Below are 288,358 nucleotides of genomic sequence, written 5' to 3' on the forward strand. Positions count from 1 at the left end.
TCTTGAGGGGGTCTGGTCCTGCTGATGTCCCCATCTTTGTTGGAGTGCTGTCCATCTTTCTGGCCTGCTGTCACCATATGCCTCCAGGAAATAGGGGTTACGGGCCCTGTGTGGAAGCCCATACTATAACTGGCTTTGATTTTTTTTGGAGGCAGGGTCTCATTCCACAGTCTGGGGCCAAGCTGGAGCTCTCTATGTACCGCTGACTCACTCTCAGTTCACACACAATCCTCCTTTCTCAGCCTCCCAAGGGCTGGGATTATAGGTCTGAGCTATCATGTCGCTTGAGTTTATCTATACCCTTACAGCTCTGCCCAGGAAGAAACCGCAGGCCCTCTGTGCCAGGCCCTGGTCACTACCATGCCTTCATTCTCCTTCTTTAGCAAGCCCTCAAGATTTTCCTCTCTCCGGAAGAGCCCAGCTCCCCTAGGACTCCTTGTTCGGGAAATTCTCTCCACTTCTGTCTCGCTGAGATCTTCCCAGAGTCCCTAGGAACTGGGCCAGACTTAGGGTACAACATCAGTGAGGCCGTTCCTTTTTGGCCTTCTTCCTGGGGCTTAGCACTTCCCTGTGTTATGAGCTGGAATGGAGGGGAGAGAGGTGACAATCCTTTAACATTCCCAGGGCCTGCCAAGGCCTTGTGACTCCTTCTCCTCCTAACTTGAAAAAGACCCCACATTCCCACTTTCTCAACCCTGCACAGAGGCCCCTCTTGCTCCTTGGTACTTTCCATTATAGGTTAGCTATGAGACCCTGGGCTTCCCCTCCAGAGAGCATCCTTCTCCCCTCAAGGTTGTGGAGGGGGTTGTTTGGCGAAGTCACCCAGGAACCCCTTTGGCTCTCCATTCTTAGAGCGCTCCCTGCCGGAAGGTCTTCACGACTTTCGGATTTCACTGAAAGCCCACTTCTTGTTTTCCTCCAATTCCATGATAGTACTGACGTCTCTTCCATTACAATGCACAACGGACTGGATAGAAGGTTCTAGAAGTGTTTGCCTGCCAAAGAAGACTGTGGTTAAAAACAATAATAACAAACCATTTAAACCACTGAGCTTGGTGGAAGGATTGCAAGTTGGAGGGTTGGGGCTATATGATGAGTTCAAGGCCAGGCTAAGTGTAGCACGGATTCTAATAGGTATCAATAATAAAAACCCAGAATCAGATATTAGGGAGTGAAAGCTGAGAGATAAGAGAAACAGTGCAGCCAGCTACTAGAGAGACTTTTTACCTCTACCGAATCCTCAGACTAAAAGGGTGATCCTGTGCTCAGACTGCATGCTCAGACTGCAGTGAGCTCCTATCCCCTCCTGCCTTATATTCCTCTCTCCACCCAGACATATCCCTTCCATCTCCCTAGTGCTGGGACAAGACATGGAACTCCTAAGTACTGGGATTAAAGGTGTGAGCCACCACCACCTGGCCTCTAGTGGCTTAGCTCTGCACTCTGATCTTCAGGCAAGATTTATTTGTTAAAACACAAATAAAGTCGGGCGGTGGTGGCACACACCTTTAATCCCAGCACTCGGGAGGCAGAGGTAGATCTCTGTGAGTTCGAGGCCAACCTGGTCTACAAGAGCTAGTTCCAGGACAGGATCCAAAGCTACAGAGAAACCCCGTCTCAAAAAAAACCAAACAAAAACAAAACAAAACAAAAAAAACAAAACACACACACACAAACAAAATATCACCACACTAGAAAAATAAAAGTGGGTGAGGTGGGGGAGCAGAAATGCAATCTCAGGCATACACACACACACACACACACACACCTGCTGGGGACCAGGATGTAGCTCTCAGCTACTTCTCCGCACCATGCCTGCCAGTATGTCACCATGTTCTCCATCATGATAATGGACTAAGCCTCTGAAACAGCTAGTCCTCAGTTAGATACTTTCTGTTTTACTAGTTAGTTTGGTCATAGCATCTTCATAGCAACAGAATAGTGACTAAGACGTGACCTCTTTTTCATTCAAAACAAAATTTGTTTTTTAAAATTCAATGGTTAAATAAATATTTATATATACACATGTACATATATATGAATTAATTTTCTAATATATATGCCTATATTTACATAGCTTAGAGTAACTACTCTATTTAATTAAAGAATGAAAATAAGAAATGAAGACCACAGGGATTTTTTTTTAGTAAGACATTAATTAAAATGCATACCTCTTTATATTGTAGCAACACTGAGACAGCTTTCTCATTTTTATTATAAGCAATAACAAAATAGCCAATACCTCTTATCACAGACTTCTTATAATCAATTGATTCTTAAGGATTATTTTTGTGACTTTTTGAAGACTCAGTATTCATGTATGGTTGCAGTTGATGAATGGAAATAGCAAGACATGAATTCTTGTTAATATTTTTGTTTATCAAAGGCAACATAGTGAAGAATCTCCCTTCTGAATTTCTTTGCTGACCTGGACGATAGTTTTGAAACACTGGGGAAAAAAATTTCTTCGGTGTTCCAATTCATTCCCAATTCAATAGCTACAATATAATGTAAGTGTGCCCTGCCCTCTTAGCAGGTGAGCACTAGGGAGATTTCCTGAGGCCAGACAACCCACAGAGCAAGGCCCCAGTCAATGATAATAAATCGCTGACTGTTTCTAATGTGCAAACTGTCCACACCCTGACGTGATGTTCATGGACAGATGGACATGACACAATGTTTATGGACAGCACCCACACAGACCTTCAAGAATAGTTATGTATTTAGGGAAGTTTGTCCATGCCTCCGAGTCTCAGTTCTGTGAAGATTACATATGATCAATGGGATATTGTTTTGCAATATTCCTAGTGGCACGTGTTTTTGATTCTGTTAAGATATACCCTGGGGCAGTTATTTCTTCAGAGATGGGTTTACAACGTAAGAAAAGGGAAGTTTTGAGTTTCAAACTCTAAAATTCTGGTGGGAGGGGCAAGAAAAACCCAGGAGCCAGAGCAAAGCAATCTCTTCGGAGGCCCACTGATGTCTACGAAGGTTCCCCACTTCCAGGCAGAGCTGTCCCCTGTCTAGCCAGAACTCTTGGAAGTGTGTCCAAAGTGCTGAGAATGAACGGTTCCAGCTGAGTCCAGGTGACTCTATAGCTGCCCTATGATGGTCTGCTGTCATGGGGTGGCCAAGGAGAGGATGCTCAGAGTGGGTAAGCAGGCAAGTCTGACCATTATCAAAGATCAAGTGTTGATGCGTCTCTGGTGTGAATAGGAGAAGAGATAAGGACAGGGGTCTCGGGCTCCCAGCCCAGTGCCTTGGTCCTCCACTCCCACTAAACCTCACCAGAAAAAAGAAGGAATTCTGAGCCGGATAGCACATCCATTTGACACATTCATGTCTATCCTTGCAGAATGACACCTTGGAGATGGGGGTCTTTGGGCAAACAAAAGCCCACTTTCTGCAGTGGTTTGTGGACAGACTCCTATCCCTCACAAGGAGAGCCCTGGGAGCTTCCCCAAGTGACTTTGAGCAACCCATCTTCCTGTGCCCCTGAAAATATCACAGACTGGTGGCCTTGTTGAAAAGAGCCCTGTGGCCACTGGGTGGCTTCTTCAGACCTTTCTTTGTGCTGTCTCCATGCAGCTGAGCTTGTTCCTGCACTCCTTAATGCTGCTGACTCCAGTTACTGTCATTTGTAACTTAAATAACTGCTGTGTAATGTAATGAAATGCAAGGGTGTAAAAACAGAGAGGGCTGTGGTTTCTATGGTGATTAAACTGCGTGTTTTCTTAAGGGCACACTGCTGAAGGGAAAGAAAACTGTCACAATGAGGGTGTGTATCAGGCAGTTGCAAAAGTTTGGAGAGATGGTAGGTGTCTAGAGTGTTCAGTGCTTGGAGCACTTCAAAGTCTTCCTAGGTTCTTCCTCCACCAGAGTGAAGCTGATGTTGCAGAGCACGAAGTCCCATAAAGGTGGTTTGTGCAAGGAAGAAGGGAGCAGGGTTTCCCACTCTGCGTGGGAAGAAAATCTTACTTGAACATAAAATGTTGGCAAGTGGAGATCCATTCAGGCCAGAAGTTAAAAGATACATATCTAGGGCTGAAGAGATGACTCAGGGGTTCAGAGCACTGGCAGCAGAGGGGGTGGGCTCAGTTGCAACCCCTGCATTTTGACTTACAACTGCCTTTAACTCCAGTTCCAGGGGCATCTGATTCTCTTTTCTAGTCTCTGTGAGCACCAGGCACAGAAGTGGTGCACATACATGCAGGCAAACCACTCATACTCATAAAAAAAAAATCTTAAAAGCACTAAAATGATCTTACTTTAAATATAGACACAAGTGTGCGTGTGTTTAATATACATAAACAAAGTTTTTGTGTTGGTGAGTATTGATATCTGGGCCTGACAAAAGCTAGGTAAGCACTTTATCATTGAGCTACTCACCTAGTTTGTTTTTAAAGAATACACGACGCCCATCTCCAGCTCCACCAAGGAGAAACATCCTATTTGTTAAGGCCTGTCGCCCAGAGGTACTTGGCAGGTCTCGCTTGATGGCAACTTACTTTTCATTAAGGAAATCTGGGATTTGGGAGTGCCTTAGGTGCGCCTGAGCGGTAACAACAGGGAGCCCTGTAATGTGTCCCAGGTAGCCAGCAGGCAGTATTCCTACAACCCGTAAGGATTACCCTGGGCCACCAGGGGTCAGAGCTGGGCCGTCTCGCCACGTTGCGATCTTCCCGGCAGGGGGCGATGTCCGGCCACAGTGGCCGCGCGGGCCGCGTTCTGATTGGCTGGAGGCGGTGGCCCTAGTCCACGGCCGCACGACCCGGCCACTAAGTGGCGAAGCTCGCCAGTCGGAGCGCCAGTCTGAGGGCCTCCGAGGCAGCATCAAGGCGGGCGCGGCGCGGCGCGGCGCGGCGGGGCGGGAGGGGACAAGATCAGGGCAGGAGGCAAGCTAATCGCAAAGAGTCCCGCACATCCAGCAAAATGCTGTCCTGGCGGCTGCAGACGGGCTCCGAAAAGGCTGAGCTTCAGGAACTCAATGCTCGGCTTTATGAGTACGTGTGCCGGGTGCGGGAGCTGGAGCGCGAGAACCTGCTGCTGGAGGAGGAGCTGCGCCGCCGGCTGAGCCAAGAGAACCTCTGGATCGAGGACCAGACGCGCTTCGCCGAGGAGGCGCGCAACCTGCGGCAGCAGCTGGACGAACTGAACTGGTCCACAGCGCTGGCCGAGGGCGAGCGCGACGCGTTGCAGAGAGAGCTGCGGGAGCTGCAGCGAGAGAGTGCGGAAGCCAGCGCTGCCCGCAGCCGTCTGGACGCCGAGCTAAGCGCGGAGCGGCGGGAGCTGGAGGAGGCCCTGGGAGCACGCGCCGCCCTCGAAGCGCTGCTGGGCCGGCTGGAGGCTGAACGCCGCGACCTGGACGCGGTCCACGAGCGCCAAGTGCGGGAACTCCGTGCCCGCGCCGCCAGCCTCACCATGCACTTCCGAGCCCGCGCCACCGGCCCCGCGGTGCCCCCGCCGCGCCTGCAGAACGTGCACGACAGCTACGCGCTCCTGGTGGCCGAGTCGTGGCGGGAGAATGTGCAGCTGTACGAGGACGAGGTGCGCGAGCTGGAGCAGGCACTGCGCCGCGGCCAGGAGAGCCGGCTCCAGGCGGAGGACGAGGCCCGGCTGTGCGCGCAGGAGGCGGATGCGCTGCGGAACCAGGCGCTGGAGTTGGAGCAGCTGCGCGCTCGGCTGGAGGATGAGCTGCTGCGGATGCAAGAGGAGTACGGGATTCAGGCCGAGGAGCGGCAGGTCCGTGACCAGGGACCGCGCCCCTTCCCTATAGCCTTGTCCAGACACCCCCTGCGTACCGAGTGGGCGAGCGGCGGGGTTCCCTGCACCCGCAGCCGGTCCAACCCCACCCAGGGAAGCGTACACTGCCAGCGGCTTTGCTATTCATGAAGTCACAAGATTCTGGCATGTAGCTAGCCTAAGAATAAGGGCTTGGTGCAATGATCCTTCAATCAGAGGGCTGATAGCTTAGTGTCAATCATCTTTTTAGAGTGTCACATTTAGATACAGACGTGTCTAGGCACGTCCTGACCAACTGATCCTGCTAGGATTGACCTCTCTTTTCTTTCTTGTTTCCTGGGCTTGCTAGATCTAGATCCAAAACTCAGCCCAGATTTTGAACTCGGATTAGTAGTGTGCTGGGAACTTCAGGGTACTGCCAAGTCCTTACCTGGAGGCCGCCCACGCTTCTAGGACTCCAAGTGCCTCTTTAATTTTGCCAGAATTATTTTCCAGCTGGAGGCAGCTGCTCGCAGCTCTCTGGGCGACTGTCATATTTTTTTCTGGGTTTTGTTTGTTCCCTTCAGAGGACTAAGTCACTGTCATTCTGAAAAAGGGTCAGAGCTGTTTTGCTCACAGTATGAGCTGAGGGCAGAGCCCTGGGTTGTGTAAAAATCTAGGAGAAAGTAGGCCCCCGTTGTGAGATGTTATTACAACTACAGACTAATATAAACGGTTCCTATTTCAGAGCAGCTGAGCGCTAACCCTCAGCCGTGGCGTGGGTATACCTGTGGCTGATTTATTGTCGGCACACTAGGTTCAGCTCTAGTGTTTGGCTTCCACCCCGCCCAGCCCCAGCCAGAATTGGAAGTACTCCCTAATCGTACTATTGGTAGTTCTCAGGAAAGTGGTTTGAAATAACATGAGCACAACTTCAGGAAGATTTTAAGAGCTGTGTTTGCAGCTGGGAACTGAAGGTCGGAGATGCTGTGTGGTTCTTTAAAATCCCACGTGACCGTGAGATGGGTGGAATGGATGACTGGGGTGATGTGACAGCAAACCTCTTGATTTCCTCGGGGTCCCCAGGGCTGAGCTAGAATTTTGGTAGCCAGAGAGTCAGAGACTGAACAGGAGATCATGGAAAGCTGCAAGGAATCAACACCGGGGGAAAATCCCTTCTTTGGGGTTGTAGACTTCAGGCACCTCCCTCTCCTATCCTACTTGGAATATTTTGGGGCCTTGAAGCTCTGATTTCAGGATTCTTTTTACCAGCAGATTCTTTCTCCCTAATACAATTCTCAGTGGAGCCTCAAATCTGAGAAGACAGAAGGGGAGTTCCCCAAATGGAGGAAAGATCGGGACTTGAAAATGCAGATAGAATCACTGTCCAACCCTTCTGCCAGGACTCCAACCCCTAGTGAAGTCACACTGAGGTCACTCCTGACTTCCAATAGGATCCCACCCTCAGCTCCCTACCCTGGAATCTGTTTCTGATTTGGCAACCCCCTTCCTGGAAATGAGAGCCAGGGCAGTGTCAACGAGGACCCCGATTATTTTTTTCTTCGGTCTCAATTAGTTTAGGTTTTGTTTTTGCTAAATGTTACCAGCTACAATCTTAACTATATTATGACCCCTTTCTGAGCCAACTGCATTTCAGATCCCGTTCGGAAAGACTAATCACCAGTCATAAACAGTGTTCAGAATTATATTCAAGAGAAAATACTGTTTCAGCCCCAAGCCTCTACTCCCCTCCCCCTCAAATTCCTTAGAAGCTCACGCCGGAGAGAAGGAAAATATAAAGACTGACCTAGCTGACTTCCTGAAAAAAAAATGTTGGATAACTAAATAGTTAGCCTTGGGGAGTACCAGATCTAGTCTGTGTATTCACTCTTAGTCCAACACCAATCTCAGGAGGTGGAGGCTAAGATTAGCCCTGTTTTACAGATGGTAAAATTAATGGTGGGCCACTAGTCAGCAAGTGGCCAAAACAGGATTCCATGCAGACTGACTGAGGTGAGCAGCTCACCACTGGGCCACATTTGCTTTCTCCTGTTTTATACAAGTGAAACCTTTACCTCTGCATCAGTTAAATGATAATTGCCCTTTCTAAGAGCCAGCCCAGAGGTGGCCTGCTGTCTTAGAACCTCAGGATACCAGCCCAGAGGTGTCCTGCTATCTTAGAACCTCAGGATGCCAGCCCAGAGGTGACCTGCTGTCTTAGAACCTCAGGATACCAGCCCAGAGGTGTCCTGCTATCTTAAAACCTCAGGATACCAGCCCAGAGGTGGCCTGCTGTCTTAGAACCTTAGGATGCCAACTCAGAGGGTGCTTGCTGTCTTAGAACCTCAGGATGCCAGCCCAGAGGTGGTCTGCTTTCTTAGAACCCCAGGATGCCAGCCCAGAGGGAACCTGCTGTTTTAGAGCTGAAGGATGCTTTTAGACCCTGCTCCCTGGTGTATGATTTTAGTATTATTTCTTTCATTTGCTTTTTTTCTGATGGCAGGAGATGTTGAAAGACCTGTTAGTAGCCTCAGAAAGGCCTTAATGACATCATTTACTCCAGCCTTACCCTAGACACACTCATGATTTCCCTGTAATGGGAGCTTTTAGCTGCTAGCTCCAATTGTGTGTAAATGATTCCAAAATAAGAACAACACATTTCTTTTCATAAGAATTCAGGCAGGATTAGTCGTGTAGTTGTAGCCTTCCTATTATGGGGTGAATTCTGACTCTCAGTCTATCTCAGATTATAAATTCTCCTCAAGATTTAGCTCATTAACCCTTGTGTGGTCCAGTTTCCTCATCCGTGAAAACGCAGAGCAGCCCACAGGTTGCTGTTGGTTGAATGAATTTAATTACTTTATTCAATTAATAGTTGTCAAGCACTCAGGGTGCCAGGCTTATTCTTTGTGACAATGGGAAAAAGCAGTGGAAAAAAAAAATAACAAAATGGAAGGGGATGTGCTCTGATGGCAACTGTCTGGAGGTGGCACCAGTGCACGCCACTCACGGAGAAGTCAGAAAGCTAGCGTGACTGGGATGGCGGATAAATCAGAGAGCCGCTGTTCAGGTGCCTCTTTCTAAATCTGAGTTCCACCGCAAGCCCGCTGAGAGTCCTGAGCAGAGTGGATGTCTTAGTGGATCATCCTCTGCCGTGTTGAGCATAGTCTGTGCTGGATCATGGTGGGGACAGGGAGACCTCATTACGACACACTTGCAACAACTGCAGGAGTCTTGGACGGGGAGCTCCCTACTTTCAAGTTCAAGCTATCAAGGTTTGTTGGCAGGTTGAATAGAGTAAGAGAGGGGAAAATCAATGTTGACCTCAGGACTGTGGAAGAGCAACCCGAAGAAGGGCACTCCTTGCTGAAGGAGATCTGTGCAGAAGGCGGGCAAAGGTCAGAGTTCTGAGTTCAGTTATACACAGCCGATTTGAGATGCTCCGCTAATGCCCTCCTGGCACTGTGAGATAAGCCTGGAGGTTAGGGTGCTGCTTGGAACGGCTATAAACACACAATGACACCCTATTCACACTGCTACTGCTGCTTCTCCTCTTCTCCCTCCTCCTTTTGAGACCAGATCTCTCTATGTAGTCCTGGCTGTCCTAGAACCCACTAGGTAGACCAGCCTGGCCTTGAACTCACAAAGATCCTCCTGCTTTTGCCTTCCGAGTGCTGGGATTAAAGGCATGTGCCACCACACCTGGCTTAATTTATGCTTCTTATTAATTAGTTTTGGGTGTGAATGAACTATCCTGGTATTTAAGCCCCCTTAAGCTCCAACATTTAAGATCCTAGGCAACTAGGACTTCAGCAAGCTCTGGCCACTCGGCTGATACGTCCAGCCAGGGCAGGCGCAAGCGTGATGAAGAGACAAAAGCAGCACACTGTCGCTGAGGTAGAGCTGCAGCTTGGCGCTGTGGGTGATGTTACTGGAAAGTCCTCTGCGTAGCAGCTAAAAGACTGTGATCTCCCCTGAGTTTTTGCAGCCTTGGATAAAACTGCTTCCGCGCAGCCTGGAAGTACCACCCTGTGTGGGAGGCTCCAGCACTCCTGACCTGGCCCATGGCATGAAAAGTTTTGGCACAGCAGAGCCGGAGTCTGGAACTGCCTCCCACTGGCAGGATTGGTTGTGATTTCATTTTTGCCTCCTAAAGTCAGCGGCTTTTCCTTTCGCCGTGTGGGAAGAGTTGACTCACATGGAAATTTGCTTGGAACTGAATTTATTTCAGCTTCAGAGCAGCTTTCTTTTCCTGTTTATATTTTGTGGGGTGGGGTACAGAGGATTACACTTTATTCCGGGGGAGGGGAGAGAATATTCCTGGGCAGGGCTGTGGCATGGCTCCATAATTTTGATCTGTGAGTGGAGGACTGAGTATGTATACACACACACACACACACACACACACACACATATGATCTAGCAGCACTTAAATTTTATTGCAAAGGATAATTAATAAATCCTCAAATTCTAACGCTTGGGTCAAACTTCTTGTATTAGAAAAGATATTAAGCCAGGCATAGCGGCACATATCTGTAATGCCAACACTCGGGAGGTAGACATCTGTGAGTTACAGGCTGCCCTAGGCTGTAGTGAGACTATCGCTTAAAAACAGTGCAACATAAGCATACACATACACACATAGAAACACACACACGTGCATGCTCACACTCACTGTGGGGGGTGCATTTTAGATCTCAACCTTGTATCTAAATTTGTATTCCCTCGTAGGTTTCTAACATGGAGACTTAGCTATAGAGCGAATGCATATTATGGCCAAGTCGGACGTCTCTGTCTCTTAAGACTGGCAGATGGCCTGCTTTGATGAACTGCGCTATCTGCTTATAATGGTAGCTTTGGAATCTGTAATTTTATATATACTGATTTATAATGTCCTGAGTTGTGAATGGTTCTTTTCAAAAAATTTTTTAGATTGTTTTTAGATTGTTTTATTTTTTGGGTTTGTGTACCACATGCACGCCTGGTGCTCTCAGAGGTCAGAAAGCAACACTGGATCCCCTGGAACTAGAATTACAGATGTCGTGGACCACCGAGTACGTACTGGGAATGGAACCCAGGTCCTCTGAAAGGACCACGTGCTCTTAGCCACTGAGCCATCTCTCTAGCTCCACATTAGTGTATTGATAATGTATCCCTTTGCTTTCAAAGCTAAGTGAATCTTGCTTTAAAAACCTTCTCAGCTGAGGATGGAAGATGGCTCAGAGGTTAAGTGTGTGTGCTGGCTGCTCTTGCAGAACACACACTGAGCCTGAGTTCATTTCCTAGCACCTATGTCAGTGACGAGCACCCCCCCTTTCTCTCTCTCACACACACACACTTTAAAGCAAAATAAATCCTTAAGAAAATTAATAATTTTTGGCACCATTTGTATACAGAAAACTTAGCAATCATTGGCTTGTAAACAGAAGTGCTATAAAAAGCAGATCTATCTACATGATAATCATCTTTTGAAAATGATTAATCCATTAATAGACATGGTGAACAACTTTAATCCCAGCACTTGGGAGGCAGAGGCAGGAGAATCTCTGTGAATTTGAGGTCAGCATTGTCTACGTAGCAAGCTCTAGGATAACCCGGGCGACATAGAAAGACCCTGTTCCAAATAATATAATACAGATGAGGACTGCAGGGTGAGAACTCGTCAGACTCCTTCCTTGTTTCTGCAGAGGACATACCCACTGCTGACCTTTTGGTGGGGATCTCTAGCAGTACCGAAAACAAATCCCCTTTCCCAACACTCAAATAGTTTTGAATTCTACAAAGGTTGTGCTCATGTATGTGCCCGGGTTAGGTTAATTACATTTACATGTAATACTACTTCCCATTACAGAACTACAAGAATACTTGCCTCAGTGTTTCAATACTTGCTTGGTTTAATTATTTCTCAGAGTGACCGGTCAGCAGAGAAGAAGGAAACACAGAAATGTAAAGTGTACATTAATTAGCAGATGGTATTGGCTTGAAATGGACTTTTTGAAGAGGGTAATAAGGTCTTGATTGTTTAATCTTAAATTCTGTTTACCTGGTGTGTACTATGTGCCTGGTCCTTGATGGTTTCGGGCCAGGGGTCTGATGGCAGGGACAGCAGTGTCTCCCAGCTTGGGAAAAGACAGATCCAGTGGAGGAAATCAACCAGGTGGAGGGGCTTATCAACTCCATTCCAAAAGGAAGAATTATGTATGCGTGAGTCTGTTCCTTTGTGCCTGGGATGTAGTTCTCAAGTTGTTTTAAAATATCATTTCTAGGTAAAATAAGGATATTTCTATCCACTTATCCGCTGTTATTGGGACAGTCATGGCTTTGGGAGACATTTTAGCTCACATGAGAGTGACTTCCGTTTCAAGTGTTATAAAAAGATTTCTAGTCGGGGCTAATATTTAAGTAGATTGGGTTATTTAGGTTACCTACATGGCCTGATGGCTGCAGCAGAAGCGGTTTGTTGTTTTTATTTTTAATAAACTAAGCCTTCATTTTGTCTTGAAGTTCAAACTCAAAAGCACTTATTCTATCAAAATCCTCCATACGCAATAAAGAAAGAACCTTCCACCTACAAGAGATTCATTCTAAGAAACTGTCCGCATACAAGATACATATGCTTTCATGTCCCGCACTGTCGGTATGGTTTCCTTAGTTTGCTCTATGACGCTCTGGGATGTGGATCTAAAAGCTCTTTGTTCTCTTCAGAGAGTGATTGACAGCCTGGAGGACGAGAAAGAAGCCCTTACCTTGGCCATGGCCGACCGGCTGCGGGAGTACCAGGAGCTTGTGCAGGTGAAGACTGGCCTCAGCTTGGAGGTGGCCACCTACAGGTAAGACTATGCTGAGTCTGTCTCCATGAAGCAGTGACAGGAAGTCCCTGTGGCCTTTGAGGAATCCCTGTGGCTGTGTGACGAGGAGAGAACAGCCCTTTGGCATAGCCAAGTGAGGATCACAGAATCAAAGCGAAGGGAGGAGAAGGGAGAAGATAGGCTCGCTCCAGGCCCACTGTGTTTCTGTATCCTGGACATAGTTTAATAACGTGGCCCATGTCTACTTTGATCTTGAGAGTTAGGTGGTCAACTTACAGAAGAACAAGCTGAGCTCAAAGAAGTTAGAGGTAAAAGGTAAAGGGTCAAAGTTTGGGTGCCAGGGGTCTGCACTGCTGTTTCAAAATCTCAGGGGACTAACCTTCTGGGTGTCTTGGGTTTGGTCTTGAAAAACAGCATCTGTGCTCTGAGAGTAGCCTGCCACTCCAGAATAGCTTTTCTTTACCAAGACATCAACTTTAATACAATCAACCCATAAAGGTCACGATGTATTTAGAGGGTGTGTGTGCTGGGTAGGGCATAGAAGGCAGGTAGTCCTTCGCCCATTGGCTCTCTTTCCTGGTTGGACCCCTCCCTCTCTCGGGTGGACACTAATGATTGGTTGAGGTGGTGCCCTCCCTTCTGGCAGCTTTCCTATACAATAAGGACTGGCGTAGAGGGAGCCAGACATCAGCAACCTAAGGCAGAAGGGCTGTAGAGACCAGGGTTGTCTTTATTAAGGATGGTCCATCATGGATCTGCTGTGCTGGGCAGGCATAGTGCTCAGCATCCTCTGCTCCCCATTCCTCTCTTAAGTGGTTGTCATACATCGCTCTCACAGGTGTGACAGAGATGTTTGCGGCTCGGGGCTGTTGGGGAGAACCAGCCAGCTCTGGTTGTAGACCTGTGTCTTTCCCACCAAACCATGTAAAAGGGGTCATTATATCCACTTCATCCCCAGAACTGTGATCACAGATCTGTAACATGTATGACGGGGTTTTAGACCCTACCCTGGTCAGCGAAGAGTGCACAGTTGTCGGTGAAATATTGCAACGGTGGATGTCACCCCTAGCAGAGGACCGAGTTAAGCCTGGTGTGGCTAAGCAGGGGACTCTGACTAGGGACAGAGCAAGTAAGAGCCAGCCCCCAGCTCGTTACTCCCTGTAGTGCCTCTGCCACGTCTGATTTGTGCTATCAGAATATCAAAGCAAGTTGGGTTGCTTTATGCCCATTGAAAAACAATACCTTCTGTCTGATGTACGCTTTTATTTCACCCTAGAGCCTTGGGCTGCCCATGATGTCTTTCCTGAATGGAAGATTAGTTTTTTCTTGGTCCTAATTTCCATTAATGGAGAAGTAGGCTATTGGGAATCTTGGGCCCTCAAAGGTTGCTAAGAGGCAAAGTCTTCCTTTGAAGACTTCTTTCCTTTGAGGTTCTTGGAGGAGCCTTAGCTGAATTGAGGTTGGTCCTGGGGCTATACCTTGCTTCCCACAATGCAAAGGGTACCAGAGAGAGAGGCAGGGCACGTACCTGTCATTTCTCCCCTAGGTCCTCCCTGCACATTCTTAGAAATCTCAAGGAATTAACAATTGCAAAGTTAAGCTGATTGGGTATTCGCACATGCTTCACAAGTGTTCTGCTAAGGGATACTGTAAACAGGCGGGCGAGAAAGAGCGTTAAAGAGGACCGGTTTCCTAGTGTGAATGATAGACATCCTTCTCAGACCAGTGTGAGTCAAAGAAGGAATGTGTTACTCATAGGACAGAAAGCGACCGAGTCAGGATGAGGCCTGTCCTGTGGGCTCCTTCCACCCTTTGACAGCTCTAGGCTTACGAACTCCCAGCCTCAGCCTCCTGAGCCAGATCTCTGGTTTTGTTTCCTTCCCTAACCAGGGGAAAGAAGTGCTCTAGAGTTGGGTCTCTGGTGAGGTGTGTGGACTGAGGCTGGCCCTTGTGGGAGGGAGCCCAAACTAGGCACTGTTCTATGTGGCACACGCCAGGCAGCCCCCAAATCTGACTCCTGTGTCCATCTTAACTATCACCTGCTGTCAGGAGTGGAGGCGGCTCTTCCCTACGGAGATGGTCAGACTTTCCCATTTCCTTTTCATATTAGTTCACACAAGGAAACCGGTTTTATGTGTTGCTTCTCTGGGGTTTTGAGCCCCTTTCATCCTCACTTGCCATGCCTCTGGACCTTGGTCGCCAGAAAGCAAGCACGCACCGCAGACGGCTCGTACAAGTGTCCAGAGCCTGTCTTTTGGCTACAGTGCTCACAGCGTTCCCGGTTTCATGTTTCTAAGCACATTGATTATGAGCCGTTTCTGCTTCGGTCAGCGGTCTGACCATCTGCAGGGATACAGTTGATTGCTCCTGTCTGTGGCTGTCATGCTTCTAACCTCATTACGAGTGAACATGGCCATCTCGTAGGCACTTAAAAGCCGCTAGCCCTTTCAGGGAGCGAGCGGTGGGTTCAATGGACCCCTTCCTGCTGTCCAAGGTTGCCCAGGGGAAATCACCCTGCCCAGGCTGGCTTTGGTGGTTAGTGTGGCCGTAGCTCCCACCTCCTGCACTTGGGTTTAGTCTAGTAGATACCCACAGATACTGAAGACACACCGACTGTTAATACAGCTCATGTCTTTATGTAAGACAAAAGCCTGGATTTTTTTTTTCTTTATCAGCAAGGAGTGTATTGAAGCGAGTTCTTTCTCAGTCAGCTGTGTGTGAGCACAGGTGTGGTAGTTCCTGAGCCTTATAGTGCCCTTGCCAACTGGTGACCTAGGCCCTTTTGTTGTGCCCTGTGATCTTTACAAACTGACCTGCCAGTTTTGAAACCCGACTTTTCTGCTTTCTGGAAGCAATGGGTGGAATATTCGACCCCGCAGGGCAGAAGGGTGGCAGGGGCTGACACAGAGGCAAGAACTGCCCCCAGCTGGGCCTCATGCGCTTTACCCCAGGCTTTCCCTGTGTTGGTCAGGGCTCCCAGTGGCTCACTGACTGTCAATGTCCCTGGGTTCCTCTGACTGAAGAGATCACAGGAAAGGGAAGGGACCGCACCTCTTTAAAGCCTTGGGCACATCTCGCTACAGTTTATCTGCTGCCCAAGGCTAGCTCTCCAGGGCCATGAATGCTTTCCAACACAGACAATTGCTCTTCCTGGAACCTTCACGGTGAAGGAGAAATGCAAGTAACCATAAAATTAGGCTGCATGTTTATAACTCCCCAATGCTGGCTCATTTATAAATACTACATATATATATAGTAAATGTAAGATAGGATGGAAAATCATGCAAACTTAGAAGAGTCCAAGGCTGGAGGTTCTCATCAACTCTCCTTGACCCTCGCTCCTTGGCCAGGCCTGCATGGCAGCTCACTGTGAGAATGAGCTGGAAGGCAGCCAGCATGGCCTTGGCCTCCTGCAGTGAAGGTGACTGTTGGCAGTGGCTGTAGGACCCTGCTTGGGCTGTGGGTAGCAGAGAAGGGACAAGGCAGGCAGGCAAACAGGGGTTGTGCTCACTTCTGCCTCAGGGCTGACCATAGCAGTGTGGCCTGGGAGTGATTTTGCCTCCTTGCTTCTTCGTCACCACCAGATTTTCCCAGCAGCCAAGCGGTGAGAGGGAGGATTGTTTAGATGCAGAGCAGATAATCTCCCCCCTGGAAAGGTGGCGCCCCCTGGGCCCTCACCCCAGAGATTCTGTTGAACCTGAAAACTTCAAGGAGAGAGACCAATGTCATGATCATCCAACTGAAGCAAGCTTTATTAAATACTGGCCAGGAAGATGGGCACTGGCCAGGTCCATACCCGGGAGTCCCAGAAAATGGTGTTGAATTAGGTTAGTCGGGTGCTCGAAAAGGCAGAACCCACAAGGCTGTGGTACTTTCTGCCGTCATCCAATTGAGGCGAACATAGATTCTGATGTACCTCCTGCCTACCTACATACTTCTTGCCTAAGTACTTCCTGCCTGTATCTGACCAAACACATCATGTGCACTTGGGGCAACAAAGCTTCTTTACTAAAGTGAAAACACGTGACTTGTTATTGTACATGAACCACAACACCCCCCAGCGTTCCAGGGCAAGCGGTGCTTACAGGTCAACTTCAGGCCCTACAATTCCGATTGGGTTGGTGCACAGTGGGACCAGTTGTGGAGGCCTTAGCCTCCCTCCCTCTGGGTGATTGGCAGGTACCACCAGCATGGAAAGTCTCTGGCCCAGGACCTCTGGGGTGTGCACCCAGCAGCTGCTACAGTATGGAGCATCACCGGCTCATCGGAAATGTGGAATCTCAAGCCCAGCCCCAAGCTACTAGATCCAAGTGGCCCTCTAACGAGAGCCAAGGCAATTGTGTATGTGGGGGGGGAGGGGTATGTGCATGTGCGTGTGTGCGTGCGCACTGCTGCTTGGAAGCAGTCGATATCACTGTCAGGCTTAAGCCTGTCTCAACAGCAGCCTGGAGGAGAGACCACAGTGGAATGCTGTATGCCGGAGGGAAAATGGGGTGCTTTTGCAGCAGATGTGGCCATTTCCGTGGGGCCAGAGTGGATCCGTGTGAGGTCACAGAGTCCCGGGAATCCACCTGGCAGAGACACAGCGTGGATAGAATATGAGGTGAAAAATGGCCTAGCTCACACTGTTGATAAGTCGGAGCACGAGATTTGAACTTCAGGACTTTCCCTCTGTGGAGCTGGGTACTGGGATGCTGTGGACAGTGCATGGTTTGCAAAGGTTCCAGCAGGAGGAACCAAGGGCCTGTGGAGAGGATTTCTGGAGGTGCAGTCCTTGGTTCTACAAAAGGGAAGTCGGGAAACCACTGTGCAGGCTGGGAAGGATGTTCTCGGCAGAATGAATGACAGGCATGAGGTCAGATGGGGTGGCATTTGTGACAATGACAGTCATTTGAGGGCGTGACCTGGAGGGCTGCATGCAAGTCATGCATGAGCCAGAGCCTCACCCAGGGGGGCCGTGTCATGTGAGGGAGGCTTTTGCCCTCAGGCTGCTCCAGAGACACTTGGCATGCAGGGTGCCATGCTCAGGATGGCCCCCATGTTAAGGAATACAAACTGTAGTGAAGTTGGCATGAACCCAAGTAACCGTTTTCACAGTAAGAAAGAAGATGTCCTAGAATACACTCCAGTGCCAGGTTTGTGGTGTGTGTGTGTGTGTGTGTGTGTGTGTATACAAAGGAGTTAGAGGAAAATGAAACTGAAACTGGCCAGGGTCTGGAAGCCTAGGAACATTTGGACAGACATTTTCCGGGATGGGATATAGAAGAAGTCTGAGGTGAGGGGCACAGTGAGTCAAATGATAAAATGAAATATTTGGAGAAAATGCTGGAAATGGTTTGCTGCCAGGTGACGAATGCTGGTAAATGTGCTTTAGAGAAGGGAGAGAGAGGCTTTCAAAGGGTGTGGACATTGAGCTGAGCCCTGCAGGTATGTATGCGGGGCTAAGAAATGGACCCGCAGAAAGGGACCAGGCAGGCACTCCGAGTGGGCGAGCATGTTTTCAGAAATGTGTGGAGGACACCAGACAGAGGACTGATCACCAAAATATACAAAGAACTCAAGAAATTGCTCATCAAAAGAACAAATAATCCAATAAAAAAAGTGGAGTACAGACCTAAACAGAGAACTCTCAGCAGAGGAAATGGCTGAAAGACACTTAAGGAAATGCTCAACATCCTTGTAATCAGAGAAATTCAAATCAAAACAACTCTGAAATTCCATCTTACACTTGTAAGAATGGCCAAGATCAAAAACACTGATGACAACTTATGCTGGAGAGGATGTGGGGTACAAACGGGCACGGCCCCTTTGGATGTCAGTGTGGTGATTTCTCAGAAAATTAGGGAACAACCTTCCTCAAGACCCAGCAATACCACTTTTGTGCATATATCCAAAGGATGCTCAATCGTGCCACAAGGACATGTGCTCAACTGTATTCATAGCAGCATTGCTTGCCATAGCCAGAACCTGGAGACAATCTAAATGCCTCTCGACTGAAGAATGGCCTAAGAGAGACACACATGGATCTAATCTACATGGCAAGTAGAAAAAAGACAAGATCTCTGAAGTAAATTGGGAGCATGGGGACCATGGGAGAGGGTTAAAGGAGAGAGAAGAAGCAGGGAGAGGAGCAGAGAAAAATGTAGAGCTCAATGAAATCAATAAAAAAGTGTGTGGAGGGAGGAAAAGTGGAGGAGAGTGAGCAGAGATCTGGAAGGAAGCGGGATGCTTTCTCTCCCTGGTGGTAGTCGTCTCAAAATGTGACTCTCAGTTACCTGTCTGTCTGTCTGTCTGCTGCCATGCTTCCCACCGTCATGGTCATGAGCTCATCCTCTGAAACAGGAGCAAGCCTGGAATAACACTTCTTTCCATAAGTTGCCTTGGCCATGGTTTCTGCATAACAGTAGAAAAGTAATTAAGACACAGAGTGAAGGACTCGTGGAGGTTCTATATCCCACCTGGGTTGTGGTGTGGAGATGGAACAAGCCCCAGAAGGAGCATGTGTTAAAGAAGATTTGGTTAATAACTGCTGACAGGCTTTCCAAAGTGATTGGATCCTGAGGGCTCTGGCTCCATCCGTGGATTACCTAATTGGATTCACAGTGGACAGCCGTATTGGGATGAAGTGGTACACACCAGGAGGTGGGACCTGGAAAGAGGTCCCTGTTGTCCCTGGTCGCCTCTCTACTCTTTCTCTTGCCTCACCTCACCCTGTAATTTCAGCCTCAAGGCAGACACACAGATATAGGACAAATAGGAATCTGTGAAACGGAGCCACAAAGAAACCTTTCCAGCTGCAAACTATTTCTCTCGGAGTGAACACAATCCACGGAAACAGGAAGGCAGCAGAGGAAGTCCTGAGGTCTCATCTCCTGAGCTACGGTTGTATAATACAGAGATGGAATGCCCATGTCTTAAAGTTAGGGCTAGTGAGGGTGTCCCAGTGAGTAAAGATGCTTGCCACCAAGTCTGCGTTTGATTCCCTGGAACCCATATGGTAAAAGGAGAGAACCAACTCCTCCAGGTCATGAGATCACACACATAACGTGGCACATGTGTGAGCGCACACACATCCAGTAAATAGATATGGTAAGCCATTTAGAAAAGTTAAGTTAGAGACCGTCACATCTGGGCTGGGGAGATGGCTCAGTGGGTAAGAGCACTTGCTGTACAAACAATGTGAGTTCTTTTTTTTTTTTTTAAGTAGTTTATTTATTTTGTTTTATGTGCATTGGTAAAACTGAGCTGTAATTCCACTGCTACGGGGGGCAGAGACAGGAGGGTCATTAGTTAGAACTTGCTGGCTACCAGTTTGGAGGATCCGTGAGAGTCTCCAACTAGAGAGAATAGTGCAGAGTCTGGCTTCTGTGCAGGCACATACCTGTACACAAGTGCGTCCTGCCTCCCCAACCCCACACCGAGCAAACAAAACCCCAGGCAGATAAATAATGGTGGCACAAAACTCCATGCTTCCACTTTTTGATCACAGTGGACGAGATATCCGTGTTTTAACAGAGGCTGGGAGAGTGTGATCTCTAGCCTACTAGTGAGCGCTTTCAGGTGACACCGAGTGTGGACAGCCTCGTGGTCATGGCATTTCTGGCTGTTCCATTATTATTCAGGCTACCTGTATCTTTTTACATGTGTTTAAAGACTGTATTTCTTAGCATTTTCACAGGCTTCAATGAAGTAGATTTTATTTTTAAAGTTATATCCTAGTTTGGGGGTATAGGTATTTAGAAATCGGTGTTTCACACTGAGACCTGGTTGCTAGTAAAAAATATTTGGAATGGGCAAAATTTTGTAGTTTGACAATAAAGAATTGAACTGGGTGGTGGTGGCGCTTGCTTTAAATCCCAGCACTTAGAAGGCAGAGGCAGGCGGATCTCTGTGAGTTCGAGGCCAGCCAGGTCTACAGAGCGAGTTTCATGATAGCCAGGGCTATACATAGACACTCTGTCTCAAAAAAAATGAAATAGCCGGGCAGTGGTGGCGCACACCTTTAATCCCAGCACTTGGGAGGCAGAGGCAGGCGGATCTCTGTGAGTTCGAGGCCAGCCTGGTCTAGAAGAGCTAGTTCCAGGATAGGAACCAAAAAGCTACAGAGAAACCCTGTCTCGAAAATCAAAAAAAAAAAATGAAATAAAGGATAAATAATTGAGAGAAGGTAGGTGTGGTAGTGCACGCTGTACCCTAGTGCTTGAGAGACTGAAGCAGGAGGATCTCAAGTTCAAAGCCACCCTGAGCTACCCTGTGAGACTATCTGAAACACAAACAGTGAGTGAGAGTTCAAAGCCACCCTGAGCTACCCTGTGAGACTATCTGAAACACAAACAGTGAGTGAGAGGATTGGCCGGGATTGGGCGCTGGCCAGATGAAGAAAGAGAACACTCCTCTCCTTGGCTGACTTCAGTAGCTGAGAACCCCTTTCCTCTGAGGCCGTAGAAGGAGATGATGATGCTGTTCATCAGGCACTTACTCAGGGACAGCCTTTGTTCTGTGAACTTTCTGCTGCTTACTTAATTGTCATCGTAAACCTAAGCGTCCATCCCATTTCGGAACTGGGGAAAGTAAGTCGCCACTGGTCAGAGCGCCCTGCTGAGGCTTAGGGAACTCAGAAGTCATGTCCAGGATTTGAGTCAAGGTCCAGTGGTTCTGTTCTGTTTGGTCAGCATCCTTTGCTTGTCTGCTAATTGTGCCATGGTTTGTTTGTTTTCTGTCTCCGGTCTCGGTCTGAAGCTGGCTTTTGGAAATACAACTTACCGCGGAAAGAATGACCACAGATGGCGAGCACTGTCCCTTCCTCGTCCCTTCACCCCCTCTCCCCATCCCCAGACACAGCATTTGTGTCCTTCCCTTTTCTCCTCTCCCTTCTCTCCCATCCTCTAGTACTGACTGGCTCTCGTCAGTGTCTAGGGTGACCCCTGTTGCCCCTACTGTGAGAGCTCAGCTATGCAGGGAACAGGCAGAAGGGGGCGACTCTGAGGGTCTGCGATCCTGCTCTCTTCTCACCCCATTCCACACCTGTGGAAAGCACCACGTGGACCACCCACAGACCCTCACAGGTGTCACTCCTGGAAATGCCCCCGTCCGTCCCTCTCCCTCGTCTTATCCTCGGTTATGGGAGACGAGCATCTCAACGGCCTTGCGCCCACAGTGCTGAAGACTAGTTGAAATTCCGTTCAACGCACCCATCGCCATGGGCTGCCCCATACCAGGCTGGTTGGGAGGCTGGGTGGCCCATTAGGGCCTGGAATGGGGCCAGAGGCCACATTACAGCTCCCCTTCCACATCATGGGCTGTGCCGGGCTCCTAATGAGGCCAGGGTCTGGTCTCCTGCTTCTTTGCCTGTTTTCCTATTGGAGAGGCAGTCAGCCCATGGAGCTGTAATAGCCAGTGACTCAGAGAGTTGGCATTCTCGCAGTCTCAGTGGCCTGGAGGCAGCTTTCCTAGCCTGCTCTTAAAATAACCGGGTTTGGTGGGAGCCTCAGAGAGCACTCTACACATTTTTTAAAGTCTGTCCCTCCTGCTGCTCTTTGAAGGGGTCACAGGAAATCTCCCTAGCACCGTAGTCGCTGACTTTGCCATATTAGTCCCGGGAGCTGTGTTGACAAGTCAGGATTCAGTGCTGTCACTGGAGGTGCAAGTGCTCCAGTGGCAAGAACTGCGAACCCAGGGGCCGGCCGTTCATCTCAAGCTCTGTACTGGGTACAGGTGACATGTGCCCCTGCCTTCTAGGATTCAGCCACGGACTGGGGCGCAGATTGGAGACTCACAAAGGAGAGCACAAATGGGGGAAATTGGGATGAAATTACCGAGAGGTTGAATTTGCTTTCATAAATGTGATATAGAGGGTCTATATAGATAGCATCATTTATGCAAATTTGCTGTTAGGAATGTGGTATAGGTCTATATAGATAGAGAGCATCATTTATTGAGTTTGCTTTTATGAATGTGGCATAGAATAGAGATCGAGGGCATCATTTATGGGTTCTGGAATTTTCAGGCACTGCCATCATCCCTGTCTCATAGGATCCTAGCAAGTGGAAGGTGAGGGGCTGGGTTCGGGTTCTGTCTTTGAGTGTTCCATGGGCCTTTCAAGACACTGTCTTCACTCCGGCCTGTTTTCCTCGGAGAGGGAGCTGGGCAAGGCCCAGAGCTCTGGGACATCAGAACCACATGTGTAAGTGGATACGGGAGGCGCAACTGTTCCGTTCTGGTTTGGCCCTGTCGTCCGTAGAGCTGGATAAAGCTTTGCCTTTGCCCTGGAGGAGAGACAGAACCATTATCTGCTGAGGGGTGGGGAAAGGCATAGTTTTTCCCGGATCATTGGTCCCCCGTCCCCATCAGCAATATCTTCTCCTGACACGAACTCCCAAAGGCTCCTTCTGTCCTGAGTCCGGCAGCCTGGGTCTATGTCTGGCCTTGACGTGTGTGAATCTTGTATGGTCTAAGCATGGCCTTGTCTGGAGGCCGTGCTCTGACCCTCAGCTGTGGAACGGTTAAAATAACCCCAGGGTATAGGCATCTGACTTTGCCCCTGAACATTTCTCTTATTATTCAGCCCTCAGAGGGTTTTTTTTTTTTTGATGATGGAAGCTGTTTGTGTTCCTGGAAGCTGAACTGCTTGGTCATGAGGGTGGGGATTAATGGATTGGTGTCCTGTTTCCTGGCCTTCGTCCTGAGTAGAAGGGCTTCAGCCCTGGCCTTGCTGTTCTTGGCATGTGCACTTCCGTGACTGCTCCTGTGGTCGGCCCACAGCGTGAACCTCAGGCAGACCCTCTGTGTTTCGTTTCCTTGTAGCTACCACTGTGGGGATTGCCGCGTTTCACTCAGTAGAGGTGAACCTTGGTGTAGTTTCCTCAATCTGCCAAGGCCAGCTGGGATCTGGTCCCCCTGCTGTGTTTCCCTGTGGGCCCCAGGTTCCAGTATCAGTGTTTCCACGTGGGCTGTGCTTCTTCTCATCAGCCTTTGCGTGTGTGCTGTATCCCTGGCAGCTGTGGTTAGGGCCTTCACATGTTGCTCTAGCAACCATACAACTATTGCGTCTGCAGCTTTTAGCAGTCCTGTAGGTCTTTGGAAGTGACCAGCTGATTGGCACCCCACCGATAACCCTTCCTCCCAGCATGTGGCTCTGTTGGGCCCATGCCCTCCTCAGTGCCTCTCTGCGATGGCAGATGCAAAATGACAACTTAGTGAAGACTGTGATCTTAGGAATTTGGAGCTCAACTTAGCTGAGTACTTCTCACTGCGTCTCCTTAAAGGGGGTGAAGGGGAAGTGGGGCGCCCATGGGGGTGCTTTTCTACATGCTGACCTTCATCTCTGAGGTGTCCACACAGCTCTGCAGATGCAGCTCTGGGGCAGAGGACTTGCCTAGACTATATGTGGCCTCGCATAGCATATGTATGATCTAGCATATACACGACCCTAGGTTAGATCCTCAGTATTATAAACAAGGAAGAAATGCCAACTCCATCCAATCTCCTGTTTACAAACAGTGTCTGTTACTGCTCCGTGCTCTGCTCCTCGTCCACTGCCCATCCATCTCCCACTTCCATGACTCCTGTAGGGGGGAGGTTGGGGGAGGGGTCAGTTGTTCTGGGGCCCTGTAACTGGGGTGAAATACTGGCCTAGGCCTCTCTCTGCGGGCCAAAGAAGCTAGGCCCTGCCCTGCCCTTCTGCATCAGTCTCCCCAGCATTACTTGGTGTATGCCCCACTTTTCCAAGGACAGGAAAGGTTTCCTTTTACCTTTCTTTTTTTTTGGGGGGGGGAGATGGGGGGATTTCCTCGAAGGACTGAATTCTCCGGTACTTCCGAAGCCCGGCCCGTGCGTTTTCTTCCTTTAGCGGTTGTCACTTGAACAGCTGTTGTGCACCAGATGCTATGCCGGGGTCAGAGGAGTGACGGTGAGCAGAGAGCCGTGGCCATCCCGGAGCACTTTACCCAAGCCACATCTCCAGGCACAGGTCCTAAACGCGTGGTCCTGTGGTGGTATGATCACTGACAAAATATTGCCCAACATATTTGACGAAAATCATTTTTCTCTCTTTCACTCTATACTAAACTGTTTTAAAAATAACTTTCTCACAGGGCCTTATTGGAAGGGGAAAGCAATCCGGAGATACTGATCTGGAGGAAGGACATTGAAAACATGCCGCCGCAAGGTAAATACTAGAGGCTGTGTTTGTTAGCGCTGCAGCTTCCCGTCAGAGCTGTCCACTCCCGCAGAGGGAGGAGGGTTTATTACCTAGACAGAGAGGATTGAGGAAAACAAACTGTTTCCCATTTAACGAATAGTTCATCATACCTTTAAGTACCAACTAGGTTTTAGTTGAACGGGATATACTTTAAATTACAATGTGGATCAGAATGGCCTTGGAAGCAGTCACTGGAATTTTCTGCCTGTGTAGATAATATTCGGAGGTACTTCCTCTCTGAGGAGCATCACCCAAAGCAGGGTGGTGTGGATGTGCATGTGTTCATTATACCCACAGAAGGGGCCTATTTTCTTTTTCCAGACCAAACAGTTATGGCTGAAACTAACATCCAAAATTATTATTTTGAATAGCATGTAGCCAGCACACTGGAAAGTGTAACCTTACTGGGTTACAATGACACTACTCTGCCAACTTAGGTTGGAGTAGCAAGTCTGGAAGGTGTCCTGTTGTAGTCTGGGCCCAAAGCTTCGGACTAGGCCTTTCATTCCTACAGCAGTAGATCTGGCATAAGAGAGCTTAATATGCTCCTTTGGAAGACCTTCAAAATCTGTAAGATAACTTTTAAATGAAATATTAAGCCTGCTGAACATTTAAAGGGATTCTGGCTAAGCAGTGTCAGGTTAAAAGACATATGGATGCTCAGCGTAAGTCTTCCTTGGTGTCTGGGGGACACTGTCTCCAGGACATCTCTCATCACCAAGTTCGCAGATGCACAAGTTCCTTGTCTAAGATGTTGCAGGATTTGTACATCCTCCTGCAGACTTCAAATCCCCTCTGTGTTACTTAGCGTATGTGGTACCATGTGTGTGCCATGTAAATTGCTGTCACGCTGTATTGCTTAGGGGAGATGACAGGAAAACAGTCTGCATGTGTTCCGTATAGACATTTCATCTGAAATCATTGCGATCTTTAGTTAACCCGGGTGTGGGGAGAGAGCCCACAGGTTGGGCACCTTTGGAACCCAGCACCTACGAGGCCCATCATGTGCCTTCCTCAGTGGCGTTCATGTTTTCATTGCCCCTGTTAGCCACATCTCTGATTTGCCAGGTCCCGGGGTTCAGCCTCTGAATTGTGGTTCTAATCACCTATGACTAGAAGGGATTTTTGTCTTTAAGTAACAGTCAACAAGTCTTGTGCCCTCATTTTGAGGGTAAGTCTGAAAGAAAACAGAGAGACCCATACAAGTAGCCATTGCCTGGCCTACCTGACATCCAGAAGAGCTGTCACCTGCCAGGTTTCAAGGTTTACTAAAATTTTAAACTGTGGCTATGTGTCTGGAAGTCTAACATACAACATGAATTTAGAAGAGAGAAATAAAGGGCCAAGGACCAAATTCCTGGGAGGACTAGCATTCTAAGCGTGGGATTTGGTGATATTTCACTAGGCATGCATGGCTTTAGAGTCAGGAAGAGGACAGGTAGGTATCTCTGCTAACTTGATCTATTTGTCCATTGTTCTTCAAGCTGCTTGAACAATATGCATACCTCACCTTTATGAACTAAGTTGTCTTAATGCTTAGGTATTATGCTAAAGAAAGATGCTGTGGAATAAAGGTGTCTAGTTGTGGGTCAGTCTTTATAAGTAGTTGTGTTTCCTGCATAGTATAGCTGCTCATTAACTATTTATGGAATCAACCTGCAGATGATTGCCTAGTAAACGGATCGATACTTATTAGTGCACTTAATGGCCTTTTAAAATGTGCCCCGAAATAATGTTGGCTGCTGCCTATGACATGAGGGACCTAACACTAGCCTGTGAGCTTCCATATCTCCTCACTAGCCTGTGAGCTTCCATATCTCCTACTGACCATGGGGGTTTGTCTTCTGGGGTTTCTAGATTAGGATCAGTGAATTAACCTGAAAAAGAAATCTTTGTAAACCTTGATCCAGCCTGGGCTCTTTCCCGGTATCTTGGGGGCCTGTCCCAGTGAGGCCTCTAGGCTCCATTGCTGCGAGGGAGGGATAAAGAGGTGCCCAGCCAGATGGGGTGTGGTGGACACTAAGGAACGCTCTCGGAGTGGTTGGCGCCTTGGTCATGTTGACACTCCGAAGAGCCGGTTACCCTGTTGGAGTTTGTGTGCCTGAAGATTCCCACTGTTTGGGAATGACCCTGAGTATAACCGGAAGTGCTAAGGCTGACTCCAGGGGGATGCCGTTAGTTCAGGGGGCGCTCTGACAACTGCTTTGATTTTTAAACTATACCTCGTCAAGTATAACCATACAAGGCAGCTTAGAAAATCTAAAGTCTTCCATCCCTGCGGCCCAGCACCTGAGTGGAGGGATGCGCTGTTCAGCATCCAGTAACTATATTCTTCGTAATTACAGAGCTCTTCTCTGCTGAAGCCGGTAACCTTTCCTCAACACAGTCAGAATTGATGACTCTGAAGACCATAATACTGTGAAAATTTAACCAGAAAACCCAAGGCTTCTGACCTCTCTGGCACACTCGCACACTTTACACTCAGACCTTTGATGGTTCTCTTAAGCTGAGGGAGTATTCTAAGACCGGCGGCTGGGGAAGAAGGTTAGGCGGAGGTATTTGTGGGGCAGTATCTTATTGTGACGGGAGTTCTAGAACAACCCAAGGATAATGTCGGGAATCAAAGTGTTGTCTTGAAAAGGTCCTTTCTGTAATAATTGTATATTTTATACTGACATACGAGATGACCTACAGCAATGATTTTAGGGTGAAAAGAATGATGCCTATCATCTAAATGAACTGTCTGTTCAATTTTCAGAGTCCGGAAATGCATCCTATCGCTACACCAGCTCAGTCATTCAGAGGAAAAATGAGAAAAATCTATTTCCCAGGCAAAAAACACCATGGGCAGCTGTAAGTCATAGCTCAGCTCTGTATTCTACAAGGCCAGGGCACCTTGAATCACAGACAACCACGGCTGTTGAGAGTCCTGCTAGAAGGGGCTTCCCGACCTCTGGGTATTCTTCCTCCACTACAACCGTGCAGCAAAAATCCCTCGAGAAAACTGTCAGCGGTCAAGCCAGTCTCAGGCCTGCTGTTCCAACTCCCGGCCTTCTGAGAAACACGGATGCTCAAGTGAAAACGTTCTCTGATAGATCCAGAGTTGGAGGCACCAGGGACACCCCCATACGGGTGACCACAGAGTCCATTGTCACCAGAGAGTCACACAAAGATCACCGGGGCAACTTGGCGGCAGGTGCCATGAACAACGCTCAGTCAAATGACAGAACTGTCGTTTTGGGAAAGAAATTAGAAGTGAAAACCGCTAGGGAACAAGAAAGGGACAGATCGGGAGTCGTCAAATTAAAGCCAGAAGAGAAAATGTTTGATTCTAAGGAGAAGGGCTCAGAGGAAAGAAACTTGAGATGGGAAGAGCTGACCAAGTTAGACAGAGATGCAAGAGCGAGAGAAAGCCAGCAGGGGGACGAGCCCAAAGAGAAGAAATCACCGAAGGAGAGAAGTGTGAAGGAAAGGGAGGTACCCATCAGTCTAGAAGTATCCCGGGGCAGCAGATCAGAAGTGTCCACGAAAAACTTGTTGTCGTCCGGAAGGAAGGATGCTGGTGACAGCGGGGGAAGAGAGGCAGAAACGAAAGAGACCAAGTTCCGGTTGGATACCCAGGACGCTGCCAGTTCCCTGCAAAGTGAATCTAGGACGGAGACCATAGCCGAAAACATTGTCACCACCATCCTTAAGCAGTTCACTCAGGCTCCAGACGCTGAAGGGAATGACAGCTCTTTGCCAGACACGAAGGTCACTTACGTGGACAGGAAAGAACTCCCCGGCAGTGGGAAAACCAAGACAGAAATCGTGCTGGAGTCCAAGCTGACGGAAGACGTTGATGTTTCTGATGAAGCTGGCCTGGAGTACCTTTTAAGCAAGGAGGTCAAGGAAGTGGGACAGAAGGGCAAGTCAGCTGAGAAGATGATAGGAGAGATGATCAACATTGGTCTGAAAGGAAGGGAGGGGAGAGCCAAAGTCGTCAATGTGGAGATTGTGGAAGAACCCGTGAGCTACACGGGTGGTGGGACAGCAGAGTTCCCTACCGCCTTCCATGTGGAAGAAGTCGACGATGTGTCTCCCAGCCCCAAGGGCTTTGTTGAGGAAGAGGATGGTCATGAAGAGACCCATGAGGCATTCTCGGTGCATCAGCGTCAAAGGACCAAGCAGCCCCAGGGGAGCATCCCTCATGTGGAAGAAGTGACGGAGGCAGGTGACTCAGAGGGAGAGCAGAGTTACTTTGTGTCTACCCCAGATGAGTACCCTGGGGGACATGATAGAGAAGATGATGGCTCAGTGTATGGGCAAATCCACATAGAAGAAGAGTCCACCATCCGGTACTCATGGCAAGATGAAATTGTGCAGGGGCCTTGGAGAAGGAAAGCAAGAGATGACACGGAGAAAGAGAAGCACGTGAAGGTCCTGGAGGTTCCAGCACCTTCCCTGGGTGGTGCCGTTGGTTCTGCCCACTTGAAGGAAGAAGCTAGTGGCGAATTGCACGCAGAACCCACAGTCATTGAGAAAGAAATCAAAATACCACATGAATTCCATACCTCCATCAAGGGTGTCTTCTCCAGTGAGCCCCGGCACCAGATGGCGGAGGTGATCGGGCAGCTGGAGGAAACCTTGCCTGAGCGCATGAAGGAGGAGCTGTCTGCTCTGACCAGACCGGATCAAGGAGAGCCAGGGAATGTCTCCGTGGACGTGAAGAAAGTCCAGAGCGCTGCTGGTGGTTCTGTGACCTTGATGGCTGAAGTCAACCTCTCGCAGACTGTGGATGCAGATAAGTTAGACCTGGAGGAACTGAGCAGAGATGAAGCTGGGGAGATAGAGAGGGCTGTGGAGTCGGTGGTAAGAGAGAGTTTGACCAAGCGCTCCAGCCCAATGCCTAGAAGCCCAGACAGGGAAGATGGAGAGGAGGAAGTGTCTTCTGGGGGCACTCTCTTCAAGCGCTGGGCCACCAGGCAACTGTATAGCCCATCTGGTGAGAAAGATGATGCTGGCTGGTCCTCCCACAGCTCAGATCAACACGTTACCCAGGGCCCAGTGTCGGCCACCGTGGAAGTCACCAGCCCGACAGGTTTTGCACAGTCTCATGTGCTAGAGAATATAAGCCAGTCTGTAAGGCATGTTAAACTAGGCCCCACAGAAATGTGGGGGGCTGAGCAGGCGTCCTACGGAGGACCCGCCGCACAGGTGGTGGAGGTAAGTCGGGACTTCCGTGAGGCAGCCAGCTCTGAGGGAACCGGCCGCTCTGTGAAGCACATTACACTGGGTCCCCATCAAAGTCACGTGTCCACCGAAATCACCTTCCAAGGCTCTCTGCCTACCTGGCGGGAGGCAGGAGGTACAGGAGAGCCTGGCCCAGCAGAACCGTCTGAGGAAGCAGACATATCCAGGAACCACAGAATGTCTGACTCTGAGCAGTTTCATGTAGAAAAGGAAATTCATTTTCTGGGTCCTGTTTCTGGGACAGCCCAGGTTGGTGGTAGCTTTGCGACTGAAGAGTTGGTGGGCACCCAGACTTTCGTTAGGCATCTCCAGTTAGGCCCTAAAGAAGGGCTCAGAGAGGAAATACAGTTCGTAGCTCCCATCCCAGACAAAGTGGAGTGGAGGGTCGAAGAGGATTCTGGGAACACCCAAGTGTCTCTAGGGAGGAGTACCTCTATCCATCACATTGACATTGGGCCTCAGAGGCACCAAACCTCCAAGCTGATAGCCCCACAGACACTGGAATTTAGGGACTCAGAAGGCGTGGTCCTTGTGGAGGGCTCAGCAGGTATGACCCAGGTCACTCACAGTGTCACCTTGGGTAGAGAAATCCTCGGGAACAAAGAGAATACATTCCAAACAGTCATTCCTGAGTTTCCTCCGGGCAGTGCAGGGGACACAGGAGCAGAGGGGACAGCAGGCACCAGCAGATCCTTTAAGCACATTCAGATAGGCCCTGCAGAGAAGGGACCCTCTGAACACATCGTCATCCGTGGACCCCTGTCTAAAACATTTGTACTCGATGGCTCGGCGGCCTCCCCTGAACTAGGTGGGGTATTTGGTGACAGGAGCACACTAAGTCCCATTGCACCGGGGCCCAAAGAAACTTCATTTACCTTTCAGATGGACGTGAGTAACACAAGAGCCGTCCGCAGCTGGACCCGAGACGCAGGGTCAGAAGTGGAAGCTCGCAGTGTGTCTGAGCATGGTGGCTGGAGAATCGCTCACAGTAGCAACGAGCAGGCAGCCACCATGAGCTCTGAGACCTCCGCTGGGGATGGACACCAGACCCGGGGAGAGAAAGGCACGGAGCAGGCTGGATTTGACAAGACTGTGCAGCCACAGAGAATGGTAGACCAAAGGTCGGTGGCTTCCGACGAGAAGAAAGTGGCCCTTGTCTATCTAGACAACGAGGAGGAGGAGGATGATGGGTGGTTTTGATAAGCAGAACTATCTTGTCTTAAAGGGCACTTTGGAAACATATCGCTATTCAAAGCCTTTAACATACCAATATACAAAGCCTCTACTAATTGTACGGAGGAGGGGGAGGCTGGTTATCAATACCTTTATTTAGAGAACCCTAGGCCGAGTCGGTTTGTTTTAGAATTCATTTGTGAAGGTTTGAGATCGACTCTGGCCTTTTAAGGCTTTGAGATTTTACAATTGAGTTGGGACTTTGGCAGATACTTTTCATCTTTTTAGTCTTAAAAAGTTCCTTTCTCTAAAGCTTTCTCTCCACATGTGGGGAGAGTTTGTGCGAGTTTTGCACCAGGTCACAGGCGTGACTTATTACTACTGTGTGCTACTGTTTATCTGAAGCAAGACACCTTAACATTAACCAGATTAAAACAATATGCTTAAGGGTAGGTTTTGTTTGCATGTGCTAATATCAAACAGTAAACTAACACTGGGAAGGAGAAATACATAAATTTTTCTCTTTCCTAAGTCTTTTCAAAAAGAAATTGTAGAAGGATTGGAGAGATGGCTCAGTAGTTAAGAGCCTGCACTGCTCTTGCGGAGGACCTGAGTTCAGTTCCCAGCACCCACATCAGATGGCTCAGATCCACCTCTAACTCCTGCTCCAGGGGATCCGATGTCCTTTTTGACCTCTGTAGGCACCTGCACTCATGTGCAAATATCTACATACACACACATATACACACACACAAATAAAAACAGAAATCTTAGCCAGGCAGGGCAGTGGTGGTGCACGCCTTTAATCCCAGTACTCAGGAGGCAGAGGCAGGCAGATCTCCATGAGTTCAAGTCCAGCCTGGTCTACAGAGTCAGTTCCAGGACAGCCAAGGCTACATAGAGAAACCCTGTCTTAAAAAGCAAAACAAAATAAGATTATAGAAAGTAATAAGCAAGACTATACATTTAAAAAAAATCCCCTAGATGATTAAAGAAACAGTTACTTATCAGAGATTTAAAATTAATTTCAAATTGAATAACTTGCTTTCTATGCACAGAACTTTAGAAAAAGGAAGGCTGAGAGTTCTTTCTGGAAAGTACAGCTGTGGTCTCTTGTTAGTGGTTCAGGTCATGTGACTGTCCTGATCAGACATATTTGTCAGCATGGCCACAGGCATGGCCAGCTGAGGATGAGGATTGCCAACGGCATAGTCTCCAGTCGGTCTTTTCAGTACTAGGCTGTGAGATAGCAGGACACCTTTCGTGCTGACCCAAGCCCTGGGGAAGCCCCTCCCACATGGGGGTTGTGACCCTCTCACAGGGGTCGCCTAAGACCATTGGAAACCACAGACTCTTGCATTGTGATGCATAACAGTAGCAAAATGGCAGTTCTGAAGTGGCAGTGAAGATAATTTTATGGTTGGGGGTCACCACAACATGAGGAACTGTATTGAAGGGTTGCGGCATTAAGAGGGGTGAGGACCACTGGGCTAGGCCCTGTGTTCTGAGCTGCTTTGTACTGTAACCCTTATGACCAGAACACTGGCTCTCATTTGGAAGAGGCAGCTGTGTAGGCAGTGAAGGAAGTACAGATGTTTAGCCTGCAGCTGGACTGGCAGGGACACAGAAGCACAAAGCAGCTGTTCCTCCCGAGTAAGTCATTCTGAACTCACCTCTCGTGGGCTGGAGGTCTTTCTGAGCTCCTGCAATGAAGGATTTAAAAAAGCAGCAGCAATATACAAACCTCAGAAAAGCTTTTTGCACTTTGAACAGAAAGTACGAGGGTGGGGTGGGGGGATTTAACTGTTTAGGGGAAGGAACCAAGAGCTCCCCATGCAACCCTGCAATCCGTCATCCAGGACTGGTTCTGTCTGATGACAAAGGCCACATGGACCAAAAATCATGGGCCTGAAATTGTGTACCACTGAGTAGGATGATATGCTCATTTAATTGTTCTTTTATATGTGGATATTGTTTTTAAGACCCCCAATGCTGAAGATCCAGCATCACATAAAAGTAGCCTCTACGGTGCAGCGTTCTGTGAGTTTAGAATAGCAGCTCTGATACGGCTGAGCCATGCTTTTTTGTTTGTTTGGTTGGGTTTTTTTTGTTTTTGTTTTTCGAGACAGGGTTTCTCTGTGGTTTTGGAGCCTGTCCTGGAACTAGCTCTTGTAGACCAGGCTGGTCTCGAACTCACAGAGATCCGCCTGCCTCTGCCTCCCGAGTGCTGGGATTAAAGGCGTGCGCCACCACTGCCCGGCTGAGCCATGCTTTTGAACCCAGCCCACAGACCTGCCTGTAGGGCACTGAGCAAGACGGATCCGAGGTGATGCCATCTTCGGGAGGGGAGGAGTGTGGTACAGGAAGGCCTCCCTCCCTGTGTGCCTGTCTCACAGGGCGCATCTCCAGCTCTGGTTCCAGCAGCTGGGCGGAGGAGAGTGAGGTTTTTTCATTGCTTAGTAGAAGAGAAATGCAGCATGGCTTAAGATGATCTGCTTCTCAAACACCTTGCATCAGGGTCCAGGAAGCGAGAGGATTTGAATGGAAGGTTTAAGCCTTTGTTACCCATAAAGATGAACTCATGGTTGTCAGCCTGATCCAGAAGTCATTGCCTTGGCCTGTCATTTCGAATACCGCCAGAGATGGGCTGATGGATTTTTGCCGTAATCAGCAAGTCTGAGTGAGTTATTAGGATGTGATCGAGGTGACAGCCTCGGTGTAATGACATGAGACAGAGTGACAATGTGAAGTTTATGATGAGTCTAAGTGGGCTTAGGTGGGCGCCATCGTCTTAGTTCATGAACTTGCACATGGATGCTAGTATGAGCAGAGTATCAATATCATGGCCACTTCTACTTAATTTGAAAAAAATAAAGGTCTTAATGTTAAATATTCATTTTCATTGCTAAAGTTGGAATGCACAGCAGGGCAGGTTCTGTTTGGAGTATTTACCAGAATGGAGGAATCCTCAGCTGTCATTGGTTACTGGGTATCCGGGCCACTAAGGGCAGGGCTCTTACCCTGATATTATTGTAGCAGCTGTGTAGGCAGTGAAGGGAGACACTGCAGCTGACGTCTAAAAAGCTCCCTGCAGGTTTCTGAACCCAGTCAGTCTGGAGTCACATCAACACTGTGGTAGGGCAGGGAGGGTGGGGCCACACCTAGTCTCCCCCAGTTTGTATTGTTGAGACTACAAGACGCTGAATGTTTCTCGGTTTTCCACCGGTTGTTTTGATAGTTTATTTAAAGTGTTTATTTAGAATTACCTAAGAAGCTTATTTTTGCTAACCTCCTGTTCCCTGCAAAGGGAACTGTCACAAGAATGTGTAGAAATAAAGATCTGAGGGGGAAAAATATCAGCATCGTTCCTAAAGAGAATGTCTTCTGGCTGGTTTTGTGTGGTTCTTTCAGACTCAAGTGAAAGCCAACCTGCGTTTCTGTCCATGTTTCCATGGTAGCCCTGAGTTATTAGAGAGGTCACAGATGGAAACTTCAGTTCTCAAATTCCCCTGAGAGTAGAACCCTGTATTGTAGGCATGAATTAGAGAACATGCACTAACTAGCTTGTCTCCAAGTGGGAACTTGACAGTTGGCCCTAAAATGTCATCACAGCCTGGAAGACTGTTGCCAGCAGGAGGAAACAGCTATCCATTCTGCCCAGGATGGAGGAGGGTGCCAAGGTACAGTTATTCAGCGCTAAAACCAGCGTTGTCTTGGGCAGGAGCTGGACAGCTGGTTAACTCAAAACACAGTTTGTAAGGTTACCCATGGCCATTTCTCAGTATCTTGCCAAAATATAAAATAAAATAGATCTAGTAGCTTAAAACAAAGAAGCGGGTGACTGTTTGTTGTCGGTCTATAATCTAGTCTTTTATCAACACAAATAAAAACACGAATGGTTGTATTTCTTTTCTCTCGTGGGAGCTAACAGCACTGATGGGGACATGAGAGCATTCACTGTGTTAGTTACTTTTCTGCTGCTGGGATAAAAACAGTGACTCAAAGCGACCTGGGGAGGAAAAGGCTCATTTGATTTCCCTGCACAGATCATAGCCCATCACTGAGGGAAACCAAGGCAGTCACTCAAGCAGCCCAGAAACCTGAAGGCAGGAGCTGAAGCAGAGGCTGTGGGAGAAGGTTGCTTCCTGGCTTGCTGTCCGTGGCCAGCTCAGCCTGCTTTCTTAGATAACGTTGGACAACCTGCCCAGGGGTGGCAACACCCATATCAGTTATTAATCAAGGAAATCCCCCACAGACACACCTGCAGATCAGGTCATGGAGACATTTTCTCAACTGGGATTCCCTCTTCCAGATGAATCCCCCACCCCCTTTGTGCCAAACTCACAAAAACAAAAGAAAACAAATAACAAAGTAACCAGCACCCTCACTGTTTCCACTGCTCCTGGGGGCAGGAACTCACGTTTAAAAGGGAGGTTGTTCTCTGTGATTCTAAAATATATCCCCAGAAATTCAAAAAGCATGAAGTAACAGATCAGACACCATGTGTCTCTGGGTGTGCTACTGCGTGACTTCAGCAACACGTTTATTCCCGAGTTCTCGAGTTCTGAGACTACAAGCCAGGAATGCTAACGAATTTGCTTCTGCTAGGTAAGTGCTTGCTTCCTGACTTAAAGACGGCCGCCTTAGAGCTGTCTTCACGGAGTAGGGAGAGAGAGATCGCTTCTCTTGGTCCACTTTATAAGGACATTGCTCCTACCTACCAGCGCCCCTACCCCTGCTGCCGCAGTCTATCTCCAGATGTCATTACTGGGGGGTTAAGGCTTCAGACATAAAATTTCAGGGACAAGGAAGCCCATGGCAGCCTCTGTTTTTAAAATGCTTTTCCCACTAGCTGTGTTGAAGCACATGTCTTCAGCTAGCTAGGACACTCTACGGTGGCCACAAAGGATTTTGTACCTTGCTGCCATCCCACAGGCCCGAGGCTGGGGAGAAGAGGTATTAGCAAGGATGGTGTGCCTGCTGAGCTGCCACACTCCTGAGGAAGACAAGGGCCCTTGCTTTCACCCTGTCATGGCTGTTTCCCCTTCGGTTCTTGAAGTGTCACTTGTCACTTGAACAAACAGACATGACACAAAAGTGCTGCGCTCCAATCCTATTGCCCTCTTAGAAATGGCCTGCAGCCTCATTGGCTTGAGCCATGGTGTAAGAGAAAGGGGAGAAGGGACAACCCTGCCTGGACCAGCACCCCGCACCCTGTGGGTGTTCTAGCTACCTTGTCCCCAGCACCGATCGCTCTACACCCAAGATAAGGAGGCTCAGATTTACTGCCTAACTTTGTCACCCTCGCTGAGCTGTGATGTCCCCTGGGGAGAACGAAGGGCACTGTGAACAGGGCACTGGAGACCATGCAAACTCTAATAGCGGCTGCCTGTCCTGCCGAGGTTAACGACCACAGGAGACAAGGAAGTAGAGAATCAGTGTTCTTCTCCCGAGCCACTCCACCAGGGCCTCAGCACCAATGCGCAGCACCCCTGAACCCTAGTCTGGCGTCTCATCTGTCACCACCGCTAATCTGACATTTACTAATTGTGCTACTGTGTTTGATTGTCTAGCGAGGCACTGGGGTACAAGCTCTAGAGAATGGGACCATGTGTGCCATGTTCACTACTTTAGCCTCAGGTTTTCACCCAGGTCTAATAATATACTAGGTGCTCAGGAAAATATAACCGAGTTCACTAACAGAGAGGTGCCCCAACACGCCCTTTCAGGCTTTAGGTGACCCTGGGAGTGGTCTTCATTTTATTTGCTCGCCATTCCTTAGATCAAAATGAGGGTCTTCTATTAGTTACTTTTTCTGTTGCTGTGACCAAATACTCGGCAAGAAACAAGAAGGGCTTTACTCTGAGGGGTGCACCTGTCGTGGTAGTGCAGGCAGGGCAGTAGCAATACAAGGTGGTTGGCCGCACTGCATTCGCAGGCAGGAAGCAGAGTAGACAGGGTGGGGGTGGGGCTAAGAAACCTCAAGACCCACCTCCACTGACCCACTTCCTCTCGGTAGGCATCCCCTCAAGGCCCGCCCACCCAAACCTGGGACAAACACATGACTTTTTTGTAGGGGACATTTCCCATTCAAGCCACGACATTTTGTCCCCACCTACATAGGCCCATGGCCATCTCACAATGCAAAATGCTTGCAGCCCAACAAGGAATTCACACTTCCAACATTAATAGCACAGAATAAGCTTTACCATTCCAAAAGGGAAGAAACGGACCATAAGAAGGGAAGATCAGACCAAAGCACGATCAAAACCCAGCAAGGCAAATACCAAAGTCTTCAGTTCTTTGCACCTGAGGCTCATGATGGAACCATCCGGGCTCTTCAGAGCTTGGGCATGCATGTCCCTACAGTTCTGCAGTCTGAAGCACTCATAGCCCACAGGACAGTATGGATCTACTGCAGATTCCTTCAGTGGACATCACGTGTGGTTCTGGCATCTCCAACATCCCGAGGTCTCCGTTACAACTTAGGCCTCATTGTCACAGCTTCACACGGTGGCCTCAGCGCCTTGCAGAACCTTGACACAAACTTCCACTCACATTCTGCATCTTTATAACCAGCATCATGTGGATAAAGCCGTCATGTTCTGCTGCCGCCTTGAGATGTAGTATGGCCCCTTGGACCACAGTTGTCCAGGCCTCTGTTCCCAGATATTAATTTCCAAGAAGGGACCTCTGATTTCCCCATGGAGGCTTACTCACCTCCTTTCAAATACATTTTCATTTTCCAGAATTGGAGCCCTTATTGGGGTTCTGCTCTCAGGACAATTTGCCTTTGTCCCAGTGCAAAGCACCAGACTTCTCCTTAAAGGGGCAGCTAATCCCTCTAACAACCAAGCTGCTTTTGTACCTACCTTATCTCTAGCTTGAATTCATTCTTTCCCCTCTAATTGCCACATTTTTCATGTCTTCTGCTCCACGTGTTGCTCTCTCTGGATAAGGACAGTGAGCAGCGACTACACCACACCGGAATGCTCTCCTTCCTAAGGGTTTCCTCCGCCAGACACACTAGTTTATTACCTGTAAATTTAGGCTCATGTGAGCTCTTGGAACACGGGCCGAATGCAGACAGTCTTTGTTATAATGTGGAACAGAAGGCCTTTAGTCCAGGTCCTTCCAGAGCCCTTATTGTCCTCTCTCGCCAGGATCCTAGCATCCTGGTCTTCTGGAATCCCACCAGGGTGGCCCATTGAGATCTGCGTTCACCATGCCATGGGCTCTCTTGCCCTTATTTCTAAACTTTCCATATTCTTCCTGCAAACAAATTCCAAACACCCAAAACCACAGTCAGGCCTCCCACAGCAGTGGAGCTGCTTCAAATGCCCATCTTCCACGTCATTTTCCTCAACAGGAAGCAAAAGGGTTTATCTTGGCTTTTAGATGGAAGGGATATATTGTGTGCACATGTGTGTGTTCACGTGCATGAATGCTTGTCGCGAGCGCGCGTGTGTGTGCATGTGTATGTACCTCTGTGTGTGTGTATATATATACACACATAATACATAATAATATATTACATACATAATACATACATGAATACATACACGCCATGGTGGGGAAAGTAGGTGGCAGAAGCACCGGGCAGAGACACAGAGTCTGCAGTTAGGAAGCAGAGAGTACATAGAAAGTAGGACTCAGGCTAAGAAACCTCAAGGCCAATCTCCAATGACCCACTTCATCCAACTAGACCCTTGCCTCAAGAGCAGTGGGGGCCAAGCGTTCAAACACAAGTCTATGAGGGGCAATTCACTTTCAAACCATAACCGGCTTCGAGGAGCCCAGGCAAGCGCTCCGGCATAAAGCCACATCGCCAACTCCAGTCTTCATTTTAAACACACAAACTGACCATAGCACAAGTTTCTCTTTATTGGCATTTTCTTCTCGGTCCCTATTACTTTCCTGTAAGGAAGGCTTTGTGCAGTCTTGCTACCCCAGCGGCGGCTCTGGACTGCGCAGGGGCTCTACCTGCAATCAGGGGCAGTCTCTTTCCTGCAAGAAAGCTCCAACTTCAGAAGAGTCTTTCCGACACGGTAAAGATGATGGGGGACATTCTCTTTGGTGAGAGAAATTATCAAAGTGACAAAAAATAACCAAAGCAAAAGGTCATCCAGAAGGGCGTCCACACTTGAGATATGGAAGTCAAGGGTACTGCTGTTGCAAACAGCCTTAAAAACCTGCAGCGACTGCTAAATTTCACCTTCTAGTTGGACAGAGAGTTGTTCAGCATACTAAAAGCAATGCCAAGTCTTTCTCGGAGCTTTCTTTGGGGCACATGGGGGGCTCAGTCTGCCACACTGTGCTTGGCCTTGCCTGGCACGGTGCACTGAGGGACGCTGGTGCAGAATGCTGCCTTGGCTTTCGGAGATTGCCTCGGCTTCATGGCAACCTCAGAGATCCTGTAGACAGAAAGAAGACAGGTGAGTCTGGCCCCTTAGAGCACCACAGTTCCCACCAGCCTCAGCTGCTGTGAAGAAGCCTCACGGGGGGGATCCAGGTGAGGAAGAATCACGGCAGGAGCAGCAACACCGGTGCATTTCTCCTCTTTTAAATGCCTTGCGGCCATCTTCCCCAAGCTCAGGCAGTCAGGTCTGAGGTAGGTCAGTAGGAGGGCGGGAGTGGAGAAGACTGTCAAGTTCTGGTGGGAGGCTTGTTGGCTCACGCACGCCATCCTAAAGGGGAATGGTACCCTTTCTGGCTGCTCTGTTCCTCCAGTGAAGCCACTTCTGTCTTTTCCTGACGGGGACCTGACCCTCAGCCCAGAGGCCTCCAGGGAATACGTGCAATGGAGGCTCTCCCAGGTAGTGCCAAGCTTCTCTCTTTGCTGAGAAGAGGCACAGGGCCAATCTTCAAGCCACAGTCCAGATGTCACCCCTGTCCCCTGCCCACCCCATCAGGAGCTGAGGTCAGCCCAAGGAAGAACTCTGGAGGCAAGGCACGCAAACCTGCAGGGGCCGGTCTATGTGAGGAAGCCAGAGAGTGTTTCAACATTCTTAAAGAATGAATTCCTTTCTAATATTAGGGCAAGGAATATGTTTTATAGCTGGCTTCTCAGAGGACCTAGTCTTACATTTAACTATATAAGCTGTGGGAAGCCAATGAAATGCCCGCAGAACCTTCTAGTGTCAGCCTTCGGGTTCTGAGTAGTGAAGAGATGTGATACTCAGAGCAAATGCAAGGGAAGCTGACTCACTTGGACAGCGTGTCTATGGTCTGCTGCGTGGCCAGGGTCCTCTTGTCCTGCGATCCATACAAGAACGTCTCAATCTGAACACACTGCGGAACACCAAGGAGTCTTCGTGAGGTTATGGAAATGTCACAGGGAAATAAAGTCTCCTTTGAACTAGAGAAAGAATGCTTCATTCTTAGACCAGTGCTGTGATGGAGTCAGTGCCCTCTGGGGACTCTAGGGACAGCCTGACCTTTAAATCGATCGTTCTTAGGGATCCAGGACACAGACGTACAATGCGAGCGCTACTTGCATTTAAAGGTAGCGTTTTTAAAGAGCAAGGCAAGCACGTTGGCTGACTTTTGCTTCGTTTCCTTCTTTTGCTCAAGTTTTGGCATTTTACTGTTTATGCCCAGTCAGGACAAAGTTGAGCAAGGGGAAAAGAATACAGAAATTCTAAAAATGATCCAAGTCAGTCTGAAGAATAAGGTGGAGGAGTTTGCTTTGACGACATTCTGTAAAACTACAGTGATGAAGGCAGTCCATCTTTCATCCAGGGTGTCAAGTAGATGAACGGCAAAGGCAGGGACCTCAGTACTCTGTAGCTAATGGACTGTCCTTGTGTGGCCAGTGATGGAGAAGAGGGTTACACAATAGATGGCATCAAGACCACAGTTTTACAGATGAAAGAAAATGGAATTTAGCTCCCACAAAACACAAAAACCAAGCCCGATACATTTAAGGAGTTACATGTGCAGTGCCGAGCTTGGAGGTTCCTTAGAAAAACCCTGAGGAACAGCCTTCCAGGCTGAGGTAGGAAGCTATTTCCTGAGACATGCTACCCACAACAAACTACTGAAGGAATGTGACCGGCTGTGTGAACACGACCAACAGCTTTGCAGCCAAGTTCAACCATAAGCAAAGAACAAGGGGTGAGAGGGTGGGGAGAGTATCTGCAGTACATCTTCCTAAGGGCTGGCTAGCATTCAGAACACAAGCAGAACGCCTAAGAGGTAACGAGGAACCATGGCAACAACCTCCTGGCAGAAGAGGGATCAAAAGGTAGAGTTAGTTATTCCAGTTGGAAGGAAACTGGCCAATAAGCGTGCTCCAACTCACTAATAACTGGAAATGCAAACAAAAACTGAAGAGTGCACTTTGTAATAAATGGGAAAATTATGCTCCAATGCTGTCAAGATGATGCCAAAGAGGAAATAACAAGAACTATTATAAAGTTTTGTACATTGATAATGGGTATTTAAGTTGGTGTAAGCCCCTGTACACACTTTAGCAATATTTAATAAAGTTTAAGTAAAAGTTAAATAAAGAGCGATATGCCTGTTTGTTTTCTAATGAGAGACAGAAAAGAAGATCTGGATGGGAGAGGAGGTGGGGAGGAACTGGGAGGAGTGGAAGAAGGGAAAACTATAATCAGAATGTATTATGTGAGAAAAAAATCTATTTTCAATAAAAAGAAAAAATAAAACTCAGTAATATTTCTATATACACAGTAAAAATAAGTATATGCTAAAGTAGAACAAAAAATATAATTTTAAAAAGTACAACAACAACAAAAAAAGACAAAGAAGTGCATGACCAGAGGGAGTTTTATGTGAAGCTTGAAACACGAAAAATCAACCATAAGCATGGGAACAATGTCAGCTTCAAGTTACATGGGGACTGGGAAGTCAAGGGAACTTCATCTGTGTGGCTTGCCCTTTGCTCCTTGCTCTGAACCAAGAGTTCAAAGGTCGTTTCACATCACAAACGCTTTCCTGCACATCTGAACTATTTCTCAATACATCTTAAAGACTGAAGTTGTCTCCCTGGCTAAACTGCTTGAATCAGAAAGAAACGAGTATGGACTCGGAAGACGCCCATCCACTCATATCTGGGGACCATTTTTAGATCTTTAAGAAAGTGAAGATGCTCACAGCCCAGGTGCTTTGTCTTTAGAAGCTGCGGAAGCTGTCAGGGATGCCCAGGGAAGGGGTTTCGATGTGGGGATTAAAAATGTGATTCTGGTCTTGTGGAGGATAGAAATAATAGACATGAATATGATAGAATTTTATTTTTTAAATAACAAAAACGATTCCCTGTTTCTTGACTGAATTAACTACATGAAGAAGTAGTAGGCTCTTTCTCCTATTTCATTTAGTTCCTCTCAAATTCTGCTAATGCAAGAATCTCAGCCTTCCATGCAACAACAGGTCCTGGCCTTTTTAAACCTACTCAGGTACCTCAGCCTGGCCTTGGCAATAGGTTTCTCATTCTAGGGACTTTTCCAGGGTCACTTTAATCCACAGATATATCACATGACCTTGGGACCTCTGGAACCTTGAGGAAGAGTCATTGTTTTGAGTGGAGTTGTAGGACATGCTTTTTACAGTTGTGAGAACTCGGTGATAATTCTTCCAGTCCTCAGCGTGAGAGGCAGCACATAGACCCTTGCTTACTGCACACAGCAGGGCAGAGAGGGGAGTCACTGAGAGATAGAGAATGGGTCCAAGGGGCAACCATGCGTCCCCTCCCCAGTTCTCCCTTCCAGAACCCGCTTTCTCTCTCCTTCATGAGCAGGAAGACCTGCACTGGGTTTAAGAGAGTAGGTCTGATTTTAAGGGCACCAGACACCCCATTTATATATGTATGAGTGCTCCAATGCAGCTCTTTTGACACCGGCTGAAGCCAGCACCACTTGGTGCTAAATTCATTCACTGTAGCACTAGGATTTTTCTGTCAATGTAATAAGTCTTTGCGACAGCCTGATGAGATCTCAGCTCACTCTGCCGAATAGATGGCTTCTAAAAGCTCTACAACATGGGCGGGATTTCCATCCTACCTCTTTGGTGATTGAAGGGTCTTCTCCCTGGCCCCTAATTCCCTAGGGAAGAGACAATTGGGTCAATAGTCACAAATTCCCAGGAAGAATGAGAAGGTAAGTGGTAAGATTCAGGCAAATTCCCCCAGGCTCTACTACGGGAGGGGTCCCTTCCTTCTAGACCATGCTATCTGGCAGCGTTAGAAGAGGGAAGAGCAGAGTTAGGAGGGGGATTAGTTTGGGACTCTGCTCAACAAACAAGTCCTAGAGCCCCCTCCCCAAGATGCTTCTCTTGTTGGCAGAAATAGATGCCCCAACCCATGGCTAATGTCCCCACAAAAGACATTTGCTTACAATTCCAGCCCAGGAGATGGAAATGTCAAATAGGAGCCAGGGGTCACCACCTTAGCCCCTACCTAGTCTTATCGATGATTCCGGCACCCAAAGAGGCAGGGCGGACACCTGGGAAATAAAAGCTTGTCCATCTACTTCAACCGATATTTTTTCTATTTTTAACATCCCAGATTAGCCTTAAAATCCCTCAGTAGGGAGGATGACCTTGAAGTTCTGATCATCCATCTTGGGCTGGTGATATAGCTCAATTGGCAGAGGACTTGCCTACCATGTATCAAGCCCTGGGTTCAATCCCCAGCACCGTATGAACTGAGAGAAGAAGTACATGTCTCTAATCTCAAGACTACAGGGGAATTAGAAATCAAGGTCATCCTTGACCACATACGAAGGTTAAGGCCAGTGTGGGCTACATGAGGCCATCGAAAAAAATAAATAAAACACAACTATAATATATTAGGTAAATAAAAACAAAACACAATAACCCAATACATTGAAAAAGAAATAAAAGCACTAATATAAGAGTAAAAACTTTATTTTTCTTTAAAATGAACCCAATACTTTATTTTACATATAACAGTATGATTTGTATTAAATAACACCATAATAGAATGATTTGAAATAGTTTTAAGTGGAATAAAATGGAAAAATTTCCAGGTTTTCTTTATACTGTTTTCTATTGTCCAAGTTTCTCTCAATTGTAACCTTTTTCAAAACTAAAACAACTTTAAATTATATGTCCTAATAGCATAGTGATAGTTCATATTTACTAATGTCAGCTAGTGAAAGCCATCCTTTAAAAACAAAAAACTTATGGAAACAGCTTTATAAAAGTAAACTTAGCATCCTCCAGAGAGGACATCTGAAGACGGGAATGATGAAGCCCCACCAGGTCTCCCTCCATCTCTTCACGCTGACATCAACAGGGGCAGGTTTACCAGCCCAGTCCTACACCGAGGCACCGACGGCACAAACCAAAAGCTCCTAACAAAGGTAAGACCTCACAAGAGATCTATATCTCCCCTTCTCTCTTCCTCCCCCGCCATGTTGCCTTTACCCCAGGCTGACTTCGAACTGGCTGTGTAGCAAAGGATGACCTTGAACTTCTGATCCTCACACCTCCTGAATGCTGAGATGCAGGGTGGGTGCCCATGCCCAGTTTACAGGGTGCTGGGGATGCTAGGTAAGCACTCTACCAGCTGAGCCCCAGGCACACTGATATTCTGAGAAAGGCTGTTAGAAGTTTAAAAACAGTGACTCCATAAAAATACAGCGGTGAGAGCTGAGGGTGAAGCCCATTGGGGTTACACTCAGTGGGCTGTGCACCAAAAGACCGTTTTAAGAGAACGGAAAAACCTATTACAACTTCTGCTAGAAGCTGTTTAATAGTTGTGTATTTATCTCAGGAATACAAATTGAATTCTTTTTTTTTTTTTTTTTTTAAGATTTATTTATTACGTATACAACATTCTTTCCATGTATGCCTGCAGGCCAGAAGAGGGCACCAGACCTCATTACAGATGGCTGTGAGCCACCATGTGGTTGCTGGGAATTGAACTCAGGACCTCTGGAAGAGCAGTCAGTGCTCTTAACCCCTGAGCCATCTCTCCAGCCCACAAAGTGAATTCTTTAATGTTCTGCTTCACTTAGCTGAATTTGCTTAAACATTTGTGTGTGTGTGTGTGTGTGTGTGTGAAATCAGTGTGGTGTTTTGATTCTTTTGTTAAAAACAGAGACTATGATAGAGTCAAAGTCAATGAATGTTAATTGAAGCACTGGAGACATCTGGCTGAGCTACAGAAAGAGCCTTCAAGCCTTGGTATTAGAACATTCTCCACCAGAATAAAGGTACCCTGTGCGCTGTTGTAACATAAACCAATGTACCCATCTTTAAACCAGCCACAAATGGCATTTCTCAAGTTTTTAAAGTAAAGGACACAATGGAATTTTAGTGGAATATTGTGTTGCTATTATTCTCTAGTTTTATATGCCTGGATTGTGAGAGTCACAACCAGACCTGTTTCTAGTCTTCCTTAAATACCAGTCAGGAAGCTTCTCTTCCCTGATTCCAAGATTTGCAGAGGACACCTGCCTTTCTCTTACTGCAGCACTCCCCAAAGGGGCAAAGCCTGTCTTGCTCACACGGAACCTGTCACCGTCTCTGGCATGTAAGCAAACAAATGGATGATTAGCAACTGAACAAGCAGATGAGTTGAATACAGTTATGTGGCATTCATGTGCATGCATGCATGTGTGTGTGCACATGAGGGTATGTGTGGGTGTTCAAGTGCACATGTGTGGGAAGCCCAGGGGCTGACATCACATGTCTTCCTCCACTACTCTGTGTCTTATTTTTTGAGACAGGGTCTATCCTGGCTAGCCAGGAGGCTCTAAGGATATTCCTGTCTGCCTCCCCAGGGCTGGGATTACAGGTGCACACCACCAAACCTATATTTAGGTGGGTGCTGGGGATTGAACTCAAGCCCTTACAGAGCAAGCTCTCTACCGAGTGAACCATCTCTCCGGCCCTTTATGTGGCACTTTGAGATGTCTCTGGCTTCAGTGAAATGCCAGGGGCTGAACCCTCCACTTAGAAAGCTTCACTGTGAGCATCGCTGGGAACTTTCAGACCTGTTTTCCAGGTGAGGTTGGTAGAGGATGCCTGCTCTTCCTGTTTGGTGCTTTCTCCCAGGAGTGACTTCACATCGCAAGGGGTGGTAAGGGTCATCTTGAGCCTGGACGTCAGGTTTTCTAAGTGGCCCAGGAAGCTGAGATGGAGCCACCAGCCTGTTGCCTTCCTAGCTGTGTCTGGCCTCTGTGCTTTTGAGCTGACACCCTTCCCAGTGAAGACAGAAGGTAGCTTATGGGCAGCTATGACGTGGGGGTTAGCCAATCTACATACCGGCTTAAAAAAAAAACAACTTCCATATGCAGACTCACATATATTTGGGATATATTTGGGAGGAACCTCTGAAAAGAGGCAGCTCTCAAAACAGGGGCATTCTTCTGCCAGGGGTACTGCTGCAGAGGTGGACTGGGGGTAACTCTGGTGTCTCCCATCATTCCTTGCCCTCCGGCTGAGGGTCCTGGAATTACATCATCATTTCTGTGGGGGAATTCAGATAATCAAAGTGCTGACGGAACATGGCCTCTTCATTAACAGAGGCCATACAACCAGGTATCCATCTAAGGAGTCATTCAAATGACAAGTTACACGACCCCATTATGACAGAAAATTGAGAAAGACAAGTTTGTCACTCCTGGCAAGAGGCCAGGCCAAGCTTGTCACGCTATTGGCAGTATTTTCCTCGTGTGAAACGAGAGACAAAGCCAGAGAAAGTGGAAAGTTTTAAACCACTCCAATGCTAAGGCTCCGTGACCATCGTTCCCCCTCTATTGTGTGTGCTGTACATGTTCGTGTGTGAAAGAGGGGGTGCACACGTGCGGAGGCCAAAGGTCAATGTTGGGTCTCTTCCTCAATTTCTGGCCACTTACTTTCTGAGATGGGTGTGAACTGGAGCTCACAGACTGCCTAGAATTGCTGGGCAGAGAGTCCTGAGGAGCTTTAGGGTTTCCGCTGCTGTGATAAACACTGACTCAATGAGATTTGGGGAGGAAAGGGTTTATTTCACTTCACAGCGTGCATTGTCCAGGGAAGTCTGGGCAGGAAGCTGGAAGCAGGAGCCGAGGCAGAGACCATGGAGGGGTGCTGCTTACTGGCTTGCTCACCATTGACTGGCTCAGCCTGCTTTCTTACAGCACCTAGAGCCACCAGCTTTAGTGGTGGCACCACCCATAGAGAGTTGGGCCCTCTCCCATCAATGATCAATCAACAAACACACCGCAGGATTGTTCATGGGCCAATCTAGTTGGGGCATCTTCTCAATTGATGCTCCGTCTTCCCAAATGACTCTACGCCGTGTCAAGCTGACAGGAAACTAGCCAGCACGCTCCGGAAGTGGGACCACAGGTCTAAGTCAGCTGTAATTTTACATGGGTGCTGGGATCTGACATAGGTCCTCATGCTAGGCAGGAAGCACTCTAGTGGCCAAGTCAGCTTCCCAGCCTGGGCCCAATCACTGTACTCTACACACATTATCTGATGCGAGATTATTACTTCTGTGGAGGATAAATGACTCAGAAACTCAGGAACCGTGCCTCTGTTTCCATGTCAACACCCAAGTCTAATATATAAAGAGAAAAGAAGATTCTAGAAACCTTAATGTGCACAGATGTGAAGCGTCCTAAATGCTTAAAGATATAGTGACATATGCACATTTAGTAATGGCTGCCAGGCAGGGAGAAAGACTGACTTGGGGGGTTGACAGCATCAGCTGGAAGAGCTCAGCAGCCAGCACCATGGGGATGGGGTCGGGGAGGGCCCTGGCTTTCCTGAGTCAGTCAGAAACCAGCTCTGTCCCGCGTGAGCCCACAAATTCCTCCACACCCGATCCTTCCTGCAGTCACTATCAGCAGTACAATGACCCTGTGCCGGCCTAGTGGTAGCGCAGGTGTGAGTCATGTTCTTAGGAGCTTCCAGAGACACAGGGAGACAGAACAGTAACAGGGGCAGGACAGATTGCCCAGCAGACAGGAGCACTTGCTAGTCTCTCAGAGAAGTAGACTCAGGTTCAGTTCCCAGCACCGACATGGCAGCTCACAACCATCTGTAATTGCAGTTCCAGGGGATACCACACTGGCCTCTGTGAGCACCAGTCATGCACATGGGGAACATACATACATGCAGACAAAATACATATATACATGTCATAATAATTTTCAATAAGAACTGAAAGAAGGCTGGACAGTGGTAATCCCAGCACTTGGGAGGCAGAGTCAGGTGGATCCCTGTGAGTTCAAAGCCAGCCTGGACTACAAAGTGAGTTCTCTGTGTAGCTAGGGCTACACAGAGAAACCCTGTCTCAAGATCTCCTGAGTAAATTGGGAGCATGGGGACCTTGAGGGAGGGCTGAAGAGGGGAGGGGAGAGGCAGGGAGGGGAGCAGAGAAAAATGTAGAGCTCAATAAAAATCAACAACAACAACAAAAAAAAAAAAAAAAACCCATGTCTCAAAAAAAAAAAAAACAGCAAAACAAAGAGAACTAAAAAAAAAAAGAAAAAAGTAGGAGGAGGAAGAGAAAGGGGAGGCAGAGAAGGAAAAGGAGGAGGAATGGCAGTCAACAGGGGGCCAAGAGAAAGAGTAGAAGGGTATGGTGGGGTCGAGGACACATGGACAGTGAAGGATTCGTGTGGAGGTGACAGTGGATTCGAGAATCGCTGAGACAGCCCGGCGCAGGCCACGAGGAAGCTGTAAGGGTGAGGTCTCAGCGAGAAGGATGCCAGGTGTCTATGGAAACACACCCTACACTCCCTGGTCTGTCTGTCTCTCCCACACACCTGCCCCTCCCATCCCACAAAGGCAAACAGGCCCACAGCTTGAGGAAGACACCCTGATGAGGTAGGGAGCCTCCAGTAAGAAACACCTCCAGTAAGAAGGTGAGAAGAGGGAACCTGGCTGCAGAGAAATGGGAGTGAGGGAGGGTGGGAGGGTACGAGTCATTCCTGAGTGTTTTCCGGTGCTAGCCACGGGTATGGATGCCATCCGTGTCATCTCCACTCCTCACCTCCAGGTTGTCAAGTGCTGTGGGTTCTATGTCTTTAGTGACATTCCTTGACTCCCCCATGGCTTTGCTCCATCCCCTGGCCACTGTCTTGGAGCACGCTACCATCATCTTTCTCCAGGACAACTGCAACAGAGACATTTAGAAAACAAGGGCATCCGCAGGACTCGCTGCCCAGGAAGACCCAGCTGTACACCCCTACACACAACAGGGCTTCAGTTCTAATGTGGAGAGCCAGGCCCTGGACACCACGGAGTCTGTGCACTGCCTTCCCTCTTGCCGACACGGAGCTCAGCGATCGTGGGGGCTCCTTCTTAACCACGTGCTGTTGGCATCTGCCATCCCTAGCTATTACCCTTTCAGCCCGTTTGAGATCACACTCAATTTGCACAGTTGGGGATTTGGCCTTTTCCTCTGTGTCTGTCCATCACCTATAAAGCTTGATGCCAATGGAGGAACTAAGGCATTGTATGCCCGCTAAACTGCAGTAGGAGTTCTAACATATGGGGAAGGAACGCAGGCTGGTCAGTGGGCAGTCTGGATCCACTATGTTCTGTTTTCTAAGAGACAACAAACATGAAGGCTGGGCTGCCAGGGGTTTGAGTTTCCTGCAGACCTGAATTCTCATTTCCTCGAGTCTCCCACAGGCAAGGGAGACTCCACGTTTTGCCCACGGCAAGTTAAGAAAGAATGATCTTGACTTCTCGGAATAACGGTTCTCATTTTCCTACCAGGCATCTTCAAAGATTCTTTAAAGGTTCTTCCAGCATCCCTTCTCCACTGGGGAGTGGAGCTTAAGGAAAATCAACACAATTATGACTTTCATCTCTCTTTTAGAAAAAGTGTGTTTGTGTGTGTGGTGTATAGGTGTGGTGTACACACTCACATATATGACTACAGGTATATATGTGCCATGTAGTTGTGCATAGGCTAGAGATAACCTGAGGAGCTGGTCCTCATCTTCCATGTTTTTGAGGGAAAATCTCCCTCCCACTGCTGCACAGTCTAGGCTAGCCGGCCCAGGAGCTTCCAGGGGCCTTCTTAGCCATGAGTCCCGATTCTTCCTAGGAGAATTGGAACTATGCACTACCATGCTCAGACTTACATTAGTCCTGGAGATTCGAGCTCCTATCTTCCTGCCTTGGTGGCTCAGACCTTCCTCTCGTAAGGAAAGTGGATGGCTACATCCCAACGATGACTCGGGGAGACAATGAAGAAAGCCAGGAGCAGAGGGAAACAGGATTACACGTGAAAATGAGGTTTCTCATGTGGCGGCCCCTTAGGGACTCTAAATCTGGCTCTGCGTTTCCTGGCACATCCAAGGGCAACAACAAACAACAACAACATTTCAAATAGGAAAAGTAAATTTTAGGGGCCGCAAACACGGGCAGATCTGTGCAGTGGGGGTCCTCGAGCTGCCCCCAAAACACTACATCTAGGAGGGTCTGAGCGTCTGGCTGGCTGCAGGAAGCCCAGGGACGACATGGCTTGTTCTCCATGTTGATGCAGGACCACGGGAGACCCAGTTGGTATTGATTCTCCTGTCTCTATTCTATAAAACGCACCATGCTCCAGCTTGCTCTTAGAGACTGATTATAGTGGGTCTGGGGACTGTTATTGTCATACAGGAATGCTGAAAGCCGAGAGCTATGAACCCCGCCAACAATAGAAGTCCTTGATAGGAAGGCCGGATTGAAGCCGGCTCCAAGTGAACTTCACACTGTGCTTGGGCCTGGGGTATTCCCAAGATATTACTGTCCTAGGAAAGGGTCGTCTCTTTCTGCAGCCTCCTGCCTGAGGGAGAATGTGAGCAATGGTGCCATCCTAGATCAAAATAGGTCTCTATGTTGCTGAAGGGAGTAAGTAAGCTCGCGCTGTGGAAATTTCCATCTGGAGCCCACAGAGTTCTCCAATATTCCCCTGCAGGCAGCAGCCTTTAAAAGACAGGTCAATAATTCAGTTTCCTTTCTGGTAATTCAATTCCTTGTCTGCCGTGCTTCTGGGGCCTTCTTGTTTAGCACGGCCTTGGGCTCACACCTGGCCCATTTAGCACAGGAGGGGGACATCTGGAAAAGTCACACTTGGTGGAGCCTGGCTTCTGAGACGAAAACTCAGAGGGGAGGCGGCCGTGACAAAAACAAGACAGACACTCAGCTCATCGCTTCTAGGAGGCCGCTGGCTTCTAGGAGGCCGCTGGCTTCTAGGAGGCCGCTGGCTTCCCAAAGCCCAGCGCTAAACACGGCCTTTGAGAGCTCCAGGCAGCAGATGACAAAGGCGTGTTTAAAGTCCCTGCCCGTGGCCTGGCATCAACAGGGCAGACAGTCCTGTTCGCAGACGAGAGCAAGTGGGGAATGAGAACCGCCCCTACCATAGCAGGCACAGTGGTCACACACCCTGTCGCTGATGCTGACGGTCGGCCAGAGGGCTTTAGCCCATCAGAGCCGCTGCTGTCAGGACCGGTGGTTAATGAGTCCAAACAAAGTCACCTTCCACTGTGGGTTTTGGGGTGAGGTGACCTGGAATGTTTTTGAAGCTGACCTCATTTGCAGCCCTCTGGAGTGCTGCAGTGTCTGCCAGAGCAGATCTGCAGTCTCCTGAGAAAACTGACAGACAGATTTCTAGATCCTGGTCCCACTCCAGAGATGATGGGACGGTGACAATGATGCCAGAGTGCTGAGCTCCGCACCTGCCAATCACTGGGACAAAGAACGAGCTGAGCTTTGTTGAAGAGCAGCGTGTTCAGACACAACCGACTTACATCCGGGCACCCAGGCCCTCCCCTGCAGACACTGTAGTCTGCAATGCTTAGGAAAATAAGAAATGATATCTCCCCCGTAACTGCCACATCAAACTGTCCCAAACCTGTGGTGGGAAGGACTACTAAAAACTAAATATGAGATTATTTTAAACTTTATACAAATAAATAAAAATATAAAAGTTAAAATTAATTACTTAGAAAATATTATTTATCAAAATGATTCAAATACCAAGAGAAAGCTTTAATTGCCCACTTTTGGAAGAACAAATAGAGAAAAATTTACAGGAATTTTTCCACAGCAAAAGCACCAGCCTAAAGGGCCTCCAGGATATAAAAATTTTCAAACACCATGCATTTTCGTATATAAAAAATAGAAGTGGATTTCATAATTATTTCTCTGAAGCAAATACAACATTGATTCTTAAATATAATATACAAATACCAGTGTAAAGACTCTAAAATAAATATTAGCCAGCAAATTCAACATCTGCTATGGCTGGAGAAGCATGCACTGGGAATTACGTAATTCCCAGCGCAATATGACTGGCAGTGAGTGTCAGGAAGGGTCTACCGTCACGAGTGTGTCGGTGCTGCTATTTTGAAAAGACCGAGTTCACTCTCCCTCGTTTTTCTTTTCCCTTCCTCTCTTGCCTTCCCAATTTTTTTGTCTTTGAATGAACAAAACAGAAAGGCCACCATCAGATGTAAGCTGCTTGACTTTCAACTCCCTAGTCTCTCTTCATAAACTTCTCAGCCCCTGACATTCTATTATAGTACAAGATATACAAGATAGACTCAGATAACACCATTTTAGAAAGATAATCGAAATAACCAAGGGGAAGATTTATCCCAGGAATGCAAGGGTGGTTTGACGTCACAGTAACATATACCAGATGAACTGAATCTGAAGGAACTCACGTGATCATCCCTGCTAATGCTGAAAAAATAACTGATAAAAAGTGACATCTATATCTAATTGTAAAAGACTCATAAAATTATAAATCTTAGCATGATAAAAGCACACAGACCTTAGTTCAAAGCCCACCTCTCTGATACGAAGACTCTCTGGAGAGGCAAGGGAACCCACTATCTCCTCTATTGCCCATTACTGCGCTGCACATGGGAGCCAAAGCAACCAAGTCAGTGAGAAGCATTGGATTAGAAAACATAAAGTAAAACCATGTCTATTTGCAAACAGTATAATAGTATATCTAAAAAATTTGAGAGAATCAGTGTTCAATTTAAACCAATCAATAGAAAACTAAGCTAGCTAGAAAGGTTATAAAATTAAAGCACAAATCCCAATAATCCTTAGATATACAAAGTATATAATAATGAATAAATCTCCACTTACATTATCAATAACAAAATGCACAGAAATACGCTTAAAAATACGCATTACTTGGAGACGGTGCACTTTTCAATGTGCATGAGAGACACAACGCAGAGCAAACAGGATAGCAGCCCTTGTTCCTGGGCAAGACTCAATATCATAAGGATGTCATTTTCCCAAAATGTATTTGTAAATACTTTAATAAAGCAAATTCTTTATGTGAGATCTATCTATCTATCTATCTATCTATCTATCTATCTATCTATCTATCTATCTATCCATCCATCCATCCATCCATCCATCCATCTATCTAACTATCTAACTATATATCTATCTATCTAGGTATATATAGTAGAAAAGCAATCAAGTTTCCAGAAACCCTGATGTTTTATGGGAAAAGCCATGAGCTGTCCTGTACTTCCTCACATTAAATCATTCCACGGAATCTCCATAACTTAAAATAAAAGGGGATTAGCAGACTAGGAAAGAAATTCAGAAACAAGCTCAGTGCATATTTAGTGTACGGTGGAGGTGTTATCCTAAGTCTGTGTCTGGGGCAGTGCTGGACTCCTTGACGAAATGGTGACGGACAAGCCAATAATCAGGGCATTTCTGCTATGGGTATTGGGAGAAAAAAAAAGATACATACCAGCTACATAAAACAAACAAGCAAACAAACAAACACACCGAAACTCTAGGTTCAAAGGAAGAGCAGAAGAAAACAAGCACAAAAAATTCCTTCATAAACTGGGCATGCAGAAACACCGCAATAACGAGAAAGGCTTAGTAAGTTAAACTATAAAATATTCTAAAATATTTGTATCGTTAAGTATGACTGATAATTCATTTTTTGAATGCATGTATCTTAGAGGAACTCTTTGACCCCACCCCCATCATTAGTTTAAATCTACCACAAAAGTGATGCTCTTTTACCTAAACAAGCCATTATACATTTTTACTTAAAAGTGGTACGGTAGAGGGAAAGGCCTGGACATGGAAAATAAGGGAGCACTCCCTTTGGGTCAGTGCTCGCTTCTACTTTACCTTCTTTAGCTTCATGTGTGCTCCGCTGTGGTTTCCCTGTGCCAGGTCTGCCCTGCCCAGGAACCGGTATGTTTCTGCCACCTCGGGGCTGAAGTCACCAAATGCTCCGACTTTGGCTTCCAGGGACTCTCTCAGGATCATAGTCGCTCTCTGAGAAAAGGACAAATGCTGTGTGGTTTAAAAGTGCAAAGGACTGCTTCGTGGTTAAGGGCAATTGCTACTGTTGCTGAGGACCCAGGTTGGGCTCTCAGCACCCATGTGATAGCTCACAACCTCTGTAACTCCATTTCCAGCGGATCCACCATTGCCATGCTCTGGCCTCTGCAGGCATCAGGCATACACAGATATACGCAAAACATACACAGATATACATGAAGCAAAACACACAGAGACATGCAAAGACAGAGATAAATAAATCTTAAAAAAAAAAGTTCAAGGACTAAGTAAGATCTGCGCCTCTCAGGAAAAAGCATGAATTGATTGATACACATTTAACGTCTTAAAGACATGTTCTTAAGAGCTTGCGCATTGTCTTCTGGTTAAACGAGAGGCAGGGACAACTTACCTGGGCAGAGGAGGTACAAACCGTGAAGACAGAAAGCACTGTGGACACCGTGTGCTATGGCTAGAACCCATCCCGGCTAGTAGCACAAGCAGAGCTAGGCCGCATGGGACCCTTCTGTGTTGGGGGCTCAGTTCATGTATGTATGATCTGCCTTGTCCTTCAGATGTACACAACCTTATCTTCTGACCCAGGACAGCAGCTGAGAACTTCCCCGTTCTTATAGGCTCATCAGTGGTGGAGCTGGGATCTGCTTCCCTGGCCCTTTGTAGGTCGGGCTCTTCTGCCTCCATGCACACTACCCCTCTCGCAGAAGAGAAAACCAGGCTGTACTGCAGATCCTACTTCCGGACTTCCTGTTCTCTCGGAGGATGCTCAGGGAGCCAAGTGAACATTCCACGGAGCATGCATGCTATCTTGCTTTGCTTGCTTTGTTTATTTACTTATGCCAACATGGAATAGAAAAATCTGAGTTGGTCAGAAAACGATATTTCCTGATCATTAATTTTTGCAGATACCAAGATGTACGGGGGTAAAGTCTGAGCTTCAACACATCCTGAAATTCTTTCCAGCTCTTCCACATGAAAACATAGCTATGGCTGCACAACATGAATGTCGAATTCAACAGCCAAATAAAGTCAGGACCACAGAAAGGGGTTCCCATACCATGGCCCTCTGTGTGTGTGTATAGGGGAGGTGTGGGACGGGGAGCCAGGCATGTCCTGATCCCGTGCCACAGACATGCAGATGTATGAATGAAGAACATTGTTCCTTTTTGGCAGTAACATTAGTTAGGGACTGGGGCTGGCATACTGAGGGTGGTGATGAGTAGCAATGACTTCCTTAGGCAAAGCAACTGTGTAACTTGCCAAGTATGGCTCATGAAAGAACTCAAAGGTCCAGGATCTCCACGAAGACCTGCCTGTGCCCATCCCCTCCCAACACTGGTTAGTAATGACTTAGATGGAAACAAGAGTTGGGCATTTGACTGTTGGGCTTTGACTGTTGGGCTTTGGGAAGCCTTTAACACTGCTGACCAGTCAGTATAGCCTAACTGGTGGGCTGTAGGCCAACGAAAGACACTGCCTTAAAGGAGGTGGGAGGCCTTCCTGAGGATGCCATCTGAGCTTGTCCTCTGCCCTCCACATGTGTTCAATATGTGCACACACATGCACCTGCACACACATGAACATGCAGACACACATGCATTAAAATAAGAAAGCTATTATTACAAGAAATTAGGTTAGGGAGAGGAACAAAGTGAGTCTGGAAATGTCAGCAGAATCTAGACATTAGAAGGGCCATTTGCCACAAGGCATTAAGTGTCAGTGGAGAACCAATGATCAGGGGTGCTTTCAAAATCTGAACGGATCAGACAAATGGGAACAAAGACCCTGGGAAAGGGAAGGTGCTAGGGAGGTCCTGACAAGAGATGGTGCCTGGTAGGAGGGCAGATGTCAAACCCTGTGTGTATGAAGGACATTTGGAGGAGAATGAGGAACCTGTGAAGTCCACAGAGGACCACAAGGGTCTAGGGTAGGAATCCAAGGCCCTGGCAGGGCCCCCTGTCTTTGGTTGGGTGGACTCAGAAGAACAGGGAAACACTAGTGGGTCTGCCTGGCAAACTGAAGGCGTGCAGAATAAAAGCCCGTGTTCCTTAACTGAGAGAAGAGAGATGAAGGACGAGGAAAGAGCTAAGGGGAGGAGTCCCCAGACAACAAAGAAAAAGCACACTTTATCTTCACTTTCAAGATTTGCTATGCTAGACTGAAAACTCACACACACACACACACACATTCGTGCACACACACACACACATTCGTGCACACACACACACATTCGTGCACACACACACATTCGTGCACACACACACACATTCGTGCACACACACACATTCGTGCACACACACACACATTCGTGCACACACACGTGCACACACACACATTCGTGCACACACACATTCGTGCACACACACATTCGTGCACACACACATTCGTGCACACACACACATTCGTGCACACACATTCGTGCACACACACACATTCGTGCACACACACATGTGCACACACACACATTCGTGCACACACACGTGCACACACACACATTCGTGCACACACATTCGTGCACACACACACGTGCACACACACATTCGTGCACACACACACGCACGCACACACATTCGTGCACACACACACGTGCACACACACACACATTCGTGCACACACACACACACACACACCAAACCTCTACTATTCTTTCTGGAGCTGCTACGATTTACAGGGAACAGGTAAATTTTTTTTAATATAATATAAGCTCGGACAAGTATAAACTCTGGTTTTGTCCCACTTTTCTAAGCCACATAGAGCACGCCTTTACAGACCAGCAGTAGAGAGTGAGCTGAAACCTCTGTGCTGTGTAGTTTTCCCTTAGATATGAAAATTCCATTCAATACTCAAAACCAGACACTGACGGCCACACGCCATCCCAGCTGGAAGAACCACTTGTAGTGAGTAGGGGTTTGCCTGCTGAGTTTTCAAGGTCTCAATCCCTTGTGATCTATATAGTTGGGTGCAGCATTTACTTTCTCACAGTTTGGTTTCTAAGAGAAAGTATGTGGATACTCCTTGATTTATTTAGCTGGCTCTCCCCAGAGGCTAGGACATCCCTGTAGATATTAGGTGTGTAATAGATGCTTTAAGACCGAAGGCATAGTCTTTGCACCCGTGTGAATAGCTTGACAACTGTGATGTAAATCCACTTACTTCTTTTTGTCCAGTGATTTGCAGAAAATTGCAAAATTCGTCTTGAATCAAAAGGAACTTGGCTCTTCCTGCTCCTTCGGAATCCTTCACATGACCCATGCTTTCCTGGAAATACTGCTCGGCCATATCTGAAAAGAGCACAGAGTGCCACTTTTGAAAATAGCTCAAAGATCCGAAGCAGAGATGGAGAAAATATTCTGTGAGTGAGGGTGAAAAGTTTAAAAATAAGCAATTGGACAAGAGAAGCCAGTTCAAGAGACTCTCCTGGGCTTGTTAATCTGATTGTCTTAGCAGAAACTATTTTCACCTCAGAAGGACGCGGCAATTTACTTTCTTATTTTTCAGACATCTTAGTGTTCTTGGGGATACAGAAAGTGTTGGGGGTGGAGACTTTCCCAGACCTAAACACACTAGAGCATTTTCATGTTGATAGATCGTTATCTCTGCCTAGAAATAAGTCACTCCTCACAACTCATACAGTTTTATGGACTCTGACTACAATCTTGTTATATATTTCTATAACATACACACACACACATAACACACAACAACAACAAACATAGAAAATCTGACTGATATATTACTGAAGAAAAATCCCAACCATTCTAAACTCTTCAACACATGGACTAATAAAACAGGAATAGTTTGACGTAAATGGCAACCATATGAGTGAGAGAGGGAGCCCAGCAAATGCAAAGGGAACTGAACCGCAGAGCTGCATGCAGCCCTGTCATTATAACAGGTACCTGAGATAAACCAGCATAACTTGAGGGACAGTTAACTATGCTCACGTTCTCGGAGGTTTCAGCCTGTGACCCAGCGGCTCTGCTGCTTCTGGTGATGATGTGATAGGTAACGGTAAGTGTGTCCCGATAGCTAGAAGTGAGGAGAATTGGGGTTCCCAGCCTCACTGCCTAGAGATTCTGCCACTGGTCAATAGCGCCATAGACTGGGGACCAAGCCTTTAACACCCTGGGGCCTTGGGAGGACATGTGGATAAAGTAGCCAAACCCTGGCAAACAGGGAGCCTACTGAAGTTAAACAGTAAAAGGAAAGGTGTCAGCCCAGGGACCCCAAAGCCAAATTCTCCGCATGAAGGAGATTTGCTTGCCCCGGAGGGACAGAGGGCAGGGAAAAGAGATAAACACAGGAGATGGGGACAAAGGGACAAGGGGGAAGGGGTAGGAGTGTTTCCCAGAGGGACAAAGGGCTGCCTATAGATAGAAAGGGACAGAGGTGGCACACAGGCGAATGACGACTTATAAAGGGTATGGGAGGGAAGCCTTGTGTTAGGATGAGGTATTTCATTTGAATTAGGCATATTAATTAGGTGAGCCAAGGGGGCTTCTGATTGCTGGACCTCAAATACTTTGATAGTTGGACCTTGGTAGTCAGCCTCAGGAGAAGGAAGTGGCCAAGTAAGGGAGCAGAACCTGGGGCTAGCTACAGGAATGTAATCTCATGGATTTTAGCAAGGCAGAGGGTATGGGGGAGAAGGCAAGGCTTGCCAGAGCCAATGGCCCCCAACGTGTGGACAACTATATCCACAGAAAGCCTGAGAAAGCTTGGGAAAGAATAGTGTACAGCATGGCTTCTTGGTAGCAGTAATTTCTTGGGTCTGCTCTGCTTGCTAGAGGCAAGCAAGTGCTCTCATCTAAGAGAGGCTTCCTGACTCAGCTTTAGCTGCAAAACCCTGCAGCTCATTAAGAGGTCCTGCCACGAAACACTTAAATGGTATTGATAAAAGCTGACTGCATGCTTGTTTGTTTTCAGCCGTAGCAGAAAAAAAGTTGTGCTGTTTTAAAATGCTGGCTTTCTGGGCCGTCCTGCCAGGGCAAACTCTGACTCTTTGAGGGAGGAGGTCAGCTACAGAGAGAGCATTTGAGTGTTGTAGCTGGGTTGCTGGCAAGGACCTTGAAACGCCACAGACTTGTGGCAATAACATGACTACAGCCGGTACCTCCGCCATGAGGCTGGAAAGCTAAGGAATTGGCTGGATCTAGCCAGCAAAGCCATGGCTTTAATCCTACCCATATTGCTCAGTAATTTGAAGGCTCAGATAAAAAAAGAGAGATATGCAGTAAAGAGAGACTCAAAAACAAAACAAAAGAAAACTTCTAAGTGATTTACAGTGTGTTAAAAATATATACAGGCTAAAAGTTAAAGTTCTTAAAAGTAAAATAAGGAAGAAAGAGAGTAGTTGGGTGTGGTAGTACACACCTTTAATCCCCAACACTTGGAAGGCAGAGGGAGATTGACCTCTGAGACTTCAAGGTGTGGTAGCCGCGCCTTTATTCCCAATGCCTGGGAGGCAGAGACAGATGGATCACTGAGAGTTCAAGGACAGTCTGGTCTACAGAGTTATTCCAGGACAAAGATATACAGAAAACCTGTCTCAAAAAGTAAAAATAAACAAAATAGATTTAAAATAAAGCTGCACAAAGATGGAAAATAAACAGAGAATTTTGATACTTTATGCTCTCTTTGAATTGTTTTAATGGTGAGGAAGGAGCAACATCTGCTAAAAGATATTTGTTTATAAATGCTGCTGAACTAATCCAAGACAGATATTTTGAAAATACCTTGACTTCAGAATTTGGACCTAAGGATATGATACTTTGGAAAAGAGTTTCTTCTTTTGTTTTCACAGAGGATGAGACACTGTGGATTGCTTTTATCCCAATATGATATGATAGACCACACCTTCCTGAAAGGTTGCTGTGAACACCTTCAAAAAATTACTTCACTCAATTGACGACTGAGATGAACCTAGCACACAGGTTATACCCTGAAATATCTGATTAACAGTGCCCCCATTCAGCAGGAAGCAGTTTGGAGAGAAATAACTACGTCCATATTCCCAAATATTGTTTATAAATGTTCTTTTACATTTAAAGGGGGATATGATATAGATATGAATAATTTGCATCGGTATGGATTTGACTTTATTGATATAAATTTAAGGTCAATTTTGTTATATGTATATATATTTCTGATATTGATTAGGGTATTGTGATTGTGTAGTTCATTTAAAAATGTAATGTATTAATGTATATAGGTTGTTAATAGATAATCATAATAGTCAAGTTTGTAGTCATGTTAGTTAAGATTTTCTAGATGTGCATAGATATATTTTAGATAGGCATTCTTCATATCTTTCAAAGATTATAGAATATGGCATTTTAAATGTTTTAATAACTTAGGACTTTTCATGACAATGAGACACGTCTGCTCCTGGCAGCACCAATCTACTTCAAGAAGAAGATGGGCATCGAAGAGGCACCTTATGGAGTTTGATAGCCATTTGGGCAAGAAACTGCTCTTGCCTGGACTATTGTATAAACTGGACACAGAGAACCCGCAGAGAGAGAGGACTATTGAACTTGCCTAAAGGTGAGATGATCTTTCGGGGTTCCTGATTCATGAAGGAGTCTGCGAGACATTCTGCAGGATACAGCAGATAGTGACTGAACTGCCTTCGAAATTTCCTGCTTCATGGAAATGTCTCTGGATACTATGGACCTGTAGGCCAAAGATGGATGCCCCAATGGTACAGAGGAACTTTGGGTGACTGTCCAGGCAGCAAGATGTCTCTGTGATTTCTAGAGTTTTGTAAGTTGCTTACTTCTCATTTACTTAGGTAATATTATATCCTTCTGGAGTCTTTGATGGAGTTGAAGAATAATTAGTTATAGTTATAATTTTCCTTAGTTATGATAAAGATAAAATAGATGTAAATATTGTAATTCTTGCTTGATAACTGTTTTGTTATATGTAATTTTGCTATGTTAAAGTTAAAGCCTTCCTTTTTTTGTTTAAACAGAAAAAGGGGAAATGATGGAGGAAGGTCATTGGTTAAATAATAAACTGCTTGGCCCTCATAGGTTAGAACATAGGTGGGTGGAGAAAACAGAACAGAATGCTGGGAGGAAGAGGAAGTGAGCTCAGATGCAGGGCAGCTCCTCTCAGAGCCAGACGCGATGAAGCAAGCCACCAGGTCAGACATGCTGAATCTTTCCCGGTAAGACTGGTGCTACACAGATTATTAGAGATGGGTTGATCGGGATATGAGAATTAGCCAGTAAGGGCTAGAGCTAATGGGCCAAGCAGTGTTTAAAAGAATATAGTTTGTGTGTTGTTTTTTCGGGGCATAAGCTAGCCAGGCGGCCAGGAGCTGGGGTGGCAGGAACACAGCCCGCAGCTCCCCACAACAATGCTTGCCTTGGTCAAGCCGCCGGGTTTCTTCAAACAGTCCCCGGCTTAGTAGAAAATAGTATATTCACTCAGTGTTTGGGTTCTTCAAGTCTGAGCTGGACCAGGGATGAGACCTGAAGTCTGTTTGAATGGTCAGAAACTGAGTGAAGCTCCCTGCCCAGAGCCAACCTGCTGCTTCTAAGATGTCTCCACTGCTGCTCATTCCTGAGGCCTCATCCTCTGAGCTATCTCAGCTACAATATTTATATGTAACAGAAGAACACACATGTGGAAAATATAACCTGCAAAGTTGATATTGCTTGGATATATGCTTTACATTAGTTTGGAATTAAACAAATCTTAAAGAGCAAACAAGAGAAAGAAAACAAATACAGCCAGAGCGATGTTCTACATGTTGAGTCCCCCTCAGATTCATGTTAAAATTCTAACCTCTAAGGTGATAGTATTTCCAGGGAGTCTTTTAAAGGTGATGTCATGAGGATGGGAACCCTCATGAATGGGACTTGTGCCACTGTGAGTCAGATGGACAGTTGCCTTGACCCTATGTGGAGAGCCAGTGAACACAGCTGTCTGAGAACCAGGGGCAGCTCCACCTTGACCTTGAGCTTCCCAATCTCCAGGAGTTTGGAAAACAATTATTAAGCCACCTAAACTATGGTGGTTTGTTGCGGCAGCTGGATTGGATGAACTCAGCCAAAGACCTCTACAATGGAAATTAGTCTAACTGCACAGGTCTGAGTGGAGGCTTTGAGCCTGTCCACTCTCAGAGGGAAAAGGATATTCGAGACACAGGTTCAATACAGTGATGAACACACTCACTAAAATGAAAAGCTTCTGTATATTAAGCAGTTGCATGCCCGTTTTCATAGTTGTAGCTCTGGGCTTCTCCATGCCAGCTGAAAAACACATGCATCAGAAGTAGCAGGCAGCCAAGATGGACACTGAGCATACAGAGACACAATGGTAGTGGACAGACTGACCTGAAGACACAGAAGCCTCGGATCGTGTGCTGATAAGTGGTCCTGTGTAGCGCGAGCTCTGAGAAAACGGCTGAAATTTGCAGTGGGAGTCTTGGGTGCTGAGAAACTATCCAAGCACATTCCTCCCTCCCATGAGATCTTCAAAAAGGGCAGAGGTAAACACCTGGGGAAAGTGTCTTCCAGATAGAAACAACGGCAGAAAACTTGGGTCTGGGAACAAGCCGTGGTCATCTGCAAGGTTCCTGCCACTTTCTCCTGGGCATGTCCCATCCCAGGCTCTTTAGGGGGATCAACAGTAACTGATCTGGACATCCCTAACTTTCTCCCAGACCAGGAGGTACATTCCTATGGTAGTATCCAAGTTTTATGGGAGAACGTTCTCCCAGTTGGAAGACATCATCTCATTGCTGACGCCTCAAACAAAGTATCGACTCTGACCCTCACTTTGATAATCTGACAACAGTGTTGGAGGCGGTGCAGGATTTATTTTATAGATAAAAGCTGAACACGAACATTCCAAGTCTAATGACACTGGGGTTTCCTGGAGTGGACGGTACTTGATAGTTTGATTTTCTAGCTAATTGGGAGTCGGTAAAAGAGTGTAGGCCAGTCCTTTGAGAGTAAAACAGAACTGGTTGGATGGGCAGGTCTGGTGGTATATGACAGTAACCCTAGCACTTCCTGTCCTTGGTCTGTTCCTGGGAAGGTCTCTTAGTCGAGGGAGAAAAATAAGGCTAGGGAACAGAAGGTCCTGATGGCAGGTGTCACAGGCAAGCTGACCCTGTGTGTAATGACATGCCAGGACCCTCGTTTCACAGGATGTTCCAGAGCACAGAAACAAAGGGGGTCTCAGGTATTGACACTGGCATTATCCCTGTCTGTAAACCTAAAATCACTTTATCTGTATCTGGGATAAAGGGAAACTCCTTTATTGCAAGAACCTGACTTACTCTCTCACAAACCATGGTTGCGTGGCTGGTCTTTGAGGAGAGAGAGCAAAGCATGCTAGTCCACAGCAGAGGAGTGTGTCCTGACAGAGACTCTTTTCCAGGGCCAGAAGGGAGAGCACAGGCTCCCCAGACTCATCCGGAACAAGCGATAAGAGAGTTTCCAAAGAGACAGGAAGCCATGGCCTCTGGACAGGAAGTCATCTCCCAGTGTGTCCCTGTGTTCTGTGGCTGGGTATGACTTCACAGAGAACCAGCAAGCAGCTCAGTGTTCTTGCACATGGCCATCCGTAACTTTAAAAAGCACTTCTAGAATCCTCCGCAACCTGATGCCAGGAGCGTGGACAAAGATGAAGTCATACCCTGAAACATGGGAGCGTGACTCAGCGGGTAAATCTGAGTCCTGACAGCAAAGGTGAGCCAGGACCATAAATCTCCTGCCATTCCCACCACAGCCGAGGGTTTGGGTTGTCTGTGAGCTCCAGCAGGGTGAGGAGTGATGCTCTGGACAGAGACTTTGACTGGCCCTACAGAGGGCTCCATCTGGGGACTTGAAGCCAGGTAGACTTGAGTGGAGAGGTTCGTACACAGACAAAGGAGACAAAACTTTGTTCCAGGAGCCAGAAATCAGAGGGCTGCAGAGAGGTCCATTGATGTTGGGAAGTTTAAAAAACTCTGTGTGTGTGTGTGTGTGTGTGTGCGCGCGCGCGCATGCGCGTGCGTGCGTGTGTATGCATTTATTTTATGTGGGTATATTGCTGCCGGGCATCTGTGACTGAGGACAACTTGTAAGAGATGGTTCTGCCTTTCTACCATTTGTGTCCCTGTGGTCAAACTCAGACAATGCTGGTAACCAAACTCAGGCTTGGTGGTAAGCACTCATCCCCTCTGACACGTCTCTCTGGCCCTGGTCAGGAACTTCTAATCAAAATAAATTCCAGTTCACCTGGGTTTCATTTGCCTGAGGCTGTTCTGAGGCAGGAGGAGGGGTGAGGAGGGCTCCCTGGACAATGTGACAATTATCTTTTGTAACAGTCTCAGAAAATAGTCTTTACACTAACTGCAAAGGCTTTAAGGACTCCAAGAAATTTAAAAAGAGGACATCTCTAATCCTAGCCTGACCTTCACCCAGCAGACTGACCCATTGAGATCATGGTGGGCGCTTCTACCCCGAGCTACCCATCTAAGGGGGCCATGGCCGGGTGGGGGGAAGGCCTGAGGACTGTCCCCTAACTTTTCTCACACATCTGATCCCACACAGTGGGAGGCTGGGCTGTTAAACTTGCTGTACAATCTGAGGAAGTTCATCTGGTTTGGCTGAGGGCAGATATGTATCAGAAAACACGGCAGCTACATGGGCACCATGCCAGAAGAAGCTTGCAGGCCATAAAGGTGCCAAGTGTCTTCACGGAGCTCGACAAGGGGCTCAGACACCATGGGATCTGCTTGTGTTGGGGCTCCTTGCTACTCAGAGCTGTCCAGACTCCCCATTTCCACCCCTCTACCAATAGAGTGCCATGCAGAACTACACAGAGGTTAGGCATTTTGCAACCTTAGATCTCCAGCCCCTGAGTTTAGGGAAGGGTATGTGTTCTCCACAGAGATGCCTTAATAAAAAACCCTTTTCAAAAGCATCTGTGTATAAATAGCACATTTTTTTGGAGACGTTCTGAACACAAATTAGATGCTGGTGACTAAAAGGGTGACCCAGGCCTTGTGAAAGTGACCATCACAGGCTGTGCACTTTGGCCAGCCCAGAAATGGCACAAAGGGGCCACAGGCCTCACTCCAGACACACAGGAAAGAAGGCAGCGGGCCAGGTAGGGTTCCTGACGTTTCTGCTCCAGACTGGGTTCTTCTCTAGGAAAAAGGTCCAGGCATCTAGGCTTGGGGTGAGTGACAGGCCACCCTTTTCTTCCACTGGCCCCAAGAGCTGCTGATAGAGCAGCCCCTACCTGTGCTCTCGGGCTGGGTTACTTGTGCCACTAGCACTAGGGACGTGGACAGTCACAGTGTGAACACCTCTCTGGGTGGAGGGTACGGGAAGGAGGCAGTGTGTAGTCTCCATTCTAAAGCCTTGGCTGCCTTTAATTTGCTGAATGACCTTGCACTCCAGGTCTCTAGATTGAGGGTGACTTCCAGAAGTTTCTGAAAGGGGAATCCTTCAGTGTTGGCAAAACAAACAAAGAAACAAAAAAGCCAGTAAGAAGCCCCCTTTCCTTCTCGTGGCTGCATCCATTTCTCCCTCGCTTCCCAAGGGGCTCAGAGCAGGTGTGGGAAGACGTCTGCTTGTGCTGCTCGCAGGCAGGCAAGCGCAGGCTGGTCGGGCATTCTTATAAGCAATGAGCCCTGAGTAGAGCAGTGCGGGTGGGGAAGGGTCTCTCAGAGCACACGGGGCTCTAGGAAAAGGAGATCAAGAGCGGCAACATCAGGATGAAGGGACATAGAGAGAAAGTCACCAGAGGTGGTGTCTCTCGATTCCTGCCAGCAGGACTATACCACACCACAGCTCCACCATGGTGGCCTCAGGGGAAGGACCGGAAGAAGCAGCTGAGGAGGGCCGCAGGAAGGTGAAGGCTTAGGACAGTGGCTGCTCCCCGGTGCCGTGTTACCTGCCAGGAGCCCCCAGGCTCCAACAGCTACAAATGCCTGGGGCCACCTGACTTACGGTCTCTCAGGACACTCGGGGTTCAAGGTAACAGGTGACCACCGTGCAGAGGAAGGGCAGGGTGTGCCCACGGCAAGCAGAGCAGGGAGGACACAAGAGAGAAGGGGCTGAGGAAAAGAGGAGAGGCATGGAAGGTCAAGGAGGCCAGAAATTACTTTAAAAAAGAAAAAGCTTCAGAAACACCTTTTTAAAAAAGATTTCTACCTATGCAAAATGTAGGGAGAGGCTAGGACCAATGGGGGGCGGGAAATATATGTATTTGTATAGAAGAAATTGTACACAGGGAATCCAGTTATTCAGAAATCCCTGTCCCTAGGCTCCAACAGGGCAGACACCATTCCTTTGGCTGTCTTGGGACTCAGAAGAACTCCTTAGCCTGCTGGCACCCAGGACCACATGGGGCCATTTCCAAACAAGGCTGCCTGCACTGAGCAGGCCCTGAAGCACGAAGGTTTACACTGAAATGTACTTGGCTGGGGACCATTTCATCTTAATATCCTTAAGGAGAAGCGTTATAAACACAAGGCCAAGGCCCTGGACACTTAGCAGGGTTGGGAGAGCTGTTAATACCAAGTTTGTCTATGGCTGCTCTGGGAAGCCGGCCAGGCCCAGGTTTGTGACATTCCACCAGCCTGAATTGGGAATCTTCACGCAAGCACAAGCCTCCCAGACTTCTAGGGCAGTTTTGTCTGCGCGAGGAATGCAGGATGGCGCGGGGCAAAGGCACCAGCTCCGGCATGTGGCCTGAAACCCTTATGCCTGGGCCAGCGGCATCGCTTACTGGCAGACAGTGCCTTCAATGGACATCAGTGGAGAGCAAGAGGGAAAATCCTCAGATGGGAAACTGGGCTTTTTAAAGATTCTGTTGTTACATTTTGTTTTTTCTCCCCAAACAAAAGCAAATCCAAAAGTTTATGTTAGTATGTTAGGTACAAAACAGGTTTAAAAGAACAAAGGCCAGATTGCCCTGTGATACTCTGAAAGACATGCAGGTTCACTTTTGGGGGATCTGTCTAGGACTTGGGGGCCAGAAGTGACCACAGTCCAGGTCAGAAAGTCCTGGGTGGGTGAGAGCAGGGGCAGGAATGGGGTGGAGACTGGGATGGGCTCTCCATGACTTCCCCTTAGTCCTCCTCCCTTTCTCCTGCAGGGGGCAGCAGAGGCCTGGACAGTCCTCAGCCCTGGGTGGGAGTCTCACATCCTTGCCTTGGTGGATTCCTCTGTGTGAGGGGACATCAGAGAGATAACAGGAAAGTGGGAGACTGTGCTTACTTGGTCTCCAGCTGTATTCCCTGCCTGTCGTGTCTGTCCTGTTCCTTCTTTCAGAGGGAAGTTGAATCCCTGGGCCCCCGTCAGGCTGTTCTTGCTCGGCCCACGCCAGACAGCACTCTTGCAGACACAAGCTATGACAAAGCCTGGGTGTCCATGCTAGGCCACTTGGTTTCCAGTCTTGTCTTCATCTGCCACCGAGGGAGCAAAGGCTCTCACAACAGCAGGCTTCAACAGTTGGAATAATTGCGGGGGGCGGGGTGCTTCCTCCACACAGGTACTCATTTCTGATTTACTTGGGCCACAGGGACGAGAGTTTGTTTGCTTTACACAGCTGTTTTGAGGTCCACATTGCTACCGGACAACGGGCATGGCATGTCCTTTTACCCCATTGGGCTTCTCTGCCAGCATCCTCATTTAGCATGCCCTTAGCTTAGCTTTAGTAGCCAAATTGCCCATCAAATCACCACTACTATTATCAGGGTGATAGCAGTCCTCTGATTGGCAAGTGCTGAATCTGAAAGGGACCAATCAAGGAGCAGCCCTCAGGTTCATCTGGACTTGGTGCAGAAAGAGAGACAGAGGCAGACAGGAAGAGCTTCTCCCGACCGAGAGAACGTTCTGGTAGGAAGAACTGGCTGTGGGAGCATCTTTGAAATGCTGGAGGTGATGGCGAGCTTCTAGCGTAGTGGAAGGTATGGATAGCAGTCGGAGAAAGCGCAGTGGCTGCACACAGGTCTCACGCTGCTGCAGCTGCCCTCGCTGAGGCACCTGGAGTCACTTCTCCCTGTCCTGTCTCCAGCCCCGCCCACTCTCCAGCCATTCCACTCCTTATACATCTCGCAGAGCTCTTTGGATGCCCATCAGGAAGTGTTCTCTCTGGTCAGCCACAGAGGCTGAGGGTAGACCTTGTGCAGGCTTCTGGGTCCTGGCCCTTCCCAGAGGCTCTCTGCACCCTTGTCTTCAGGCTGCCCTCACTCATCCAAGGTTCCACGTTTGCTCCAAACTCCACAGACTCTTGCACGGAGGTAGGGAAAGAAAGGAGGAAGGTATAGGGCCAGTCCTTACGTATAACAAATGATAAAAAGCATCTGGGGACGACGCTCTGGGCGCAGACCTTGATACTCAATGGCTTAGAAAAATCACGTTTTCTATTGACTAAGAATCTTCATCCAAAACTGGAGCTAAGTAAAGCAAGGCCATTGTGTCCGATGCCGGGATGAGTCATTTAGTACACACATCGACTACACCATGGAGGTGCTCCTATCACCCCTACTTTGTAAGGGAGGCAAACTCTACACACACACACACACACACACAGATTCAATTTGGATTATCACTGATTCTATGAAGGGCAAAGCAGATGAGTCTAACAGCGCTTTGGAACAATACCCTCTCTGTGCATAATTTCTGTTGGCCATCATTCAATTCCTATAGTCAACAAGGGAGTCCACTGTGTATTGGGTGGGGCTCAGAACCAGAATAGCCTCCAGGCAAAAAGACCGTTTTTAGCCTTTGCCTCTTCCATCTCTTAGTTAGGGTCATCTCTCAGAAGAGACCATTGTCTTCCTCTACCCGTTTTAAATGCTCAGAACCTTCCAGTTGTCTTAACTCAGGAACAACCAAGACGTGTCCTCACCTTAAGGTTTTGGTGGCTGAATTTCCCGTCGAATTGCCACTATTGTTACCAAGATGATAGGTCTTTCAGGTGTCCTCTGATTGGTAGGTGCCCGAATCTGAAAGGGGTCTAACAGAGAGCAGCTCCTGGGCCCACCTGGAATTTGTCTGTTTGGTGTAGAGCAATGGAGAGAGAGAGAGAGAGAGAGAGAGAGAGAGAGAGAGAGACAGACAGACAGACAGACAGACAGACAGAAGCAGATACCGCAGGAAACAGCTCTGACAGTAGTGACAACTGAAAGCAGGTGCTGCTGCTCTCAAAGCTGCTGTTGACACCTTTAACGTGAAGCCCGTAGAAGCAGGGCATGACCTCCAGTTTTACAGAAACACTCCCACAGCAAGTTCTTCCCACCTTATGACAAACGTCCGCCAGAAGCTACAGGTCTGGACCCATGGTGGTTCACCTTGTACTTGTGAGGTGGAGGCAGGAGGACTGCCTTGACTGAGTTTGAAGTCAACCTAGGCTACAGAGTAAAACTTTGTTTCAAAAAAATACATATCAGCTGGATGGTGGTGGCACCTTTAATCCCAGCATTTAGGCAGATCTCTGTGAGCTCAAGGCCAACCTGGTCTACAGAGTGAGTTCCAGGACAGGCTCTAAAGCTATACAGGGAAACCCAGTCTAGAAAAAACAAAAACAAAACCATATCAAAAAAGTGTTAAGTTCTTTGGAACCATAAATGTAAAAGTGGTTAAGGTAGAAAACCTTATATATTTTGAAAAAGAGATTAAAAATCAAACAGAATAAAGGAAGCCTTGGACTCCAAATTTCTGTTCTTTATGTTGTGCACAGATGAGGAAAATTATGAGCCATGGCAACTTCCTTTCAGAACCGCAGGGCTACTTGGGATCAAAGCTGTCCCCACACTCACTTTAACCTTAAACATATTTCTTTTAATATTTAAACATTTGAGGTTGTTACCATCAACCAGCAATTGGAGGTTTCACCTGAACATCCAAATTTCTTCCTTCTCTGGACAATAAAAGCTGCCTGCCATGTGCAGCCATGTTGCTAGAGCCAAACAGCTAGGCAGAGGCTCCTTTAGCTTGCCGTGGTCCTCACTGTTCTGTGTAGTCTCTCATTCTATGGTCAACAGCCGTCTGCCTCTTGCTTAAGTTTCCCTTAACTACCTGATACGTTCACACTGTCTAGATTGCTGTAGATATTGGGGTTCATATAGATATCTGGGTTGTGTGATATTTATATTTTCAATGTTTCATTAAGAGTGACAGAAGTTTCTTTCTCTCTCTCCCATTAATGGAGTGTAAGACAACAAAAAGCTGGCTAAGTCTGGGGCTCTTCGATGGTTTTGAAGGTGCATTGGACTACCTCCGGTAGGTAGAATGCTCAAAGCGGGGGGACTAGCAATTCACTTGGCTCTTCCTTCCATCTCTGCTCGGGCTCTTCCAGGTCTGCTGGGTGAGCCAGGTGGGCGGAAAGAAGAGGGTAACCTATGGAACCCTGCACCAGCTCCTGCACAGGCCGAGGCCCTGCGTGTCTACCATCTTTTTGGACCAGGTTGCTCCTTGGGGCTTCCCCTTCACCTCCTAAGTCGGGCCTGTTACCCTGACTCCTGCTTCCTGAACTGACTCCACACTCTTCCAACACTGATTTCTGTCATCCTGGAATCAATGTTAGTCGTGATGATTTCTATCTGATATCTTGAAATATACCTGTATTCTGTGTGGGCCACACACCATTTCTGAATAGCTTGGTCCCACCAAAATCACTAGAATGTGTTTCCTGTCGCACACAGGAGGCCAGGATGGTGGAGCGGAGAATCCCCAAATCCCATGTTCTAACTCTCCTGCCAAGATAAGAAACTGCATGTTGAGCGGCAGCTTCCTTTTGAAATCCTGACACTGTGTACATTTACCCAGGCTGAAAGTCCTGCCTAGTGAGCTCGGAGTTCAGAGCTGTCGCCCTATACTCAACAGCCCCGATAGCTCAACAGTAGTCGCCTTGGAAAAGCAGAGATGTCCCTATCAGCTGCCTGTGCATGAATTCCCATTGTTCATAGTGGTGTTTTGGATGAAGGGTGACCTTCTGAAAGGTTAAAGGACAGATAGAGGAAAGCCCAGGGAAGCTGCACAGCAGCTGAGCCACAGGGCAGAGGGTTCACGCCACAGACTCACCCACCAGTGACACACGCCCAAACCGCTTGTGTAGGAGGGAGGGGGTCTGTTCTCACCATAGTGCTCGTGCCTCCCAGAAGCAACAGCAGCCCGGGCAACAAAGTGTGCAGAGTCTGCAGCCTCCTCTGGGGAGAAATTTTTACTCAGGACGATGAGATGTGCCTGTCACCACAGAGAGAAGAAACAAGGTGTTTACTTGCTTGGCAGCAGCAATAGGAAACCATCCTAGCAGTGATAAGCAGGAAGCCAAGGAACTTTCCAGCACGCTGGAAGGGATGATTGATGAAGAAGTGCAATTGACTTTTGGGAATTTGAAACGCACTGGGTGGAGGCCAGAACCCTGGATGCAGAATTCACTTGGCTGGAAAACGCAGCTGGAGGCAATCTCCGAAATAAATCCTTTAAAAGCTTATGGTCATTTGACTCAGCAAAAACGACCAAGGTGCGGGGGTGGGGGAGGGGAGGGGAGGTCTCAAGAAGTGAAAATTTCTAATGAGATGCACAGGAAGCAGGCAAGCCCAGCTCCTGGCCTATTGCTCAGCCACAGTATTGATCCTCCTGCAGAGGAGCAGCTTGCTCTCAGAACCCCAAGCCCCCCTGACTGCACCCTCTGCAAGAGGCCCACAGGGAGCTGCTCAGTTCCTTCGTAATAAAGTTAATTTTAAAACCGCTCAATAGAAAAAATGGTATTGTATAAACACAATAATAAAAATCTTTTCAAATAAAATATCAAATATAACCCTTCAAAGAAAACGTTACTGATCATCTCCCTGTCGACATTTCAAATCGAAAAAAAAAAAAAAATTGGGCCAGAGAGATTGCTCAGTGGTTAAGAGCACATACTGTTCTTGCAGAGGACCAGAGTTGGATTCCCAGCACAGACATCAGGCAGCTCACAGGTGATCTCACACATAGACACACACACACTTATGTAGGAAGGAGAGCAGAGATCTGTTCTCACCCGTGTGTTTTGCACAGAGATGCACACACACAAATAAATAACAATTAAAATTTAAAAAGACAGTGAGTAATATGTTTACATCCCTCCAATAATCACTTGAAGAATACCTACTGGGCAAGCTGCAGACAGTCATGGAAAGCTGGGCTAAATGATCTGATATGATGTGCTCATTCAGGACGGTGGGCAGCTTGGGGCTATTGCCAAAGAGTGCATGTCCGCTACTTTTCTTACTCTTATGGGAAAATAACGGACACAAACAGCTTCCCCTAGCTCACGGACAGTGGATACGTCACGTTGGGAGGGATGGTGAAAGGAGCACCAGCGTATTGGTCGCCCTGTGCTTCCGTTATGAAGAAAGAAGGGTGCTGGTACTCCTCAGGCTTTCTCCTTTCCCCTTTTTCTCGGCCTGGGACCCTGCTGCGTGGGCAGGCAGAATGTAACAACAAGCACTAAGATTTAAGCTGTACTTTAGTTCTCATTTGCAATGTAACACTTACTTTGAGGATACTTTCTATGATCTTCAATTTACGTATGAAAACTGAGAGTGCTGACTGGGTCTGGAATATTCCCCAGAGGTGTGTGTGTTAAAGGTTTGGTTCCCAGCTGGGTGCTCTGAGGTATGCTGGAACTGTTAAAGAAATGGGGCCTGGCCCATTAGAAGTGTGTTCTGAGAGGGGATTATGGGACTCTAGGGTCTTCCTTGGTTTTTCTGGCCACCATGAAGTGAGCATCATGAACTCCAACCTTCAAAACGGTGACCCAAATAAACTTGTCTTCTTGTTTGGGTGGGCAGTCTTCAGTGTGGGTTACAATACCGGCACACTGACAGGGTAAATGGTCCAGATATCTCACAGTAAAAAGTGGAAGTAAGCTCTGGTTTTGATATGCAGGTTTCAAATTCTGCTTTTGTACCATGTCCTGAATGTTGCTATTCATTCATTAGCCACGGCATGAGACAAGGCCAACTGATGCCAGCACGTGGGCGGGAGCAATGGCTTAAGAGAGGAAGTCATCCCAGTAGGCTCTTCTGGTCTGCACCAAGCAGCACTCCCATCTCTGAATGGTCTCCAAGCTTACAGTCAAGGAGAGGTAGTACTGCAACGCTATGCTGCCTCATTTGTTAAAATCTGAGCAGCCAGAGCTTGGGCTTGCTTGCCCCAGCCACCCCTGCTGGCATTGTTGGAAGACCCAGAGTTCTTAAGCAGAAAGACTTGGATATGAAACAACCTTGCTCACTACTAGAATTCTTGTGAAAGAATTGAACAAAGGAACTGAGGAAGCCCCAGAGTAGTCACTAGTTTCAAACTGGCACCAAAAAACTGTTCTTAAACTCTGATTTGCAATACTGAAATAATAGCTATTTCAAAACACAGTTTCATGGACTGCCATTCAGACCACAGGGCTGAAGGGTGGAATCAAGTTATCAAGGGTTTGGTGTTTGCAGAAAGAAAAGAAAGAGTAAAACTGCACCCCAAAGAAAAACACCATGTGGGCAGACTGTGCGTCCCCCTGGCTATTCACCCCCATGACCCACTGCTAGAGAGGCCTCTGCAGGATGCTCAGAAAGACTTTCCAGGGCTCTTCACAGAGATTCGACACACCAACATATGCTGTTTCTGACTAAACAAAACTCAAATTCCCAAGGTTTTCTGTTTCCTTTCTATTGCTGTCATAATGCAGGGAAAGGTAACAAATTTGCCCATCACAATTATTTTCAAATGAATAATTACATGTTCTGAAAGGATCACAAGTTGCTTCTTGCCTGGAGGCTGAAAGTGACACCTTCCAGTAGCAAAAGAACAACAACACTAAACACCCACTTACAATAGCAAGAAAACGGGTCCCAAAGTTCTCAATCTCCTGATGCTGTGACCCTTTAATACAGTTCCTCACATTGTGGTGACCCCCAACCATAAAATTATCTTCTTTACTACTTCATAACTGTAATTTTGCTACTGTTGTGAATCACAATGTAAATATATGATACTCAGGATATCTCTGTGACGGGGTCCTTCGACCTCACAGGGTGGTGAGCCACAGGATGAAAACCATTGGTTTAGGGGCTCTGAATTCATCACACAATTGTCCTGACCGCAACGCTTTCCTGCATGAGAGGCTGATACTGTACAAGCAAACACTGATCATATATTTCATAAATTCAGTTTCTGATCGAATTTATTACTTAGTGTTCAGGAAGCTTTTTAAAATCACTTGCTGGAGGGAGGGAGGAGTGGTGCGGAACACCCAGGGTGTTTAAAATGTGTCAAATTAGCATCTCATTTATTCAGTAAAAATTCCATTCATTTTGGCTTCGTTTAATTTATTCCTATTTGGCTCAGTGTTATTTTAATTTTGAAATGCTTTCTACTTGCCAGATATTGTGCTAACACTAGTTCACACACAAAAATATCAAGCTGGTTTCAGTTCTAAAGGAGATCACAGATGAGCCACAAAAATGTGGGGTGCCTAGCTTCTGTAGGCATACAGACGATTCTTACTATGTTTTTGCACTTAGCTAACTTCCTCTCTGTGTCCCAACTTTGATAATTTTTAGTGGATATTGAAGGCATCTGTGTACAGGTTAACCAATAGAATGATCTCGTGCTCGGGTGTCCAGTCCCAAGGCCAAGGTCTTTACTATTTACACCAGAAGAACAAAGAAGGGACATTCTCTGTGAGTGGAAAGATGAGTGGTAAGCAAAGACCAGCGACTCTCAGCACTCTGGAACCTGTCCACCCTGCTCTCCTTCCGTGCCCCAGTGACACACAGGATGGATCCAGGGAGTCCTCCCTACTCTCCTTCCATGGTCCAGACTCGGTGACTGTCAGTCAGAGAATTGTGAACCTGTACTGCCTCCTCTCTGGGATGCAGAGAGGGATTAAACAGCACAGAGAACATAGAATGGACTAGAGGGAACACATTAAAGCAACAAATGTCCCAATTCACATTGTGCCTCTCCGGCATTTGACAGACACACTTTCTTCTGTGCTATCTTTGTTCGACTGCCCAGGTTCTGTTTGCGCCCTTGAAGGCAGCATTAGTTGCTCACTGCAGGTTCAGGAGCTGCGGCTCTACCGCATCGAGATAGCTTCTAGTGCTCTGCTCAGCTGCCCCGCATGTCCTCCGCATGTCCACCGTCTATCACAAAACCCTCACATTCATATAAACTTAATCTGAGACGGTGAAAATGGGGATCCTTCTATGCATCCATTAGTAGGGAAGCAGATGTAGTTTGGTTTATTTGCACAATAATTTATCACTTCGGATATATATTAACCTGGCTACAGTTCCGAAACACAAAAAAGGCAACTTGCAAAGGAATAAAGACATCAAAACCCCAGTGATCTTCAGCCCTCAGTACCATCCATGGGAGTGGCACTTCTCCTGCTGAAGGAGGTGGAGCAGCCTGGACGCCTGCTCCCCTGCACTCCCAACCCCCACACTTCCTCTTCCACCTGGCTGCTGCAGAAGGGCCTCCATGGGACATGAAGGATAGGTGACAAGGCCTGAGAGGGACAGGAACACGAAAAACAACTGACAAGGCTGGCGTTTTTGCACAGCTGCAACTTTAGAACAATGCTAAGAAGCGAATCCACAGCCCTGCTGCTGTGAGTGAGAGCACCGGAGGGCGAGGAAGCAGCGACCATGACGATGGCAAGAGTCCTGCTCGCCACTACTGGTTTCCACAGAGTTCAGGCAGTGGACCCCACTGGTACTCTATGGGGGCCACCATAGCAACTCCTTCATCTCATTATTTATTAACCTCCCCAGGGTGGGGTTCCCCCTCATGTCTCCTGTCTGTCTGTCTGTCCGTCCGTCCGTCCGTCCGTCCGTCCATCCGTCCATCCATCTACTATCTACCTTCATCTATCATCTATGTATCTATCTATGTATCTATTTATGTATCTATCTATGTATCTATCTACCTACCTACCTACCTACCTACCTACCTACCTACCTACCTATGTTCCTCGGTATCCTATAGTGATATCCTTACCAGCTGTCATCCTAAAATTGAGGAAGAATGCTAAATATCCTCAAATTGGACTGGGTTAAGAAAACAACGACAAAAACCAAATAACCTTTAGTCTCTCACACTAACCAAGAACATTTATTGAAAAAAAAAAACTTATTCTGGAGAGTAGCCATGGCCATCTTCCTCAGCCCCTGTCAAATAACAGAGTGGGTGTTCGTTCTAGTATCTCAGGTGCATTTCTGGAGGAAACCATGGAGTCCTCTGCTCAGATCCGTCTCCCAATTAAGGCAACCAGAGCCAGGGCTGGCAGACTCTTATCTAAGTGGGCCTGATGCCTTGCATCTGTAAAATGTGCAGTATTTCCTGAGGAGGAAACTCATTGGCCAGTAAAAAAAAAAAGATAACAGTATTTCTACTTATGCAGAAATACTCAGATACAGGGTACCTGGGTGACTGGGGACAGATTTTTATCTCCTCCATTTTGTCAGAGGGAAGCCTTCTGCTACAGCTAAGTGCAGAGGGAGTATACACGTAGCCCAGGGTACCTTTGTGGACTTAGAATATGTTTACCTAGACAATAAAAACACACAAGGGGTTGGTAACAAAGTCTCAACTTAGCAATAAACAGCCAGGGTCTCTTTGTAAAGCAAAGGCAAAAACCAGGGAGAGACTGGGGAAGGAAGGGGACCAATTATGAGCAGGTACTTATTCTGCCAAGTATGGTGCTAATCAGATTATATACTATTTTGTTTAACCCCAAAGGATTAGTGACAGATGCTGTCTCCACTTACAAGCAAGGAAGTGAAGCGTCAGGGTCACATGGTGGATCAGCCCAGGGCACAGAGTCAGCCTAAGGCCGACGACACTCAACTGCATGCTGTCTTGGCCCAAATCGTTATCAAACCAACCAAGCTCACAGAAAGAAGACGTTCTTATCAGTGTAATGGACAACTATTTAAGGGTCAGTAAAAGGGGCTGCTAAGTGTTAGACTCTGCCAAGAAATAAAGTAAAGTGGCCAGGTTGTGGTGAGGTACCAGCATGTGGATAGCCAGGCTGCTTCTGAGAACTGTGGAAGCAGGGAAGAAATGGGGGAGTGAGGGATGGAACAGACATCTCCGTGTCTTCCACCTTCCGCCTTTGTTGACAAGCTCAGGCCCATTCATCACCGTGTCCCTGCGTCCCCGAGGCATGAGCTTTTCTGTGCTTATTTATAACTGGCCAGCTTTCGGCCTCAGCCCCACCACAGATGGCCATTCCATCTTCGGCTTTTGAGGTGACATCGTTATGCAAGATAGGTCAGATTACAGTACAAGGTGGCCTCCAGCCTCTGTCCAGTAGGGAAGCCTTTCCTGAGGGGCTGGGGCTGCCGGAGAGGCCTGGCCAAGCAAAAGATGGTCCTGGGAATCCCCTGGGGGGAGGGGAAGGGGAATTAGATGAACGGAAAGTCACTAGGGGTTGACATCTAAAAAACGGAGGCCCTGGACTAGGCCCGTTTCTTTTAATAGTCACAGAGAGTCCTTCGTGGCTTTCCTCCAGAAGTCAATTTTATCTCTCCAAAGGGCTTTGGGAGAAGTCCTGCTGTTTATAAGGATTAGCACAAAAATAGACATGTCAAGGGTTTATATTTTCCTCTGCTTGCAAGTACAAACTTTCTTAAAACTTAACTAGATTTTAAACATATATAGTCTTTTAAAAACCTTAAAATCTTAAGTGGTGGAAAAGAAGATACAAACTACAGCAAAACAAAACAACAAAATCTGTTTAGATGTTTCACCCTTCCTCCCACTCCTACAGTCAGTCACTACGAACAGCTTCCTGCACGCACACGCACTCAGCAGACACACCAAATGCACAAAGGCTCCATCACAGCGTGGGCTTGCCCCTCTTGTTCGGCCTGTAGACAAGCAGGTAAACAGCTATCTTTAATGACGACTGAGGTTGCGGATGATTTTTAAGTGGCCTTTCCCCATTTGATCTCTTTTCTGTAAACTGCTCTTGCCTTTTGTCCATGCATCTAGGAGTTACCGCTTTCATCTACATTGTGTAAGACTCCCTACCTTTTCCCTTTGACTTTCTTTACATTATAGAAACTGTCACTCAGTAGCACTCTTCTGTTTTTCCACGCTGTCAAATCTCCCCGTTTTCCCATCTCCTTTTCACTCTGTCACCTAATCTATACCATTGGCAAACATGCAAACGGACGATGTTCAAGCAGTGTCAACCCTGGGCACCACTGGCAGAACCTGTCACCATTCCGACAGGAAGGAAGATTCTCTGAAGAGACTTCTGAGCCCCTCCCTTTGGCTAGCAGACAATTGAAACAATAGAATTGCCCAAGACTCTCATGCTGCAGGAAGGAAAAGGGGAAGAGCTTTGGTGCCAGCCAGAGGGGATCTTGTCTCTTGGAAAGAGATTTACAAGTTGTCGGGCATCGTTGCCGGAGACTGGAGCCAAGGCAGTGCCGATGGGCAGGGCACGGCTTGGCCAGGTCGCTTCGTGATGCAGACTCCTCACCTCCCAATTGAACCCGACCCCCATTTCAGGCAGGGGTGTCACTGGACCCCTGTTCCTTTTCTGTGTAGCCACATTGATCACATCTCCTTTTCTGCTTTTCACTGTTGTCTTTGACTGAACTGCTGAGCAGATGAGTAGCTGACCTCAGCCTGCCGGGGGCTGTCAGGGGGCAGACTCTGACAGGAGTTACTTAAGAGCAACGTCTTCTTCCCCTTTATGGCACCTACATTTATGTCACACTTAGAATTTTTTGTAAAGGATAAAACCTTTGCTAGCTTTTCAGAGAATCGAAAAAAAATTAAAAGTGCCTTATTCAGATTATTTCGAATAAATGAATTATACTCATGGTCAATCCACAGCAGATGCCCAGCTGATGAGAAGTACTGCCGCCCACAGACGGTCTGGAGGCAGGTGGAAGCCTCCAGCTGTCAGCGCCCTTGGGTGAACACAGGTGAGGACCGAAGCTGCATCTTCCGGCCCTACGGACAAATGTTCTGATTTCATGGTGCTTTGCAAACCAAAGTCTCTACTTTCGTGAATGAGCAGCTCTGAAAATTGAACAGGAGAAATATGCCTCTCAAGTGTCAGAGATTCAAAACATTGGTTCCAGCCAGCGCGGCCACAGTCTTCATCCCCTGCAAACAAACCAAAAGCAGCTGCACCCACAGCAACCAAGTGTTGAGATTTTTTTCCCCTTAGATAAGAAAATAAGGTGTGATTGCCAAAATCTGTCAATGAGGAGTTTCACAAAATGAAGCGTTTGCTTGGTTTTCCATAGCCCTGCCGCAGGCGGCAGGCAGGTGAGCTGCATTCTTTTTAAGTTCCTGGAACTTTCCTCGTGGAGTGGCTCAGCAGGATTTCCTTCACTCTCTCCATCTTAATGGGCTACTTCTTAGAATACTGTGGAACTTTCCTGCATTCTACTGAAAGTAAAACGTTTCTCTCTGTGTGTGTTTCTCTCACTCCAAAGGAATGAGGAAAGAAAACCAACTGGGAAGAGAACAGAACCTCTTTGTGTGTATTTAATAAATGCCTGTTACGCGTGGTTTCCTTGGAGACCTGTGACCACGCCGTTCCTTTCCATACCTCAGGTAAATCTCCTCAAGAAAAGGGGAACCGTGATAAGTGTTTAATAATTACTATTAATAAGGAGAAGTAGCTCACCCTGGCAGCAGGCCTGAGAGCTCACACAGCACTTGGTGTTCTGAAACCCGGAGCAGTTCTATGACGCCGCCGAGGGTGCCTTTGTGGATTTGCTGTTAAGGGGCCGGGTGACTCGTCTATAATCACAGAGCTTGGGAACTGAAGCGGGTCTGGACTGCAAGCCTGATTTTCTGACTTCAAATTCAATGTTATTTTTGATCTGCCAAGTCTCTCTTTATTTAAAATACTCTTTAACCTTTATTAACCTTAAAAGTAAATAGAAGTAATAGCTAGCTATCAAACTCGCCAAGTATTCTAAAAGCAAGTGAATTACTCCAGAACCCAGGTGGAGAGAAACTCTTCTTGAAAGACCCTACAGACCCCCTCCTCAGAACCCGCAGCTAGCAGGCTCCCCGGGAGAACATCCTGTTTGCTTGAAAGATTCTCAGGATCAGCAGCTAGCCTGCTCTCGTGAGAGGAAAACAGGATATCTATAAGATAGGACATCTACAAAGCAAGATGACTGCAAAGTAGGATATCTATAAGATAAGAGCAGGATGTCTGCTGCCAGACATCCATGCTGGGAGAGGAAAACCATTCATGCCCCCCGCCTCATTCCGATAACCAAGCTTCTGCTTCTGTAAATTGCTTTTTGCTGCCCTCTTTCCTATAAAAAGTCCTCCTCCCAGTCTGCAGGTGCGCAAGTCCTCCGAAAGACTTTGCCGCCCGCAGGTACCTGTGTCTACCTAATAAACCTCTTGCAGTTTGCATCCGACTCGTGCTCTCGGCCTGGTCTGTGGGTCTGGGGTCTCCACCTGAGGGAAGGTCCCTACCGGGGGTCTTTCATTCTAACCCAGATTCAAAATCCAAATGCAACAGAAGATAGAAATTTGAACATACAGAGACAAATGAATTAGAAAAACGTCACCAATAAGCTCGGCAAGGTTGTGATACACAAGACGGATGGGCATTAAAAAAAGCATGCATTTCTCCATCAGTGACTACTGGGGGCCAGTAAGCGGGAAAAGGAGAACTGTGGTTGGAATGTAAAATGAAACTTAAAAAAATAAAAAAATAAAAGAATTTCAAATACTATTAAAAAACATAGGTGACAAGATGTGTTGGTGAGGACACAGAGGAGGGGCAACCCTCATATTGGAGCACTTCATTGGTAGGCATCGAAAACACTGAGGTCGCTTTGGAAAACAGCCTACTGGCTCTCTGACTCAGTGGTTATTCCCAGTCTTACACTCAAGAGAAACCAAAGTGTATGTCTGTACGAAACTTGAATATAAATGCTTATACAGCATTAATTATAATAGCCCCAAAGCACAAACAACCCAAAAGTCTATCAAATGGTAAGCTGATAAAAATCTAGTATATCTACACAGTAAAACACATGAAAATGATGAAAGTGAAGATGCTAGATACGAACAAACCATGGTTATGGTAAGTCAGACACAATAGACCGTATATTGTCAGACTGTTTCTATGAAATGTCCAGAACAGGCAAAGCCACACAGAGAGCAAACAGATAGTTTCTAGGAGAAAGAAATGGATGATTACTGCTAGTGGCTGCAGTGTTTCTCAAAAACTCTACGAAACTAGATAGTGACTGTAAAAATTTGTAAATGTAAACACCACTAAATTGTATACTTTAAGAGAATAGCTTTAATGTTGTACAAATATATGATCTCAATAAAAATATGAGCAAAATTTAAAAACAAATGACAACTTGGGTGAAAATACTTACAACGTATATTATGGATACCAGGATCAATATTGTAACATGTAAAGAGCCTTTAATAGATATGAAAGGCTAGATCAAAAATCCTGTTTATAAATTGGCAAGTGATATAAGTCACACAAAATGACAATTCACAGAAAGAATTAGAGTGCCTTTAACATATGAAAAGATATTCCACTCCAGTTTTAAAAATAGAAATGCAAATTTAAGCTATATTGAAATGTCATTTCTCACCCATCAGCTTGGAACTAACTTGAAAGCCTGACAATACACGTTGTTGAAGTAGGCAATGGGGAAACTGGTGTTCTTATACAAGGTGTGGAAATACAGATGGCACGTGCCTCTGAAAGGTGACTCAGAAGAATAGCACAACTAAAAATGAGAGAACAATAGCAATCCATTTCGCAATAATACATAAAACCACCAAAACATACTGGACTCGACCTAGGGGCCTCTCTCTATAGTGGTTTGAATGAGAAGGGCCCCAGAGGCCTGTATGTTTGACGCTCAATTTGGGAAAGGATTAGGAGGTGTGGCCTTGTTGGAGGAAGTGTGTCACTGGGGGTGGGCTTTAAGGTTTCAAAAGCCAATGCCATTCCCAGTTCTCTCTCTCTGTCACATGCTTGATATATATATATATATATTTGTTACTTACTTAGTGGGGAGAAAGTGAGGGCTACTCCTAGCAGCAGGTGGCAACTGATAAAGGCAGTAGGAATGATAAAACAGAAAAGCAGTGTTCTGTGACTATCATTGTTAAGATTGTATTAGGAAAGACTTATCAGTAGATGCCAGACCTAGAGAGATATTTGACAGAGAGCAGACTATAGAAAGCTAACTAGGTGAAAGAGAGAAAACAGTTACTGCACAGTAGAGAGACTATGTAACAACACAACAGGGTGATGACGTCATCAATCCAGACAGATGCGCACTGTCTGAGTCTGTCCTTGGCCCCTCCAAGGCATCCCTATGACCACGTGCATATATACATGTGTGTGTGTGTGTTTATAGGGATTTCCATATAGACAGACAGGGAACAGATATAGGAAGTACTATAAATGGTGACTACGGGTCTCACAAACAAGAGGCTCCAGCAAATTCATTTCCCACTCATGCAGCGCCAAGGTCTCCTGAGAGTGAAAAACCCTGACATTCTGCAGTCACATTCGTATGGGATTCCCTGTCCCGGATCAGACTCTTAGACACCTGCATTTCTGTAAGTCAGTGGTTCCTGTGCTGTGGCCTGCCCAACTCCAGTGCCTCACAGATCATTAGGTTTCCCTTCTCAAGTAAAAAACCCACACTGTCATGTCTACCACATTGTAAAACAATGTAACCAACTGCTCAGCTTTAACTAAAATATCTCGGTTGTATTTAAGCACACAAGCCTTCTCTAGGAAGACCCAGGGACGCCGGGGGTGCGCTAGCACACTATGGAACATGGCTCAGGGATGCTTCTCTAGACTGAACTCAAATCTTTGCATGCACACTGCCAACACCAGGCCTTGTAGAAGCCACACTCCTCCCAGTGAATTTTGCCACAAGTTGTGGCCCTTGCTGAATTACTCTGAACATGGTATCACTTGATAGATTTCTTTTGAGTTTTAGAAATCAGTAAACAAAGGAAAAAAAGTCAATGCTTTGCATGAAAAAGTTTAAGGAATAATATTTGAAAAGCAACTTATGAACTCTATGACATGAATACGCTAAAGAAAAACTTCACACGATCTTATCAGTACATGTGACAAAGCAGTCAACAGAATCCAATGCCCACTCATGATTGGAAAGAAAACAAAACTCTCAGTAAGCTGGGAAGGGAGGAAACAGTAACAGCTGGTGTGGGACTCAATGTGAAAAGCCTGCAGCTCTCCTTCTGAGGTCAGAAACAAGACAAGGATGTCCCCCATCACCGCTTTTCTGACCGTGAATTCTGGACAGTGTAATCAGACACGAAAATGAAATAAAAGGTATACAGATTGGGAATGAAGGAATGAGCTATCTTTATTTGCAGATGATATACCAAAATTCTGAAAGAATTTTGTTTGTTTTAAAAGCCCTGGGCCTGAGAGGCACTTATAGCAAGGTAAGAGCTGGTTGTCCCTACATCCCCTGAGAGATAAAGAGGGGTTTGCATCAATGCAAACTGAAGTATTTAACACAACTTGATTTATAATTTGATTCCAAAATGAAATCTGACAGAACAAGTGAAATATCATGTGACAAAACTATAAAACCACACGTGTGCTGAAAGGAAGTTTTTGAAAGAACCACACAGCGAGACTGTGCTTACACAGCGGGATGCATTGCTGATCCTGATCGATCAACATGCAAACGAGTTATTTCGTGGCTGCTGACAGTGATTCTAAAGATATTTAGAGAAGATTGAAAACAGCCAACACAGCACTAATGAAGACTGAAAGTGGAGCCTAGCGCTCCCTGATGTGGAAACAGGGACACAAAGAGGTCAGCGGAACAGAGGGCAGAGGTCAGCGGAACAGAGGGCAGAGGTCAGAGCAAAACCCCAGAACCACTGGTCTTTGATGGAAGCCCCAAGGCCACACAATGGAGAGCCAGACAGCCTTTCCGACATATAGGGTGGAGTTACTGAAGAGCCAAGCGAAACAAAATTAATCTAGACACAGACCTCACAATCTTCATAACAATTAACCTGAAATGGATCATAGACCTAGGAGAAAAACACAGAACGATAGGAAAATCTCAATGACTTTGGGTTTATAATAACTTTATAAAACACCAAACATGGAATGCTTGATAAGTTGGAAATCATTGAAATTGTAATTTTCTGGCCCAGTGAGATAGCTCAGTGGGCGAAGATTCCTGTCCCCAAGGCTGAGAGCCAGAGTTCATCTCCAGAGCCCACATCAGAAAAGGAGAGGCCAGACTCCAGCTAGCTGTCCTCTGACCTTTACCCATGCACCATGGCATGTATGTATCCACACACATAAACATATAAAGTGCAAAAATTCAACTAAAAACAAATTCTGTCCTGATACAAACAATGCCAGGAGAATAAAATGGCAAATTTGGGAGAATATTTGCCAAAGATACTACTGATAAAGACTTACTCAAAATACAGAAGGAACTCTGAAAACTCAACAATGAGAAAACCTGATTTTAAAAACAGCAAAGACCTTAACAAACACATCTCTAAGGAAGATGCTGGATGGCAAAACCAGAAAGATCCTCCACTTCAGCAGTGCCTGCTAGCGTGGTCACACCCAGGACAATGACAACTCCGACTGCTGTAGAAGATGCAGAGGAACAGGGACTCTCGCCACGGCTGGAGGGAACGTTACACCACGCGGGCTCTCTCTGAAGGCAATGTGACATCGCCTACAAAATGGTTCTTGCCATATGATCCCGAATTTACTCAAGAGTGTGGGAAACAACCTGCAGGATTTTACAGCAACATCATACAGAATTGAGAAATGATTGCTTAACTAAGATGTCTATAAGTAGGTGAATGGGTGAGTCAAATAGTCATTGCTAATAAGAAAGGTGCCCTCTTTTGTTTTTCCAAGACAGGGTCTTTCTTTATAACAGCCCTGGCTGTCCTGGAATTCAATCTGTAGACCAGGCTGGCTTTGTATGCAGAGATCTGCCTGCCTCTGCCTCCCGAGTGCTGGGATTAAAGGCATGTGCTACTACTGCCCAGTAGGAAGGGTTTTCTTAAGATATATACACACACAGAGGAAACATGAATGTGTGTTCAAAGTGAAAGAAGCCAGTCTGAACACATCCTATACAATTCCAAGTACATTCTAGAAGAGGCAAACTACAGCAATCGGAGGTCACCGGAGGCTCAGGCAGGGAAAGAGGAATCAGACGGGCAGGGAGGACTGTTAGGGCAGCTAGGCTGCTCTGTGTGGTTCTACGCTGTCAGGGCCCATGGCCCCAACATAAAAGCCATTTTTCCCTAACTGGACCGGTACGGAGGCGCGGGGAATGAGACACAGTTCACACAGCAATATCGGAAGAACATCTCAGGCTACATCCATTCTTGAAGATCTACCCGCGTTTATTATTCAAACACCTTTTATCCCCCAGGTAAACCAAGGTGGAAACTCATTGATATTCTCTTTCCGGGGACACAGGACTACAGAAACCTGCAACTTAAGTCACCAGCTTGGAATCAACACCTCTCCCCAGGTGATCTACATATCAACAAAAGAGAAGGAGCCATACATCCTGAGTCTTTGTTAGGTGGCTAGCTATTCTGGCAGGATTGTAGCTGCTAGTGCCCAAAGCATGTAAACCAGTTCCTTAAAAACTCTCTCCTTCTCTCCCTCACTCTCTCCCCCTCCCCTCCATACATTCTACTTGCAGTAATTGTACATATTCTATTTTTTTTTTTTTTTTTGGAGAACCCCGAATGACGCACACGCCAAGGAGTCTCCCAATGACAAGTGGAATAACAGCTTCCAATGCACCTTTGTCTACAGGCAAAGATTTTAGACTATAAATAAGAGGTCGGGTCATGGGGCCGGAGAGATGACTTAGCAGTTAGGAGAATATATTGCTCTTGCAGAGGACCTAAGCTTTGTTCCCAAGACCCATGTCAGGTGGCTCACAATTGCCTATAATTCGAGATCCCAGGGATACATACCTCTGGCTTCCAAAGGCATACACACACACATACACACACACGTGCACACACACTGAGAGACGCACATACACATTATTAAAAAAAATAAGAATTATATCTTCTTTCCCCCTTCCAAATGTACTAGTCAGTTTAGTAGCATAAACTCTAAAGGAACTAATAAAGATAAAGAGGCTTCATGTGGGAACAGTACTTGATTCTACATGTCATGTGAGAAATAGTCCCAGGCTGTCCGTGGAATATGCAGCTAGCAGCAGGGACCAGTACCCTGCACTCACCTGCTTCGCTCTCTAATAAGAAAACATCTGTTAAACATCTCTGCTGACCAAGTGTTTTAATTATCTTCAGCAAATAACAGGGCCAGGCCTTTTCAGAGCTGCTATGGTTCTTGTGTCTAGCACAGAGTTGGTGGCTGGCTAGTGGATAGTACCTTACCCGTGAGAAATGATTGACAGCGGCATCGTGGAATCCCAGGGCTTGCTCCACACCTGCCAGTTCCCTTAGCACTGGTACACACTCGAGACTGTTTTCGTCTTTGATGGTCTCAGTATATTCCAAAGCCTTTTGATAGTAGGGCAAAGCTTCTTTTGATCTTTTCTGACCTTGATACAACCTAAAAAAATAAATCAAACAAAACAAAACCAAAACACAGAGGGTTATTTTGAAATGAGTTACCACTCTAACTCTACTTGGCCTGATCGGATTTGCCTCTCGGACCCTGGAGCCCAGGTTTGTTTGCTTAAAAGCAAAGCTTTTCCTCCAGAAAGAAGCGGAGCAAGATGGTCAGGAGGGTTGATTCTGGACTGACCGGAAAGGCTTCAGTACTGGCTTCCCATTTACCAGAGTCATGACTTTTAACCACCTGTAAGCATCTTCCTCACCTATAAACCAAGAGTAACAACAGCATTATGAATATTAAATTAGCTCATGGTCATGAAAAAAGCTAGTAGCGTCTCGACACCTAGTAAGAGCTCTGTAGGTGTTTTAAAGAAATACAGTGTTTCAGTGATGACGATCATACAGGATGCTGAGCTTCTGATAACTGATCTGTTTAGAAATTGTTGGACAATTTGGACAACTTATGGTGCTGGACAAAGTGGCGCATGCCTTTAATCCCAGCACTGGAGAAGCAGAGGCAGGAGGATCTCTGTAAATTCAAGGCCAGCCTGGTGAGCTCCAGGCACCTAGAGCTTTTGTGGAGACCTTGTCTCAAAAACACAGAAAAAAAAAAACTGCTTATTGTGGGTGGAGAGATGGTAAGAGCACTTGTGCAAGCATGCGGTCTTGAGTTTGGACCTCAGCATCCAAGTGAAAAGTCAAAGACAGTGTGCACACTCTTAACCCAAGAGCTCTGAGGTAGAAACAGAAGGTTACTGGAGATCCTGTGTCAGGGGAATACGACAGAGAGTGAAAAGGTAGAGGGAGGGGCGAGGGAAAGGTGGAGGGAGATACTTTTTCTAGTATTGGTGCTGATATATTAACTTTGTCCAGAAGATGCTTCAGCTCCCATGGCATGGGTGAACAGACATAAGGAGCCTCGCACCTTCGGTGAGGGAAGTGCTTCTTCTGTGAGACACGTGGTGGAACAGAAAAGGCAGGTGAATTAGTCACGGTAAAGACAAACTCCTAGTGCTGGGGTGCGGCTCAATGGTAGCCCCTGTCTAGCATCCCCAAGGCCCTGGGTTTGATCCCCAGCCACTCACACAAATAAGGATTAAACAATAACCCAAACTCCTGGGCCCTGGACTAGCACAAGGAAGGCGGAAGGGATGAACTGCGTTCCAGGGTGCGTACAACACCTGCGAGCCACAAATAAGAGTGCCAGAGGATGAAGACGCGAATAAGCCAGGCGTGACGGCGCACGCCTTTAATTCCAACACGTGGGAGGCAGAGGCAGGTATATCTCGATGAGTTAGAGGCCAGCCTGGTCTATATAGCAATTTTCAGACCAGTTAAGGCAACACAGTAAGACTCTTGTCTCAAAAAAAAAAAATGTGAATAGATAATTCACAGGACAGAAATACCAAATGTTTAGGAAACCTGAAGAGATGCTCTATCTCAGTATCAGGGAAAGTAATCACAGTATTTGCATCTGATAAGTAGCTGGACAACATTAAATGTTGGCAAAGCTGGGGAGTAACATGAATTCATGCACCCTGCTAACGAGGACATAAATAAACAGGAGGAAAGTGTGGGAAACTCGGTAAGGCTGAGGGCGGGGATGCTCCCCACAAAGGCAGCTGTCCTCCCTGACACTTCAGACATAACCCTGCATATGTGTCTGGAGAGACATAGTAAAGATCATGTAAATAGTGCTCATAGTAGGCCTACCTCAGGCAAAGCTCAAAGGAAAATCACCCAAAATGAAGAGATTAGAATAACCAATGTGGATACATCTCAAAACGTATGGGGATTGTTATGGGGGTGGGGGGAGCAAGCTACAGATTGAAACATAAACACAAAGTCTGAAACAGAAAAGGAAACACACATACTCAGCTATACACATACACGATTTTTTAAAAAAAAGCCACTCGGCTTAATAAGGTAAATGCCTACAGGGATTGTGGCGAACACCTGGCAGGTTTCCATTTGTAAGACTTTCTATTGTGTGTGTCCCCATGCACAGGACTGTCTGGATAACACTATCTACAGTTTGTGTGCCTCAAATACTTGATTAAAGACAAACTAGAACAACAGTCTGTTGACCAGTGTGTCACAGAAGGAAGCCTTTTCTGTCGCCCAGTGAAGTCGGTGGTGTCTGCTATTACAGGGCTTCACCACCAGACACAGGCAGAAATGGGGCTCCCAGGCTAACGCACCCGCAGAGCGCTCTGAAACTCAAAGGCAAAGGGGAAAGCACACTCATGCGAGATTCGCCAAGTGGTTACTAAAAAGGAGTATTATATCAAGAACCAGCTCAGCGATGGTCTTCCTCTATCTGCAACTCACTTACGCATCAGTCGGTGTTGGGTAACCTTGTCTCCGGTTCCTTCTGTGTGACCCGTGGGGCAGCAATGCCTTTTCCTATCCCTTTCTATCTGTTGTGGGGAACGTTTGGGGATTTACCATCTACTGTGTTTGTGGTGTGCTCGGTAGCTAGAGGAAACACCAGACAGACGGAAAGACAGAGAATTCTGAACAACAGAATGCGACAGTGTGCTTGGCAGGTTCACAACTTACACCACGGCATATTTTATTGAATGAAAATACATCCCCAGTAACCACACAGAGCATGTGACATCTAGTGCAGGGATGCACACTCGTTCTGTGCACGCTCAACAAAGCAGGCTCCTTTCGGGTGCCCGAAGCCGCAGAGTCTGCTCTTAGAAGTCTGGGGTTTGGTGAGAATGCTGCGCTTCAGTGAATGGGAAGGACCGTATGGAAACAATATGATGAGTGCCCAGTCTTCAGAGAGCACAAGTGGGGTTTCCAAGAATCCACGCTTGAAAAGATTTGCATCTGCGCCCCTCTCCACACATGGCTGAGGGTTGCTGTTGGCCACATGGCCAGAATGCCAGTCAGCACTAGTGAATCACTCTGAACTGTGCACAGCAGCCTGGGCACTGATCTGAAAGAGCAGGCTGTAGTCAGGGAGTGGTGTGCACTCCTTTAACTCCAGCACTCAGGAGGCAGAGGCAGGCAGATTTCTGTGAGCTCCAGGCCAGCTTGGTCTACACAATGAGTTCCAGGGCATCCAGAACTACATAGTGAGACCCTGTCTCAAAAAAAAAAAAAAAAAAAAAGAATAGAAAAAGAAATAAACAGAAAAAGGAAGGAAGGACGAAAGGTGCAAACAGGTTCTGTCTGGCTACTTCCCCACGGTGTGACTTGGGAGATACCATTTTTGGTCTTAGCTCCTATGCAAATGGGAATATAAGAGTATCCACCTTGTAGTAAGGACTGAGGATGAAATATAATGTATTCAAGAACTTTCCACAGAAGGTATCAGTAACTAGCAGTTAATGTGCCTTTTATTCTCCTCTCCTCTTCCTTCCCCTCCCCTCTCCTCTTCTCTCCCCTACCATCCCCTCTTCTCCTCTCCATATTGTCCGTTCCTCTCTTTTTAAGGGACCACCATGTGTGTAGTCTAGCGCCCAGTTAATCCTCACAGCCACTTTCTGAGATCCTGTTCTTTGTGTGGTGGCCAGGGAGAGTGAGACACACAGGAGGCAGGGGGGTTTGCCCCTGTCTTCCCAGTGGGGTGGTTTGAACGAACCCCAACTTGAACCCAGGGCGCTGACTCACAGCCACGCTCACATCCTGTTCCCCTGCTTAGAAACACCTGGCAGGTGGCCCTCTTGACGCTTGAGGAAAAAAATCGTGTTTGCTCATTTCTGGGTTAGTTCAGCACAGCAGGGTGACTCGGGTGTTCATAGGCCAAGCTGGGGAAGACGCCAAACATGATGTCACATGGCCACAGAGAAAGCTGGGCGTGGCAATGGATCATCACGTCAGTGGGTCACCATCAGCAACGGTACCTTGTTATTTGAAAGAGGGCCGTGCATTGGCGCCCACTCATCTGTATGTATAAAGGTAAGTATCCACCTCCGGGAGCTCTGTGTGAGTTCCCAGAACAGAATGCAGTGCTGGGTACTGGGGGAAAGTAGTCCCATTTTTGCTGGTGACTTTCAGAAACACTTTGACACTCTGCAAGTTAGTAAGTCATTACTGAATTCAGTGGTGCTGTAGCAGAGGAGAGAAGGGATGGGGCATGGAGGGAAGGCGCCCCAGACCTCCTGCAGGGGTGGAAGTCTGTGTGGGAGTCACTTTGCGGCCCTAACTATCCGTGCCAGGCCTGCCTGGTAGGCACCATAAAAGGAGAAGCACACTAAAAGATGTCCTTTTAAGAGGGGCAGAAATCCAAAGGCTGCCCGAGACCTTCCCCTGGCCTTCCATTCCCAAGACTCATGAGAGAAAATGCCGCGCAGTTCAAGTGTAACTACAAACACATCCAAAGGCAAAGCCTTGTTTCTTTCTAAAGCAAGTCTGTTTGAACAAAATATTCCCCTTTCCGTGAGAACACAAAGCCAAGAGAGCAAACGAAAATCGCGCGTTTTAAACACACAAGTTCTGTGGGAAATGTCAGAGCGAAGAACCAGGAAAGAAATACGTGGCAGGATGGAAAACAACTCTATTATAACCAAAGGCATCTCCAAGAGTTTAACTGGGCCTTTAAATATGCTTGAGTGTTGTTCGACACAGACGTGGATAAAGCTCGCCACCTGCTGTCCACGTTTGGTATTGCGATTTGGCAAGCACTCTTAAGGTGGCGCTAGATTCTGGCAGAGGATACCTCAGTGTTTTGTAGCAACAGTGCTCAACACTAAGAACTGACGCACTAGTCAGGTCTCAACAGATGCAGCCAATATCAGATCTGGGGCCTCACATTTGTATACCTCCTGCACAATGGGATAAAAAACCATCTCATTCTGAGCAGGCAGAGACGCTGTGTGGGTTAGCTCTCTGGTCACCAACAAATGAGCTTTTTCCCTTCAGTTCTATGAATGGAACCAGTTTGCATATTTGGGGTCTGGTTTCTGTCACTCAATACTGTGTTTGTGAGAGTCATTCATGACGTTATGTAACAAACGGCTTGACAATGCCTTTGTATACGAACAGATCCCAGCGCTTCAGCTTCCTTTTGAGGACATTTGAGCTGTTCTCAGTTCTTGGCTACTGAATAACGAGGCTGGGAACAGACTTGGATGTGTGTTTTGGTGAATAAACATGCAAAGATTTCTACCGAGTATATATAGTGGGTGATACCGTTGGGTCAAAGAGTGTGAAGACGTTCAGATTTGGGAGATAATGGCACACAGTTTTCTAAGAGGCCTATCTAAAACAGCCAAGCAGTTACGAGGGAGGGGGCATTTCTGAGTGCACGTCCTTGCCAACACTTGGCACTATTAATCTTTCCAAAGATTTTGGCCTTTTCGTGGGACCATGGCATTATCTTACAACTTTAGCTCTCATTCCCTGATGACTGGTGAGACGGAACAGGCTCTGGGCGCCTGGTACTTCTCCATCTGTCTGCTCTTGACCCTGGGGAGTGACGTTTTGAATTTCTGCCTTGACTCCCACACAAACAGAACTATAACAAATTGTGAGCCGAATAAGCCCCGCCCTGCTATCCCTGCCCTGCTATCCCCGCCCCACACACTCCTTGCTGCCTTTGGTCAGGGCTCTTCGCCACAGCTACACAAACACTGGAGCAGAGATGACAAGTATCCAAAGGATGGGAGACGAAGGGGAAGGGGTGCTGCGGGTTCTCCTCCCCTTCGGCAAAACCTAGGGATATGTGTAACAATGGCAAACCACAGGATGTACACAGAATGTTGATCCCACTTGAGGGCTTTAAATACACTCATCTAAACACTAATACATCAGTTTAAGAACTATTTAAGATGTGCTGGGAGCAGTGGTTCACACCTTTAAACCCAGTACTTGGAAGGCAAAGGCAAGGGAAATCTCTGAGTTCGAGGCCAGCCAGGTCTACCGAGCTAATTCTAGGGCCCCCAGGTCTACACAGAAAAATCCTGTCTCAAAATGTGTGTGTGTGTGTGTGTGTGTGTTAAGGCGTATATTTGAATATCAGAAATTAATATAGCTCATATTATACAGACTCATTAAGTCATCGAACACACACATACACACAATAAAGAATGCAGCTTCTTCCGTGCCATTGGGAACATTCTAAGAGCTGAGGGGGCAGTGGCTGACAAAAGAAAACACATCCATCTCAGAGGTGCTTCTAAGCAGACAAGCTTCTACCCATAATGCCACAGCTAGAAAATCAGTTAACAGTGGGATAACTCAGAAAATCAATCCATCTGCAGACTAAAACCCCTAGTTTGGATAATCTTTAGATTTTCCAAAGTGAAGTTTCTAAACTGAGATATGAAATACTAAGAAGGTAAAGAGTGGTAACACCGTCTTGAAAACGTGAGGTAGAGGCTGGAGAGGTGCTTGGTAGCTTAACAGCAGGTACTGCTCCTGCAGAGGACCCCAGTTTGGTTCCCAGCACTCACATCAGGTGGATCACAATCACCTTAACTACAGTGCCAGGGATCTGACTCCCCCTTCTGGCCTCCTCAGTCACTGCACTCATGTGACCCACACATATATATACATATAGTTTTTTATAATCTTAAAACATATGAGGTAGAGGGAAATTTTGGAAACTCTTTGATATTTGCATGGGAAATATTTTCTAAGCAAAATTCAAAGGCATAAAGCAAAAAGGGAAAAAAATGATTCGCTATGACTCTGGTAAAATGAATAATTTCTATATTATGAAGAACACCATAGACAAAATAAAGGGCAATAGATATAAGAAAATACATGCGACATAATTACATGTATAACATAAGAAAAATCTCAATTATTAGTATGAAAACACAGAATTTCAAAAGAAAAGTAAGATAGACCTTAACAGGCTATTTGTGGATGGAGAATCTCAAATTCTCAGAGGTATACAGCGGTATTCAAACTCATTGATTCAATAAGAAAAGTAAATGGAATTTTAAAAATAATTGGGTAGCATGGTACATACTTCAGGGCATCAAGGTAGAAAGAGTTACAGTGCCAAATATTGTTGGGGGTTATCACAGATGGGACCCCATCCACCCTGCAAGAGGCCTCATAGCTGGGCATGGCAATGGGTCAGTGCCTAGTGAGCTCGTACTGCTGATATCCTGTAACCTAGGAATCCCATCCCAGGGGCAGAACCTCAGAAAAACATCTTCAATGTCAGCAAAGCTTCCTGGGATGAACGGTGATGATGCTGGGGTGGGAGAGAGGACAGGGGAAGGAGAGGGAAGAAGGGGCAACAGGGATGGGCAGAGCTGGCAGGAAGAAAGTCAGGGGAACGAGGAGAGGATCTCTGCGACCACAGGGGGTGGTGGCAGGAGTATATTCCACATCAAGTGACAAGCGACACTGGTGTTTGTCTTGGTTGGGGCTGTTCTGATATGACAGTGTTGCTCTTCTTTACTGGACAATGGCCTTGGGAGAAGCCTAAGAACCCTCAGTCAACAGACGTACGAGTTCTAAACCAGAACTTACTGTGCGAACGACAGCTTGATCCGTGCTTGGATTTCTACCCACTCCTCCTTTATCATGTTCCCACACTGCAGCATCTCCTTGGAAAGTCTTTCGGCTTTTAACAAGTTCTCCGCGGCTTCTTTAAATCTGAAATATGTTCAGGAAAAGTCCCGCTGGTTCCTAGATTCTGGAACCCCCATCTCCTGCACTTTCTTTGCTCATACAATACTGTTATCCCCTTGGGGGCTGGAGAGACGGCTCAGAGGTTAAGAGCATTGCCTGCTCTTCCAAAGGTCCTGAGTTCAATTCCCAGCAACCACATGATGGCTCACAACCATCTGTAATGGAGTCTGGTGCCCTCTGCTGGCCTGCAGGCATACACACAGACAGTATATTGCATACATAATAACTAACTAACTAAATAAATAAATACTTAAAAAAAAAACAATACTGTTATCCCCGAATAGCAACTTTTTGTTTGAGAATTAACTATAAGAATTTCAGAAACGGGGCTTTCTGTTGGTGAGGATTAGAAGCAAAAGGATACTTTTGCAGGGCGAGCATGGCTCTCCCCATGGTGTAGAAAAGCTCTATGGAACACTTGAAAACATCTGTCTTGTCGTGATAGGGACTCTCCATGGAGCTGGCCAGGATTTCTTTAGCTTTTTCCACATGCTGCTTTGCTTGTAGGGACATCCCTATGGACAGAGGGAAAAAAAAGAAATGTCAGTTTCTCTTCAATCTCAGTGATTCAGGAACATGATTCCCCACAGCCTGGGAATCTGGCAAGTGTTGTCCAGCCGCACACAGACTCAGATCTCGGAAGCAGGAACTAGTACCTTGACTATAACAACCCCAGATTTGTTTCATATCAAGTAATCACGACGGAAAGCATTTCCCGAAATGGCCTTTTTAGAAATAAGCACAACAAGCTGGAACTGAGCAGCTTTGAGATATCACCAGTATCAGATGTAAAATATAAATAATTATCAAAACACAAATGGAATGCAAGGACTGTGGCATTCTGGGTAGGAAGCGAGCTATTCAGGAATTGTGATCCTGGCTGAGTGACAGCAATCTAAATGACATACTAAGAAGTCTGAGTCTTCTGCTCATGCATTTGCAGTCATAATATTAAAGTGCTCTTTGAGCACAGCACAAATACGGGGGCTATAAATACTTATCCATACAACCCCAGAGGTCACGGACTACCATGCTGCGAGCCCTTGCTCTCGGGAAGCCACAGACGAACGTGAGACAGATGGTGAGTGTTATTACTGATTTCCCCGTGTGTTCTAGAGTTCTTCCAGGGGCTGCTTAACCTGTGGGAGGGGTGAGACTGTGGGAGAGCAGCTCGGGAGTCTTCTGGGTACCCTCCCCACACTCTCCCACCTTCTGCCTCCACACTGACACCCCCTCCGCTCATATTCATACATCTGCAGCCCCAGGTTCGGAATTACATTTAATCGGATCTCAGTTCTCTGCAAAAGCTGTCAAAATAAAAAGTTAATTCCATTCCTGTGTCTATGAAACAGAAACAATATACGTTCTAAGGGAGAGAAGCAAGTCTATCTTCTTTGTGTAGGAACTCTTGCAGAATTCTGTCTCTTATCTTTTAAAGGCATAGCTTTAACCTGGCTGTCAGGAATTCATCGGTGTCAACTGTCCATATGTCCCACCTACAGTGACGTATAAGGATTCCAGGTAGAGCCCCTTCCCTTAGAATTTGAACCTAATCTACTGGAGACAGCTCAGGCTCAGTTTCAAGATCATGGGCTCTGCAGTGAGACTGCCCAGCACGAATCCTCTGTTCCACCATCCACTATGAAACTGGCCTTAGCTACCTTGACGGTGAAGAGACGTAGTAGGAACACCCCCACTCCACAGGTAGGTGCTAAGTCTGAATAGGTTTTACATGGCCATTAGCATGGTGGCTGGCCCTCTGTGAGACCTTGCTGAAGAGCGAGTACAGCTTTGACTTTAAACTGAGAGAGAAGGATTCGTGCGGAAGGGAGGAGGCTGCAGGAGGAAGCAGGATTTGAAATCCCAGATGGCAGGACACTGGCACTGGCATGTGGTTCCGAGACCTGAGCCTCCAATCAGCTGCTTTTTAACAATGTGCTCTTGCAGCAAGCTGTTTCGGCTTGGATCAATTTTCTCTGAATCTAGAAAATTCTGAGGAGGTGTTAATGATATGATCTCCAATGCCCCCTCTGGCTCTTGTGGCCCCTGACAAACAGGTAAGAATGCCCTATCATGTGGTACTTTCCCGCTGTAAGGCCACTCACTGGACCCTGGGAGGCTTGTGTTGCCAGCACCCTACCATTGCTCTGTGGCGGATGAACCGAGAGCAGGGCGGTGCTGTGGGGCCCCTTGTGTAAGTCAACATCAGCAGCGAGTAGAAGACCCCACATGCGAGTATCTGCATTCTACCTTCCTGCATCCATCCCCACCTTCTATTTTCCTCTTATAATGCTCGACCCCTGCACACCCTAAGCTGGCCAAAACCAGCTTCTTTCCCAGGACACAGGAAAACCCAGAATCAGGTCTGACCTACCAGACTGTGCCTTCACTTCAGTATGTACTCCAGTGAAGTCTAAATGAGGGGCCTCCAAAATCCTGGGATGTTTTGGTGGGTGGTATAGTCTTTTTTCTTGGTCATGTTTAGCAAGGAAACCTAAAGTTGCTGGTAGTCTATGGGAAAAGCCTGGCTAAGATGGAGCTAATGCCAAGACAAACAGAGCCAAATGACATGAAAAGAAAGAGACTGAATCATGGCCACAGAGTTGGAACACCAGCTACGTCTGTCTAAAACAAGTTTCACCTTAGCTTTTTGTTTGTAGACCAGGCTGGCCTCGTACGCACAGAGATTCACCTGCCTCTGCCTCCTGAGTGCTGGGATTAAAGTGCCATTGCCGCCCAATTTAACCTGAGCCTTTTAAGCTGTACAAGCTAATGCCGGCTTGGGTTAGCCTTTTATTTTTTGACTACTTGCACTAAAGAGTGACTCTTTCTCTCTCTTTCAGACCCCTGCCTCCCACCTCTCAAGAAAACTCAGGCCTCTCCTCCGTGTCTTGGCTTCTGTCCTGCCACCTTTTCACCCGAGAGGTCATCCTCCAAGAACTCTAATTCTAAGGCCACCAAAAACCCGTATCCCAATCTGCCTTTCTTCCTGCTGACACCTATATGTTATATACCTTACCGATTCTTCCTAAAAGGACTTTGCCGCTTAGTACTTGGCAAGGAGAACCACAAAAACCTGATCCCTCTGGAGTAACTCAATTTGGAGACAGGGAGAACAGAAAGCCTTCTGCTGATGAACTGAACCTCGCTAGCCGAGAGACACTCACCTTTCAGCTGGAGGTAGCCTTGAGCCAGATTAACAAACGCCTCCGCTAGTTTCCAGTGTGAGCTGCCGTAGCAGATTCTTGTCAATGCCACACAGCGCACAAGCTCCTGGATGGCCTGTTTGTACTGTCAGGAAAAGAAACCGAGTTTACCACATAGATAGCTTAGAACCTGAGAGCCATAAGGCCTACGTGTAAGCATATCCACTTAATAGATATTTACTGTTTTCTATGTGCTAAGCATTTGGGATGTGTCAGAGAATCAAACATGATCTGTTTGGGGTGGTAGAGTGTCCATCTGATTGGATGAAGTAAACAACAATTCATTTAAGAAGTAAATACAACTTAATGGTGGCAAATATGGCGGAAGAAAGCAAAACTAGGTGGAACAGACATTTGATCGCCCCTTTGATGTTCCAGCTGACATTTAGCAAACAGCTGCTGTAGGTCCAGGTGAAAGTGGGAGTGGTCGTCAAACAACACACTTTAGCTCTCAACTCGAAATGCCCCCCTTACACTCATTGCCATAGAAACCAGGCAGTGCACGCCCTAGAGAGGATTATAAAATGGGAGGAGACAGCTCTCAGACATAGTCTCATTCTGAGATTCCTGGAGGCGGGATCACCATTTTCAGACTGAGGTCGGTTGGCTGGTTTGCTTTTGGGACCTTCAAGTTGGACCCCAATTTCTCTGAGTTTTTATGAATCGTGCTTCACTCCGAGGTCTCTTTTTGTTTTCTTTTTCTTTGTTTCAAGACAGGGTTTTCTGTGTAGCACTGGCTATTCTGGAACTTGCTCTGTAGACCAGGCTGGCTTCTACCTGCCTCTGCCTACCAATTGCAGGGATTAAAGCAGTGCACCACCACACCCAGCTTGTCTCCAGATTTTTATGTTGAAGTCCCAACTTCCTGTCTACCAGAATGCAGTTGCATTTGGAGATGAGGCTTTTAGGAGGATTTTAATATGGAGTTCCCAGGGTCAGGGAGATGGCTCAGAGGTTAAGAGTGTTTCCTGCTCTTACACAGGACCTGAAGAATATGACTCACAGACCACTCAGGTTGAACAACTCACGACTGCCAGAAACTCCAGCTCCAGGAAATCCACTGCCCCCTTCTGTCCACACACACACACACACACACACACACACAAATAAAATAAAATAAAATAAAATAAAATAAAATAAATCTTAAGATAAAATGAGGCCCTGAGGACAAGCCCCGATCCAATACGGCTTACAGAAGACAGGACTCAGACATACAAGTGCACAACGACCATGTGAGGACACAAAGCGCAGCCATCAGTATCAAGGAAAGAGGCCCCAGAAAAAAAAAACAAAAACAGCCTTGGACTTCGAAGTTCCAGAACTGCAGGGAAACTGCCTGCTGGTTAAGCCCCTGCGCCTGTGGCATTTGTTTTGATGGCCCTAGCAAACTAGCACCTGACCAAGCATTAGGCTAAGGCTAAGAGGCTCCGTGCAGAGACTACACAGGAAGGTTCTGGCTTGCCAGCATTACTGATGGCTAATGCTAATTGCTGATGTGACAGAAGTCAAATTCACCGGAGTCTGGCCTATGGGGCATTATCCTGATTGTGTTAATTGAGATGTGAAGAAGACCTGCCTGTGGGAAACATAATGCAGACCCAAAGGAAGACATAGTCTATGGCACATTTGGAATATATGACTCAAAATATCAAGAGCAGCAAAGACAAAGACGACTAGTATTATGGGATAGTTTGATCACACTCTGACACTCCCAAGATGGCCAATAAAGTTTACTTTGAATCAGAGGACGGATCCAGCTACTAGCTGACCAGAATGAGCCATAGAGGTTTCGGAAGACCCGGGACATACAGAGAAACACAGGAAGAAGTAGTAGAGAGGGTCTTAGAAAGATTTGTGGTCCCTTTTGGATAGAGGAAGGAGAGAGAAAGGAGGTCACTGGTTGTTTCTCCGCCACTTCTCTGATCAATCAGATTTTTAACCCCATATCTGACTCCTGAGTTTTATTTAATAATAGGACAATAGAAGTAATTGCTTCGGGTTAGGAACCTGCAGCAGATTGAAGAAGGCCAAAGAGATACTGAATCTATACTCAGTGCGAACTCATATCTATCCATGGATCTGCTTGTGTTTTTTTTGCTTTTTGTTTTGTTTTTACAAATCATGTAACATTATTACATAGGTATTAGTTTCCTAATTTCAATCCCTGTGCTGTGGTGATATGGGAGAATATTCTTATTCTTAAAGAAGAGAAATTATTTTATTTAACATGTAAAATATAGCCGTTTAGATTATCTATAACATTCTTATATATTATAATAGTATCTATTATCTGTTCTTAGCTGAAAAAATAATGATAGTAAAGAAAAAGAGTGAGCCAGAACAAAACGACAGATCTAAGTGAGTACACTGGGCTGTGGCTTAGCGGCACAATAAACAGATGAATCAATGAATGAAATAAACGCTGATAACTGTTTTCAAAGATTTATTTATTCTATATGGTATTCTGCCTACATGTACTCCTGCAGGCCAGAAGAGGGCACCAGATCTCACCGATGGCTGTGAGCCACCATGCCATTGCTCGGAATTAAACTCAGGACTTCTGGAAGAGCAGCCGGTGGTCTTAACCTCTGAGTCATCTCTCCAGCCTGAGTCATAACTTTTCTGTCTGAATACACTTTAAAATTAAAAACTACATAGAAATGGATTTTTTTTTTTTAAAAAAAAAGTAAGTTATACCAGGTGGACCCTGATGAAATGTTAATATCTTGTGGGGCCCTCAGCTCATAGCATTCAAGGTCCTAGCGGAGCTGATTGCTTCTTTAACCACGTGTCCGTCATCTTAGCCCATGGCTTCCTCTCTCCACTTCAGACAGGGCACACGCAAGCCTGCCCTGGATATTTTCCATGTGGTGTTTCCTCTCCCTTCCCTTCCCGAGAGCTCCGTTCCCTCAGCTAGCTTCTTTCCTTCCTTAGTTCTCAGCTCACTGACCCCAACCTTCTGAGGCCCTCCCTGATGTAAATGATGGACACCCTCTATTCCTACAATGAACAGCTCTAGCGTATCTATAACTAGCACCCCTTAGCTCCAGCCTGTTGACTGCCATATCCTAGATACCCTCATTGGAACCACAGAATGACGAAATGCTTGTAGCAATCTAGACACAGGAGGGCAGTTCATGCCCTTGCACATGCTAAAGGCCTTTGTGCATGAAGTATTCATTCTCTTGTAAAGCCTTGGTTGAGGAGCTGGCCCAGAGCTTACTTAACCCTAGTATCAACAGACAGTAGGTATGGAATAAAAATTAGGTGCACAGTGAATGAACAGGGCTCAGACAGATGGAGTCTAAGTCAGAATCTGCACGTCCTCCACCTCACTCACGTCTCTAGCTCCTATGCTCCCTCCTTAGTCAGCCCCACTGACTACATTTCTATATTTCCTTCAGAGGAACTCGGCACCTCTGCCTCCTTTGGCCCTCCTTTCCAAGACTGTCACAGATATCCCCCAGCCTAGCACCCTCTTCTGCGCCCAGCCAATGAACAGCTGTGGAGCGAACATTCTTCTGCTCATGGCCTTTTCCTGTCGACAGCCCTAAGTCCCTCCAGTGCCATTAGAACGCTTTGTCTGAAGAGTGGGCGCCTTTCAGGGCCTGGATTCTATCCACGGAGCGGTTACTCCTCACTGTGTCACCGAAGCCTTTGTTCCAGCGTTCCCTTCTAGTCCCTCAAAGAGACTGTGCTCCCCCAGGTCTTTGGCACTTAACCTGCTGTGGGACAATGATCTTATACCCTGTAAAGATTTGTCAGTTGTATTGTTTTAATAAAATGCTGATTAGCCAGAAGCCAAGCAGGAAGTATAGGTGGGGCAACCAGGCAGGAAGTAGAGGCAGAATAACGAGAACAGGAGAATTCTGGGAGGAGGAAAGACACAGTCTGCAGTCGCCACCCAGACTCAGAGGTAGCAAGATAAGAATGCCTTGATGATAAAAGGTACCAAGCCACATAGCTAATGTAGACAAGAATTATGGGTTAATGTAGTATGTAAGAGTTAATAAGAAGCCTGAGCTAATAGGCCAACCTGTTTATACTAATGTAGGTCTCTGTGTGTTTCTTTGGGACTAAACAGCTGTGGGACCCAGCATGACAGAAACCTCTGTCAACACTTACCTATCCGCCACATTTGTCCCCAAGGTTCTTGTCCTCGTCCTCCTCTGGAGGGCTCCTAACACTGTTTCTAGTGCAGCTTCATCAGCTCCCATCCTAGGATCCAGGCTTTAGTTGCTGTTCTGACTTGTATGGCCACTGAATGAACCTGTTCCAGAACTGATTACAGTGACTGCCCTTCTATCATCTCAGTCCAATCATACATAAGCCCCTCTGAGGCTAGGATCACATGAGAGTGAGTGAGTGACTGAGGGGTGGATGAGAAGAAAGACGCAGGGAACAAGAACCATAAGAGCATTCGAATGGGCTGTACGTGCGTAGATGTTTCATACAGTCTGTACTATAATCCACTGTAGGTAGGGTCTGGCATGTGCTAAAATTCAACATATTATTTAATTCTCTGTTACTGTGATCAAAATACCCAACAGAAGCAGGGAAGGAGGCACCTGCTTCAGCTCAGGGTTTCTGAGGGCTCAGTCCACCGTGACCAGAAGGGTGTGGTAGCAAGGGTGGCTATGTCACAGCAGTCAGGAAGCAAAGGGAAACGCTGGCCCTCAGTATGGTTCTTCCTTTCTCCTCTTTCATTTCACTAGAGCCTCAGTTCATGGGGATGTACATTAGCCACACAGTCAGCGTGACTTTTAACCTTCAGTTACTCCTTTCTGGACCCGCCTTCACAGGCACACTCACAGGTATGTGCCCCCCCTCCTTCAAGACTCCTAATGATTCTGAATCCAGTTATGTTGACAATGAAGACCAATCATTGCACCCCACACTCATGCTAGAAGGCAGGCTCTCTCTCGAGGATTCTCTTGAATCTCACACCTGAGGTTAGGAATGTAGTCCCATCACCCTGCTTCTCAGGCTTGTGATTAGGGCTCAGCTCTCAGAGAGAAGGTGTGTGACCTCAAGGCTCCTTACCTCGTGGTTGCTCAAGTGGGACTTTGCTTTCTCTTCGCACAGGTGGAGTTTCTCTCGAGGGGGCTGGAACAGCGCTGTCTGGAGCAGCTTGTTCGGGATCCTCTTCTCAGCAGTGTCGCTGACAGCAGCAATGACTTCGTCAAGGTGGTTGGACATGGGGACTTCCTGTGATTCTTGCATATTCTCATACACATTGTCCTCTAATTCCAAATAAAAAAGAAAGGTGTCAGATGGCCATTTTCGAAGCCACTTTTAAAAAAAACACATTGTTTTCTCTAGAACTCTAGGTCAACCTCTAGGAAAATACCAACACTATGCCTACGACTTCCTTAAAATTAAAAACATTTTATCTCAAAAGGGCATGGTGGCTGGTGCGGAGTTCTTTTTAAAGTTTCAGTTTTATTTCTGCTAAGTAAAACAGAGACATCCCAACAGAAATCACGTGAATCCAAACGATTCATAATGAAGTTATACTGAAATGAGTACAAATGAATCGCTGAACTCCAACTGACCTTGAGGCAGAAAGTAAACGACTGTTGGTAGTCTTTAAATCTGGAGAAAATGGAGTAACTTATATATTTTTTGCCTAAAATAATAACAACAAAACAAAACAGAACAAAAAACAACAAACCCCATAGAGAGACCAAAAACAAAAATGAAATATAAAAGCAGACAAAAATGTTACAAAACTAAAAAGGTTTAAAAGAGAGGACCCTGGCAATAAGACACTGATTTTCCCTTCTCTTCTCCCGGTCCCTCCCCACATCCACTCCTCCATTTCTAGTCAGAAAAGGGCAGGCTTACATGCATAAAGATAAAACATGGCATATCAAGTTGTAGTAAGATTAAGCACCTTGACTTTTATTAGGGCTGAGCAAGGTGACTCAGTAGGAGGGATAGGGTCCCAAAAGCTGGCAAAAGAGTCAGAGACGGCCCTGTTCCCACTGTTGGATGTCCCACAGGAAGACCAAGCTACACAACTGTCAGATATATGCAGAGGGCCTAGGTCGGTCCCATGCAGGCTCCCTAGTTGTTGGCTCAGTCTCTGTGACCCCTATGCGCCCAGGTTGATCCTGTGGGTTTTCTTGTGATGTTCTTGACAACCTGGCTCTTACAGTCCCTCCCTCTCTACAGCAGGATTCCCAGAGCTCAGCCTAATGTTTGGCTGTGGGTCTCTGCATCTGTTTCCATCAGTTACTGAACCTCTCTGATGACAATTGGGTGGGCACCAGTCTATGAGTCTAGCAGGGCATCATTAGGCATCATTACATTGACTTTTTTCTCCAGATGTGTTTGGTTCTATCCTAGATCCCTGGGAGATCCAGGCTCTGGGTCCTGGTGTTCCAGGCAGTGTCAGAGGTGAGCTCACTCTCATGGCAAGGGTCTCAGGCTGAACCAGTCATTGGTTGGCCACTCACACAATCTCTGAAGACACTGGTTCTTGAGAGATGAAAAAAATAAACAAGGTGTGTCATGGTGGCACACACTCAGGAGGCAGAGGCAGGTGGATCTCTGTGAGTTCACAGCCAGCCTGGTCTACAATGTGAGTTCCAGGACAGTCAATGCTACACAGAGGAACCGTCTTTAAAAAAAGAAAAGAAAAGAAAAGAAAAGAAAAGAAAAGAAAAGAAACCAAGACTCCAGTTACCTCAGTTTATTCCTTTGAGTGTTTCCCAGACACAGGGCAAGAGAGAAGGAAGCAAGAAGTTACTAGTGGACTGAGTGCACAGGAGACCAAGGTGGCGAGAGCTGACAGGACAGTTTACTGCGAAGAGAATGCTGCACAGGGCGAGGGCCTGGAGTCACAGATGAGTCCACTCAGATAAGGGGAGAAATGTCAATTGGTGTATAAGAAAGATCCTTCTGTAACTTTAAAAAGAAAGTGCCTAGTACCCATTCAGGTTGGCAGGTCTGTTCCCAGAAATTAAACAAGGAAATGAGATAAAATACTCAGAAAGGCATTTTTTCCTTAGTAGTAGAGAATAATTAACCCCAGATGGAATACTGCTTAGAGCTACCTGACGAAGGAAAGATTAGGAAATAAAGGGTCATGATGAGAACATTCAACTAACATCGACCCAAAATTAGCATGGGTGTTAACAGAAAGACACCACAGTTATTGTAGTGCCATTCCATGGAGTGTAAGTCCATGGAAAAAAGTTTTTTCAAAAGACTCAAACTGAACTCAGAGAGGTGTAATGTGTGAGAGAAAGAATGTGTATGGGGTGTGTGTGATGTGTGGGGTGTGGGGGGAATGTGGGGGGTAAGAGGTGTGTGGTTGTGGGGTGTGTGTGGGATGTGTGGGATGTGTGTATGTGATGTGTGGTGTGTGTGGGGTATGTGTGATGTGTGGGGTGTATGTGTGTGTGTGTGATGTCTGGTGTGTGTGTATGTGTGTGTAATGGAGCGATTACAAGGGAGCATGAGCGTTTGCTGTGATGGTCATGTTCACATTATGGGATTATGATGGTAGTTTATGGATGTACACATGTCAAAATTGATCAGATTTCCACTTTTGTGCCTGTTAATAAAATCATACATACAAAGCAGCCTTTCAGAGACCTCTCTCCACTCCTCCCATCCCTGCTGTGATTTGTAAAACTCCGATTCCGTCAGTTACTTCAGGCAGCATGCCGTCCACTTAGTTACCAACTCAGCAAACATTATTAGGTTCTGCTACCGGCAGTGCGGCATACCAGTGTACAATCTGAGAAAAGGAGCCAGGAAAGTAAGATCTAGCAGGTAAAGACTGCAGAAGCCCGGCGGCTAGTCAGACTTCAGAAATGGGAAGCACTGCTGCAGGGGCATTCAGCTAGCCTTGTATGCTCTGAGGGAGGTGAATACATGGCCAGCTGCCAGCAGCTGATGTGCGGTGTGAGGTGAGCACGGATTGTGAACGGCAGCAGCACACCAGAGCCACAGATGTCACTGTGCCTTCCGCCCAGGACGGCTGCTGACAGGCGGAATGAAAAGAGCTGGAAAACAGAAACACAGGTCCCACAGAAGGAGGACAAACCAGAAGACATTTCTTAAGTTCTTTCTAAGCCTGGGGATGGCACAGCACCCACGACTTTCTCACAGGCAGCGCTTTCCCATACTTTTGACCACGAGAGCCTCCCCCCCCCTTCCCCAGGAGGTGGAATCAGCACACAAACACTGTCTGAGGTGCCCCATGCCTCCCCACACCCCTGTTTTATAGGCACGAAGTGGGAGGCTGGGTTTCCGGCTAAAAAGGCACTGATTTTGAAAACCGTGACCGACTTTATGAGGCAGAACTGGTGAACGGGAGGGGGTTTTTTTGGGAGGGGGGGGGGGATGAAGGTGTGCCCCAGGCTATTAATCTCTAACTAGCAGACACTACTGTGTAGTTTCAGTGGACACACAATGCTGTTCTCTATTTTATTATTCCTACTCCTATTTTATTAATGGGGAAAATGAAACTGAGGGAAGCTAAATTACTTGAATGACATCACAGGGCCAGAAACAGGACTCCAATCTTTTAATAATCTGGTCAAATTCTATATCTTATTGGCTTGCACTCAATATTTGTTATTTTGGATCTAAGAATGTAATGTTAAACTTTGCCATAGGTTTCTCTTTTTTTGTTGTTTTCATGATAAAAAAAAAGTGGTTTGCTTCATGCTGCATCTTAATACCACATCCGGAGAACAAAACAATACATATGCATTTACATACATGCACATACAAAATGTTCATATTTGTGTTAAAACTGAGCCATTGGGGCTGGAGAGATGGCTCAGAGGTTAAGAGCACTGGCTGCTCTTCCAGAGGTCCTGAGTTCAATTCCCAGCAACCACATGGTGGCTCACAGCCATCTATAATGAGATCTGGTGCCCTCTTCTGGCCTGCAAGTATACATGGAAGGAATGTTGCATACATAATAAATAAATAAATCTTAAAAAAAAAATAAAACTGAGCCATTATTTCAATATTAGAAGGCTCTCAAACAAATAAAAACATGACTATAGGACCCAGCTACACAGCTCCGAGGAAGGCATATATCCAAGGGACTCTACCTTCCACTGCAGAGATATCTGCACATCCATGCTTACTGCTGCTCTAGCCACAATAGCACGGATCATAAATGGGATCAGCCAGGATGGCTACCAAAAAAATAAATACATGGGTAATAAAAATGTAGTATCTGGCCGGGCGGTGGTGGCGCATGCCTTTAATCCCAGCACTCGGGAGGCAGAGGTAGGCGGATCTCTGGGAGTTCGAGTCCAGCCTGGTCTACAAGAGCTAGTACCAGGACAGGAACCAAAAGCTACGGAGAAACCCTGTCTCGAAAATCCAAAAAAAAAAAAAAAAAAGTAGTATCTGTACACAGTGGGATTTTATTCACTGACTAACAAAATTTAAACTGTGAAACTTGTAGGAAAATACATGGAACTGGAAAATACTATATCAACTAGGGTAACCCAGGCTAAGAAAGACAAGTATTACATGCGCTCCCTGTATGTGGATCATAGCTTTGGGACTGTTCCATATCTATATCTAGGAGGAAGTAAGTGGGCAAAGCTAGGAAACTAGAAGTTGCCCAAGAGATGGGGGCGGGTCATAGAATATATGTGATATGAAAGTAGAAGCTGGGGGTGGGGGGGTACCTGGTTGGGGAGGGAGATGGATGTGAAAGGAAGAACCAATCAAACCTGAGCATGCATGCAAATGATCTGAGCAAACATGTTATTTAGTAAGCGAATCAAAACAAACACGCAAATAGGAATTTCACATAACGATCTAGATGTCTAAGATTTCTGTCTTCTTGGAAAACTCAGAACATCTGTGAACATTAGGCCCAGGCACTAGTCAGCCAGGGCAAAGAGGTTGCTGTCCCTGCAGGCCAGTGAACTCTCTAGCTCTCCAGGGACCATAGCTCATACTTGGCTCCTGGACATAGCAGGATAGTCGCCATTGACTTTGCTCCTGTGCTGTGGTTTCTCTTCTTGTGTAATAGAAGGTTCTGTGTGTGTCTCCCTCTTGAAGCGAGAGGGATATAGCAGGCACAGAGGGATGTGATTTTCCTGGCCAGGCCACTCATTCCCAGGTTTCATCTAAGGCACTGTGGGCTAGAGGACACTGTTTGTCACACATCCTCTGTGCCTTGCTATTACCTGTAGTTACGTATTCTAATCTCAGAGATGTTTAACTGCCGAAGTGTGTGTGTGTGTGCTTCTGGATGACAGGACTCAGGCTGTCTGACTTGTGAAAGGATTGGAATCAGTGGCCTCGCTTTAACCACACATTTTCGGCGTTGTGTTGGGCCACGTAGGAACACCATTAGCTTAAAGACCTCCTCTTCAGTTCACTTACTTTGAGGTACACGCTTATCAGCAGCCGCTTTTCCTTTCTTTGTAACAGCCATGGCTGGGGCTTAAACTTTCATTAGAAGTCAGCCCAGGCCCCATACACCTTCTCCCTGCCAGCCTTGGGCTCAGCTTCACAGGCCTTTCTCAGTCTGCCTCACAACTGCCAGTCAGGCTTACCTAATCAATGGATGCTGTTCCTCCTTCCAGACCTGCCTAGTAGAGTGCCGAAACACAGGATAGGCCCGGGATCACAGTCATCAGAAGAGGCCTGCATTGGACTCAATCTGCCGGTTCCAAGGGTGATGCTTAAAATATTTAATAACTGGAAGATCAGGGGATCTACTTATCTGCATAGGTGGGCAATTATGCAAGAAGAGAATTCTGAAGGTCCCCGATGTTCCAGCTGATAACCTTTCGGCGCTGGCTTGTGAGAAAGTGTAGGTGGCCTAAGTAAGGGAAGAGGGCAGGCACCCTCAGGGCAATGGCTCTTAGGAAATAGCCATCATGATGGGGTCAGAGTATATGAGCTAATCCTGACCTAGATAAACATAGGGCATTGAGAAACACCACAGAAAACACAAAACACTGAGGCTTAGTAAAAAGTGAAACAGAAAATATGATTAAACCCACAATGACTCCAGAAACTAAAGTAATAATTTAAGATATTAATATAAACTTAAGTTCAGGCCCAGGTAGCTCCAGTGGTGAGTTAATTCTACCAAGCCATAAAAAAAGAAGGAGGAGGAGGAGGAAGAGGAGGAGGAGGGAAGAAGAAAGAAGAAGGAGGAGGAAAGAAGAAGAAGAAGAAGAAGAAGAAGAAGAAGAAGAAGAAGAAGAAGAAGAAGAAGAAGAAGAAGAAGAAGAAGAAGAAGAAGAAGAAGAAGAAGAGGAAAAAGAAGCAGCAGCGGAACGTTTTGAAAAGCACTATATGAAGTCAGACAGAAACATGAGACACAGCAAATCAGTATCTCTCTCTCTGTAAGCGTATATTGAACCTCAGATGTAGTAACAGAGATAAAGGACTATTTGGTGGCCAAAAAGGTTTATTAAAAGAATGGATGCCAGGCAATGGTGGTACACGCCTTTATTCGCAGCACTCAGGAGGCAGAGGCAGGTGCATCTCTCTGAGTTCAAAACCAGCCTGATTTACAAAGTGAGTTCTAGAATAGCCAGGGATACACAGAGAAACTATGTCTTTGAAAAACAAATAAGCAAACAAACAAAAAATAAAATAAATAAATGTGCTATGTACTATATCCACAGGGAAGAAAACCACTTCTCGGGGCTGGAGAGATGGCTCAGTGGTTAAGAGCACTGTCTACCCTTCCAAAGGTCGAGTTCAATTACTAGCAACCACATGGTAGCTCACAACCATCTGTAATGAGATCTGGTGCCCTCTTCTGGCCTGCAGGTATACATGCAGACAGAATACTAAGAATGCTGTATACATAATAAATAACTAAATAATCTTTTTTTAAAAAAGAAAACCACTTCTTCATTGTGATAAGTGAAAATAGTTTTTTCTATTTTTTTATTTTTTTTAAATGGGTGTGAATATGTATGTGTGTGGTACATGTGTAAGTATGTGTTTGTGTGAATGTGTGTGTGTGTGCATATGGAGGGTAGAGATTGATGCTCTGTGTCTTCCTGAATCACTTTCCACCTTATTTTTTGAGACAGGATCTCTCCAGGACTTCAGACTTAACTGGTTAGACCAGTTGGCCAGTGATTGAAGGATCCATCTGTCTCCCCTTCCCCAGCTCTGGGAATACCCAGGGAGCTACCACAGTCAGCCTTTTACAAGTGAGCTGGGGATCCAAACTTGCTCGGAAAGCCAGGCTCTCTCTGTCTGCACGGTCCCTCACCCCCAGGTCCAGAGTCTTGTTATGTAGTCAAGTCTGGCCTCAACAATCCTCATGCCCGCATTTCCCACATCCTGAGACTATGGGCATCTGCCAGCACGCCTGACAAGTTAACATGGCGACTGAATGCTCTCCTCTTATGACAGAAAACAGAAAGGATACTTTCTTAGCACCTGTGTTCAAGATTGAATTCTGATCAGAGTAACATTAAAGGCAAGCAGATTGGAAAGGAAGAAACAACTTCATTAAGGCATGATCCTGTGTGCAGAAGCCTAAGGAATCCAGGGACAAGGAAACAAGGAATAAGAAAACTCTTACTAACACTGCTAAATACATTTAGTAAGTCCATTTATACAACAGAAATAAACTATAATTTTCTTTCTCTCACTTTTTTCTTTTTCTTTTCTTTTTCTCTTTTTGGGGGAGGGGGCAGGGTTTTTCTGTGCAGCTTTGGAGCCTGTTCTGGAACCGCTCTGTAGCCCAGGATGGCCTCGAACTCGGAGAGATTCACCTGTCTCTGCCTCCCGAGTGCTGGGATTAAAGGTGTGCACCACCACCACCACCTGGCTCTCCCATCATTTCTATTCTGACTTTTTATTACTTATACATTTGTTTGTCACCACACAGCCCGGGTTGGCCTGGAACAAAACTCTGCCAAGCAGGCCGGGGTTGAACTTGTATTGATCCTCATATCTGCCTCCCAAATGCTGAATTACAGGTGTGCACCACCATGCCATTGGCATGTTTGTTTCCTTCTTCTCCCCCTCTATCTTACGTGGTATGTGCAGCTCTGGGCACTCCCGGAGGTCAGAGGTCAGCCTCAGAGTTACTCACACTGGTTTTCATTGTTGTGTCTTGAGACATTGTCTCTCACTGGGACCTGAGCCATGCCTCAGGTTCCCGAGTGCTAGGACCACAGGGATGCCCCAGAAGGCCTGACTTCAAAAATTATATTTATATATGCTAACGATATATAACCTGAAAATGAAACTAAGGAAATGTGGCTATTAACAATAGCAAAACAAAAAACAAACAAATAAAAACCACCTCATGAATAAATGTAATAAAATTGGTTTGAATCTGAAATGACTCCCATGGGTTCATATTTGAACGCTAGGTCCCCAGGCTATGGAACTATTTTGAAGACCCTGGAGCTTTGAGAAGGTGGGTGTGGTGTGGGTGGTGGAAGTAGGCCACCGGGGAGTGGAGCTTTAAGGCTATAACCGCCCTGGATTCCAGCTTGGTTTCTCTGCTTCCTGCCTGCTGCCAAATGAGAGGCCTTTCATGCTCCTGCTTCCTCTGCTGCAATCGGATGAAACCGTGCACCCAATGGGCTGACCTCTTTCATCTTTTAAGTTGCTTCTGTCAGGCATTCAGTTCTTGCTCTGTGAAATTAACTAATACAAGACATGACTGAGAATTAAGGAAATTAAAGAAAGCTTAGCTATCTGGAGAAACACCCCCCCATTCATAACGAGAGGCTTCAGTGTCTTCACACTGATCTGGAGATTTGAAACAACACCTATCAAAATATTAATGGTCTCTTTTTCTTTTCATAAGTTTAAAAATTTATACTTAAATTCATATGGAAATGCAAGAAACTCAAACTAGATTAAACAATCCTTAGAAATAGAGAAAGCTAGGTAGTTAATACTTGGAATTTTAAAAGTAGCTATTAATATAAAAGCTTTAAAAAATCAGCCAGGAGCCAGGCGGTGTTGGTGTACACCTTTAATCCCAGCACTTGGGAGGCAGAGGCAGGCGGATCTCTGTGAGTTCGAGGCCAGCCTGGTCTACGGAGTGCGTTCTGTGAGATAGCCAGGGCTGCACAGAGAAATCTTATCTCAAAAACAAAACAAAAGTCAGCCAGGTATGGTAGCACGAATCTGTAATAGCAAAACTTGGGAAGCTAAGTCAGAAGGACCATGAGTTTACATCAGCCTGGACCACACAGTAAAAAAAACCCTGTCCCAACCAGGCAAGTGAGCCAACCGAAAAACAAAACAAAACAAGAGGCCCTAACAAACCCACAGTAATCAAAAACTGCTGTAGAGGCTAAGTGCAGTACTGCATTCTCAAACTGTCGTGCCCGAATGGTGACTGCAGAAAAAAATGTCCTAGATTCTTGACATTTGCTGGGGGAGTAGATATTATGTCCCCATCAGGTAAACAAGGTAACTATGTCAGAGGATCATGTGAGTCATCTTGATTGTGGTGATCACCATAGAAGCTGCAGGTATAGCAAACAGCTTTTGAGGAAGACACTAACAAACAGGCCAGACTGGATGGCGACAAGCCCACGAGGCCTCAATCCCGCACAGAGAGCTATAGGCAACTGAGGAAAACTAGGAGCAGGAGAGGAAGAACATATCAATCGGTGGTCCAGAGCCAAACAGTCAACCCTGAAAATATACATAAATAGACATTATATGGACTCAACAGGTTATATTTAGGAATATCTACGTGTATACATACATATACAACATTTACATATACACATGCAATAACAATGATGCAAAAAGATCATGCATATGAAGAACAGTAAAGGATATACAGGAGGCTTCTGAGGGAGGAAAGGCAAGGGAGAAATATTGTGATTAAAATACAGTCTCGAAAATAAAGAACAAAAAGTTATTTAAAAAAAAAACCCACCTTGTACAACTTGTAAGATTTTAGTTTGTCAAACACAGCTCAGTTGAAGCGGGGACAAAACAGCAAAATGGCACAGCACTGGCATGTGGGCTGACAAACAGGACAAGGACAGAATTTCAAAACTAACCCTGACCCCCACAGTCACTTTTTTTCTCTTATTTTCTCCAGTGTCAGCCATCAAGCCCAGGGACTTGTGCATTCAGCCACCCCCGAAAGGTGCCAAGATACTGCAAAGCCAGAAAGAACAGTCTTCTCAGTAAAGGATTCAGAACTGGAGAGGCACACGCAGAGAAGGAAGGTGGATTTCACATCATACATTAAGATTAACTCCAAGCACAGCAGAGACCTAAATCTGGGAGCTGAAACTACAAAACTCTGACCAAACACTGGAGTAAACCGTCATGAGCTTGGATACCCTGGATACAAGCTAAGGTACAAATGAGAGAAGGGGAGAGGGATTAACTGGACTTTACCAACAGTAAAATCTTATTGCTTTAAAGGTAAATGCTAAAGACAACCTAAAGGATGAGGGAATAAGTAAAAAAATATTTATAATTCGACCACAATGTGACAACACAATTGAAAATTAGGCCAAATATTTGATAAGCACTTTTTTTTAAACAAGGAAAATATAAGGATAGCTAAGAAGCACATATGACTAACATCATTAGTCATTATCAAAAGCACAAGGAGCTACCGATTCATATTCACCAAATTTTGCCAACAACAACAATAAACCTGGACATAAGGAGCAGCGGCGAGGATGTGGAGAAGCAGGTACTCTCACAGGCTCCTGGTGAAGGGGTGCGGTTACCTCCTTCGAGGGTTAGACACAGAGTTCCTTTGTGACTCATGCATCTACTTGTTGGCAAATACGGTTCAGCTGAAGAACATAGCCATACAAAAACTTATACACATCTTCCTAGAAGTGGTAGTCATAAAGGTTAAACACTGAAAGTATTCCAAATCTCTGTGAACTCCCAATGGATAATCAGAAAGTGGCATCAAAATATCATGGAGAATCTTGATAGCACAGATCTCGGAATGGATATATATATATATATATATGTATATACATTTGTGTACACACATTATATATATACATACACATATATATGTGATCCATTGGGCCTTAAAAGTTCATGGATCACATTATAGATGAAATTTCTTGTCTTTTACATCAACCCCCTTCTCTGGGGTGGGGCCATCATCACATTCCTTGTGGAACTGGACAACTTCTTCTTTCTTAGGACCATAAATGTGCAGTCACTAAAAATATTATCTATAAATTTTAATGCAAGATCCAAATAGTAGAAACACTGTCATAGTAATTAAACCCCTACAAAGGAACTTAATCTAGGGCTCATGCATACTAGGCAAGCATTCTACCACTGAAAAACGTTTCTAGCCCTTAAAATTGTATTTAGTTTACAAGTCAAATTCATTGCATGAGTACCCTTCCATTACTTTTCTTGACTCTGTATGTAAGGAATGCCAAAATCCTCAGGGGAAAAGCTGATAATAGCTGGAGGAAGCCAGGACTGAGGTGGCCATGAATACAGTAACAAATGAACTACTTCAATGCACACTGACTTGGTTTAAAGGATGGAGCAGGTGGTTGGGAATGCCCATTACACAGCAGTAAAGGCCTCAGACATCAACAGGAGTCACAGAGACTCGAGAAAGACCGGACGTATGAGTGAGCGTATACATGCGTGGATTATGACGCTGGCACCTGTGTTGCAAGTGGTGCTTTTATTTTGCCACATTTCTTTGTTTCTCTAACATCCCAAGGGCTGGACTATTTAAAGGATTTACGTGGATAACGTTTGGTAAGTATTGGAGATGGTTATTTGATAAGGGGACATTGTCTCAGAGTCTATTGGGGTTGGCTCTTGTAGACCAGACTGGCCTCGAACTTACAGAGGTCGGCCTGCTTCTACCTCCAGAATGTTGGGATTAAAGGCGTGCGCCACCACCACCCAGCTCAGAGTCTATTTCTAAAGTTAAAGATTCCTCCTCTCCCCTTTGTAGTTTGGAATGACTGATAGGTCAGCTTGCTATAGAGACACCTACCTATACTAGGGCTAAGTCATGGAAGCAGCATAGGTGTCCATCGAAAGACCACCCAACGAGGAAAAGGTGGTTCAGCTTTATTCGGTTATAAAGAATGAAATTATGTCATCTGCAGGAAAATGGATGGAGCCAACGAGCATATTAAGAGAAATAAGCTAGTCTCGCAAAGTCAAACCTGACAAGTTTTCTCTCCGTGTAGAACTAGGAGGGAAAGGAGTACAGAAAGATATGGGAAACTTAGATACATGATATAAGGGAACCCCTAGTTTCAGACATTTTTTTCTAATAATAATAAAAAAATGAAACAAGTGATGGGCATCTTAGGATATGTGAGCTTCAGGTTCTTTGAGTCAGTTTGGTGCAAGGGTGTAGATATGTCCCCGAAGCCCTTTGTTCTCTGCAGGAGATGTCCTTCATTCTCTCTGCTTTCGCAAAGCTGAGCAGAGGTTCTGGGGTATCACAGCAGCCCCCCTGAGCATGTGGAGAACTCAGTTTTGTCCCAGACATAGCTCAAGTGACACTTCCTGTAGTGGTTTTTCGTGGTGTTTGGTCAGGGGTAGAAATTCCTTTAGAGCAGTTCAGTATAATCATGACAAACACGTTCAAAGGAAGAATGAATCCAGTGGGAACAGAAATCACCCTTAGCGTTCTTATATCACAACCACCATACCTGGTGACACACATTCAGAGTGCCAAATTAAAACGTTCAGCGCTTTTCAACAGCCAGAAGGAAAAGTATCAGGATTTAGGCAAACCAAGAAGGGCAAATAAAGATACTTAAGCACAATGTCTCAAGAGATGTGGCAGCAGATTTGTATGTGAATTTCTTACAGAGCTCTGGCCTTTGCCCTCGTGCAATCTTAAACTGTGATACCAGTTTTCATACTGAAAATCCACAACCAAACTCCTTAATTCTAGTGACTGGCTCTTCATGTAACTTCTCGTTCTTTTTCAAAATAAAGCATTATTATCATTTTAACCGAGGTTCTTAATGAACCTCTTGCTGCAGTGAGAGCCAGCTCTGCTCAGGCTGCAGTACTCCTGTGGGATGCTACTTCCCTTCTTCCGTCCCTGTTGAAAATTTGCTAACAGGTATCAGTGCTAAGTTCTTCCTGAGGCTCCTGATGCTTCTAGCATCTGCCATGGTTATCTGCACATTGAAAACATGTAGATGCTTTCATTGAAAATCTATGAGCCCCATTTGCCCAGACCTTGGTATGATCTTCTGGAGTGTTACTGTTTTATGTCCTCCTAGGCAAACTAAGAGCAACAATGTAAGAAGCAGTTATTCTAATGTATTCCCAAACCTTATATCTTAATATTAATTAAATATCTTTATTTGGGAGAATTCATCTACTTGCTGATGCTGATGTTGCATATGCCAAAATATGTTTGGCTTGATCACAGGCAAATCCATCCTTCAAGTTCCCACTTTACAAAGATTTGTTCAATTTGAGTTCAAAGTCAACAGTGATTTTTCTTCTCTAAATTGACGGCTTGTGTATTATGTCTGTTATCATACTGCACAGATACAATATCCATTTGATTAAAAATTGTAATATAAAATGTCTAAATCCACATTAAAGCAGCAATAGCAGCAAAGCACATTTTCTTGAAGCAAAAATAATCTACAATTAATCTTGCTTACCTTGCAAAGCTCCACTGATAACCTGGGGATCGCATTTCCAACTTCATTCTAAAGAGAAAAGAACTCTGAAAACTCCCCCTTCCCGCCCTCAGACGGCGTCCGTGTTTTCTCTCGACGTGCCCTTAAAACTAGCAAAACAACAAATTAAGAACAACCTGGAAAGTTTCTAAACTCTCTGCCTCCAGCTTTGTCGTAAAATCCTTCGTCAGATTATACAGTCGGAGGGGGTGAAACTCCGTTTCCTTTTCACAGTTCTCTTGACCGTCTGCTTTGCCTGTCTGGCCCCCTCCGTATCGTTTTGACGATTTTACAACCCGATAACCATCAACAAGTCTGAATAGAGCGGTTTCATCCAAACTGAGAACAGCCTTTGTCCATAAAGAAACCCAGTATTTCACAAAATTCCAGGCCAAAGAATGAAGGATAGAGCCTTCACCAATAGGGAGTGGAGAAAAGAATTTTGTCAAACTTTGTAATCCAATCCTTGGGAGTCAGAGGTGGGAATTTTAGATGGGGGCAGTCTTTTCCTTGGGATTTTCTTAAAGTGGTATCACTGACTTGTTGAAGTTAAAAGTTGCCACAGGTTGTTAAAACATCCATTTAGTTTCTCCTGTTTTAAGTCCAATAAAAATACGTAAATCGATACTCCACAAACTGAGTGACTTCTAACAGTGATTATGCTATCAATACAGGAATTTTAACGTCAATTTGGGGGAGAAGTAAAAACTATTTTAGCATGATTCATTCTTCACGAGCAACTTTCGACGTTAATATCTAAAAATATTTCTCTCTTAAAAATGAAAACGAAAATTGAGATGCTTACATTACTTCAAAATGTTTTTCTACTATTAATCTTTTTGTGACATTATATTACACACACACACACAGAGGGAGAGGGAGAGAGAGAGAGATTATAATTAAATCATTTCCCCCTTTCTTTCCTCCTGACCAAGCCTCCTAGGTATCCCTCCCTCTCTTTAAAATTAATGGCCTTTTATTATTTTATTTTTACATGCACACATAGCATGTGTGTGTGTGTTTCAGGGCTGACCATTTCGTATTTAGATAAGCAAATTGGGAAATTGGTGTGCTCCTCTGGGGAATACTTTCTCCCAATCTCAGCTTTCTTTAGTTGCCTGTAGTTCTTTGTATAGCGTTGAGGCCTCCTGAGCTTTCGGTAGTTGATGTTAGCATGGCTACTGGTGCAGTCCTCATTCAGGTCATGTTTATAGGCAGATATGTCAGTGAGACTTTATGGATGTATCTTCTAACATTTCTAGGAGACACAGTCTCAGCAAACTCTGTTCCTCCGGCTATTACAATCTTTCTGCCTTCTTCCACAGTGATCCCTAAGCCTTAGGAGTTGTGTAATAGAGGTACTGGTTGTGTCCCCGCTCTACATTGGGATTGCTTGTGGTTTTCTGTAATGGTCTCCATAAGATGCAAAGAGCAGTTTCCTTGATGAGGCTTGAGGATTACTAGGCTATTACACTTACGAGGCTAGACCCCAGAGAAAGACAACTAGAATATTTTTATTTTTTGAGAACTTCACACACTGCATTTTGATCAAATTCACTCTCCACTCCTCTCATCATCCCAGATCTACTTCCTTGTTTTCTCTCCCCCTCTTCTTTTTAATAATCAGTGGAGTCCAATATGTCCTGCTTTTATACCCCGAATGGGGGGGGGCAGTCACTGGGGCAAGGTCTACCTACCAAGGGTCACATCTTAAAAGAAAACCAACTCTCCCTCCCCTAGAAGCCACCTACTGTCCGTAGCTCCTGAGCTGGGGTGGAGGGCTGGTGAACCCCTTCCTCTTCCATGCTAAAATGTTGACTGGCTTGATCCTGTGCAGACAACCACAGTTATCATCCACTTAAACGAATGCAGAGGGCCTGTTGTGGTCCTCCCTGACCTCTGCCTGGTATCTTTCTGCTTCCTCTTCTGCAATGGTCCCCCAGCCTGGAGTTAGGGAGACCTGGGGGTGGGGGTGTCCTATTTGTGGCTAGCACTCCATAGATACTTATTTGATCAGTTCTGAGTTATGTTAACTACCATCCACTGCAAAAAGAAACTTCTCTGATGAGGTCAGAGAGAACAGCATGTCTTATTAGTGGAGTTGATCCTTAATGCACCGATGATTTTTAATTTTACACTAACTATAGTTTTCCTGATTTTAAATCTGGGTGTTTGGGGGAATTTTAAAGTATTAAACTCCCCTCAAAAGTTTTAATAAACATAGAATATATATTATGCCTTAAGATTGAATTAAATAATAAGTAATTCATATTTTATTTGAACTCATATCTTACTTTGGAACTGTTACTATTTTAATTTAACTGTTTTCTAAGTTATTCATTTCTAAGAGTAGTTAAGCTATCATGAAAGTAGTTCATTTGAAAGTTGAGGATGATTCGGGTGATCCTAGCGCAGGCCTTTAATCCCAGCACTTGGGAGGCAAAGGCAGGCTGATTTCTGTGAGTAGGAGGTCAGCCTGGTCTACAGAGTGAATTCCAGGACTACACAATGAAACTCTGTCTCCAAAAACAAAAAAAGACCCTGACTCAAAATACCACAACAAACCAAATCAAGCCAAACAAAACAAAAAACCAAAAGAGAAAGAAAGTTGTTGCATCAACGTTCACGACATTTTAAAAAAAGTTTTACATGCTGGGCGGTGGGGCACATGCACCTTTAGTCCTAGCACTTGTGAGGCAGGGGCAGACAGATCTCTGCGAGTTTGAGGCCAGCCTGGTCTACAAAGTGAGCTTCAGGACAGTCAGAGCAGTTACATAAAGAAATCCTGTCTTAAAAGAAAAACAGACAAAACAATTTTTTTAAAAAAACTTTTCTTCCCTGGTACGAGGCACTGAATCTAGTGCCTCTACTGAACTACATACCTGCCTCCTCCTTTTTAAAATACTTGAGGTAGGTTCCCATTGCTCACTAAGTTGACCTTTAGGTTGTGATCCTCCTGCCTCAACCTCGAAGTAACGGACTGCACAAGTCCTCCACCAGAACAAGCAGGGTTTTCATCTTGAAGAGGTTTTTATGGGCTGCCTACTTTAGCCATGTTAGGAACTGCCATATTAGTTCACTAAGTTTTGATTGTCCTTAGTTATTTCTCACACTGGAGCCTGTGTGTGTGTTTTGTTTTTTATCTACGAGACAGTGTCTCACGTAGCTGAGATTGGCCTCTAAATCCTGACCTGTCTCCACCTCCAGAGCATTGGAACTCAAGCATAGAGCACCACGTCTAGGACCACGAGTCTGAACGTTAGAGACTGTAGTTGGCACCTCGCAGTGAGAGTCTCGAGACCTTAAATCCAGTGCTCAAGTTCTTGTTGACTGGATTTACTTGCCTTATGTAAGCCCGACGGCTTCTGTTTAAATGTCAGAATGGTAGAGAAGCAGTAGTCGGGATTGCTGTCAAAGCAAACGCGAGACTGCACAGCCCTTAGGACGATGCCTGGTACAGAATCGCTCCGAGTTTTACTGTTGACATCTGTCAATGAGAGGCTGGGAGCCGAATTGAATGTGTGAACGAAAAGACAGGTCAGTTACAGGCGGCTCCGAGGCTAAAATGCTAAACTGAAATGCCGCTTTCCGGCCGTCCTAGCTGGAGCCGGAAGCCAGAGCAGAGCCACGGCCCGGACGCTGCAGGAAGTCGCGCTCTCGGCCAAAACACGAGCGTCCTAATCCACCTATCGTGAGACAGCGAGAGCGGAGGCGAACTCTCGCGATGTTTTGATCTCCCGGGCACTTCTTTCCCCATCCCTACTCCGTTAGGCACGCCCCTCCCCAGGCCCCGCCCTCGTAGCCCCGCCCTCCCTCTATCCCCGGACAGCCTTCCAGCGCAGCCCGGGCACCCAGCGCTGGTCAGCGGGCGCCGAGGTGAGTGTTCTGTCTCCAGGCTCACAGGTCGAGGGCACTGGCCCGGCTCCTGGCGGGGACGCTCCATTTCCGTCGCCACAGAAGCGCCCGGGCCTCTGCGAGAAGGACCACGAGCTGTCCGGCCTTGGGTCTCCACGGCTGTTGTGTCCACAGCCCCTGGTACCCGGGTACCCTGAATCCCTACCCCTGGGCTCCCTGCTGCTGGATTCTTATGACTAATTCTGATTGAACTAACTGAGGTACCAAGACGTCTGGTACCTTTTCTCAGGGAGAAAACAGCCTTTTACAAATGCTTATAATATACTGTTTGTAAGACCCTAATCTCCAGCGTTAAGAAGTCAGATCGTGTGTATTCTATCAACTCAAGTACTGCAAAGTTAGTTAGGGAGTATTCTTTAAAATACTTGTGCTTAAGATGGGGGTTTTCTTAAGTTGGAAAATTGTTCTGTTTGCTTCTGCTGAAAAGACATTGACGTTGGACTTTCAGAAAACTGAAGGAGCCGCTGTATAGAGTTAATACCAACTACAGTATTTACGTTAATTGTGGACAGATGAAGTTGAAAGGGACAAGAAAACAAGAGGCTCTGAAAGGCTGGATTGCCAATGAGTGCATATTGGGAAAAACAAGAGCATTGTTGCTGGAAGCTTTTTGATTTCATTTGTATGCACCTTATTCCCAATCTGCCTCTGTAGCGAGATGCATTCAGCCGAGCCTAATGGTGCTTTTCAGGCAGCCAGTTGCAGCTGGAGCATCAGAAAGCCATTTGGTTGTAGTGAATGGAGATTTTGGAGATAGTTCTACTTTGCAGAAGGAAAGCCTTCCATTTGTGTAATCTTTGTGTATCTCATAATGATGGCACATTGCCTAAATTTTCCCTTTGTAAAAGGCTGTGTTAATAGGTAAGGTGGGACTCAGACTTTGGTGTTAGAACCACCTCTGTTGTGTTTGTGACACGGTACCTCATCTGTAACGCGGAGTAGTTCATGTCTGCTGTACTGCTTGGCTGTGAGGATAAAGGTCCTTATGGCAGCCAGCAAGTTTAGAGAGTCTATGAGTGAGCTCAGTGGCTAGATGAAAAGTCAACCTTGGAACGCTATTCTGATTTTATCTAGTTATTAGCTGTTTGAAAGCTAAAAGTATTGAGTTATTGTAATATTATTCAGATATGCAGATATGAAGAAAACTTCTGCCCCCAGGATTTTACAGACTTGTCTAAAGTGTCAGTAAACTGGTGTGTATGTATGTGTGTGTGTGCGTGTAATATATATTACAAATTGTAAAAACTTAATAACTGGCTTGCTCTGAAAGAAAGCCAAGGAAATAATTAGTTGGGACAAGGAAGTGAGTTTTATGTTGAAATCTGCAAAGCGAAAGAGGCAGTTTCCTGGCTAAGAGGGGAACAACAAGTGCTTGGAGAAGCTTGACAGCTCCCAGGATTAAGAAAGCCCAGGAACTTGGTGAATGTGTCAGAGGAGGCTGGACAGGCAGGTTGGGCCCAATGGTCAAGCGCTCTGAAAGCTTCATAAGCTTTGCTTTTCTCAATAGGGAGTTGATAAAGTGTTTATTTAGTAAGGCATGCCCAAGAGGGAGAGATGCAATTATACGTACATTTTCTGAGGCTCATTGCTGTAGTTGGTATGTTGGAAGCGATAAAAGTGGATATGTGGAGACCAGGAAAACAGCTGGCCAGGGCAGGAGATGGCAGTGGCTCGTGGCTTTGGCAGATGGAGCGACGTGGCTGGAATTGAGATGTATTTTGGAAAGAGAAACACTAGCTTTGTGATGGATTGAAGGAGCTGTGATGGAGAGGACAGGACCCTTCATGACTTCCGCCTGAGCTGCTGTGTGCAGAGAAGCGTGTTTTCCTGGAGAGGCAGCTGGGGGTGAACTTTAACAGCTGTCTGGGAAGGTGTGACACTGGAGATGCCATGAGACAGCTAAACCACTCCCAGCTTACTCAGTGGATAATTACCCAGGAAGCTTTGTTTTCTACACAGAAGCATGGATGCTGTCGGTCCTGTAGTTCCCGTCACTTTGTATAAACACATATAAGATGTCCAAAGAGCAGGTGCCTGGCAATAACGTGAGGAAGTAGATGGAATAAATATGGGAAAGCTTTAAATTTGTAGATGACCAGGAACTGTTACTGAACACTTCATAGAAGGACTCTCTTAAGTAAAACGGCAACTGTTGTCTTCTGAGCTAAGAAATAAGAGTTTGAAAATGATAGAAAGTAACCCCAAAGTTACAAAACTCTGCTCCTTAAAAACCTTCATACAAATGCTCAGTGAGAATTACTTTATTAAAATGAATAAAACTTTGCCATATTACTAGGAACAAGGACGAACAAGCTTATTAACATGGGAGGGAACGAAACACAGGGCTTCCCGAACTTGTCAAAGTTGAAAGGGTTCATAAGGGCTTAAAAGCAAGAATGTGACACCAGGTCCAGTGGGTTTCAAAGTGTGAGTTCTTCACAGCAAAGCACACGATTCCAGAGAGCCAGGGCTGCACAAAGAAACCCTGTCATGAAAGAAACAAGGGAGGCGGGGGCAAGTGTAGCTTCATTTTTTTCTCAGTTTTGTGACAGGAAGAGACTTTACAATAATTTTTCAACCAGCGTATAACTGCTACATCTACACGAATCACCTGAGGCCCAGAACAGTTTATAGTTGGATATCACAGGTCCATGTTCCTAGTGCAGTGGTTTTGACTAGTGACTTTGGATCTCACTCTTTGCTATTTCTGATCTAAAGAGAAGGATAAAAGGATAAGAAAGGTAGAAATGTGAAGTATTTGACAATATTTACATAGTAGAAAGTAAAGGAATTAAGCTGTTAGGGATATAAGTACAAATAATAGTTATTTTAATGTTTGAGATAAGTAAAACACAAAATGCAAAATGAGACGGCTCAAAATGAAAATGGGGTGTGTTGCATTTGAGAGTTTTTTTAAGTCTTTTTTTTTTTTTGATTACATGCTGTACAACTTGCCTCTGGGGTCTGTGGATGCAAAGCAGTTGGTATAGAGTGCTTTCCCAGTGTGCATAGAGCCCTGGGTTTGATCTCACTACTACAGAAACAAAGAGGTGTGCCATACAACTGGAGGCAGAGACAGGAAGATCAGAATTTTAAGATCTTTGGCTATATAGCCAAGTTCTAGACCAGCCTAAGATACATGAGACCCTGTCTTACAAAAATAAAACCAGAAACTGGTTTCTGTTCTCATAAAGATTCCTACCTCAAGTCCAAAAGAAAATTTCCTCTCTCCCTCCCTTCCCTCCCTCCCTCCCTCCCTCCCTCCCTCCCTCCCTCCCTCCCTCCCTCCCTCCCTCCCTCCCTCCCTTCCATCCCTCTCTCCCTCCAGGTTCTTTGAAACAGAGTTTCTCTATGTAGCGGTTTTCACTGTCCTGGAACTCACCTTATAGACTAGACTGGGCTTGAAATCACAGAGATCACCTGCTTCTGCCTCGAGTGCTGGTATTACAGATGTGAGTCACCACTGCCCAGCCAGTTAGGTCTTTTTCTAGAAAAAGACCTAAATATTGCTTAATCAGAGTACTCTATTATGATTTTAATGTCCTAAATATGAGCAGAAATTTTAGTTGTCACAAAAGAAGGTAGAATTGTCTTTAGTGTTGGTATGTTCTGGCTCTGTAGGCTAGCAGGTTTATATGCAGTGCTTGTAAGAAATCCCACAATGATATTTTTTTTTGTCCTCTTTATAGAAATGGACCAATTTTGACAAGATGTAGTGCTGCAGCGTGCCTGATCAGAGATGTTCAGTCATGGCATCCGAACTTTGTAAGACGATCTCTGTGGCCAGGCTTGAAAAGCACAAGAATTTGTTCTTAAATTACAGGAATCTGCACCACTTCCCATTGGAGTTACTGAAAGATGAAGGGCTGCAACATCTGGAGAGGCTCTACATGAAAAGGAACTCGCTCACAACCTTGGTATAGTATTGCATTGCATTACTTCCATTTGTAGATGTGGTCCTGACCAACATGTGTTTTATTCACCCATGCTACTCAGTTCAAGGGTTGTGCATGCAGGCTACGGAGATGCACAGGGGCTGTCAGTGCGCTCGTTACCTAAGTCCCTGCAGTTAGGCTACAGAAGGGATGTGCAGGCAAGTGAAATAGTCCCATATACCCCTGTGACAGTTACAGTTAGCCTTACTTCAGTCAGCTAGCACACCTCTCATGGCCTGTGCATCTGCTGTATGTCAAAGCAGCCTAGATAAAAAGGAAACCGGAGAAGACCAGTTAGCCTGACTCTGACTTGTAGGAATTAAAAAGAGAATGAGCTGAAGATTAAAGTCTTAAGATATATTTGGGGAGTTTAATGAAGCCTTGTGTATTAACCAAACAAAACCTTGTCAAAATCAGAGTGATCTTGTATTGGGATATCATACGTTTGGTGAGAAAAACCTTGCTGCTGCAGCAGCATTTAATTCACCTTTTGTGTTCCAAGAGAAAGCGCAAAGTCTTCCTTATAGCCTATTCTATGTAAGACAAAGAAACTATTTCAATTTGGGAAGAGAAAGTTCTAACCAGAGTTTTATTCCCACTGCTCATTATAGAATATGGTCCCCGTTTTAAATGAATTTATCTTATATGGCCTTTTGTAGCTATCGTTTTACCTGATTTGAATCTTTCTTTTTAAAATATTTATTTATTATGTATACAATATTTTGTCTGCATGTATGCCTGCAGACCCCATTACAGGTGGTTGTGAGCCACCATGTGGTTGCTGGGAATTGAACTCAGGACCTTTGGAAGAGCAGGCAATGCTCTTAACCTCTGAGCCATCTCTCCAGCCCCCCTGATTTGAATCTTTTGCTTGAATTTATGACTTAGGTTAGCCTGCTGTTTCTTTGTAATTGAACCTTTCTGTGTTTTGAACTTTCCTTAACTATCTGGAAAGTGTGCTGTACTAGTTTTCTATGTGTGGATGTATTTCTGAACAAATCAGTCTATGAGAAATACCTGAAATAGGTGAAATGCACTACAAATTGTATTTTTAGTTTATCAGTAAACGAATGGCTATGCATGTTTTTAGTGCTTGACATATTGGTACAAATGTAAGGTTGAATACCCAGCTAGGTTTTTAAACTTAAAAATGTCTCATCTAAACCGGGATTAGGGATGTGTCAATCAGGAAAGTGCTTGTTGGGCAAGGAGGAGGTAAAAGGCCAGGTGTGGGTGCCCTGTGCCTGTAACCCCAGCACTCTGGAGGTAGAGACAGGCAGCTCCAGGAGCTTACTGGCCAACCACCCTAGCTGAATGAGCAAGCTTCAGGTGCAGTGGGAGAGCCTGTCTCCAAAATAGGTTGAGTGACTGAGGAAGACATCAGCCTCTGAACTCCGTACACACGTGCCACACATGAACATGTATACACATATATACTACATACAGAAATTAATATCTTTCTAGAAACTTTGAGAAGACATTGCAACTCACTATTGGAGTGGAAATTGACAGGTTTTTGGTGGTTTAGATACTGTCTAGTAAAATTGTATACCCAATAGAGCAAAACAATTACATGAACAAGGATATTCATTGTACGTTAACATATTAGCGTGATGAACAGTTGTTTTCATAATTGTACATTAGTGTGTTGGTTAAAACCTAATAGCAGCTAACTGCTTGACAATAAATGCCAGGCATTGTTCTAAGCAATTTGCATGTGTTATTTAATCCTGAGAACAATGCTTTGATGCAGCACTTTCATTACCCCACATCTGTAGATGAATAAGGCATTGAGAAAGGACTATGCTGATGACGTCATAGATGAGTGGAGAATGTGAGGGAGTGGGTGGGAGCCCAAGAAGATTCTTAAGTTGCAAAGTGAGAAAAATTGTACTATTATACCTGGCTATTATATTATTTTCTTTTTAAATAAATACTTTAAAAAAGTTATTAAAGATGGTTGGCATATGACCGAAGAAAGGATAAGAAAAATGAGGGACATTTACATAATGGAGTACTACACAGCAGAAAAAAATAATGACATCTTGAAATTTATGGGCAAATGGATGGATCTAGAAAACATCATATTAAGTGAGGTAACCCAGACCCAGAAAGAGAAATATCACATGTACTCACTCATAAGGTGGATTTTAGACATAAAGCAAAGAAAAACCAGCCTACAATTCCAGAGAATCTAGACAACGAGGACCCTAAGAGAGACATACATGGATCTAATGTACATGGGAAGTAGAAAAAGACAAGATCTCCTGAGTAAATTGGGAGCATGGGGACCATAGAAGAGGGTTGAAAGGCATGGGAGAAAGAGGGAGGGAAGTGAAGAAAAATATATAGCTCAATAAAAACAATTTAAAAAAATGTCGGCCAGGCTGACTTTGAACTTGTACATGCTTCTTGCTCCAGCCTCCCGAGGGCTGGGATTACAGGCATAGGTTTCCACGCACAATAATGCCTGCATTTTAGTGTTCATGTGGCATGGCCCTAGAAAATCAGTTTGTAGAAGTCTGAACAAAGGCTCAGTGAAACCATGAACTGGACAGCTCTATGGGTAGGAAGAAGGTTTATTGTAAATATGAAACGATTATGTAGCTCTCGCTCAGGTGATAGAGAGTAGCCAGAGGCATTTGGGGAGCTCAAAGCACCGTGGCTACCTGTTAGGCACAAAGAGAGTAGCCAGAAGGTTGGGGAATGCCTCATCAGTTATAAAGAGCAGGTAGCTTCAGAGCAGAGGAAGCTGTCAGCTGGAGCAGCCTCTCTCTCTCTCTCTCTCTCTCTCTCTCTCTGTGTGTGTGTGTGTGTGTGTGTGTGAGATTTGGGAAGATTGGCATGAGCAATTGGACACATAATTCCCAACACAATTTTACACAGCATCTGCCATGCAGATGAGGGCTGTCTTATTTGATCAAAGTTCACTCCTAATCAAATCTGGGTCACAGGCTACATCAGGTCACAGCATCCATGATTACCAGTTTGTTTATTTTGAATTTAAAAAATTGTTTTTCAAGACAGGATTTTTCTATGTACCCTTACCCTTGGCTGTCCTGGAACTTGAACTGTAGATCAAGCTGGCCTTGAACTCAGAGACCTGCTTGCCTCTGCTTCCCAAGTGCTGAGATTAAAGGTGTGTGTCACCATGCCTGACCTGTTTATTTTTAAATTTTTTTGAGAATTAAAACATGAGTACATGATATTTCCATCATTTATTTCCACCCTCTGTCTCCCCCTTCCAGCACCTCCTCTCTGTTCCTTCTGATTTTCTCAAACGTCTCTTCTGTATTTATTGTTTTACACACCCACCCCCCACACAGAGTATTGCTCATGTGTGCGTGTGTTTAGGGCTGACCCCTTGGGATTGTATAACCCACTGGGGACTTATCTCTGGAAAAAGCTGATTCTCCTGTGATCAGCAGCCTGGAGTTCTGGATTTTCTACATCCTTACCAACCCTTGGTGTTTTCTATTATTTTGTTGTTGGTATACAGTCTTAGTATTGTGAAGTGGTACCATGTTTTGGAGTTTGATTTGCACTTCCCTGAGGCTGAGGTGTTAAGCATCTCTTCATGCACTTATTGGCAGCATTTGTGTGTTGTGTTAGCTGCCTTTCTATTGCTCTAACAAATTCCTGGATAACCAACTTAGAAAAAGTTTACTTTGGCTCACGGCTTTTAAACGTTCTAGTCCACAACTGAGTAGATCATTGAGAACTCAGTGGGAGTGCTGGGTAGTGATGGTGTTGAGTGTATGTGCAGTAAATCTGATCCCCTGTGACTGGGAAGCAAGAGCAGAAAGAAGGAGAGAGGGAGGAGGAAGGCAGGGACTCAATTCCTTTCAGGTTAACAGTTCACCCTGGGAACCGAGCTCTGCCTCTGACAGTTCTTTTAGCCTTAGTTCATCTTTGATTAGCTTTTGTGTTACTGAGTTACATTGGTTCTTTTGTGTTCTGCGTGTTAGATCCTTATCTGCTGTGTGTTTTGTAAGTATTTCTCTCAATCTGTACATTGTCTTTTGTTTATAATGTCCTTTGATGTGTAGCCTCGGCTGTTCTGGAACTCACTGTGTAGACGCCCTGGCCCCGAACTCACAGAAATTCACCTGGCTCTGCCTCCCAAGTGTGAGATTAAAGGTGTGCGCCAGGACGCCTGACTTTTAGTTTTTATAAATGCTGTATGACCACAATGTGTGACTCCTGTGAGATGCGTTGAGCCTTGAGTCCTAGTAGCTGTAGCCACACAGATATTTCCTAGTCCTGATGAATGCAGAGTCAGGTTGTGTGGGTGCTCTTGGCTCGAGGGAAACCTCAGGGTGGAGCCTAACAAAGCTGGCACAATTTGGAAGTCACCATGGAGCAGGTGAGTCCTTTTGAGAGACTAGAACTACGAGGCAGACTTCCTGGTAGGCAGACAGATAGGGAGAGGGACCATAGCTAGGTGATAAAGGTGACAAACTTCCAAGATGGCCAGCTTCTTCCTTAGCCTCCTGACTTAGGACAAAAGCCTGACAGCTTAAAACAAAGGCCTTGTGGTCTTTTGTTTCCCACCAGCAGTTCCCCTGCTGATGGAGGACTGGCTTTTTTGGCTTTCTGAGTGTCCCCTCTGCTTTCCAGAGGCTTTTTCTCTGTGTGTCTGCTGTGCCCTCGTGTCCCCTCATCCCAGGTAAACGCCTCTCTCGAACTGCTTCTGTTCACAGTGTTTGAGATTTCCCTGACACTATCTGGCTCAAGATTTTTCCTGCCTTTTAATTCTTTAATAGGCAGAAAGTAACAAACAAACAAACAGAAAAGGGAACCTGATCAAGAACCCCAGACAGTATCAAGAACCCCAGACAGTATCACTTCTGTTCTAGGCTCTGAAGGGGAGGACCAGGAACATCACAAATCTGTTCTGGTTTATAAAATACATGAAATCTGTGTCCAAAGTTACATGTCAGGGTAGTTTGAAAGCACGTTTTATGCCAGCTCTACCATTAAAGTTTACTCTCGCGCTGGTCATGAAGAAAACGTGTGCATGTCAATGTTGGTAGGAGGGATTTCTGCTTCTGTGGAAACGTGGGCTTGGAAGGGAGTGATGCAGCATAGCGCCACTAGGGGGCACTCTTGGCCTGTTTGACAGGCGCGGTTTCCTAGGCTCTTGTTTTGTTTCCAAAGGCAGAATTCTCACCAGCTGTAGTCTTCTCAAAGTTAGTGTGCCTGTTTTTAAACAGAAACACAGTGTGCTTACCTTGTTAATGAGCTCATACTGCCGCCTGTCAGTAGTAGAAGTATGCTTCCAGTGCTTTGTGTATAGCTTTATCTCAAAAAGCAAAGAAAAAAAGCAAAATGTCTTATCATGGAATACTCTCTGATAAAGCCAAGTAGGTATCCAAAAATAATTGAGGTCATGCTAGCTAAGCAGAACCAGTATTGATACTCTAGCAGATGAAACTAGGTGAGGGCCCGGTGGCGTTTCTTTCCTGCCCCAGTCTTGGCTTTGATGGGAACATTGGCGATTAAGCCCTCTGCCCAACAGTTCTGTAGTTTGCTAGATATGTCCATAAATGGAAATGTGTGTTGATACAGACAGAAGGAAGAAGGCCGTGGATAAGAGAATCAAGGGCTAGAGAGGCAAAATACCAATGCTACAAGACTATTCCAGGGATTTTAATAGATCCACTTGTGATATCTGAGGCAGTAAGTTTTGAATGTATACTGGTATCATGTGTGCCGGTATCAAATATGAGGATTCAAAGCTTTTACCGCTTAAATGTCAATAGTGAGTACTGAGATACTTCAGTCATCCCACAAGATCCGTGTTCAGTGATAGTGTTAGTGAGAAAAGGGTGTGGCTGTAGTGTCTGAGCAGTTGTAATGTTATCTGTATGCCTGTATGAAATGGTAATGTTTTTTTTTTTTTGGTTTTTCAAGACAAGGTTTCTCTTTGTAACAGTCCTGACTGTTCTGGAACTCACTTTGTAGACTAGACTGGCCTCAAACTCACAGAGATTTGTCTTCCTCTGCTTTCCATATGCTGAGATTAAAGGAGTGTGCCCCTACCACCCATAATAATTTTCTTATCTAAAATAAACCAGAGAGTTTCCATTGTGTTTAGATGGTTTTTAAAGCTATTCCTTAGAAAAGCCCATATATCAGTTACTTCCCTGTTCATTGTGGCCTGTCTTCCCCATCCCCTATGCCAGGCCTTGCTTCCTAAGGCTCCACAGTCTCCCCTCCCAGCACCACCACCTGGGGACCAAATGTTTGAACACAGATCTGTGGGAATGTTTTACATTCAAACCTTAATAGTCCTTGCCACTTTGTGAAAAATCACTATGTATCTTTATGCTTGATTTTGTTTGATTTTTACGTATGTGTATGTTTGGGAATATGTGCACATGTGAGCGCGGGTGTCCAGAGTCTAGAAGAGGGCAGGTGTGTTAGTTTCTTTCTGTGGCTGTGTTGAAACCCTGTGGCTGAGGCAGTCTTGTTCCAGAGTGTTTCTGTGGCTGTGCTGCAACACCGTGACCGAGGCAGTCTTGTTCCAGAGTGTTCGTCTGTTAAGGACAGAGCAAAGGCATGGCAGCTGGGGCAGCAGCTGAGAACTCACATCTTGAAGTGCATGAAGGAATCAGAGAGCCAACTAGGAATGGCCTGTGGCTTTGAAACCTGAGAGCTTTGCTCCCTGTGACAAGGCCACCCCTCCTAAACCCAAACAGAGGGACTTGTCATTCAAACCACCACATATTCCTAATCGCTGACCACCCCCAACTCCAAGCACAGTTGTTACAATAACAAAATTCTAGAGACCCACCATGTCTTTAGGAGTACTCGTGAGGCATTACAGGACAATAGGTCACTTTCTGAACGCCCCCTTCTCCTTTGCATATGTTATTTCCTGTGCCCAGAAGGTGAAGCAGAGCTACCCTCCTGTCCTCCTCATGCCAATCTGTCATACTTGTCTTTCAGAATTCATGCCAGGCGTGTTTTTATTTTCATTTTCTAAAATCTATTCCTGTTTCTGTCACTGAAACCTAGCTTACCTTTTGGTGTTTGTGGGATGCAGAATGAAAAAAAAAGCATATCCTGTGCGTTCCTTCATATAGATGCATCGTAACGTGCATCTCCGTCTACTCGTAAATGTGAACCATGTTTGTCATTTTATACACAGGTATTTACAGAAACACCCCAGGGATGGCACTGTCGGCTCCTTTCAATCTGTAAGGGCGATTGTAGACCTTCCCGAACCCTTTGAAAAGCACTCCTCCTCAGCACATTTCACTGTCTACAACCCCCTCTAGAGGCCATCCTCAGGACCAGAAATGTTACATTCATCCATCTGCCACGCCCTCTAGAGGCCACCCTCAGGACCAGAAACATTGGACCACAGTCCTCATCTCTGTTCATACTCAACCTTTTTGGTTCTCATTCATTCTTTAGCAGCAGAACTGGGGGGGGGGGGGATTGAGGGCTCTGTGAGGCCCCTGTAACAATGCAGTGTCAGCAGAAGTTCATTTGCTCACACTTTGAACTCATGCTTCCAAAATTAGGGTGTAGTCATCAAGGTGGGGGTCCCCTTTTGGGGACTATAGAGAGTCTTACATGCCTTTCTCTCTGTGCAGGCTGTGGGCAGTCCTTGGCATTCCTTCTCCACAGCTGCCTCTTTAGCCACTGATTCTCTCATCCTTGGCCTTCTTCCTTCTCTCTGTCTTCAGAGAGGTGTCTTTCTTTTGCCACCATGGAGCCAGAGGGTTCTGGTTTCTCTAATGTATTGTTTCTCAAACCGTAGGTAGCAACACTTTTACAGGAGTTGCCTAAGACCATCAGAAAACACAGATATTTATACTATGATTCATAATGTTATATCCACTCTGTGTATAACATTATGCAAAATAATGCATAATAAATGTCGAAATGCAAAAAGCAAGGTTTATCGTGTGTGCACAATAAAAGCTGGCAGGGACCTCATCAGTGCAACAGCGGCAAGAGGAGATACCCCACCCCTCTAGAGGGCATTATTTAAAGGCAGAAAACAGAAAAGTTACATTAGCAGAGTGTATGCTGCCAGGTGATCCAATCTACAGCAGTTGGAAAGTTAGGAATTTCCTTTGGATGGTCTGTTCCTGGGTGGTGCCTGGGTAGTCTGTGGTCTTTATCTATTGAAGCCAGGTATTGCTTCAGGGTAAACTACTGAGACTCAGGCCTCTATTGAGCTTGTCATGGCTGGGTCCTACATTAACAGTAGCAAAATTATGGTTATGAAGTAGCAACAAAAATAATTGTATGTATGGCTGGGGGTCACAGCAACATGAGGAATTGTATTAAATGGTCACAGCATTAGGGTGAGAACCACTGCTCTAAGGGATGCTGATTTTAACTGTTTGAATTTACTAAGTGTCTTGTAATTGGTGTTAAGTATAAGTCCTAAGCATGTTGTTGTTATTTTCACATTCTCAACATTTATAGCCCAAGAAAATAGTCTATTGTGTTTAAGATAATTAAAAATGTTGATACTTTTTTTTCAAAGATAAAATTTAATTCTGAGTTTTTAATTTTCAGCCAGAAAACCTTGCTCAGAAGCTTCCAAACCTTGTGGAACTGTGAGTCTGTTTATTCAATTTTTAAAACAAACAAAAACAATCAATCAAACAAAAAACAAGAATGGGAATTTTAAGCTATTTGAAATTTGTTGCTTTTGAATGTGGTTGTCATGTTGTTGCTATGGGTAGACCAGATGCTTTGCTAACTAACCCCCATGGTGTGTTAGAACCCTTTAATGTGTTGAAAAAGCTCTGTTCAGGCAATGAAAATGCTTCTTCTGGGAAGTCCATACAGTTTCTGTAGACCTACTGTGTGCAGATTTGACCATGAGCTGTTAGTGGTCAGGTCATGATTAAATAGTATATATTAAATGCTTAATCCATTCAATCCCCTAGTCTTTGTGAGTCTCCATGAGAGTGTTGTGACATGTCTTGGCCTCTCTATCATTAGCCATGTGACTCTGTTCTAGCCTTCACTTCTTTTGCCAATCTATGTAGAGCTTCAGCTCAGCAGATATGAGAACCCAAGGCCTTCTTATTTCTTCAGTTGCTCCTTGCACAGCTCTGGACTTGCTGATGCCCCACATGGGCCGGGGGTCTTCTGGGCTGACGTCCCACGTGGACCAGGGGTCTTCTGGGCTGACGTCCCACGTGGACCAGGGGTCTTCTGGGCTGACGTCCCACGTGGACCAGGGGTCTTCTGGGCTGACGTCCCACGTGGACCAGGGGTCTTCTGGGCTGACGTCCCACGTGGACCAGGGGTCTTCTGGGTTGACGTCCCACGTGGACCAGGGGTCTTCTGGGTTGACGTCCCACGTGGACCAGGGGTCTTCTGGGCTGACGTCCCACGTGGACCAGGGGTCTTCTGGGTTGACGTCCCACGTAGGCTAGGGGTCTGTTGGGTTGATGTCCCATGGGGGCCAGGGGTCTGCTGGGTTGATGTCCCACGTGGGCCAGGGGTCTGCTGGGTTGACATCCCACGTGGGCCAGGGGTCTGCTGGGTTGATATCCCATGTGGACCAGGGATCTGCTGGACTGATGTCCCATGTGGATACTCCCTACCAGCTTTTCCTTCATGTTTTCTGGTTTGTGTCTTATTTGTTATAGCTGTTTTGTATTGCCTCAGGAAGCTGTGAAATTAAATAGTTGCCTGAAATTTGTTTCAGTTTAGCACTGGGATAGGTTTTTTGTTTTTTGTTTTTGTTTTGTTTTTGTGCTAGAAATTTTGGACTTACTCTTGATAATAATATCTATATCTCTACCTTACTAGAGTATATATAAGGTATCTATATCCCTACCTTACTAGTGTATATATAAGAACAGTTAATAATATCTGTATCTCTACCTTACTAGTATATATATAAGAACAGCTAATAATATCTATATCTCTACCTTACTAGTGTATATATAAGAACACTAATAATATCTATATCTCTACCTTACTAGTGTGTATATATAAGAACAGCTAATAATACCTGTACCTCTACCTTACTAATATATATATATATATATATATATGAACAGCTAATAATATCTATATCTCTACCTTACTAGTGTATATATATATATATGAACAGCTAATAATATCTATAGCTCTACCTTACTAGTATATATATATATATATGAACAGCTAATAATATCTATATCTCTACCTTACTTCTCACTTGGTTGTATCTTAGAATTATTTGTGGAATTGAGGTTGTGTTACTCTTGATTCTTGATGGAGGATCTTTGAAGACCCTGATGGTTGCGATGTGTAGAAAGGATCAGGAACGTTGTAGTGCTTTATGCCGTCTTCATTATAGACACATTTAGTGTGTTAAAATGTGTTTTTAAATTTCAGTCATAATAGTGGGTACTTTAGTATATATTTTGACTTGGCCATTTTCATAGGTAGAAATGCAGGCAAGTATTTTGTTGAAACAGTGTTTAAAGCCGGGCTCTGCCTCTATTTTTATGTGATGGCATCTGGCTTCTCTGCACAACAAATGTAGATTTGCATACTGTAGTGTGTGTGCCTGCACATTTATTTACAGTCTTTTGGCACAAAGAACCTTAATCAAGAATGCTTCCAAAAGGATTGCGTTTAAAATGTGTAATCAGTTTGTATACACAAAGCAAAGAATGAGTCTATTCTAGAGTGCGCACTTGGTTAAATGGTGTCACATAGTTACCAAGTGAGGGCTTGCTGCTGCCTGGCAAACACAGAAGCCAATACTACAGCGTGGACTTTTGCCAAAGGAGAAGGCTTTGTTGCTTGACCAACTTGCAAGAAGGCCAGGAGCTCTAGGCTCAGGTCTCTCTTCTATCAGACAGTGGGATAACGATAGTGGAAACGAGAGGAAATGCCGCTTGTTGGTTAGATGGTGGTCAGGTGTGCTTTCTTCTCCGCTCTGTGGAGGGGTTTATTCTGTTCTGCTGGGGAGTTTGAGCATGCGATATTGATCACAATACTCGGCTGCTTCTCTTCATAACCATTTTTGAAAAGCTGGTTTCAGACCTTAGGAACCATTAGTGAAAAAGCCTTTAGGAATTTTCTGGAGGGTAAAGTTTCACATCTGAGACTGTCTGGGATTAGCTGATTTCAAAACTCACAGGTTAACATCCTCTACAAGACTGGTTTAATTTGGCATAGAAAAAGCTTCACAAAATTACTTTGTTATTCTGTGCTCCCTGACAAAAATTTTAACGTTCACTAAAGATTTTTAAAATGCAAAAGAAATTTTCTAAGTTATATTTTAAAATACCTTTGGGAATTTGATTTGAAAATAAATCATTCTAAACTCTAGTTTTCTTACCTCAAAAGCAGCAATGAAGCCTATTTTCTTCTCTTACTACCCTATGATCTCTGGCAGTCACTGTGTCTGGCTCTAAATATCTTGTTTCCGATGGTACCTGGAGTCTCCACAAGAGTGTGCCAAAGATACTTCAGTGCGAAAGTGTGATAACTCAGGCTTGCCCGGGCTTGCAGGTCTTTTTAAAGAAGTTCCATTTGCTGAGAAGTAAAATCTCTGTGCGTTGGCATCTGAGTGTCTGCAGATGCTTCAGTGAACATTTAATCCCTGCTCTTGGGTGACAGTAAGCATGCCAACTAGAGATAGCTTTAAGGGTTTCTTTTTCTGTTTTTTGTTTTCCCTCTTTGAGTGTTTTTCCTGCAAGTATGTATGTGCCCATGTGTGCCCGGTACCAGTGGAGTTTAGAAAAGGTTGTTTGGTTCCAGGAACTGGAATTACAGACAGTTATGAGCCAACAGGTGGGTGCTGGGAACTGAACCCAGCTCCCCTGTAACAGTAACAGCTGAGCCAGTTAGAAATAGCTCATCTAAGTTACATTTTAGAAACTAAAACTGGCATCCCCTTTTACTCACTAGGTGTTGATATCTGTTTTACACAGTATATGTATTTCTGAAAACCTGAATAATTTAAATGAGCTAGAGAAGTTAGTAATTTTTTAATGAGGCTGGAAAATACCTCATTTTTTGTATTAATGATTTTAAAATGACTAAGTCAAAAGATAGATTTGATATTTGTGATTTAGCATAAGCTATTAATTACTCTCAAATTATTATTACTGAGTTATATCTGTGTGTTTGGGTTGACATCACAGTATGAAAGGAAGTTTTGCCTTATGTTTTGATAAGTTTTCATACAGCTTGTATTAACTGATTACTGACAAAATACTGAATAATAACAGCTGCTCTCCCCCTCCCCCTCTCGTCACAGGTACCTTCATTCAAATAACATAGTTGTGGTCCCAGAAGGTAAGCATACTTAGAATTTTTTAGTTTGAAGTCTATGTAGTTTATATTTTGCTTTATGAGTAGATGAAATTATCTCTTTAAGCCCATTTTGGTTAGCGTGTTAGGGAATTTTAACCTAAAGGTCTCCTTAATTCGTTTGCTTTAAAAATGTAAGTCCAGTTAAGGGTTACGGCTAAGTAGATGAGGCTAAGAGGCCAGTGAATGACCAGGTCGATCTCTAGACAGTGAAGCAAGGGCTAAATGCAACAAACTCAGAATTTAGTTACACAGAAAATCATACATTCCTTCAAAGTTTGTGTGTGTGGGAGGACAGCCATGTGACTTACTCCTCAGATGCCTTCCTTGTTTTGTTTTGTTTTGTTTTGTTTGAGGGAAATCTCTCACTGGCCTGGCCTGGAGCTCACCAAGTAGGCTAGTCTGGCAGGCCAGTGAGTGAGCTCAGGTTTCCTTGCTTGTGTGACACACTTTTACCAACTGAGCCACTGTCCAGCCCCTGCTCTTAGTTCATTTGGGAGCAGACTCCTATGTCCTGGCTGGCCTCAGACTGGCCTCAGGCTCTGCCCTCCCCTCAGCTCCCTGGTCAGTGGCTACTGAAGTTTGCCATCACAGCTGGGCTCATCTTTGAATGGTTTCTTTAATCACACATTTCCCCCATTGGTGTAGCATGTTTCTTTGTTACCTTGGTTAAGCTGCATTTTATCTCAGGATGTAAATATCTATCACTTTCATAGCTTCGCTCTCCTGCTTTATCAGTCCAAGGGGGAGAGGGAAGACTAAGCATTTCACCCAGGACCGCTTGCCTCCCACTCATTCTGCCTTCCCTCTCTCTCTCTCTCTCTTGGAAGCCATTGGGTCCCTTGTAAAACTCCAGTGTCTGGATCTTAGTGACAATGCCTTAGAGATTGTTTGCCCGGAAATTGGTCGTCTGAGAGCCTTACGTCATCTTCGATTAGCTAACAACCAACTACAATTCCTACCTCCAGGTAATCCCTGTTTGTATAGTTTCTTGTGTGCCATGACTCTGTTTTTATCACTGTATACCCCAGCCGTGGGATATATAGATGTATTTGCAAGTGACTGTTTATTTAAGACGAAACAAAGGAATGCAGGGGAAACACAAGCAAGGGTTGCTCTGTAAATGTAAGGAGATAGTGTTTCTGTCTTAGGGCCACTGCGGGAGTGCATCACGATCAGTGTCCTCTCCCACCGCTGCTGGGCTAGATGCTTGTGTGAGAGAGAACTCAGAGGCTTATGGTGTTTTTTGTAAAAATAGTCTTAAGAGGGTAAGTAATATATAACCTCATAACAAGTCTCACCGCTTCCAACTATATTCAGTGCAAACACTTTCGAGTCAGTAAAGAACGTGGGTTTCAGGGCTTATCATGGGTGGTGTCTGATCATTCCAGCTTTCACTTTCTCCTTTTAGATAGCAGGAGATCAAGTGCTCTTTTGAAGACTGCCTAGAAAATGTAGCAGCAGAGATAGAAGCTTTCATATTTGACACTAACTGATGCATAGTAGGGGCTGGGACTGTAGCTCAGTTGGGAGAGTGCTTGCCTAGCATGTATGAAGCCCTGGGTTCAATCCCCAGCACTGTACAAACCACGTACAGTAACGCAAGAGGATCAGAAGTTCACAGTTGGCCTTGGCTACATGGTGGGCTCAAGGCCAGCCTGAGATACAAGAGACCCTGTCCCAAAAATCAAAGACAAAGAATGAAATGCATGAGTCTAATGTGATGTTTGCAAACCCTGCTTATATGCAAGCAAGGGCACTGAGTGCTTTTGTTCCATATGGGTGTTCTGTTCTTTGTTCTTTCCTGTGCATCACATTTTGTGGTGGGATGTGATCATTTCCTTCCAGTGCATTCCCAGAAGTTAATGGTGTTCTAACACCATCTGACTGCCTTTTAATAACCGCTGAAGGTATATATTTCCTGACTGCTTTCACAGAACTTGTTTTATCTACACTTCTGTGCCACAGGAATTCGGGCCTGTGGTTTTTTTTTATTTTAGTTTCCTAGCTTTATTTCTATTGTCTACATCTGGCTCTTCTTGTTTTGAGTGATATTTTATTCTGTAACAACTGTGTGTTTTCAATAGGAGAGCCTTGAGTAGGTTTTGTTTGTTTGTTTTGCTTTGGGATGGGGCTTCACTGTGTAGCCCTGGATGTCCTGGAACTCTGTAGGTCCACCCTTCTCTGCCTCCTAAGTGTTGAAATGAAAGGCATGTGCCACTGTGCCAGGCCAGGAGTAGGTGCTTTTCTTCCTCGGCATCCTCTTAATGCTAGACAGGCTCTCCTACTTCCTTGCCTCACATTCACACAGCTCATTGTGATGTGATTTCAAATATTTGATTGGTTGGGCCAGGTCTAAAGCTCTCCCAAATGTTTGGCGGTGTTTGAACATAGATTGAAGAAAAGAAGGGGAGGGTCTCCGTGGTTGTTCTTCTCTTGTGGCATTGGTGGCAGTTGACCTCATTAACTGATATGCTATGGCAGCCCCTTCTCTATAGTCCATACTATTATGTAGCTGTTTGCCATGCTGCATTCCCTCAAAAGCTTCCCAGCTTACTATGGTGGATTTTTGTTTGTTTTTTGAGACAGGGTTTCTTTGTAACTCTGGAGCCTGTCCTGGAACTTGCAGACCAGGTTGGCCTCGAACTCACAGAGATGCACCTGCCTCTGCCTCCCTAGTGTTGGGATTAAAGGCATGCACCACCACCGCTTGGTGGTAGTTTGTTTGCGGTATGTGCTGGCATGTGCATGTGTGTATGTGTGTGGGTATATCAGTGTGTGTTTGCTTGAAAAAATTATTTCATAGCCACTAATTGAAAAATGAAAAAGATTCAGGATGTAGAATTAACACAAGCACCTGTATAGTAGCCTGGCTGTAAGGATAGTCACAGCTGACAGAACTGTTTCTAAGCATGCACACAGTCTTTTCATGTCCAGATTGCCATGGAACCCAGGGTTCTATCAGATTCTGAAACTTACCTATAGCTCACATGATAACTAGAGAACGGTTCTTGATAAATACCCATTTTCTACAAATTCTCTCCCTCTTCTATTGGATTGCAGTACTGCTGTTCTCTGTGTTGTGCTTTTGCCTTCTCATCACTCGCCTGCTCCCCTGTGGGTGCCTGGCAGAAGCAGGAGCAATGTTTCCCTGGGAAGTCTGGAAGAGACTGGTGGGAAAGAGAGAGGGAGAGAGAGAATGGGGGAAGAATGGGTATAGCAGGTGTCAAAATCGGTTTGCCTTATTTTCTGAATTATTATAATGCATTGTGATATCTTCTCAGGTTCTAGGTGATAGACAGGTGTATTAGAATAAAAGGGGGGAAGTATTCAGTAGGTTGGCGCACCTTGCTCTCCTTCAGTATTCCACTGGCTCTGTCCTTGCGTCACACAGCCTTTCTACTTGAGCTCGTTCTTGCTGGCTTCTGTGAGCCGCGGCCTACCGTTCCTGCAAGGCTCGAGCTGCTTGTCTGAGGCTAGAGCTGGAGCATATTGACCTTGTCGCCTCTGTACCTCGTTGTGCACCACACTCTCCTGTTAATGCTTAGGAAGTCAGAGTTAGTCATAGCATCATGGCCAGGATGTCCCTGTACAATGTGGACCATTCTGTTTGCCACTGCTTTACCTTTTATAATATAATTGGTGCTCTTGTGATAAACCAATAAGCCATGCTTAACTCTGTTTTTTTTTATTGTTTATTTATTTATTAAAGATTTCTGCCTTCTCCCCGCCACCACCTCCCATTTCCCTCCCCCTCCCCCATCAAGTCCCCCTTCCTCATCATCCCTAAGAGTAATCCGGGTTCCCTGCCCTGTGGGAAGTCCAAGGACCACCCACCTCCATCCAGGTCTAGTAAGGTGAGCATCCAAACTGCCTAGGCTACCACAAAGCCAGTACGTGCAGTAGGTGTGTGTGTGTGTCTAGAATTCCTTCCCAAACTCTCCTAGGTTTTATGTGGATGTAGTTGCGCCACATTGGGTGACATTTTATAGGCAGAGACTGTTCATTCATTTTTCTGACCACTCAGACCCAAATAATCACACATCAGTTAGGCATTGGTTTCACTAAGACATTTTCATTCATATATATTATTATATTGTTCTTATTGCCCCCTACCCTTTCTTCCCACTCTGCCTATCTCCATTCTTGCCTCCAAGTAGTCTCTTGTGTTTTCATATCATACATATTTTTAAAGATTTATTTATTTATTATACAGTGTTCTGTCTGCACATATCCCTGCAGGCCAGAAGAGGGCACTGATCTCATTACAGATGGTTGTGAGCCACCATGTGGTTGCTAGAAATTGAACTCAGAACCTCTGGAAGAGCAGCTAGTCCTCTGAGACATCTCTCCAGCCCTGTCACTGTCATTTCATTACCCTCTCTTGTCCTAATGTGCGTCCTCTGTATGTGGCTTCTTTCACTGAGAATTGTTTTGAGTGGCATTCATGCTGTTGCACGTATCTGTACTTTGTTCTTTTTTATTTCAAAGTAGTACTCTATTGCATAAGTATTTACTTCCTCTTGATGAGCATACAGATTTTTCAAATGTTTATGTTCATATGAATAAAGCTGATACACTGTAAGGGAACATGACATTTTTGTGGATATACCTTTTTATTTCTTTGGAGTAAAATATCTCAAGAGTGAAAAAGTTGCTGCTTCATAGGGTAGTGTACCTTTAACTTCCCCGCAGTCTTCAGAGTGGCCGACCAATTCTCCTCCTCCAGTGTGTAGGCGGCCCCAGGCCCCTCCTCCCAGTGCGGTCTTTCCCATGTGCTTCTCCTGCTTGTTTTTAGCTAGGTTATTAGGTATTAAAAAAGTTCTTTTATTTTGTATTTAGTCTGTGTTTTTCTCTTGCCTGAGAGTGACAAATACCTCCTTGTGTGTTTATAGGCTTTCCAGAGCTTTCTTTTGGTTTGCAGGGATAGCTTCCTGGTTTACATGTTGGTGACCGGCATGTTCTCATTGCTGAGAAATGTACTTCCATCGGCCCTCGCCCCAGCCCTGCTGTGGCCTGGATTGGCTTCGCTGTATTCTGAAGAGTTCCTGCCTCGCAGAAGTTTCTCCTGCTTTCTTTTTTTTTTTTTAAATATTTATTTATTTATTATGTATACAATATTCTTTCTGTGTGTGCCTGAAGGCCAGAAGAGGGCACCAGACCTCATTACAGATGGTTGTGAGCCACCATGTGGTTGCTGGGAATTGAACTCAGGACCTTTGGAAGAGCAGGCAATGCTCTTAACCGCTGAGCCATCTCTCCAGCCCTCCTGGCTTTCTTATTATCTCCATCCTCCAGCTTTCCCTAGCGAAAGCCTCATGTGCCTTGGGAAAATTGCATCAGAGAGAGAGAGGGAGAGAGAGAGAGAAATAGGGAGGAAGGAGAGCCAGGAATGCCCCTTTCAGACTTCCACAGCTGGACTTGGGGCAGATTTCCTTTTCCTCTCTTTCTTTCAGTCAGGGCCCAGCAGCCAGGGATTTCTTTTAAAATGTTCTTGTCACTTATTGAAGTAAGCTTAGGACAACAGCCGCCTCAGCTGCCGATGAATTTAGGAGCTACTGTTATGTGGCATACCTAGCTTGTGTTGGTTGTTACAGGAGAATGTGATCTCTTCTGACTTTTCTATTAGATTTTTTTCTCTTTTTTATTATTTTATAATTTTATGTTCATGGTTTTTTTTTTTTTTTTTTTTTTTTTTTTTTTTTTTTTTTTTTTTGCCTCTGTATATGGCTGTGTACCACATGTGTGTGGTACCTGCAGAGGCCAGAAGAGGGCACTGGATCTCCTAGGACTGGAGTCACAGAGGGTTGTGAGCCCCCATGTGAGTTCTGAGGCCAGAACCTCTGTCCTTTGAAGAGCAGGGCGTGCTCATGACTGTGGAACAATTGCTCCAGCCCTTTCTTAACTTTATTTTACAGTTAAAAGTGTGTGTGTGTACGTGTGTGTATGGTAAAGGTCAGCTGGTTATGAGCCACCTAACCTGTGTGCCAGGAAGCAAACTTGGATGTAAGAACAGTTCATGCCTTTAACTGCTGAGCCATCTCTCCAGTCCAAATTTACATTTTTTTATTTCATTTAAAACCTGTCTGGTGTGTGTGTGTGTGTGTGTGTGTGTGTGTGTGTGTGTGTGTGTATGCGTGTGTTTGCCAAAGCACACATATGATGGTCTGAGGACAACTTGAAGATGTTGGCTCTTTCCCTCTACATGTGGATCCTGGGGATCAAACTCATGTCACTGGACTTGCTGGTAAGCACCTTGACCCAGTCAGTCATCTTGCCATCCCAGGGTCTATATTTTGAAATTGCCCTTCCCATATCCGGCCACCATCGGTTGTGATTCTTCTGTGTGTCCTGTTTTTTTTTTGTTTTTTTTTTTTTTTGGATTACTTGTATATGTTTCAGTGTTGCATTTAATTTCCTGTGATAGTTTTTCTCTAGGGCTCACAATATGCACCCCGAGCTAAGGAGACACCCTGTGCCTTCATGTTTCCATGTACCTCCCTCCTCGGTGCTCTTAGAGCAGACACTTCTATTTTTGTATATATTAAAGTGTACAAAGCTCTTCATTCTTTCCTCTGGATGGTTTTGTTCTGTATGTGATTCTCTTTAGCTGAAGCACTTCCATAACTATTTCCTGTAGTGCAGGTCTATGTACAGACAATGAGCCATCTCTGCAGGGTTGTTTGCTTGCCTTTGTTTTAGTAAAAAAGTCATCTTTGACTTTTCTGACTATGGGATTTTGAGTTGGCTTTCTTTAAGGATGCCCTCCACTGCATGTGATAAAAAGTCTCTTGTTAATTCATTCCATCACTCCCATGAATGTTTTTTTTTTACTATTACTGCATGAAGGCATGTTCATTAACTTTGGTACCATAGTTTATCTGTGATGTATTTCCATGTAGCTTTAAAAATAATTCTCTTTCTTGTTTTTTCTTCCCCCCAGCATGGAAGGTTTTCTTTCATTTCTTCAAATATTTTTCTGCATCACGTTTCTTCTTTGTGGGGGCTTCATTACATGTTAGATTGGTTGGTATTTTTCTACATATCACTAGAACTTTGTTTTTTTGTTTAGGTTTTTTGCTGTTGTTTTAATCTTTTAATTGAAATACAATTGCATCACTTTTCTCCTTCCTTTCCTCCCCCCATAACCCCTCTCAAGTTGACAACCTCTTTTTTTTTTAATTTTTAGTATTACACACACACACGCACATACACACACATCTATATGTATGTGTGTGTACATATATACATAATTACGACCAGTTGAGTTCATTTTTGTTGCTATGTCTTTGGTTTCAAGATTGACCACTGTGCATTGGACAACCAATAAGGAGGCTCATTCCAAAGAGGGCCTAATTCTCCTCCCAACCATCATTTGTTGCCTGTAGTTCCTTTTTATGGCCAGATTTCTTAAACTCCCCCCATCCGCATTAACATATCCATTGATACTGTCATTGCTTAGATCTTGTTTGTGCAGTCATTTCCAGGGGAACCTGTTTCACAGCTGACTTCCTGGTATTATGGTTCTTACAGTATTTCCTCCCCCATGTTCTATGATGTTCCCTGAGCCATAGATACAGGAGTTGTACTGTAGATGTGTCTGTTGGGGCTAGGCTCCCCATGATCTGTTGATCTCTTCATGGTGTCCAGTTGTGGTTTTCTGTGATGGTCCCTGTTTGGTATAAATAAGGGCTTTGCTGAGGGGTGGTAGCTCTGCTTACCTGTGGGTATAAGGATAAGATGTAGAATGTAGTGTAAAGAATCGTGCTGATCTAGCAAAGTGGTGGTCATAGAGTCTTTCCTAAGGTCCATGACTGACTAGCTCTGAGAAGCTAATGAAGTTTCCAGTACCAGGCATGAGTTCTCTCCCGTTGAGTGACAGCTGTTGGGTGGCATGCATCATCTTGTCCTCTGCCTGACTCTCCTTGTGCTCTGCAGCTGCTGTTCTCCTTCTCTGCTTTAATCCACCCAGATGCAGTAGGGGAAACTGCATGGCTTAAAGGCAGCAAATTCCTCTCTCACGGGTCTGGAGGCTGTGACGTCTACAATCCAGGGGCAGCAGACGTGCTGTCTGGGGAAGGCTGCTTGCTACTGTACAGGCGGAATGGCATCTCTTCACTGTCTTCTCTTGATTGAAGAGGCAAGAGGCCTCACTGAGACCTAGTCCCGCCACAAGGCCTCCCTTTGTAGCCCGGTAGTACTGTGAAGAGGTTTCAACGTGGATTTTGAGGGGCATAAGCATTCAGACCATGGCCCAGTCTTCACCTTTCTGCAGCTTTTTCTTAGGTTCCCTTTTCTGCGTTTTCCGGGTGTTTTGTTTGTCTGGAACTCTGCCTTCTACTTTTTCAGCTTTGTGAAGCTGGGCTGTTTGCGGTCCACTTCCCTGTTTCATGGCCTGGAATGTGCTGCATATGTGAAAGCCCAGCCCATGATGGACCTCGTTCTCATTCCCGTGTTCCGAACCCATGATGGGCCTCGTTCTCATTTCCCATGTTCCAAGCCCACAATGGGCCTTGTTCTCGTTTCCCTGGTTCCAAGGATCATAGTTTAGGGCTACATGTTCATTGATTCAAATAGCTGCCTCGATGCCTTTTGATTTAGTTTTATTCTGTTTGGGTGGGAAGTGAGTCTGTTTTCAATTGCCCTGCCATGCTTGCCATCAAAATTTCTCTTAGATACTATTGTTTGATTTCTCATGTTTATTTACCTTCTATCATGTGTATTGGGTTTGTAACACTTTAAAAACATTTATATGTTACTTTTTTCTAATCACGGCACCAAAACTGTAACAGTATTTGCTTTTGAACTAAACTATTAGTCTTTAGATGACTTTTTCTAATTTAATACAAAGTCATATCATACATTATGAAGAAAACATTAACACAAACAAATAAGGTATTATTGGGGAAAAATCCCATCAGTGCAGGTACACTTGCCAAATGCTTTGCGGTTCACTGTTGCGGTCGCAAAGGCCAATGATACTGGACAAGACAGAAAAACTAGCTAATCCTCCAACAAGCATGCTTCATACAACTGTGATGGTCACTTTCCTAGAACTCCGTGAGAGATTACGGTGACAAACAACAAAAGTGACCAGACGCCTGCAAAGATGTTACTTGCATCTGGCTTTTAAATCAGACTATTTTTTTTATGCTTTAATCCTTGAAAAGCTGTTTTGCATACCAAAAAAGGAAGGGCTTTTTAGCTCAAATTAAAAACATGAACGGATTGTGCTGTAGCAGCTAAAAGCATGTGCAAGCACAGAGCTATGTCCTTCATGTAGCCAGCACACACAGCTGTGCCCCCAGTCTTAGCACTGAAACTCAGCCTTCAGATGTGATAGTTTCTCCTTAATTGTATTTTGTTCCACTTACCCCTGTTGGTGCCTTGAGCTTCGGCTGAATACCCCTTTTAGGGCCATTCTGCTGCCAGCCAAGCAGCTTGAGCACTGTGAAGGCAAAGGATTGGCCTTTTGCAGAGGTCGCAGAAGACCCAATGCTCTATCCTCTGGGCTCCTTGCTTGCCACCCTGCTTGTTGAATCTTATTGATACAGACTAGGCAACTGTGGCACCGGCTCCAGCCGGCAAATTGTGGCAGGTGCTCCTCTGATTAGAAGTGTGGTTCCCATTCCAGCTGCCACCCTGTTTTCGTGTGTTCACCTCAGGCTCCCGGCGTTGGCCAGGGACACTGGTCCTGTGGACTTAGTTATCTAGCCCATTGAGCCCTCCTCACACCTTCTTTGTGAAATCTCAGAACACAAAGTACCATATTGTGCCTGCTGTGCCCCAGGAGCTAGTCTCTTTACCCCAGATTACTCTCCTTGATTGGACATCATCACAGGTAGTGGGGTTCGGCCTTCCCACCTCTTTGTTGTTGAAAACACACCTGAGAAATGGTTCCTCTGTACAGCAGTCCTCCAGTGTCACCAACAGTCCTCCAGTGTCACCAGCCACACGGGTGTGGTCACACTGCCTGTCGACAGACTGATGATTAACCCTGCTGCATACTAGAGAAAATGGGAATCTGAATTCAGGCTGCAAAGGAGAGAATATTCTACTATTTCTTCCAAAGAAAAGTCCGGACAGATAGGGGAGAGAAGAACTGGGTGTATAGGATGACTAGTTATTATTTCAGTAGAGAGCTGGGAAGTAGCACAAGGGGCAACAGCTAGCTATCTTCCTCGGTCTTCCAGGGGGTTTGTCTTCAGGTCACATTGAGAGCTTGTGTTTTGAGTGGCCATTATAGACTTCCAGTGTGACCTCTGTAACATAATTAGGTATAAGGAGCTTTATGCAAATACTTTATTTAGGTGTTTATATAAAATTATCTTAGTATACGGAATTAAATGAAACACATAGCTTTTTCAGAAAAAACATGGAACTGAGGCTTTTAATTTGTATTTATATACTTTTATAAACTTTGACAATTTGGCTAAAAGCAGAGGATAAAAATGGCCATTAAAATTCTTTTAAAGAAAAAAATGTTTTATCCTTCTCAGTGTGGAATACAGAAAATAAGTCCTTTTTAGGGAAGGTGTGAAGGAAAATGGTGAAGGACTTGCCAAATGTCTCAACTGTGGCAGTTCAACAAGTTTATTGTGACAGTATGTTTTAAAAATAATTTTAAAAAGCAAGAGAAGCAGAGTTGGTGCCTGAGACTTAACGCCTCTGTCATCTGTCCTGCTGCTGCCCACGGCACACTGAGTTTATACGCATGGGCTATTCCTCTGTGGAGAAACATCAGCACAGCTAACGCCCTAGTCAGGGTTCCTGCACTCGATGCTTCTGTCTGATGCAAGGAATTGGTCCTGTGTAGGGCTTCTCAGGCTTGGTCCTGTGTAGGGGCTGCAGTGATGCTACTGAGGTCAACTGCTGTGACTTGTGCCTTTAATCCCAGCCCTTGGGAGACAAAGGCAGGTGGATCTCTGTGAGTTCGAGGCCAGCTTGGTCTACAGAGTGAGTTCCGGGACAACAAAACCCTGTCTCAAAGTAAAAGAAGAAGAAAAGTCCACCCTCAGGGACCAAGCTGGTGTGTTAGTGGTTTGTGGAAGCAGACACACATCTCCTTAATGAAATGTTTCCTTAGTTACAGTAAATTATAAAAGTAGCTGTGTCTGCTATAATGGAAACCTGTCCCAGCTTTATAACTATTTTTAAATGTTGAAAACCAAGGAGTTAGAATATTTTAACTGCCTGATTAATATAGAAGTGTTCTTAATCTTCTGGGGTGATTTTTCTTGAAGATAATGAAATATGTTTTCTTAGGTACAGCCTGTTCGTGAGCCCTCAGAGAATGAGTATGTTTGTATCTAAGTCAACTTTCAATACTTTAGAGGTAGCATGGAACAGTTCCTATTAAATCTTTTGATGTTTTGGCAGAACCTGTATCATTTTTATTATAAAGAGCTTTCAGGTATCAAACACAGCTTTCTTGTGTAGTAGTGTTTGATGTATTGCATTCATTAACCAAACTATGAAAACAAAGTATATCTGGACACATAAACAAGGATTATATTTTCATGTTGTGATAGCTTTGTCAATTTTACACAGTCTAGATTACCTTGGAGGGCAGTGTCCATAAAGATCATCTAGATTAGGTTAGTCTCTAGGGTTTATTCTGATTATGTTGACTTAGGTGGGAGCATCTACCCACTAGCATGCATGCATTAGTGTCCACTGTGAGTGACAGCAGAGCGCTAGCATGCATGCATTGGTGTCCACTGTGAGCGACAGCAGAGCGCTAGCATGCATACATTAATATCCACTGTGAGCAGCAGCAGAGTGCTAGCATGCATTAGTGTCCACTGTGAGCAGCAGCAGAGCGCTAGCATGCATTAGTGTCCACTGTGAGCAGCAGCAGAGCGCTAGCATGCACACGTTAGTGTCCACTCTGAATGACATCAGAGCACTAGCTTTTAGTGCCTACTGCCTTGGCTACCCTGCACTGGTGGGCTCTGATTTGGAATTGTGAGCCATATAAACCCTTTCTCCCTTCAGTTGCTTTCAACAGGGAATAAGACCTAGATGCATAGTTATTTTATGACAGCTTAAGTTGATTTTTCTGCCTTGACATCAGTATACCACTACTGCTGGTGACGTTGCCAGAAAATTAGAGTTTCCTGGCAGATTTGGTAATTGAGGAAAACAGAGCTGGTAGCATATATAGCAGGAATACATATATCTTTAAAAGGAATGTTTTCAGTTGAAGCAGTAGGTTTTATATTTCATTTGTTGTTTGAGCCCATTATTGGAATCATAATTGTTGCTTTATTTCATCTGCAAATTGTGTCTTAACCCTGTTAAAGGTTTTCATTTAAATCTGATGATCTATTCTGTAAGTGACTTTATGGTTAATGATTGTTTTAATGAATGAAAAGCCTTACAATTTGCCTGGGAGTCGATGTAATGAGAAGCAATTAAAGAAATGCAGTTTGATATTGCTTGTTAGCAGCCCTTGGCATTGAAGTGCTTTGTTTAATCTTTCAAATCACCATTTCCCCCGGATGCTTTGATGATTTTACAGCAGTCTCAGTTTTCTCTGTGCATTTGTTGATAGATTAAAACAAATAAACAAACTTGGTGTCAAGAGTCTTGGCTGCTGGGGTGAGGAAGCAGCGAAATGAATGCCCTTATATGCTGATGACAAATGCCAGGGGTTAGTTGTGTATTTCCCCTGCTCCTTGGCAGGGTTTACTGACATCCCTGCTCTCCGTATGATCTGGAGTGAGCTGAAGCCTGGCATCTTGCTATGGTGGGTTGGATGTCCTTCAGTTTGAGATTTGGCCTCCAGCTGGTGGTGCTCTTGGGAAGCAGTCGAAGCCTGAAGAGACCTGGCCCACTTGGAGGAAGAAAGCTACTGGGTGCATGTCTTTGAAGGGTATATCTTGTCCCCAGCCCCACCCCCCTCTCTTATTTCCAGCTGCCATAAGGGGAGCAGCTTATTGTACCACATGCTCCCTGCCATGATGCTCAGCCGGCCAGGCCACAGAAATAGCAGAGCCTCGTGTCATGGAGGGAAACTTCTAACACCATGACCTGGATACTTCTTTGTCCTTCAAGTTGATTTTCTCCAGCGGTAATGTCACAACAGCAGACAACACAGACCTGTTTTGGTGACATTTTTATTGTGGTCTGAAGATAGGGAATGACTTGCTCAGAGATTTCTTCACCGTGATAGGATTTTGTGGCATTATTGAAGTTTTATTTTGCAGAGGCCAAATCTCTCAGTTATTTAGCTATCTAAGAACCAAACAGCAAGCCTGGTAAAATGACTCAGCAGATATGGGTACTTGCTACCAAGCTTGATAACCTGAGTTTAGTCCACAGGGTCCACATGGTGGGGGAGAGAATTGGTGCCCACAAATTGTCCTCTGACCTCTGTATGTGCACTATGAACCATGTGCCCACACATATACACACAGACGAATATATTACCTTTTTGTTTTTGTTTTGTTTTTCAAGACAGGGTCTCTCTGTATAGTCCTAACTGTCCTGGAACTAGCTCTTGTAGACCAGGCTAGCCTCAAACTCACCTGCCTTTGCCTCCCAAGTGCTGGAGTGCTGGGATTAAAGGCTTGCGCTACCACTGCCTGGGAAATATACTAATTTTTTTTAAAGAACCAAATATTGAATGTGTGTGTGTGTGTGCATTTGTGTGTGCATACATGTATGTGTAATGTATATCTATATTTATAGATAAATATAGTGTTTAATGAGACATTAAATATAGATTATCAAATACTACTAATTTTAAGTGAAATTAAAGGATGGTGTTTTGATTTTTTTTTTTTTTTGTGACTCTTAATATAAATAAACTAGCCAGGCAGCGGAGGCACACCAGCACTTTGGAGGCAGAGGCAGGCGGATCACTGTGAGTTCGAGACCAGCCTGCTCTACAAGAGCTAGTTCCAGGACAGGCTCCAAAGCTACTAGTGTGTATGTGTGTCTGTGTGTGTATGTGTATATATATATATATATATATATACACATAAACTAGTTTCATGAATCAATGCTTACTAATACTTTTACGTATTTTGTATTTAAGAATCTCTCTAGAATGGCATGGCTATATTGCTCCATCTACCGTTGTTGGTTTGCTTTGGATGTAGGACGGCATGGTTTTTCAGCTTTATCCTTAGAGCTATTTAAGTTTCCCATACTTGGAGTTCCATGGAACTGTAAGCACTACAAATGTCTAATAAAGTAAACGCCTATAAAGTGGATGCGACTTGGAGCTGGGAATGTATGTCAGTAGTACAGTGTTTGCCTGGCGTATGGGTTCAGTTCTCAGCTCCCTTCTTCCATATTAATGTTTTCTATCCCTGTTTTTATCTTATTTTCCTGTGTGGTAGGGAGGTTTAACTCATGGGTTCTGAGAGCCCCCCCCCCAGTACAATTCAGCATTCATGGCATAAAATAAAATTTGAACTTTTGCTTATGTTCCTGAAAGATACAGTACATGGGTGTGATGGCTAAGTAAGCCTGCTCTCTGTCCCCACTTAAGTTCGAACTACTTCTGACTTTAAAACTTCTGTTCTGAGTAGCATAAGAACTAAACCCACATTCCTATTCCAAGCCCATTGTCTGTAGCTGGAGTGCAGTCTGTCTGTGCAGTTCTCTTCTCTGCACAGGACACTGAAGAGTCTCTTTAGTAATATGCTGTTAAACTTTATGATCATACCAGTAATTGTATTCCTGGCACGAGTTAGTAATTAACATTTTTCTCTAAAAATTTTAATAGTTCGATTGAGGTATCATTGACATACTATAAAACACATCATTTTAAACATTCGGTTGGCAAGTTTTTAAAAATATATACAGACTTATACACAGTCCAGTTAAAAACATTTCCATTGGTTCCAAGTTCCATAGGGCCTGTTTGTTACCAGGCCCTGTTCCTACCATGGCCAACCTCTGGTCATGCATTCTGTCTCTGTACTTTTGACTTTTTCAAAATTTCCACCTGGATGGAATCATGTGACATGGCCTTTCTGCATGACTGACTTCACGTAGCACAGTGTTTTTGGGTGTACACTCTCATGAAACACGAGTCTTAGTAGTTTGTCACTATTGCCAAGTAATATTTTTATAGTATGGATGAGCCATGTCTTGTTTTGTTTGTCCATCAGCTGATTATCAGCCGGGCGGTGGTGGCGCACGCCTGTAATCCCAGCACTCGGGAGGCAGAGGCAGGCGGATCTCTGTGAGTTCGAGGCCAGCCTGGTCTACGAGAGCTAGTTCCAGGACAGGCTCCAAAACCACAGAGAAACCCTGTCTTGAAAAACCAAAAAAAAAAAAAAAAAAAAAAAAAAATCCAAAAAAAATCCATCAGCTGATTATCTACTAGGGACTGTTATGAATAACGTTGCCATAAACACTTGTAAACACGCTTTTGTGGACTTGTATTTTCCTTTCTCTTCCACAAATACCTCTGAATAGAATTGCTGCTGGGCTGTCTGGTTAGTGAATTCTTGACTAGAAGAAATTTCCAATCCGTTTTCCAAAGTGGCTGTGCCATTACGTTCCTGATAGCAATGGTGAAGGTTCCATCTAGTTCTGTCTTCGTCATGTTAACATTTGGTACGTTCCATCTTTTTCCACTGTCCTTGGTCCACGTAGTGGAATCTTTTTGGCAGCTTTGGTTTGCATTTTACTACTAACTAAAAACTAATATATTTTATGGATTTATTTGCCATTTCTTTGGTAAAGTATTTATTTCAGATAGTTATCCATAAAATAGTTTTTTTTCCTTCTTTATGTCCGTGTGGACTCTTAACATTGATATCAGAAATATTCCTTGGTCATACTTCATCTTTGTCTTTGAGGGATAGTCTCTTGGTGTGACTGGCCTCACCTACCATCTAGCTCCAGGTGTCTCTGGATGTGCCTGGGATGACATTACAAGTGAGCTGCACCTGTATCTATGTGGGTTGAACACTTGATCTGCCAAGCCATTTCATAGCCTCTAGTTGTTTGTGTTCTTGGTATTGCATTGTAAGATTTCTTTGTATATTCTGAATTTATGCATTCATTTGGGTGTCAGAGCATCATGTTTACGAAAAATCTTAAGTTTTTGGTTCCCACACAGCTGAGGACTTTAAATGTCATAAAGCTTTTAATGAGGAAAATGAGCTCATTAATGAGGAAATTGGTAAGATGTTGTAACTATTTCCAAGGAAAATCCACAAAACGAACAAACTAAAGATGAGTAATATCAAAATGCGTGTTGTAACAACACCAAAGGGTCACCCTTCCAGCAGAGGTAATATACACACATGCTTGTAAACAAAGATGACTTCATATTGTTGTCGGTTATCTGCAACTTAGAGCTATAAAATAGCTTTCAAATCAGCCTGGAAGGATGTGGAAGCAAAAAGATCTGAGGTTGTGAGTAAAGTTTTGCTGGAACACAGCCACACCCATTCTTATACATACATCTGTGGCTGCCTTCACGCTGAGGCAGAGCTGGTGTATGGTTTGCAAAAGCTAAAACACTTCCGAAACGCCTCTTAAGCCAGTGTGCCGGCCCTGTTGTTGTCAGCACAAAACCTTTTGTCGCTAGATGGCCTAGAAATGGTTTTTACTTAGTCTGTGGTGGTTTGTGTTTATATTTTAATGGTGTTTTTTTTTTTAAAAAAGCAGACATTTACATTTTAATGATGCTAAATTTACCAAGTTTCCATTTTGTAGATTATTTTACTGATGGTATAGATGAGAAATGTTTGCCAAACTCTGGGTCACAAAATGTTTATGGTATTCTGTAAGTCTTACTGTATTTTGTCTCCTTAATGTATGTAATCCATTTCACATCACTGCTTATGCTGTAGGTAAGGGGAGGCTTTTCCTTTCCTTTCCATATTTAGCTGTTCTTGCTCAATTTGTTGAAAAGGCTGTCTCTTTGTCAAATTACCTGGCTTTTCTGCCAGATGTTGGTCACCCTTCAACCTAGTGATTAAATTGTCGAAGCTGTTTTGTTCCTTCCCTCTTCAGTGTCCTGTGCCCTGATCACTGTAACTTTAAGGTAGGGTTTTTAATGAAGCAGTGAAAGATAGCCAACTCTTTTCTTCTTCTTTTTCTTCTTCTTCTTCTTCTTCTTCTTCTTCTTCTTCTTCTTCTTCTTCTTCTTCTTCTTCTTCTTCTTCTTCTTCTTCCTCCTCCTCCTCCTCCTCCTCCTCCTCCTCCTCCTCCTCCTCCTCCTCCTCCTCCCCCCCTCCTCCTCCTCCTCCTCCTCTTCTTCTATTTCTTTTGATTCCTTGATTCTTAAGTATATGGTGTTTGCCTGCATGTATGTGGTGCCCCATGCACATGCCTGGTGCCTCAGTAGCCCAGAGGACATAGGATCTCCTGAGACTGGAATTACAGGCTGTTGTGAGCTACCATACTGTGAACTGAAATGCCGTCCTCTGTAAGGATAGCAAATGCTTCTAACTAGTGAGCCATCTCTCCAGCTCCTCATTTTTTATTTTCTTACACTGAGTTCATTCACATCTTTCTTTATGTGCATATGAATTGTATGTAGATCTGTAGAGACCATTACACTGTTCAGTATAATTTTTATCACCCAGTCTATTTTTTGTTTTTACTTATCTAAACACTTGTGCCTGCGCCTCTTATTTTCTTGTGCCTGCACCACAACGCAGGGACAGTGATGGAGTAGATCAGGGAGGTCCAACCTGGTCTCATTGCTTCTAGTTCTGAGGGACAGCACAGACTTGAGATGGAATGGCCCAGCACCTTATCATGACCTGCCTTGCTTTTCATGGATGGCCAGGTTGTAGGGATGGGAGTTGAATGATGCAAACAACAGGCTCTGGGTTTGGGCACCTGCCAGGTCTCCTCCGTCCATTTTGAACTCCTGTAGATGTCATGTAAGTATGTCAGAGGTAGTGATGAAAGCATGCCAAACCACCAGGAACTGGTGTGTTGTGCTAGGAGGTGGGTAAGGAATGTTCTTGGTGACTAGCCTTTCGGGGCTTCTTACCACACTCAGACATTGCCACTCTTCTGTAATTTTAACTGGTGCTTAAATACATAAACCATGAAAAATATGGACTGCATGGTAAATACACGTTTGATTTTCTTGTTTCACAGAACTAAAGTATAATAAACAGGGCTCTGAAATTTATGAATGTTTAACAGTGTTTATAGTGGAAATGCTTTTCAGATGTTCTTGGAACGAAAATCCTCCCAACACCTTCAGAATTCAGGCATTAGCTTTTGGTAAAATATAAGGGTGATTTTTAAATAGTTAAGGGAATGCTAATTAATAGGTATGGGCCTTTTAGACCTTTGACATGCTGGCTAGAGCCCAGGAAAGGTTGGGAGGAGGAAATTACATATTTTCCCTCGGTATTTTTGTCATTTATAAAGACAAATTGAAATCTGCCTCTGTTTTCCAAGTCTCGCTGGCTGCTCTGCTCTGCTTCTTGAGCTGAGTTCTACAGGCACTGTGCCTCTTTGAAGAGCTGTGATGGACTTCACCTGTTCCGTCCACTGCTTGGAAACACATGGTGGAATTTTAGCATCCACCACTGAGCCTCAAGTGCTGGTTTATTTTCAACACTGGGATGAAGGTTGTTTCCAATAGAACGCTGTGTTAAAAGCCTGAATTTCTCTTTTTTGTATTCATTTAATTATTTCTAGTATTGCTCCTTATTAGGCTAAATTACTTTGGTATCTCTAATTAAAAATTAAATATCTTCTAATGATCTGGCTTTTAAGGAGACTTGCAAGCTAATGATGCCGAGCCTTTTTAGTTTGTTGTTGGCCCAGACACTGCCTACTTTAGTTTCCTAATTTAGTAACAGAACTAAAACTATTCAAGACCTGGCAGGTTTGGTATGCAGGCGCCCAGCCAGGAAGCGTGGGTTTCTTAAGCGAATGGACGCTTGGGGATTTGAGGCAAACACAGCTTATGTTACATGAGCTCCGCACTGCACAAGCCCCTGCCTATTTAAAGGAACTCAGCTAATCTGCTGCCACACACACCAAGTCTGTTTTCTTAAAACACACAAAATGATAGCTTCCTTTTCCAAAGTTAAAATTGCCTTTCATACTTGGGTTTTTAATTTCTCATAAATAATTTGTGGAAATTAGTTGTTTTATTCAGTGGTAATTTTGTTGTTATTGTTTATTTTTTGAGACAGGGTTTTCTCTGTGTAGCCCTGGCTGCCCTGGAACTCACTTTTTAGACCAGCCTATCCTCCAACTCAGAGATCTGCCTGTCTCTGTCTCTTGAGTGCTGGGATTGAAGTCTTGCTCCGCTCTACCTGGCCAGTGACGGATACCTTTCACAGAGGTGGGGTGACCACGTGCCTCCTGTGCTGTACTGGAGTGTCACTGGGGTTCTGAGTCGTTAACATTTTACTCTGCAGGCCTGGTGTTGCCGTGCACACATTTGATCCCAACACCTGGAAGACAGGCAGGCTGCCCAGGTCTGCACAGGGAGACCTGACTGGGTTTGCAGCACTTTAACTGCCTAGCTACTCTTGCCCAGCAAATGCTGGTTTTCTCTGTTAAACCATGCTATTCTAACCTCGTTTTTGTGTGTGTGTCAGAAGGATGCCAGTTGTTTGCCTTTGGTAAACACTGGAGTTATACTATAATGAAGTAAATTTCATTGATAAAGAATTTATCTGATCTCTTATAAGGCAGCCTTGGTCTCACCAGGGAACAAAATGGATTTTAATGCATACTTAAGTGGTCAAATTCCATCTGCTTCAGGGTCAATAAAATTCCTCATTCCAAAGAATACATGATACATCACAAATTTCTTGAATAATTTTTATTACATTTATTTGTTTTATTTATTTATTTTGGAGGGAATGGCATTGATTTACCATGGAACATGTTTGGAAATCAGAGAAGAACCCAAGCTGGGTCCTGGGGATTGAACTCAGGATCTCAGGCTTGTTGGCAAGCACCAGATGAGCCATCGTGGGTCTAACATCACAACGTTCTTTACCATCATTGCTCAGTTTACTAATCTGTAAAACAATAAATCAGTTTGGGGCCAGTGGTCTAGTTGGGGGGAAAAAACTAAGCCCAAAAGTTGTCCTCTGACCTCAGCACGTGACCGTGGCATCTGTGTACCCGCATCATACGTACAGATCCACATACATAGCAGATGAGTAAGTAATGGAAAAAGTTTAAATTAGTTTAAAAATGATCTATTCCTCTACTTTGCAAGTATCTGAGTAAGGCAGATACTGAAGGGTTGGTGATCTGAAAGGCCCATGTGTGCTGAGAACTCTGGGTGGGAAAGTTAGCACGTTCACGCTTGATAGCTGCTGCGGGCAGTGAGGAGCTGGGAGATTCCCGACAGGGTCAACATACCAGCCTCCACTGGGATTCACACTGAGAGGGCAGGGGAACAGACCAATAGATGGATCTTCTCCCCAAAGTTCCCCTTTCTGCCCAGGCTCCCCTTGGGCACACTGTCCCCTTATGCAGAGAGACCGCTGCTCTTCACTGTCTAATTGAAAGGCAGCCTTCCTCTGGCAAGGTCAGTCTTTTATTGTCCCATTGCCTTTGTCAGCCCCACTGTAACAGACACTCAGGTCTAGTGTGGGACCAAAAGGTCTGTTCACTCTTTTTTGTTTTTTATCATGGAGGGGTGGGCAGTGCAGGCACATGTAAAGATAGAGGATCACATAGGACGTCTATATCATGGGGGGTGCAGGCACATGTAAAGATAGAGGATCACATAGGACGTCTATATCATGGGGGGGTGCAGGCACATGTAAAGATAGAGAATCACATAGGACGTCTATATCATGGGGGGGTGCAGGCACATGTAAAGACTAGAGGACCACATAGGACGTCTGTCCTTTGGAGCCATTCGCCTTGTGTGTTCAGACAGACTTTCTCTCCAGCATGTAGTTCACTATGTTGGCCAACCTGGCTAGCCAGTGACCTCCATATTCCCACCCTCTGTCCCTACAGTGGGGTTGCAGATGCACACTGCTGTACCAGGGCTTTAGGTAGGTGCTGATGGTCAGACTTAGACCCTCATGCCTGTGCAGGCAGCAGTTTACTGGCCGGGATGTCTCCCTCGCCATCGTTTTAACATGTAGATCTGTCACACAGCTTAAGATAGAAAAATGTGTGCTCAATGAAATTCTCTTTTTCCTTACCATATTCTTTTGCCTCATTGTTTATCTCTGTGCTCCTAGAATCCATACTCCACAAAACGGTTGCTCCGATAGCAGCCTTCCCTGTGCTTTCCTGATAAGAGGACCCCATTCCCGCAAAGAGTGTTCAGAAGATACATACCACCTCCAAAATAAAGCCAGCACAAAGAGATGGCACAATTGAAGAGCTTGCAAAGGTGCAATATACTGTTACCCTTAATGCTAAATCCTAGTGTATGCGATGTTGGTCATTGTGGACTAGATACAGTGAGAAGCCCCTGGAGGGTTTTCAGCTCTGGACGGGATCTCATGAGGTTCAGCAGAAACTACTGAGGTGACTGTTGTAAAATAGGGCCCGGGAGAAAACACTGGGAGGTGGTTAGTTCACAGCACTAAGCCAGCCAGGAGATGGTGGTGCAGCCATAAAGTGGAGCAGAATTGCTAAGAAAAAGAACTCGGATTTTAGTGCTTTGTTTTATTTAGTGCTTTTGAATCTTCCTAAATCTCCTCATTTTCTGGAGTCCAGTGGGAGGCTTTATCCTTGATTACATGTAATGAATCTCAAACACCGAGGAGCTGTAAACCTTACATGGGGTGACTTAGATAGAATCAAGAACAAGCTCTTCCAGTTCTCAGGCCAGGGCCTTCTCCAAACCCTTAGCAGAAACATGTAGTCTTTGAAAGCTGTTTGATGCCCGTATTTTATAGTATCAAAAAAAAAAATGAAAATGCTGTACTGAAGTTTCTAATATTCCCTTAATTATTATCTAGTAGTGGTTAAAGGCAACAACACAGTTTACTATCTTCGGTCCTAAGGGCATCATTCTTAGAATCTTCTTAGAGGTCTCACAAAGCTGCAGTTGAGTGGCCAGGGCTATGGACCGACCCCACTGAGGCTCAGCTGCAGAAGGAACCAGATTTTATTGCATATTCTTTAATACGTGTTTTGTACTTGAGACTGGAACAACAGTAGTTGAATTTGTATAGAGAGAATATGTTTTGTTATGTTAACCATGTAGTAAAGGCGTTCTTGACCATTTTTGCCAGTTAGCAAACAGCTTTGTTAAAAATAAAGCTCATGCCTTTTTTTCTTGAGGTTTGGGCATGTCATTCCAAATCTCACCTCTGCTTTAGAGTGTAGATCTAGTTCCTCCCATTCGATGCCAGTGTGGGATCTGGGCAGTTGTACTAGATGCTGATCCGTGTCCTACGTGAGCTTTACAGTACCACGTTCCAGTCCACTCTCTTGTCTGTATGTAGCGTCACGCTGGTCTGTTGTAGGTCCACGCTGGTCTGTTGTAGGTCCACGCTGGCTGGACTATAAGAATTCACTGTAGAAGGTTCAGAAATGAAGCGTTCTCAGCAGTGCTCTGGATCTGAATTCAGCAGCTTTTCTAGGTGGTGCTCCAGCTTGCTTCATTATGCGGAAATAATCTCCCTTTTTGTGATGCAACAACCGACGGAAGGTGTCTTTGAAAAACCTTTGGGTTCTTCCTTCCACAGTTTGTTTTCTTGGTCTGTATCCTTATTCTTTATCTTACTTGAGAACTTCCTGTTGAGGCTGGAGATGGCTCCACTGTGAAGGAGTGAGGAAGTGCTCTCACAGAACAGAAACTGAGTTTGATTGCCAGTACCCAGTTTAAGCAGCTCGCTCCCACGTGTAACTCCGGCTCCAGCAGAATCTCCTGTGTCTGCCCCCAAGGCCGTGTGCACACTGCCTGCACACATACTTATAATTAGTAATAAAGATGTTCATTTTATTGATTTTTAAAATAATTTATTTTTATTTTATGTGAATTGGTGTTTTGCCAGCATGTATGTCTGTGTGAGGGTGCCAGATCCCCTGGGACTAGAGTTACAGACCATTGTGAGCTGTGTGTGGGTACTGGGAATTGAACCTGGGTTCCGTGAAAGAACAGCCAGTGCTCTTAATAGCTGAACCATCTCCCAGCCCCCAAATATTTTTTTAAAAACTTAAAGGCCAGGAGTAGTGACACACACCTTTAATCTCAGTACTAGGGAGGCAGAGATAAAGGCAGAGGCAGGTGGATCTCTGTGAGTTCAAAGCCAACCTGATCTACATGGTGAGTTCCAGAACAGCCAAGGCTCTATAGAGAAACCATGTCTCTAAAAACAAACAAACAAACAAACAAACCAAAAACACCAACAGCTTAATGTTTTATGTTTTACAGTTTCAGCCTTTGGAATTGCCACACTAGTTAACTCACACCAGCCCTTCTTCAGAACATCCAGAAAAGTAGGGCCCAGGAGAGCACTCGGGTGTTTGTTTTTCAAGACAGAATTTCTTTGTGTAATAATCCTGGATGTCCTGGAACTCGCTTTGTAGACCAGGCTGGCCTCAAGCTCATATAGATCTGCCTGTGTCTGCCTCCCAAGTGCTGAGATTAAAGACGTGCTCCGCTACCACCACCACCATCTAGCGGAGAGCACTAAGTTCTAAGGTCCTCATGAACTAACAAAATGCTGAAATATTACCAGGCCAAGGAGATTCTAGGCTTTAAAAATCATTTTGCACTAAAGTCATCTTGGGTTGCTGTGTTGAGGTACGACCTGTAGAAGACATATCCTGGATATCATGTGCAGAAAGTCTACCACAGCATGTATTAGCCTCAGAGACAGACTGTTAGAGCATCCAAACCTGATGATGACCAAACTGGAATGAGACGTTCCAGGGACAGAAACATTTAGGAGGTCACAGAAAACCTCCTCAGTGGGCTGGAGTGATAGCTTAGGAAAGGGCTTGCCATGCAGGCCTGGGGACCTGAGTGTGATCCTCAGAGCCCATGTGAAATAGCTCGTGGAGCCTGGGAGCTCAGGGCAGGAGATGGAGGCAGGCACACCCCTGGGACTCGCTGACCAGCCAGCCCAGCCCACTTGGTGAGTTCCAGGTCAGTGAGTTACTCTGTCTCAAAAAGCAAGTTGATTGTCATCTAAGGGATGACATTGAAGGTTGTCTTAATGGCCTTCGCATGCATGTTCATAGAACTACTTGGCACACGAACATCACACAAACACAAAAGAATATAGGTGGTCAGCTTTGCCTAATTGAAAAACCTCAAGTCCCCCCACCCCCAAATGTGTAGAGGACCTGAGGAACAGCATTTGAGGATTTGAGGCATACCACACACACACACATACACACACACACACAGAGACAGAGACAGAGAGAGAAAACTTTCAGTGGTATCTCAGACAATTCTTAAGGTAGTCTTCAGAAACGTTTACAGGGAGAGGATGGAAACATTTTCTTGCCTTGTCCCCACCAGCTGTGTTTCTGACTGAATACTGAACAAGGGCAAGTGGTAGAATTAGACAAAAAATTTGACATTTTATAACATCTAGTAAATATCTTGACAGAGATCGTAGTTTCCTGCACTGATGGGTAAAAAGCTATAAAAACCTTTGTTTTGTTGTTCAAGGTAGGTAATGCTGGCATCCACTAATTAATCTCAACCCCACTAAAGGCTGGACAAACACGTTTATGTCCTAGTGCCCAGAGTGGTACAGTTGGGCATGCATGGCCCCTTCCTAGTAAAGCTTATCTTACCAAAGAAAATCCTTCAAGGAATAAATGGCCATTTTCAGTGACTTCATGAAGACACAGTAAAGAAAATTTCGAATGATAGAAGTTCTTCAAGATGGAAACTCACATGTAAGTGAATAACAGACATGAGAAAAGGGGAAAAGGAAGCTTCTAGGGGACTTAAACGATCATGTCAGCCATGGCCAAGCCATGATTGCTCAGTAGGTAGAGAGTTGGCCATGCACATGAAGAATAGAGTCCCTAGAACATATACAGACATGCTTAGGATTTCAGAGCCAGCCTCCCCTAGTCTGCATACTTCAGACACACCCTGGGTTTAGCTCTGACTCAACCCTGTCCTCACAGATACACGCACACACTTGCACACGCAGTCATATCAATCTATCCTCACAGATACACACACACACACACACACAAGCTCTCATATCACCCAAATGCAATTCCTGCACTTCGTTAATATTTTGGTTCAAACAATCTGGTTGTAAAATCATAATTTTTTTTGAAAAAGTAGATAACATTAAGAAATTACTAATTTTAGTATGCATGATAATAATATTGTAGGATTGTTTTAAAGAACATTAAGTGTTAGAATCTGTACCAAGGGAGTTTTGCAAGTGCAGTAGGGGATTGGGCCTCACTTGATGACAGGGAAACCAAAGGCGTGAGAACATGCACCAGCAATTTGTAGTACAGATTGCTTATGCCTCCCAGTATTTGACACAAGCAAATACACATTTTCTCAGGTAGAATATAGCTAATTTCCCATGGTTAGCCTAAGAGAACACACAGCATAGCATACTATACAAAAAAAAAAAAAAAGAGAGAGAGATTCTTTTCAAGCACATTTACAAAAGTCCACCAAGAAGTGAAATTATACTATCTTCTTTCTGAAAGTCAGATAAATTAGTTAATTTCCCCAATTAATACAAATAAGTTTCTCTGACTTCAGAGTAAGGAAACAACTTAGATAGGACCCAGTGCACACATGCAGAAGATTAATAACACTGACATTAATGTTTAGGAATCGTGTTGTTCACTGCAGAGCCCCACTTCCTCTGTAAATGACTAGTTTAGAGAAAATACTGTAGGCAGTCTGAGCTTTGTCCCACCTGCTCTATCACTGTGATATGAAAGAGCTCATGGACAATATGCTATATTCTTATAACATTTTATTCCAAAACTGGTGGTCCAGTGTTGGCTCGGTGGCTATAGTGTGGAGTTCTGGTATAGACAACTAAGTGATGGAAAGATGAAGTATCTCTGGGAGAAGATACTTGTGAGAGATGTAATTGGCAAAGGGCTTTTTATCCATAATGAAGTATTACAAATAAAAATGAGAAAGAACAGCAATTTAGCTTAAGAAAGAAAAAGCCAATAGACTTGGACAAGCACTTTACCAAAGAGGAAATCCTGAGGGCCAGTAAACATACGTTAATATGCTTAGCCTTGGTAGTCATCAAGGACATGCAGATTGAAACCACAGTATGGTTCCACTAAGTAGCCACAGGGATGACTCAGAACAAACATTGATGAGCCATGGAGTGGCAGGGCTCATAGCATGAATGTGATACTGCTCATGCTTGTAACCAAGAGTTTTGCTTCGCAATGGACTGAAAAGACATGTATGATGGTGTCCATAAGTACCTAGAACTAGAAATATCCTTTTATATTGAAGTGAGTGAAGTGGTGAATTCATCTGTTATGATACTACATACTAACAAAAGGAACTGAGCTGGCACCTACATTCAGCAATGCATTTGACTCCTCAGAGACAATTTTGAACAAAAGAAACCAATCACAGTGGATACAGAGTGTGTGACTGTGAGTGGGGAAATCCTAAGCCAAGCAAGATCAGCCAGTCTTTATAAAAGCAAGAGAAAGAGGGCATGTATGTGAGAGAGACAGACTGAGAGATACATACAGAAAGAGAATTCTAAAATTCATCTATTAAATATCTGTAAATATTTTCTATTATTGAGAAGCCCCATTCCTGTCTCTCCAAACCCTGCCCACTCAGAGAATCTCTGAACAAAGGGAAGGCACCAAAAACCCAGTTCTGCATTCTTGGCAGCTATGGGACTTCCTTCCCTGAAGTTGCCAACTGCCCAAGTCCCTGTCTGAAGTCAGCTTTTGACCATACTTGGGCACAAACCCAGCTTGTGGCAGACACATGACCTTTTTCCTACAACCTATGTAATATCCCTACTTTAGTTCAGGTATGTGGATTCTCCAGCCTCAGTCTCTGGAACTGGAGAACTCACCCGAGAGTTGTTTTGCTTAAATAAACCTGTTAAACTTTTTCAATTCAACTTAATTTGGTTTGCTGCTTTGGCAGAGAAACCTATTGTCTGAATGGCAGAAAACCTATTAATTATTTATTCACCCTCTTCAGGTTCTGAGAGTTCCTGTATCTTGGTGATATATCGGAATTTTAACATTTCATTTATACTGTCTGATATAAATTGGGATATAAAGTTCAATATTCCTTAGTGGTTCTGTGATTCTGGAGAGTTCATCTCGATTATGCTCGTGTGTGTCCTGTGGTCCTGTGTGTTTTCTCTCACGCTTGTCCTCAGTGCCTTTGCCCATGCTAGCCCAGCAGTTGTTGCTCAGCTGGTCCTCTCGAGAGTCCACTTTTGTTCTTGTTGCCCGTGGTTTTTGTTTGATACATTTTGTTGACTTTGCCACCATCTAATCTGTTACTTCCTTCTTGCTCTTTGTGTTTTGTTTGGTTTACCTTTCTTTACAGTAGGCTCTTGAGATAAAAACTTATATTATTTTTAGTTCACTCTTGATAGTACAAGCATTTCAAGATAAAAACTTCTCTAAGCTTCAGTTGCCTCTCATGCATTTTGATGTCATGTTTGGTTTATCTTGCCCAGTTTCCTGACCTATGAATTGTTTCCAAGTTTGTTGTTCAGTTTTCAAGTGTTTGAAATCTCTTTTTTCAACTTATTGTTGATTTCCAGTTAAATTTTGTTGTGTATTTCTTGCTATATTTTACTTAAAGCCTTTAAATGTATATAATGAGGGGCTGGAGAGATGGCTCAGAGGTTAAGAGCACTGGCTGCTCTTTCAGAGGTCCTGAGTTCAAGTCCCAGCACCCACATGGTGGTTCACAACCATCTGTAATGAGATCTGGTCTCCTCTTCTGGTGCGGGTATACATAATAAATAATAAAATCTTTTTAAAAAGATATATAGCGAATTGAGACCCTCATCCCTACATAAGGACCTAGCAGTCTCATGTGGATATTGACTTTCACGTAGAAATGAGAGTTGTTCGTCTGTTATGGACCTAAACATCTAGTGTTTCAGGTGCAGTGGAAGCTTTGATAGAAACAGCTGCAGCAGAGAAGGAAGTGGAGCCTTTTCCAGTCCCATCATTTTCCTGATGTGACTCCTGGGATGAACAAGGTTCTATTGTGTGTATATATATACCACATTCTCTCCATCTGCTCAGCTGTTGATAGACATCTGGGCTGATTCTATCCCCCGGCTGTTGTGAATAGTGTAGTAGTGAGTATGAGTGTGCAAGTATCTCTGTGGGGTCCTGACTGTGACCCTTAACTGGGTCATATGATAGTCCCTTTAAAGAAATTACACTTTTCAGTGTGTGTGTGTGTGTGTGTGTGTGTGTGTGTGTGTGTGTGTGTGTGTGTACATATGCAGAAATCAGAGGACAGTGTGTGGAGTCTGTTCTCTTCCATCATGTAGGTCTTGAGGATTGAATTCAGGCCACTGGCCTTGGCAGCAAGCACCTCTGTCCACTGAGCTAGCTTTCTGAATCTCCTGTGATAGCACTCTTTTTAGTTTTTCTGAGAAATTTCCACTGATTTTCATAGTTAACTTGTAATGAATTAAGTAAAAATGCTGTGGATTCCCAAGTAGGCAGCGGGCAGCGGGTCCGAGGGCAGCCAGTCACAGGCAGGGGTGGCGCAGTTCCCTATGGCTGCAGCAGGCCACGAGTCCCAGGCAGGGAGCAATGTGGTGGGTGAGAGACCTCGACAGGGCAGTCAGTTCCACGAGGAGAGACAGACAGATGGGCACACCATGAGACCACGCCACAGGTCTCTGAAGGAGGCTGGTCCCAGGCAGTGAGCCACACATCAGGAGAGAGACAGAGACATAGACATGGATAGGTATGCCATGCAGAGTGAGGTTGGATATTTATTTAGTGGGTTATGGAAGGGAAGGGGAGAAGAGCAGAAAGAGAGATGGGGGAAGGGGAGAAGTGGGGAGAAGGGAGATATCGAAGCTGCCTCTTCAAGAGGGAGAAGGAAAAGGGAAAGACTTGGCTGCAAGCAGGAAGGAAGATCAGCTTCCTTCAGTGGAGTCTATTGATGAGAGTAGGGCATGAAGTTTCCATTATCACTGTGTGAGGGTCCATGTGTGATTTAAGCTGCTGTTGATATTGTTTCTTTTATGAACCTGGGTGCCCTTGTGTTCCAACAAACATTTCTAAATTGGTGTCTGCCTTGGATTGCTTTCCAGGGGCTTGGTGGGGAGGTTGTTTGTGTTGTTTTTAATAGTTGTCCAGTGTTTTGTGCTTGCTGTTGGGGAGAAAGCACATCGAGTTCCCCAATGTACTAAGCTGCTAGTCTTCTAAAATATCTCCAAGCTGTTGTTTAAGTAGTTATTTAGAACATCTAAGGAGTTTGTGAAGCTGAACAAACTACTCACTCTGTCATGAATTTTGTGGCACTTCTTCCCATGCTTGGTTCTGCTGTGTCACTGGACAGGTTCCTGTGTTCACGGGAACTGGCAGAAACTTGAGAGCATTTTGTGTTCTGTCAGTAACGGAAGCAGCTTCTCCCCTTGGCCTTGGGCTTTCTCTGGGGTTTGTAGTGTCTGATCCGCTTGAGGAGAAGCAGGGGCAAGCATGCTGTATGCCATTCATTAACCAATTATTCTCAGTGAAAACATGGCTTTAGTAATCTCTTTTATGTCTGGTATTGTCCACATGTGGCTCCTTCAGGACAGTTGAATTTTCCATTCTTGTAGATTCATTTCTAAACATATAATCAAAGTAAAATGTAAACCTTTAATTAAAATTTTCCTAGAAAACAATAAGATGTATGTACAGCTTCACATTTTGAGTTTTCTTTACTGAGGACCTTAACATGAGTTTTAATTTTCTTTAATGCAAAGGAATAAAATAGTAAAAGCTAAAATAAGTTTGTTTATATAGGTTTTCAACTTTAGAGAATGAAAGATTTTATAATAGGACTTCGATGCAAATAGTGAGCATGCAATTACTGTAACAGTTGCTAGGAGAGCATATTGTAGCTTCAATGTTGATTTTTTATGTACATTATAACTTGAAGGACCACAATGTATCAGGCAAAACACTTTGACACAAATGTATGTTTGTAATTAGTTTTCTTTTATTGGGAGCTGCTGCGCCCATCCAGTGTGTCTCTGATGCTGGTGTCTGAAGCTGTGAATCACTAGGTCTACGGGGTCTTCTCTGACTTGAACTCTGGGCTTAGGATGAATTTCCGGTCTTCCAAACTAGTCTCCTAAAATTTTCATGATGGGAACAGATTCCAGGGACATATGCCTGCACTGTCATTGGCATTCCATGGGCCTTTTTAAACCAATCATACCATTTAAAAATTTTCCCCAACAATGAACACAGATTAGCTGTCTCTACTTGATGTTTAATGAGAGACCATGTAGAGACGTTTACACTCACCTAAAGCCCCATGTAAAAGATCTTGTTAAGTACTAACTATGACCATGCTCATGAATAAGCAGAAATATCTCATGCTCTGTTCAGCCCAAGCCCTGGCCCGGCAGAAAGGATGCCAGGAACACCAACACCTTCTTCATTGTCTGCCAATCTGTTTTCCACTGGTGAGATTTTGTTAAAATGTTAATTTGTAACAAAAAGTATCACAAGTAAAAACCTGAATAAACAAATGTCAACTTCTGTACAGAATTGCTGTTAGAATGAGTGCATGTTTTCCATAAACCATAAAACATTTGAATTCTAATTCTGGATGAGAGCATCCAGTAAGCCTTTTGTGCTGTGGCTATGTTGATATATTTCTAAACTTAGGGGTATATAAGAATAATCTCATGTGTGGTGTGGTTGCGCACACCTAGAATCCCAGCACTTTAGTAGACTGAAGCCTGAGAAGGCCAGCCTGGGCTACATACAGGTCTCAAAGCAAACCCCTAAAATAATTTCCATCATACTTCAGTCACTCAGTGACACATATATCATGTATATTGCTTCACCTATTTAAAATGTGGATACAGAGAAAACATTAAAATTGTTTGAACAATGGTTGTACATATTTTTGTCAAGTTTTTCCAAACCAGAGTGCCTTTTTCTTTCTTTATAGTCTTGTTGACTCGCTCTGACTATGGCTTGCATTATGAAGGGTTTCTGTGGTGGAAACCCTTGTCTGGAAATAATAAAAATCATATTTTTGGAAGCATTTAAGGGTGGTTGGTTATGAACATGACTTATTTTGTATGTTAGAGGAAACTTTACTACTGCATTGGAAATATGGGCCAGAGGAGACTGAATGATACTTGCCTAGCGGGAGAAAGTTAATGTGTGATAGGAGAGAAGACTGTAAATACAGATTTGAAATGAAGATATAATTACATTCTTTGAAAGAACAAAATAAAAAGTATCTGCAAAATGTTAGTGGAAGGACAGTGGGTGGATGGATGCAAACATGGCTACCAAGAAAGGTTTTCTTCTTCTTTTCTTTTCTTGCTTGTTTGTTTGGTTGGTTGGTTTTGGAGACAGGGTTTCTCTGTAGCTTTGGAGCCTGTCCTGGAACTAGCTCTTGTAGACCTGGTTGACCTTGAACTCACAGAGATCACAGAGATCACAGGCGTGCCTCTGCCTCCTGAGTGCTAGGATTAAAGGCCGGGGCGTAGCCTGCACTGCCGTTGGCATTTCATGGGCCTTTTTAAACCATCGTACCATTTGAAAATACCACCATCACCACCACCAGTTTTCATTTTTTTTAAGCTAACAGCCTCAGAGACTGCATGCACACACGCATCCCAGTGGCAGTGACAACAGACATGAACTCAGGGTTAGTGTTCCCTTGTCATTTTCTTTGAGCAGAGGTCAAACTCGTTGTTTTTCTTATATGGAAAGAAGATGATAGGGCCTGGAGAGAAAGCTCAGTTGTTAAGAGCACTTGTTAGTCTTGCAGAGTCCCACGTTCAAGTTCCAGCCCCACATGGTGGTTCACAACCATCTATAAGTTCACTTCCAGGGGATCCAATGCCCTCTTTTGATCCCTGAGGCCCCCAAGCACGCACATGATATACATACATACATGCAGGTAAAACACATAAAATTAATAAGTTTTTGATTTTTGTTTTTAAAAATCAATAGATGGATATAGAACTACTATTTAGAGTGTTAAATATTTATGTGATGGATGGGGAAAGTATCTCTTAAAATGTTGATTGTCGCCGGACGGTGGTGGCACACGCCTTTAATTCCAGCACTCAGGAGACAGAGGCAGGTGGATCTCTGTGAGCTAGAGACCAGCCTGGTCTACAAAAGTGAGTTCCAGGACAGTCAGGGAAAACCTGTCTCAAAAAACAAAACAAACCAACCAACCAAACAAACAAAAAATGTTGATTATCAGTGTTTTCCAGAACCTTCTGGGTTCCTACTGGGAACCTGCTGGGCATCCTGACTTGGGGTTCTAGCTAGATGTGTAGCATTTGGGGTGCTAGCTAGACGTGTAGCATTTGGGGTGCTAGCTAGACGTGTAGCATTTGGGGTGCTAGCTAGATGTGTAGCATTGTTATTTTCCAAAACCCTTCAGACCCTGAGAGCTCTGGTGCAGCTGGTGTTGATGCGGCTGACCTCGGTGAATCACGCCTGACATGCAGACATGCAGCTCCGTGACTTGTGGTGCCTGTCCTCACCAACGCTTGGTAAAAGTGCTTCGGCAATTCTGGGTGAGCATGTTTGAGTTCTTTCTCAGGCGCTCTTTGAGCGCCGTCTCACTGGACTGTTAGTTTGCGAGCCAGGATGAGTCAAGCACAAAGCTAACGGGAAATGTTCATGTTCTTTAGCGTTCTCTCTGTATATAAAACATTTCTGTGGAAAACAAGTGCCTGTGTGGAATTCTCTGCCATTGCTTCTGTACGCATAGCTCTTCTGGGCCTTTCTTCCACTGTCCTTACCTCCGTTATCTAGCTTCTGAAAGCTTTGTTATACAGCACAGACAAAAGATTTGTAGAGCACAATAAAGACCGTGAACTCTGGTAGATAGCAGCTAGTTTTTTAGCCAAATGCAATCCCATGAAGGATTTTTTTTTTAAGGCTAGAAAATAGATAGAAATCTAAAGAAATACTTTTTATGAGTTCTCATTAGAAGCACAGTACAAATTTCTGTGATAGTTTTAACAGAAACTATAAAAACTTAGAATTTTTCTACTTTATAATGACAGAACGTGTGAGATCCTCAGAAGTATGGATTTGCATGAACTTATAAATATACACATTTATTGAATTGTTTAATCTTTGTTATGTTGAATTTCAGTCAACTATTTAAAAAGTTCAGTTTTTAGAATTTTAACAAACTTCTTTGTGGTCATTCTTATAAATGAAACTGGTTTTTTAAAGATGGTGTAACAGGTGTTTAGAATTTTTTGCTTTTCTTGGGATCCCAAAATGTGTGATGCGGTATCATCATAATAACAATTAATTTGTATTATCCATGTTCACATGATCTTAGGAGTAAAACTGGAGGCAGCATAGAAAAGTTTAAATTTTTACATCTCTCCATATGAAACTGCCATAAAGCGACAGCAACAGGGTCCTGTTACTTTTGAATTAAGACCCATAACCCGAGTTTGCGAACCCAGAGGTCTCTTAGTTTTTTATGCAAATACTGCTAACGTGAGTTTCCTATTGATTTTTCATAAGGAGTTTGCATTTAGAAGTCATAATTATTTGTGGCTTTAGTGAGATTCTTTAATATATTGGAAAATATTTGTATATGTGTGTGTAATATATTTACACGTGTGTGCAGGTATAAGTGGAAGGCCACATGTGTGGCGGTCAGAGGAAGATATGGGACATTCTTACGTACTAGTCTCCACTTGGTTTCCTTGAGTCAGGATGTCATTTAGCTTGGAATGGGGCAGGCAGCCAGCAAGCTACAGTGATCCTCCTGTCTCTGCCCTGCATAGCACTGCGGCTATAGGGGGGCACATACTCAACCACACCCAACTTTTACATGTGCTGGGGATTTGACTCGGGACACCATGCTTGAACAGCAAACACTCTGACCCACAGAGCCATCTCCGTAGCCCCTGGAGAGTTTTTAAACCAAGTATTCAGTCAGTGATGATCAATCCCTCTCTTTTTTAAGGTAGTTACTTTTCTTATGGGAACTTCAAAGAAGTAAACTAAAGGAACTATTTTGTAATATTGTATATGCGCTAAATACTTTCTCCTTAAAACATCTCCCTGATTTAAGCTTAGAAAGTGAGATGAAAGTAGTAACATTGTAATATTCTTTTCAGAGGACAGAATATGGGTTGCTTTTAGTTCTTGTCTGTAAAATGGTGAAATAAAGAGGTATTCTTGTCTGCGATACTGTGCTGTCTTGAGACTGATTATAATGGCTTTATGCCAACAATGGACACCTAGTGTTTCCTGCAAGTCAAAGCCGGGAAATTCCTTTGTGATATCTCAGTACAGAGGAAAAAGTCAGACCTAGAAGAAATCTGCAGTAGACAAGTGCTAAAATAAAACACAAATGAGAACCTGTGAATGTGGTCTCCATGAGTCTTGAAGAAGGAAGGAGATAAAGAGCTTTTCTGAGGAGACATCCATGCATCGATACAAAGCAATAATAAAGATGCTAAGTTTTAGAATAAATGCTTTTAAAATTCAAAGAGAATATATCTGAGGAAGAGAGTTGAACTATCTCTGTTGCAGTTAGTTAGAGTTGCGGCAAAGAGCACTTTCTTGTTTGGTTTGCTTTTTCCTGCAGCATTCTCAGTGGCATTTTGGCAGGTGCTTCAGGTGCCAGATTATTTGGTTAGATACTCAGTAAACATCTGAGAAGTAACTTATTTTTAACAATCTTGAGTGGGGTTCTAGTGAGTAATTTAATAAAGTACAAGGCACCCGGAAAATGTCAAAACAGGTGACTTTTCTTAATTGAAGTGGTATCTTTTAAGCTAAGCATTTTCTACTGGGGATTTATTGACAAGCTTGATACTTAGACATAATCGAGGCAAATGGTTTCTTATGTTTCTCAGATGTCATACATGCAGCTGTATTTGATTTTAAAAGTCTCCTGTAAATAATTACTTTTCATAAATGACACTTTGTTAATGGGTCTTCCTAATTGCTAAGTGGATTCTTTTTAGTGTTTGTTAGTGCATGTATGTATGTTTGCGTATTGCATGTGTGCAGGCATATAGATACATTTGTCAGGAAAGGTATTGGGTCCCCTGGAAGTGGAGTTACTGACAGTTGTGAGCTTCCATGTGAGTGTTGGTAACTGAACCTAGATCAAGAGCAACCAGTGCTCTTAACTACAAAGCCATCTCTCCACCCCCACTACTTTGATTTTTTTACTTTAAAGGGTTATGTATCGGTGTATTAGTAAAATAACTAAATGATTGGTTTTCTTTTCCATTGTGCTTTCTGATATTAATTCTCAGTGATGACAACCTCCTGAATATTAAAGCTGTGAACATACAAGCAGCTCTTTGTGATTATGTGTTCTATCCTGGCAGGTCTGGCGTTGGTATGACTAGGAGTATTAAAAGTGTTCATTATGCCTAGTCTGTTTCTATGTCGGGGTCTGTTGACTATCCTTACAGTCTCTGACTGTGGGCTCATTGTCCTGTTTGTTTGTTTGTTTTTTATTTTGTTTTGTTGTTTAATGTGTGTCTAGTTTTTGTTTGTTTTGGGGGGTTGCTCTTTCTGGCTCGTTTGTTGGCGCTAAGGGTTGTTTTTATAGTCAGCTATGGCTGGTATGTTTTGGGACTCCACAGCACATTGGCATTGGTTCTCTACCACTCAGTTATGCCTGGTCATCTTGAGCTTGGTAAGGACAGACACTGCATCGGGTGAGTGTTCTTGTGGTTACAGTTACATTTTTTATAAAGGTGGCTACAACCGGGCAGTAGTAGTGCACACCTTTAATCCCAGCACTTGGGAGGCAGAGGAGCAGAGGCAGGCGGATCTGTGTGAGTTCAAGGCCAGCCTGGTCTACTAGAGCTAGTTCCAGGACAGACTCCAAAGCTACAGAGAAACCCTGTCTCCAAAAACCAGAAAAAAGGGTAGTCACTTTATGAAACTGAGTCTTGTTATTTAGCACTGTTGTTTTTATATATGTTTTAAAGTCTTGTTTAAATCTTTCAGTATCTTGATCATTTTGGAGTCTTGAGTTTCTCTTAATTGGTGCATTTCTAGGTACCTTACACTTCTGGTCCATAATGTCAGTATGAGATAGCTACACAACTACTTGTGAAAATGCTGGGTATTTTCCAACTTTAAGTCAGAGCAGGACTTAACCAGTACCCCTGGTACCTTCCCTCCTGAGAGAGTGGCCTTCTGGGCCTTCTGGCTTTGTTAGGGTGGGTGAAACTGAGGGCATCCTCTGGGATGTGGTTCTCACGGTGAGACCTCTTCTGGTCTTCAGATTTGGTATCAGGGTTACCAAAGTCTTTTCTCTGTCTAAAGCAGAACCCCAGTGTTTTCCACGCTGCTTAAACTTGGACATCTGTGTCCTCCTGTCAGCTCTGAAGCAATGCTTGCTGGTGGCACCTCCATGTTCTCACCTGACCCCTAGAGTCCTGAAGACTGTGGCTCTTCACTTCCCCATCACTCCTTTCGAGGTGCTTTTCTCCTCGGGTCCCAGCTGCTGGCGCTGATGCAGCCTACACTGTCAGGACTGCTGAACTTGAATCTGTTTGTGTTCACATCTAAGGATGTCTTCATCTTTTATTATTCCAGTTCTGTAACATTTTGCAAAACTCCTCAGTACTTTTCTTTTTAATATTTTTAGGGTTTTCTTTCCTTTAGAAGATACTTACCTTTTAAGTCTTTCATCCACTTAAAAATAATTGGAATCACTTTGCAGCCAATTAAGCTGACCAAGTCCCTTTCCCCATGAGGGCCTGATATGCAGGGATTGCAAATTGCAGGCTTCTTGGTAGTATGTGCAGCCTCTTGCCTAGTTGGGTTGTCCGAAGGGACCTCGACAATAATTTTCTGGCAGTTATTCAAGTCCCTGATCTCAGAGCGGTCCCCAGGCTAGGCTCCAGGCAGGTATATGTGGTGCCTTTGGAAAGCCCCAGCACAGTGACTGGGGTTCACAGTTGCCGGATCATCATATCCGTTCACCCCAAGCTGCAGGATAAGGACACGTGATTGAAGCTCTGCATAAAGCCAGGTTCAGGTTCCCTGGCCACCAGAAGACCCACATCTCAGAGAAGTGGACTTCACCAAGGTTAGTGTAGAGGAGTTTGAAGACATAGTGAAGAGGAGTTTGAAGCACTGAGAAATAGCTCTTTCTTGAGACTACAGGATCAAATATACCCTAGTCGTTGTCCCCTGGACAAGTGGCAGGCCCTGTGTTCCTGAGGGCTTCCACAGTGTCTGCTGTATCCTACCAGATCATGTTCAATAATCTCACTTCCAGTACAAAAAAATGAAATTACATGTGTATATTAATTTTAGTAGAGTGTTCTTTCTATGAATTTGAATTTTGCTGTCCAAAAATGCTATTTTTGAGATCTTGTTTAAATTTTTAGTATGATTTTATGAATTTGTCAGTATGAATCTTGAGTTTTTCCTGTGTATTTTTTGATATTTTCTTAGGTTTGGCATTTTGTTTTTTGATTGATAATGTGAGTTGTTCCAACATGTCACTGTGGTACTGAGATAAACACTCCCAGGTATTTCTTATGTCTACGTTACAGATGACTTTACTCTCTTTTTCTGGCTTCTGCTAGATCTCAGTTACATTGCTGTCATGTAGAGAGGGTACGGTCTGATCAAGCATCTGTGTTCATTTCATTGCATTTCACTCTTGTGTCACGTCAGAGTCTCTCAGACAGTGGCAAGCAGTTATTGGGACAATAGCATCACTTTCTTCCTTCCCGATTTCCGTGTGAATGACCTCAGTGTTTTACCATCTGTGGTAGTGTACACCCTTACTTGAAACTTGCATTAAGGTACACTAATATTCAAGTTATGTTATACCTGCATAGTAGTAGTTGTTGTAGTGTGTGTGTGTGTGTGTGTTAATGTGTTTCAGTTTTTTTTTTCCCCAAGAAAGGTTCTCCTTCTTAGTTTCTGGTTCTTCAGAGCCCCTTTCTCTGTTAGACACAAAACATATAATGTGTTTGTAATTGTCTCTGTAATAAGACGTCAGCCATAAAATCACGAAACTGTTTATATCCAAGTGTCCATTGAGAACACTTTATAGTATGATGAACAGAAATTTGAAATGCGTCTTTTTCTTCCGTGTGTCATTGAATTTAACTATATGGTCCATTTCATGTAATCACATAGTGACCTCTTGAAGTAAACAGATATTTGTTTGTTTACAGCAAACTAATGGTGGAAATAATGAATAAATAACCCAAAGGTTTATGGCTGATAATACCTAACAGTTAACAGTTTTGACCTGTTTTTATCTAAATAGCCAAGGAAATAACCTTTTAAAACTGCATCAAAAGATGTGCATGAGTGAGGGGGAGGTGTGCTGTGTGAGAAGGAACCTAGCGCTGAAGAGGCTTCCATTTCTTCTCATGTCCTCCTCAGCCCAGAGAGCGGTGGGGCTGAAGTTGGAGCTGTTTTTAGTGGCTCCGGAAAAAGAAAGGCAGACGTGGAAATAGCAAGCCTTGTTATTGACTCTGTGCGGCCGGCCACTGGGTTGGCCTCGAGTGGGTGGCTTCCTTCCCATCCCATTTAAATTCTAGGTTAGGTCAGTGTGCACCCATGGAGTGATGACTTAAAGGGGACTTTACTGCTTTTCTTTGAAATTAGTACCCGGATGTTGTTTTTATGCTTGGACTCAGTAATGACTGTGTGGCGGCATCAAAGGCATCTTCAAGATACAAGTGGCTGAAAGGTTTTAAGGCTTTTGTGTATTTAGCATAAAAGTAAACAGTGACCAACAGTTGTGAAGTTAGGACTGTTCAAGGGACATTAAGGAAATGAGACTTAGAGAGTGATGGTTATGTTTGGGGAAGAAGTGAAGCAGGGTCAAAGAGGTGTGGTCAGAAGACCCAGCTGGAATGGGAAGAAGGCTATTGGCATCACAGAGGGGCGTGGCACGTCTGTCTGTCTGTACTGTGCTGATCTCAAGGTGACATAGCAATAAATAACTTCAAAGTTGTCAAAATATGAAATTTGTCAGTACAAATCACTTTCAGTATAAACACGTTCAGTGTAAGAATGATAAAACCGGAGCTGGAGAGATGGCTCACCTGGTAGAGGACTTACTGCATAAGCACGGGGCCGTCAGGTCCCCAGCACTGTCATACAAAAGCCAGGGTGCTGGGGCACTGGAGACAGGAGCCCGTCTCCGTGAGGACCACTGGCCAGCCAGTCCGTCTGTTTTTATTAGAACTAAAAACAGTTAAGAAACTTATTGTGTGAATTTATACTCAGAGTAACTATTGTACTTATTTACAGTGTTCACAAAGTCAACATATGGATTTTTTAAAGTTTTGTTTTAATAAGTCATGAATATTATTTGTATAGCCTTCAGGAAAAAATTTAAGATAATCCTGAGTTACTCTAAAAAAAAAATACAGCAACTCAGACTCCTAGGATCCAGCGTGTGTGTAGGAGTTTGAGTCCCTCTCCTTCCCAGGACCTCTTTAAAATCCTGTCTACCAGCTTTAGTCCCCGCTCCGGGCCTGCCAGCCAGTCACTGCTGTGCTGTCCAGCTCAGGAGTGTAGCCTTTCCCAGAGGAATGTGTAACGCTACTGTGCGGTGTGACCTTTGAATCGGGGACCGTGAGATTCCGCGTGCGGTGTGGCACTGTTTCCTTCGTCTCTGAGTATAGTGGATTGTGCGTGCATACCAGAGTTCATCTGTTCTCCTACTGGAGTAAATTGCTTAATTTCTGTAAAGTTGTTCTGTCCCATGTTAGCAGTTCATGTCTGCCTTTCCCCTTCCCTCCTGCCTGCTGCCTGGCCTAAGCTTTGCCACTCAGCTTTATGTAAGAACGGACTTTGATTCTACTGAGTGTCTGTTTACAGACTTCTACTTCATTATCATAGCTTCGCTTGTTCTCTTGGCTCACTGAGCTTAGTGCTCGCTCTTTTCTCCTTTGGCACGGTGGAGGCTTCGGAAGCATGTCTGGAGCTTCCCGAGAGCTGCCAAGCTCCAGCTGCCACCCACCACCTCCCTGCCTGTGTCCCATCAGTTTGGGCATTGCTCTTGTTTTTATTTGATCAAAAACATTTTCTGATTTTCTTTTCAATTTCTTTTACTTGGTTATTTAGAAATATGCTGCTTTATTTTCAAGTATTTGGGGATTTCCGAGATCCCTTTCTTCCGTGTATTTCCACTTCAATCTCATTTTGTCAGAGTGCATCCTTTGTGTGATTTCAGTATTTAATGGGGTAGCGTACAGTTAACCCTGGGTTAACATCGTGTGCTCCAAAACGGTGTTTTCTGGTGCAGTTTCTAAGGCGTCAGAAGAGTCGGTCATGTGTGATCCTGCCATACTTAGACTATTGCTCCGTCAGTTGGTGACAGCGGTGTGTTGACGTGCTACTTCATCCCTTCATCTGGAGCTTTTATTAGTTATGTATATACCTGTAATTACTGTCCTGAATTACTATTTTACCATTATGAACTATTTCTCTATCTCTTATGGTAGCACACACTGTCCTGTCTGTTTCTGTGATAGAAAATAACTTTGTTTCGTGTGGTTCGTTTGCTTGCTGTGCTTTTTCCTCCTTGAACTTCAAACCTAGTTTTATGCCTTTGCCTCTAACTTGTGTTTCTTATAGATATCATAACATTTTTAAAGGTAGTCTAACATCCTTTTGCATTTGATTGGATTATTTAGTCAATTTCCTTTTTTGTTTTTATTTTTTTCTAAAGATGATTTCTCTGCATAGCCCTGGCTATCCTAGAATTTTCTTTTTAGACAAAGCTAGCCTCAAACTCAGAGATCTACCTGCCTCTGCCTCCCAAGTGCTGGGATTAAAGGTGTGCGCCACCACACCTAGCCCAGTTTACATTTAATGTACTTATTTATATGGTTGTATTCACAGCCATCATTTTGCCATTTATGGTTTATGCAATTCAAATATTTTTCTTCCTTTAAGTTTAATTTTATTTGAGGGGTGGGGCAAGAGAGTACTGAGACTGGATTCAGCCTGTCAGATTTGCTCAGCGAGTGCTGTTACCTTCTGAGCCATCTCTCCAGCCCTCACTTTGATTTTTTTTTAAAAGTGTGCAATTTCAGTTGCTTTGTTGGCTTTTAAGTTTTATGGTTTTAGCTGTCTTGATATCATGCACATAAGTCATTGTTTCCAACAGCTGCCTTTTATGATGTATGAGTGTAGGTGTAGATCTCTTTGTATTTCTGGTCTTTATTGAGCTGCTTGGATCTTTAGATTAAAATTTAACCACTATTTTGAAACTTTTCTATCCTCTTTTCCTGATTCTCTTCTTATTGGAGTATCAAGTGTTTTTTTGTAATTTCTTTCTGTCCTGTAGGTATCTGAAGTTCTGTTCGTTTCTGTCTTTCTGATCATTTAATTCCCATTACCTGTCTGTCACTGGTTCTTTCATCTGCCTTTTCAGATCTACCATGGAGCTTTTCTCTTGTGCCGTTAACCTTGTTAGTCAGTTCACCTCCTCTGTACAGTTTCAGCCCTCTGGAATGTGAGACCCGCACAGTGATGCGGCCTGTGCTCAAACCTGGATGATGCACCCTGGCATTAAAAACAATGTGTCTTCTACTTTGGTTTCCAGAGTGTCAAATGACGTCAGCTTGATTCGTTTTTAATAATTCCTATTTATATGTTCTTTCCTAGGAAAGCAAATTTTTGTATTTGCATTAATATATCTTAACTAATGATTTAGAGCAGCAGTTTTTGATGCCTTTGGGGGTTGAATATTAGATATTCTGCTTATCACACATTTACATTATGATTCATAACAGTAGAAAAATCACAGTTAAAGAAGTAGCAATGAAATAGTTTTATGGTTGGGGTTAGCACGTGAGGAACCATATATATTAAAGGTCGCAGCGTTAGGAAGGTTGATAACTGGAGCTTAAACTTGATCTTGACTTTTTCTTACTGTGTTGTTTCCAGACCCAGTCAAGTTTGTCTGCTTTTCTTAAAATGGCTCTGGATTTTTCTTGAAATTCCTTGATACTTTATCTTTTATAGTGACACACACCCTCGCCCTCTCAGCCCAGGCTCCTCTACCTGGTGCTTTCTGTGCATGTCCTTGGCGCTCCCAAAGAGGACTTCATGCTCTCTAAACAGTTTATTGTCTCCATACAACGTCCCCGCCTCCAGCAGGCCCTCGGCCTTGGCATTCTTTTCTGTTCTTCCACTTGTTTATGCTGGGTATGGGCACGCTGTTCAGTTTTCTCTTCTGTGCCTCTCCTCATGCTTCCTACCACACCCCACACCCTGCTGGGATTGCAGTATCCTCTTTCCTTTGGCTTTTCCAGGCTCCTTCCCCAGGAACTTTTCCAGAAGCCTGGGCTCTTCGTGTGCCTCCCCCTCCTCTGAGCTCCATCACACCTGGCTTCCTGTATGTACCAGGGCTCCTAGGGCACCGCCTGCTGTGCCATCCTCTGGTCGCCCACGCAGGGGTCCAGGCGCTCCTGTAGTCTCTGTGTTGAGTAGGTCAAAAACGTTTTCTTCCTGTTGTTTCTATTTTTCTTTGTTTTTATTCACTTTTAGAATATGAGTTCCCACACTCCCCCATCGGCACACCCCACATAAGTAGTAATTTTGTCTGTGAAACAGAGATGGAGGTGGACTTTATCAGCTCTGTCACAGCTGAGAGGTGAACAAAGAGTGAGTTGGAGCTCCGTGCGTACCCAGTAAGTTCAGACGGAACAAAACTCCCCTTGGCAGAGAATCATGCCTGCCTGTCTTCACATGAGCGTTTTACTCAGTTTTGCAGAAATTGAACAGTGAATCATGGACACACTAGGACAAGTCTGCCAGCATCAGGAAAGTGGCTTGAAGTTAGCCTATTTTCACCTCGCCTTGCTTTCATATAAAACCTTAGCTGTTTCTAGGGATATTTCAAGGGCCAGAGACATGGCTCAGCAGGCAAATGCTCTTGTGGTCAGGCCTAGTGACCGGAGCTGGATGCCCAGAACCTGCGTGGTGGCAGAGAGAATCAACTCTCAGAGGTTGCCCTCTGACTTCTGAGCACAAGTATGTGTACATACTCTAAAAATGATGATGATGATAATAAGTATAATAAAACATTTTTAAATGTTCCTAGTGGTAATTTTATAGCAAAGACAGAAAGCTTTTTCGGTAAATATGTAGATAATAAATATACTTAAGCTTTGTAGGTCTCTACCATCTCATCTTCATTTGGATGTTGGGGTTTACTCTGTAAACCATAACTTACCAGCAGGTGTGTAGTAAGTGTGAGAGTTGTCGTGTGGCTAAGTCCTGGTCAGTCGCAGTAAGAAGAGCGCATGCGAAGGTGTAAGACTATTACCTGACGGAAGTGGTGTTGCTCTGTGCCCAGGACGGTGCTGTAGCTCCTAACCACGCGTCTGTGGAGTGGAACAAGTAGAACTGTCCGTTCCAGTGCTTAGGGGAGCCATGGCGTGGAGGATGGCATCTAGAGACAGTGTGGATGTCTGTCCCCTGAAATGGTGATCGCTTCCTGAGAACGACTTAGCTTCTTGTAAAGAATTTATCAGTGTTCACTTAGCAGCACATAATTACCTGGCATATGACAAGAACATGGTTGCACTGACTTTGGAGCAGATTAAAACTGTAGTTACTTGTTAGGAGGGACTGATGGAGTAAACAGGAGGTAGATTAAGTCTTCAAAGATTCCCTGTTTCTTAGTGCAGCGTATCTTCCATTTAGTTCTGTTCTGTTTTTTGGGGTGCGTTCTCTTGTAAACCCCCTATTATCTGTAGAAGGTCAGCTATCTAGCTATCAGAAACACACACCTTGGAGTAACCATTCCTTTTTACCTGATCAAAATCTTGGATTCATCTGCGTGAGACTTCTGGATCAGGTTCATCACTCTGTGCCTCCCACTCTTTCTCCATTCAGCACTTTTCAGTACTAGCAGGAGCTGGGCAGACGGCTCCCTAAGTGCTTGCTATCAAAGCCTGAGGACCTGAATTCAGATCCCCATAAAGAGCCAGATACCGTGGTGCGCATCCGTAACCGTAGCCGATGAGAGCAGGTGCAGAGGGTGGAACCTGGGGAAAGCGCCAGTTGGAGACCAGCGGAAGAAGATGGCTGGTGTGGACTTCTCCACACATGCACTCATGAGCAAGCACATCTCTGCACACACATGAGAGAAGGGTTGTCTAGGCCAGGTGGCTTGCAGCCCAGCTCTGGATCCTGCGCTTCCGCGTCGCGTCTGGACACAGCCCTGTGAACTGATTTTACTTACTTGAACTGTAGCAGGATTGACTATTTTTTATGTTATCTTTTCAGTTCATCAGAATGCGATTTATCTTAATTTTGGTTTTGGTTGTAGAGGTTGGCGATTTGAAGGAGCTGCAGACACTAGACATTTCTACCAATCGTTTGCTAGCTTTGCCCGAGAGGCTTCACCTGTGCCTTTCTCTGCAGTACCTCACTGTGGACCGCAATCGACTGTGGTGTGTGCCGCGCCATCTCTGCCAGCTGCCCAGCCTCAACGAGCTCTCCATGGCTGGAAACCGTCTTGCATTTTTGCCACTTGGTAAGTGTTGCGGTCATATGATAGAATCGACTAGCCAATACGTAAAACACAACATACTTCTTTAACTAGGATGGGTTGGTTTCTTCCCGTTTCTCCTGATGAGTCCTCTAGAAATCCATTTCTGACATGATTATTACCAGGTGACAAGTGAAGTTATTTTAGTCAGAGATGTTGCTGTTCGTGAACCTTCATCCTCTGTCCTCACCCTCCCAAGTGCTGGGGCTGCAGGCATGTGCCACCATGCCTAGCTCAGAAATCCCACAGTTCCAAAGACAGTGCTGTCCAGAATACGCCTGCTATGAGATTATCATGCATAGGGAACTAGCACGTACGTGACTGTCAGTCTGACAGCCTTGAGCACTGTGAGCAGCTGACGGCTAGAACAGTACACCTGCTGCTTCCTGATTCCCCTTCTCCCTCGGCCGCATGTGCTAAGCAGGCCCTCTGCCCTCACCATGTAACCCAAATCCCAAATCTGCCTGTTTAGATATTGGCTCCTACCTTGAAAAACTACTTTTGAGTATTGTTGTAAGTACTAAAGCCAGAAAAATCTGACTTCAAAACTTTGAAGACTTTAAAGCTGATTAAATTGCCTACTGTGCTAGAAATGCCACCATGGCTAATAAAAGCCTGTCCTCTGTCGATTTCTGTAATTGGCCCTTTTTGACCTGTTACATGCCAGATGCCATAGGTCTTTAATAATATGGCACATTTATTTCACATACAGATAAACTATTTTTTCAACTTCTAAGAAACAAAAGTGCCAATTTTTAAAAATGAAGCCATGTAGGACCCTAAACTGTTGTAATTTCACTCATAAATCATCTTATACTCATAATTTATCTCTGAGGACAAGGAAGTAAATAGTTCACCAACTTCTGAAAGGAAGTGTTGGCCAATGTAATTCATTTCATCAGTTTTCAATTCCAGGTCTCTTCATGAACTCTTTAAAATATTAAAAACACTAAAATCAATTCACATAATAAAAACTGCTAAATTTAAGGAGATTAATTTCCCACAAATATATTCCACAATTATAAAATTAACAAATTAACATAAGTCCTTTTCTAAACAACCTATATTCCTAAGAAATCTGAGCTTTTTGAGTGAAGATATAAATATTTAAAGAGCAAACGTACCTGCTGGACTAACAAAGAGAACGCAGAACAGTTACAGGGCCAGGTACCTTGCACAGTACAGAGGCAGACTGCGCCACTTCACAGCGTGCGACCTGTAGAAATTGCCGAGATTCACCGACATGTCTGCAGGCCACAGATGACAATCTCCATCTCGCACAGTTCATGGGTAAAAATTCTAAAGATGCGTGCAGGTGTAGGCGACTCAAAAGCGAGGAGACACGTTACACTCAGGCTCTTGAACATGTCTCGTGCTCAAGACCCTTCCTACCCCACAGTAGCCACCAGAACCTTTGGACCAGTTCCTAATGGCTCTCAGTCACATGACTAGCAGGATGGTGTGGTCAGTGCTGGTGATAAAGGAAGGAAGGCAGGGATGAGAGGGAGGGGGTACAAGAGTAAATCATTTCATTTCTGCAGCATAAAACTCAGCTTGCAAATGTAATGGCAGAGTTCAGAGTAAAACTGCAAATTCTCCTGTAAGCAAGCTTGAACTTTTCTTGATTTGACTGTCAGATGTTACCAGAAGCAGATGAGCTTATTAAGTCTGGTGTCGCCTCTACAATTCCCTCTTATCATCGTCATCGTCATCAACACTGTCCATGTAAGGCGTGGCCCATTAGAAGCCACATGTGTGAGCGCTACTGTCTGCACTAATGTAACTGTGCATTAATAGAAAGTTTCAGTTACTGTGCGCTGTCTCCTGAGCCGAGTGTTCTGTTTAATTGCTGCACATATCGTCTCTAATTATCATGAAACTTACTGCAAACCCATTGACAAACTAATTTTCCAGGCGTAAGAGTAGGTACGGAACCTGCCTAGAGCTGCGCTAGTCACAGAGCTGCATCGCAGAGACGGTCCTCCCACCTTGGCACACGCTCCCCGTGTTCCAGACCTGGTCTGTGTGAGAGGGCACCATACTGAAGGTGGTCATCTCCTTTACCAGGTTTCACGCTGCCATTTCAGCCTCATTTGGGCTATGGCTCCAATTCTTGGCAGCACCTGCTGCTACAGGCTACGTCCTGTCTTGTTTGTGGTGCTGCCCTTCCTCTCTGTCTGAACGCTTACCTTTTCACACAGCTGCACTTGCCTGCAGGTTGCTCCCGCTCTGAGTAGCTCCTCCGTCCTGGGTCCTCACGCTCTCAGTCATTTGCTGCCCATTCCTGTCTGCGTTTCAGTAGCGACAGCTTTCGGTCATCTTCTGCGGCATCTTACTGTGCCTGATGCTGGCGTTACTCAGAGGCTGAGACAGTAGGATTTCTGTGAGTTTGAGGCCAATTTAGACCACTGCGTAAGACTTTGTGTCCATGATGACGACGATGATGTCAGTCTCGATGATAATCTTTTTAAGTGTATGCATTTGGAATCTTCCTTTGAACTCTTATGATAAACTATAGGCATCCACTTCTAAGAACGATCTGAGAACATTCAGCTGTTAGTGTTCCCTTTTAGAAACTTAGCAGATATGAGTGCTTCTTTATGGTCATTCAGACAGACAGACAGACACACACACACACACACACACACACACACACAGAGTTTCCTTCCAGGCAATAAAAAGTGGTGTGTTTCGTCATGCTGCTTAGAACTTGTCCTAGGAGCATAGGTCTTGTGAGATGTGTGCTAAGATGTCTCTGTGGGAGAGACAGAGAGCCACTTACTGAAGTCCAGCTGGAGGGTTTCTTACGCAGCTGTCTGATACTAGCTGCTTCATGCGCAGCTCCAGCAGCTGGCTGTACGGATGACATGGATCGTTGCAGCCCTGTGGCCCCATTAGCTGTCTTTAGTCACCTGTGATCCTGTCAAAACCACTGGGGCTCGCTGACTGTGTTCTCCTGAGATGAAAAGATGCGTCAGAAGGAAGGATGCTCTATTATTACTGTACACTGACAGCTGAATGACAGGTGAGCCTACAGACAGACTCTGCACAGTTGTGACTGTCAGCACAGGAGCCTCGTGCTGGAAAAGTTAGCAGCAGTCTCAAAACTTGCATTTTTGCTGTTGACTTGATATAGTGAGGTTGACAGACTAACTCACAGGACTGTGATTTCACCTCTTAGCTTCTGAGAGTTCAGGGGACTAGAGAAAAAGCTTTCTCCCGGGTGCTCCTTCCTGGCCTTCTTTGCATAATTAGTCAGCCTAATTATTTGGGAATGGCTACTACTTGTTCCCTGTTGAATAATAGATGCAAGGGGCCGTTTGCTAGGCACAGACTGGCTGTTGGAAAGCATGTCTTAGCTCTGAAACTGCTAGAGAAGAAAACAAAGGTGAACTACTTTAGCAGGCTAACTTTTTATTAAATATTTCTATAGAAAACAGTAAGTTAGGGTCAACCAGAAGGCCCAGGTAGTAAAAGTGCTTGCCATCCAGCCTGAATCCCTGAGTTTGATCCTTGGAACCCACATGGTAAAAGGAAAGAACTGACTCCTTCTCTCTCTCTCTCTCTCTCTCTCTCTCTCTCTCTCTCTCTCTCTCTCTCACACACACACACACACACACACACACATAGAAAATAATTTTTAAAAATAGTGAATTATTTATTTTGAAAGACTTACTTATATTTTATGTGTGTGTTTTGCCTGCATATATATATGTGTGTACCACGTGTGTGCCTGGTACTTTGAGGCTAGAAAAGGGAATTAGATTTCCTAGAACTGGGGTCACAGACAGTTGTGAGCTGCCACATGGGTTCTGGGAACTGAACACGGGTCCTCTACAAGAATAGCAAGTGCTCTTAGCTGCTGAGTCATTTTTCTATACCCAGTGGATAGATCCTTAGGAACATTTGGCATGTGACATTGAGGTTTACAAAATAACCTGTGTATAACTTACCATGGAAAAAGCCCAGAAGTTAGTAGAGCCTAGTAATGAGAAAGTATCTGGGCTCCCAGACCAGCCTCGGAGTTGTCCCTTAGAAAGAGCTGTCATGAAGTGTTAGCTTTCCTGGGAAGTTGTGACTAGTGCTACAATGTGACGGTAGCTCCTGGACTGTCTCCTACACTGTCCATCTGCAACACAGACAGAGGACACTGGGGGTTTGTCTACTTGCTTTGTAAGAACTGGCTGTTCTATTAGGTAAAAACCAGACATGGCACGTTAGTGTTATAGACCAGCTCCCGGGGGGTTAAACATGTACCAAAGCAAGCCCCTCCCTTCCCATGCCAATGGAGCATGGAAACTACAAGTGTGGTACTTGGACACATACTGTTCGTATTGCTTCTTATTTATTCCCACTTTCTCCATATTTGCTGAGAAACCAGCACTTGCTACTTAAGAGTTTTTTATTTCTTTATTTTAAATCTACACAGTAAAACCAGTCAGACTGCAAACCACTATTGGAGCTGGATTGAAACTAATAGCTTCATGTTTTAATTTTAGCTTATACATAAAAAGATTAAAATGTGTATTTATGGAATACCCTGTGATGTTCTGATGCATGTGTCAGTTGATAAGTTCCATGATCCCAGACTCAGAGGTGCTCGTCGACTCTCCACTGCACTGTAAGTGTGTGGATGCAATGAAGAACTGCTACCTTGAGAGCCTTGTGTAGTGGGAGTTAAATGCCAAGTTTATGGCCTTAAGGAAGTTGGAACACTAGCAAATTTGTTCTAGTGGAAACAGTCCCAGGAGTTGGAGTTAGGACTACATTTGACCCCAAAGTATGATAAGTACAATCTATAGGGAAACCGAAATGTAAAGCTAAAATTGTATTCTGTAGGAATAATGTTGGCTAAGTATGTAGTCAAAGGAGAAATATTAATGAAATAAAAAACTGAAAAGAAATTAATTACGAGGTAGAAAATAACAGAAAAGAAAGCCTTGATAATAAAGTCCAAAAATTAGTAGTGGAAAGACATGAGAGAATTAGTCTATTCAGTAAAACCATAAATATCTTACTTAAAGCATGAAGTTTTAATTCTGGAATCCAAATGTCTTCAAGAAAATGGATGTTCAGGGCTCGGGACATAGCTCAGGCTAAGCGCTCAAGTTCAAGCCCCAGTCCCTTGTGAAAAGCGAGGTTGTGCTCTCACACTTATCAGCCCGGCACCAGGTGTGCCCACACACTTGTCAACCCGGCACCAGGTGTGCCCACACACTTGTCAACCCGGCACCAGGTGTGCCCACACACTTGTCAGCCCGGCACCAGGTGTGCCCACACACTTGTCAGCCCGGCACCAGGTGTGCCCACACACTTGTCAGCCCGGCACCAGGTGTGCCCACACACTTGTCAGCCCGGCACCAGGTGTGCCCACACACTTGTCAGCCGGGCACCAGGTGTGTTCACACACTTGTCAGCCGGGCACCAGGTGTGTTCACACACTTGTCAGCCGGGCACTAGGTGTGCTCACACACTTGTCAGCCGGGTACTAGGTGTGCTCACACACTTGTCAGCCGGGCACTAGGTGTGCTCACACACTTGTCAGCCCAGCACGAGGGAGAGGGAGACAACCTAGCCTACTAGGTGAGCTCTTTGCCAGTAGAGACTCTGCCTCAGAAAACATGCTGTTAGCACCTGAGGAATGACATCCCAGGGTGACCTCTGACCTTTACACACATGCGCATCCATGAGAAAGGGAAGGAGGGAGGGAGGAGAGAGTGAGCACAGAAAATGGATAATTGATGTCCAGTGCTCCCTTTTGTAAGTACTTGTAATAAAAAATCATTTTCCTTGTCTGGTTCCTCTCTGCTGTCTCCTAATAGGGCTACATCACCCTCCCAAATCTTTTGCTCTGGCTTTAAATTTTCTTAGAGAATTAGCATAGATTATTTAATGTGGCTTCTGCAAACATGGGCCAGATGTTGACTTTCTGTGCTAGTGTGTAATGAGAAAGGAAGGACGCTGAGATTAACCGAGCTTTATATGGACAAATATGTATTTTTTTCTAAGCCTGAGTAGGATTTGGTGGTGTGGAAAGAGATTGGGATGAAAAAAAAATCAAGCCCTGTTCTCTTGAAAGTATCAATTAACAACAAAACAAAGCCAGATGGGTGCCACATGTCTGTAATCCCTGCTCTTGTGTGGTGGAGGCAGGAGAACTGGGAGTTCAAGGCCATCCTCAGTCACATAATGAGCCTGAGCGTCCTGGACCGTATAACATCCCATTGCAGGCAAGCCTGGAGCTGGACTCTTGGCAGCAAAGCTTTTGGTTACTTTGGTTCTAGTATTTACAGTGTTGTAGGTTGGTGACAAGAATGTGCAGTGCTGGCAGAGTCTGGATGATGTCGTCAGTTGACTTAAAAGCAGGAATCTGGAATTCCATCAGGCATCGTTCTGAAGTTCTTAAGTTCACACTGAGTCCAGTTCGGGATGCCTTGTCTCCGAGACAGTCTGCTCTTTGGCTGTCGGCCACAGCACTGAACAACGTGTTGTTCTGAGTCTGCAAGTCTCTACCATGCTGGGTGGATTAGCACATGTCCCTCCCTGGGATCTTCCCTGAAGGAGATTTTCCTACCCTTGATGCATCTGCCCGAAATCTGAATCAGAACTTACCTGCTAGGCTTCTGGTCTTTGAAAGGAAGGAAAGAGATGTTTTCCTCATCAGTTGCTTCCTTGGCAGTGCCCCTTGCAGATCCAGATCTGACTTCCCAGCTGGATGCCTGGGGTGTGTATTGCCCCCAGGAGCCCTTCCTCCTCTGGGCAGTGCCGTCCCGCACCCATCATGCTGAAACAGGCACTTCTGCCGGTAGTTTCAAGGCTGCAGTTTAATCCTCTGTGGACTTGGCCATAGGAAAGTAATAGGGCAATAGGAACACATTTCATAGCACTATTGTAAGAATTCTGTAAGATACATGTAAAAGCACACGACTCAATATTCATAAATATCCAATCAGTATGAGCTATTTGTGCTTTAGAATCAGACTATAAAGAAGGGTAGGAGTTGTGTCTTGATTTTTGAGCCCCAGAGCACCTTGCACAGTCCCTACCTCATTGCTTATGGGTTCTGTCACTTGATCTGATATGGACACAAAGATCCTGCCTCAAGTGTGAGTATTTAAACTAACACCAGAGGAAGCCTTCACCGTTGAGATCCACTGTAGTCAGTTTATTTAGTAGCCATTTATAACCTACAGAGTAGGAACTATCTCATTACATCAGAATCCACCATGAAAGGGTTTTATTAAATCTGTGTGTGTGTTTATCAAATTCAGATTATCAGGGTGTTAACAAGTGCTTTACCCACTGAGCCATCTTGCTAACCCTGAAGTTTTATCTTGTAAAAGTTGAATATACCAGAGTGACTATGGCTGTGTAAAAGATGTCATGGAGTCTGGTGCATGGGTCTGTGTTCAAAGAAGTTAGCCCCTAAAGGAATTTATTGTTTTGGAAAAGTGGCTGAAGTGTCCTTGTTACTTAGGGGTTCGTATAGGCAATTTAACTTAATTTGAAAGTCATTTTGAAATAGCCCGTAAATTGTTCTAAATTCGCTGTGTGGGAAACCCTGTGTTTTATAGCATTGGAAATGGTGGAATTCAGCCTGGCTGTCTGGCGTACTGAACTCTGATGGCTGGTTTGACGCTGACAGAGCATTGCGAGCAGCCAATTTTGATCTGCTGCTTTGATGCTTCGGTTTCTTTGGCCCCACTTTATTGTTTAAAAGACCTTATTATTCCTCTTTCGATAAGCAAATGACTTTTATACTAGTCAGGGTATAATAAACACAGCCCTGCTCTGTTCTGGCGTGCATCCCTCTGTGCTTGCTCATACTGTGTGGTTAAGAGAGCCATAGCCGGAACACATAGGAGCTTTTTGTTCCTACAGCCATGTGGTCTGCATATGCCAGAGCCTTGAGGTTCAAATAATGAAAAGAATGGGGCTCTGTGCAGGACTTCTAGCTTTGCTAGTTTTTAAGCATTAAACTTTGATCTGTGAGTCTGTAAGAAGGAGCTACTTGAGGGTGTGGTACAGTTTTTTCAAAAGCCACCTGAAGCCGGGTGGTGGTGGTGCAGCACCTTGGAGGTAGAGGCAGGTGGATCCCTGGGAGTCGAGGCTAGCCCGGACTACAGAGTGAGCTCTAGGACAACCAGGTCTATTACACAGAGAAACCCTGTCTTGAAAAAACAAAAACAACCCTATGCCCCCATCCCGCAAAGCCAACTGGAAAGTTATTGATGGCTTTAAAATCTGGGCAGTCAGGTAACTAACTGTATGCTTTCTACGTTTTATATATTGAGCCTTTTGTCACAGGGCTTTGTTGTGGTGGTGGTGGTGGTGGTGGTTTGTGTGTGTGTGTGTGTTTGTGTGTGTGTGTATGTGTGTTTGGTTTTTTTGAGACAAGGTCTCTCTACATAGCCCTGGTTGTCCTAAAACTCATTATGTAAACCAGGCTGGCCTCTAACTCACAGAGATCTGCCTGCCTTTGCTTCCTGGGTACCTCAAGAAGTTTTTAGAAATGTTCTTTTATAGTGTTTATTTAGCATAAGGTATTGGTGCATTATTAGTAGTAAATAATGTTAATCAAACGAAAAAAAATAAACTGTGATCTTATTAACTAGTAGGTCAATAGTCTCTCCCAAAATCTGTTATTGAGTGAAGCTTTTTCTGTGTTAAGAATATAGGAACCAGGCCTGGCAGATGGCTCAGTGGTTAAGAGCTCTGTCTGGTCTTCCAGAGACCCAGGTTCAATTCCCAGTACCTACATGACAGTTCAAACCTACCTGTAATTCCAGTTCAGGGCTTCTGACACCCACACAGACATAACATGCAGGCAAAACACCAATGATCATAAAATAAAAATACTATATATAAAATATTTGTTTTTTTTAAGAATATAAGAACTAAGCCAGGCATAGTGACTCATGGCTGTAGCAATTGAAGGACTGAAGCAGGACGATTGCTATGAGTTTGACAACAGGTTGGTGCAGGGACAGTCTCTAGGCTCTTCTATGCAGCAGATACTCATACTTCAGCCTCATTAATTTAAAATGCCAACCCCATGTGCCTGTGAGTCTTACCAGCGGACTGTATTCTGGCCAGCTGATAGCATGCTTTTCTAAGGTTGCCAGAGCACAGCCCTCTCAGCCTGGGACCTCGCCAGACATGGAGTTGTCTCAACCTCACCAGCAGGCTGTGCTGTGTCAGCTAAAACAGCCGCCTGGCTCTCTTCAGTCTCTCACCCTCCCTTTCTGATCTCTGCACACTCAGAAGAGGGAGGAAAGTGACCAAGCTATGCTGAGCATTGGTTACTGTGCAGGCAGTCAAGTCTGGCGCCATAAACACCGATGTCATAGACTCACCAATCTGAACTGTTACAGTGTCATCCTCATGGTCCAGCAAAGGAAGATGCTCTGAATCATAAATCCGTTACCAAGTAGAGAGCCGGGATCCAGGCTCAGTTCTGACTCCAAACACACTAAGAGCATGTTATTACAACCCTCTCTCCCTCCCTCCCTCTCCCTTCTTCTTTTCTCCTCCCTCCCTGCCTCCTCTTACCCTTCCTTCCTTCTTCTCTCCCTCCCTCTCTCCCTCCCTCTCTCTCTCTCTCTCCCTCCCTCTCTCCCTCCCTCCCCCTCCAATTGTGCTACTTGGAAATATTAAGAAGCATTAATATGTAATAGATTTTAAGACAGTTGATACTAGTTTTGATTCAGCTATGGCACAAAATTGTACCTACTGTTAGGGGCATATATTATAAATTACAAAGTGCTCAGAAAGTGCTGGCCAGATTCTCCCTAAGATAAAATGTAAAGCAAATACTATTTTTAAACCATTAACTAGTAGTCTTTCCCCGATAAAACAAGGAGAGGAGAGAAGGCTAAACTATGTAAAAAGTCGCAAGTGTCAGTGTGTATTTCACTTGGTGGTGTGATCTCTGCGTGTCACCTCATTTAGTGTGCACAGGAGCCCCTGTGGTGTATGGGAACAGAGGGGTGCTTCCTCTGCCATGTCCCATCTGTGTCCTTGGCTTGAAGGGTGAATCATCACCTCCAGAGCTGCAGCCTCCTGTTCTTTCTGTGCAATTAAAGTGTAGAAAAGGATTAGTGCCCCTGCTGCATGCCAAAGAAAGTTCTCTCTTAATTGGCCACACTTTCCAGTGTATCACTTACTAATAATAACGAGAATAATAACTGTCATATACTAGAGAAGGCTCTGTGCCAAGAGTCCTGCTTGATCATTTATAAACCTAGTCATTCTTACCAAACTTAGGAGACAGTTTTATTTTCTCTATTATACAGATGAGATCCTAAGCTCACATATCTAGTAAGTACAAGAATGAAGATTCAAAATCAGGTTGGCTGACTCCTGTCTCTACTTTTCGAATTATTAGTGTGCTCCGTGCCTCTCCACTGCTCGAGTCCAAGCTAAGAATCTTCACTTTGCTTTCCTTGAATTCCCCCCACCCCCACCTCTCACCCTCTGAGGGGCTCTGAAAGGCAAATCTGAGACTAGAGGCCATTTATGGTTTTGATCTTGTCTCATTTTGTTTTGTTTTTGAGACAGGTTCTCGCTACATAGTCTTGACTGACCTGGAACTTGCTATGTACACCAGGCTGGCCTTGAACTCATAGAGATCCACCTGCCTCTGCCTCCTGCCCTCCCGAGTGCTAGCATTAAAAAGGCATGCACCACCACAAGCAGCCTATTTACAATATATAAACGAAGCAAATTTCTGTTTGTGTTTATAACTTTGTCAGAGGAATTGTGAGGAAATGGGTATTTTAGTGGATTTCTGAGGCCTCTTCGGGTGTTAATGGAATATGGTATTGGTCAGTTGATATTTTTCTCACCTGTTTTGGTAAGTGTAAAGTTTCAGTTCACTAAGAGAGCAGTTTTCAATATTTTGGTACATACATATAACTTCAGATTCTTTTCATATGAGCCTTGTCCCTGATAACGCTGAAGCTGAAGGACCAGGCAGTGTTGACCATTAGCACAGGTGCTGACGTCACAGCCACTTGGCTGTCTCATTGTGGGTTTTACATGTTTGGAGCTTGAGTGAGCAGTAGTTAGAGAGTCTGGATTCTGAGTTCTTGGTGATTTTTTTCCTCTTGATGATCTTTGAGATTTCTTCTTATTATTATTCGTGTGCAGTGTTCTGTGTGCATGTGTCATGGCACATGTGTGGAGGTCAGAGAACAGCTGGCAGGCTTGGCTCTCTCCTTCTACTGTGTGGGTCCTGAGGATGGCACTCGGGTTGTCAGGCTTGGCAGCAAGCACCTTTACTCACTAAGCTATCTTAGAAATCTTTCTTTTTTTTCTTTTTGGTGGAAAGGTAAGCAAAAATTCCAGAAATTACTAGATAAACCTAAAAATTTAATGCTAAAGTATTTTATACTAAACCCAAGAATAGATTCCAGCTGAATGATGAGGGAGGGTGATCAGACGTGAAGGGAGCGTCCTTGCTAAGTTGACTTAGCAGGGCTCTTCATTAAAATCGGATTTGGCAGGGAAGTAACAGAAGGTTCAAGAACTTGACTAAAGTTCACCCAAGCTAAGGTTCTATATCAAAGGGCAGAAGGAGGGGCTGAAGCAATGACTTAGTAGGTAAAATGTTTTCTGTATAAACCTGAGGAGCTGAGTTCAGATTTGCAGCACTCACATACCGAGGAGGGCTGTGTAGTGTAGGCGAGTTACAGTCTGAGTGCTGGGCATGAGGGCAGAGTCTAGAGGATCTCTGGAGCACACTAGCCAGCCAGCGTAGCCAAGCTGGTGAGTGCCACCTCAGTGGGAGGCCCCGAAGACATCCAACATCAGTCTCTGGCCTACAGAAACACAGAGGAGAGAGCCAGAGATGGCTCCGTGGTTAAAGGCATTGGCTGCTCTTTCATAGGACACAGGTTCACTCTCAGCACCCACATGGTGACCCATAGACATCACAATTCCAATTCTAGTGACTCCAACGCCCTTTTCTGGCCTCTGCAGTCACTGCACATGTAGTACAGAGACATGGACTCCGGAACACACACATACACATAAAAGTAAAATCCAGTTTTGGGGTGCAAAGTCAGTTTGGTTAGCATGACCTTAGTTTGTATAACATTTTCTACAGATAAAGAAGGGAATATGAGGTCCCTATAAGAGACAGTTGGAATTGTCTAAAATGTCAGAGAAGTCTTACGTGAAAGGAGATCAGATATTCTGCTCCTGATCATTTCATCCTCCAGTTTAAAAATCAAAGTCTAGATTAAGTAAGTTCTCCACACCATGTTTTCTGACACAAAGCCAACATTACAACTGCCGTAAATATACACCCAGAATTAAACATTCCCTTTCTTTCTTCCAAAGTAGAAACTTGGGGTTATTCACGATGTTATACGTTCCTTTTTGTATTTCATGTTATAACGGCGCCTTCCTAAAGGAATTATAGCCCTGTTGTCTCTGCTGCAGATTTAGGTCGCTCTCGAGAGCTGCAGTACGTGTATGTGGATAACAACACCCACCTGAAAGGCCTGCCGTCGTATCTCTACAACAAAGTCATCGGCTGCAGCGGGTAAGGCCGCCATCACAGTTGGGGTTTAAAGATGGATGGGCTAGTTTTGATAATTCTGCTTAAATTTTATCTTTGGCCTTGATATCTTAATCCAAATATCTTTATGGACTAAGAATATTAGGCAAGCAATTTAGAATGTTGTATGTTGGGTTCCACGGGTAAGCCATGGCTACAGAGAAGAAGTCATAGGCATCGAAATAGCTCTCCTTCTGTCTTCATTGAGATGAATTTGTATGTCTTTAAGTCTACAGCATGAAACTTTCGTGTACTTCTACCCTGCCACACATACCATTAGAAACTCTAGAAACTAGAGGAATTGTCTTATGTTAAAGGATTTTCTTCCTTGGGGTGTGATTGCAAAGACCATGTGCTATGTTACCTGCCCTTTATCTAAGATTTTACCAATTTTAAATATTTAGAATTCAGCAGCAGACTTAGCCCCTTCTTACAGATCTTGAGTCCAGCGACCACACAGCTGTTTCAGTCAGAGCAACAATAATCCCCTTCTCACTTTTAGAAAGGTGGCATCGGCCTTTGCTTTAACAGGACGCCAGGGTCTCCTGACGTGAGGTGTTTCCCGGCGGTGTGAGGGGAAAGGACGGCCACACTCCTAGCTTCCTTTCCCCAGCAGCCAGAGGCCCACATTTGGGATGGCGTGACTAACACATTTGGCTCTGCACTCCCAACAAGCTGCGTACCTGACTTGCACTCCATGCAGCTCAGCGAGAAGACAGCCGGCAATACCGAACACAGAGGACAGCCGCTTCTGTGTTGGCCTGGCTCCAGGGAATGGGTAGTAAGTGCTGATTGCTCCAGAGAAAGCCATCCTGGGAACTGTGCCTTTCCCTCAGGAAGAGGGCACATTTGTTACCATGGGAAGCCCTAGACGAAAGAGCCTGTCCAGGCTGATGAAATCCAAAACCTTCTTGAAGCAGGAACAGTGGATTGTGTTACACGTTTTAGCTGAGTGGCTTTTCTAACAGCTGACTCTTGTCGCAGATGTGACACTACATAGTCATATCTTAGTGAATTCCTAAGGGGTTCACTCGAGAGGAATGACCTCACTGTAATACACAGGAAAGGATGGAAGCAGGCTCCCACACTGGCTCAGGCTGCACCGAGACCAGCCTCTCCACAGTGAGGAAATAGCTGCCATTTCGTGCTACCGATGGCCAGAATGTTCTTTTTGTGCAGAAGAGAAAGTTTTCAGCTTTGAGTTTGTACTGGCAGCAATGGTAGTTGATTTTAGAAAATGCCAAACCTTTGGGGAAATGAATAGTCAAGGAAAGAAACCAAAGTGCTAGTTAACAGTCTGTGTTTTCTTCATATTGTTATAAGCTTGTCTCATTGACGGTAATACAGAAAATAGTATTAACAGGAAATACATAACACCCAGTTTTATAATATTAATATTGGGGTGTGTGCAGTCCAGCTTACAACTAGACTGTGCTCCGTTTTCAGTCTGTTGCTTTAATTTAAAACTTTGAGTATTCTGGTCATTAGATTCCTAAGTCATTTATCCTTTTTAAGTCATTTAGCCTAATTTATACCTAAAAATGATACTTCTTAATGTAGTGTTTAAATGAAAAACCAATGTTCAAAATTCTAGGTGTTGCTGAAGGTCCCATTTTCCCCCTCTTTCTTCTGCCTATAAAATAAATCAAAGCCATGGTTCCCATTCTCAGACAGAGCCCTGGCACTGCCTACTTTTCTGTAGGAGACCGAGAAGCAAGGCAGACACGGTCCTGACAGAAAGAAAGGTGTGTCTAGCAAGGGAGCTTGTTTGAACAAGAATTTGGGTAACATGTTCCTTTGTTGGGTTTTAGCGAGCAATTGCCCTGTTTGGTCACTACAAAGCAAATAGTGTGATGAGCAAAGTGACACATGGCAGCCTCGTGGCCCTTGTGTGCAGCCAGGGATCGTGGGAAAACAGTGCGGAAGGGACTTGTACAAGACGATGCATGGCCCAGTCTCTGTTGACGTGGTGCTTCATTCTCGCACGTGCTGCTTCTAGCAGCCTTGCAGCCCCAGGTATCAAAGCACACTCCCGTTCAGCTCAAGGATCCAGGAAGTCAGCTCCAGCAGTACGGAGTGAATGGAGCTTTCGGGACCTGTAGAACTTAATGCAAAAATGTGGTTTATAATACATGTCTATATGTCTGTGTATAGAATACTACCTTAGATGATAGGAGTTTGTTTATTGTATTGTATACATACATATAAATATATAAATTAACTGTGGAGAAAGCTATAGAATGGAGTATAGAATACACAAAAAGCCACAAAATACAAATAAAATTATCCACAAATGTTTCAGAAGTCTCATGAAGTTAACTTTGGTATTTATAGAAATGTGAACAAGTTTAGCCCCTACTCATTGTGTATTTTTCAAATACTGGGCACTAGCAAACATGTCAGGATTGTGCTAGAGGTTACTAGAGAAGCAAAGGATTTCAATACTTACTCTGGCAAAAATAACAGTACAAATAGTTAATACCCTGAGAGCGATGATTGACACCTAGAGCATGAACTATCTGTTGTGTCCCAGCTCCGAGTCACACATTAAATCCTGTTGATTACACAGGTCAGCCATCTTCATAGTAGAAGGAGCTTCACAGGAAGCCACAGCTAGGAGGGGGAAGGACCCTGGGAGAGCCGAGTAGAGGCTAGCTGGCAGCCACAGCTTCATGGCATTCATGCTGTTTGCCAGTTTCATCCGGGCTGTTTTCTCTGGGATTGTCTGTCTCTTACTGCAGCGGTAAATGCCGTGAGTTCCCAAGCACCAGTTAGGGTTTTTGAGGGCCGTGAGTGGCACGTGTGGGCATGCAGGAGCACTTGATGGCAGAGTGGCCCCCCTGGGCTATTTCCCCAGAACCCTGGCTGTGTGAGACAAAGGAAACAAGCGTCTGTGCGTGGACCTTTCCAGCTGGATCTGGGAGCAGTTTCTTTAAGTGACCTAATGGTTTGTCACGCGGTCACTTGAGGTAATAGGATTGTTTGACTTAGGTGAACCAGTGGATTAAACATTTTTTAGATCACAGACCAGTTAGATTTTTTCCCAGTCAGTTGAAGCTATTTATTAATATATCATGAATAAATTTACTAACCTATAGTATATTTTAAACTTTGTTTTGAATTAGCATGCAAAGAATTATGTTTCAATCATATTTATTTTTGTTTATCCTCTTCCCTTCAGCCCATTTCCAATTTTGTATTCCATGTGCTCCTCACTATCTCCTTTCCTCTCGGTAGTCCCTACTTCCACAGCCCATACCTGCACGTGTGTGTACATATGAACAGTGAACCTATACCTGCACGTGTACGTACATATGAACAGTCAACCCATACCTGCACGTGTACGTACATATGAACAGTGAGCCCATCCCTGCACGTGTATATACATATAAGCAGTGAAAGCTGGGATCTACATGTAAGAGAGAATGTGCAATGTTTGTCTTTCTGAATCTGGGTTTCTTGGGTTAATATAATTTCCAGATGCCTCCATTTTCTGAAAATTCGTCGTTTTCTTTATGGTAGAGTATAATTTCATCATGCATCTCTCTCTCGATGGATTCCAGGTTGGTTCATTTGCCAGCTGCCGTGAGTTGAGCAGCAGCAGACCAGTGTGTGTGTCTGCAGTAGGGTCTAGTGCTTTGGATATATGCCCAGGAGTGTTGTAGCTGGGTCATGTGCGAGTTCTGTCTTCAAGTGTTTGAGAAATCTTCATGCTTATCTGTGCAATGGACGCACGGGTTGCACTCCCACTAGCAGTGAGTGAAGAGTCCTCTTTGCTCACACCCTCATCAGCATCCATTGTCCTTTGGTTTCTTGATGACAGCCATTCTGACTGGGGTGAAATAGAATCTCAAAGCAGTTTTGATTTGCATTTGCCAGATGTTAAATGCTTTTTAAAATATTTATTGACCACTTAAATTTCTTTTTTGAGAATTGTCTGTTCAGTCATTATTTTTGAGACATGATCATACATTTTGGGGCAAATACATAGCAAAATCTCAGTGGCAAGATGACATTGCTATTCAGTGAGCCTGTTTTAAGCTAATGATGAGTGACAGCTATGACAATACTGAATTAAAGGATGTTTTCTAATAAGTATTATAATTATCTAAACCAGAGGCCCTAAAATTTGAAATTTTAATAAGTTACTTAAGGGTACAACTTATATACATTTTTAACCTTCTAGGCATTTAGTCTAAAGTGTTTTAAACTGCTTGAATTATAAATCAGAGCTAGCAGTGTTCAATAATTGCTGGATAATCCTCTGTCCTGTTGTGAACTGAAGCTTGTTGTGTCTGCCGTTCCTTCTCATGGACAGCTGCCTCTTCGTCACTTCTCCACTGCCCCAGTCACTTCCTTTCTTGGATGTATGATGCTCACTTATCAAGGCAGTCCCTTCCAGCCTCGTCCATGTTCCAGCTTCTGATTGGTTGGAACTGCAGCTCCTGCCATGTTCCCTATACATACAATAGCTAAATCCCAGTTCATATTTTCCTCTTCCCTTGACTGCCATGGCTCTACTCTTACTCTGAAGCAGTAATTAGTAATAAAAAGAAAGCATACCTGTTCACATGGATTAGGATTTGCTGTGTACCAGACAGTGTGCTCTTGGTTCATGGGTGTGACGGTGCAACATCTTCCCAACAATTCTGTTTTCGAAAGGGAGAAATTGAAGGATGAAGGAAATTGTCTAAGAATCCTGGTAGCAGCCGTGTCATCATCCAAACTTACCCTGTGCAGTGGCCATCCTGCCGCCTCCTCCTTGCCTCTCTCTCCTTTGTCTGGGCTCACACCTATGTGACTGGGACTCTCCTGCTGACTCCTCCAGAGTCAAGTCCTGTGGAAGCAGCGCAGGGAAGACGGGCGAGAGAATGGCTGAGTCAGTCGGTGCATCCTCGCAGCCCTCGCTCAGCTGGCCCTGCGGGTGAATCTGGAAGTCACTCAATATATGGATCTTAAATTTAGTTCACCTCTTACATCCAGTGGTGAAGAGCAGTGCTAAAAAGAATTATCAAAGAAAGATTAAATGTCCTATAAAATGAGGGTACACTCGTTGGGTGTGAGCCCCTTCAGTTTAATCTGTCATTGTAACTGTAAGGGACAATAAGAACCTCAAGGAAGCAACCCTTTCTTTCCATCCCCTGACCCTTTTGTTGTCCTGGGTTTGGGCCTTGTCCATGCAGAAACACTCAGGATTGGGCTCAGGAGCAGCAGCAATGATGTGAAGTAAATATCCACGAATAACGTACTATAATCCCAGCACTTAGGAGATCAGTCAGGGAAGGATCATAAATTGGAAGCCAACTTTTTAATATGCTTTTTACTCCACATTTTTATTGTTTTAATTTTTGCTCAGGGTTCTCCTTATTCAGTGTGTATGAAAAATTCAGTATGGATGTAAACATATCCTTCAAGCTACAACTCAGATTATTCCTGCCCAGGTCAGGGCTATTTTATGCTACATAAAAATGACCCTATGGTAGCTGTTCATGATAGAATCTCTAAGGCGATCCACAAGGCCACAAAGAGTGCTCTCTTCAGAGAAATCCACAAATGCCCATCACACTAAAACTGTGCAATGAAAACTAAAGTTTGGAAATAGGTACCATTGTCTTACTGTATGAATCTATCAGAGTTCAGTTCCCACAGTCATGGAGGCTCCTCGGGATATGTAGGGAAGGACAGAATTCCCCTTTCTGTGGAGAAGCCCTGTCTTTGTTCTTTTGGCCTTCATCTGAGTTCATGGGTCTTACTCACGGTCTACTAATATAAATGTTAATCCTATCTAAAAATAGCTCCACAAGGACATCCAGCCTGGTGTTTGACTCAATACCTGGGCACTATGCCCTTGCCAGTGCCACAAAAAATAAGACATTTGCCAAAACTCCACTTGACAGATGGCTGTTATTTTCCTAAGTCATTGTTTCCTTGCTTGTGGCCTCCTCTTCTTACAGAGCATTGTGGTGCTCAGTTCTCCTAGCCTAACCCCTCGCCCTAGGAATTGTAGGTCCCAAATCGTCCCCAGCAGCTGCCGGTTTCCTCTAGTTTCCTCTTTTTCATCTTATATTCTAGAGGGAGAGTACCTGCCTTCTGCTCTTGTTTTTTCCACATCCCTGGGTTAGGGGTTTGCTTTGTTGTTGTTTGGTCAGTTGGTTGGTTATTTGCTTTTTTGATGACAAAATATCAGGCAAAATATCAGGCAAGAAGCAGCTAAAGAAGGAAGGGTTTGTTCTGCCGCACGGTTTGAAGGTATTCAGTCCATCGCTGCCGGGAAGCAGCTAAAGACGGAAGGGTTTGCTCTGGCGCACGGTTTGAAGGTATGCATTCCATCGCTGCCGGGAAGCTGAGGCAGCAGAGCAGCCAGGAAGCAGGGAGAGAAAAATACTGGTGCTCAGCTTGTTCCCCCTTTTCCTTCAACCTTTCACCCCAGCCAAAAAAATGGTGCTCCCACATGAGGAGTGCGTCTTTCCACCCCAGCCTGATCTAGAAATGCTCATACAGACACACCCAGAAGTCTGTCTCCTAAGTGGGTCTAGATCCTGTCCAGTTGGCAGCCAGTATTAACCATTACAGCTCCTTCAATACTCAACAGCCTTCCACTGGTTGTTTTTAGGAGGTCCCTGTTCAATCACAGGTGGAATGAGTTTGTTTGACTAGTTGGTTTTTATTTTTTATTTTTCTGACTCCTGGCTGGACCCTCACAGGTGCAGTGACCTTCTGGCAGCTTGCAGTCACTTAGCAGTTGGCTCAGTGTGCAGCTCGAGATGAGTTGAAGTGAGGTTTTGGGCCCCTAAGATGGCCGTTGCTTTATATTATTGATTACCGTGAAGGAAAAGAAAAGCAGACATTCTCATTCAAAAGACAAACAAGCATAAAAACCTGCCAGCAAACCAGATTTGGGGAGAGTCTTCATCTGGCAAAACAGATCTTGGAAAGCCAACATTAGTATACTTCATATTGAAAGAATTGAATCCTAGGTAAGTTTAGGAGAGGTCCAGATAAAACTAGTGTAAAGTTCAAGGCGAATCATAAGCACCTGAGAGTTACACTAAAAGAATTTAAGAAGGCTCCCGCAGGCAGACAGATCAGCGGACAGGATCTTCTGTGAAGTGGGTTAATCAGAACCGTGTAGGACTAACAACGCGCTAAACAAATTCAGCACCGAAACAGATCAGAAACTCCTCAAGCATCCCAAAAAGTGTTTGGTTGGGAGCTTAACACAGTGAAGGCAGTATTCCAATTCACAGGTGAACACTTGTTTTATGTGAAAATGCTGCAGTTTGAGCTGTTTTATATCATGGACAAAAAAGATAAACAGCACCTACATGTAAAATAGTAGGATGAGTAACTAGGAGGAACCTTAGGACAGCCCTCCTGACAGAATCCAAGAGTTAGATGCTGGGAAGGAAACGGGGGGCACATGGGACCTCAGGGAGAGATGGCTGGGTGAGGAAATGGGGGGCGCATGGGACATCAGGGAGAGATGGCTGGGTGAGGAAATGGGGGGCGCATGGCTGGGTGAGGAAATGGGGGGGGCGCATGGGGCATCAGGGAGAGACGGCTGGATGGGGAAAGACAGCTTCCAAAGTGACCAGATGGAAATATTTCATTGTGAATGACAAAAAGTTGCCAATATGCAAGGTTCTAAGAATTGGTGTTTTAATTCAATTGAACACTCGGTGAAAGTGTTAATGGCAGGTCACAGAGGAGGAGATGTGAGTGACCGGTAAACAGCTCCAAAGGTGATGAACTCAGAAACCAAGCTGTTGATTTTCATCCGTCAGGACTGCCCAGGACGCACGTGATTGGTAACTCAGCTAAGATTGTATAAGCAAGCACAAGCCTACAATCCTTGGATAGGGCAATTTAGAACTTCTCCATATTTACGTTGTCGTTTCTGTGGCTAGCAGCTTCCATTTAGTAATGAAGATTGCTCTACATAGGTGTATTTCTTCTATTGTGACATCATATGGTGATGGGAGGGAAAGCTGGAAACCCGAGATGAACTCCGGACATGGCTGTCCAAACGATTTCTCTAGTTCTGGCTTCACGGCCCATGTGGTTACATGAAGAGCAGAGCATTATGGTACTGTGTGAGCCTGTTTGATTAAGGGCCGGGGGCAGGGCAAAAGAAAGGGTGTGTTAGTATTCAGGCACCTGTTCTGGCCTGACCTTGGGGTCCTGACAGGGTGCGTCCTCAGCTGTAGCCACTAAGAGCTGTGGACATTCACTACCTTCCCCTTTAAAAGGGCCCTGCTCACCTCACATCTCTCTCTTCCTCCCTTCCTTCCTCTCCCTACTCTCTTTTCTTCTGCTACTCTGGTCCCCAGAGACTGGTTTTCCCTTATCAGTTCATCCCCTTTCCCATTCATTTCCCCCCAATAAAAACCCCCCACCTGAGCTCTGTCACATCACATGGCCTCTTTGTCTCACACGCTGTTGTTTTTTTCTTCAAATTACAACAGGGTCTATCACTGCTTTTCTTTTTTTCCATATGTATAGAGAAAGAAAACTGAAGAACACACATGTGCGCACACACACACACACACAAGCAGCATTGGGACTGACTTAGAGACTGGAGATAGGGTTTGAAGTTGGAAGCCTAGATAAAAATCATTCACTTTTTATCAACCAATAGTCTTCACCATGAATTCAAACCATTTGACTTCAGCTCACATTTCTGCACCCCCTCTCCAGTACGCCTGGGTCCCTTTCTCCAGCCCCTGAAATGCAAGCACAGCATAGTCCCCAGGCTCTGAGACTGCAACCACAGCCACTCTTCATTCCGTGTGGCACTCTAGTCCACCAGCCTTCATTCCTGCTGAAACCAGGGAGCTCTAAGTCAACTGAGCCCCTCTGAATCCACCCGCAAAGGCCCACGGACAGACTGGTTCAGCTCCTCCACCCTGCCTTAGAAGGGTTAGTGTAACTGTTTTCCAGTGGAATGAACTTGTGATGAACTGAGGAACCCAGGATTTCTGCCTCCCAGGCCTGTGCCCAGTGCATCCTTTACTTCTCCAGCCAAAGTCAAAGATCCTGTCTTAGTGTCTGTTCTAGTTGGCTTTTCTGTTGTGATGAAAACACTCTGACCAAAAATAACTTTGGGAGAAAAGGGTTGGTTTGTCTTGTGCTTCTCAATGGCATCCCATCACTGAGGGAGGTTGGTGAAGAAATAGGCAGAGCCGTGGAGGAATTCTGGGTACTGGTCCTGCTCAGCTAGCCTTCTTACACGGCCCAGGACCACCTGCCTAGAAATAGTGCTGCCAACAGTGGGCTGGGTCCTCCACATCAGTCGTCAGTGAAGACACTCTCACAGACCTGGCCGCAGGCCCGTCTGATCTGGGCTGTTCTTGAGTTCCCTCCGATGACTCTAGGCTGTGTCAGGTTGACAGCTGAGACTGACTAGGACAGTGGTACCCAGAGGACCGCCTCTGTTAACCTTTGCCATTGGAGAAGAAAGGAATTAGGTGCCCGATGGTCTCAAAGTTAAGGGTGGTTAGAGCAACCCTGCGGCAGAGAGCAGGAAATAGAGCATGGCTTAGCCATCCTATATGCCGTGAATGAAAACCATCAAACTTCAGTTAACAGCTAACATTCCTGGCCCACATATTCTCCCCGCATGCACGTGGAAACATCCACTAAAGTTAATGTCTGTCACTTTAAATGGGTATAGCTTTTTCTACACAAAAATGTTAAAAATATTAAATAAACATATTGTAACTCAAGAGAGTACCACATTCCCCACCCACTCCCGCCAAGGGAATGGAATGTGGTGTGCACCACAGTATATGTAGAGAACTTTGAATATCACCTTCTGCTCTGTTTGAGATGGGTCAGCCTTGATGCTTCACAGCCAGACTAACTGGCCTGCTGTCTTCTGGCGAGTCCACTGTCCCCGTCTCCCATCTCTTGGTAGAGACCCACTTGGCTTAAAGATGTCAGTGTCCCTATGTCTTGCTTCTCTGTGCCGTCTGGACATCCAAACCCAGGTTGTGGGGCCTGCAGAGCACATGCTGCACCTGCTTAGATATCGTCAGCTCTTAGCTCTTTCTTCACTCCCGAAAGTGTAACCCCAGTACTTAGGAGGCAGAATCGGGAGAGTCTCTGCAAGTTCAAGACCAGCTTCATCGATGTAGTGAATTCCCTGTACAATGACAAGAAAAGAGAATCAACTTGAAAGCTTCCAGCAGCATAAACTCAGAAAGGGTAGTAAAATGGGGGGGAAGCGGAGCTTACCCAGCAAGCTTCACAGGTCCTCTGAAGGAAGGCTTCTGCAGAGGCAGCCTTGCTGGAAGTCATGCAGCCGCGCTCCAGCTGCTGCTTGTGTCTCTGAGCCAGGACTGAGTAAAGAGCCTGGGTCAGCATCTGCTCACTGTGAAGGAAACTGGCAGCTCAGTCACTAAATTGTCGCATCCACATGTGATCGCCTTGTGAGCTGGCACACAGCCCTACCTCACGACTGATGCTGCTGTGTTGTGTCGTTATGCAGCTGTGGCGTCACCATCCAGGTGTCTGAGGTGAAACTGCTGTCCTTTTCGTCCGGGCAACTGACCGTCTTCCTCCCGGCCGAGGTAAAGGCCATTGGCACAGAGAACGACCATGTCCTGCCCTTGCAGGAGCTGGCCATGCGGAGTCTCTACCACACCTACCACAGGGTTCCAAAAGGTGCGTACATGGCCTTCTCTTCTGTCCCAGTCAGGAAATGAATACTTGGCTTTTGTCCTGTCTGTTTTAGTTTTCATCTTACATTTTTTTGTTGTTATCATGACAACGTACACATTTCATACTGAATTGACTATTTTAACCAACTCTACAGTTCCCTGGTATTGAGTTTATTAGTGGTTTTCCTGTCCCAGCCTCCCCGGAAGCTTGTCCTGTGCTCATATGTGCAGGACTAGGGCTTTTCTTTGAAAAGTTTTAATATTTTCAACACTGGTTTCTTTGGTACCTTCTGCAGATACACAGGAACATTCATTAAAATGTGGTTTTTCTTGCAAAGGATAGTGGTTCCCAGAGAAACTGTTTTAAGTTAGAGAAACTGGTGAGTGCAGGTGTGTTTGGGTGAGGTGAAAATCTGGCAGTGGCGAAGCAGAGTTAAATATCTCCTCCAGAAGAGCCGGGCTCTGCCTTTCTGTCTCCTCGTTTCCTGCGAAGGTAAGGTAAAGAAATACGAGAAGCCTTTGGCAGCGCTGTCAAGCAGGCCAACGCTTGCTTTGGAACGGGTCTGGCCATAGGTAGACTGCAGAGGTGTTGTTGACACGTATCTGAGGCTCCTCAGGAAAGCACCTAGATGGGGCTGGGGACGTGGCTGAGTAGTCGAGCATGTGCAGTGAGCTGAGACCAATTCCAGCAGCAACAGAAACGGACAGAGAAAAGAGGCAAACGCAGATAAACACGACCAGAACAGTGTTAATAAGAAAATACATTTCATGCTTGTAAATATTTATTTAGTGTGTATTAGTGTGTGAGTACATGTGTGGGGTAAGGGCTCCCGTGGAGGCCAGAACTGGGCATCACATTCCCCACACTTGATGTGGGTGCTGGGACTCAAACCCTGTCCACTCGTGGTGTGGCAAGCGCTCTTTAAAGCTGCTAAATGTTTTGTCTTTGTATTTGGGGAGGGAGCGTGGAGTTCAACTAAAACAACAACAGAAAACAACTTATACTTCCAGGAATATCTAGTTAGTCCAGAGCTATTTTTAAAGATTTATTTATGGAGTGTGCGTATGTGTGAGTGAGTGTGTGTGTGTACATGCGTGTATGCCTCGCACTGTGTACATGTGGAGGTCAGAGAGTAACTTGGAAGAGTTAGTTCCATGTGTGTTCCAGAGATCAAACTCAGGTCTTCAGGTTTGGTGATACTCACCCTTACCTACTGAGCCATATTGCTGGTCTGGAAGCTGTTTTTTGTTTATCTCTTTTGTTTGTACTGAACAGGAAATTTTCAGTTATATACTTATATATGAATTACATTTTTCTAAGTGGGTATTGCTCATTCTGGGCAGATATAAGAGGCTAAAACCTTCTGTTTCCTTGCTGAGTGTTCCCCCTTCCAGTGCGTGTTTAGCATGAGCGTTAAGACAGCGTAAGCCCATGTCAAGTGCCTGGATGCTGAGAGGGTTTGCTGGCCTCTGTGGCTCGGACTGGGCTGAGGAAGAGCGTTCACCGTTTTTGTTCATGAAAACTGAAACAAGGAAAAGCTTGGTCTCCTGATTTTCCGCTCATCCTCTTTGACTTCCAGCATCTGATAGTCTCCAGTAATTAGCCTTTTCATAATTTAGCTTTCATTGGCAGTTAATTGAGCAAGAGCCTGGTCGCTTCAGGGAGAGCTTAATGGGAGTTGGTGAGAGCCTTCAGACCTCGTCCTCCTCCAGTTCTCTCACTTATGAAAGGCTGCAGAACCCGCTCCGCATAGACGGACGCCTTTTGATCCTCGTTCCTAAAGACTATTTGATCTAATTCTTTCCTTGCCTCTGCCTCAGGACAGCTTCTAGCTGCTCTTAAAAGAGTGGATTTTCATTTTCCCTTAGTGTCAAAAATATAAAAAACATCTTTCATTTCCTAATAATGTTAGATTTTACTGAATACCTATCAGATAACAGAATTTCCAACATGAAGTGCTTTTAACTGTTTGAGCTTATTTGGTAACAAAGAGAAGTGTTTTCAAACGTCCAGTTTAAGGAAATGGATTTTTCACTCATCTGCCTGATTTTTCTCTTCTGTTCCAGATCTGAACTTTTTGTCTCCAATCTCATTACCCAGAAGTCTCCTGGAGCTGCTGCACTGCCCCCTGGGGCACTGTCACCGGTGTAGTGAGCCCATGTTTACCTTCGTCTATCCCAAGCTCTTCCCCTTGAGAGAGACACCCATGGCAGGCCTGCACCAGGGGTAAGCAGGCCTAAGTGGGCACCGGGGTTCACACCTGGGCCAGGGGTGCAGCGCGGGAGTGGTGGGGGGGGTCATGCATGGAAAGGGTGTTGACTCTACAGCTTAAAGGGGCTAAATCAGCCGTTCTCAACCTGTGGGCCATGACTCCTTTGGCGGGATTGAGCGACCCTTTCACAGGGGTGACCTAAGACCATTGGAAAACAGATACTTACATAACAATTCATAACAGTAGCAAAATTGCAGTTATGAAGTAGCAATAAAATAATTGTATGGTTGGGAGTCACAGCAGCATGAGGAACTGTGTTAAATGGTCACAGCAATAGGAAAGTTGAGAAGCACTGGGCTAAATGAAGTGTGGCCATTGTCACTGCTACAAGAAAGCCTGGCTGCCCCCTTAGGCTTTGGGACTTGTTTAGAGCACACACACAGCCGCACGTGTTGTATGGAGCAGCTTGTTCACTCTAGCCCGTCTCCTGGTGCAAGGGGAGACAACCTTCGTATGCGGAGAGCTCAGCCTTGTGTTTGCCTGGCATACCCGAAAGCGTGTGGCCACACTGTGCACACAGGCTTGTTTCTGCTCTGAATCTAACTCTCTCAACGGCATTCCCATGCCACTCTGTATTTCTTGGCAGAATGCCTTGAATTCATGAAGAATGTTCGCTAAGTAAAATCCAGAGCCGATACTGTTATTTAGAGAAAGAATGCCAGACAGAGAAAGGTAGGAAAGCATCGGAAAATCCCCATGTGCCTGGCCGTGCCTTATGGGTTTTCACATCTGATTTTATTTGTCTTGTTTTGAGACAGGGTCTCATATAGCCCAGACAAGCATGAAACTAGCTGAATAGCAGGGGATAGCTTTATCCTCCTACCTCTGCTTCCAAAATGCTGGGGTTGCAGACAGGCCCCACCGCATCCAGCCTAAGTTTGAAGCTTGAATACATCAAAGCTAGGAGGAGGAAAGAAAGTCTGATATCTAACTTGTCTGTGGAGTACGGCATTTGGGGTGGGGAAGGTTCCAGGTGGTTGTCGATGCCAGCAAGAGTTTCCATTGTGATCATTTTTGTTTGAGACATAATCTTGTTATGTGACAACCCAGGCTGGCCTCAAACACAGGATCTTTCTGCCTCGGCCTCCGGGGGGGTGTGTGTGTAAATGGTCTCACAGGTGTGCACTACCAACCAATGTTGTTAGGATCATTTTATAAAACCCTTTCCAAGGTTTCACTCTCCCGTTCTCTCTCCCTTCCTGTCTTTTTGCTTTCTTCCTTTCTTTCCTCCAAGGTCTTGGAAATAGAGCCCACAGCTTTGTGGGTATTCTAGGCAAGACTCAATACCCGCAGCCATGTTTTTGGTTCTTAATCTATATGGGATAGGAGATAAAAATCAGAGACTTTGCACTGAGAACTTGGGCAACTTGCCCGGCTTCCCCAGCCTCAGAGTGGGGCAAGAACAGTCTGCATCGTTGGCCGTACTTAGGTTAGCAGATGAGGAAGGCAGACACCTGGCACATGATAGTTACTCAGCAAATGGGGCCACCTCCTCTGTGTCCCTGCCTGCTCCCTCCCAAGCTATGCATATTTTTCCTTGCCCTGGATAATCCTATTTGATATGCGTTAGGTTCCTATTTCAACATTTTTGTATTTTTTTTAACGTTTTCTGCACACAGAAGCTCTCCTCTGGACCTTTTTAATTTGATGCTTGTTCTGGGAAAAACAAACAAGCCTCCTTGTGCTGTTTGTTTTCCTCTATACCCAGCAGAGCGTTGGAGGGTTTTCCACACACATGGCCCCAGTTGTCTGACACTGTCTACCGGGACATGGTAGATCCACAGGCTGAGGCTCAGACCCCAAGGCTGCCCACCCCGCCTAGGCACCATGCAAAAGCCCCAGTTAGCTTGTGCTTCTAACTAGTGGGTATACACTGGGGCTTCCAGAGTCCCTTCTTTGGGTTCAGTTAATTTACTTGAGCAACTCACAGAACCCAGGGAAATATTTAAACCAGCTTCTTTAAAGAGCATCACAAAGAGTACATATGCAGGATACTCAGAAGAGGCCTGGGGAAGAAGTGTGGAGTGTTCCTCTCCCTCAGTGTGCCAACCTCTCAGAATCCCCGTGCACCCAACTATCTGAGAGCCCTGAAAATGGCCTGTGGGTTTTATGGAAACTTCACGATGTGGTCTGGTTGCTGGCAGACCTGGTGCGGGAATCCACTGGGTGTCTTTCTAAGCATTCTTCTTGCCCTCTCTGTGCATGGGTCATGTGTCATTCTTCCCTCTAGGTTACGTGCAGAACCTTCTGGAATGATGAGGGTCTTAAGACTTAAGGAACTGCTACTGGACAAGATCAGATCAATGTTTTATTGCCTGCTCCATTACAGAAAAGTGGGATAAGATTAGCATATCTTTGGCTTACCTTGGGAAGAAATTTCTGGGGCAGGAACCATGGATTAAACCAATAACAACATTAAAACTATATATATCGTATAGCAGATTATTTCTAATCTTAGGTGATCACATAACATGGGATTGCCTTTAAACGAAAGAGGACAGACAGGCTCCCAGGGAATTCCTGTAGGGAATAGGTTAACAAAGTAGACCCATCTATGAGAACAGAAGCATGAAGCAATCGAGTACACGGCCCTGATTCTAACTCCTCCACCTGAGAGATCTGGGGCAGATAGTTGACTATCTCTGATTTTCGTCTTCCCGGCTATAGATTGAGGATAATATATTCTGAGCACCATCATTATGAAGAATCAGTCACAGGGCAGTAATGACTATTAAGTCCTGGTGTTATTTATTCTTATAGCTTAGGGACTTGCCATTCTTACTTTATTGTGTCTTTAGCAAGTGATCTTCATTTTAGCAACTTATAGAAAACTCTCATTTGCTTGTTCAGCTGCAGTTAGAAATCCTCATGCATCACTGCTGTGCAGTTTCCCAGGCTTCCTTAGTGCACACACAGCTGGGAACTGTGAGTTCCAAGTGCCCACTGTAAACAGACTCTCTTCTTACCATAGAAGTCACTAAAGTGAAGTAGTCGTTGTGTTACCTTTACATGCCGTTTGGACAACTTAACCATGATTCCAGTCAGGAGTACTAATTTCCCCACTTCAGCGTAGAAGTATGTGTATGCTTCTCTCGTCTCAGACACAGATGTGATAGTACGACTGTAAAGACGCGTGTGGCATAGCCGGGGCTTAGGTGGAGTGCTCTTTTGCTGAGCAGAGCCAGGGGCCTTGTTTAAGCAGGGAAGAAGTACCATGATACCATCGTGGGTTTCTGTGGGTTAATGCTGGGGTCTGAAACTGAGAGTCTGTGGCTTTCTTCTCATCCAGCAGCCCGCACTCCTTCCCCCGTTGCTGGGGACATTGTATCAGTTTGGTTTTTTTTGTTTTTTTTTTTTACTTTACTTTACTCCTGTAGTCTTTTATAATGAAGCCCAAATGCTTATTGTAAGAAACAAAATAAGTATTTTCAGTCTCATAAACTCTAAAAGGTTTAGATAATATTATTTTGAAGTTTTCTAATGTGTTCAGTTTAGTTTATATTAAAACAATGTATTTTTTGAGGGGGGGGGCGCCCAAGAGTGGTTTTGCTGGATCCTGAGGTAGTGATTCCTAATTTTCTGAGAAACTGCCGTACTGATTTCCAAAGTGGTTGTACAAGTTTGCATTCCTACCAGCAATGGATGAGTGTTCCCCTTACTCCACATCCTCTCCAGCATAAGCTATCATTGGTGTTTTTGATTTTAGCCATTCTGGCAGATATAGGATGGTATCTCAGAGTTGTTTTGATTTGCATTTCCCTGATGGCTAAGGATGTTGAACATTTCCTTAAGTGTCTTATGGCCATTTAAGATTTTTTTATTGAAAATTCTCTGTTTAGTTCTGTACCCCACTTTTCAATTGAGTTATTTAGAATTTTGATGTCTAATTTCTTGAGTTCTTTATATATTTTGGAGATCAGTCCTTTGTCTGATATGAAGATCTTTTCCCATTCAGTAGGATGCCTTTTTGTCTTATTGACTGTGTCCTTTGCTTTACAGAAGCTTTTCAGTTTCAGCAGGTCCTATTTATTTATTGTTGCTCTCAGTGTCTGTGCTACTGGGGTTATACGTAGGAAGTGGTCTCCTGTGCCCATGTGTTGCAGTCTACTTCCCACTTTCTCTTCTATGAGGTTCAGTGTGGTCAGATTTATATTGAGGTCTTTAATCCATTTGGACTTGAGTTTTGTGAATGGGGATAGATATGAATCAATTTTCATTCTTCTACAGGTTGACATCCAGTTATGCCAGCACCATTTGTTGAGGATACTTTTTTTTTCCATTGTTTAATTTTAGCTTCTTTGTTAAAAAAAAAAATCAGGTTTTGGGGCTGGAGAGATGGCTCAGCGGTTAAGAGCATTGCCTGCTCTTCCAAAGGTCCTGAGTTCAATTCCCAACAACCACATGGTGGCTCACAACCATCTGTAATGAGGTCCAGTATCCTCTTCTGGCCTGCAGGCATACATACAGACAGAATATTGTATACATGATAAATAAATAAATTTATTAAAAAAATCAGGTATTCAGAGGTATGTGGATTAATATCCGGGTCTTTGATTCTTTTCAGTCGGTTAACCTCCCTGTTTTTATGCAAGTACCAAGCTGTTTTCATTACTGTAGCTCTGTATTAGATCTTGATGTCGGGGATGGTGATGCCTCTGGAAGTTCCTTTATTGTACAGGATTGTTTTGGCTATCCTGGGGTTTTTGTTTTTCCATATGAAGTTGATTATTGTTCTTTCAGGGTCTGTGAAGAATTGAGGGATTTATCCCTACTGCATGTGCTGACTTTGGGGGAACCTATTCTCTTTGGATGGATACCTTGCTCATCCTAGATATAGTAGGGAGGGCCCTGGACCTTCAAAGCAATGTGCCTTACCTTCTCTGAGGACTGGATAGGGGTGGGATGGGAGGGTATGTGGAGGGAGTGGAAACTTGGATTGGTATGTATAATGAAAAATAAAGAATAAAATGTTAAAAAAAAGAAAAATACTTGGAAAAAAAAACAATATGTTCTGTCAGCCAGGATCTTAATTCATGTAGACATCTGGTATTATTTTAAAAGGGAGCATATCGACTATTCTCTTAAAACAATGTTCATAGAAATGTTAGTTTCTTCCTAAATTTAACAAAGTAACAATATTTTACATAACTGTAACTATGAAGCATTCAGATATGTACCAGGGTAGACTAGCTAGTAAATTCATGGCTTTGGATGCATAGAAAACCATTTTTCATTCCCAAAACTTCATTATCTATTTATTAAAATAGATATTTACTGTATCATTTCTTAGACTGTAATACACATCTGGCTTTTCCAAAGCATGAAAGGAGCCTCCCATGTTCTATTTCCTAACAGGAAGGTGACCACACCATTCTCAAGTGGCATTAGTTCTCTGGTTTGAACAGATAGCACGAGGTAGCCAGCCTCACGACTGTGTTGTCTTGGGTCAGAGGTTGGAAGCCAGAGGTCAAGATGTCACTCAGCTGGGTCTTTCTGAGGCCCTGACAGGACCTTCCTGGGCCAGGCCCCTCTCCTTGACTTGTGCATGGCTTCCTTGTCCCTGTTCGTGTTCCCGTCATCTCCCCTCTAGATTGTGCCTCTTTGAATGTCTCTGTTGTGAGGACACCAGGCATAGTGGATTCGGTCCTACCCTAGTGATTGTATTTTAGTTATTACTTATACAAGGACAGGCTGCCATAGCAGAATCCTATAGATCAGGTGGCTTGAATCTCAGAAATTATTTTCTTATCGTTCTGAAGGGTAGAAGTCACAAATCGGAGTAGCTGCATGTTTGGTCTGGTGAAGGCTCCCTTTCTGGCTTACAGATAGCAAATTTCTTACTGAGAGAAAGAGAAAAGACAGCACTAGCTGTCTGGTGTCTCCTACAAGGGCACTAACCATGTCAGGGTCCCACACTTATGACGTCATTTTTCCTTACTGCATTATTCAAAAATGACTGCTAGCCCACCTAGTGTGTGCCGTGCTCTGGAATGGGATTTACTGTAACTGAATCACCTAATTCTTCTCACGCCCAGAGTCTGGGGCAGCCTCTGCTTCTGCGCAGGGACGTTCTCATGAGAAAGTCTCTGATAGCCTAAATGTGTCGACTGTGTACGATGAGCTGTTTGCTAGGTGACTCTTCCACAAGTTATGAGCGTGGGACTTCGTCCTATCAGCTCTTATAAATATTATTTTTCTTCTGGCTTGAATTTCTGTAATGAGTCAAAGATAGGATTTTTATTTTTAATCAGGAAACACATTTACAAGAGAAAATCCCACGTTTCTCACGATGCCTGTGGGCTCCGGTCTGTGCCAGCGGCATTGTGATTCGTCTCCTAAGGAATCATCGTGGTTCTGTATTTTAAAACCAACTCAAATGCTCTTTCTGCTGCCCAGCTGTAAATACACACAGATTCTGAGTGTGCAGAATGCCTTGTGTTCTTTGTAGCCCTTGTCAGCAGCCTTTCCTAACTGGAGCTGGCGCATAGCTGTTTCTCCCCTGAGACCCCCGACCCTCCGGGGCCACGGTGAGCACACACCAACTGTGGTGGTGGTGGTGGTGGTGGTGGATTCCCCAGCAGACTTGTGACAGGCCTACCGCCAGTACTGTAAGCAGACACGACCAGCTGCTACAGGAGCCCCTCAGAAGCAGGGAAGTCTGTGGCCTTGCCATGTCCTAGCAGCACAAGTAGACACCTCCAGGTTCTCCAGGTTCCTTCCGGGCTCAGGCTGTTTTTGCTTAGAAGCTTAACTTTTAAAAAACTTGGCAGTTGCAGTATTAAAGATAGTATCCCTGGATGAAGGAGCTGGCTAACAGCGGTCAAGCCCTGCCTCAGCAGTTAAGTGTGCACTACTGCTCTTGCCGAGGACCTGAGCTTGGCTCCCAGCACCCATGCGGAGCAGCTCACAGCCACCAGGAACTTCAGCTCCAGCGGCATCCACTGCCTTCAGCCTCTGAGGGCGACTGCACTCACATATGCCTGTCTACACAAAGAACACACACACACACTTAGAACTAAAGATAAATCTTACAAGTAAGAGTCTGACTTTACCAGCTAATTCTCCAAAACACATTATATGCTTAAGATCTTGTTGTGTCTGAAGCCATTTTACTTGCTACTTATACAAATGTATATATTCTGATGTTGAATAAAAATAACAGGGCTAGAATTCGGATTTTAATCATTCAGGAGGGCAGGGTCATAGCTCAACAATAGAGTGCTTGCCTCACATGTGTGAGCCCCTGGATTCAATCACCCCTAGCACTTCCAGAAGAGAAAGGAGGGGCAGAGGGAGGAAGGAAGGAAGGAAGGAAAAGAAAGAAGGAAAGAAAGAGAAAAGAAACAATTACAAACAGTACAAAATATCTCACAGAAAGCTCATGTAATTTCCTGAATTAAGAAAAATAACTCCAGCCAGGCTTGATTGTTCCAGACCAGGGAGTATCTGAGGCAGGAGGATTACAAGTCCAGCATCTTCTGAGGTGTAGGGTGAGTTCAAGGCCAGCCTGGAAAACATAAGACAAAAGACCATGTCTCAAAGTGAAAATAAAACGCAGCTGGAAACACAGTCCAGTGATAGAGCGCTTGCCTAGATGAGCCATGCCTTCGATTCAGTTCCTGGAACCACGGAAGGGGGTGCAGCTAAGTGAAATCCCCTATTGCGTTTTCACTCTTTAAAAGTCTCTTTGTTTGACTTGATTGTTTTTGTTCTTTTGGTTTTTGAGACAAAGTCTCACTCTTGGTAGCCCGTGCTAACCTGAAACTTACTCTGTAACCCAGGCTAGCCTTGAATTTGTAATGGTGCCATCTTTATATTTCAGTTAACTTAATCTAGAAAATCCTTAAGAGATAAGACATGCCCACGGGTTTGTTTCTGTGATTCTAAATCCTGTGGATTGACAGTCAAGGTCAACTATCAGGTTACTAGTGCACTGTGAAGCTTGTCTGGGATTCTGGTCTGCTTCATTGGCTTACGTCTCTCTCAGCCAGCACCAAACTGCAGCTGCAAGGCTTAGCACAGCAACGACGGCTTGGTTGGCTCAGAGGTTAAGAGCATTGCCTGCTCTTCCAAAGGTCCTGAGTTCAATTCCCAGCAACCACATGGTGGCTCACAGCCATCTGTAATGAGATCTGGTGCCCTCTTCTGGCCTGCAGGCAAACATGCAGACAGAATATTGTATACATAATAAATAAATATTTTTAAAAAAAAAGTTGTTCTAGGTGATGCTTGGGTCTGGATTTTTTGTTTTTATTTTTTATTTTTAAGCTTATTCTTGGTCCAGTTGGTTGGTGGTTTGGTTTTGTAGATTTTCTGTGAGAATTACATTTAGCCTATAGATCAGTTTGTACGGAATCTATGTCTTTACGGCATAGACTCCTATACTGAATTCTTTCATAGAATTATTTATTGAATCCTAATGAATGTCGTGTGTCCACCTACTGAAGTGTTCCTTTCTTTCATCAGAATCTTACAATTGTCCTCATACAAATCCTGAGATACTTTGTTTATATCCAAGGATTTCATTTTCTTTTTGTAGTCTTAAATGGTATTTTTACTTCAATTTCCATGTGCTCATTGTTCATATAAAGAAATATCTGTTGTTTTTGCAATTGTCTTGTATGCTGTAGCTTACTAGTTTTGGGGGGGATTTTGGAGTATTTTTTGTAGGTTACATGGAATTTTCTGCATAGACAATTATGTCTTACCATCTGCCAATAAATAATATCCTCCCTTCTGGTTGCCTTTTTTCTTGCTTTATTAAAGTGGTTAGAATTTCTAGTGCTATGCTGTGGTTTGAGAACAACTCCTTGCCCTCCTCACCACCATCTTAGGGGGAAGCATCTGCTTTTTCATTGCTAAGTACAATGGTAATGGCGTTTACTTTTTAAGTACATTCCTTTTAGCAGATTGAAGAAAATTTCCTATATTTGTACACTGAAAATTTCCTTAAGGGTACACAGTATATTTTGTAAAATGCCTCGCCTCTCCCTTTTTTCTTTCTTTAATGTTCCTTTGTGTTACTTTATGTATGGGACTATTTGCCTGCAAACATGTATGTGTACCATGTGCATGCCCTGTTGGATCCCCTGGAACTGGAGTTACATATGGTTGTGAACCACCATGTGGGTGTGGGAACTGAATCCAGACGCTCTGCAAGAGCAACACTGTTGTTAACCTCTGAGCCATCTCTCCAGCCCTTTTTTTTTCTTTTAGAGGTTCAGGGTCTTATTCACAGTTCTGGCTGGCCTAGAACTCACTACGTAGCCCGAGCCAGCCTCTAACTCATAGAGCCCTCCAGTCTCATCCTCCCAGCTCTAAGACTCTAAGCATGAGCCACTACTCCCAGCTGTGCTTTTTATGGGGATTAATAAGTCATTTGGTTTTCCTCATTTAGCTTGTTGGTACATTGATGCGTCAGATATTCAGCCACTTTACATGCCCACAGTGACTCTCCCTTGATCACTATGCATAGTATTTTGTTGTTGTTTTTATACTTTTTCCTGTTACTTCTTGAGTATCCTTTACTCTGTCCTCATGAGAGCTATTAGTTTATATTATTCTGGGGCTTTGGGTTTTGTTGGTTGGTTCCTGTTTGATTTGGGAGTCAAGATAATGCTGTCTTCATGAGTTAGGAACTCTTCTTTTTCTATAAAGGAAATTAGTCTTTAACTATTAGTTAGGATTCTCTAAGAAAACCCATCTGATAATAGAATATCTTTTAAATTACAAATCTAGCTTTGTCATTGGCCTTATGTTTTCATGGGCTGTCTATTTCATCTTGGCTGAGGTAGGTTTTGGTCATTTGTGATCTTCAAGATAGTGATCTTCTAGGTTGACAATTTATGTATTTAAAATGGTCAGCGTGTCCCTTATACCTTTTCATTAGCCGTGAGATCCATAGGGATAGTTTTGGTTTCATTTCCAGAAGAATCTGTGTGCCATCTCTCTGTCTTGTTAAAGGCTTTGAATTAGTGACCTTCATCTAAGAATCGACTTTTATCCCATTGCTTCCTATTCTTTCTGTCTCCTGCTTGATTCCCTGTGATGTTCCACCCACCTAAGCCTTACTCCCTCTGCAGTCTGAAGGGGAGTTCTGACTTGTCTCATCACCTCTCTGCGTCCAGGCATCTGCTGCCCATTCCCTGATGGCCTAGTAATGCATTCAACACTGAAGCCTCAGTAAAGCGCCCTTGTTGGCCAAGTCCGACCATAGTCTTGGTTTCTTTGGCTCAAATGTTTAGAACCCAGGTCTCATGTGCTCTCCAGGCTCTCACTGGGATGATACGACAAAGTTCCTTTAGTATGTGCATCACCTTAAGGTGAGTGCTGGATGGTGCTGGGATTTCCTCTTTATGGCCGTACAGGCCTTGAGTATTGGTGATGGTGGGTCCTGCCTGAATAGATCCGGCACTTCATTTTCAGACAGCCACCCTCTATGAAGCCATTGAAGCCTTTTAGGTAAAGAACACCTTCTTAGAAGGTGGACAGCTTCATTTCCAGTATGAAGATCTCTAGAGACTCATGGTTCTTAGATTGGCCCTGTCCGAAGCCTCAAGTTCCTGACTTTACTGACCGGAACCTTTGCCTTATGATCCTTTGCATGGTCACGTTCCCCAGAGTTGAGCAGTAGTTGACGTGGTGTGAGAACTGGACTGGAGTCCAGCACCCACATAAACCTGTGTTGGCGTTGCAGCCTGTCTGTAACCCTAGCCCCAGGAGTTAGAGATGGAACCCCAGAGCCAGCCGAGCAGCCAGTCTAGCTGAATTGGTGACTCTAGGTTCCAGCGAGGAATCCTGCCTCAGTATAGAAGGTCAAGGAAGATGTACACTGTTAGCCTCTGGGCACACACATTTATGCACACACGCGCATCCCATACACATTACAGCAGGCACCCACGACTGCACGTGCGCGCGCGCACACACACACACACACACACACACACACGAAGTCAAGATACCTTTACCTGGTATATGGCTTGCTCTCCTCTGTATCTGGACTTGAGCCACATGCTTCAGCTCATGAGAAAATGATTCCTTTAGGATCACCATAGACATTCTCTTGCTGTGTCTTGATCTGAGATTGGAAGACACTAAGCATATCTGGGTTTTGGTTAATTGGTTTGTTGTTTCTAATTCTCTTTAGTCAGGAAAGGCCATCTTGCCCGCAGACTTTGACCTCACCCTGGTGCCATAACTATTGAGTGTTCCAAGCACTTGGTCTCCCAGGCCTTGCCATCCACTGTTACCCTGTCTGACACTTTGAGGGCCGATGGTCAGCAGTGCAATGTCAAAGGCCGTCTGCAGAGGTTTCTTTCCAGGACCACAGAGAACGGCAGAGATAGGATCAGGTGCTGAGCAGTCCGCACAGGCTGTCCTGCGACACCAGCACACTCTTCTCCCCTCACCAGAAGATGGCTCTTTGGGTGGGAGGAGAAGGCCTCTGAGAGCCTGCCCTGTCCAGAGCACATGGGGAGCCCCAGGGAGCTCATGACTCACCGTGCAAAGGTGCCCAAGCAGGAGTTTGAGAAGAGCTTCTCTCTTATGTAAGGCCTTTGAGTCACATCAGCAGATTCTGAAATTAATTCTCTGAGCAATCTGTGTGAGTATATTAGTAGGAAAAATTCCTTCAAATGATAGTACATAAACCGGTCGTGCTGTTTAGTTTCTTTATAGATTTTTATTGTTGTTTTGAGACAGGTCCTGTCTCTGTAGCCCAGGCTACCTGGAACTCATTGTAGTCCTCCTGCCTCAGCCTTCCAGGTACTGGAACTATAGATGTGAAACACTGTACTTAGCTGTGAGTTTTATAATGTACCTCAAATTCTTTGATTGCCCTGTAAGCTTTAGAAGATGGAAAAGCTTTTCCCTTAGCTGTTAATAGGGATGGTGTGTCATCCAAACCCCACTGAGTGAGGGAGCACACGTGCACACACATGCCTTACCTGCTGCCTGGACTTGACTTGAACACCACATCTTACATCTTAGGTCTCTATAATACAACCTGCTCTTCATGCCTCGTCGCTTGTTCTAACAAAGAAAGACTGTCTCCAGTGGGGAGGAACCAGAGCTTCACTCCTGAGCTAACCGTGCTCCTCTCCCTCCATCCCCCAGGAGGACAACCGTTGGCTTCGTGGCTTACTGCTGCTCCACCCAGTGTCTGCAGACCTTTGACCTGCTGGGTTGATAAACACTCGAGAGCCTCAGGAGCACTGGCAGCTCACACTGCAGCTGCCTGCTGCCGCCCAGCGTGTGTGGCCGTGCCAGGAGAGTCCAGCCAGGCGGAACAGACCCTTCCATCCTGTCCTCTCCTGTGCAGTGCGGGGGCATGCCGAACTCTCTGGACATGTCCTGATTGGGCTTCACAACTAAAAGGCCTTCACCCTTCCCACAAGTTGGAATATATCCTCCCCCAAATTAAGAACGTTTTGTCTTCTGTTTTTCTTTTTATGTGAGTGTGTCTCATACATAAACTATTTAGTCAGATGAGCTTCCCACGTCTAATTTAAAGCGAGCTGCTGTTCCCTGAAGAACTCTTAATTTGATAATAGAACCAAATTAACTGTTGGCCAACATACCTTTGGTGATGATCCTTCTGTCTTTCCCCAGACAATTATTTCCCTCGAGATTATTCTCAGGGCTTCTCCATTGGAAACTTGTCAGTTTCTAAAACCCCAACAACCCCACAGCTTCTGCAGCCCTGCAGAGCAGGGCGGAGGCGCAGCAGACTCCAGAGCACATGCCTCTAGAGAGTCCCTGCCTTCTTTCTAAGTGTTGCAACCTATGAAGACATCTTCCAAGAGGGTTTAAAAACAAAAGTGTAGATACTAACTAAATACACTCTTGTTCAAAACTACTACAGGAAAACAAGTTTTGAAATGTTTGGGCTTTTTGCTAAGATTTTTTTATACATAATTGGCAAGTTTGAGGCCCTGATCGATCCTCCACTGTGGATGAGGCTTAGCAGTATTTACTCATATGTGAAACTGTCTTCATCTTGACCATGAATTCTCACTGGGAAAACAGAAATGAGCAGGGCCACACTCCGCCTCCAGCTTTTGCAACGTCCACGAGCCTTCCCTCGCAGAGAGACACTCACTTTGTGGGGGACGCACTGATTTCATCTTCCTTTAGAAGGATGGCATTTTAATCTGCTTTGCTTCCAGATGTTCATCTGGTTGCCGTGGAGTGGTTCTTTTTTTCTGAGGGGGGGGAAGTTCTGTGTCTTAGCCGTATAATTTATATAAGACAAAGTTGAGAGGAGAACCAAGGAGGGTTGCTTGGTGGAAAAGCTATATCCAAAAAAAAAAAAAAAACGTGGTTGGTGACATTTTATTAGCCAGCCTAACTGTAATTCTAGGCTCTAATAGTGCCAAAAATCCTCCATAGTTACTGACAAACGTGTGATCTCTTTGCAGTCACACCACCTGCTGCCCAAAACGCAGACTCCCCAAGTAACAGCAGAGGCAGAAAACGGCCATGCATGCCATCTGTATCGTCCCTGTTCCTACTTCCTCCCATCCCTTTCATAACGCGGTCTGTGCAGCCTTAACATTTCAAAGGCCTAGCGTACAATAGGATCTGAGGGTCTGGATCAAACGCGCCACTCCTTTTATCCTTTAGAATAATGGAAGTTTCAGCATAACCCCGACATGTATATAAGTTGGAGGGAGAAAAATGTGACCTGAAGCTTCACATATGTGTTTGGCTTAAGTCACTGTTACCTACCACATGAATGGCAGTCGATACCTGGCCACATCTTTCTGTTTCACCCAGTGCTATATCGTATGTCTCGAGTGGAGCCATGAAATGTGCCACCCAGATACTCAGGACTTCTCATGGAGACAATGAGGTGTGGGATACTTTTGTTTTACCTTGTTTAAATTTTTACAATGTTATCTGAATGGCAGTGTACTGTACAGCAGCAGTAGGCTGGGCAGATAGCCTCTAGGCTGTCAGTCTTAACCTTGGTTGGGAACAGCATCCTGTGCTTCGCTGATGAGGAAGAACTTAGCGGTTGGTTTCCCTGGTGCTGTTCCTCATGGAGACTTGGTGTGGATGCACTGATGTCATTGTCAACCTTTTGGTGTTCCTGTCAGCTGGAGAAGACTTGCCTCTATGTTGTGTGCTCCAGTTGTGTCCAACGCTTTGGGCAAAAAAGAAGACTTGTGTTGTATCTTCTTTGTTCCCTCCCTTTCTTTCATGGGGAGCCTATCCTGAGCACTGCACGTGCTGGGTAAGCACCCCATCGCTGAGCTAGCCCCCCAGCCCTGTTTGTTGTTTTTCTGGATCAGGTGGACAGATACTGCATAGAGGAACAGTAATGAGATGAAGGAGCTGCTTGGAAGGTGGAATGTCTTCAGGTCGGTTCTCCTCTTCAGCTCGTGTGGGTGACTAGTGCCAAGCTAGAAGCTAGGGTAGCCTCGAGGATGGATCCTTCTATGATGTGTGAGAGACCCACAGCATCCTTTTTAGCTGATTCCACATCAGTGTTCTTCAGTAGGATTGTCACCGTATCAAATAGTCGTGATTATATAACATTGTGTAAGTGAAAATGTTGTATCTTCAATGTATATATGTGTGTGTGTGCTCATATATGTGTGTATATATACATTATGTACATGTCTACAACTTTTTCACTTGTACATATATGTGCACATAGATTGCATATATTTAATTTTTTGTTGTTTGACAGTTTCATACATTTCTATAGTGACTTTCAGTTGCTCCCGATGGAGCCGTTTTCACCAAGTCCCCTTCTGCTTCCATGTCTTCTGTGCGTGGCCGCCTGAGTGTGATTAGTTCCTTGTCTGAGTGGGAGTAGGGAGTCACTCACTGGAGCAAGGGCTCCACCTCTGGGGACAATGACACCTCTGGGGACAGCCTTCAGCTCTCAGTTGCTTTGGGGAGGGCCTGGTTGGCTCCCCTGCATCCACAGCGAAGCACTGACCGCTCCAGTTCCCTTTTTAAGAACACAGAAGAGCCCTGATGGTAGCCCACTCTGATGATAGAGGAAAGCCATGAACCACGCTTGCTATCTGGTTCTCTTTTAGAAACATCTCTTGGTCATTGCCATGAGCACTTACTCAAGCCTTCCACACACAACTCGCTGTGTTAACACCCATCTCACATTGTCTCACACTGAGTATTCCAACTTAAAATACGGTCTAAGAAAAAAGCTTTCAATACCACTTTACAAACTCCACATGTAATTTTCTTTCAAGTATATGAGCACTGCACAGTGTCTGGGAGCTTTCAAAGCTAGCTTTGAAATTAGTAGTAAAATTAAACTTCTTAACTTGAAAACTCAGACCTTACTTTGTCTATAAGTAGTTCAAGTGGATAAATGCCTCTGTGGAAATGGAAACATTTTTAAAGATATGAGCATGGATTGCTAATGGACGAACAGTGCCCAAGCTGCTGCGATTGGATACGAAGACTTAACAGACTCACTCTATATTTTTGTACCTTTATAGAAGACTGGGCCATCGTAGTATTTTTATTTTTTGTGGGTCCCGTCTACCATGTTTGTCCCAGGGAACCTCGCTGTACTGCTCCAGGAACTCTGCGGGTCTTGCCTTTTCTTTAGGCATGGGGGCTACAAGACCCGTACTTCTGCAGATATAGCTCCATGTCGAAAACCAAGTCTGACTGTCCCTATCCAGGAAGTGCCTCCCAGTGACATCAGCTGGTAGATCTAAGTGATGAGGGTGTCTGTGCCAAAGAGATTGAGCATAGCCCAGCGACTGTCATCCTCAGGAAAAGACGGTGCTTCACAGTCTAAGATGCTCTTTGAAGCTTGACTACACGGTCCTTTGTACTCCAGAGACTCAGAGTGCTGGTAGTCAGAGCAGAGGCGGGACAGAGGGTGGGCCTTTGGAGATCATTTCTGCATGTAATTAAGACACAAGAGTTACTGGGGTTGGGTTGGGTTTCTTTGATTTTATCACCTTACGGTAGGGATATAATTAACTTTTCTGTCTTCATTAAAGAATATCTAATTTTGTTTTTCATACTGTCCTAAGGGTGTGTGTGTGTGCGTGTGTGTGTGTTTGTGTGCGTGCACACATACATTTACATAGAGCATGGTCATTGTCTAAAATGTATGGTCTAGTTTGACCACATAATCATGGGATGATTGTTATTTATAGAATGTAATTGAACTTAAATTATGTGAATGCTCAGAAATGTAGATGCCCTCATTGTTTCAACCAAATTCACTTTGTTAAGAGAAAGGGGACTTCATTTATGTCAAGGCCAGCAAAATGGTGGGTGGAAGCCATCGGATAGTTCTCCATACAGCGTAAAAACAAAGGGAAAATTCTCCAGAATGTTGGAATCCACTATTCCCAGAATTCAGCAGTTATTACTAAATTGTGCAGCAATCCAAGGCATGTGTGTTTATTAAGAGAGATGAGCCCTACAGAGTAGTGGGCCTTGGGGTATAATAACTGGCCCGTTCCCATCTCCACCGCAGGACACAGACCGAACCAGCAGCTCCATGGGAGCCACGCAGAGCGGCAGGGTGAGCAGTGCTCATTTCCAGACTATTGCCATGTGATCTGCTTGCTACCCTTTAGATGTCACCTCTAAGAGTGTTCTTACTTGATTGGAGCTTTGTCAGGTGTGACGAAGCTTTACTTCTGTCACATGTGCTAGGAGATCTTCAGAGAACTGATTAGTGTGTGACTGCTTGAACCAGTGGAGAGCCCGTGGAAACAGCGCTAGGCTAAGACCCCGCGGAGAGCCTGTGGAAACAGCGCTAGGCTAAGACCCCGCTGAGAGCCCGTGGAAACAGCAATGGGCTAAGACCCCGCTGAGAGCCCGTGGAAACAGCAATGGGCTAAGACCCCGCGGAGAACCCGTGGAAACAGCAATGGGCTAAGAATTTCCAAGGAAAGCTGGGGAATGAGGCAGCCAGGGGTTGTTCCCAAGGGTCAGACGATCATGCACGTATGCCGGACTGAGCACGTCCAAAGGGTCCTCCCCTGGCTCAGGAGGACCTGATAGCATCCTGAGCGCTCATCTCAAGTTGCCCCTGAGGCTCTGGGAAAGCAGACAAAGCCAGAGGCAGTGCTGTCACCTCTGACCGAGTGCGGAAGGATTGTCCCTGTAAGCACTCAGCGCCATGAGCACGTACGGGGAGTCTCACTGATTCAGGTAGGCAAATCTCCGTCCTGTCAACATCTGGTCACGGAACTACCAGAGCAGACAGTTGAGTGCGTGGCCCACAGAGAATGCAGACCGCTGAACTCTAGAAGACTCACTAAGACCCAAAGGCTTCTACAACTGCAATAAACCTCACAGGGAGCTGAGAAAATAGGATTTCTGTCACCACAATGTCCTGTAAAGTGTCTGGTTTCCCAACACCCGCTACCCCCCCAAAATGAAGTTTTTAAAAAAAGTATATGAGTTATATGGGTTCCATGGTGGGAGCCAAGGGTAGAGCTCCTCTGGTAGAGGAAAATATTGTGTATATATGTGGAAATACACATATACATGATAAGCTATTGTATATATGTATATGATATATATATGGAGAGACACATATACATAAGAAAACTACTAGAGATAACAAATTTGTCGCGATCAAGACAAGATTAATACAAAGAAATCAACTGATTTCTTGTATACTATTACTGAACAGCCTCCAAAAAATTAAGAAAATTCCATCTGCAGTTTTATCAAAAAGAATAAATATTTGGCAATAAATCTAACAAAAGAAGCCAAGACTCATGTAATAAGAATTACAACACATTGAAGAAGCTAAAGATACACAGGTAATCCCTCACGCTAGGAGACAGGACTCTTTGGTTGGCATCACTCCCCAAATCGATTTGTAATTCAGTTAATCTGTCGATACACTGGGGTGTACATTTGTCATAAAAAAACAAATTAAGACTGTGGAAACATCTTGCATATCAGAAATCTGAGGTTTCACCCTCCTTGATTCCAGAGCTGCAATAACTACACAAAGATATGCATATAATTGGGATAAATTCGAGCTTCCAGAAATCCCTGTATTTATAATCAACTTAATTTTGGCAGTGGTTCCAAGACAGTTTGATGAGAGAATGTGTGGCTTTTTCATAATAATGGCATTTCATCATAATACTGCTATGATGGTCACATGTAACAAAACAAAATCAGACCGCAACCTCATAACATATCCAAAATAATGTCCTAAGTGGATCATAGATGCAATTTAGAAGCTAAAATAAAATGAAGCTCTTAGAAGAAAATGAAGGAATAAACCTTCATGCCATTGGGGCTTCATGCATAACAAAAAAGATGAATTTTACTTCATCAAAAAATTTTAAATGCCTCAACTCACGCTACCAAGAAAGCAGAAGGACAGTCACATATTGTCCAAATGCTCTCAGGCCAGACATCTGATAAGGGTCGAGAATCCAGAACTGTTTTACTGTTTCTCTCTCTCTCTTCTTTCTTCCTTCTTTCCTTCCTTTCTTTTCTCTTTCTTTCCTTCCTTTCTTCTTCTTCTTCTCCTTCTCTTTTTATTTTGGTTTTTTTTGGGGGGGGGTTGTTGTTGTTTTTTGAGACAGGGCTTCTCTGTGTAGCTCTGACTCTCCTGGAACTGACTCTGTAGACCAGGCTGGCCTTGAACTCACAGAGATCCACCTGCCTCTGCCTCCTGTGTGCTAGGATTAAAGGAATGTGCCACCACTACCTGGCCAGAACTCTTATGGTTCAACAATAGAAAGAAAAACATCCAGCTAACGGGACAAAAAAATTGAATAAATGTTTCCCGGAGAAGATTGAATGTAAACATCCAAAACCAGGTAAAAAGAAACTCACTATTAGATCCATTCAGGAAACAGTAAGAACCAGGAGACAGCATTAGTGTTCACTGTCTTCCTAGATTTAGAAAAAATGTTGTCAAGAATGGAGGGACAGAAAGAGTCACGCTTTGCTGGGCGGCATATACAATACTGCTCACCTTTTACAGAAACAGGCTCGCGCTGTCTCACACTGCCAGACAGTAGTGCGTGCGTGCCTTTCCCCAGCTACTCAAAGCGGGGACAGCTCTACGGCCCTCGATGGATGAGTGATTAACTGCTGGATCTCCATATGGTGTGTTGTGGCCCAGGCATAAGAACGAATAAACCCCTAGCATATGGTGCAGCATGGGAAGACCTCAAACACATTATTACATAAAGAGTCATGAAAAGAGCCAGATGCAGAAATCCATAAACTTGATGAGTCCATTTCTAGGAAATGTCCAAAATCTCCAAATCCATAAGGATAGAAAGAAGATTAATGGTTTCCAGAAGCGAGAAAAATGGATAGTGATTGGAATGGATATGGAATTTGAAAATAGTCTGGAATTGATGATGAACATTATATAACCTTGTATTATATACTGGAGACCAATAAACTTAGATGAATTTTTGTCTCAGTTTAATCAAACCTGGTAAGGCAGCTTGCCTTACATGCCTGTTAATAAACTTCGGCTTGTCCAGAAATCCTTCCAGATGCTGTGAATTGAACTGCTGTCTCTATGTCTGAATGTGAGGGGAATGGAAACGGTGTTAGTGGGCTATCTTGAAGCGCGAAGCTAATTAGCCTTAACTATAAAAACCCAGAGTCAGATACCAAGGATGAAAGCTGAAAGATGAGAGAAGCAGAGCAGCCAACCACCAGAGACTTCTTATCTCTATGAAATCTCGGAGCAAATGGGGAGCATCCTGTCTCTACAAATCCTCAGACTTAATGGGCGTGAGATCCTGTCTCCACCCACCTTATACTCCTTTCTCTACCTCCCGGATGCTGGGATTAAAGGCGTGAGATCCCAAGTACTGGGATCAAGGTGTGAGCCGCCACTGCATCACTCTGTTTCTCTTTGATAATGGTTCGATTATGTGTAGCCCAGAGTAGCTTGCTCTTCCTGCTTCCTCCTCCCAAGTGCTGGGATTAAAAGTGTGTGCCACCACTGCCTGTCCTCTGTTGTTAACTAGTGGCTAGCTCCGGCCTCTGATACCCAGGCATGCTTTGTTTGTCAGAACACAAAATATCATACAACACTGTTTAGTTGTAGATTTTGTTCTCATCGGTTGTGTTCGTTTCCATCACTATGACAAAGCACCTCCTGAGAAGGAGTAGCAAGATGTAAGCTGTGTTTTAGCTGCAGCTTTCAGAGGTCTCATTCCAGGATCATCTGCCCCTATTGCTGGAGGCCTGGGGTGAGGCAGGACATCGACAGCCAGAGCATGCATTAAAGGACATGGCTTATCTTGGGATGCTCAGGAACAGATGAAGGATCCTGGGTGTGCTGGGTGACTCACTTCCTACAGCTCGGCTCTACCACCCCCTATGGATTCATCAGTAACCAATGCAGTGAGGCCCCTCAAGAGCCCACGGAGCATTGGACACTATTGAACTGGCGTATTTCCAAACAAGTGGGAAGCCATGAAGTCTAAGTACCACTTTCAAGTAGTTTGCCTCTACCTGGCTTCCCAGAATCATTTCGGTATATCATCCCTTATCGAGAAAGATGTAAAAAATAAAGGAATTATTTACTAAAAGTCTTATCTTTTCAGTAAAATCATTAAATATTCATAATATTGTTAGGTAGTCTCAGAATAACCTAAGGTAGTTTGTAATTCTCTGAACTTGATGAAGGGCACTGTTGGATTCACTGTGAAAGTGTGCACACTGAGAGTGTGCAAACTAAGAGTGTGCAGCATGAACGTGTGCAAACTGTAGTACATACTGATAGTAGATTAGAACTGTCATGATTCTAAATAAAGAGGAGCGAGGTTTTTTTTTAAACATTATTTTATATGTGCATTGGTGTTTTGCTTTCATGTATGTCTCTGTGAGGGCATCAGATCCCCTGGAACTAGAGTTACAGACATTGTGAACTGCTATGTGGGTGCTGGGAATTGAACCCTGGTCCTTTGGAAGATTAGCCAGTGCTCTTAACCATCTCTCCAGCCCCAGGTGAGAGAGTTTTAAATCTCTTGAGGTATGTATGTATCTGTTGTTCTCAGTTGACTGGGCTGTTAAAGAATCTTAAGAAAACATAAATCCCTCTCCTGACATCGTTAGCATGAGCTTGCTCTTCGAGCTGAGCTTTGAGCTGCTCCTATAGCTCAACCATCGAGGAGAGCAGCAGGCAGACCCCTGGGAGCCTGTTCTCTTGGATTCAGAATGGGAATATACTCAATCCAAGTTTCCTTCTGGGCATGCTCAATGTAGTATGTATTCACATAAGTTTGAATTCAAGTTAGCGTGTCTTGTTCTGATTACAGAAATAATTTTGCAGGCCACAGCAAAAAAAACCTTAGTTACTGCCCCAGTTTGGGTAGACATGTCTTACTGTGCACATAGCCTGAGTTCTTTTCCTAATAGGTAGTGAAGATCGTTCCAATCACTGGCAGCATGTAAGTTTAATATATCTTCTATGTATACATATATTTAATGTGTTTTTAAACCCAATGTGTTTATTGTTCTATTGTACTTGGATATGCCACTTTCTTCCCTCTTTTTGCCATGCAGTACCCATTTATTGGAGTGGGCAAATGAGGGACTAATTTTTTTAATAAGCAAGCATTGGATTGCTGTTCTGTTTTAAATGTGTTAGTTTAGCTCTTTCAACCTGAGCAATCTTGAAAAACTTTTGCCCTTTTTATTTATGTCAAATTTATTTTTAGGTAGAACCATACAATATGATCTAATTCAGAATACATTTTAGTTTCTGTGACTGACACGCCACTGCCATAAGGTCTCACCAAAGCTTTCTCAAAATCATTTCTGCTCAGCACATTGTTTAAGGGCAACAACAAAATTACCTGAGATTGGATCAATTAAGCCTTTATTTAATGCTAAATCCAGTGCACTCATTTGCATCTGAAGCATGGCCAAAATAAGAAGGGTTCACCGGGTCACTGAGAAATGGGACTTGGGATCTAGCGATAGTTCAAACAGCTCAGAGAAAGAGCTGTGCTGATGCTAAGGAGAAAATGGCACCAAAATCCAAGCAGCGACAGGAGGCCGGGCGGGCGGGCAGACTAGAAGAGCAGGCATCCGGCCTTCTAGAGCTCTGTAGACTAAAAAGTGTGAAGAGATTGGAACAAGGAAAGGAAGGTGTGGAGGGCTGGGAGACAAAACTACCACCACTTACAGAAGATAGCAAGTCTGAAAATTGAGCATGAGTTATCCGATATCCGTGCCTCCTCGCATCTTCTGTTGTAATGTTATGTGCCAGGCCCAATGGAAGAAAATCTAAATGTAAGGAAAGAGATACTGTGAGCTGGTACCTCTGCCTCCCTCAAGCCCAACCTTGGGATTCAAAGTGCCCTGCTTTTGATGTGCTGGGCACACTCTGCCAGCAGCTGAGATGGCTCTAGACTATCTCCAGGCTCATGGTAGTGGTGGTGGTGTGCTTTGAACAAGGACAGAGGCCCAGTGTTTGGACTGTAAGTGTAGGAAGCTAAGTGGCTACTGGTGATTTCACAGGTCAAGAAAGCAAGCCCCAAGTCAAGATACTGTACACGACCACAGGAGAAATGAAGCATGCTTCTCTGCAAAAATCCCCTGGAGCTGCCATATTTGGCAGAAGAAGAGACATGAGAAATATGAAAACTCTAAAGACAAGCATGGAAATTTGAGATTAAAGAACAGAATCCTCTGATACCACCGATATCAAAAGAAAGCAAGAAATAACTTGACTTCCACATTTGCCTGTGGCCACCTTCAGGCGTTGCCTTCACATGCCATCTTCCTCAGGGACACTCTTGCCCAGTCCCATATCTTTGCATGGATCTCACTGATCTATCTCAACTGGCAAACCCATCTCAAAGGAGATGGAAAATTCCACAAATAGAACTCATCCCGCTCCACCCACCCCACCCTACCTCGCCCTTGGGTTCCTCTCGTGATCTCTCTTGAGTCACTTCGCTAAACCTGCTGCCTGCAAGTGCAGATCATCTCCTGTCCTCTGCTTTTGCTGAGTGTGCATCAACGGTTGGATAGCCTTGACCTGTAACAGTGACCATAGTCTGAGCACTGCATTGTCCCCATTACCAATATCGAAACAATTCTCATCCCTCTCATACAGAAAGGCCCTTCCAGGAAAACCTGGGAGATTACTCAGAACATTGCAGATGGCTTCTTTTCCTAGGGCCTTCTTTTGAAATTCCACCATCTAGTAAACCAACTTTGAATTATCACTGTGGCTGGCGAGACAATGCCTACTCCCAAGCTTTAGCTGAGTGGCTGCTTGCTTCTTGAACCTGCAGCTTCCTCCAAGCAAAATTTTTTTATGCTACCTCTACTTTTCAAAATAGCGTACTATACACAGTCTCCAAATGATATCGTGGCTCCTCTGAACATGAGAGAAATTCCAAAAGTAACTGATGTCCAGAAAGGAGACCGCTCAGACAGGCAACTCAAAGGGAACTTAAAGCCAGTGAATGCCCACCACTCTGTACAAGATTAAAAATAATTCTCCTTCCCAAAGGTGAGAATACCTAGGATCCTGTCACTTGGAGGTGGAGAGGGATTGTCAGGAGTTGAAGACCAGACTCGGCTAAATGTTCATTAGAAAAAAAAAAAAGTCCTCCCCTCTCTGCTTAAGAAAAAAGAATTGAGGGCATAAATAATGAATGAATAGAATAAATAACTGTCATGGCGCTGTCGTATCTAAGAAGCAAGCCACTCATGGAGTCTGCTCTCTAGCTGGTCTGGCCTACATAGAGGTTTAAGAATATCCGGACATGTATCTGTTACATGAAATAATCACCTCGGTCCTAAAAATACTCTCTTGCTACTAATTCAATTAAAAGAATGCAGTGGGAAAGCTTAATTAAGCTTTCTAGGTGGTTAAAACTCTGCTACCAGGAAAAAATATATATACTATTCTTAGTGCCTCACAGTCAAAAGGCAGGAGACGCACCCTCAGCAGAGACGTACCAGCTCTTTCCTGTGCCTGCGCACGTCACGTGAGACCTCAGAGGCTGGGCAGCTGTGCAGGACTTGGGTGTGTAGCATTGTGCCCCCAGGGAGAGAGGAACTGACAAGAGGCCAGGATGCCCTGGGGACACCCGGGATGAGTTGAAACCACCCTACCCCACCTGACTTTTGCTGGCGCTGATGGACGAGATAAACTTTCACTTTTCAGCACCTGGTGTTAACGAGGCGGACTTCACAGCCTCAAAACAACAAAGGTAAAACCAAAACAGCACTCCCAGACTGGCAGTGTGTCAGCGGGAGCGGAGAGCTGCACGGGAAGGAGGGATACTTCACTCCAGATGCTCTCGGTGTGAGAAGATGACTTGGCACAAAGCCATAAGGGGGCAGAGCATGCCTTGGCAGGGCGTGGAGAGAGCTACATATGGGGCCAGGCTGGTGGGAGAAATTGCTGGAAGGCAGCGCCCACAGGAGATGTAGCCAGGAATAGCACCAACCCCTCTTTAGGGTCTCAGCCTCCTCTTTCCTGCCAGGCCCGTGGGTGGGGCAGGGCACATCTGTGGGTGCCATCTTCACAGGCCCAAGCTTCAGTGATGAACAGTTCCAATGTCAGAAAGAAACTTAGGTTTCCATGGGTAGGTCCACCAAGCAGAGCTGTGTACCTACACAAGAATGACGTCTTTCCTTAGCAGTCCTGAGGGACCACTGGAGAGACAGATATTTGCACCCACATTGGCCAAAGGACATGGAGGAGTTGAAGCTAAAATTTCACAACCTGCTTGCAAAAGATTCGAGGTTAAAAGTCATTCATTGACTCTGGGACTCAGCCATACAGAGCCGGGGCCTGTCTCCAAAGGCAAACCAGACTGTCACAAAAGCAGACCACATAGACACAAGTTCCCAGGAGGGGGTGTGGGGCAGATGCGGCTGTGGCGAGGGAGCTTGAATGCTGCAAACCAGCCGCATTGGAGAGGAGCAGGGAAGAATGTTCCAGACAGAGGAACAGTGTGGTGGGCAGTTTGAGGTGAGGAAACACTGACATGTTCTGGGACAGAGAGAAGACAAGAATGTGCAGATCTGGTAAGAGATGGACAGAGTCTGGACCAGAGAGACAGATCCTCCGCACTTAAGAGCACTGGCTGCTCTTACACAGGACTAGGGTTCAATTCCCAGCACAACATGGCAACTCTCAACTCTTCACTCCCGTCTAGGAATCCGACCCCGTCTGGTTTATGGGCACTTCATGCAAGTGATGCGCAGACCCATACACATAAAATATCAGACATATGAATGGATGTAGCAAGTAAATGAGAAAGTAATGAATGGAGTACGATTATCGGCATCTAGCCCTCCATGCTACCCCACACGGCGTGAGTCAGCTTTCTGTTACTATGATGATTACTATGATGAAATTCCTTGAATAAACATACTTACAAAACAAAAACGTGTTTATTCGTGATTGGCTGTCCTCGTTGCCTCGGCTCTATGGCGAGGCAGCACACTGGTGGGAGCCCATGGTAGAGCAAATCTACTCACCGCGTGGGCAGGAAACATGAGGAACAGGAAGGAGCTGTTGGCCCGTAGTCCTCTCCAAAGGCTTGTCCCCAGTGATCAAGGACCTCCGACTCTGCCCTACTGCTTAAAGGGTCTACTCTCTCCCAAAATCCCTGCTCTGGGGACCAAGCCTTTAGCACACGGCCATGGAAAGAGGTTAAACATGTGCACTATTGCAGAGTGCCTCTTACTGAGCAAGGGGGAGGACATGACTTCTGGAGAAGATTCTCCTGGAGTCTTTGTCTCTATCCTCCACCAGACATCACCATGTCTGCCCTAAGCACACTTAGGGGTTGTGTTTGAAGAAAATGAAGGTCGTATCCTCAGAGGGCACCAGGTACCATCATTCCCGAGGAATGAAACTGTTGTCAGAGGTATGGATCTGCGTCCCTGGCTTAAAGCAACTCTTGTAGATGTGGACCAGTGCTACCTCCTTGCCTTCTTACTTAGGAAAATGACCCCGGATCTTAAAATTGCTGTAAATTGTTATATATATATATATATATATATATATATATATACACACACACACACGTATGTATGTATGTATGTATATATATGTATACACACACACACATATATATATAAGCTGTCTTCATACTGAGGCTGCCTGTGGGCCAGAAGCTTGTGGAGAGAATTTGGACCCTTGCTTTGAATGCTGTGGTCAGCTTCCCAGGTGTCCCCACAGAGCCTTCCCAGGTTCTGGGGCTCCCCAGCTGCTGCTGCTCCACGTGCTGGAATTATTAATGGCAGGTGTTATTAATGCCTTAAAAAGAAAGAAGCCTCCTGATAACAGGCTACAGCTCTTCAGATATGAAAAAGGCGCAGAGCAGTCTCTAAAAAGTAGTTCCGCTTCTCCGCAAACCCAAACCAGACACGTAGATGTGTCCATGAACATATTGTTGCTCTTGGCAACCCCTCGATGCCCTTTCTGTAGCCCCATGCCAGCTCAGGGCTGCATGCTGCTCCCATAAAGGGTTGTATCCCTGCAGGTAACCCTGTGGGGACTGAGACAGCCCAGCATGGTTGGGTGCACCAGGTGTGGGTGGATGAAGAACAGGCAGACCTGGGCCAGCCCTTCTCTCTGCTTCCCGACAGCCACACTGTCTACATCCTGGCCAAGGAGTGGGGGTGGGGGTTTCATGAATCTCTCAACATCAGGGCTAACGAGTCTGCAGGTGTGTGTGGATACACACCTCACACCAACACACTGCCCCTGACCACCCCGGCTGCACTGGACTCTCTGATGGCAGGACAGCTGTGGGGAGGCTGAGCAGGATGACTGGGGAGAGGAGACAGAATCAAGTGGCCACCCAAGGGCTCCACCAGGGCCCTTTGATGTCTACCCCCCAGGGCCAAACATGCTGGAGCGATTTTTATCTACCTTAGAAAGCTGAAGCTGTTAAGTAACACCTACTTTAAGGTCCCGTTCCTCTTTGTAATCAAAAAGGAGAGGTTTCTTTCAGCACAGCCCCGACAGGCTAGCAGGCTCTGAGCTGCTGCAAACCCAGCTTGATCTGAGACTTGGGCTCTTACTCTGTGTGGTGCTGCCTGGGTCTTCCTCCCCTTTGACCCCTGAACTCGAGTTCACAAGGGCTCCTCTGAGGTCCTCTGAAACTGGAGAACAGAGGACAGTGCGGAAAGGCGGCTGAGCCAAGAGAGTGACACTCTCCAGTTCCCCATACTGACCCCTCATCTGACTCTGGGGGCCAGATGTGCCCTTTGTCTGTAACTGCCACAATTTACATTTAGGAAAAGTGTCCACACAGAGCCCTGTGGGCTATTTATACCTTATTTCCTCGTCTTATACATGTAGAGGGACAAAGAGGTGCTCCTGGAATTTTTCTTAGTAATAATAGAATATACCCATTAGCCCCAAATCTATTCATTAGCCCCAAACTCTCCCCCCACCCATGCCTTACTCTCTGGGATCAGCACAGAAGACGGCTTCAGAGCCGTAGGGCCGAGTGAGGTTGGACGGCAGTATGGTATAGAAAGTCTTTGTCCTCACCTCAGAGCAATTTCACTCCCTAGGGCCTGGTTCCAACCTCCACTCAGATGACATGCTACTGCCAAGCTCATGGCCTCTTTTCCTCTCCTGGTGGCTCAAGGCCGAGTTTTTGGAGACATTTAGCTTTGATACGCCTCTAAGTGCTGGGACAAGTTACTTGGAGGCCTTTAAGTCCAAACAAGGTCAGACATTGTACCATATCTTCCTGTGCAGACAGGCCTCTGCCCTCAGTGGCCCTGTGAAGAACTTGCGGAGAATAAAAATGTGAGTTGTTAATATCGCTCTCAGCCCCTAGCTGCAGCCCTTGGTCGGACTCAGCCACACTCGTTGACTATGGGTTAGGCCTCTATTTTTATAAGGTTGCATATATGTAACACACCCTACGTAGCAAGATTTCACAGACCTTGCCGAGATAAAGTCCCCAGGTTAAGCGTTGTGCCTGGCTCTCCCAGCTCTGAGCTGCCACTGTTCAGAGCCCACCAGCACTTACTGACTTTAGGCTTTGACCTGGTGCTGTGTGAGGTTGCCATGCCAATTAGGGGTGGAGTCAGTGAGGTGCCAGCCCCTGTCTCCTGTAACAGTGTCCTCGATTCTCTTAGAGCTGCTTTCTTCGATGTGAGTCAGGCAGAGGACTTGAGATGTCACAGAATGTAAAGTCAATGGGTATTGTGTTTGTTACCTTTACATAGTTGTTCCAGAATGCCTGGTGGAAGCACCTTTGGGAGGATTGGAGTTGGCTCATGGTTTCAGAGGGGTCAGTTACCTTGTCACTTGGCTCCGTGCTTCTGGGCCTGTTACATATGGTTTGTAGTGGATCAGAGCTACTTATGGTAGACAGGGAGGAGAGGGAGGGAGGGAGAGAGAAAGAGAGAGAGAGAGAGAGAGAGAGAGAGAGAGAGAGAGAGAGAGAGAGACTAGGGATAAGACACCCCAAAGGACTACCTGCCACCTTCCAAAGGTTCCAGAACCTCTCAAAATAGCCCCCATCAGCTGAAGATCAATCTAAGATTCTGTAAATATGAAGGGGGATCCTTCATATTCAAGCCCTAACATGTTGACAGAGGTTTCTGTCCTGCCCAGTCCCACAGCCATTCAGTCTCAAAGAAACATACATTAATTATAAACTGGTTTGCCTATTAGCTCAGGTTTCTTATTAACTAATTCTTACATCTTAATTTAGCCCATTATTCTTGTTTATGTTAGCCACGTGGCTTGGTACCTTTTATCAGTGAGGCATTCTCATCTTGCTTCCTCTGTGTCTGGCTTCCTCTGTGTAGACTGCAGACTGACTCTTTCCTCTTCCCAGAATTCTCCTATTCTTGCCATCCAGCCTCTACTTCCTGCCTGGTTGTCCCTATACTTCTTGCCTGGCTACTGGCCAACCAGTGTTTTATTAAAATAATACAATATAAGTGACAGGGTACAAGACCCGAGTTCTAGCCACAGTTCTGCTGTTAGTAGTGTGACCTTGGACAGATTGTCAAATGTCCTTGTGCCATGGTCTCCTCACCGTGAAAGCAAGACATACTGAGGTCAGAGGTTTAGTGGAATGACTGAGTTCATCATTCATGAGATGAATTCATGAAACCAAGCTTGTTAGTAATGTTATTATCGCTGTTGGTAGGAACGGGGACTTCATCAAATAATTTCTGACCCTGTGTGTGTATATAGATAGATTTTTCTTTGGAATTGACAGTTCAGCCTTAGCTTAAGCTTCTTCCTAACTAGTTCTTATAACTTAAATTAACCCATATATTTTCATCTACATTCCTTTACATGACTTGGTTACCTTTACTCTGTACTGCCCATCCTGCTTCCTCAATGTCTGGCTTGTGACTCTGCCTTTCTTCTTCACAGAATCCTCTCTGTCCCCAGAAGTCCCACCTAACATCTTGCTGTCTAGCTATTGGCCATTCAACTCTTTATTAAGCCAACCAGAAGGTGCCTAGGGAAAGATACATCTTCACAGTGTAAACAAATATTCTGTAACATTCCCCCTTTTGTCTAAAAAGAAAGGAAAGGGTTTTACTCCAACACAGTAAAACAATATATAATAAAAGCAATGTATGTTGTGTGTGTGTGTATGTGTGTGTGTATATGTGTGTGTGTGTGTGTGTGTGTGTGTGTGAGAGAGAGAGAGAGAGAGAGAGAGAGAGAGAGAGAGATTTCCTTGTAATTTATTTCCTTGACAAACAGTGTTTGAAAGTCTTAGGCAGTGCTTCCTAGCAGCACTGGAAGATTGGAAGCTTCCAGAATTCCTAGACTTTCCAAGATCTGCACATCCTCACTGGACAGATATGCAGAGCAAGGCAGAATGTGGACCAGTGTGTCCACTGGTCAGTGACCAGGGCCATAGTCATCTTGATCTCAGAGAAAGCCTTGGCCTCAGTTCCTCTTCCCGAAGATGGTTGAGATCAAATGGCCTCAAGGCAGCAGATACACTGAGGCCCAGAGCTGTGGATTAATCGACAGAATCTGAAGAGATAGATCTCCTTGGCAGCCTGCTCTTGTGTTAGCATGGGGATGGTGTCCTGAGGCTCCTAGTGCCTGTGTTTGTTCCCTGCATGAGGTCCCCTTTCCAGATATTTTGGATGGAGTCTCATTTCCTTCTAGTAGGGAGAGGTGAGAAAAATGCTCTGAGAAGAGGCCCACCAGGGAGATGGAGCAACAGGGAACAGCAAGGCTACATCCAGCTGAGGTGAAGACTTGGTGACATCAGACTGAGAAAGGTCAAGTTGGAAAAGGTCACAGAAATCGTCCAGAAGGGAACTGAATTGTTTGCCCTTGGTGTGTTTCTGCCCACAGCACTGTTGTACTCCCACAAAGAACCCGGCCTGTGAAAGGACCCAGGGAAGGCTCACTGTCCTTCCTGGCCCTCTTGCCTTTCCCTCCCCTAACCATGTAGGGCAGGCCAGCCATGCAGCCATGATCAGGAAGAAACTACAACACTGCCAGCCAGGAGCATCCCCCAGGGTCTTGGCTGTCACAATCCACACAGGTCAGCTCCCCCAGGGCTAATTAGTATCTTTCAGCAGTTTGCCTACTCTGGACTCCTGGGATGTTGTGGATGCTGGTGATGCTGTCTTAAAGCCCTGTCATCTGACCCGACCATTCATTCTGACATCAGAACTGGTGTAGTGAGCATGTCCTATCCTGTCCGTCAGCATTCAGGGCGGGGCCATCAGTCCCTCCCTCCCTGTGTGCACACCCACCATTAGCCCTTGCAAGACTTCCTATTCTAAGCCTATGACAGTCAAGACTTGCTTTGGCAAAGGGGATGTTAGCAAGTAGGGCACCATGGAGGCTTCAACGTGCTGGCAGGGCTAGTGCTGAGGCTCAAGTCTAGAGCCCTTGACTTGCATGCTTAAGGGTTCAGTAGGTAAGTGCATTTGCTGTGTGAGCATGAGAAGCTGGATTTAGATCCACAGCATCCATGTGAAAAGCTGGGCTTGGACTACCCCATGCACCCATAACCCTGTGGGCATACAGAGGCAAGAAGACCATTGGGGCTTTCTGGCTGCCAGTCTATCTCCAGGTTTGATGAAAGACCCTATCTCAGGGGAATTATGTGGAGAATGATGAAGAGGGACCCCAGACATCCTTAACTCTGGCCTCCACATTCCCACACGGGCATGTGTATGTGCTAACACTTAACACATACACTATCACCACACATAGACCACACACATATATGCACAACACATGCACAAACCACACACACAAATGCTGGCAAATGGGGCTCCCTTGCTTGCTCTGGGCCACAGACAATACACAATTCAACTCACCTGGAAGCGGACAAGGCTCCTAAAATAGAAATGGTATCTTAGATCCCCCACCAGCCGAGGCTACCCTAGATCTGTCAACAGCCAGGACCACTGCCCAAGAGAACCCAGCCCAAGACAGCAGCCTGTAGACTTTGAAGTTAAATAATGATTTATTGTGCTATGCCACCACGTCCTAGAATGAACTATCACACAGCACTGTGACAATAGTCACCGATGTGTCTCTTGTTGGTCTGTGAGCTGTTGGTCCTTTCTGGAGGAGAGCTAGAAAGTGATACAGGAACTGAGGACGCTGGTGGTCCTTACGATATGGGTGTCCACCATCTTCTAGGGTTGACCTTCAGGAGCATCCCAGATGCAGCCAAATAGAAGAAGACAAAGGTCCAGTGCTATGGCAGCTTTACTGAGCATCTACGAGGAGTAATGCTCCATCAGGGTCATGGTCCCCAGGGGTGAGTCAAATCTAGGTTCTGCTGCATGAACTTGTCTTGGCGTGCCTGGGGATGGCTTGGGAGCTCAAGGCTATGAGATATCTCGCTTCCTTCCCCTCCGTGTTCCCTTGAAGCCCTCCCCTCCCTCCTCCAGGACTGAGTCATGCCGCCTATGATCCTGGGGAAGAAGAAACTGGAAAGTCTTGGACCTTCCAGGTCTGTGTCTCATAGTTATCAGCCCTCTGGAGGAATTACCCTAACTGAGGAGAGCTGCCTCCTCCACAGAGGGATTTCCAGGGCAGCCCGAATCTAGTGACTAGTGGGCAACGGGGGTAAACTTCAGTCCCCTTTCTACAGCATGGGACTCTTCAAACAGCCAGGGTGGGACCACTCAGCTAAACCTTGAGAGATCTCTGGAGGCTGGAGGTATGGCCCACTCCTGGAACCCTGCACGGGCTCTATTCCCACTCACACCCTCCCCCCATCCTTCAGGTGGGTACGATCATCTCAAAATTGTGTGGGGAGGGAGTCTCCATTTCACACGACCACATAGCTGTGAATGGAGACTCCTGCCATATCCTCCCCCATAGTACCCGCCTCCTTGCAGAAAGAAATTCAGCCTAAAGATTCTAGACTCCAGGGGTAAGATGTAGCATTTTCATGATCTGTGAAGACAAGGAACACTATTTTTTTCTTTTTGTTTTTATTGAGCTATATATTTTTCTTCACTCCCCTCCCTTCCTCTTCCCTCTCCCATGAACCCCACGCTCCCAATTTACTCAGGAGATCTTGTCTTTTTCTACCTCCCATGTAGATTAGATCCATGTCTGTCTCTTATAGGATTCTTATTGTTGTCTACGTTCTCTGGGGTTGTGAATTTTAGGCTGGCTTTTCTTTGCTTTATGTCTAAAAGCCACTTATATTGAGTACATATGATATTTGTCTTTCTGTGTCTGGGTTACCTCACTCAATATGATGTTTTCTAGATCCATCTATTTGCCCTCAAATTTCAAGATGTCATTATTTTTTTCCACCACGTAGTACTCTATTGTGTAAATGTACCACATCTTCCTTATCCATTCTTTGGTCAAGGGGCATTTAAGCTGTTTCCAGGTTCCCAGCTATGACAAACAATCCTGCTATGAACATAGTTGAGCACATGTCTTTGTGGTACGATTGAGCATCCTTTGGGTATATACCCAAAAGTGGTATTGCTGGGTCTAGAGGTAGGTTGTTTCCTAATTTTCTGAGGAATAGCCATACTGATTTCCAAAGTGCTGTACCAGACCAGTTTGCACTCCCACCAGCAATGGAGAAGTGAAGGAACACTATTTAAATGGGGAGCTGAAGAGATTTTGACCGAGAACAGAGAGGAATGGAATGTGACCTTGAACCAGTTCAGATCCAGCCCCTCTACACTGCACACCAGGTTACCTCCCACTCCCTCCTAGGAAGGCTGCCCTTGAGCTGACCTCCAGGTTGGTAGACCACAGACACAAGCACATGGCCAGAGCCTAGAAACCCCTAGGACCACAGGCAGAATGCTGGGGAACACCTAACTCCTTTCACATTTAAATTCCCCTCAGATTAGGAACATGTTTACTTCCCTAATATATCCTAATTATTGTTACATAGGGAAGCCACAACCCACCGGTTCACTGGATACACGGTGCTGTCAAAGGTTTGGCCATCAAGATTGCTCTGCCCCTCACTGCTCCCATTGTCACCAAAGCATTTGGCACAGGTCGCCTGTGCTGGAGGTCACCAGAGATACATGGACAACTCCACAAGGAAAATCTACATTTGAGAACATTTCCATTAGATACCATGATCGGGTTCTCGTCCAGATTTGTCCACCCTTTGGTCAGTCTGAGTACCCACATTTCCTCCAGGGGTCACCCCATGCTCTGGTTTGCATCTCGAAGACCTGTGTGTTAAAGGTTTGGTCCCTAGTGTGACACTTTGGGGAGGGTGTGATACCTTCAGGAAGAGGGGTGCCTTGGGGAAGATGTCTTTGATGGGCTGTGGGACCTCAGCCCCTTCCTGCTCCTGTTCTGCTAAAGCAAGCGGTGTGCTTCAGCATTCTAGCTAGGACATGTGATCTCACCAAAGACCCAGACAATGAGCCCCGCTGCTCGTGGATTGGAACCTTTCGTACTGCGATCCAAATGAACCTTTCCTGAGCTAAATCTCAGATTTGCTAGGGTGGCAGAAAAGTGACTAGCATGTTGTTTCTGGGAGAAGCTTGGCTTGGTTCCCCCAGGGGATGAGATGGAAGGGATGTGACATTATGGAGGGGAGGGAGGGTCCCTAAAGAGTCTATGCATGAGGCATTTCCACTGGGCACTAGGTACAGTGGGCTCAAGACAAGAGACACAGGCCTCTGATGTCCCCATTGAGATAAGCACTTAGATACAGACATTGTTTCAGATTCTCATGGGTGATGGGCTCTGGGGCCACAAACTTCCTAGGAGGTCAGGCCTGTGTCTGCCCAGGACAGAACATACTTCAAAGGTGGTAGGGAGAGAACCAGGCAGACAAGGGATTCTGAATGAGGAATTCTGGCCTCTGCTCGGTCATAGGAGGTCATGTTTCCTTATCTGTGAAATGGGGCTAGTGTTATCAGTGCTTACGTGAAGGGACAATGTGTCACATGCACTTACTGGCACACAGTAGGGGCTTTGTTAATGCTGGATCCCTAAGTAGTGGCTCCATCCAAGGGCCAGGGTGGAAAACAGCTGTCTCGGTTCTGCATTAACACAGAACTAGCCTGTGAGGATATAGGCCAGGGCACTGACCTGACGTGTCCCAGCCACCACAGTGGGGGACCATACTTGCCTTTGCGGTGCCAGCAGCCAGGGCTTATGATGATCTACAGAGTCACTGCTACTACCTGAGCCTGTGAGCTGAGCCACTTGGCCCTCTGGCGCTAGCAGCCACCTGCTCCCAGCTGCAGGAGGTCCGGTTGCCTGACCTTTCCCTCTCAACGTCGTTTTCCGACCTGCGGTACTGTGGGCCAGGCTTGGCAAGATTCTCAGAGAGTGGGAAAGGGTTGTTCTCAGATGTGACATTGTTTCAGGATCAGCTTGCGAGAGCTTTAAGCATCAGACAGAAAGTGGAGACCCTTCGGAGTATCCGATACTCTCCATGGGGCCTTGGGTGGACGGCATGAAGGACAGAGGCTCTCCTGGCCCATCTGTGCCCAGAAGGCTTCAGTCTCGCCCTCCTGCCAGCAATAAGCTTGTGTTTTGAAGCTCAGGCCAAGTGCCAACTTGGACTGAGGATCTGGACTCCAGCCTGGGTCTGCCTTAGCCAATTTAAAGGAGATGGTGGTCACCCTTCTTGGGCAGGGACCAGGCAACCAGCCCCACCCTAGGACCAGGAAGGTGCTTTCTGCACCTGGGGTTAATGCTGTAGGCCTGAAGGCTGTCCTTCCAGATCCTGGCTAGCTTGCGGAAGCAGGAGGAAAAGACCAAAGCTCAGAGTTACTTTCCAGGTCTCCATCTCTATATGCCAAGATAGGTCAGGGCTTGTGGGCCCCTGCCTGCTTCCCAATTGCTTGCTTTCTCCACTGTTTTCCTTACAGCCATGTCCTGAGTGGAGGAACAGGGGAGCCACCCACTGTGCTGTTCAGCAGCCTAGGGAACAATTAGCTGTAGCTATATACCAGGGTTACTTACCAACGTGGGCAGCCTCCACCACACAGCCCCACTGGGCTCAGGGAGCTGGCCGACAGCTCTGGCTCCCCATGTGCGCTGGCTTGGGTTGCAGCCGGATTTCAGTTCCAGGCTGTCTGCTGGGCATTTCAGGTCGAGCACACTGTCCAGCTACATCTGCGGCTGGCAGGAAGCTGTGGTGCTGTTTGCTGGCCCTGCTGGGTGCCTTTCCAGTCTCCATTCCCCTGTGAGTGTCCTCAGGGGAAGCCGCTCCCCTCTTCTCTGTGGTCTTCCACCTTTCCGATGGTGCAGCCTTTGAGCGCCTCAGCAGAATCTGCCTGCCCACTTTGCCAGGCCAGAGCCTTGCTTTGTGGGCGTCTGCGTTAAGCAGTAACTGTATACTCAGATATACAGAGTATGGGAAAAGAGCAGCTACGTGAATGCAACCTTTGGTCCCAACACCAGCATGGGAAAAGCACCTGCAGTCTGAGATGTAGTCGCTGAATTCTCGGTCACTTCAAGATGTGCAGGATCCAGCCCCATCGCCGCACGAGGGAGCGGGCTCCTGGGATGGTAGCAGAGGTGTGATTAGCATCCAGCGGTTTTGAAGTCGTCATCCTTCTCATTAGGCCACATGACAGCTGTTGCTCCCTCCTCCTCCTCTCCCTCCGACCTTTGATTGTAGTTTGGAGATAGGCAACGCTCTCCCAAACCAACAATGCAGACACAAATGGGCTAAGGTGTGAGCTCGGCTCAAGCATTCCAGCAGAACTCCTAGCGGAAGATTCCTCACCGCAGGGCGAGGCTCTGAAACCCGGGAGCATAGCAGGGGCATCAAGAGGAGGTCACCTAGCGGCTATTCCAAGGGGACAGCTCAGGTAGCTGGGCAAGGTGGGGATGGTGCACTTGCATGGCATAGAGTCACGTCCTACAGCAGGTCAGCCTAGGCAGGGAATAGAGAACAATATGGAGGCTTAGGAGTGGCGTCTAAGCTGTGGGGGTACTCTGACAGTGTGTCCTGGAAAGGGGACCCCTAAGTGCATCCAATGTGGGATAATCAGGGGAGAGTGTGGGAGGAGAGACTCCGGTTGTAGCAGCTGCTGTTGCCTGTGTAGGAGATGACATGAGCCTGGAAACTGTATTTGAAAACTTGGAGTCAAGGATGGGCGGTGGTGGCGCACACCTTTAATTCCAACACCTGGGAGGCAGAGGCAGGCAGCTCTCTGCAAATTTGAGGTCAGCCTGGTCTACAGAGCTAGTTTCATCCAGGACAGCCAAGGCTACATAAAGAAACCCTGTCTTGGCCAGGCAGTGATGGTGCATGCCTTTAATCCCAGCACTTGGGAGGCAGAGGCAGGCAAATCTCTGTGAATTCGAGGTCAGCCTGGGCTACAGAGCGAGTTCCAGGACAGGCTCCAAAGCTACAGAGAAAAACCCTGTCTTGAAAACCAAAACCAACGAAACAAAAAGAAACCCTATCTCTAAAAACAAACAAATAAAACAACAAAAAATAAAGCAAATGAAAACTTTGAATCACTCAGACGAGTCAGGACCAAGCACGGCATGTCTGTCTGCTAACAATGCCATTCTGAGCAGGGCTCCAGGGACTTTCCCCTTCCCGGGGATGGCCCCGTGGCACGGGCAGCTGTGTCAGCAGCCTTGGGCAAACCTCACAGAGCCTCCCCTGCATGCACCCTCCTGGCCCTCCCACACCTGCTCCTGGAGTCCTCTCTGGTAGAGCTTGGCTGAGGGTTAGCTTGGATCTGTGAGTTGGGAATAGACTTTTCCACAGCCACCTCTCCCCTCTGCATCTTCAACTTTGCTCTCGTGAGCCCTTCCCCTCACTCCCTCCTCCTCCTCCTTAGGATCCTGTAAGGGATGGAAGAAGTCATGAGTCTGAGTGTGTGAAGACCCGCATGGGTGTGTGCTGTTGATATGGGCACTGCCACGTCAAGGGCACTAGTCTCGGGCTTATGAGAAAATGGCAAAGCCTCTCCTGCCACCCCTCACCTGAGGTGAGGCTCAGAGAGATGGCTAAAATTTTCTCTGGCCCACATGTGGATGCTGATAGCATGTGTAGAAAATGTCCACCTAAGCGTTCTCCCTACCCTGCTAGTTATGGCCTGAAGGCTGCTCCCCTACAGAGACTGCTCCTATTGAGATGAACTGAAACTACCTTCCTGGCCCAGCTGGGCACCATAAGCCCCGCCTCTTTGTTTACCTGTATACAATAATACTGCCTCCTTGTTCAGCTGCACGCAATAACCACACCTATGTGCTCTATAGAGTAAGCACACTGAGCTTCTGGGGTGCTGCAGTTTCTCTAACAGAGAGCCCAGTCTGGCCAACTCCAGCTTTTCCTTCATTCCTTCCTCATCCCTAGTCAGGTCCATCACTGAAGCCTCTTTTTTCAAAAATCTGTTCTACCTCTGAACAGGTGAGAGACGAGTCACTTATTCTCCTTTAGGATTGACATGTCATCATCTTTGCTGGTGACAGAGTGTGTGGAATGTATGTAATAGACAAGAAGGAAAGGAAAATGGGTTTTGACTTCCTGGGTGGATGGATGAGGACAGATGGGTGGGTTAACATGTGGGTGGGTGGGAAAGTAGGAACGCTTGCTCTTCCAGGTGGAAAATTGCGCAGTCTCCTTGGGTTGGGGATAACTGGAGGGGATCCTGTTGGCTGAGTAACCGCTCTTACTACTCGAGTGTTTCTTTTTTGGTCCCCCAGGGTTGTAAGTGACCGGAAAGCAGGCTGACGAGCATGACCAGAACATGCTCTCTTCAGGGACTCATCATTTGTCTACGTGGAAAATGTTCAAAAACCCTTTCTTCCTGGTGTGTGTGTGTGTGTGTGTGTATGTGTGTGCATGTGCGTGGCTGGAGACTGAACTCAGGGCCTCATGACTGTGAGGCAAGCACTCTACTGTGTGCTAGCAGCAGCCCACTCCTGGACTTTTGACATCTGTAACACATTATCATGTCTGTAGTCCCCACCATGTGCAATAGCATGCAGACAGCTTTTAAGAACCTGAGTGTGTGTCGGTAGCTGAGGTCTGAGTCCTCACTCAGAGGATCAAAACTGAAACACAGAGCTCACCATGGTGGCCCTGCCCGGAGGTCTGTCAGCGAGCCCAGTGCTAAGTCTGAAAACATGTGGTGACCCAGCTGTGTGAGGCAGGACTTCCTGCCTGCATGTGGTCAAGAGCCTGAGGGGTAGAGCAGGCTGAGGGCCATCCCCCCAACTGTCTTCCTGGTCTTCAGGTTTGTGATGGGGCCCAGGACTAAGCCTGCCAGTCTCAAAACTGACTGTACCACATCTCCCCTCCAAAATGGAAGCTGTGCTCAAGATGACGGCCTTCTCACTCTCCTGTTAGAACAAAAGCCTGAGACAGGGCAATTTGTAAATTGTGGAAACTTATTTTCTCATAGTTTCGGATGCCAGGAACTCCAAGTTCTAGGCACTGGGAAGTTCAGGGTCTGGTGAGGACTTCTCCCTGCTGGCAAGATGGCACCCTGATGTTCATCCTCATATGACAGAGGGCAGAAGGACAAGAAGGCCTAGCTAGACCCTTCTGGACCTTTCATAGGATATAGATTAGACCCAATCCCCTCTTAATGGTCCACTATTAGCACTGTAGCCTTGGGGATGAAGCTTTAAGGAAGACTCTGTAAGGACACAAACATAAAAACATGCTGCCCTGTCTACCCCATCAACCTGGCCCCTGGACAGACAAGAGAGACTAGTCCCCAGGACATGCACTGTGAGCCAGAAAAAAAAAAATCGCTTCTGCTGCTAATGGTCACAGCTATTCAGAGGTGTTTGTGACCACCGCATTTATCTGGCCTCCTGTGACATGTTTAAGGTCCATGTTTTCTCACCAATCCCAGGCTAATTATCTTGTTTTCCATTGGCCAGCATGGCCTGGATGTGGTGGTTCTGGGCTTCTCCCCCAGCCAATCCTCTTACGGTGCTGTGCGCAGCCTCATTAATACCTCCAAGGGTCCCTTGCCCCCATCCCCCAGACGGGAACCACTCACTCGGGCTGTAGCTTGCTGAGGAGGTGTGAGTGTGATGCCTAGCCAGGGTAAGGAGCCACAGAGACTAGGTGGCTCCTGGGAAGGCCTCCCTGGGAAGCAGGTCCCCAGGGCCACAGTGACCAGAAGGCCTCTTGGGAAGGCCTCCCCTGGAAGCAGGTCCCAGGTTGGCAGAGAAAGCTGTTTTCACACTTGCTTTATTTTTCACAGCAGCTGGGGAGCTGATGGCGTCCTCTGACTGTGAAACAGGCTGGGAGAAGTCTCTCCCGGGGGGGGGGGGGGGGGGGATGAAGCAGGCGCGGGGAAACTGCCAAGCCCACATAACCTTCACAAGCCTGGTTCTGCCTCTCAGGTCATCTGGATCTTTCCCCACACTCTGTGGATGGCCCTAAGTGCCTCCTGGGCAGGACAGGTCCCACACTGAGCAGCCCACAACTCCTGACCAGCAGCAGGCTGCTGGGAGGTTTTTTTTTTTTTTTTTTTTTTTTTTTTTAACAGCCTGCTGCTGATTGATTTCTGCAAGGGAGGGGAAGCGGTAGCCCCTTCTCCGGGAGCCTAAAAACTGAGGTTGCCTTATCCAAATCTATTTCCTGCTGGTTCTCAGCAGCGTGACCTTGGGCTTGTCACCCACTGGTTCCTTCATGCCCGTCAACACTTACAGAAGCCCAAGAGGGCCCCGTGCTGCCTTGCTAACACCAAGGAAGGAGCTGCCTGAGTAGATACAATTCTCTATTCCCACTTTGAGGCATAGAGAGGTTAAGTAATGTAATGTAGGACACACAGTTAGTGGTCACACATGACAAAGAACTTATTTAGTGCACTGCCTACCTTTGAAGACCTGACTGCTTGCACGTGTCTTGCTAAGACCCATGCCTACTTTTTCCCACTTGCCATGCCACATGCCTGTTTGTCCTTGACCTCTGCTATGTCACTTCTTCTGGTTCCCTAGTGGAAACATCACAAAGACACCATGGTCACATTGTGACCACAGCTATGGCTTGCTGGGACAGCTTCTTTGATGTGTTTGAGACCTTGCCTGCTAGTGGGATGGAGCCATGAAGGGAAACCATGACTGGATGACATGTTTGCCTACCCAAAGGAGGCATGGGCACTAGGCTTATTCCACACCTGAACGTGGGGAAGACCTTTCCGTACTGACCGCATTGTACCCGACACAGAACCCCAGTTTAGACCCAACCCAGCACAGAAGTTCCCAGAACCATAGTGTGTACCCACCTGTGTGGTAGGTACCTCAGCTACGGCAGGAGAGCCTCAACATCAGCTGTTAGGGGCCTGGGCCAAGCACGAACAATACATGGAGGAAGGGGTCAGGCCCTGCTGGGAGAGCTGGTAGTGTCATAGTTCTGTTTTTGCTGCTGTGATAAAACACCCTGACAGACTCTCCTTATAGGAGAAAGGGTTTATTCTGTCTCACAGCTCCAGAAGGGTACAGTCTGCCATTGCCAGGACCATGAGGCTATCAGCAGTCTGGAAACAGAGAGAAAACAAGAAGTGGGGCCAAGCTATGAAACTGGTCCCGATGCTACACTTCCCTTAGGAAGTCCTACCTCCTAAAGTTTCCATACCTTTTCAAACAATGTCACCAACTGTGTACCAACACACACACACACACACCTATGCTCTTTACATTTCACATTTAAACCACAATAACGGGAGGTGTGTGACCTCATGGGAATGAGGAGGAACAGTCAAAAGGCATTGGACTAGTGCTGGGGAGCCAGCTAAGTGTTCAGTACCCTGTCCAGAATGTGTGTGGCCTCGGTCCATCTCTTGTGGGCTCCCCAGGTCTTACTCACTATGGGTTGGTGATAAGACTCCAGTAATCAGTGTGGCGTAAGATAAACCCTCACTCAAGGCAGGCAAGGCCTCTCTCATAATTGGATGGGCTAGTAATAAATCATTCATTCATGGATGACAAAGAAGTGGGGGCTCCATGTGGCAGGAAGGAGATGACAGAGCAGGGGATGCCTTTGGTGAACCCCCATGCTCTCGTCCCTGCAGGCTGGCTGCCCCAGTCCCGACTCCTTGTTCTGGCTCCTGGTTAGGAGCCACCAGTTCCTTTCAGGTCTTGTCAGAGTCCTGTCTTGCCTCTCCGGATCCTCAGAGGACGGAACAAGCTGGAAGAAACACTGCAGGGTATTTAAGGGGAAACTGTGATAGGTAGAGATGGGGGGTCAGCGCAGATGGAAAGAGGCCTGGGTGTGACCAGACCTGAACCTGGCAAGGAGAGACGGTAAGGAAGGGATAAGAGATGAGGCAGGAAAAGCCTCATTCCTACTACATCCCCAAGAAGGAATTCCTACCTCAGGCTGAGTTGATGGGCAGCCTTAGGAGAAGGCGGGGCTTAGAAAGTCAAGGCAAGAGTAGGGTGGGTCAGGTACATGGCCCTCGGTCGTTATTATCTGAGCAGTACAGGGAAACGTGGCGGTGAGATCCATGTCAGGGCTGTGCCTGATGCTCCAACTCCGGCAGGCTGTCTGGTGAAGGATGCCTTTTGATGAATTCTCTTGTACTAGTTGCTTGCTGGAACCAAACAGCAGTCAAGAATCAACGTCAGGAAGAGTCTGCTTGGACTCACTGTTTGAGGGACATAGGATATCATGGCAGGAGGGGCATGACGGCATGAAGCTGAGGTCACACTGTCCACAGCCAGGAAGCAGAGAGAGACGAATGCAGGTACTCGGCTCAGTTCTCCTTTTGGTTCCATCCAGCACCCCAGCGCATAGGATGGTGCTGCCTGCGTTCTGAGTAGATCCTCCTCCTCAGTGTGTTGCCATGGTGAGTCTAATCTCGCCAAGTTGACTGTGAAGATTAACCCTCACAACTCCCCGTAAGTTTCTAGGCCCCTCTTTAGCTGTGGAGTTTCCTTACCTTGCTGACTGCTGTCCCTCAGACAGGTAGCTCTTACTACCGGGTCCCACTCTCATCACTGGGTGTTCACCATCGGCATTCACAAGAACTGTGCCACCCCCGGGGTAGCCCAAGGTGGGTCATACCTTGCCTGCAGTGACCCACACAGAGCCGCTTGGAAATTACTTTAAACCGGGGGGCTTCCCTTTGGGCTCAATCATTTAGACTCCCTGGACGCCTCCATGGCCACACTGTTGAAGTTATCAGCCCAGCTACTGCCTGTTCTGTCCACCGGCCTTCCTCTCTGCTTTGTCTCTTTCCACAGCGGTTACTGCCAATGGCACACTCCATCCTGCATCCACTTTCCTCATTTGGCATCTCTTCCCCCCCCCCAACCCCCGACTCCCAGTGGAAGTGAAGGAGCAGGAAAGAGTGATGTTTGCTGCGATGGCCCTGTAGCCTCCGGACCCGCACTGCACCCAGCTTGCCCGAAGCATTCAACAAACATTTCTGGAACAAATAGAAAGGACCCTTTCTTCAGAAAATGATGCTTTTCATCAGGAGTCGGAGACCTCTGGGAACCCTGTCACTCTGACGAGCTCTTTTTGCAGGACCTGCTTTGGGCTAGAATAGACTACAATTACTTTCCGGTCCTCGCTGACACTGGGGTTCGCCTGAGTCTGCTCTCCCAGGTTGCTGATAGGTCCTTCAGGCTGCCCACGAAGTCCTGAGCAAGTCAGCCCCATGTGCCCACATCTGTGTGCACCTGTACCACTCCTCATTCTCTGGAGTGTATTAGACACTCTGACCCCACCGGGACCAGAGTCTGCAGTTTACCTGAATTTAACTGTTTCGTTTGGGAAGCCCCGGACTGCCCACAAATGTTCTCTTTGTGCGAGACGAAACGGAAATGCTTTGCTGAAGCCGCCTTGATGCCTTTGCCCTGAAACTACTCAGAGTCAGCCCCGGCAGCTGGCGGGAACAGGCCTTCGCCTTACTGCACAGAAGCGGTGAAGGGCCAACCTGCAATTAGCAGCTCCAAGTGGGGAGGCGAGGCGGGCACAATAGAAAGGCAGCGAACAGCAGCGGTAATTGCAGGGTGTGCCAGCCATGGTGACGTGCAGGGAAAGGTGGCATTATGACAGCAACCACCTATGCGTGAGCGGCTGTTGGGGTGGGGCCTGTGAGGACCGGCAGGGGAGGAAGGGCAGCAAAACCAAGAAAAGCCTGCGCCCGGCAGCCAGAGACTCCTCACACCTGGGGCCCTGTTCTTGGTGGAAAACAACACCCAAGGGACAGTTGCCCCAGGGTCTTCAAAGGCCACCAGGAAGCTCTTCGAGAGTTGGAGGTTTCCGTTTCCTGGAAATAGCCTGTTGATGTACCTAATCTACTTCTAGTTTTAGGACTTCAGGGTAATCTTCAGACTGAAGAACTCTTGCCACCCATGGAGATAGCTACCCGCAAAGAGGAGGTCACCCTGGTGGACTTCCTGCCTTTGACCAGCCTGCCAGCCTGCACGCCCTAACCAGGCGGCTCTGTGGTTGTCTGCCTTAACTTATAATTCTGAATGATTAGTCACTGAAGACTGTTCTCGCTAACACAGTAAGGGCACAGGGGTACACGCCTGTCATCCCAGCACTCAGGAGGATTGTGAAATTGAGGCTAGTCAGCTGTACAGCAAGTTCAAGGCCAGCCTGAGCTACATAACAAGGAGAGGTGAGGGATATTAGCTGGGTACACCTTGCAGAAAAACGTGTACTTGGCATGTACAAAGTCATGTTCTGTGTCGGCCTCTGCAGGGAAAGCTCCCACTCACTGAGGATGTTGTCTCCTCTGACAGATTCCCAGAGTTCCAGATCCGGGCATTTTTACTGACCTATATAACAACCTGAGGAAAGTAGAATTCAGGACACTCGTGACTCTCCCGAAGGCAGGGAGGTTAAAGGGTGAGCTGACTTGGCCCCCCAGACCTCTGGGAACTTTCAGCACAGATGAGCCCCGGGGCCATCTCAGGCTCAGGATGAGATTGCCCAGGATCTCTCGGGCTCTTCTCCCTCCGTGGGTACACATTATTCACTGACAGTCATCACGGTTTGGCAGTCACTGTACCAGGTGCTGGGATGAACCCCCGAGTGACCCCAATGCTGGCCACAAGGGGTTCAGAGTTGACAAAGAGAGCAAAGGGTATTTGATTTCTCGACTAGTGCTTTGATGGGAGGAGGTCTGTGGGAACTGGGGGTGGGGTTCAAGTGTCTACAGATCAGACTGCCCCTACTTCTTGTCTGCCTGGAACCCTTCTACCTGTTCCACCCTGTGAAAACCAACCTGTCTCAGTGTTTATGGCAAGGTACACTGCTTCCAGGGAGTGTCCCATGGACCCCGGAGGATACACAGATGAGCAAATTCGGCCCCTACGGTGGTTCTGCTGCCCTCCTCCTGCTTGCTCTGAGCTGTTCATTGAAGGTTCAGCGGCCCCCATGTAGTGTCCAGTTATGCCAGGACCACATAATGGAAGGGATTTAAGTGACTTGGGTGAACCATGAAACTTCCCCTTCATCTGATATTACATTGGAATTATGACACTGGAGTATCTCACAGTGACCACCCCCCTCCCCGCACCAGGCCAGGTTGATCTCTGTGGCCCAATATTTTCCCTCCAGGCCCTCTACCCATAGAGTTTTCTCAGCGGGAATGATCTGTTGCCCTTGATCTGAGGGGTGGGCATCAGGGTTGAACCTACTTGTTTGTGACAGGACCGTGTGCCAGGGTCACCTTCCTAGAAGGCATTAGTGGTAACATAAGTACTGGGGTCAGTTCGGTATCCCGCCATCTTTCTCAGAGAACTCCCTTGTCTCCATGAGCTGCCTTGGGCTTGCCCGTGTGGCTCTGGGCTCTGACATTAGCTGCTATTTCTGCCCAGTACAGCATGGGTACATATCAATACCACCCACCCCTGGAGTCTCATAGCAGGGTGCTAACCCGGAAAGATGTCCCAGAAGCTGAGAACAATCCATCATAGGAGTCTTCTCTGCTTCCAAGAGGACTTGTCCTACATAGCAGAGTGGTGGTGGTGGTGGTGGGGTGGTCCCGGGTAGATGGGAGAGGGCTTGAGCTACGGATACTGAGTCTCTGGGTCCTGTGTAACCGGGCAGAGATATTCCAGCCTCATCGCCTGCCCACCTAGCTTCCTGTGCCTTGCCCCCATGTGCATCTTCTCATGTCCAATGCTCTGGCTAGGACAACAGCAACCCTTGTATTTCTCTGTGTTGTACTTGGGTGGTATTCAGTCCCACACTACAGAACAGTGGGGGCATGGTCTGGAATTCAGGCAGTGAGGGTGAGAGATCCCAGCCACCAAAAAACATATCTTTTAGGGATTGAGCTAGTCGGGGAATCAGCTCCGTCTCTTCCTGGGGGACCCAGTGTACTTTAGGAAGCCAGTACTAGGGAGGGAGAAGACACCAACCATGCCCTCAAACCCACATCACCAAGCAAAAGGGATCCATGCCAGAGGGGCCAGACCTCCCCACTTAAGAAGAGAGTGGCTGGTCTATCCTCAGAGTGAACCCTGCATGGACTACCTTCTAAGCACATTTCCCTTACCCGCCCCCTTCCTATTGGGCTCCCTCTTCTGGTTTTTGCCTGCTTCCTCCAGCTTGGCAGAGCTCTACACATAGAAGGTTCATGGAGGTCTAGAGTCAGAAAGTGCCTAGGTTGGAGTCAGTTCTGCGCGAAGCAGAAAAAGGCAGAGACCATACCAACCCATCCACCCTATCACTTCCTCTGGGAGTTAGAAAACCTTCAGTGAGTGGGACTATCTTTCTGCCCCCTGATCAGCGTCATGGAGGCCTGAAAGTCTGAGACATTTTCTTGAGTCATCCAGGTCCAGGATGTCTGGGAAGAGTTGGGGGAAGCACAGCCTTCAGGACAGCTCTGAGTGAGCATGCTCAGCACGTTGCACAGGGACCCAGCATTGCGTGGCCAAGTGGATTGGATCACAGTATTTCAAGATCCAGATTTCCAACCAGTGACAGGGTGGCTCCCTGTCTTGGGGGTGGGGAGATCAACCACACCGAGGCTTCCTGGGCTCCCTTAGTCTGTGCTACCAGGGTGCAAACAGACCGTTCATGTCACCTGAACCACCACGGGCCCAACTCCACGTGTCCCCAGCCCCAGGCCATGGGTATCCCAGCTGGAGCAGGCTGGAGGCCTCTGTTTGCACACACACCCCCTAGCCAGTTCTGAGGAAAGCAGAAATAATGAAAGGAGGTAGGCAGGGAGGGACCTAAAATAAAGGCCTCTGAGGATGAAACGCCAGAATCCGGTCTTTGCACTGGAAAAGACTGCCATTTCTTGAGTAGAACAAAGAGAGCAGAGTATTGTCACCGTGCGTTGGTTTCATTTCAAGCCTTTGCTTTGCGGGTTTGGTCTGGTTTTACACTTTTCTCTCTTCCCTATGGACACTGTACATGAAAGGCTAGGGTCAGGCTTGGCATGGGGCTGGGGAGCGGGGGCTGCCCGCTCCTTTTTGATTTTCCCAAGAACAGCTGGAAACTTGTTCTACCTGGAGATGTCTGGCTGTCTCCTTCCGGCTAGTCCCAGACTTTGCTGAGAATAATTCTTCCTTGAAAAAAAAAATAACAATTCCCATTAAATGTTTCAAATTGCCCACGCCAAACTCAAAGCTCAGAGAGAGCCCTTTGAAGGCTTTTCTAGGGAATAAAAATAAAACCCTTTCTCAGTCGCTGGAGAGCCTGCTGCTGAAGTAAACCCCGGGTTCGGGAAACGTGGCTGAGATAGGTGAGAGCAGGGGTGGGGAAGGTTGGATGGGTGGATGCAGAGGATAAGGTGCACCGCGGAGTGAGGTTGCTTCCGGCTGTTTCATACACGCTGAGCCTGGGCTGCCCCCTGAGTCTGGCTTTGTCCATTAATGAAACAGATAATCCCAGACAATGGCTTGTCCCCAAAACAGAGACCTCTCCCTTCTTTCCATCTTCCAACCAGATGGCTGAGAGGAGGGGTTTACCGAGGCAGAAAGTATACAGGCAGGTCTGAACTGAGGTCATTCTGGTCCAGACTCTAAACCTAACCATGTCAATTAAAATTCAATTTCTTCATCCACCCAGCAAGTATTTTTTGAGCATCTACTCTATGTTGTCCTCCTTATGAGTGCTGGAGATACAGTGGCTCACAAAAGAAAGATTTCCTGGATACATGGACTGTATGGCCTAACAAACCTACAGGTAGCATGTGACAGGTCCCCAGGGCAGCACTCTCCAGCTGGAATGAAAAGACAATTATCCTCCTCCTTCTCCTCCCTCCTCCTCTTCTCTTGCCCTATATTTCTCCATCTATCTTGCTATCACATCTCTCAAGTCTCAGGGCTCCTCCAGATCTGAGACGGTAGAAAGATAAACAGTTCTTCTCTGGTGTCACGGCTTAGGGTGGGGAAGGCAGGGTTCTCTCTAAATTGCTGCTGGGACAGCCTGTCACCCACTCCTGCAGGTACCCCACCATCCACAGTCCTACAGATACAGCCCACCATCCACGGCCCTGCGGGTACACCCCACCATCCATGGCCCTGCAGATACATCCCATCATTCATGGTCTTGCAGGTACAGCCCACTATCCACGGCCCTGCGGGTATATCCCATCATCCACAGCCCTGCGAGCACATCCCACCATCCGCGGCCATGCGGGTACATACCATCATCCACAGTCCTACAGATTCAGCCCACCATCCACGGCCCTGCGGGTACACCCCACCATCCACGGTCCTGCGGATACATCCCATCATCCACGGTCTTGTGGATACATCCCATCAGCCATGGCCCTGTGGGTACATCCCACCATCCACAGCCCTGTGGGCACACCCCACCATCCACGGTCCTGCAGATACATCCCATCATCCACGGCCCTGAGGGCACACCCCACCATCCACAGCCCTGCAGATACATCCCATCATCCATGGCCTCTAAGCGGCTGAGAGGATACAACACACAAGAGCAGACCCACGCCATTACACAGGGACCATGACAATCATCAGACAAATGAAAAGTGAAAGGGATGGAGCTTGAGATAAAGGACACCCTGCTCCTTTTTGACTTTCCCCAAGAATAGCAGGAGATTTGCTCTACCTGGAACTGTCTCAGAGTTGGTGAAGACCCTGAGTCTAACTCTTACCTCAGCTGCTGGAGACTGGGTAACCCCAGGCAAGAAACTTCACTTCTCTACTTCTTCCTCTCCCTGAAAAAAAACTGGGGTTCACGATAGTGCCAATGCCTAGGCTTGTGTTCTCTGCTTCTTCTGACCCTCCAGAATTTTAATTTTAATTTCAGAGATTTGTGATTTAGACTCTACTTGTGGCGGTCACAGTGACATGTCAGTGCTGATGTCAACTCTAGCTCCAGCAGAGGTTCTAATGTTTACACGTGAGACACTCTCAAACCTGAAAGAGTTAAAATGACCCCGACATTGGGGTCCACTGGGCAGGGCACGGACCATTCCCAGGGAATTTTGAACCTCTTTCCTGAGCAGTGGCCAGTCTAAGGATGTGAGTTTGTCTCTGGCATGGACGGTTATAGCTGCATCTCAGAGGCTCCAGGTGCCTCCTTGTCACCCACACCTTGTGACAGGAAAATCCTTGGCCCAGTGCACATCTGGCTCTCCCACTGATTGGATGGGCAGCTGCAAAGAGACTGGACAGTTCTCTCAAGCGCTTTGGGTCCTGTGTTTCTCATGCATAAAATAAGCCCATAAGAAGGGTGGTTTCGAAGGATGCCTGGCTTAGTGCCAGGTAAAAGGATAGCGTCTCCCAGAGGATAGGGGTTTGGAAGAGCGTCGCAGAGATGACTTCACCCCAGTGCAGTCTATCCACAGTCCACACAAAGCCTTCCTCTTCCACAGGGCCACTATGCAATTCAGTTTTTATTCTCTGTTTTATCTGCCCAACTAGCTCATACTCTTGTCGGATCTCCCATCCTCAATTCCCCTGAAGTCTCACCCACCCTGCTGTCCTCTCCCCAGCCAAAACATCCCCCTTCAGCTGTAGGAAGAGGACATCTCCTACACACATTATTATTAAGTTATCTGATTATCTCCAATTAACTTTTAGATTTGCACACAGGTATATTAGATTAAAATTGCTGTTTCTTGTTTTTGTTTTGTTTTTTTTTTTCATTCCCACTGTAACTTCACTGCTTGTGAGCATCTCTGACCAAGAAAAGACTGGATGTGAGGATGTAAGAAAAAGAACAATTCAGAAGAGAATTCTTTAAGTACCATCTTTGTGCAGGGAACAGGGGAGGCTGCTGTTACTTAGTGCAGGGTGGGGGTTCAGAGGTAGCAAGTGGGGGAAGGAAAGGAACTGTTCTGGTAACCCAAGAGGGTGGCCAAGGTTTAACCTTCCGAGGGCATCTTGTTTGGAGCCCAGCTGTGTGCATTGATGAGGCCCATTTAAATATTTAGAATAATCAGCAAATTTATTTCTGGAATAGGAAATGCTTGTATGTTATCATTAATTTTTTTTTCTCTCAAACAGTGCAAACTAAAATTGAGCGACATCTCAGGCTTTACTCCATTCTCAAACTTCTGCTTGACTCGGAGGAGAGCTTGTACCAGGAAAAACACTGATTGCCCTGAAGTGTTGGTCCCTTTGTGTCTGGGTATGTTTTGTGCAGATTCTGTAGAAAGACCACATGGGCTTTCTGTATCCTGCTTCCTTCCCTAGGCTTCTATCTTGGAGAGCAAGCTCCACCTGCCCCATTTAGAGTTGCCTTGGGGTGGATGGCTGCAGGAAGTGGAGGAGGGCCTTGGTGATTGTGTGGGGGTGAAGGGACAGAGCCTGGCACCAGATGTTTATGACACACTTGTATAACCCCTGGGAATGCTGCCTTCCACTTAGATCTGTTGATCCAGATTACTGATTAACATTTTCAATAATAATGTAAAAATCACTCAGTCCAAAGAGAGTTCATCGTTATAGTAGGGACGTAGCTTTGAGATTCCATCTGGTCTTGGTTAACATCCTTCCAGCTGTTTCTACAGAGTTCCAATCAACGGATACATGCCTTTTAATATCACCATTCCTAAGTATTTCCCTGTACTAACATAAGATGTTATCGTTTTGATTTGCAATGGAAAAACTGTATCACTATGTTTTTCCATCACCCAGGCATCTATGGAGTTGATCTTTTTGCCAGAGTTCTCTTGCTGGCATTTAAATATACCGGAGAATGTGAAGTATGTCTTCTGAAAACTGCTGATTAACTCTGAGAACATCTCAGCTCTTTGGGACTCTACATGTAAAGATTGAAGGCAGCAGCGGTCTCACATCCCCCTTCCTCTGCTTCAGAAAACAGCCCACCCCAGCCCAACTTCATCGCTCACAGCCCCCTTGCTCAGAGGCTCTTGGCAGTGGAAAGTCTTAATAAACTATGTCAAGGGCCAGGAGCCAAAAATCACGCCCCGAGCTAGCCAGGAAAACATTCTCCTCCCTGGCCATACCCTCTTCCCGCCAGCTCCCCCAGGCTCCTGGTAGAAAAAAAAAATCATTGAGCAAAACCATTGGATGCCTTGATGGCTACCACTTCTGGGCACAACATCCATGGAGATTCTTACTGGATCCAGTCAGAACAGAGCAGAGATGTCTCCCTGGGAGTTCGCCCTAAAGACGAAACTTGAGCTTGGTGCAGATGTGGGTAACCCCCGAGTCACGGTCACAACATGTGAAGTGACACTGGAAGGGACTGGTCCGGTCAGAAGACAGTGTGGGAGGACTGGGGTTGAGGCCCAGAGCACATCCCATGGCGAAGTAGAGTGGGTCAGCACTGTTAGTTCTGGGGCTTGAAGAAGAGCTGAACTGGACAACAACAAGGATCCTGAACTATGAGAAGAAGGCAGAGTTCTGATGACAGCCACTGCTGGGCATATGGGCTAGACACCAGCCCAAGAATAGCTGAAATATGAGTGCCTTCCTCGCTCCCTTCTTCCCTCCTTTCTTCTTCCTTCCTTCCTTCCTTCCTTCCTTCCTTCCTTCCTTCCTTCCTCCCTCCCTCCCTCCCTCCCCCCTCCATTCCTTTCTCCCTCCCTTTTTCCCTCCTTTCTCCTCCCCTCCTCCCTCCCTCCCTTTCTCCCTCCCTTTCTCCCTTCCTCCTTCCCTTTTTCCCTCCCTCCCTTCCTTCCCTCCTTTTTCCTTTCCCTCCCTCCCTCTCTCCCTTTCTCCCTCTCTCCTTCCCTTTCTCCCTCCCTCCCTCTCTCCCTTCCTTCCTTCTCTCCTTTTTCCTTTCCCTCCCTCCCTCCCTCCTTCCCTTCCTCCCTCCCTTCTTCTCAAAGCCCCTCCTCCACAGTCGTCACAGCCTGCCAGATAAAGTGCTGAAGACTTTGGAAGACTGAGAGACTCATCTAGCACAGAGAGAAGCCCCACAATCTCTCAGATGCAGTGCCAGCTGTCCCCCAGGTCCGGTCACATCCACCCTGACATCTAACCCTCTCAGCCTATAAAGGCCCCATTAGAGAGCCAGGTAGCTGAGCTCTAACAGCCGGGACTGGGTCCTAATGGCTCATAATGGCGCTGTCAGAGTGAAAAGTGACTCTACATTCTGTATCTCTGACTCAAAGCTCTGAAATCCCAAATGCTTCAAAATCCTATATATGCTGCCCCCGAGGTGGAAATTCCACTCCTGATCTCACACTTCTTTTTACTGGTCGCAGTAAAAACAGATGCACTACCAATATTGATTTTAAAAAATACCTTTAGGCTCTGCACGTGAAGTGTACAGCGTATAAAACATGAATGAGTGCCATGTTTAGGTGCAGGTCTCATCCCCAAGACACCTCAGAAACATATGCAAGCATTTCAGGACACCAAGGCACTTCTGGTCCCAGATATGGCAGGGAAGGGATGCTCAAGTTTAGAAACAAGCCCACCAGGTCCCCTCAGCAAACCGCAGGCTTCCATCTCTCTGCTCTGACTTACACACCCCTGTTGGTACTAGGAAGTCTTGTGGTTGGTTAAACAGGCAGGCTCTATTTCCCACAGACATGCTCCTTGTAGGTAAATACAGGTTCCTCTCTCTGGGCCCAATCCGTCATAAGAAGCCACTTTCTTCCTGGTCATCCATGTATATTGTCAGAAGGAAGATGGAAATAAACGCATCCATAAACATGGGCATGTTCCATGTTCTGGGCAGTCTTGGGTACCAGCAATGTCATCTAGCATCTTATTTAACTTAAGCCTCCCAGGCCTGTGGGGAACGTGAGAACTGGAGACTCAGAGAGCCCTGGCAGCGCCCTGGCAGGATCGTGATTCTAACAGACAACCAACTGTGCCAGTCAGTTTTATGTCAACTTGACACAGGCTAGAATCATCAGAGAGGAGGGAGCCTCAATTAAGAAAAATACCTCCGCAAGACCTGACTATAGGGCATTCTCTTAACTAGTGATTGTTGGGGGAGGACCCAGCCCATGGTGGGTGGTGCTGTCCCTGGGCAGGTGGTCCTGGGTTCTATAAGAAAGCTGACTGAGCAAACCATGGGAGCAGCACTCCTCTATGGCCTCTGCATCAGGTCCTGCCTCCAGGTTCCTGCTTAAGTTCTTGTCCTGGCTTAGAAGGCTGTAGGTTGTGACATTGATTCAAACTTTTTTGTTACTGGAAAGTCAGGTTAAGGGTAATAATATGACTTTGAAGTTGTAAATGTAAGCCAAATAAACCTTTTCCTCCCCAACTTGCTTTTGGATATGGTGTTTTATCACAGCAATAGAAACCCTAACTAGGAGACCAACTTATCTGGCTTCATGTCCCAGGTTTTTCCTTACATATTTAAGGTTAAACCCTCAATATCACAGAAAATACTGCTGTATTCAGAAGACAAATATATGTGCTCAGAAGACCCTTCACTGTGAAGCCCATGTCCTTCATCAAGGCCTCAACTCCGGCGAGGAGACAGTTCCCCTTTTCCTGCATAAGCGTTTTCTGTTTTCACATTGGCTCTTTCTGCCTTCTCTCATCAGCCGACCACTTCTGACTGGGCTTGGTGGCAACATTTTTATTTACATGCAAATTCACAGCAAGCAGCGCACATGTAAATACTATACTAATTATTAAACTTGGATGGCTCATCAGAATGCTGCGTGCTAATTGGCTACAGGATCGCCCATAACCCACAATAGTCTGCCTTGGAGCCGCACCAATTTTTGTATCTGCATAATAAAAGAAGACAGGAGACTGGGGGAAATGTACACCTATTTTATGTGGTTTCTTCAAGGTCAAATCATCTTTTACTCCCTTCCCAATCTGCATATTTATAAAGACCTGTGTACAATTAATGAGACGGAAGATTAAATGGTTGCAGATTAAGAACAAACCCTACTGTTCTGATTAGAGTGAAAGTTACTTAGTCAATCAGATTAGAATTCCAAATTCAAAGAGCTAAGAGAGGGGTAACGATCTAACGGTCCCCTCAGGAATGCCGCTGGCTTTGGGGACTGTGTCTACCTTTGCCAAGCCCCCTCTAAATGCCCCCGAGGATGGAAGCAAGAAGGAGGAGATGAAATCTCCTCCTATCAGAAGTAGGCACCCAACATCATTTGCCTCTGTGGGCCATAGAAAGAGAAACAGATTGGACACATCGATTGTACAGACTCCTCCTTGGTGACGCTAAAGAGTTTTGACAAGCACTCCATGTTATGGATGACAGTCTAGGCATGGGGACTGGCTACAGAGATTTAAGATGCATGGCATCCTCTCCTGGCCCTCACTGGGAAGCCTGCAACTGCCTTCGGAATCTGCAGATAGTCTCAAAGTGGGGTCCTTCCCTTGACTTTCACAGATCCTTTGAGTAGGGATTCCTGAAATGAGGTTTTGAGTTCTGCGGCTGAATGACCTGGGACACTGGCCAAACCCCGAGGAGCTGGTCAAGGCTGGTCATCTGTGTTTTTGATGCACGCATAGTGATTGCGATACATGCTTAAGATCGGAAATCACAAGTGGTTGGAACTAGACAATTCAGGGACTCCGGGAGGGTGTACATTTTATTTATTTAGCATTTGAGTGTACACATGTGTAGGCATGGACATGCATGTGTATGTTTTTGTTTGTGTGCATAGGCAAACATATAAAGACTGGAGAAGGATGCCTGATGATTTTCATCTTCCTCAATACCTATTTATTTATTTATTTATTTGAGGCAGAGTCTCTCACTGAACCTGGAGCTAAGCCTCAGGGAGCCTCATATCTCTGCCGCATTCCTCGGGTAATAGGAGGGCCTGGCTTTTTACATGGGTGCTAGGGATCTGAATTCAGGTTCTCATGCTTGCAAGCATTTGACCACTGAGTCAGGTCCCCAGCTTGACATTTTATTTTTGTGTCATTTTTTGAGGATGTGGTCCATAGTTTTCAGCAAGTTCTAAAAAAGAAAATCATCATCATCATCATCATCATCATCTTGAGACAGAGGAAGTAGACCAAGAGAGCAGAATTCAGCAAATCCTAGGACACTGGCCATAAGAGAACCAAGATTTAGAGCCATCAGCAGCTCAGTGTGCTGTGGGCATCTCTTTCCTTCCAACCCTAGTGGGCAAGGGCCAGCAAAGGAGACAGAGTAGCATGACAGCCTGCAGGAGACTCTTCCCAGTAGGAAAGACACCCCTTTTCCACAGAGGAAGAGAGTACCACAGTCTCTTCCAAGCCCCAGAGTGGTGGTGGCGGTAGTGGTGGTGGTGGTGGTGGTTATAGCGGAGCCTCTTGGGCGGAGCTTTTCTTCTCCTCCATTGTTCCCACTGGACTCAGAATTCCCTCCTGTTTGCACCTGGAGGACTGCATGCCTTCTCTGACTTCAGGTTTCTTTACCTGAAGGAACTTTCTCCAGACCCTCTGCCTGATGGCTAATGTCATGACATCTGCATTTGGGGACAAGTAGGTTCTGCTGGCCACATCACCACCACTGTCTTTCTGCCCCAGGCCTCACATACTGTGCAGGGTCAGGGCAGCCAGCCAGGTGTCCGTCATCACCTGACTCATTTGCAGATGCTGTCTACCTGGAGGGCACAGATAGGTCCAGGACAGCTCCCAGGCCTGTCTGATCTCAGGTCCGGATGACAGGGGCGGGGCTAGCTCCACCACGTAGCTCCAAACAGCAAAGTCTTGAGAACACTACACAGAGTTGCCATTGTCTTAGAGTAAAGGTTCTCATTTTTTCAAATGGCCCCAGAGGCTTCTGCCCTGCTGGTTCCTTCAAGCAGAGCTTTCCCCAAGGCCAGGGGAACAATGGAGGGAGGCACAGATTACTTGGTAGGCGGGGCTGTCTCCCAAATTTGGTCAGCTTGTAAACTGGAAGCCAGCACCCCTGCACTTGTCCATCTCCCTGTGTGCCTTTCTGCTTCGGTTCCCACCAGCCTAGGGTCTAGATGGCCAGCTTTCGGGGATACGGGAAGGAAAAACCGGGAGTGTTCTGGCAGTGTCGAGATAAGTTCCAAACTACCCAGGAGAGGCCATATTTGTGTTCCACCTAAAGCCCCGCCCACCACCCAGAGGTCCCGCCCACCACAGCCGGACCAACAAGTTGATCTAAATATCTCAGAACCAGGTGCCCCACTGTCTTTTTCCCAGTTAATTTTCACCATCTTGGCCTCCAGCCACCACGTTGTGCCGCCCCCTCCGGCTTCCTGAGGCCTCACACCTGTCCTTGCTGCAGCTGTCTCGGGGCCTCCACACTGTGCTGGGGCTCTGAGGGAAGTCTTTGTGGAGGTCTCTGTCCACACCCAGCAAAGAAAGAGCCTGAGCACCTGTCCCTTGACTTGGATGCTGGTCCGAACCCAAAGCCTCACACGGTATTTTTCAACTTAACCTGTGCTATGGAGAAAAGACGGCTGGGAGCAGCTGTCTACACCTGGGGTATGTGTGTGTGGGCGGTGTTGGGTAAAAGAGACCCGGAAAAGGATCCATACCTCTTTCACCCTAATTTTGGAGCCTCGAGAATCAGAGGCAAGGAGTCCTATGCCTGATGGTTCAGCATAGGACAGGCACAACCTCTCTGTTAGTCTACCCTAGCTGCCCTCAAAACACCCCAAACTGAGAGGCTGGGGTGACAAAAAGCGTGCTTCCTAGCAGTTCTGACAGCCAGCGTCCAAGTTCAAGATGTTAACAGTTTCTTCTAAGGTGTCTCTTCTCAGATAGCCGCTACTTCCTGTGTCCTTGCGTGGTCTGTCTCTCTCTGCCTCTCACTGTCTCTGTATCCCTGTCTCCCCCTTACACTGTGTCCATCCAAATTTCCTCTTATAAGGACACCAGTAAAATTGGTTTAGCAACCCTCTCAGGACTTCATTTTAATTTAATTATCTCTTTAATTATTTCCAAATATGGTTACATTCTGAGGTTCTGGGAGTAAAGACCTCAGCACGTGAAGCTTGAGAAGGAACACAGTGCAGCTCACGATAGGATTTCAGGAGCTCCCCAGTTCCTCGGGGCTTGCCAAACTCTGAGACAGAGCCTATACCCCATTCTGGGAAGTTCCTGCCCCTGGGTTGGGAGTCAGCAGTGGAGGAAGCAAGCAAGCCTGTGCAGCCCAGAGAAAGCCCTGTGTCTCAGAGGTGGGAGAGCAGGAGAGAGCCAGTCAGGAGAGAGCCAGTCTGGTCCATGACCCTTTGTTTTTCACTTTCCTCACATTCAGGATCCAAGCAGAAATCCCTGAGAGAAGCAAGTATGCCAACCTGGTTTTACGAAGCAGTTCCTCTGTTCCCATTTTACACAGCGAGGGGCGGAGTTAACCAAGCTGGAGGCTTGATATCTGAACCCAGACCACCTATCTGTTCCTGAAGCTCATATTCTTGACCTTAAACTTGAAATAAGACGGGGAGGAGGGCTTAAAAATGTTAAGATAGAGAAGGTCTTCTAAAACATAAATCCAGAAGCACTGACATAGAACATGAATATTTAACATCGTGCAAAGAAAGCCTTTCATGGCCACCACTATGGGGAGGCTGAAAACATGGGAGAAGCCAGATAAGACCACTGTCTTTAACACATAACAAGCATTTCAAGATCAATGAGGAAGAGTCTGAGAACCTATAGGAAAACAGGGCAGCTGGTAGAAGGGGGGGGGGGCTGAGAAAAGATAGTTCACAGAATAAAAGCAAGGGGTCACTTGCGTGCAAAAGGTTACTCAAGGTCATTCATAGGTGAGAAAATACAGATTTGAATGCTGAGTCTCCTTTCACGTGTGAGAATAGAAAAATGAAAGAGAGGTGGTTTCATCTTCTGGAAGGGAGTATGAGCTGAGAGAACCCGTCTCAGAGCTCTTCATTGTCTAAAAGCAGCTGAATCAAAATGCCAAGGCAAACACCGGTCTACCAAGCAGTGTCAACACAAGGTACCTGCCCCTTGAACAGATCCTCACAAGCATATTCTTGGCACCCACTTGAAAACATTAAACCCCAGGAGCAGCCCAAATGCCTCATGCTTAAAGAAACCATGCCCAGCCCCTGACAACAGAATCCAAGGGGGAAGGAGTGAGAAACACAGAAGTCGTGACATCCAGGCAGGAGGTGGCCTTGAATTCAGTGCACAGCAGAAGAGGACCTTGAACTTCTGGTCCTCCTGAGTGCTGGGATCACAGATGTGTGCCCTCACACTTGTTTAATGTAGCGCTGTGGATGGAGCATGCCCAGTGCATGCTAGGCAAGCACTCTGCCACTGGGCTGTGTTCCAAGTTCTGCCATTTTTAAAAAGAATAATAAATTTGTTTGTTTTATGAGATAGAGTCTTATGTATGCCAAGCTGGCCTCAAATTCTCTATGTAGCTAAGGAAGCCATTGACTTTGAATAGCGGATCCTTCTGCCTCGGCCTCCCACTGGCTGGGATTACAGTTGTGCTATGTACCTGTTCAGCTCTTCTTTTCTTTCCTTAAAATATGATCCGACTCTAGTACAAATTGGCCCAGGACTCAAAGGCAATCCCCATGCTTCAATCTTCAAAGCACCCATGGCCGGCTCCTTCTTAATACTAATTATCAAACTAGCTGGATGGTGGCGGTGCACGCCTTTAGTCCCAGCACTCAGGAGGCTGAGGCAGGAGGATTTTTGTAAGTTCGAAGCCAGCCTGGTTTATAGAGACAGTTCCAGGACAGCCAGGGCTACACAGAGAAATCCTGTCTCAGGAAAAAAAAAAAAAAAAAAAAAAAAGCAGACAGATACAAAATGACTCCCTGGCCCAGCCCGCAAGCTGGCTTGTGCAACTTCTCCAAGCCCCTCTGCAGCCAACTGTTGTTTTCTCCTTGTCACTGAGGGGGAAGCCACTCCCAGTGTGAAGCCCAGTCCCTCTGCTTTGTTCTGGCTGTCCTCTGTCCCCAGTGAGGTCACCCTCTTGCAGGAAGGACAAGCCACAGTGAGAACAAAGCTCCTAGAGGCTACAGGACAATGAACAGACCCCCCCCCCCCCCCCCCCCCCGCCTCTTGAGCTGTTTCTAGGAGATCAAAGTTCCAGACTCCTCCATGTGTGAGCACTGTGACACTACACATCACAGGCTCCGCTTGCCCACTCTGTGCCTCCCCCCCTCCCCTGCACGACAAGGATTGGCAAAACAGATGCCACCGCTCTGAATCCAGTCTCTGAGTTCCTGGGGCAAGCTGCAAACTTGGAGCCCGATTCCTGAGAGCTCGTGGTCCCATATTTGACTTAAAAAATGGGCAGCGAAACAGCTGGCGAGGGGGTGGGGCAGAGAAGGGCTTTGGTGAGGGAGGGTGTCTCTTCAAAGACTGAAGTCAGGATCCCAGGGAGAGCTTTGGGGTCACCTTAGAAAGAGGCTCAGGAGTTCAGATTATCAGGGTGAGCCAAACTCCCTGCTCAGAAGTTCTGGGCAGGGTCTCATTTCTGTAAGTCTACATGAAGGGCACAGGATCGTACCCACAGGCTCCTGTCTTCCAAGGCCTCTGAGAAGCTGGTGGTCTCTGCACAGAGGTGGGGACATTTTGACTTTTGCTTCCTGCTAATCTTGAAGTAGCTCAAAGCAGGTGTTCACACACTGCTGAGCAAGTGAGTGGTGGGCTCCCTGGGTCACACACGAAGAAAGTCACAGCCCCGAAGAAGGGCTGTACCCTCAGAAATGCTGCCCTGTCCCCTTCCTCCCCACAAGGCTGTGTGACCCCATTCTCCTCTACATTCTTTATACTCTCCCTCCATTTCTGTTTTCCAAAGAGGGGAAAAGCATTTTGATTATGAAGCATTTCCAGGGCCGCTTCGGTCTGCCAAGTGCTGGGCTCTTTGTTCGCCCCCCTTCTTAGCCTCTGCTTGAGTGGAGACGGCAGCATTATCTCTTCATTACAGGTGAGGGAGTGCTGACCAAGAAAGGTCACAAGGCTGTCCAAGGTCAGATACCCTGCCGCCCAGGGTGTGACAGAGGCCCTGCCTGTTTTCCAAGCACAGAGCCTTGGAGCATTTGAACCACAAGAGCTGGGCCCCGGCTCCAGTCTGTCTCTGGAGCCCACAGCTGCTGGAGGGAGACCCTGACACCCATTGGAAGCGACAGAAACGTCGAGGGGAAAACACAGATGTGATCCACGTGAGGAAGCCAGGCAGATAGGAGCTGAGGGACCAGACAGGCAGGCTTCGGTCATGGTACTTTAGACTTTTAACCCCCAGTCCTGTGCAAATTTGATTCCTATAGGAAGTCAGAGAAAATTCCAGAAATGGAGGCTTGCAAGCACAGGGACACATCTACAGAGCTCATCAAAGGTGACTAAAGTGTCTTCCCAGGCAGGGACTCTCCTCCCAATGGTCCAGTCTCTTTAGATACGTTTTCCACGTTTTGGGTCCAGAACTCTCTGGAGTGGGCGGCCCTATTCTGTACCCTAACAGCCTATGCGCAGGGTCAGTGTGACCTGACCATGGAGTGCTGGAGGACAGCCAGCCTGGAGGTATCTAAGTTCACTGCGGCCAGCAGAAAGTCCACTCTCCTCCTGCCCCAGCTCCTGCCGCACCACCTGGGTTGTGTTTCAAGCAGCTGAGCTCTCGGGAAGCTGGGACTTGGAGAGAATCCATTTGACCAACGAGCTGCACGTGGCAGGGTGCCGGGGCGCCTGGGGAAGTGTGGAGTTCCAGACATGGTTACCGCCCTGTCTCCTCGCTACTTCCTGCCTGAATGCAGAAGCTGAGTCTGGCTGGGGTAGGCATCTGGTGACTAAGGACAGAGTGGATGCTAGGGACAGCAGAATGGGGAGCTCCAGGTTGCCCAGGTCCCCAGTGCTCTCTCCCACAGCTCCATCCACCTCCTCAGCATCTGGCCTTGAGATGTAAGAAGTGAATCTTCTATCAGGTTAAGTGCCTGCAGCTGGCTGTGGTCAGGAGCTGTGGAAACTAAAGACGCAGAGTGTGGAGTCCATGAGAAGAGAGCCTCTTAAATATCTTGGCTTCTCAGTCTCGGATCTGGCTCCCTGGATGTTGGGGTCGGCTCTTTATCTGTTACAACACCACAGTAGGCTCTGATGTATACCCCTTGCCCCCAGATGCCAGGAGCTGTGAGGTACCACCCACCCACATCCTGATCTCTCAGCTACAGCACAAACCACATCCACCAAGCCCTCTTCTGCACAAGCTCAGCTGTAGGCCGATGGGAAGACAGCCCAGCAATTTATGTCTGCTCCATTCTCTCTGGGTGAGCAAGCTGAGGCTTCTTTAGGAGGTCTGGGGACACTATCGAGATGACCAGGGCTCTCTCCGAGTTCTATGAGAAGCAACGACAGACGATTGGCTGGGTAGTATTGTGGGGGTGGGACTAGAAATCATATGTACACAGACGCATTCTCTGGTCCTATCCCACAGCTGATTTGGTTACCCAAAGAAAGCTCCAGGAATCTCTGTCGACCTACATATCCCCCCAAAGCCGGCTTGGTTCTAGTGCACACCAAAGGCCAAGAAATTCTTCCTAGCCAAGTAAGGGTCAAACTGTGATGTGTCACAGACAGCTATCATGTTACGGCGTGACTTTCAGGTTCTAAATGGGAACCCTGAGTCAAGCCCTCCAGAAAATTTACTCTACCCTGGGACAGTTCAAAATCCTGACGCCCACCCTGAACCCCAACCAGTGAACCACAGATCTCTGAAGGTAGGACCAAGTCACCCACATTTTAAAAAATTAAATTGATGCATAAAAATCTAAAACTTACACATATTAATGAGGTATCGTGTAATGTTTCAATACACAGATATCTTGTTCAGTGCTTAAATCAGGTTACACGTTTATCTCCTCAAACATTTAAGTATCAGTACTCTTTCAAGTTCCCTAGGTCATTCCAGGACCGACAGTCATCTGTCCTCCTGCTTCTCAAGCCAACAGGCGTCTCGGTCCCCCAAGAGGGTTATGAAACACAGACCATCTTTCTGAGGTTCTGTTTTCTGTTTTCATTTTTTTTGGGGGGGTGGGTCTTGAAAGACTCAAGTATCTGCATTTCTAAGATGCTTCTAGGCAGTAATTGGTGCTGCAGCAATAAGGCTACCGAGACGAAAGAAAGAGAAGGTAGAGGAAGAGCCGTGAGTAGATCCTGGTAGCCACAGTTACGGCAAGCCTGCTTCCTGAACAGGCCCCACCTGGCCCTATTTTCCTAAACGTTACATGCAGTTCCCCAGGGATGGGTTCTCCCACACACACTGGCTACCCATAGGAACCCTTTCTTTGGGTATAATTGCTGCTGTATAGATGGAGAATCGGGAGCTGGTGTTCAGAGTCCCAGGAGAAGACCGGGCAGGTTGCACACTGCACACAGCCGGGAGCCACCCATTGCATGAGCTTGAGAGCTTGAACTCTGCCTCCTTCCTCCCACTTGGGATTGCCAAGCCTAACAGGCTTCCTGCTGAAAAGCTCAGCGGGTCACCATGGAGATTTTCACATGGCGCCTTTGAAAATCTGTGCCTGCATTTGCTTCAAGCCTTTATCTGTGCCACTTCGTGTTTCTGCGGGGAGCTGTCTCTTCCTTGTGGCCCCCAACGGTGGGATGGCTTGGTGGGCCTGATCCAGCTTGGTGTGGCATGGGTGGTACCCATTTGAGTTCATCCTTCATCCTGCTCAGCCTGGCTGACCCAGCCGACCCTGGCACAGGGCCCTTGGCGGGGGAGGGACCCAGGCCCCCCCTCCCCCGCCACTGCATGTTTCTGATTCTCCCTCCTCCCCAGGGAGATAAACCTGCTGGAGGAATTTGTTTTCTCGGGCAGTGCACGCTGCATCCCACAGAACTGCAGGCTGAGTCATTTTGTGCTGGTTTCCTTTGCGAGCCACCTCCCTCCCGGGCTTCTCCTTTCCGGAAGGCGCTTCCTGACCTGACTACGTGTCCTGGGTGTTTCTGTCTTGTGATCCCCAGCCCAGCTGCCACCACATTCCTTCCATGACACTTGGCTGGCGTGGGTGGGCAGCTGTGAGTGGGCTCTTATCAGTGGGGCCCCACCACAAAGAGAGCTCAGCAGCCCAGGAGCCCAACGGGTGGGGACAGAGGTCCCCAAGCAGCCCCCAGGAAGAGGGAAGGTGGGTAGGGCACGAAGGAGTTGGGGGTTGGGGACCATCTGACTTAGGAGATGGGCGCCACCTCTACCAAGTGTGAAGTTAAGGGAGAAGACTGCGTAAGTCGACTGGTGCCTCCCACGTTCCAGCTCGCAGCAGCTGAAATCAGGGTTCACGAAGCCAAGCAAATCTCTCCTCACCAGCACTCCTGACATCCACCCCAAGCTGCTTCTCCCAACACCTCATCAGCTCCACCCTTTCCTAGCTGGAGATAAATCCTAACTGTGTCCTTTGCTTGACTGGGAGGATTCTCTCACTGTCTGCATCCAAAACTCCTGCAAACACCCCCCCCACACACACACTTGCTGCTTTCTTGTTTGTTTTGGCTCACCTGAGTCTGACTGGGTGACTAGGCACTGTCACCAGTAACTCTAGCCAGAGCCAGATGGGCACCGTGATAAACTGACAAGCCCTGTCTCCCTTGCCTTCTCCCCCTAAGCAGGCAGAGGAACCAGCAGTTAGCAGGGCTTCTCCTCTTGGAAGACAACATCATCCTCCACCCTCTCTCTCCAGGGTGGAAGTTCCCACAGGGGCCACTCATGGACCCGAGTAGGATACAGGGCTGGTAACATCTTTCTCTGAGCTCTGCAGAGGCCTGGAGAAGCCTGGTAACAGCTAGGCCCCACAAGTTTCCCAAAGGTATCAGGGAGCCGAGCTCTAACTGGGTGGACCCACTCTCTTTACCTGTTCTCCATCCCAAATAGAGGTGGAAGAGACAAAGAAGAAACGAGGCATAGAGACTAGGTCCCTCGGAGGAAGATGAGCCTTGGGACCTGCCACCAGCGGCAATTACTTGCTCCTGCCTTTAATTTTATGTTGAGAGGCCACAGGTGATGGGAAAGAAAATTGGTCCCCCTGGGCAGAACGCTGTCCTGATATGCATTTATTATCAAAGCCAAGGTGTCACCAAGCTGAATGTGCAGTAGCTGTCTCTGGAAGGGAGTTGTGCATGCCAGGTGGAAGATAAGAAGAGATGTCTGGGGGCGGGGCAGTGTCTTAGCCAAGAACCTTTATTGGAAACATTTTTGCTATCCCCTGACCGGTTCTTCCTCCCCAATCCACGTTGTTCTCTCTAAGGACCCATCCAAGCAGAACTGAGTACGTTAAGATTCTTAATACAAATACCCTTTGTTTCACATAGTCGATGTATGTCTAAAGATGGGTGTACTATGCTAATTGGATTTATTGTAAATTAAATATAGTTTTAAGAGAGTTTGAAGCGCATGATAATTTGAGGGCAAAGTCTTTGTTTTCAAAAGCACTCACTCTGCTTGAGGTCATGGCTCCTACCCTGACCACTATGGAAACATGGCTGGGGCAGTTTCTGATGCGTGCCTCCACAGAACTCACAGATGGAAGGAAATTCAGGTGTGTTCACTGTGGTTTCCAAAGACTTTCTGTTCCCTTTTTAGTCTTAGAACTATTTTGTTAAGTGGAACCCTGCCAGCAGCGGATGAGTTAGTCAGGGGAGCGTGTCCAACTGACTCGGGGTTGAGAACCCTAAACTGTACCTGCTTTGGGTGCCCATGCATCTCACTGTACTTCCCCCTTGAAGTTCCCCAGCACTCCATGGGACCCCCCCCCCCAGTTTGGATGGCACTGCCTTCAGAGTGTCGCAAACATTCTCTATGAAAAGATAATCGGACTGTATTATAAGTGCAGATGTCTGTGAACAGACAGGGGAATAAGATGCCGACCTAAGCAAGTCTGGAAATAGAAACTGTAAGTCTGAGGGAGAAAAGACTGTCTATAATGCTGAACTCTAGTTGATAAGTTGATTTCCACAGGGTGGGGGCCTAACAATGCAGAAATGAATGTATGTATACTGGAATCAACCAATTGAGGTCACGAACGCCGGAGTCACTGTTGAAGCAGACGAGCAAAGGAATGAGTCCCTGAGGATGGTCTAGGGCTGGAGACCTCAGTATGGACTCATGTGTAACCCATGGACATATTCACAAATGTGTGAGGATATGCAGGATAGTGTGTCCACACAGATTTCCTTACTCTCTCATGTGACAGGCTCAGAAGCAATGACACCCCAGGGTCACAGTCAGGGCCTGTATGTTGATTTCCAATACTAATTTCTAGCAAAAGTAACCAGGTTCCCTGGTGGATGCAGCATGTTCTATAGCAGGAGAGGGAATGCTAGGTGATTCTGGGACATGCTAATGCCCAGAAGTAAGGAAGTACTCAAAATCGAGCCCAAAGCAAACCTAAAGATGAGAGTTTGACAGAGGGATGCAGTAGCCAGGGGAAGAGCTTCTAAGGTTAGAGGCAGAGAACTGTCTACGATCCAGAAGTAAGTGATTGAAAAGACAGGTAGATGAAGAACATAGATAAACCCCACATGTGGGAAAAAACAAGTAGATGCTCTTTCCTTTAGGAGGGGGCTTGTAACTCCTCACCCCTTAAGTGTGGGCTGTCCCTCCTTATTACCCTCTCAAAGACTACGGTGTGAAAGTGAGAGGGGTTAAGGAAGAAGGTGGGATGGGGTGTGGGGTAGAGAGGAACGACCACAGAGAGCTTGGTTAACACTATCAGTCAGGGGATCAATATTACTACCAATAGTGCTAAGCCATGTTTGTGTGCACTGTGTGTGTGTGTGTGTGATGGAAATGGTGCCGAGCGAGATGTCATCTTTTTCTCTAAAGCCTGTAATCCTAGGCTGAGAAAAATACCAGGCAAGCCGCAGCTGAAGGGAGACCTGCTGAGAAAGTGTCACATCTACGATTTCCCTAGAGATATGATGACCAAATGTAATAGAGTAAATTAAAAATGTAAAGTAAAATGTGACGGGCAGAGGAAGGACGGTAGTGGGGCTGAAGTCGTGGCGTGTGTGACATTTGCGAGGCCATCGCCAATTTGATCCCCAGCACCAAAATAAGAAAAAAAAAAAACCCTACAAGTTAAAGACTGAGGAAATCTGAATGTGGACTTTCATTAATAACAAGGTGTGGATACTAGGGGCCATGCATGATAAATACACCATGTTGATGTAAGATGTTAATAGTTAATAAAACAGGACACGAGGTATATGGGAGCTCTCTTCACAACTTTCCCATAGTTCTATGCCTGCCCTAAAATGAAAAGTTTATTTTCGGAAGGACAGCAAGAGCGCTCGGTGAGTAGGAGTATTGTTGCTGAGCCCAACAACCTGAAGAACCTGTTTGTGTGTCAGACAGAACTCACAAAATCACCAAAGGCAGGTCGTTTCAAAACAAGAGGCTCAACCCGCCAAGACGGAACTGTCAAATGTGTTTGCTCCAGAGAACAGCACTACAGAAGATGGAAAAGAGAAAGAGAAACGACAGGACGAGTGTGAGCATAAGGAGGCCTACGGCCTAGATGGGGATGAGCTCAGCTAGGCAGGCACGCAACGACAGTGTGAAGGACACCAACAGTATTAGCAGCGTCTCATTGATATTTACAAAGCATTTTATTCTATAGCAATTGGGGGTATATCTTCCCAGAGCCCATGGAGTGGGAAATGTGGATCAAGACAGACTACACCTTAGACACAAAACAAACTTAACATTCTTAACCCTTGACAAACTCTAATACCCATTCATGCCTAAGCAAATGCAACAGATTAGAAATGAGAGGGAAATTCCACATCTTGACAGAGAGAGCCTACAGGAAGCTCAGTGCGGACTTTGTGTTCAGTCATGAAGTCAGAATGCTTCCCATCTAAGATGAGGAACAGAGCCCCCTGTGATCACTGAGTAGAATCCTGAGTGTTCTGACCCCTGCAGTAAGATGAGAAAACCCTACAGCTTAGGAAGGGGGAGATGGAAGTCTTCCTATCTGCAAATGATGTGCTTTTATCCGCAGAAAAACCCAAGACATTTACAAACCACAGCAAAGCTGAGACCCTTCTAGAACAGTAAGTTCAGGAAGGTTGCAAGATCCAGGATAACTGTACAAGATTCAACCGCTTCTTGAATAATCGTGATCAAGTAAATATGAACTGCACTTTCCAAACACTGAAAAGAGGAATCGATGCCAATTTCACGAGATATATAAGAACTATAGGCTGAGAACTACAAAGCTCTGGTGGAGGAAAATGAAGATCTTAAAGAAACAAAGCGTGACCATAGCACTTCAATCTTCCTCTGTCTGACAGGCAACCTTAGCACAGTTCCTATAAAAATGCTGCCAGTAGCTTTTTATATATATTGATAAATTCATTGTGAATTTATATGGAAAAGCAAATGAATTCGAATACCTAAACTTTTTAAAAAATATATATATATAGAAAGAAGAGCCTGCCCAGTTTCAAGCCTTATTATCTAGCTACAGCAGTACAGACTGGTGCTGGCAGAGGGTTACATACATAGATCAATAGAATAGAACAGAGAACCCAGAAATAGACCCACACAAAAATGCCCGACTGATAGCTGGAAAAGGCGTAAGGCAATTCAGTGGGGAGATGAGACTTTGGAGATGGTGCTAGAGCAATTGGACGCCTGTGGGCAGAAGAGTAACCTTTGACCTAATTCCTCATCAAATCCACACAGGATCCAAAATGGACTGTGAACTTCAATGTAAAACTGTAAAACTTTTAGGGAAAAAAAATATATAGGAGAACTTTTTGGAATTCAGGGTTGAGCCAAGAGTTCCTAGACAAGATACCAACAGCACACCCCATCAAAGGCAAAACCTGGTAAACGGGAGTTCTTTAAAGTTTAAAACTTTCTGAAAGATTTCGCTAAGGATGAAAAGACACCCAAGGCTGGGAAAAAAAATTCCTTGTGATACATTTATCTCATGATCAACTTGTATTTAGAATATGTAGCAACATCTCAAAACGTAGGGGCAGGGGAACTAAAAGCAAACAAGCCAGTTAGAAAACAGCATGAAGAGATGGACCACAACATCGGGTATTAGGGGCATGAAAAGTGAAACCACAGTGAGATTCCAGTACATCACCTACCAGGATGGTTAAATTAAAAGCAGGGACCAGCCGGGCGGTGGTGGCGCATGCCTTTAATCCCAGCACTCGGGAGGCAGAGGCAGGCGGATCTCAGTGAGTTTGAGACCAGCCTGGTCTACAGAACTAGTTCCAGGACAGGCTCCAAAGCCACAGAGAAACCCTGTCTCGAAAAACCAAAAATAAAAAATAAAAAAAAAATAAAAGCAGGGACCTACGACTCAATTCTCTGCACGTGGAAAGATAGGGCTGGCGCTAAATGCCAGCAGAGGATCTGGGTTGCTGATAAGGCCTTTAGCAGAGGTGCAAATGGCTCAGCCAGGCTGTGAAGCAGCTTGGTACAAAACTAGGCATACTTCATTTGGAGAAAAAAAAATATGGTGGAACAGGAGATTGATTTGTTTAGTTTTTCAAGACAGGGTTTCTCTGTGTATCCTGGATGTCCTGGAACTTTTACTCTGTAGACCAGAGCTGGTCTCAAACTCACAGAGATCCACCTGCTTCTGCCTCCAGCATGCTGGGATTAAAGGTGTGTGCCACCACTGCCTGGCTAAAGGGTGTTTTTGTTTGTTTGTTTGTGTGTGTGTTTTGTTTTATTTTGTTTGGAGATACTGTTAAATAAGTGAAATAGCCAGACTCAGAAAAACACCTGCTTGGTTTCATTCTATGTGGAATATAAAACATTAACCTCATAGAAATCAAGAGGACAATGAGGTCATCAGTAGGCACTAAGTTCCTCTTGCATAGCATAGGGAGTTCTGATGGTTGTCCACACATGTTGACAGCATGCTGAACATTTCAGAAAGCTAGAAGAAGGAGTTTGCAGTGTCTTATCCCTAAAAACGATAAGTATTTGATTAAATAGATGTATTTGACCTGATTTGACCATCATACAATTTAAGTAGATATTGAGATCATGTGTGGAACCCACTAATATGCACATTTTTGTGCTTTTAATATCTATTTAAAAATAATTCTAATGTGTGGAAAATAAACTAATATAACATTCAACTGTCACATGACCTAGCATTGCACCCTGGGTTTTTATTTTAGAGAAAGAAAATATACAGTCCTACAAAACTTCCCACAAATATTTACAACAATTTTATATGTTGCATATTCATACTGTAAACAGGGCAGATATTCTTGGACGGTGATTGGCTAAACAGACTGTGGTACATCCATTTCAAGGACTGTCATCAGCCAGCAATGGAGAGCACCCAACTGTTGGACAACCAACCTGTGTACCTGTGCAGGGGACTGTGCTGTGTTGGTTCCCAAATGTTGCATGCTGTGCTGTGTGGCTCCATTTGCACGGCATTCATAAAGTAACAAAATTACAGAAATAGCAGGCATCTTCCTTATTTCTTGGGGTGAGGAATGGAGTGTAGAGAGTAGGGGGTTGAGATTGGTAGGTAACCAGTTATATCCTAAAAACAGCCAACAGGATACTGTGGGTACCTCTTGACCGCTCCGTGCTAATATCCTTGTTGCAAAACTGTATATAGTTTTGGAGGATTTTGCCACTGGGGTAGTTAGGGAAAGGGTATATGAGGTATTTTCCTGCTTTTGCTTACAGCTGTTGGCAGATCTACAATGACCACAAAGTAAAAACTTTCATCAAATTGGCTTTATTTATTTATTTATTTGACTAAGTGCATGTACGGGCACGCACACACAGGCAGATGGTAGTGTGTATGTGGATGTCAGGAGACAGCTTTCTCTCCTATTTTGTTTTGAGGCAGGGTCTTTCTTGTTTCTACCTATGCACTGTATACTCCAGGTTAGGTGGCCCTGGAGCTTCTGGCCAATGCTCCTGTCTCTGCCTCCCATCCAACCACATGGGCCCTGGAATTACAGGTGTGCACTGCTACCCCAGGACTTTAACATGGGTTCTGGGAATCAAACTCCAGTCGTCAGACTTACAGGGCAAGGACCTTTACCACCTCCTTGGCTCAATATGTTTTCTATTACATTTAGTGGGCGCATGCATGCGTGTGTGTGTGTGTGTGTGCGTGCGTGCGTGCATGCGTGCATGCGTGTGTGTGTGTGTGTGTGTGTGTGTAGGCACATGCTTGCCCCTGCATTCATGTATTCATGTAAAGGTTAAAGGACTCAGTTCCCACCTTCTACCCTGGGAGTTCCTTCTACCCTGGAAATCAGGTCCTCGGGCTTGATGACAAAAGTCCTTACTCACTGAGCCATCTCACTGGACAATTGAAATGTCTATTGTTGATCAGCTAACTGATCTACAGGTCCCTTGTTCCCTGCAAGTCAAGCACTGACTAGGATCACCCCACAGGAAGAAGGAGAGCAGTCCTTGAGCAATTCATAAGGCATAGGAGAGCGTGATTGTGGGATTCTTGCTACAACATGTCAACCTTAAATGTGTTTGCAAATTCAGACAGAAACAGCTCTTGCCAAGCCAAGTCCACTGAAGAGAATTACTGGAGACTCTTCGTGGGAAGGGGACTGGTTGGAAGGAACACTTGCAACAAAACCATTTCATTTTAGAGGCAAAGCGAAGGCTTGGCAGCGATGAAAACAATGGCCAAATTCACAGAGCTGGGAAGAGGTTCAGAGCTGGGCTTCAAACACCGGCCCTCTGACTCAGATCCAGAGTGGCTAAGGCAGGAAATGGGGTGGGTGGGGGCTGCAGATAAGGAACTCTCTGGAGAGGAAGAAGCGAGGGCAAAGAAGACCTGCACGGATGTGGAGAGCCGGAAACAGGCCTGGCTGGGGTTTTCCCTGGATCCCGGTGATGTCTACAGTGGGGCTGGGAGACCTAGACTGGAAGGGGCATCTAGCTATTGTCTGAGGCTGTGCACAGTGCTGCACCTGCTTCCCAGGGTCTGACCATCCAGGCAGGACCCACCAGAGTCAAGTCACCAGGATGTGGTATGATCCTGAAGTCACAGCCCAGGAAGCCCTCGGCTTGGCTGGGAATCAGGGAAGCCTTGGGAAAGAGGCCATGTGTGACTTTAAAAAAGGATAAAGAGGAGTGCAGGGTGACACAGAAAGAGGTGACATCTTAAGAGAAAGGACAGTGGCCGAGAAGCAGAGGGTCTCCTACAGCCAGCTCGCCTGGCCCACATGCCATATGAAGCCAGGCCATAGTACTGGGTTCCTGTAGCTGCTCGACGGGGAGTCGTCATTGAGAACTGTGGAGGAGTCTTGCATGAGAGTCACAAACAAATGTATGCTTCTGGATGAGAGAAAGGGGAAGAGGTGGAGCAGGCTGCAGGGCTGGCCACTCCTGCGGCACCCGGGAGAACGGAAAAGCAAGTGTGAACTGGAGAAATATTTTGCAAACTATATCTGAAATACATCTGAGAAACGTATTCAGCCAGAGCAAGGAGGACTAGGTATGGGAACTTGTTAATTTGTGGTCACTCAGCAACCTTGTTCTCCTCTCTGACCCTTGGGACTGACTTCCTACTTAGGGTTAGTGTTGCTGTGATGAACATCATGACCAAAGGTGACTTGGGAAGAAATGGGTTTATTTGACTTATACTTCTTTATTACTGTCTCATCATCAAAGGAAGTCAGGACAGGAACTCAAACAGGGCAGGAACCTGGAGGCAGGGACTGATGCAGAGGCCATGGAGGGGTGCTGCTTACTGGTTTGCTTCCCCTGGCTCGTTCAGCCTGCCCTCTTACAGAACCCAGGATCACCAGCCCAGAGATGACATCACCCACAATAGACTGGGCCCTCCCCCATCAATTACTAATTAAGAAAATACCCTGTAGGCTTGCCTACAGCCAGACTTATGGAGGTATTTTCTCAGTTGAGGGTCCCTCCTCTCGGATGATTCTAGCTTGTGTCAAGTTGACATAAAACCAGCCAGCACAACTGACTCCTCGTCAGCTTGGCACACAAGCACATCACTGTTAAGTCACAACCTTTCTTGTTCATCCCCAAGATCACACTTTAATAAAGACATGACAACATAAAACATTTTACAAAATTAAAACAAATCTCACAGCCTTACAATTGAAACACTTTAAAAAATGTCTCTTTAAAAAATCCGGTCTTTTAAAATCTAAAGTCTCGGTAAAACTCCAAATTCACTCTCCTTCTTAAAATTTAAAATCTGTCAACTTTGGGCTCCTGTAAAATCAAAAATACTTCCTTACTTCAAGAGGGAAGAACCAGGACACAGCCACAAGCTGAACAAAGAAAGCAAAATGAAACTCCAGCAATGTAAAAAACTCAATGACCAATATCTAGGATCCACGCACCGTCTTCTGGGCTTGGGGCACTTATCTGGTTCCACCCACTCCAGCACACAGTTGGTCTTCCAGGCTCTAGCTGGCTGCCCTCCACCGGTGCTGCTGTTCTTGGTGGTCATCCTATGGGACTGGTATCTCCAAAATGCTGGAGTTTTTTTTTTTTTTTTTTTTTTTTTTTGATGTAACTGGGCCACACTACTTTCACCAATAGCTTCTCTTGGGCTCTCTTCGGGGACTCTAGTCCTGCCACACAGGGCCAACCTTCAGCTGCTACCCATGACCCCTTTATACCTTCAAAACCAGTACCACTTGGGTGACTCTTAACACTACTAAGTGTGGTTGCAAGCACGAGGTGCGTCCTCGCCAGCCTCTGGGACACAGCTTATGTGCTGTCTCTGAGGAAACACCTCCAGAAGACTTCACGTCAGTGATTCTGGTCTCTTCTCAATCACAGCCGGTTCTTCAGCCCCAACTGATCAGCATCCACTATCCCAGGAAATGGAAGGGTTTTCTTCAATAGTTCTGGTCTCTTGCTAACCATGGTTGATTCTTCAGCATCAGCTGACCGGACACCACAGGTTCTTCACACAATGGACCAGTAGAATCATGGTTTCCTTCTGGAACTTCACAAGCCAGGCCTCCATCTGCACTGCTTTCAATATTCTTATCCTCCAGGCTCCTAGAGAACAGCCCACTGAGCTCTCAATACTCAATGACTTTTCTCTACCAAAGTTCCGAAGTCCTCCCACAATCCTCCTAAAATCAGGGTCAGGTCTGTCACAGCCACACCCCACTCCAGGTGCCAAGTTCTGTCCTACTTAGGGTTACTATTGCTGTGATGTACATCATGATCAAAAGCGGGTGGGAAGGAAAGGGTTTGCTTTGCTTATGTTTCCACATCATGGTCCATCATTAAAGGCAATCAGGGTAAGAACTCAAGGTAGGAACCTGGAGGCAGGAACTGATGCAGAGGCCATGGAGGAGGGCTGCTTACGGACCTGTTCCTCACGGCTTATTCAGCCTGCTTTGATAGCACCCTGGACCACAAGCCTCGTGGTTGCACTGCCCACAGCAAATGGGGCCCTCCAATATCAATAAAGAAAATGTGCCACAGGCTTGTTCGCATGCAAGTCTGATGGGGGCATTTGTTTTTCAATTGAGGTCCCCTCTTCCAAAAAGATCGTGTCAAATTGACATAAAATTAGTCAGCACATAAAATATATTTGTGTATATAGATGACAAAAACTGCCGGTGATACATGGCAAGAACCTAAGTTAGGATTGGGGATACGGCAGAATCAGTTAAGTTCTTATCCTGCAAACATGAGGACCTGAGTTCTGGCCCCAGGACCCACATAAAAAGTCGGGTGTGCTGCTGTGTACTTTTTTCTCCCAACAACAGAGAGGTAGAGACAGGTGGATTTCTGGAGCCCACTTCCAGCAAGTCTAGCCTGGTTGGTAAGTACCAGGCCAATAAGAAACCTCATCTCAAAAAACGATGTGGAGAACACTTGAGAAACAACAACTAAGGTTTCCAAACGAACATTTGCACATACATATGCATTTACACACATGAAAATGCACACATGTGAACACACACACCCAAACATCAACGGCTTTTTCAAAAGATGGAATAGCTTTCTTCACTTCCTGGCACTTTATATGCCTGACTCTCAGCTCTCCGGAGGTGCTGTTGTTCAACTATATGACTGCCCCCAAACAACACCCAGTTTCTCCATTCAATTTCAGAGTCTTACTTGAAGTGGGCTTCAAGACAAGCCCAGAGGATGAAGATGTGTCTTTTTGAGACACATAGAGATAGACTTATACTCTTTGTGAACTGTCTTCCAGGGTCGCAGGGTGGCAGGGTCACAGGGTGGCGGTGGGGAGGAAAGGGACCCACCCTCTCCTATCCAGGTGAGGTTGCAGTGCTGTCTGACACACTGTGTCTGCAATATTAATTTTGTCTGTCAATGTGTCTGGGCTAAGGGGTGCCCACAAAATTGATAAAAATCCTTTTGGATGTGACTGTGAGGGCGCTCCAGAGAGATTAGCATCAGCATCAGGAGATGGAGTAAAGATTCTCTACCCTCTCCAGCATGGCAGCATCATCTCACGGTGACAGCCTCTGAGCAAAAGGCAAAGAGCAGGGAAAGGTGAATTACGGATTTTCTTTTATCCTTTTCACTGTAACCCTCCAGTGAAAGCCTTCCCCTGTCTTGTTCTACCTTCCCCTGCCTCCCGCGCTCAGTCTTGGCCTGGTTCTCAGACCTTCAGACTCAAAGTAAATCCTGTCCCAGAATTCCTGTGTTTCCACCTGGCAGATGGCAGACTGTGGTACATGTTAGCCTGCATAGTCATATGAACCATTTCCAATATTACGACTTCTTTTAAAAATATTTTAAATTCACATTTATTTCTTTGTGCATTGTGTGTATGTATTTGAATACACACATGCATACACATGTCTTGGTGCACGTATGGAGGTCAGAGACAACCTGTGGGAGTTCTCTTCTTGTACCATGTGGGTCCTGGGGATTGAATTTAGGTCGTCGGGTTTGGCACAAGCACCCATTCTGCTGAGCCCTGTCACCAGTCGCTAGCTTCTCATTCCGTTTCTGTTGGTTCTGCCTCTCTGGAAAGCTTTAACTATATCTCCGTCAGTGCAGGGCACTATAACAAGATACTACAAACTTGGGCGCATTAAAGAGTAAACATTTCTTCCTCATAGTGCGGAAAAAACCCTAAGATCAAGCCAACAGCAGATCCTGTGTCTGGGAGGGACCAGGTTTCTGGTTCGAAGACAGTTACCTTCTCTTGCATCTTCATGTGGTGAAGAGAGAAAATTCTAAACTTTCTCTCACGATCCCCTCATGGGCTCCACCCTTGTCTCCTCCTTAGAACCTAGACACCTACCAAAGGTGCACTCCCATGCCATCCGTATAGGGCAGTGACCACTTGTGACTCTGGCAGAGTCACACAAGTGCACAGCCCATACTACTAGGGGCAGTGAAGGAGTTAAACTCCAAGGACATTTATCACAATAATTAAGCCCTATCAAAATTAAGCAGGCATCACTCTCCCTATGATAACGGACCTCTCAATGTCAAGCCAAGGACTCCCACTCGGCTTCTGGGTGTAATTCATCTGTCGAGACAGCTCTGTATTAACCCACTAATCTATGTGTGGCTAATGACTCAGGACGGCCCGGTGACCTTGACTTCACTCAAAGGTTTGCACTGTGACTGCCCTCTCAAATAAGTGCAGGGGTTGGAGGTGGGTGGCTTGGCAGAGCGCTTTTTTCCCTCCACAACTTGACTCAGGTATAGAAAGCATTCCTTTTCTATCTTTTGGCCAGGACTTTACAATCCTGCCTTGGAGCCTCTCCATAAGTCTTCACCGGCAGCCTCTCAACTCAGCTTCCTCTGCAGCTGCCTCCCATCCACGGGCCAACCACTTCTGACACCACATGCCCCACATGTGTGTGTGGGGGATCCTACTTCATAGAGGAGACGCCAAGAGGCCTTCCCCACATTGTTAGACTCACAGGCAGCCCGGCGGGAAGACCCTGGGGAAGGCAGAAGGAGCAGTTAGAGGGCCTGTTTGGATCCACCTTCCTCTTTTCTGGAGGAGAGACACAGACATTGTCAGCTGCTAACCATGGCTTTTGCCCCTTTCTGCCAAGGCCCATAATGGCCGCGGGCAGATGACCCCTGGTGGCTGTAGGCACTGAGGTTGCAAATCACTGTGACCGGAGCCCGGAGGACACCCTGGGTTTGGTGTGAGTGGCCTCAAAGTAGGCTTTACCCTTTTATTGGAAGCCCCCCACAAGCTCCAAGCTTCCAGGGGCTTTCATTAAGCTCCCCTTTCTTCTTTGTCTCCTTAGACGCTAGACCAAAGAGCTACATGTAAAATTTTCACTGACTGATTTATACCCTGCCTGCTTGCAGAAGGGATGACAATAAAACCACAGGTACAGCGTGGCCAGGCATATGTAACCAAGACAAAGGAGGGGAACAAAGGCAGAGAGAATCCTGGCCCGCCTCCGGCTCTCAGGGTAGCAGAATCTGAGATTTCATTCTCTGGGTATCTTTAAACTTCCCCAAGATATAAAGGTTACTTCCTTTATTTCTGAAACACTCTCCTCCAGCCCCATCAGAAAGGCAGCCCCATTTGTGGCTGAGAAGGGAGGGCTGATTTCTGCTTACAGGGATTGTTCAGTGCCGAGCGGGCTGGCACGGCAGCTGAGGCTGAGGGTGGCTTCTTCGCCGTCACTTGACAGTTTTCAGAAACACTGCCTGTGCCCACAGAAAGCCTGGGCAGCATGGTGTTTCTCAGCTGAGTCTGCACACCGGTGATGATGCTGTCCAAGCTGGGCCCAGCCTCGCTTGCAGTGTTTTCTCTTCTCCCTTACAGGAACCAAAGGAGATACCCAGAGCGAGCCCTCATTTGAGATAGCTGATCGCTGCTCCTGGCATTGTGGGACATCCATCCAGAAGAGGAAGGCACATTGTGCCCCTGGAAGAGGCAGGCACGCTCCCAAATCATGTCCGGATGTGAAAGGGGAAGGAAGGGGGTGAAAAATGCTGAGTGTGGGCCTTTGTACCCTGTCTGCAGGGGAGTGCCAGAGAAGGACTTGGCCAAACTCCACCCACTTCTAATCACTCTGGGAGCCTTAAGAACCAGCCGGCAACTTGGGAGGTTGAGGCTGGAGAATGGCAAATTCAGCTTGGCAACTGAGTGAAAGCCACACTCACAATGTGGAAAAGAGGAGGGTGGGTAGAACTCGGTTGTAAAGCACTTGTTTGGTATGGGATGGGTTGGAGGGTGGGGGGCTCAGTAAAATAAAACAAAATAGATAAGTGAAAGAAAAGAGGAACACAAAAACTTCCTTTGGTTTCTGTCAACAAATCATAAAGAAAATTTGTCCTCAAGAGCTTCCGTGGATGGGCTGGGTAGAGCTCGGCACTTGAGCATTAGTCCGGTACGTGCAAGGTCTGGCATTCCATCCCCAGCACTCGGACAAATTCCATCCCACGGTGGTGTCCTCTTGTACCCTGGCCAGGTACAAAGCACGGAGTTCGAAAACACGGGACTGCCCTTTGTACCTCTGTTTTCATACCTGAGCATGCCTTCCTGTCTATCCATGCTTCCTTACTTACAGTGTGGGGAATTATCAAACTACAGAAATGAAAAGTTACTCGTGCAGATGATTGCAGAAACATTTACATGTGTGAGTGAGGTGTTTGTGTACGTGTGTTTGTGTGGCGTGCGCGCGCGTGCATGCTCCCTTTCCTGGAGTGCCCCCATCCCTCACCCCCATCCCTCACCATGCATGGCTCAAGTCCTTCGGGCAAGGACAGCTGCCAGAGGCAGGCTTGCCTCCCCACCCCTCTCTGGCAGCAGCTGATGCCCCTGGATAGGTCCCCCAGGCAGCTGGTCCCAGTTGAGAATCGGGAGACTTGACTACAGCAGGCAGAGTGCTCCCTGTGTGGGGTAGGGTTGGGGCAGGACTGGAATGCTAGCTTGTGAAACCCCAGCCTGCTGACCTTTGGGGATGGTGAAGCCACCTGTGCCTTGGAGGTGGGGGAGGGGGGCGGGGTGTGCACAGAGAGCCAGGAAGACGACAGCTGAATGTGATTGTGCCACTCATGCCGGCTTCCCAGCCACCTTCCTTCCAGTTCTTTTCTTCTTCCCTTTAGCGTCCTTATCCCACACCCCACTGCCAGTGGTCAGATAATGACAGCAGCAGCTCACCCTGTGTCTCTGCAGGTTCCTCCGCCTGCCGGCTGGCTGCCCCTCCACCTCTTCCTCTGTAGCCTTCGTCTTACCAGGCTCTGCCTAGCTCATGGATGGCCTTAGGGCTCTCTCGCCCGCGTGCCGCTCTGTCGTGGGATTTACCACCACCTGGCATACTGTGAATACACACAGCTATGTACACGGTGTACTACCTGGGATTCAGAGACAGGGGTGGGGTCGGGGCCTGACACAGAGGGAAACGCGTGTTGAAAGAACACACGGATGAGCAAAGGACTTCAGGTAGATCAGGTCACACGGCCTGGTGTCATGCAGCTGGGCAGGAAGACTGAGAGCCTACTGTCTCTGGTTCCCAACCACACTGGTGTCTGAACCACTACCTCTGTGCCATTCCCTGGTCAGACACCCTCTCTGCCCTTACCACCACAAGAAATGACTCCTCTCTGCTGTCCATGACTCCTTACTTACCACCCACCTAGGTAGTATCACCGCGAGGCCTCAGGAAGCTCAAGAGACCCCATTAGCCCAGTGTGTGTTCTTAACTTGCTGAGGAAGAGGATGGCCATGTCCCCTATGGGCCATGAGGGCGCCTCCTTTTACAGGATGCTTCCAAAATCATGCCTGGCAGTCCACTGAAGATGGGCGGGTGAGCCGGCTCTACCTGTCAGTAGATCTGGAATCTAGGTCACTCTGCTGCTCCTCCCTCCTCCCTTAGAAGATAAGCAGGATCTTTCGTAGGGTCTCCTAGTGAGGAGACAACCAGGGCAGTGCTTCCACGGAACTCACACCCTGCCTGGGGCTGTCAGGGAGCCAATATAATTTATGAGATGCAAATGGATTTAGCATTTAAAAGAGGTGGGGGGGGTTAGCGGGAAGACTTGGAAAAGGAACAAAGTGCATTTTACACCCTATGCTGAGGTGTGTTTGGGGCTCCATTAATCATCTCAGACTAAAGAGATTTAATCTCTGGCCAGTCAGGCTGAAGAGCGCCTGCACCTCTCACCCAGCCCAGGAGGCCAGCCTGGGCACAGTGGGCACTGGATGCAGCCCTGGCCTCCTTGCAGGCTTCGGCCTCAGGTGCACAGCACTTGCGCTCCGCTCTTTTCTGAGTCACACAGTTAGATGGAATTACAGAGCTCTCTGCACACGATGAAACAGCGAGCAGGATCCAGCCAAATATTTGGACAAGCCTTGTCCTGCAGGGCTAGGGAGCAGGCTGGAGACCCTGCAGCCAGCATGCAGCTTGCCAGTCACAAGCCTGGAGATTGCTTCTGACAAAGTGCTGCTGCAGGGCTGGCCTTCACTTGGGAGGGAATGAGCTCAGATCCAGAAAAGCCGGCTGCAGTCTGATGTGCTCGTCAGTGCTGGGGAAAGAGGATGTCAGCATCTCTGGGCTCTGAGCTGTGCTTCAGTGTGATATTAGGTAGAAGCGGCTTGCCAAGGGCCTCCTGCAGGCTGAGGAGCATGGCTCGGGAGGTGAGGGCTCCCTCTGAGTCACCCTATCTGCCTTCTCTTTCTGGAAACCCTCAGGGTGGCAGGCCTGATAATCTCTACCATTCCTGCCTAGGCCTGGCAGAAGACACTCAGAGACAGTGGTCACAAGGTCTGAAGTGGGGCAGCTCAGTCCATCCCTAAGACTTCGCCACTGTGACAGCTTCCACTAGAGGCCTTAATGACTCTGGAACTTCAAAGTTACTTTTTGAGACTGTTTGGAACAATAAAGCCAGTAATAAAAAAATGCTATCTTAAGTCTGTCTGGAGTCCTTGAAACAAAACAGCAAAACAAAGCAAAACGCACCTTTGAAACAGAACAGCATTCTCAGGTTTATTTTAAATGATTTCTTCCCCTCACAAGGAAGCTTACAGGTAGTCAAGTCATCTGAAATGCAATGAAGAAAACTAGCCACCTCTCGATGCAGACGATACCTACTTGTGGACTGACTATATGCTGGGTTATCCCCTATTCGATGTTTCACCTGATAACGTCTTGACTGGGCTCCCGAGAACCTCTGGGCGTTCCTATTTTCTCATTTTGCAGATGAATAAACAGTCATGGGAGGTTATACAACTCTCCAAGGTCACATGACCAGCAAGTATACAGCTAGAATTTAAACTTAGGCAACCAGACACCAGCTTATATTCTGCCTCCTAGCAGCTCTAAGGTTATTTGAGCCCAAGAGCAAAATAACCATGGGAACTAATTCAAGCAAAGCCTGCAGTCTCTAGCCCCAAGTGTTCCGACAGAGAAGGGAATTAGCTCAGAATCAGAAAAGCAGGGAGTGGTCAGATCTCCTTGCCAGTGCTAGACTCAATGGCTACCTCCGGGATGCTGGCGCATACTCCAAGCTCAAAGAAGGTCTACAAGGGAGATGGTTTGCCCAGACACAGAGTGGTCCTCAAGATTAACTAGAGTCTAACCTGTCTGTGCCAGCCCTGCTTCCCCAATAACAAGACTCGGCAAAGATATTCCCTGGCACCCTCTGAGACAGAAGGATTGTTGAGCCTGCACTAGGGACTGGAGAGAAGGCTGTTCTGGAAACGGAGAAGCTGGGCTGAGAACTTGGGTTTTGACATCATTAGCTTTGAGCACATCCTTCTTGCTTCAGGAAGCCTCGACTCGATGGGGTGAGACACCTGTTTATGATGGTCACAGATTGTGCAGGAGCTACGTGCATCATGGTGCCTGGGCCTCATTCGTGGGCATCTGCGATGGGATGGATAGAGGTTTAACAGCTGGGGCTGGAATTACTTGCAGACAGTTTGGCTTATATATCTAGTAGGTGGTCCTGGGTATTCGGCTGTTTAGCTACAGATCTGTAGGACTTCCCCATGTGGCCTGGGCTTCCTCACAGCATGGAGACCTCTGGGTAGTCAAATTTGTTAAGTACTAATTCTGTTTGTTTTCTAGGGTTGCTTAACAAAACATCACAAACCGGGTGACTTGGAATCATAGAACAAGGTGTCTTATAGTCCCTGAGCAGCTGGGATTCTTCTGTCATTACTTAGAGAAGGCTATTCAGAAAATTCACAGAGAAGCAATGGATTGTGGCACAATGAAAAGGAAACCACTCTCACATACTGAGCTACTAAGATTTGGAGTTTATTTGTTACTGCAGCAGAGCCTATCCTATCCTGACTATAGCAATCATTCAGTTCTGGTCTTCATTGAGATATATGATGTTTTCAGCCTTAGCTACCAACATACATTTCAACCGACATTTGTTCAAACCACAGAACTTGCTACTGCCAGTGTCTATGGGACTGAGCGTATCCTCATGTAGCTGCCAGTCTGCACAGCCCGTTTGGCCACTGGTGACTGTGTCTGCTGAGCGGGTGGTGTGGGCTCCATTCCCAGTGTCTACAGGATTATAGGAGATTGACAAGGCTCCATCGTTCGACGTAACTCACACCCAGGTCTCTTTTCAATTGCTGTCAGGCATCTGTTGAAATTTTCCCCCACCTTTAGGTTTCCCAAAATTTATCTACAGGGTCCTTTCTTTTCCTAAGAACCTGACCCATCTTAGCAGGACAGAGAATAGCAGCCATCTCTTCTCCTGAGCCTCGGTAGGCTGGGTCTGTCCACATGGTACACTGTCCTCCTCCCGCCCTTTCTGTTTTTTGGGTTTTTTGAGACAGGGGTTTTTCTGTGTAGCCCTTGCTGTTCTGGAACTTGCTCTGTAGATCAAGCTGGCCTCATACTCACAGAGATTCACCTGCTTTTGCCTCCTGAGTACTGGGACTAAAGGCGCGCACCACCATCGCCCGGTTTCTCTTCTCGTTTCTTTGGAAAATAAACTTTATGCTCCAATTTACATAGTTTCTCTCTGAAACCCAGTAAATCTTTTTTTTTCTTTTCT

The 288,358-nt window shown here is 45.8% G+C and overlaps 3 protein-coding genes and 1 non-coding gene across 7 annotated transcripts; 3 read left to right on the forward strand and 1 right to left on the reverse strand.

Moving 5' to 3' along the window:
* The first annotated feature begins 4,871 nt into the window (after positions 1 to 4,871).
* On the forward strand, positions 4,872 to 35,019 carry Synm (synemin). 2 transcript variants are annotated; one of them, XM_057756157.1, is made up of 5 exons: positions 4,872 to 5,742; positions 12,427 to 12,551; positions 24,623 to 24,696; positions 27,488 to 29,934; positions 30,844 to 35,019. In XM_057756157.1, the coding sequence occupies exons 1-5, from the start codon at positions 4,933 to 4,935 to the stop codon at positions 31,159 to 31,161; spliced, it is 3,774 nt and encodes a 1,257-aa protein (XP_057612140.1). In that variant the 5' UTR covers positions 4,872 to 4,932; the 3' UTR covers positions 31,162 to 35,019. The 2 variants fall into 2 exon arrangements, with proteins under 2 accessions (XP_057612140.1, XP_057612139.1); XM_057756156.1 differs by having other exon boundaries at positions 27,488 to 35,019.
* A 2,492-nt stretch (positions 35,020 to 37,511) lies between these two features.
* Positions 37,512 to 116,836, reverse strand: Ttc23 (tetratricopeptide repeat domain 23). Of its 2 annotated transcripts, XM_057756602.1 has the most exons (12): positions 116,470 to 116,836; positions 102,902 to 103,101; positions 97,820 to 97,943; positions 95,017 to 95,167; positions 94,491 to 94,616; positions 86,862 to 87,039; positions 71,516 to 71,621; positions 57,568 to 57,695; positions 54,244 to 54,393; positions 43,158 to 43,199; positions 40,343 to 40,425; positions 37,512 to 39,548 (listed from the first exon to the last, which is right to left on the reverse strand). In XM_057756602.1, exons 2-12 carry the CDS (start codon positions 103,079 to 103,081, stop codon positions 39,434 to 39,436), a joined length of 1,383 nt encoding a protein of 460 aa, XP_057612585.1. In that variant the 5' UTR covers positions 103,082 to 103,101; positions 116,470 to 116,836; the 3' UTR covers positions 37,512 to 39,433. The 2 variants fall into 2 exon arrangements, with proteins under 2 accessions (XP_057612585.1, XP_057612587.1); XM_057756604.1 differs by lacking the exon at positions 43,158 to 43,199.
* A 3,442-nt stretch (positions 116,837 to 120,278) lies between these two features.
* Positions 120,279 to 219,574, forward strand: Lrrc28 (leucine rich repeat containing 28). 2 transcript variants are annotated; one of them, XM_057756292.1, is made up of 10 exons: positions 120,279 to 120,363; positions 124,092 to 124,319; positions 132,882 to 132,922; positions 136,585 to 136,622; positions 137,468 to 137,605; positions 181,042 to 181,248; positions 193,711 to 193,813; positions 204,318 to 204,493; positions 206,557 to 206,716; positions 218,877 to 219,572. In XM_057756292.1, the coding sequence occupies exons 2-10, from the start codon at positions 124,152 to 124,154 to the stop codon at positions 218,947 to 218,949; spliced, it is 1,104 nt and encodes a 367-aa protein (XP_057612275.1). In that variant the 5' UTR covers positions 120,279 to 120,363; positions 124,092 to 124,151; the 3' UTR covers positions 218,950 to 219,572. The 2 variants fall into 2 exon arrangements, with proteins under 2 accessions (XP_057612275.1, XP_057612276.1); XM_057756293.1 differs by lacking the exon at positions 181,042 to 181,248 and having other exon boundaries at positions 218,877 to 219,574.
* LOC130865617 (small nucleolar RNA SNORA70) lies at positions 173,431 to 173,565 on the forward strand. The gene has a single exon (XR_009056170.1). It is a non-coding gene; the product is annotated as a small nucleolar RNA SNORA70 (small nucleolar RNA).
* Positions 219,575 to 288,358: the final 68,784 nt, after the last annotated feature.

This window comes from Chionomys nivalis, chromosome 23 (assembly GCF_950005125.1).
Source record: "Chionomys nivalis chromosome 23, mChiNiv1.1, whole genome shotgun sequence".
In the NCBI taxonomy this organism is placed as follows: domain Eukaryota; kingdom Metazoa; phylum Chordata; class Mammalia; order Rodentia; family Cricetidae; genus Chionomys; species Chionomys nivalis.

Coding starts and splice junctions, on each gene's coding strand:
- Synm (XM_057756156.1), top strand. CDS start 4,933: ATGCTGTCCTGGCGGCTGCAGACGGGCTCCGAAAAGGCTGAGCTTCAG. Junction 5,743..12,426: donor TTCAGGCCGAGGAGCGGCAG/GTCCGTGACCAG, acceptor TGTTCTCTTCAG/AGAGTGATTGACAGCCTGGA. Junction 12,552..24,622: donor TTGGAGGTGGCCACCTACAG/GTAAGACTATGC, acceptor ACTTTCTCACAG/GGCCTTATTGGAAGGGGAAA.
- Ttc23 (XM_057756602.1), bottom strand. CDS start 103,081: ATGCAAGAATCACAGGAAGTCCCCATGTCCAACCACCTTGACGAAGTC. Junction 95,168..97,819: donor AGGCTACCTCCAGCTGAAAG/GTGAGTGTCTCT, acceptor CTCTGTCCATAG/GGATGTCCCTACAAGCAAAG. Junction 54,394..57,567: donor AAATCACTGGACAAAAAGAA/GTAAGTGGATTT, acceptor TCCTTTTCTCAG/AGAGCGACTATGATCCTGAG.
- Lrrc28 (XM_057756292.1), top strand. CDS start 124,152: ATGGCATCCGAACTTTGTAAGACGATCTCTGTGGCCAGGCTTGAAAAG. Junction 204,494..206,556: donor CTACCACAGGGTTCCAAAAG/GTGCGTACATGG, acceptor CTTCTGTTCCAG/ATCTGAACTTTTTGTCTCCA. Junction 206,717..218,876: donor ATGGCAGGCCTGCACCAGGG/GTAAGCAGGCCT, acceptor TCCATCCCCCAG/GAGGACAACCGTTGGCTTCG.